Genomic DNA, 288,358 nt, shown 5'->3' with positions numbered 1-288,358 from the left:
TAATCAAACTGACAACAAAGTCACATATCTTTAACTTAATTCATACATAGCATTTTATTGTGAAAGGTCTTGACTGTCTTGGCAAACTGGGAATACTCAGGACCAGTTTAATTTCAGAACAAAGCCACAATGCAACTTGATATTGGACTGAGCTCTTTTGAAAACCTGGCCCTTAATGTTCTCATGTTATTGTATTGTTATTGAAAAGCCAAAGCTATATATCTGTTCTCATTTTCTTACACTTGTTAATAGATAGGGGTATGCACTAGAAAAGATCACTTTATTAGAGCATATGTTTAGCTGACTTATTTGTCTTCAGTCTTTATATGATAACATTATTACTACTGTGATAAAGTTCATTCTTTGCCTTGGTGGGTCCTATGCTTATTGGCGGATTTGTTTTCCTCAGAGATTCAAGGCAGCCCTCAGTTTGGCCACTTTTGCTAGTGGTTCAAACCTGCTGTTCACTCAGCTAACCTCATCACTGGCCAGCGTGGTGAAAAGGAAGGAGAACAATCCACACAGTCTCTGCTGATCCACGTAGTGGGTTTGGGGACAGGCCAGGGACCTTCCCCTCTGGTGGGACCCACAGTCCAGGTCAACTTCTCTTGTATCCAATGGGGGGAGGAGGTTGGGGGGAACCCAGGCCCACCCTCTACTCGAGGTTCCAGCCCAGGGCCCTGTGGATCACAGCTATATAGTGTTTCTTGTGACAGCTCCAACTCTCTGGGCTACTTCCCCTTAGCCTCCACCAAACACCTTATTTATCCTCACCACAGGACCTTCCTCCTGATACCAGATAGCATTTGTACTCCTCATTCCTCCAGCAGCACACCCTCTCACTCTTAGCTCCTTGCGCACCCCTCACTGACTGAAGTGAGGTTCTTTTTAAACCAGGTGCCCTGATTAGCCTGCCTGTCTTAGTTGGTTCTAGCAGCTTCTTAACTGGCTTCAGGTGTCCTAATTAGCCTGCCTGCCTTAACTGCTTCTGGCAAGTCCTTGATTGTTCTGGAACAGCCCCTGTTACCTTACCCAGGGAAAAGGGATCTGCTTAATCTGGGGCTAATATATCTGCCTTCTATCACTCTCCTGTAGCCAACTGGCCCTACCCTGTCACACTACAAAGTTATAGCTATGGCTCACCCAGGAAGTGTGCATGATCGTGCACCCTAACATGTTGAGGGTGAGTGCCTAAGGTTAGGGTCTCAAGTCTATGTTTAGGCACTGAAATAAAATGGATCAGACCTTCAGAAGTCCTGAGCACCAAGAGGTCCTAAACAACACCTCTGAAAAATCAGACCTATTTTATTTAGGTGCCTAAGAATGGATTTTCATGTCTAACTTCCAGGCATCCATATATGTAAGTTTGGGCCTTGTAACCATATTTTTATGTAATAAGTATAATGTTTGGGCTAGAAGTACATTTCATTTAATTATTTAACAAATAAACCATCTAAACTACAAGTACAAAATTACAAATACTATGTTTTATTATTCAGAGATTTTCTTGATGTGTGGGTCTGTTAGTGCTATCTGCTATAGAAAAGTGGTTCTCAAACTAGGGCCGCCACTTGCTCAGGGAAAGCCCTTGTGGGCCAGGCTGGTTTGTTTACTTGCCGTGTCCACAAGTTCGGCCAATCGTGACTCCCACTGGCCATGGTTCGATGCTCCAGGCCAGTGGGAGCTGCAGGAAGGGCAGCCGCTTCCAACAGGCAGTGGGAGCCGCGATCATCCAAAGATACAGATGCGGCAGGTAAACAAACCAGCCCGGCCCGCCAGGGGCTTTCCTTGAGCAAGCAATGGCCCTAGTTTGAGAACCACTGCTATAGAATATGTTAATATTGCTGTAAATATATATTTTGCAATATAACACAGGACTGTAAATACAGTTTTACTGCAGATCTGAATTTAGAATCCGTCTTGCGCTGCTTAGCATGACATTTAATTTTTGCTTAACAGCCCAAAACAAGGGGAGCGTGAAATATACTGGATGCAGACATTTCTCATTTTACGGTATCTATCTAGTTCACAGCTAAAGGCTAGTCTGCATCAGAGCTCAACCTCAACAATGTCAAAGAGATAAAAATCACAAGAAAGAACTTTGTTACATAACACTTTGGGCACTCCTCTCCCAAGCCACACAATCTTTGCTGTTCTTGACTAGGAATAGGAAGGAACAGCTGATTACACAATGGGTCAGATTTTCAGACGTGTACATCTCCCACCAGCTTCTGTTATTTTGCAAGGGAGTGACTGGGTGCCAATCTCTTTTTAAAATCTGGCTAACTCTTACTTTCCATTGCCATCATCAGAGGGATGCCAACTGGGAGGTGAGAGAGTGTGGGGGGAGCTCTTCTTACCAACTAAGACCAGTGATAAACAGTATGGCCAGTTTTTCATTGCCTCACACACACACACCTTACCATCCTATTAATTATTAATTATTATTATTATCATTAAAGAAGGAATAACCATTTTGTATTCTGTCATCCAGGTACAAATACTAGCCACATCATACCAAATGAATCTATCACCAATGCATAGACTGTTTCCCGTGGTATTTTCTGGGGGCAAATCCAGCAATCTATAAGTTCAGGCTTGTGCATTCTGGTTCACATTTTAGATGCTAGTACACAAGATTCCGTGGCAGCTTTAAAGCTATATTATTTTCGGTAAGCCCCCAATTGCTAACATGCATAAACAAACTTTTATAGTTGTCTCTCATAAAAAGTGTTGTTGCAATTAGAGCCTTCCAGATCTTTTTGGCTACTCACCATATGATCCCACTTCTTGTCCATTTCTATCTGAAATGGTGTTAAGAGGATCAGCTTTTCTTATGGACTGCTATGATTTGGAGTAATTTTCCCATCAACACGGTCTTATTTACCTCCACACCCATATGGGGCTGATGTCAGGGAATTGGCCTCAGGGAGGTCCATTCCTCACTCACCTATACCCAGCTGCAGGGCTGATATTATGGCAGAAGTCTCAGAGGTCTATGCTTACCCACCTCAACCCTATAACACTTTTTAACAGGGTACCAGACTCTGTTTCACCAAACCCTGTGCTGCAAAGCTGCCATGAAAGCAAAGGCCAATGTGGGATTGCTGCCTTACCTATCTCTTCTCTCCAGTAACACATCTGCCTCTGAGGTTGCTAGCTCATATGATTTTATCATAAGGACCACAATAAATGTCCTTATTTGGGGAAGAGAGTAGGAGAGTTTCAGGTTGTTAAAAACTTTTGCATGATCTGCCAGTTTCTCTCAAACTTGGTCCTTATTTGAAATAGCTGTCGTGAGTTACTTTCAGCCAGGTTATCCTCAGCTAATATTGCTGCCATTTCCTTACACCCTTTGAAGATAGCAGGAAGGCTCCTTTGTCCCATCATCTCCCATAGGACTGAAAGCAGATTGCCATATTCTGTGAGGACAATCTCCCAGGCTCTATTATTTGGTACAGGGTAATGTGGAAGACAGACGGAGAATAAGAGGGAAAATAGAGTAAATGTTGGTGGGCAAGAGAGTATGACAGATTATGGGAGGTAAGAGAGCATTTGGGGCAAGAAAGGAGGTCCTGACAGGGAGAAAGTGTTAATTCCTCTACTTTTGTGAAGGGTCCCTATCAGAACAAAATGGACCCTAATGTAGGATGTGCAAATAAACGTTGAATTTTCAACTGAAATGATTGCATACACGTTAGGGAGAGACCTCATTCCCCTAAAAAGGCTCAAATTCAACCAAACAAATCAAACAAACCTGAAAGCAGACCAAAGTGATGTTTTTTTTTCTTTTAAATCTCATAATTTTATGGAGGGAGGGAGCGGTCTGATTCATTAAATGGAAGTGTCTGGCTGTACCGTGAATACAAACCAGGATTCCTCATCAGTTTCGGGTGGCTTGGCTTGCCTTGCCATGCACCTCTCTGTGACTGGCACACACAGCATACAGATCATTCCACATTGCCATGGCTTCATCAACTTTTCTGAGGACGTGACCTTCTGCTATGCAGTAGGCATATGCACTGGGCTACGTTTCGGTATACTGAAGGGCATAATTTTAAGAAAGAAGAGATATTCTGTTCTGCTGTGCAGTAGACAAATGATGGAATAAGGTATTCCAAGAGAAGATCAAGAGAGACATATTTTTGGTCTGTCCTTTAAACCCCCCAAATAAGAAAAAAAACTAAAATGAAAATGCGAATTTAGAGATTAAATTGACATCAAATAAAAAAATGGCACTTAGTTATCTTAAAAACTCCCCATGTTTAAGACTGTGCTTTTTTTCTCTAGAGACTATACTCTGAAGGATTTTTCCATCTATATGTTTGAAAACAACAATTTTACAAACTTTTTTTCCCTCATCACTGTACTCCAGTCATGGGGGGTGGGGAGGTTACCTCTTATGTTTCTGGATCAATGAAAATGTCAGACATTGAATTTGAAAGTACTTTCCCTCTATTATTTCAATTGCTATGAGTTAGTTCCAGGAAACATTTTTGAGACTCTATCAGATGATTTTTTTATTTTTAGTGTAGCTTTCTTTATTACCTTCTGAGAGAAGCTGACAGTTATCCTAGCTCCTTGTTAAGTATGTATTACTGCTTCAATGCATTTTGAGGGATGTTTGATACATTTAATATGAATTTTGCTTTTCTACCAGAGGTATTATTACTTTTTTAGTTAAATATAAGAAACAAACAATATATAGAAGCAATGTTTCTTTTTCCCCTCTAAAATGTGCTATCTATTGCTGTCTCTTGTTTTTATCCATATGGTTTGATTAGGTCAGCTGATTAGTTTTGATAGTGAATCAGGAGAAGGGAAGGCTGAAGGAGAAAAGAAAAAAAGCCAGGAAAGAAGAATGTGTGTGTTGTGTTGTGTAAATTGAAGGAGAGAAGCAAAGGAGGCAGGGGATAGGGAGGAGATACAGAGAATAAAGAATGTACATAAGAGATAACAATAGTCTATTATTAACCTGTTCTTAGAAGTAAAATAGTCCAATTTATTACCTGTCTCAGCCAGACTCACACTCCTTTGACACTAAATTTAAAAAAAGCTATTCAGTAATATGTAGGCATGTGACTGAAGGGAATGACAGTTCATATGTAACAGGTAACAGTACACTTTGGGAATGCAATAAGTCATGTTTGCAGTCATTGTTGTCATTTGAAGGCAGCCAAGAAGCCAAAGCTTTTTGATAATAGAAGGGAACTCTGGAATCCAGATGAAATCCATTATAGGGACGTTACCCTGACCCCTTTGGAATAAATAATATAATTCCTATTGACTATTACGGGAACAGCAGCAGTCTCAATGTAATTACAGACATGCAATACATAGCTGTTTTCCCACAAAGACAAGATAGTAAAGACTAAAGACAAACTACCAGATATTAGTAACCCAGGTGATTTAGCCATGATTAAATTTACATGAACATTTAGATATTTGAAAGAATCGGAATCCACAGGTATGTTAGCCAAAACTCAACTCATGCCACCTTCTTCACACATACCAGGCAATATCCTTGTACCAGGGATCAACAAGAAGGCAGGAGGGGACAAACTCTCCACTAACTCCATCTACTTCCCAGCTCATCTCTGAACCAAAATTAGCTTGTATGCACCCAACAACACACAACAATATTAGTAATTAAAATGTTAACATGTCAAATTTGATTTTAGTTATGTAATTGCTGGTGCTGTGCATTAGTTGGATCTGGGAGTACAGTAAAACTAGGTTCTTTCTTTTCTTCTGATTGCAACAAAATGGAAAAGTATTCTATAGTAATTCTATTTTACCAGTTAATTCATCCCAGCTTCCAACCAACCCAACAAAAACTTTTCTGACTTGATCAAGACTGTGTTCTAAAATATCATGTGATCAAAGGAGCTCAGCATGAGTCTTGGAGCCAAGAAACTCCCACGTTCTAAGATTTTTGTTGATGCTTACTCATTGAATGGCCTTTGCCAAATCATTCAATATATAGGTCTCATTTTCTTCTTGATATAGAATGGGGACACTACCACTTACAGTATCTCACAAGGTTATTGCAGGGATTAATTAATATTTTATACAACTTTGAAAACGTAACATTATACAAATTCTAAGTATTATTTTACAGCATAGCACCCTAAGACATATATTTTAGTAGAAAATATTGTCTTTAAAAAGAAGCAACCATAAGTCCTAATCTTGATCTCCTTTGTGGATCCTCACACCTATACGGAATCTCACTGCACAATTGTGGCTTGGTTTGCTCTGTTAATGTCTCCTAGTGAAAATATAATAAAATTAAGGTTGTTTCTAGTGATTGGATAAGCATCCAAAACTATTGACATTAGCCAAAGTTAATAGAAACTTAGCTGAAATTTGAGATTTCTCCTATCCTTCTCTTGCTCCATTTGTTTCACTCTCATCTTACTTCTTCTCTCTCCATAGTATACCATGATCCTTCTCGTTTTACTGATTACCAAGTCCACCTCTCTTCCGTCTTTCAAAGTCTAATCCCAGAATACCCTTACAACACCCAGCCACAGCTCCTTTTTAACTCAAGTTATCTTTTCCAAACCCACACTTTCTTCTCTCTAATTCTCTCCGTCAGCATAAACACACAATTTTTTCCCCTCATAACAACAACTTAGCCTGTGGGCACTCCAGGGGAGAGGATGTTGTGGACATTTTGCATGATTGCAACCACCTGCCACTATAGTCCCTTTGTTCTGATTAATTCTATTAGGGGTGCATTTATCACTTCTAATTAGTGGATTATCTGTTTCTTAAATTTAGCATGATGTGTCCAGCACTATTTATAAAAGGTTATTTTTCAAAAACTGTAATGGTGTTAAAAAAAGAAGAAACAGCAACAAATTACAAAGATAATTATTAGCAGCTCTGCATGAATGTCTAATTGCTGTTTTGAAACCTGTGGATTAAAGCTGAAAACAACAGCTCCCTTCTTGAGTTCAGAATTATGTATAGTGTATTCTGTACATGACCCAGTAAGTATTAATGCAGTACTAACAAGACACTATCACATTAGTTATTTATGGAAATCTTTCAAATTGTGTGAGAGCTGAAATATGCTCTGATGCTACAAATATTCTGGAAATGTGTAATTTATTAATTAATGCAAATTAGTAAACCTTTTGTCAATAAGTTACTGCTTGTACTGTTTTAAAAATACAAAGAATACAAAATACAGAATAGTATGTGTCATGGCTAATGAATCTCATCATCTGAGATTCACCAGTACACATATAAGATCTTTAAAAATGTATTAGATATAGCATTGCCTGAAAGTGAGCAGACAGAGACATTAAGAATACAATAATTAATCTATCTCTGGTTATGACTCTTTCCTTGAGCCAAGACTCTTCCTCTATGAATATTCACAAGGTTCAGTAATTAGCCCATTGTTCTTTTCTATCTAATTTCTCCACCTTTTTCATTTAGGGCTTGATTTTCAGAAATAGTGAGCATCTACAACTTCATTTGAAGTTAATGGGAGTTGTGAGTGTTTGCTGTTCTTAAAAATCAAGCCTTTAATCTTCAACTTGAAATTTAAATCCCTTTTTTATATTGTTGATACTGAACATTGCATATCTTTTTTGCACCTTTAATAATTCTCGACTACTTATCCTTTCTTGGAAAGGAAGTATTTAACTTCATTCTAGTTACTTTTATTCAAATACATGATACACATATATTATATTTCACTTAGGAAACAAGATCTTTAATTCACTACTCCACCTGTTCCTCCTCTCCCCCTCCGCTCCATCTTATATTTGCCTCCCTTTATGTTTCCAAATCTTCTGAGTCTACAAATCTACCTAATATGACCTCTGCAGTATTGCCAAAATTGAATTCCACCTCTGCTAAATCTTACCATTACCTTCATCTTCTCTAACCTGACGATTGCAACTCCCTCTTTTATGACTTCCTTAAGTTCAGCTCTTAAGGCTGCAGTAAGGACAAAATGCCACTTTCAATCTTCTAATTTATATCAAGCAGGATAAGTCTCACCTCTAACCAATAAAACCAAGGTTTTCTGTAGTAAGACCGACACACATAAATCTAGTTAAAACTAAGAATGTAGGAATATCTAGGGACTCTGTCTCCACTATCTCTCCAAACCAAGTAGTTGATTTCTCTAATTTTCATGTGAAATCCATCACTATTGCTGCATCAGATAATTTCTCCATCTCCCTGTCCTGCATTGTTATTTTCTGAATTCCACATTCCAATGGACAAAAATACAAAATTAGCTGTTTCTTCCTAAAATGTGTAATGTTGCAGTGCAAACCATACAAAGTTAGCCCCACTTTAGAAGACATAAAATTTCAGCAATATTGCTTTTCTTTTGTATTTTAAATATAGCAGAGGCCAGTTTTAATTTGCCATTAAAGGCAAGTTGAATGGGGAGAAAAAACAAATATACGCAACTGGAATTATCTTGAAAAAACAGCAGAGCTGAAAATCTCTAAATCTTCTTGAGCACTGGTGCCGACTTCAAAAACAGTCTGCTTGAGGAGTTTATACTACATAAGTTAAAGGCAACTGGCTCATGGTGGTGAATCTTGTATTTTTTTCCTCCAACAAAACTTCCTCAAAGCCATTCCTCCCCTCCTCACATATCTTATTTTCAAACTGGAACAGGTTCAGAGACGGGCTACTAGGATGATCTGAGGAATGGAAAACCTGTCATATGAAAGGAGACTCAAAGAGCCTGGCTTGTTTAGTCTAGCCAAAAGAAGGCTGAGGGGGGATATGCTTGCTCTTTATAAATATATCAGAGGGATTAATATTAGGGAGGGAGAGGAATTATTTAAGCTTAGTATCAATGTAGACACAAGAACAAATGGGTATAAACTGGATACTAGGAAGTTTAGACTTGAAATTAGATGAAGGTTTCTAACCATTAGAGGAGTGAAGTTCTGGAACAGCCTTCGAAGGGGGGTGGTGGGGGCAAAAGACATATCTGGCTTTAAGACTAAGCTTGATAAGTTTATGGAAGGGATGGTACGGTGGGATAGCTTAATTTTGGCAACTGATCTTTGATTATCAGCAGATGAGTATGCCCAGTGGTCGGTGATGGGATGTTGGATGGGATGGGATCTGAGTTACTGCAGAGAATTCTTTCCTGAGTGCTGGCTGGTGAGTTTTGCCCACATGCTCAGGGTTTAGCTGATCACCATATTTTGGGTCGGGAAGGAATTTTCCTCCAGGGCAGATTGGCAGAGGCCCTGGAGGTTTTTGGCCTTCCTCTGCAGCATGGGGTAAGGGTCACTTGCTGGTGGATTCTCTGTAGCTTGAGGTCTTCAAACCACAATTTGAAGACTTAAATAACTCGGACATAGGTTAGGGGTTTGTTATAGAAGTGGATGGGTAGGGTTCTGTGGCCTGCTTTGTGCAGGAGGTCAGACTAGATGATCACATTGGTCCCTTCTGACCCTAAAGTCTATGAGTCTTCAGTACAGAGTGACATTGTGAAGAGCAAATACAAAAAGAGCCTACCAACTCTACAGAGAGGGTGTACTAGTTTGCACAATTTATTTTATGAATTTTGTTTTAACATCCTGATTTGTATTTACATTTTATTTTAATTTCTTAGGTTAAACTAAAAGGTGGCTCATAGTTTTAATTTCAAAGACTATCAGAGAGCTTGAGTTGGAGTGAATTAAGAATTACCTTATTCTTCTGTTTAGAAGTTTTCCTAAAATCCATGGGGAGTAACTTTTGAAAGAAAGCCCTATAAAATATTTGTACAGCTATTTAGGCATCTAATACGCATTGAAAAGCATTTAAATATCTTTCAGGATCTGGGCCTTAGTCAACATTAAAATTATTGATACTTCTCCTTTGAGCACTCAATTCCTTCCCTCTCCGTTTTTTTCGATAGATTTTTACTCTGGCCTGCCATGGGGGAGGAAACACAAGGAGATGGTTGTTCGAAAAGCGGGAGGTAACGCTAAAGTGGCAGTTAGGATGGGAGGAGAGTAAGTGAATAATAGTTGTGAAAAGAAGGGAGTAGTTTGACGTAAGTGGTTATGTATAGTGACATTGTGCAAGCAGGAGGAAAAAACAAGGCTGATATTTGTGTAACAATATTTAAGTATTAAATTAAGAACATAGGAATTTCCATATGTATATACTGTCTTGGACATTGGACTATAACAGCAACTTCAAAGAAAAATATAAATCCACCATAAAGAATAATTACTACTATGTGGAAGATTTCTTCCTCACTTGAGTCAGTTATTGGTTGCTTTTTTCCTCTGAAACATAAGGCTTGATACATAAGTGAGCTTCCTGAGTGGTTATAGTTAATTTAAACCCTAGCAGTATGGATGAGAACTATTGACTAGAGTGTTAGGACATTTTTAAAATTTGCCTCATGACTGCTCCTCCCCCACAATCTAAATCCATCAATAAAGGTAATAAAACAAAACTCGCCCTAGTGACACATCACTATGAAAGTCCTTACATGTTGAGAACTAATCATTCATTCTTACCTCAATGATTTTTTAATCTAATGCAAAACTTTGCTTTACCTGACTACTTACATGCATCCAACGAAGTGGGTATTCACCTACAAAAGCTCATGCTCCAATACATCTGTTAGTCTACAAGGTGCCATAGGACTCTGTTGTTTTTACAGATCCAGACTAACACGGCTACCCCTTTGATACTGGCTACTTAGTTTTCCTAATAGCTTCTTATGGGGACCATATCAAAACCTTTTGGAAAATCTAGACAATGTATCTCTAGCAGCTCACTGCCCTTCTTCCCATGATTTTGATGATTTCTTCAAGAAATTATAAAATTAGAGAGAAACAAACCTTCTCCTTACTTATACAATTTTTAAACTAATGCAAGGCCACTGCTTTCACGTTTACAGTGACGTAAGGGAAAGAACCAAGACCACAGGTTTCCTTTACAGATATATGCTGGTTAGTGTCTATCAAATCACATGTCAGTTGAACATTTATCTTATCCCAAACTCTGGGTGCTTCATAAGAGAAAGTCATTATGCTGAAGAATAAGCATGTTTGAGAAATAACTGTTTCTCCCAGCCCTTTCATTTAACACCAAGAAAACGACAGTCATCAGTAGCTGTGTCATCTGTCCAGCAGGCAGCATTTGAAGCCAACATGATAGATGAATGAAGATCCGCCTTGGCAAAAGAGTGGAATTAAACCTTAAACTCTAGAATTCAGTCACTTGAAGTGACAGGCCATTTAAAAAGAGACTGATAAAAGATGAAAATATCATTTGTAGGCTAGAGGAAAGGGGAAAAAAAAACAAAAACAACCAACCAACCAAACAAACAAAAACTACAGGCCTCTGTAGCCAAGTCAATGTTGTAAAAAATCCTGGATTGCTGGCTTAAACAAGGACATAACAACACACAGTATAAGTTGGATGATACTGAAACTTACAGTGAACTTCAGTATAATGCCCTCTAATCATATGCACTTTTGAAGCAGTGCCTGGGGACATAACAGCATTTTTGAATACATGGCTGTCTGGAGCAAAGAGCAGATAGCAGCTCAAGAGGTCAAAGCTATAAGCTGGAATAGCTGCCCTGCAGAGTGACTAAAATGTTGCAGCAGTGCTCCTGTAATCATTCACCTTGAAGCATCTTAAGGCAGCTGCCTCTTGCAGCTTTAACCACCACATAGCTGCCTCATTGTCCTAGATCTCTTTGATTAGACCCATTGCCAAATAATTCCCCTCTTTCAAATCTTTATCTTCCAGTATTCCTCCTAAGCCAGGGGTTGGCAACCTTTGGCATGTGGCTCGCCAGGGTAAGCATCCTGGAGGGACAAGTCAGTTTGTTTACCTGTCGCTTCTGCAGGTTCGGCCTACCATGGCTCCTGTGGCCAATGGGGGGTTCACTGTCCCAGGCCAATGGGGATGGCGGGAAACACTGCAGGCGAGGGACATACTGGCCAAGGCTTCCCGCCGTCCCCATTAGCCTGGGATGGTGAACCGTGGCCACTGGGAGCCGCGATCGGCCCAACCTGCCGACGCAGCAGGTAAACAAACTGACCCAGTCCACCACTCTGCTTACCCTAGCAAGCTGCATGCCAGAGGTTGCTGACCCCTGGGCTACTGGATTCTAGTTAACTGTATCCTGTTGTGATGGTCTCAGTTAGGAATAAGCATAAGCATCTCGTTTATTATACATATTTATAGATGTGTGTGAACAGTTTATGCCATTTATGTGTGACTTGATCTTTTGAAATAATTTGACTTGGATTGACTTTGTTCACATTGCAGTGTACTTGACTATGTTTCCTTTGTGCATGAAGTGCAATTAAATATTTACATGATTATCACTGATAAGGAGCCTGTAAACTGATACACATTTTATCAGTACAGTAGAGAAAACCAAGAGGCATAAGGGTTTTATCTTGGATATGTTTGAGTAACTCACACCAGTGATGAATTAACAACAATAATAAAACCCAAAAAACTAACTATTTTTCTGAAGAGTGGGAGGAAGGAAAGAGACATCACACACAGTAAAAGATTTATAAAATTGTTATGAAATGAAGTGCAAAATGTGATAACATGGTTTGTTATGGTTTGTTGTGTACCCCTGCACATTATCAGCAGTAGGGACTGAAAGGGGGGAAGTTCTGAATCTAAGAGCATGAGCCCATATTGCGACAGCTCAGGTCTGTCTCGTCTTACACTGGGGTTACGTTCTGCAGTCAGGGCCTAAAGCGAAAATCGCGTATAGTCAAAATTACATTGAACGTACTGGCGAGTGGAATTGCCCGCACTATAGAAACAATATTTAAATTGTTGTTTTTCTCTTCTTTTTTTTTCTTGTTTTTGCCGACCGCATAAAGCTGAAATTGCGCATGCTAAATGCGCCTTAGATGGAGCAGACCTGTAAAGATCCCAGTCTCTTCAGACGGCCTCTTGTTGTTGCTGGTGTTTTTGTTAGGGGGAGAAGCATATTTCACAAAAAGTTTTATTGGCAATATTGAACAGAGACTTTTTTCACATAAAGCATTCTGAAACCAAATCTATATAAAAAACAGTTCAAAATTGGTGCGGTGGACCTCTTCCTCACTGGGAAAAAAAAGTGAAGAAAAAAATTAACAGGTGTTAGAAAAGAATATCTATTTTTTTTGTTTAGAATTTTTTCAAAAAGTGAAAATTTTTGACCAAAATAATTTCAAACAGACACACACACATATGGACACACACACAAAAAATCAACAAGGTGGAAGTGGACATAGGAGATGGAAGTGTTGAGAGTCTCTGGGTTAGGCTAAAAGGGGTAAAAAACACAGGTGATGTCGTGCTGGGAGTCTACTACACGCCACCTAATCAGGTAGAGGTGGATGAGCCTTTTTCAAACAACTAACAAAATCATCCAAAGCCCAAGATTTGGTGGTGATGGGGGACTTTAACTATCCAGATATATGTTGGAAAAATAACACCGCGGGGCACAGACTATCCAATAAGTTCCTGGACTGCATTGCAGACAACTTTTTATTTCAGAAAGTTGAAAAAGCTACTGGGGGGAAGCTGTTCTAGACTTGATTTTAACAAATAGGGAGGAACTCGTTGAGAATTTGAAAGTAGAAGGAAGCATGGGTGAAAGTGATCATGAAATCCTAGAGTTTGCAATTCCAAGGAAGGGTAGAAGGGAGTACAGCAAAATAGAGACAATGGATTTCAGGAAGGCGGATTTTGGTAAGCTCAGAGAGCTGATAGGTAAGGTCCCATGGGAATCAAGACTGAGGGGAAAAACAACTGAGGAGAGTTGGCAGTTTTTCAAAGGGACGCTATTAAGGGCCCAAAAGCAAGCTATTCCGATGGTTAGGAAAGATAGAAAATGTGGCAAAAGACCACCTTGGCTTAACCACGAGATCTTGCGTGACCTACAAAATAAAAAGGAGTCATATAAAAAATGGAAACTAGGTCAGATCACAAAGGACGAATATAGGCAAATAACACAGGAATGCAGAGGCAAGATTAGAAAGGCAAAGGCACAAAATGAGCTCAAACTAGCTATGGGAATAAAAGGAAACAAGAAGACTTTTTATCAATACATTAGAAGCAAGAGGAAGACCAAGGACAGGGTAGGCCCACTGCTCAGTGAGGAGGGGGAAACAGTAACGGGAGACTTGGAAATGGCAGAGATGCTTAATGACTTCTTTGTTTCGGTCTTCACTGAGAAGTCTAAAGGAATGTCTAGTATAGTGAATGCTTACGGGAAGAGGGTAGGATTAGAAGATAAAATAAAAAAAGAGCAAGTAAAAAATCACTTAGAAAAGTTAGATGCCTGCAAGTCATCAGGGCCTGAGGAAATGCATCCTAGAATACTCAAGGAGTTAATAGAGGAGGTATCTGAGCCTCTAGCTATTATCTCTGGGAAATCATGGGAGACGGGGGAGATTCCAGAAGACTGGAAGGGGGCAAATATAGTGCTGATCTATAAAAAGAGAAATAAAAACAACCCAGGAAACTACAGACCAGTTAGTTTAACTTCTGTGCCAGGGAAGATAATGGAACAGGTAATTAAAGAAATCATCTGCAAACACTTGGAAGGTGGTAAGGTGATAGGGAATAGCCAGCATGGATTTGTAAAGAACAAATCGTGTCAAATTAATCTGATAACATTCTTTGATAGGATAACGAGCCTTGTTGATAAGGGAGAAGCGGTGGATGTGATATACCTAGACTTTAGTAAGGCATTTGATACGGTCTCGCATGATCTTCTTATAGATAAACTAGGAAAGTACAATTTAGGTGGGGCTACTATAAGGTGGGTGCATAACTGGCTGGATAACCGTACTCAGAGAGTAGTTATTAATGGCTCCCAATCCTGTTGGAAAGGTATAAAAAGTGGGGTTCCGTAGGGGTCTGTTTTGGGACCGGCTCTGTTCAATATCTTCATCAACAATTTAGATGTTGGCATAGAAAGTACGCTTATTAAGTTTGCGGACGATACCAAACCGGGAGGGATTGCAACTGCTTTGGAGGACAGGGTCAAAATTCAAAAATGATCTGGACAAATTGGAGAAATGGTCTGAGGTAAACAGGATGAAGTTCAATAAAGATAAATGCAAAATGCTCCACTTAGGAAGGAACAATCAGTTTCACACATACAGAATGGGAAGAGACTGTCTAGGAAGGAGTATGGCAGAAAGAGCTCCCTAGACATCCTGGGCCCACCCTTATTGGGGTTACAAGGACTCTGCCAGACAGAAGAGTGGAAGGGGAGTCCTCAGTGGCAGAGAGGCCTCTGGGTAAAGGAAGTAGGAGCGAGGACTCAGATCCTTTCACTAGCCCACTTCTCCCGGGTAGTGCAGAAGCCAGGAAAGTTCCCCACAATAGCCGGACCATTCCCCGGCTTACATATGCTCATCAGTTCAAAAGCTGACACTCCTACAAGTAGTATTTCTGGACATATCTACAAACTTTTATACTTGAACTTTTCGCTGTTAAAAGATCTGACATTCTAGCCAACCAGTCCATTACCCAATGTGGTTTTAGCTTCCTAGGCTGATATCATGGCACAAGCTACTTGAGTTGACTGGCTTAGCAATTGTCACTTGCTGGGTTCATGGCACTAAGTTGACTCAGCAGTTGTAGCTTAATTGCTGTAATTAAGGCACAGGGCTCAGATGCCAGCTTAGCTGCTCTGTAGTGATGGTATGACATGAAAGCAAATGCTTCTGTGGAGTCATTTGCTCTACAGATCTAGCTTGTTTGCCTGATGTCAAGACACAGGCTTGTGTGAGTTTACTGTCTCAGCTCCTCTAGTTTGTTGGGTTGATGTCAAAGACTGTCCCTCTGGGGTCACCACCTCAGAAGTTCCAGTTTGTTAAGCTGACCTCAAGGCACAGACATTTGAAATTACTTATTCAGCACTTCTAACTTGGTTGAAGAATATTGAACATATGTGGGATAACTGAAATAGCAACGCCAGCTTAACGAGCTAATATCAAGGTATTGGCTATTGTGCTGTTATTTTCTCACTTGGCTGGTGTCTAGGACTCACTTAACTGAAACTAGCCTTCTTTGTGTTCATTTACTATGGATTAAAAAAAAAAAGAAAAAATGGTTTTGATAGTGGAATAGTCATACAGGTAAGATAATAAGTGACAGCCAGCCAGTACTAAAAAGTCAGCTGAATACTTGTAATTGTGAATAATGGAGAAGTTCAACTGTTGCATATTGCACATTTTATCCTACATGGAAACTCAAAAAAAAATCTTTTCTTTGGATATTAGTCTGACTGCTGTGCCAGCACTAACATCAAGAAGAAACATTGGTGTTCTTTTCCACATTTTCTGCCTGCTGGCCATAGGTCTGATACTCATTTGTGCAAGATCAGTTACATTTCATTAGGAATCAGGTTTGGAATATGAAGTGTGCACAGCTGGTAAAAGAATCTGATGTATCTACTGTAGGAGTTCTTTGCCTCACTGTGGAGGTGCATGATACTTATAGTAGCCTTCTTTTTAATGTCAGTCTACTTCCCAGTTTTACTAAGTAATATATTCTATTATGTCTTTTATTTATTTTGCAATGAATGAGCTAATGTATTACTGCTTAGATTCTTTTGGTTTTGGTTTTGATGGGTGATTAGCATGTACATATTTCTTATAACAACTGGATTCAGAAAACATTAAGATGAGATGGTTAAATAGGTAAATGTTTGGTGGGGGAGTTGGGTAGAAGAAGTACATTTCTTTCAAGGGTCCATTTATGAATTGAATTGCAGAAAGCATGATGGTACTGAAAGTAGAGATTTGGAAACCCAGCATAGTTTGAGGTTTTGTGCATATATTGAAATATTTTTTCTCAAGTGAGCAAATCCAATTTTCTATAAATTGTTGGTTGGTTTGTTTTTAAGATTCAGTTTATAACACAAAACATAGTTGTCTAATAAAAGCGAAGTCTGCTTGCAAGGGTGGTGTGCTATAGAATAGGTTCTCCAAGAAGTGTAGAGAGGCCATACTTCCTACATACTCCTCACGTCATCAGTGACTTTCCTGTGATTCACTTTCTTCTAGAGCCAGAAGCAAGAAAGCCTACAACAGGGCAATTGCAGGCTCCTCATTGAGTTATTTTAGCTACCCTGAAAAAGGGCTGCCTACAGCACCTAGATTTCCTAGGTGAGGGATCGCAACCTTTGACATGCAAGCAGACTGGTGTCAAGATTAATCCTTTATTTTTTAAGGAAAATTTCTACTAGGCTGATTAAATTTGGGTGGGAGACCACCTAGGACAGGGATCAGCAACCTTTGTTATGTGGCATGCCAGAGTAAGCCCCCTGGTGGGCTGGACTGGTTTGTTTACCTGCTGCGTCCACAGCTTCGGCCGATCGTGGCTTCTACTGGCCGCGGTTAGCTGAAGCTGCAGCCAGCATATCCCTTGGCCTGCGCCACTTCCCTCAGCCCCCATTGGCCTGGAGAGGTGAACCACGGCCAGTGGGAGTTGCGATCAGCCAAACTTGTGGATGCGACAGGTAAACAAACCCTGGAGGGCCGCGTGACAAAGATTGCCGATCTCTGTTCTAGAAAATGTCTATGATTGACAAATCAAAGCTTTATTTTCAGGTCTGTCACAAACTTCCTGTATAACCTTTGCCAAGTTACTTAAATTCTTTGGGCCAGAACTCCATTTAGAATAAAATCCATATAACTATAACAATGTGCCAGTTTATACAAGAAAAAGGATCTGTCCCAGTTACTCTGTTCCTCAGTCACCCCGTGTGGCGAATGGAGCTGTGAACATTCTGTATTCATAAGGAGGAAGACAGAGGATCTTTTTGCCAGATCTCAGAGTTTCCTTTTGAAGAATGGCCCTGACTGGTTTAGAGGTCAACTGCTAAAACCCTTCCCTTTTCCCCAACTTCTTCAATATTAATGAGAGATTGAGAGATTTTTTAAGAGAATATATAAAAAGGCATCGAAAACTCAATCACAGTATGTAACTGCACTGTTAAGAAAAACAATCAAGACAAGAATGAACTACTCTTGTCAGTTGCATTGTACATCTATGATAAGAGTTAAAGTTTGCCAGCTGTACAGTTTGTCCACAGCTGTTATCATTTGACTCTTTGTACAACATCCATATTCTCTCCAACATTTACAACTGAAGACAGAATTGATCAAAATTGCTGCAGCGTAGAACACCAGTAGTATAATAGCTTAGTTTTAAGCCATGCATAAGGAAATCTATTCCAGAAATAATTCTTCACATAATGCTTAAGACTGCACAGATGTCCATATCTGATCTAGCTCAACATAATTAAGAGGAAAATGCTGACACAAGCAGAGTAGAGGCAGTACCTAATAAAGCAGAAAAATCATTTGGAGGAGGTTAAACTGGCACTTTTGGGGGAAGAGAACATATGTAAGTAGAATGTGTCAGCACCTGTATAGTTCCCCTAAGTACTAGAGGAGCAACATTATGTTTTGGCAGGGCTGTCACAGTAAACTGAAGCAAACAAACCATGAATATCATCAGCTGGTAAGTGTTGGAACATGCTTTTCTCTGGAATCATTGATTATTCAAATATTTGGTACATGAATGCCTGTTTCATTAGAATAAACAAATTGAAAATATATAGAGATAACTATTTAATAAAACAAGTCTTGATCTGAGCCTAAATGCTGAAATATAACTCACAGCTTCATGGAAAATCTTTGGATTAATTCTGTAAGTATCACACCTTCACAATGGTGCAATATCATGGTACGGTATGGTATGCTGTACTAGTAAGATATTTATAGCCAGTACTCTGTACCAGGAAGACACAGGAGGAGCAGAACTGCTAGGCAGCCCCATGCCAGCTGCTCCTCCATCATGGCTGTACCAACCTCAGCCCTGCCCCCAGCCCTTCAGTGCAACTGTGTCTCCTGTCTGAGGTCTGTACAGCACCCTACTGGAGGACATGGCAGAGGGCAGGGCTGGGGACAATATAGCCATGTCAGAGGAGCTGCCAGTGGCCCCATGTTCTGCTCCTTTTGCCATTATGGTTCCAGAGAGCCCTGCAGTTCAGAACTCTCTGATGCAGCGGGAGGAGGACAGAGCCCCTCGCCACTCAAGTAACGTGGGGTGGATCACTGGAAGGGGAGAGGGAGAGTGCAGGGGCCCTGAGTTAGGGAAGGGACTGAGAGGAGTCACACAGGGTGTTCCGTAGGAAGGTCACATGCTCCCCCCCCACTTTAGCTGGTGCTCCCCCTTTGTGTCCCTCCCATGAAAGCAGTGTACTGGTAAGAAATTAATTCTACTTGCACCACTGCACCCTCACCTCTATACAAGGATTGTTCTGCCCTATCATTTATTCTTATCTTTGCTCATGTCCCAGCAGATCTACTGCAGGGTTTCAGCAGGTCTGCCAATCACTGCACAGCTGGCTCCTATGGTAAAATATTATGGGTTCTCAATCATTTCTGCCGTCATAGGGGGTAGTGCCTTCTGGGACACTTCTGACCTGGGAAACCTAGTAAGCAGTAATTTAAAGAAGCCAGCTATTTCAGCAGGGACTCTATGCCCTAATGAGACCTTGCATCATGACTTGTGAGGCTATCATTTATGGTTTCTCTGAGAACTGCTTGCGGAGGTAAACCTCTGCACAGAACTCCCTCTCCTATACAAAAAGTGGATCCAGCCACCACCATGGCACTGTCTCTCCCTTCCTTTCAGTCCCACAGAATAGGAGAGGATTAGGGCTGGGGAGACAAAGCACTTGCACTCAGCAGATCTCAGAGCAGAAGTGTAATGCAACCTAAATTGAGTTTCTTCACTCTTATCTCCTCTCTTATCTCTCCTTCTCAATCTCTCATTAGGAATCCCCTGTCAAAAGGGTCGCAGAGACAGCTGTCAGCTACAGAGACCCTGACAACCATATTACCAGGGATCAGGCACCTCTGTAGATACAGAGCCAGAGCAGAAGCACCAGGTCTTTGTGTAGTTGGTCCTGTCCTCTCACTGATCCTCTAGGGTGCATGCAGAGAAAGGATTGGCCTTAGCCTATAGCACAGAAAACCCAGGTTCAGTTCCCTGTTCTCCCATAGGCTACTTGTTTGACCTTAGACAAGTTACTTATTCTCTCTGGCCCAGATACTCAAAAGCATTTATGCACCTAGCTTCCACTGATATCTGTGACTCTGTGCCTCAGTTCTCCATCTGTACAAACGGTGGTAAAAAACCCTCTCTTATTTCACAAGGATCTTCTGAGGATAGATACTATCGTTTGCTGAGGTAGCACCTAGGGAAATAATATGCAAATACATAACACAAAGACTGTCCCTGCCCAGAGGGACTTATAATCTAACTAAACGCAGGTATCACAAAATGACACTATTAATTGTAGTCTTCCAAGGCTTTATATTAGCATGCAAACAAATGTTCTGATGTCTGATGGTGTTAGTTTGGGGTTATACACAGCTCCTTTGCCCAGAACGTAGTAAGTAGGAGACTTTGCTTTCTGCCTTAGTCTCTGGAGTCAATTACTGGGGCAGAATTACTCCCTGGGAACTGTATATTGGTGATGCGATAAGATTCCTGAAATAAAAGACTGTCCTGCATGCTGTTTTATGACACTTCTGTTCAAGAATGCTGCATGTGAGTAAATAAAAAAAGTTACACTTAATATATAACCAGAATCCACATCACTAATTTCTCTTCCAGTGTAAAGCCAAACTGCAGCATATCAGACATCTGCTACACTGCTTGACAGAGGAAGTGCTCAGATATTATGAAAATGGGGGGTCACATGATTACCCAAGACAGGCAGAAGTCTGCACTATTTGTGTACTTGCTATACAGCCTCTTCCATTGGCATAAAAATGTCAAACATCTTCCTCCCCTCTAACTGAACAATTGGAGAGTCTTTTCACCTCAAATAGATATTTTATTTTCTCTTAGCATCTTGTCAAATGTTTTTCCAGGGTCCAGTTGCTTCCTCCTATGATTTATTTATATCCTTACTCAGCTCCCATGGAAATCCAGGTAGATGTGAACTGGAGGCTAATCAAGAAAACACTTAATTGGGATTTATAACTGAGAAATGATTTAACTGAATGATAGTGAATGGTAAAGACTATTGCTCACTCAGAATACTATTAGCATAAATTCAGCATAACACAAGCACATTCAGCCATGTATTAATGGTTGAAAACAAAAATTTGTTTTTTTGCACATCTCTAAGTAAGGGACATGTCAATGCTAGCGTATCTTGTCTTTGCCAATAAAGATAACCATTAGAAAGATGTTTAATCTCTCTCGTATTTGAATTTTAAATGAAGTAAGCAATGAGAGTAGACAAGAAGCTGAAATGATTCAGGACAACCATAGGAGTGAGACAAGGATGCACACTAATTACCAGATTTGTCCAACTTCCTATTGGAAGCAGGAGTAGCTGTAGCACTGAGATATGAAATAGGAGGAGCCATATTATGTGGTAGGACACTGCATAATGATTTGCAGAGAATAACTGAAATGGTAGACTGAGAAAGCAGAAAATTCAGCACAGAGAAAACAAAAATTATGGCATTTGGAAGACAAGCAAAAATAGTAAAGATCAACATAAAAGAGAAACAACTGGAACTATTGGGGGAAAAAAGTGCCGCCCTGGAGGACTAGTGTCAAAGAATGAGAGTTGTGAAGTTTACCTAAAAAGAAGAATCAGAATATCCATTACTGCATTTATAAAACTCTACAAGATCTGGAAGGCTAAAGGCATTTCAATAACAATAAAAGTGTATATGAGTATCTTGTGGATACTGCTGTATTGGTTGAAAAAGCTGAAATATGAGGAAAGCTAATGAATTTAAGATCTCAGCTGAAGAAATGAACTGGCTGAGGGGAATGCTGACAGTATCTAGGCTTTAGAAAATATGAAGATATAAGGTTAGGGCAAATAAAACACTGTTACCCAAGATTCAAGAAAAATGACTGTGATGGTTTGGACATGAATAAAGAATGGACCCAGAAAAGATACCATACATGACAATACATACTACAGCACAAGGAACTAGAAATAGAAGACAACTGAGGATGTCTTGAATAGAAATTCATAGAACAGTGGTCTCCAACCTTTTCTGTGGGGTGGGTGCTGGATGACTAGCTGCTGCAATGCTGGTAGTGCTTCTTGACATTGCCACTTCTTAGTGGCTGCTTGTCTGGTGGCCAGTAGGTAGGTGCACATGGATGCCCTGGTGGGTGCTGTGGTGCCTGCAGGCACCACATTTGGGACCCTTGTCATAGAATATCAGGGTTGGAAGGCACCTCAGGAGGTCATTTAGTCCAACCCCTGCTCAAAGCAGGACCTATCCTCAGATAAACTTTTACCCCTGTTCCCTAAATGGCTCCCTCAAGGATTTGTGCAAGTAGAATGAATTATATTGTAAAAATAAGAATGGATTAAAGAAATGTTGTATGTATCTTTAAGCAGAAATAAGAAATGTTGAAATACAGGTGCCAGGAAAAGAAACATTAGGCATAAACAAGGGTGCTAATGGTGAAACATTAACAGAAGATGGGTAATAGTAAGGAAATAAGATATGCATGCATAGCCCAGGTAAAGTTATCAGATTCTGCTTCCTTTGTTATCTTGTTAAGTGCTCACCCTTTTATCTGTATAAATAAGATAGTTTGTGTCTTGCATGGTGCTCACAATATCTGGGTGTTATTAGCAGAGCGCTGTGCTAATAAAACAGAGTGGTCTGACAAACTCTGAGCCCTGAGTCTAACTTTGACAATTTGGAGGTCCCACTCAGACAGCAACTGTCTTTATTGGGGCCATATGATTCCTGACCCTTTTTGTAGGATGTCCGTGGCAGCCGGCACCTGGGCATTTGGCCCAAGCGGTCCTCCACTAGAACGGAAAGGCACACAACCACAGTGAAGTCTATGCCATCAAACCTGTTGGTTCCCACTCTGTTCTGGTAGGGATCCCGGGATCTGACATCAGGAATCTGGTCAGGTAATTATTTCTGTGTTTTGTCCGGACTGAGGACTGTCCTGTCTCTGTGTTTATCCATCCTCTTGTGGAGGGTTTGAGTTTGGGTGCCGTCTCTGTCCGGGGATTGGCCTACCAAGGGGTTCCTGTCCCTGTGGTCTGAGTGAGTGGAATCTGCACAATCGCAGCCGCACCGCACTTTGGATAAAGCCCCTGGTGTGAAAGCAAAGCCGATTGAGGCAGTAGCCTGTGGGCTCCTTTTGTGTGTTGCACCAGGCATCACTCTGACTAACCTGAATTTCCTTCTTGTGTGATTGGTGTGTGAAGTCCTCCTGTATGGGTAAGCAGACGTCTAAGTCAGGACAGTTCCTTAAATGAACGCCGGCTCATTTTATTTATTTAGGATGGGTCCGGACTCCTGTAAAAAGGGTCCAGACTCCCGTAAATTTCTGGGAAAATGGTCTAGGCTAACTCAGGGGGATCCCAAAACTCAGTGGCCACTGTTAAAATCTTGGAACAAAGACCGAGTGGACATCTTAAAGGACAAACTCGGCCAACCTAAAACTAAATTGGCTAAAGGAGAGGTTAATTGTTTCATGCAGTGGTGGGAAAAGGTAATTCGTAGGTGGACAGAATCAAAACTGTCCTCTGCCAATTATTCAAATAATAAGTTAAAAGCTTTATTAAAAGCCTCCTCTCCCACCACCAGACCGAGCACTCCCCTTTACCCCGTTCTCCAAACCCCGGATCGATCCCAACCCCTTCATACTCCCATATCATTGTAAAAAGGACAAAAAGCCCCTTGTTCTGTTCCCCTTTGTTGTCTGCCTCAAAAACTGATTCTTTAGTGTTCCACTACCAATTCAGCAAGGAAGGTAGGCTCCTCAACTAGCCCCCACCCTTCCTGGTCCCTTTCCTTAAACATTTCTTTCAAAATTGTGAAATGACCACAATATCACTCACAAAAATGGTTCATTGGAAAAAGCAGGATCAGGCCCAGACAAGCAAACAAGCAAACAGATAAAGAAACCGAAAAACAGATTGGAAGCCCTGAGGGCATAGTGTCAGGAGTAAGAAAAGCAGTAAGTGTAGGCATGAATCCCTGGAGCAATACTTAAAATATTTAAATTTGAGTTCATGAAGGTGTCATTTTGGGAGATAAACAAGTGATTTAAGGAAAGAGAGTGAAAAGTTAACTCTACAGAGGCTGGAGAGAATTAAACTTTGTGAAAATGTTAAAAAGGACCATGTTAAAGAGAGAGAATTCTTGGTTTCTTTGCAGCCATTCTGAAGGGAAAATGGGCCCTTTTCCAAAAGAGTGCTTGTAAATAATCCAAATATATGTACAGCTATGTAAAAACAAAGCAGTGTAAAGGAATGTTAAGGAAAAGAAAATGTGTATGTATCTATTTGTCTGTGAAAATATGTAAAGTTCTAAGAATCTAATCCAGCACATCTGGTTTTACAAACTCCTGTTTTGTAGGTGTAAGATAAATTGGCTTTGTTTTTGTTTTTAATGCCACTAAAAATTCATTTGACTCTTTAATTCAAAGTTGCAAAACTGACAGACCTTTTTGCAAGACACAGGTAATTAGTGCTGTTTGGCTTTGGGATTTAGCATTTAACCCTTAAGGGGTAACTTAATATGTTAATGTTTAAACAAAAATTAAAATGTTTTTAAATAACGACCAAGTCATGGCTGCAATAGGGCAGTCAAAATCAGGAGAATAGGTAGAGATTCTGGAGTCTTTTTGTTTGTTTGTTTGTTTGTTTTGTAACAATAGCAGATAACAGCTGTAATGAAAGAATAAGAAATTAACAGTGACCCTCTGAAGCAACAGCAGAGGTGAGGTGCACAAAACAAAAAGAAGCAATGTTAAAAACACTGAGCCTTAAAATAGCTCTGTGTAATCAGACTGTCACTTTGATAAGGGTACATGAAAACTCTGTAAGAACAAAGGAAACAGTTACACCTTATGTAAAAATTGATATGGCTAATGTTTTTAAAAAGTTATAGTATAGAACGAATGTGCATTTTCCCTAGGACATGTGCAATATATATTGTAGAAAGGGGTAAAAGAAATGCAAATGAAACGTGCTGCTGAATTTAAATCCTATTAGAGCTCCAAAAAGAGCCGCAATAGGCTGTGTTTTCTTTTTCAGATCTCTCTGTGTTAAGACAGAGTCTCTGAGCTCTACTGATGGCTTTGAATCCAAAAGCCAAGCCTGTGTTGATGCAAATTACCTAACTGATAAAGAAAGGTGAGAACTGCCAGCACAAAAGAAGCTGCAAATAAAGAACATACCTGGTTAGCAAACAAATTGCCTACCTAAAAGGCATGGTATAACAAGATACCTTTAATAGATTTGATGCTAATGTTATTGTTAATATTAAACATTAAAATAAATTTAATGTTAATATGTACCCCTGTAACAACTTAAAGTGTGTTTGATTTTTGGAAAAATCCTTTCAAGTAATATGGTAATGATGCTTCTCAGCTGTTACCTGTGAATAAACTGAAAGCTTAACACAGCAGAAAAAACTACAAACTTGGTCTGCTACATAAGAGGAAAAACTTGAGGTGCACTACCTCATGAATTTAATAGCTAAACAGTGGAATAATTTCCGCATAACCCTTAAAAAGTAGAAGCCATTAAAACCTGGCCTGCCTATAAAAAGCAAAACAAAACAAACAAACAAAAGAAAATACAGGAAAATAAGGGGGTAATTCCTCTGTTTTGCCTGCAATAAGCAAGAGTCTTTGTAAAAGAATGGAATCTTTAATCAATAATCAATGCCACCCCAAAAGGGGTAGAAAAATGTTATTTTTGTCTTTCAGATAATCCAAAGTACTGTATAATGGGCTATGTGTATGTGTTAATTCTCGGGGAAAAGTGTTTAAAAAGTGTTAGCAACCCACCAGAAGACAAATGTAAATGTAACGTAAGTACTGTGTTTAGCAATAATCACATTTACTATTTGCTACAACAACAACAAAAAGGCTCAGCTTACTGTAAGCACTGATTTAGCTGAGTTCTCTATCAGTCTTGGCATTGAATGGCAAAAAGTTACCAATCATCTGTTAAAAAGGTAAAAAGGTAACATAGTTCCTAGAAAAAAAAAACCACCACTGTCATAAACAGATAGTTAAGGGTTAATGTTTCTTTTACCTGTAAAGGGTTAACAAACAGTGAACCGGACACCTGACCAGAGAACCAATCAGGAAACAAGATACTTTCAAATCTCGGTGGAGGGAAGCCTTTGTTTGTGTTTTTTGGGTTTTGCTTTGTTCTCTCTGGGTCCTGGAAGGGACTAGACGTGCAACCAGGTTTCTTGCCAATCTCCCTGCGACAGTCTCTTATATATTCAGAATAGTGAGTATTTAGTAGAGAAGGCGGTTATAGTCTTTTGATTGTTTTCTGTATTTGCAAATGTGTAGTTTGCTGGAAGTATTTTTTTACTGGGGGGGAGGCTTCTTTCTAGTGTCTATAAGCTGTAAGACCTTGTAACTTTTACCATCTAAATTGCAGAGATAACTTTTACTTTTTTCTTTCTTTTTTATTAAAAGTTTTGTTTTTAAGACCTGTTTGATTTTTTTCCCTTGTTGAGGCTCAAGGGAATTGAGTCTGTACTTAACAGGGAAGGGCAAGGGAGGGGAGAAGGGGGAATCACTTTGTTTAGATTCATGGAGCTTGAATCTGTCTCTCTCTCCAGGAGCCAAGGGAGGGAACACCTGGATGGGAAGAGCAGGGGAGGGAAATGATTTATTCCCCTGTGTTGTAAGACTCAAGGAATTTGGGTCTTGGGGTCCCCAGCGAAGGTTTTTGGGGGACCAGAGTGCCCCAAAACACTATATATTTTTGAGTGGTGGCAGTGTATCAGATCTAAGCTGGTAATTGAGCTTAGGGGAATTCATGCTGGTACCTCAACTTTTGGACTCTAAGGTTCAGATTAGGGAAAGATACCATGACAACCACAGAAACGGAACCATTCATCTTATACATGCAAATGGAGACATGTTAAGAATTGCCACTGCAGAAAGACATAACAGCCTACCATTGGTATAACATATTTTCTGGATGGTCTCCCACAACTTCTAGCATACTAATGTTACTACCCATAATTGTTTTTGATTTTAAATTGTATGTGTTTAATTGCAATATTTAAAATGTGCTGTTGGATAAAACAAATGTATGCAAAGCTAGAGCCACAGGCCCAAATCACCTCCCAGTATTTTCTATTACGTGGACTAAATAAGAAGTGACACTAGCGATTAATAATCTTAGTGTCAAAAGGGGGATATGTAGGAGCAGGATTTTATAAAGTCCCATAAGAATTAATGTATGATTTGATTTCATCCTGCTAGCCACCTTTTTTGAATAGCAGAAAGAAATGACCCTCTGGGACTATAAGATTCCATTTTCCCATATGCATTACAAATTAGGCTCTCTCTCAGCTCTTTGTTTTAAGATTTAGTTAGTAAGAGACAGGATTCTCTATTGTGTCTATGTAAAGTAAATTAGAGAAACATTGAAGGCCTGGGTCTCAATGTAAATTGTCTTGGTTATTGATTGTAAAACTTAGCAAGATTTAATTTGCAATGTCATTTTGCTCAATATAAAATACTGCTGTTTGTATTCTCAGTCTGTTTGTGTGAATGAGAAATGTATGCATCAGGAAAAGATAAGATGTGAAGGCCATTGTTATAGCCAGAGTCAAGGAAGAAGTAGTAAAGAGACTTAAAGAACATCAAAGAATCATCAGGCACTGCTTACTACCCCGACGGCTGTTAAACTGTCTGGCATCTCAGAGCGGATACATGCTTCGCAGTGTAAGAATGCACCACCCCCAGCGAACCAATCATCACCTCAGGACCATGCAGAGTCAATTTTGACTCCAGAAGAAGACATAGAGAAACAGCCTGCAATACCTTACAATCTACCCTCTCATAAGGGTTGCCAGAAGCAGACGACTACATAAAGCAAGGCCCAAGAAGAAGCAGTAGTGAGCCTAGCACCTGCTGCCTGGTGGGCATAAAACTGTGACTGCAGTTCCCTCAGTTGAGGTTGTCAGAACCAGAAGGGCCCTGCCTCCAACATGCACCTCTGGTGGTGCCTGTTCCTCAGCTGTTGGTGTCTTAAGGTCTGGGGAGTCCTGTTATAACCTTAATCCCAGATTTGGACCTTAGCGTCCAAAATATGGGGGTTAGCATGAAAACCTCCAAGCTTAGTTACCAGCTTGGACCTGGTACTTGCTGCCACCACCCAAAAAATTAGAGTGTTTTGGGGCACTGTGGTCCCCCTGAAAACCCTTCCCTGGGGACCCCAAGACCCAAATCCCTTGAGTCTCACAACAAAGGGAAATAATCCTTTTTCCCTTCCCCCCCTCCAGGTGCTCCTGGAGAGATACACAGACACAAGCTCTGTGAATCCAAACAGAGTGACTCCCCCTCTCCGTTCCCGGTCCTGGAAACAAAAAGGACTTTCCTATTCCCCCAGAGGGAATGCAAAATCAGGCTAGCCAATTCAACACACACCGATTTCCCCTGATTTCTTCCTCCCACCAATTCCCTGGTGAGTACAGACTCAATTTCCATGAAGTAAAGAAAAACTCCAACAGGTCTTAAAAGAAAGCTTTATAAAAAAAGAAAGAAAAATACATACAAATGTTCTCTCTGTATTAAGGTGACACAACACAGGGTCGATTGCTTAAAAGAATATTGAATAAACAGCCTTATTCAAAAAGAATACAAATCAAAGCACTCCAGCACTTATATTCATGCAAATACCAAAGAAAAGAAACCATATAACTTACTATCTGATCTCTTTGTCCTTACACTTAGAAACAGAAGATTAGAAAACAGAACTACTTCTCCAAAGCTCAGAGAAAGCAGGCAGCCAGAAAACAAAGACCCCAGACACAAAATTCCCTCCACCCAAAGTTGAAAAAATCCGGTTTCCTGATTGGTCCTCTGGTCAGGTGCTTCAGGTGAAAGAGACATTAACCCTTAGCTATCTGTTTATGACAAGTCCACAATGAAAATTCTTTTATCCAGCAGCAAGTGTGGATAGCTCAGACCCTTAATATTTTTAAATGCTAGGTCTACAGCCACATCCCAGCCCATTCTCAAACTGGTGTTCCTGTCCCGGCTACCCATTCAATTCCCCAGACCTCACTGGAGGACCTTGTCTGTTTAACACAATATGGAACAGTAATGACACCTGGGAAGAGGCTATTGGCAGTTCCTTTATCCCACTTGGGGGAGTAATACGCCATGCAAAAAGCTCCTGAGGTTACAAGCAATAGTTAAAATAATGGCAAATAAAACTGGAGAAAGTTTAAGAACCCTGGCCAAAGAAACAGGGGTGATCTGACAGATGGCCCTCCAAAACTGTCAGGCATTGAACATAGTGCTGGTGGCCAAAGGAGGGTACTGTGCTCTCATTGGAGAAAAACACCAGTGAGGTAATAGATCGCTCTAGCCATTTAGAACAAATTGCATATCTTCCCCATGTAGAGCCGAGTTCTTTATGGAAGTGGCTAAGTAACCTGTTCAATTTCTCTGGCATAGAAAACTGGTTGTTTCAGGGAGCCCTGACTGTCCTGTTTGGAATCCTAATGATTTTTGTATGTCATGAGTTAATCTCCTGTTGCATCCAAAATGGTGTAAGACATGCCACACAGATAGCTGCCCCAAACCAGAGTGCTAATATGATGATTTTAAATATCACTGATGAAGAAATAAAGAACAATTGATTTGTGGAACCCAGTAATTGTTGGTCATGGCGTGAGCTTGACCAAAAGGATGGATTGTGAAAATAGAATGAGTTATATTGTAAAAATAAAAATGGATTAAGGAAATGTTGTATGTACCTTTAAGCAGAAATAAGAAATGTTGAAAAACAGGTGCCAGAAAAAGAAACATTACGCATAAACAAGGGTGCTAATGGCGAAATATAAACAGAAGATCAGTAATAGTAAGGAAATAAGATATGCATGCCTAGTGTGAAAGTAGAATGAATTATATTGTGAAAATAGAAAGGATTAAAGAAATGATGTCTGTACCTTTAATCAAAATTGTTGGAATCCTGCAATCCAGGTGTCAGGAATACAGACATTAACATAGAACAATTGCACCGTTTAAGGGCAATTGGTGAAGTATTAGCCTTAGATCGATAAGAGTTAGTAAGGAAGTAGGATATGCATGCTGTGCCCCAGGTGAATTTTACTGTTTTGCTTTCTTTGTCCCTTTGTCTAATTTATGGATATTAAATTGACATACAAAAATCATTAGGATTCCAAACAGGACAGTCAGGGCTCCCTGAAACAACCAGTTTTCTATGCCAGAGAAATTGAACAGGTTACTTAGCCACTTCCATAAAGAACTCGGCTCTACATGGGGAAGATATGCAATTTGTTCTAAATGGCTAGAGCGATCTATTACCTCACTGGTGTTTTTCTCCAATGAGAGCACATATCTCTTTTATCTGTATAAATAAGATAGTTTGTGTCTTGCATGGTGCTCACATTATCTGGATGTTATTAGCAGAGCGCTGTGCTAATAAAACAAAGTGGTCTGACAAACTGTGAGTCCTGAGTCTAACTTTGACAGATTGAACTCATAACCCTGGGTTTAGCAGACCAATGCTCAGATCTCTGAGCTATCTCTTCTCCCAAACATGGAGAAGAATGGCATAGGACAAAAAAGGTTTGCAGATGAACAAAGCCAAGTTTTTTCTAGTACAATAAACAAAAAAAAATGAGGGAAAGAACTCAGTTGGCCCCATCCTTGCTATTTATCTGATGGATGGAAATTAAAGAAGAAACTAATAATTAATCAATCTAAAAGCAAGGTTGCTGATTTATCTGAAGTGTTTGTAAACTGAAAGAGTTTATTCTTTGGTTCACTAGCTATCCATTTACATTTTGATTACTGCAATAAGTTTTTATCCACTAATTCATTCATACCTCTTCTCGAGATACAGTATGACCTTTAATATTAGCCATTATAATTCAATAGATGGAAAGAATTTATGCAATACAAATGTACAAAATCATATTAATTACTTGAAGGAGTCAAAATTCTGTTTTACAGACATTATTAAATGTCATACTCAGATAATTCTAGAAAACTGTTTCATGCAATTTATAATCAAGCAATTAAAAATAAACTTTTCAAAATAAGAACAGAAAGGATAGAATTTTCAAAAAGATTTAGCACTGGCCGCATTGTGCTCCCACAAAGTTAAAAATTCCCACCTCAAAGCTAGTGACTATGAGAAAGTTTTAAAGAGAAAATGTTTGAAAAAAAGGAAAGAGAGAGAGAGAGAGAGAGAGAGAGAGAGAGAGAGAGAGAGAGAGAGAGAGAAGAACAATAAACAAGAGCAAGTTATGATATATCTCAAGTAATTAGTGGGCGGCTGGTGGTGGTCTAGGGTAAGAAGTCTGTGCAGCTCATTCTTCTGGGTCTGTGTTAGTTTCCTATACTAATTCCATCCCATAAGTTGAAGGCTGCTTTCCTGATTATTTTTTTTTTCAGATAGCTTGCCTTGTTGAACAGTTAATATATTTCATGTTGTTTAGCTAATTTAGATTTATAGCTAAGTATAAATATATTTAGATCCAGAATGAAATCTGTTTACATAACTGAGATAACAGGTGACAGTATTTGTCTCGTCACCTTCATAGTTTCAACATCTTGGATTTTGCATCAAGATGGTAATTTTGCGAATAAAGCTAGTTACTAGGCATAATTATAAACTTGCTTTCGAGAAACACACTGTAATTGAATCATTATAAATATGTTATATTAAGTCATGGGAGGAAATCTGAATAACCAAATAGTGATACAGGTAAATATATATGTAAAAGTAAATTTCTCTTTACATGGTGAAAATAATCTAGTTGCATCTGCATTTGATCAGGGTTTTTGTAAAGTAGAAAGATTAGTGGGAGTTTGCCAGTCCTGCAATCTCTTATATTCATATGTTTAACAGAAAATACTTGAGCAGTACATGTTTAACAGAAAGTACTGACTGTGCATGTCTTTAAAGTTAATTATCATGTGTGTAAGACTTCACAAAATTCTGCTTGAAAGGAGGCTACATTTCAGAAAATTATTTATTTACTAAGATTGGGATTTCTAAAGGACCCTAGGAGATTTGGGGGCCTAACTCTCTTAGACCTTCTTTAAAAATTCCTGCCCGAAAGATTTGGCTCTGACATTTAAACATACAGGATTTTTTTTAAATGATTTTCTAAGACCACCCCCTCACCAACTAGTTGCAAAAGTAATTGGTTCAGAGAAGAGAACTAATATAATAAAGTACTGTTATAGTGTGTTGAAATATGTAAAAATGTAGATTGCTTCCAGTGTTTCTATACTCCAAGATACTTGGGGGCAGAAAGTATTCAGAGAGATGCAAATAAGATTCAAGTAAAATCAAACATTCACCCTTTGTTTAATGAACTATAAATAACTGCACTACAACTATGAACTTTACTTGGAATATTTTCAGTACTGAAACAGTACTACAATGAAGGATAGGATTCCATGGACCCAATGCCACAACTTTTAATTCTCGTGATTAGTACGGGGTAGGTAACCTATGGCACATGTGCCAAAGGCAGCATGCGAACTGCTTTTCAGTGGCACTCACACTGCCTGGGCCCTGGCCACCGTCTGGCGGGCACTGCATTTTAATTTAATTTTAAGTGAAGCTTTTTAAACATTTTAAAAATCCTATTTACTTTACATACAACAATAGTTTAGTTATATATTATAGACTTATAGAAAGAGACCTTCTAAAAACGTTAACATTTATTACTTGCATGCAAAACTTAAATTAGAGTGAATAAATGAACACACGGAACACCATTTCTGAAAGGTTGCTGACTCCTGGATAAATATTTGCTCACAGGGCAAGTGCAACAAGTTCATTTGCAATAACTAGTCCAATGGACTACTTGTTTGACCACATATTACACTCTAATAAGTCTTGATTGAAGAATTTGAGCCTATGCATCTAGTGTTAGTATTTTTAAAATGTATATGTTCATGACTAGCGCTGTTAATTTAAAATGCAACTGGTGGCTCCAATTCTGTAAACTATCACATGTGGGCAAGACCTGTGTTCATCGGGAACAGTAATGAATTACTGAAATCAATACTGTAGGTTTTGATGTCAATTTGAGTGCAGGAATCCACTCTCATGGAACAGCTAGTAGGATTAGGGGTCATCTCGCATGCTGATCATCGGAGCCTTGGGCAAATGGGACCCCAGTAATGAGCGAGTGCTGACAGAATATGGAAATGGACAACGCTACACTCGGCTGATGCGGCAACTCATGGAGTCGGACGCCATCAGGTGGTCGAGGGACATCTATATAGAACACATCACTGGAAATTGACATTATCAGGAGGAATGAGCTGGAGTGCCAATGAGAAATGCAGTTGGGAAAGTAACTCAAATACTTTCCTGATGGACTCTTTTTTTCTCTAAATGTACAACCTATCCTAAATTCTCAATTACTGAGGGACAATCTTTACTCATTGATGTATTTTGCTTTCTACCACCAACTCTCTGTATGAGTTTTTTCATGAGTAAGGTACCCAAATGCATAGATGCTAACTGTCTAAATTGTATTCTTAAATTCGTTCATCTAAATTTGGGTTATTGCTGATTATGCACTATAAGTATCTTATGATTTTAAAAACAAACTTTGTATTTGTGGATAATCTAAGCACTATACCCAAATGAACAGACATTCTTTTCTCAACCTGTGCAATAATCATAGTCAACACAATTCTTTATTCTCCAGAGGTCTAGCTGCCTCTCCCTGGATTGCCATTGTTTTAGAGCATTCATAATTTGTCGCACCTTTTTTCTTCTGTAGTAAAAACAAAAAAAGAATATATTTGATTTCATGAGTTCAAAAATATACTTCCACTCCACCTACAGTAAGTGCCTTTGTTGTCCTAATACACACCACATTTAAAAAAATGTATTGTTAATAGTAAATTTATGTTGCCATATTAAAAAAAAAAGTTTTGTGGGAAGAACATTGCAAGTTTATTGAAGTGAATTCATTCTTCTTGAACCAAATGAAGTTTAATTTTCATTCAGTAAGAGTAACTATGATGCATTCTCTATTAATGCAACAGGTAATACATTTGTAAGCTCAGGGCATATGGAGTCTAATTCAAAGCCCACTAAAATCATTGAGTGTCTTTTCATTGATTCACAGGGCTTTGGATATGGCCCATAATCAACAAGTAAGCTATTTGTCCAGGAAATTTAGACATAGTTAAAATGGGGCATAACAAATTATGCTGCATCTTTCCTAAAAAGGGAACGGGTTATTAAAGTGTGCCTTCATGACGTGCATTTGAGTCAGAATTAGAGCCTGATCTCCTAGAGGGAAGACATGATACACACCATCTCTTGATGTTTTAAATAGCACTGATGTTTGTTTAATGAAATTGGAATTGTACCTTTCAAATATGCTTTTGCTCTTTACATAAACTTACTTAATGGCTTCTGACAGTGGATTAAACTTCATATATTACATTTTTACCCTCTAAGTTTAACATTATACAACAGCTTTAAAAATCACATTTCTACAGTTGGTATCAAAAGCACAAATCAATAACTTCTAGGACTCTATATTTGACTTACTATTATTATTATCTTTCCTGGGGATGTATCATTTGCTAAACATACTCTGTGGAACTGAATAAAAAATACATTCTTGTCCTATTCAAAGAAAAATGTTTAATTCTCCTATCAGCTCTAGTCGTGATGAACACCCAATATAAAGACATTTATTTGATTAGAACTAGCTGAAACGGCCATATGTTTGAAACATCCGCCAGAATAATTGGCCCATGGATGCCAATAACACATAGGCTGTCTTGAAATATCCAGCATCATTTTCAAGTTTAAGGTACTTTGCTATGTGATAATTTCCCTATGGACCTTCCTAGGATTCTGACTTATTAGTGCACATCATTGGTGAAATTATTCTTGATGACATTTTTTCCATCAGATATCTTCTCATTAAAAGTAGTACAAAAACCATGGCTTTCAGACTCAAATGGAATGTTACTTTAATTGAAAAATTAGGGTCTAGGTTAGGGGTCGGCAACCTCTGGCACACAGCTCGCCAGGGTAAGCACCCTGGTGGGCCGGGTCAGTTTGTTTATCTGCTGCATTAGCATGTTCAGCCAACCGCGGCTCCCACTTGACAAGGTTCACCATTCCAGGCCAATTGAGTCTGCGGGAAGCGGTGTGGGTCAAGAGATGTGCTGGCCACGGCTTCCTGCCACCCCCATTGGCCTGGGATGGTGAACCACAGCCAGTGGGAGTTGCGATAGGCCAAATCTGCCGACTTTGCAAGTAAAGAAACTGGCCTGGCCCACCAGAGTGCTTACCCTGGCGAGCCATGTGCCAGAGATTGCCGACCCCTGGTCTAGGCACAGATTTTTCTGCCTGCATACGAGTCTATATTTCATTACTTACAAAACAGTTTTAATAGTTTCCATAATACTAAATGATTCTAGATATTTCTTGTTGGATTGAAAAGCATTGAATAGTGATGGTGGAATTCTAAAAAAGAGGATTCATGAATATTTGTGAAAACATGGCAAATGTGCTCCACTAATTTGTGGAATCACATCATTAAAATTATTGCAAGTATTTGAATGATTGCCAGGTTTGGTATTTATGAAAACATTTGAAAGATTAAAGCAGGATTTTGATTATTTTTTCTGAAATTCGTAGTGTAAGATTTACTTTTTTTGGCCATTATTCTCCTGTTAGAAAAGTTTCAGTAATTGAATATCATCTTATTTACATGACTAAGCATGCATTATGACTACTTAAGAGTCAGAGTGGACAATTGTGGTGCTCTGCTCAGAACACCCAGAACCATAAGTCATTATGTTACCTTAGCAAGAGAGCTTTGCTGCATCTTAGACTTGGACTGAGACAGCTCCCTTCCACACCAGTTTGTCCACCGTACTGGAAGCCTCCTTGAGAATCTGCCAGTCTAATGTTGCCTACCATGTACCAATCAGTGAAGCCCAGTTCCTGAGTTTCCAGAGACATCTTTCTGATGTGTCTAGTCCCTTTCACTGGTTACTACCAGAAATTATTGTATTTACTTCCTCCAGAGAGACAGTATACACACACAAATCAGGACTGCTTCTCAAACCTGGGGTGAAACATATCACTTTATTTTCCTGATAATTTACTCATAGCCATTAAACCATCTTCTAGTTGTCACACTCTAGAATTTCCAGAAAAATGATCCCTTTCACTAAAACCTACTCTTGTAGAATGGATGCTAGTACAAAGTTTATCATGGGCCATATCTTGCCATCAGTCTAAAAACATACCAGTTGTTATCTATCAATTTTTGTGTCTTTCATTAAAAATATAGTTATCTAATAAGTCAGATAAACATTTTAACAAATTGAACTAAAATAAATATTATGGAGATAAGATTAATAACACATTTAGAGGTATTTCTACAGTTAACTGAAATATTCAGGAAAAACTGAATTTTTGTAGGTTTTATGCATCTGCTTACCACCTCTGAAAGAAATAAATTTTAAAATAAGTCAAAATTGGAAAGTGATATATTTAAAAGTTTAGTAAGTGACACTAATGAACAAATTAGTTGTTTTAAAATATTGTATATTAAGGATTCCAGAGAGAGTGGTCCTTATACTGCTGTGTAGATTGAGAAAGAATTGGGAACTTTTATGGCATTTTTCTTGCATCTTAAAGGAAAAAAAGAATTGTGAAGGTATCTTGGAATCAGCAAAAGCTTTTTTTCCCTTTTAAAAATATAAAATGGTGGCTCTGGAGTTTTCTTTTTTCTTTATATTTTTAAAAGGCTGTTATCAGCAGGAGCATAAAGATAATTAATCTATAAGCTCCCTACATGTTCTTTACTCATAATGAAAAGATATATATTTTAGAATAGCAACTCAGCAATTAATTCATTGCTTTTTAAGATGGGGGTTGGAGGACCAATGAATAATGATAGCTCTCCTGGTTGTCTTTAAATACTTTGTTAGAGTTCAAATATTACACTTAAATTTAATTAAAGTCATCTTGATATGAACAATTATTGGATTAAAAATTGGTTGAGGAAACAAAAAAGCAATGTTAATTGACAAAGTATCAGTTTGGTGGGTGGTATCTGGGCCTGGTGAAGTATCAAAAGGAGAGATGTTATGTTTGGATAGATAAATCTTACAAGTAGGTCTAAAGAGTATATAACCATGGATTGAAGAGTTAAATGGACTGAAAAATTACAAAATGGGATTCAAATTGGAAAAGTCATCCCAAAACACTGATACTCAATAAAAAGGAGAAGAAACATGAAAAGCAGCAATGCTGGAAGATGTAGGAGTGAGAGTGGACAGCAAATTAGAGAGGAGTTTGCGGCCAAAAAAAAAATGCAAATACTGTTTGGGGCTGCCTTTGCTGAGGCATCAAAAGACAGGAACATATAATCTATCTTTACATCAATGTTGCATGCCCACAGATACAATATTTTGTTCAATTCTGATCCACTTATTACCTGAAAGACAGACAAATTACAAAGAATTCAGAGAAAAGCAACAAGAATTAGAAAGGTGCAGATAATGCTTTATGAGGAAAGATTTTAAAAGATAGTATAAATATTAAATATAATAGTTTGTCATAGAGAAGACTAAAAGGAAAATAATGACCATCTACACTGGAGTTACTCCTGGTTACAGTAGTATTGGTGAGAAAAGGATCAGATCCATGCAATGATTTTCTTTAAAACATTTGGGGAAATGGTGTAGTACTGTTTGTTTAACCAATATTGTGATTAGAGAATACTATTACATCTTATAATATACTTCTCACTTTTAATATTTTCATGTAAGAATGTGTAGGAGGAAAAGAAAACAAATATATCTAGTTCCAATATATATCAAAAGAAGGAGACACTCCAGCAAAGCAATTCTCATCCTCTCTTTAAAGTATCACAGCTATCAAAGTAGATAGTGTAAATTTAACACATGCCCTTTACCCTGGCGTTTTAGATTGAATTGATATTAAACTTAGCGGGATAGTCTGAACAAAGGTTATGAGAGAGTTTTAAGTTTGGAGACCATAGAAATCTAGAGATGCAAGCATGCCCAACCAATAATAGGTTCAATCTCCACAGTCTTTACTTTCAGTGTCTTCCCTGGCGCTATTCTTCACAGACATGTATGAAAGCTTATTTGCTGTGCCATGTTACTCAGACAGTGTGCAGATATTAAAAGGTACCCTCAGTTCTTCAGGTTAGAGCAGTGTGACCACAGCCTCTTCTTTCAGGGAAGTCTTTTAATTCTCATTCAATTCTTTCTTTTAACTGAGGGGTGATACCTACATCAATAAAGGATAATGCCTTCATGCCCTTAGACATAACCAATTCCTTTTTCCTCACTGCCTGTAGCACTCTAGCAGTGTCCCAGGTGTCTGCCAAGGTCAAAATCATAGTCCCTCCTACACTGTTACTCACTGATGGACTCATCGTGGGAATCCTATAGGATTTATTGATGTAGATTAGATTTCTTTCAAGTTATATAACTGAACTATGGATAAAAAAAATCCATGAAAAAGATGGTATCAACACTTTTGGTTCCCTCTGGAAACCTCAGAAACCTAAGGTTTCTGTTTTGCTTTTAGCTCTCCAAAATTTCAAAATCATCTCTTCAATACTTTCATCTAAGGATTTAATCTACCCTGGGCTTTTTGCATCAGTTATCCCTTTCCCATTCTATTTCATTATTTGAATTTGAGTAAGCAGTGGTAATTAAGTAAGAAATGGACAGAATAATGTTTGACCTTTGACTCTCTTTAGAAGCAAATTAGTGCATTGTGTGAGATATTAGAGTTTTGATATTTCCTTGTTTTGAATTACTATGACCTTTCAAAGTAGGAGGTTAGAGAGTTATTCATACTTTGGTCTCTTCTAGGTTTGTTTAGCATATATAGCTCCATCACACCTTTGTTATGATGCAATTAATATTAGGTCTGCCTGGAGATCTGTGACAGTTGAAGCCAGCCTATTATATCACTGTGCCCCATTTTCAGATACAAAACTTCATGGAGTTCCAATGTGAAGATCTGCTTGTATTTGAGGGAAAAAACAACTCCTACAGGCTGGGGTATGACAACATACGTGATCTCTCAGCATCTCTTCACTATGGCAGCTCATGAATCCCTGGACAAGAATGCTACTTGCCCTTTATCATGCAGAAATGATCAGTGCTGCCAGGGTACTGAAAACTACATGTTTGTAGAATGGAAGCATCAGTGGGAAAGAGTTTTACACACTAAGGCCATGGCTACACTAGAGAGTTGCAGCACTGGTGAGGGGGTTACAGCACTGCAACTTAGGATGTGGCCACATTTGCAAAGCACGGCCAGCGCTGCAACTCCCTGGTTGCAGCGCTGGCTGTACACCCGGTCGAGCCTCGGGTGTAGCGATTCCAGCGCTGGTGATCCAGTGCTGGTCAGCAAGTGTGGACCCCACCAGCACTTTTATTGACCTCCAGGGTATAAGGAGGTATCCCAGCATACCTTTTAAGCCTCTCTGGTAATCCTGCACACTCCACTGCCCTGGGCTCAGCTGACCCCACCTTTAAATGCCCCAGGAATTCTAAAAATCCTCTTCCTGTTTGCTCAGCCAGGTGTGGAGTGCAATCAATCAATCAATCAGCGACCATGCCTCCACGCCCCAGACGAGCCCCAGCATGGAACAGTTCCGAGCTGCAGGACCTCATCAGTGTTTGGGGTGAGGAAGCTGTGCAAGCACAGCTGCGCTCCAGCCGGAGAAATTATGATACTTATGGGCAGATATCACAGTCCTTGCTGATAAGGGGCCATGAACGGGACGTGTTGCAGTGCAGAGTAAAAATTAAGGAGCTGCGCAGTGCTTACTGCAAAGCCCGTGAGGGAAATCGCCACTCAGGAGCTGTCTCCACAACCTGCCATTTTTACAAGGAGCTGGATGCCATACTTGGGTGTGACCCCACTGCCAATCCTAGGAGCACGATGGAGAGTTCAGAGCAGGGAGAAGTGGGGGAGGGTGTAGAGGAAGCCGAGAGTGAGGCTACTGGGGTGAAGGAAGACACCCCGGAGACCCAGGAGGCATGTAGCCAGGAACTCTTCTCAAGCTAGGAGGAGGCTAGCCAGTCGCAGCAGCGGGAAGTTGCTGGTGAAGAAGAAGCAGAGGAGCGTGCTCGGGGTAAGCAGATTTTATATTTTGGGAGAGGACGGTTTGGGTTATGGCTGCCTGCATGCATGCCTAAACGTGGAATAGCCCATTGATATGCTCTATCACATCTCTGTAATCGGCCTCGGTAATCTCTTGAAAAGTTGCAGCCAGAGCATGGGCAATGTGCTTTTGCAAGTTTATAGGGAGAGCCACCGTGGTCCTTGTCCCAGTCAGGCTAACTCGTCCGATCCACTGTGCAGAGAGGGGGGGGGGGACCATGGCTGCACACAAGCAAGCTGCATAGGGGCCAGGGCGGAATCCACATTGCTGTAGAAGACCTTCCCTCTCTTCCCAGGTAACACACAGCAGTGATATATCTGGCAGTAGGAAACTCTGTTGAGAATTTAGGGATACTTCAGTGCAGGGCGCCAGGTTCGCGGTCCCGCCCCCCCCCCGCCAGCAGGTCGCGAGCACCGCGTTGCGTTCCGGTCTCCCCACCCCACTTCCAGCAGGTTGCCAGCACTGCTGTGCGTTCCGGTCTCCCTACCCCCTTCCAGCAGGTTGCCAGCACTGCTGTGCGTTCCGGTCTCCCTACCCCCTTCCAGCAGGTAGCCAGCACCGCTGTGCGTTCCGGTCTCCCCATCCCCCTTCCAGCAGGTAGCCAGCACCCCGGTGCGTTCCGGTCTCCCCACCCCCCTTCCAGCAGGTCGCCAGCACCGCGGTGCATTCCGGTCTCCCCATCCCCCTTCCAGCAGGTGGCCAGCATCGCTGTGCGTTCCCCCCCCCAGCAGCCCGGCAGTTCCGCGGATGGCCCCCCCCCGCCAGCAGCTCGCCAGCTTCATGTTCCCTACTGTCCCCTGTGCAGGCCACCTCCTGTACCCAGTGCAGATAAACCCCATTGAGCCATCAGTCAGTTCCCCCTCCCAGGTGAAGTCGGGGCAGAAACACTCACCCCATTGCTCGCCATGCCTTCGCTTCCTTGGTCTCTCTGTGTTATGTTAGGTATGTGGGAATGATGCTAGAAAAAGTCTACAAACTCCTTCACTGTGTGATAATAAGCAATGTAGCCTCTGTGTATTACATGTTTCTATCTATGTTTTTTTTAGTGACCTTGACTAATGCAGCCGGATCACCGGCCTCATGTCGGTTGCAGAACTTGAGAAAAAATCCGCGAAAATCAAAAGAAGAATTGATCAAAGCAGTTATGAATCACTACAACAGAGGAAGTAGGAAGACGCAGGAATGGAGAGAGAAAATGTATGGGTGGAGGCAAACACAAAGCAGGAGAAAGGAATTGGCTACTAAAAAAACCTCAAAGCACATGATAAGCCTCCTGGCTCGCCAAACTGACTCTTTCGAGTCTCTCGTAGCCATGCAGACAGATCTGTACCATGGTAACCCACAACCCTCCCAAAGCTCTCTTTCTTGTTCCCCAGTATTTGCACAAAACCCCTTTCTCCAGCAGCCAGTTTCTTATTACCCCCAGCTGCCCCCAATACCTGTACGATCACCTACCAGCCCTGATAACTACAATCCTTACCCTGTGCACTACACCCCCATTACTCCGCAGCATAGTAAACCTGAAGTGCAGCAGACATTGAACAGCAATCCAAACAGGACATATTCAAACCTCTGAATGTACAGTCCACCACCCTAACCTCCCCAGCCTTTTATGTACTGCACTTTGAATAAAGGATTTTATGGCTTTTACAATACTTTTTATTATTGCAGAAAGTGGTAAATACTGTACCCCAAGGTAGAAAGGAGCACAGCAAAGGCACCAAACATTACTGTTGGCTCTCAGCATCAAATTGCTCCCTTAAGGCATCCCTAATCCTTGAAGCCCTTTCCTAGGCCTCTCTAGTAGCCCTGCTCTCTGGCTGTGCAAATTCATCCTCTAGGCATCGAACCTCAGAGATCCATTCCTCACTGAATCTTTCACCCTTCCCTTCACAAATATTATGGAAGGTACAGCACGCGGATATAACAGCGGAGATGCTGCTTTCCCCCAAATCTAGCTTCCCATAAAGACACCTCCAGCGGGCTTTCAAACGGCCAAAAGCACACTCCACAGTCATTCTGCACTGGCTCAGCCTGTAGTTGAACCATTCCTTGCTCATGTCAAGCATCCCTGTATACGGTTTCATAAGCCAAGGCATTAAGGGGTATGCGGGGTCTCCAAGGATCACAGTGGGCATTTCGACGTCCCCTACTGTGATCTTGCGGTCTGGGAAAAAAGTCCCGGCCCTCAGCTTCCTGAACAGGGCACTGTTCCGAAAGATGCGTGCATCATGCACCTTTCCAGGCCATCCTGAGTAAATGTCAGTGAAATGCCCACGGTGATACACAAGCGCTTGCAGAACCACAGAGAAATACCCCTTGCGATTAACGTACTCTGATGCCAGGTGGGGTGGTGACAGAATAGGAATATGCGTCCCATCTATTGCCCCTCCACAGTTAGGGAAATCCATTTGTGCAAAGCCATCCACAATGTCCTGCATGTTCCCCAGAGTCACAGTTCTTCTTAGCAGGGTGCGATTAATGGCTGTGCAAACTTGCATCAGCACCATTCCAACAGTGGACTTTCCCACTCCAAACTGGTTCGCCACCGATCGGTAGCTGTCTGGAGTTGCCAGCTTCCAGATTGCAATAGCCACCCGCTTCTCCACTGGCAGGGCAGCTCTCAATCTCGTGTCCCTGCGCTGCAGGGTAGGAGCGAGCTCAGCACACAGTCCCATGAAAATGGCTTTTCTCATCCGAAAGTTCTGCAGCCACTGCTCGTCATCCCAGGCTTGCAGGATGATGTGATCCCACCACTCAGTGCTGGTTTCCCGAGGCCAAAGGCGCAGTTCCACAGTGCTGAGCACGTCTGTTACTGCCACAAGCAATTGAGTGTCTTGAGCGTCAGGCGTTTCAATATCATCGTCTGACTCCTCACTGTCACTTTGCGGCTGAAGGAATAGCTCCACTGCCATGCGTGATGTGCTGGCAACATTCATCAGCAAGGTCCTCAGCAGCTCAGGCTCCATTTGTAACAGAAATCTCAGAAATCGCGCTGCAGACTCACAATGCTGCCAAACTGCTCGGAATGTGTAGCAAAGCACCACGGGGCGTTGGAACAGGAAGCGGAAAGACCTGCACACTTCCTCCCCTTCCCACAAGCCACAGCGCCAAAATGGAACGAGGTGCTCTGTGGGATAGCTGCCCACAATGCACCACTCCCAACAGGGCTGCAAGTGCTGCAAATGTGGCCACACTGCAGCGCTGGTAGCTGTCAGTGTGGCCACACTGCAGCACTGGCCTTACACAGCTGTCCGAACATAGCTGTTACTACCAGCGCTGCAGAACTGTAAGTGTAGCCATGGCCTAAGTAAATTCAGGAGTCCGCTACTGCATCTGCCTATGTCTACTTGGTCACATATCCTATACCAGGTGCTACAGGCTGCTCTCTGGCTCATCCAGAGTTGCTCCAACTATGCACTGGATTGGCCTGTTATCTCTCCATGCTGTGACTGGGGGGCAACACTGCAGATCATAACATGCGGTAGAAGAGTGCCCAACTCAATATATGGAGGGCAATTTACAACACCTAACCTCTCTTGCTACAGGAGCGATCCTCTGCTTATGGTACATGGACATTGAACTCCGATATCTGCATTGAAGAAGGTGATAGATATATATTAGTTCTTAAATTGCTTCAATATAGAGAACAGCTAGAGCTGTTGATCCAAATGGAGTTACATGAGGGATATGTGAACGAGATTTTCCATCATAGTTTAATTGTACATGAAAGTGTTATTGGGTAAATATCTACTAGCATATATATTTTAAAAAAGTGTAAAGTGATGCATGTCCTTCAACCAAACTGTCAAGGAAATATGGAAATAGCTCCAACTTTGAGGGGGCAATGTTTTCCCTCTGTCAGCCAGAATTGAGGGAGAACTGGCTCTAGCACCTCTGAATTCTTCAAAATCAAGGATTATGGTAAAAAAACATGGATGGGAAGGACATCACACAGTGCAATTCTTTCTCACCCCACCTGCCACAAATGTCATTGCTCATGCTCCAGAGATTATCTCTGACCAGAGTACTCTAGAAAGACTCCTAGGGTCAGCAGCTATAGTCTGTCCATTTTCCCATCACTTTTACCAGTATGTTTTTAATCTTGTGTCCATTAATTTTTATTCTAATACCTAAATTTTACAGGGGTCGTCAACCTCTGGCACGTGGCTTGACAGGGTAAGCACAGTAGTGGGCAAGCTGCCAAGTTGGCAGTTCAGCCAATTGCAGCTCCTGGGCCAATGGGCGTGGCAGGAAGAGCTGTGGAACTAGGGATGTGCTGGCTGCGGCTTCCCACCTCCCCCATTGGCCCAGGACGGTGAACCGCAGCCAGTGGGAACTGCGATCGGCTGAACCTGCCAACGTGGCAGATAAACAAACTGGCCTTGCCCACCAGAGTGCTTACCCTGGTGAGCCACATGCCAGAGGTTGACGACCTCTGATAAATAATCAGCATCTGTAGCTTGAAAATAGCTCAGTGTTTGGAACTGAATCTCATAGATCTTTACTTCTCTTTGGATAAAATAATGGAAAATGTTGATGACTACAACTGAAAAAGGAAAAAGGAAACTTAAAAACAACAACAACAACAAAACCAATAGACACAGTTTGCTTTCCACAGAGTATTTTTTTTCAGAATTCAATTAGTTATTTTTTGTCCCTAATATTAACCTATCCATATAATCCCATAAATTTTGTGATGTCTTTTCTTTTTGTCCAATCCATTCACATGTGAAGATTATTCTGTTTTCCTCTCAAGCACTGGTCATCCTAGAAGAAAGATACCTGAATTCATGCCATAGACCTGAACCCCTTGTAAATTCTAGGCCCCTATTTGCAACTAGCTGTACTTGAATTTCCTACATAATTATCCTAGAGGTCACAGATGACTATCCAATATACATTGGACAAAAGTGTGACATCAAGTCTTCGCATCCCCCATCACCCTTCTCAGGAAGTCTGGGAGACAGACACAGGCACAATGATTCCTATAACTTATGGGGAAGCACAGCTGTGGCTCCACCTTTAGAAAGGGCATGCCTCCTGACCAGCGCAGAAGAATAGGCCCTGCACAAAGGCCCAGCTCTTGGCCATTTCATTTCAGTTGTAGCCAACAAAATTAGCTCTTCTATTGTGTTCAGCTTTTACAATGGTGCAAGTGAAGGCCAAAAGTGTATGTTGGAAGGGCACAATTTGTGGATCTTTTTGTACAACATATGAATTTTGGTTGATACTATGAAATGTTATTATGTATACTGATATGTCACAAATGCCTCATTATGTGTGTATTACCATGTCCCCGTAACCTTCTCTTTGTTAAAATAAATAAAGCTCCTTTAATCTTTATTAAAGACATGTTTTCTAATGCTTTAATCATTCCTGTGGCTCCTCTCTGAACACTCTCCAATGTATCAACATCCTTCTTAGTCAAATCACAGTTGTTTAAGTACTTTCCTATTGTCCTCAGTCTGGGGAACAAACATTTGATAATGAGCTCTTCAGTTTATAAGGGAAAGGTATAATATAATTCAATGGCTGGAAGTTGAAGCTAGACAAGGTCAGACTGAAAACATAGTGTAAACATTTAACAGTGATAGTAATTAACAAATGGAACAGTTTACTAAGTGTTGTGGTGGATTCTTTATCACTAGATAGAGATTTTTAATCAAGATTGGATGTTTTCTAAATATATGATCTTAAGAATTATTTTAGTGAAGTTCTATCACCTGTGTTGTACAAGTGGTCAAACTGGATGATCACAATGATCCCTTCTGGCCTTGGAATCTATGAGTCTTGAATCTAGCTATGCTAACAAGCAACTGCATTCTCAGGGAAACCAGTTTGTCCTACTTCTCTACTGGGAGGGAGTCTGGTGCAGGTTTTGGAGCAGTAGAAAATTACCAAAAGAACAAAGACAGCCAGATTTGGGAAGGAGGTATCTAAACAGACATACAGATCCTCACAGAAGAACTTGGAAGAGAAACACAGGAATGGGAAATGCTGGAAAGAAGAAAGGAAGGCTGAGGAAGATGACTCCATGAGGAAGAAGCAACCCAACATGTAGCAGTCTGTCTGCGATAGGGGACACTTATCTATTTACCTTCCTGAACACAGCTGGTCTCTCAAGGGAGGAGGAAGCTAGCAAGGGACATTGCAGTTAGGCTGTTTGTTGCGTTCTATTTGCACTATATTCTCTTGTGATTAATATGATTAAGTAAAACAGCAATAGTGTTACACTGTGGCAAAGTAGCTCTCTGTGTTATGTGTTTTAAAATCATCATGGACCTCCTGAAAGAGCTAAACTGAAAGCTAAAGTTTGGAGTAGTTTTCAGATATGATGTGTTGAAATGACTAGGGAGGCTGTTGGGTCAGCATTGAGTCCAAGGGTTAGCACGACTGTGAATTCCAGCTCTCAAGGAGCTTTAGAAAGTCTGCACTCCACATGCATGCCCAAGCATCCTAAGTGTGGAGCAGTTGTTAGGCTCCACTCTGGTTCCAGAGGCTTAAAACAATCAGGGATGCAGAGTGACTAGGATTCCCCTCACAGCAAACAGGGAGGTCCTAGGCTGATCTATGATAAAGGGAAAAGCGGAAAAGTAGAGAGGCTTCTTCTTCTCCCCTACTTCACTTGCAGGCCCACAGGGATCACACACAGTCGAGACTGTTATATTTATGAACAGCATGACATACCCTTCACAATGCATCATAGCACTGGGGATGTTTTCTTCACTGTAAGATGAATGTTTCAAAAAGGCTGCTAAGTGAATCACTGCTATAAACAGGTTCAGATGGGTATCATTAATATGTGCCATTGAAGATAAATGACTTCTGTGTCAATGTGGTAAAGTTCTTAATGTGAAATATCAACATACATGACACAGCAGTCAAATATATAGTTCTAGGCCAGTTTGACTGCCTGCAGGAAACATTTTCACTTTCAGATTAATCAGTTGTGGCATTTTGATATGATTTATAGATCAGGTATGCAACATGTAATTTTAGCTCTAAATTCATGAATATTCTTCAGTTCTTAATCATGGAATATAAAGAAGAGGAAGACTATTAGTATAGCTAATCTTTCCCTCTCTGTCTTTTTAAAATACTAGAATGAAACTAGGCTGACACAAGAGAGTGATGTGAACTTTGAAGGTGTTGGTTGAAGAAGGCCAGGTCTCATAGGAGGCAGGACTTTTGGTGGCCAGATTCAAGACCCTTACTTATGATGAGTAATGGCTTAGCTCACAAGTGGTAACAACTTTGCACCACCCTCCTCCTGAGATGCATCAAGACCTAGATTTTTAAATGTGATATTCTTGAATTTAGAGCTAAAATTGCATACTCAATGTTGCAAGACTGAAGTGATATAAACAGCTAAGTTTCATTTTCAAAACAGACTTGGGTACATAGGATCATATGTATCATTGAAAATCAATTAATATTTTGGTATTTTCACAGTTGCAGGGGGCAGGAGGGTAATATTGCCAGCAGGAAATATGAACAAAACAAACCAATCTACATGCCTAGTGGAACTTAAAAAAATATATAAAATGAGGGAAAATGCACAAGGTGTTACAATTTAAGAAGGTCGTCATTATGAATCATGAATAGCTGGACATATTCATACTGCAGATGAGGCATACATTTTTAACATGAAGGTAATTACCAGTTAGAAAAATTTATCAAGGAGCATGGTTAATTCTCCATTATTTAACTTTTAAAATTGAGTGATTTTTTTTTTCTAAAAGAAAAAAGTTTTGGAGACTTTCTATGCCCTGTATAATATAGGAGGTCAGAGTAGAAGATCAAAGGGGTCCCTTCTGGTTTTGAAGTCAATACAAACAGCAACTTTAACTAAAAATATTATTTGCCCTTAAACATCAGATTGCTGGTCCATCAAGTCTAGGCCACTGCCCCAGGCAGTAGCCCATACCTAACACTGCAGAGAAAGACAATACATCAGACAAATAATTCACGTAGTCAATTGTGCAACAGTGCAAATGGAGGAGGGAGGAATTCCTATTGACCTCTGCAGATAATTAGCTTGCATCTTAAAGCATGATATTTGATTATCTATATCTTAGCTGGCAAAATTACAAATGTTATTAAATTGTCATGAAATCATACAAACATTTTTGAAAATTGTACGTATTTAACTTTAAGATCTCATGTGGCAGTTAATTTCACAGGTTTGCTCTGTATTATCTGCAACAATATTTTCTAACTTGCTTTAAGTTTACAGGTAATTAAATTAATCATGTTTTCTTGCCTTATGAGACAGGAAGAAAAGGTTTCATTATATCTTTCATAATTTTGCAAACTTCAGTCAAGGACTTCCCATCTCTTCTCCTTTCCAGGCTACATAAACTCAAATTTCCATTATAAACAAGTCTTGTAATAACCTGACTCACCTCATCCACTTTTGGAATTTCTCCGGTGTCTAGCAGAGTGCTAGGAAAGGTTCTCATTTGGATATTTTTAGTCTCATTTCTTTAAGGTAAGGCAACCTAAACTAGACAGAGACCTGCTCCAGAGACCATTGGAGTCTATCTCAGATGAGGCCATATCCCTCTTTCATATGGAGTCATAACAATATTTTCCATTAAGTATGATTGTAGATCAGAGGTAGGCAACCTACGGCATGTGTGCCGAAGGCGGCATTCGAGCTGCTTTTCAGTGGCACACGCACTGCCCAGGTCCTGGCCACCAGTCTGGGGAGATCTGCATTTTAATTTAATTTTAAATGAAGCTTCTTCAACATTTTAAAAACCTTATTTACTTTACATACAACAATGGTTTAGTTATAAATTATAGACTTATAGAAAGAGACTTTCTAAAAACATTAAAATGTATTACTGGCACGTGAAACCTTAAATTAGAGTGAATAAATGAAGACTCGGCACACCAATTCTGAAAGGTTGCTGACACCTGGTATAGATTTTGGTACTTAACTGTAAATTCAAACCTGGCAGAGTACAGATGCTCTACTGAATCCAATCAAGTTGCATCTTTTCACCACATTTGTACTTGGACTAAAATATTTTGCTCTTTTTTTCTCTGACAGTTAAGGATGTTTAAAATGCTTCCCTTGCTTGCCTTTTTATTTCATTTGTTGAGGCTGCATTCTCTCTCTATAGGCTACAAAATATTTCATGAATTTATTTTTGTTATGGATTCTGTTCTGAGCTGGCAGGGTACATAGAGTCCAGAAAAGAAGTTTTTTATGCTTTTGTTAAACACTATGTAGGAAAGTCAGTGATACAGTAGAGTTGTGATCACAAAGTAGTGACTTCTGCTTTTATCATGAAATTTCCCTGTTAGGGCTCAAACCTGCCAGGTGCTGAGAACTCTGGCTCTGATCCAGCAAAGCACTTTAGCACATGGAATTACTCAGGTATCAATGGGACTTTGTGTTCAGTATGGGCTTGAGTGCTTTCCTGGAGTAGGGTCAAAGTACTCAGTACCCTGCTGCATCAAACACTGAAAAATAAGTCTCATATTCACTGTATCCCAGTTCATTACAACCACTCTCCTTATGACACTAACGTTTTGTTTGATAAAGTGCTGATTACCTTCATGTAACAAAGAATTGGATGTAACTATATTTAAGGGAAATTATTTCTCCAGTCTTCTCCTTTTGACTAAAACCTCGACTAGTATAAAATGTATCTTAGAATGCATAACCTATTCTAATAGTCTAGTGTAGACAAGGCATACAAAGTTTAGCACATATTAAAGGTAAAGGCTATGGAGGAGACCTGACATTAACCAACTTAATACTTGATAAAGTGCACACAGCCTGTCTGCACTGACTTTTAAGGTGTTAGAACATGTGGATGTAGAACATAGGCAGAAACTGCACATTATTCTTTCTGACTGAATTGCTTCTTAGGCAGCAGACAGATGTTACAGGTTAAAATATTCAGCTTGTATAAATAAATTAACTGCAATGACATTTCTCTAAGATGTAACTTATCTCTAACATTCAGTTAAGCTGAAGTCTTAGAATTATGTTATAGAGCCACTTGAGTAATATCCATTACATGTTAGGGGTCGCTGCTTCCTCATAGTGCCTACACAGATAAAAAATATCTGACATCTTATTTTCATCCCATATATGCATTGCTGTAAGTGCTCACAGCCATGTATTTCGACCTGCATATAGTTCAATCCATAGATGTGAGAAGCCCGGACAAAAAGAACACAGACTTCTATTTTGCAGAAAAAAAGGACAAAGTCATCACTAGAATGCCTTTATCTGAAGAGTTACCTGTTTGGTTTTGGTAATATGCTTTCGTGAGAACATAATTAGTTGCTCTTGTTGCGCATCCTGTTAGATCTTTTTGTTGAGACTTCAAGGTACATTGTAAACTTAGCACAGATTGGATTCCTAAATCTAGTGTTTTCTGGATCAGCACAATTCTTTGCAGACGTCTATCTCACGGTTTAGTGCTCCTGTTATACTTTGTGGAGTACCTATTCCTAAATCTATAATGGTATCCACTTCAGTCCGTTGTGCCTTAGGAAATTGCTCTCATCCATTAAATCCATTTATATAATCTTCAGATAAGTCACCTGGTTTAACATGTTTTATTAACACTGAATCTGGGTTTTTCTTTTGTGCTTTATATTAGCATCATATTAAAAATCCAGTTACCCTCAAATCTTATTAAAAATGAAGCAAAACAAAAACAAAAAGACACCTATTTAGTTATATTAATTATATAATAATGAGCTATTAGTTTACCCATAAATATTTTATATTTCCTACAAAGGAGGATATGATACAGAGTTTCCTTCATTCCAGCAACAGTACTTTGAAGGACAGAAATTAAACACCTTTGTATCATTATTTCATCTCTTTTCACTCTCATCTTTGTTCACTTTAATCATATAGGAGCTAATAAACTGACATTCCACTAGACCCAGATCTAATTCCCTTACAAAGATAGATAGATTAAATGAAGGACAGGGGGATGCAGGCCAGTATTGAATAAATTGCAGTGAAGAGAACAGACTAGAATGGTTGCTCACAGATTGCTCCTTAGTATTCTTCCCACATAATCAGATGAGAAGATCACCTTTAAGGATTACCCATACTAATGATGGGACCGGGATTTCACACATTCATCTTCAAATGAATAATAATTTACAGCTGTATTTTCCATTGCAATGCCACAGATTATGAGGAACTTTCTAGGATGATCTGAAGGTCACTAATATAAATGGAAGCCTTTCTATTCATTGGGCTTTGGATAAGGCTATTCAGTGACTATCTTACAATATATTGGAGGAGTTTAAAACTAAATATATCTGTGGCCTTGGAAAGATTAGACAGAGAGTGATGGAGAAGGGGAGATAATCCCTGATTGGGCACAATGACCGGAATTCTGCCATTTACTAGACACTATCAGGAACTGCGGATATTCATCTGAGAGCAAAATATGCCCCATGCTAGAGAAGCTTTATGGGTATCAGAATAAATGACACATAGAAGAACTGAACTCATTCTCCTGCACAAAGCTGAATGGAACAAGAAGAAGGAAAACTTGTGGCAATGATCTTTTTGTTCTTAGTCTGGAGGGTTGGTGCTCTTTTTGCATGAAATGGTCACTTGCAAGAAGCAATGGAGTTCAGCAAATTGGGCACTCAACTTTAATATCCAACTGATAGCAATCTACTGCGTGACTTTAGGCAAGTCACTTCATTTCTATTCCATTTGCAAAATGTAGATTATACTTACCATCCTTTGCAAAGTTCTTTCAAATCTACAAATTAAAAGTTCCATGAAAAAGTAAATCTAAAATTGCTTACTGACTACAAAAATACTGTCATACATAAGCAAGGGATGTACACTGGTGAAATCAAATATGCTAAAGTTTTAATACTGAAGCTGCAACATTCTCACTATTATTTTGTCTTTGAATGGTTCATTTAGACTTCAAGTTCTTCAGGGCAAGGAACTTATTTAATTGTGCTAGGCTCTTTCAAGACAAGTTTACCACTAAACAAAAAAAATAAGCAAAAATAAAAGTGTGGATGCATGTTATTGTTAATATAAGGATATGATGAAATTCAACCCATAGGATTGCTTCAGTGATGGGAAGGGAATGAAGAAATTGGAAAGTGCATTTACACATTCTACAAATAGCAGGAGTTATTCTGTGAATGGTAATAAATGGGCAAAAAATGAGTATACTTAAATTGAACATGGCATCACATCCGTAGTCTGCTATTTCTGGTGCTAATTATTGTCACCAAGAAAAATATTTATTAGAAGAGATTTATGTAATACTGAAAAAATCACTAGGACAGCTCATCAAGCTGTGTCATCCTAGTCAGAATCTACAGAATCTGAACTCTTTAAAAAGAAGAACACTTACACAGTATCCTCTTCAACCTATTAGAAAATTAGCTTCTTGTTGTTCTTAACTTTGGCAAATACCATGAAATGAAGTTTGTCCAAGGACATCTGTCTTCATTATATAAATGTATTTATAATAAATAATGAATAAACCATCCCTTCCAGGAAGGAAACGAATAGTGACACATTCATTTATTTTGATTGCAGTATGTCATGAAGATGACTCACTAGATAGAAACACAAGTTGAAAATGTTCTATATGTTGAAAGTTGGACAGTTCTCTTTATTATAAGAAGAAAATAGGTTTGCATTTGTATCCTTTAAGTTGTTATAAACAAAGGGTGAAATTCACCTGATTAGAAGGCAGAACAAGGCCTATACACCATGCAAGTCCTATGTAAGTCTATCCAAAAAGGGATTACCTAGCACAAAGTTGTGCTAGGTCTCTACACATGAATTAATTTCACCCCACATTTCTATTGCCTTAAGTATTTTTCACAGAGAGTGTTCATAAGGTCTTGCATGCCCTTATGAAAGTACAAATAGTACATGTATATGCCAGAGCAAGTTCAGTGTCTCTAGGTACTACTAGAAAAGTTAATGTTTATTATTTGTTTAAACTTTTGGTAAAATCTGGAGTTCATAAGCAGGTTGGGCAACTGTCATAGGCTAGAAAACAGAAGGACCACAAATTCTGGCAAGTAAGAAGTATAATAAGGAAGGCCAAGAAGGAATTTGAGAAGCAATTTTCTAAAGATGCAAAGACTGAGAGTAAATATGTATGTCAGTAGAGGGAAGCCTGCCAAAAGTCAGTGAGGCCAATAGATGACAAAAGGTACTAAAGGAGCACTCAAAGACACAGCAATTTTAGAGAAGCTAAAAGAATTATTTTCTTTGGTCATCACTGCAGAGGATGTGTGGGAGATACCCAAAAGGAATACTACTGATGTGGGTGACAAATCTGAAATACTGTCCCACAATGATGTGGCAACAGAAAAGGTTTTGGAAACAAAACAAACAAAAACCAAACTGATAAATTATACAGAAATAAGTTCTCAGGACCAGATGATATCTAAGAGTTCTGAAGGAACTCATATTTGAAACTGCAAAAACTATTAACTGTAGTATGTAACCAACGTATCACTGAAGCCAGCCTTTGCACCAGATGACTAGAAAGTACCTCATGAAATGCCATGCCAATTTTCAAAAGAGGTTCCAGAGGAAATTCTGGCAGTTACAGGCTGGTAAGCTTATTTTCAGTTCCAAGAAAATTGGTAGAAACTGCTGTAAAACAGAATGATCAGACACATAGATAAATATATTTGTTGGAGAAGAATCAGCATGGCTTTTGTAAAAAGAAGTCATACCTCATTAATCTACTGGAGTTCCTGGAGGGCATCAACAAGCATCTGCACAAGAGTGGTCCACAAAATATGGTGTACTTGGACTTTCAGAAAGCCTTTGACTGTCCCTCAGCAAAGGTTATTAAGGAAACTAGGTAACCATGCTCTAAGAGGAAAGGTCCTCTCATAGATCAGTAACTGGTTAAGAGAGGAACCAAAGGGTAGGAATAAATGTTCAACTTTCACAATGGACATAGGTGAATAGTGCGGATGCCGAAGGATCTGTGCTGGGACCGGTATTGTTCAACATATTCATTAATGATCTAGAAAAGGGAGGTGAACATTGAGGTGGCAAAGTTTGCAGATACTAAGTTACTCAAGATAGTTAAATCCGAAGCAGACTCCAAAGATTCACAGAGGGAATATCACTAAATGGTGACTGGACAACAAAAAGGCTGATGGAATTCAATTTTAATAAGTACAAAATAATGCACATTAGAAAAAAATACCAACTAGACATATACAATGATGGGTTCTAAATTATCTGTTACCACCTAGAGGTGGAGTTGCCATGACTAATTCTCTGAAAACCTTTGTTCAATGCACGGCAGCAGTCAAAATGGCTAATAGTATGTTTCGAACTATAGGAAAGAAACAGAAAATAAAACAGATGATCCCACACCTTGAATGCTGTGTCCAATTTTGGTCTCCACATCTCAAAAAAGATATAATGGAACTGGAAAAAGGTTCAAAGAAGGGTAACAAAGATGATCAAGGGTATGGAGCAACTTTCCTACAAAGAAAGACTAAAAATATTAGAGTTGTTCAGTTGAGCAAAGAGACTAAGGAGGGGTATGATAGAGGTCTGTAAAATCATGAATGGTGTGGAAAAAGTCAGTAGAGACAAGTTATTTACTCATTCACACAATACCAAAAGAACAAAAATGGGCCACCTTATCAAATAGGAGGTAGATTTAGTATAAACAAGAGGAAGTACTTTTTACACAATGCACAACTAATCTGTAGAACTCATTGCCATGGGATATTGTGATGGCCAAAAGTATAACTGGGGTCAAAAAGAAAACTAGATAAGGGCATGGAGGATAGGTCTGTCAATGGCTATTAGCCAAGATGATACAACTCCATACTCAGGGTGATCCTAAATCTCTATCAGAAACCAGGAGTGAAAGACAGAGGTTGATCACTCCAGATTGCCCTGTTCTGTACATTCCCCCTTAATGCTCTGGTATGGGTCAGTGTCAGAGACAGAATACTGGGTAAGACGGAAGATTATCTGAATCAGAATGGTTGATCTTATGTTCTTAAGAGCCCCTTCAAATATCTACAAAAAAAATAGCAATGGTCCCAAATTCTGACAGCCAATTTTGCTGATCAGTACTGGAATGACATCTCCTAAGCAAAATCTAACAATAATGATGAAATGCAGAACTGCATACTGTTTTTGGGTATCCACTGATTACCAGGCTAAATCCAAATTCAGACTAATAATGGATCACCATCAGCCTAACCTAATTGGGAGGACAATTAGCTATTTAAAAATATAGTCTGATAGGGCACCCTTTAAGTAATATATCCTGATCTGATTTGATTTAAGATTCCAAGTTTTTCTGCTCTGTAGCTTATATTCAAAAGGGTCTTGTGTAGTGCTGGATATAACAAAACACGCTCATGCTTACAGTTTCACATCATGAGTGTGTCTAGTGCATGTTCACTTTCAGCAGCGCTGCTGCTGTTAATGGAAGTCATTTTCTTATAGGGTGTGGGGGAAGTCATGTACTATCACCACAATTTGAAAGTTAGGACATATACACAGGCATACACAACAAAAAATGGAATGTCCTCTAGTATAACAGTTTTCAGAGTTACTTGTGAAAAAATACACATTTTTTCAGCTGAAACTGTAGGGCTAAAAAAATCTTAAGTCTGGTAGATAGACTGCCTTCAAAACACACTGCATTCTCAATGGGTAGTGTTTTATACTCACTTTGCACAGACTAAGTGACAAATGCCTACTGCAGAGGCATCAGGTCCTTAATCTAAGCATTAGTTTTAGAATGGGGTCTGTCTTAATATTGCATTCTTAGATCAATGTAAGCCATCTTTCACCAACATAGTTGTGCATTGCCTAAACTAAAAATTTCTAAAATGGCTACGACTCTGAAACCTCTCCCACCAATGTAAGTGCCCCACACAGTGACACAGTAACCCCACGTCCCTGAGCAGCAGAGTCATTGCCAATGCACAGATGTTGATGTAGCATGAGTATAGACACTATGTTACTTATGTCAAGCCTAAGCAATCCTGCAGAATCTGTCTTACAATGCCCAGCATTGACCCCTCTGATCACAATTGTCAGCTCCATCACCCAGGAGTAGCAGAGACTGGAAGGCCCTCCCCCCGCCCCTTTAAAGCTCTGTGAATTTTTGAAATGCCTTTTCCTGATTATCCAGCTTGGCAAGAACACTAACAGCTCTCCATTGTTGCGTGGAATTGCCTAGCTGACCACGCCAACTACACACTCTAGATGTGCTGCGGCTTGGAGTAGAAAGGAGAGATGGCTCATGGGGAGAAGAGGGTATGCAAGCACAGCTACAGACCAGCCATAGAAATGTTGACATCTATGAGCAGGTTCCATGGGGGGTGAAGGAGAAAGGGTACAAGAGGGACCAGAAGCAAAGGAACTGTGTCGGGTATATCAGAAGGCCAAGGAGGTCAACAGTTGATTCAGCATCTAGCCACAGACCTTTTGCTTACCCCTTTGGATACCCCCAGGAAGTCTGAATCACAGGCCCTTGTCCTCACTGTTCATGCCAATGAGGTGATGGAGAATGGGGTCCAGCTACACTATGAGCCGGTACATGTTTAAGACTCCACCACAGTACACTCAGTCCCTGCAGTAAAGCACAGGTTAGCTGATGTAGGGGGAAGGATCCTCTGATGAGTGTGTAATTTTATTTCCCATTATAATGATGTGCTGATGTTGCCCTCAACTTAACAGGATACAGATATTAACTTTTCAATAATTTACTCGCAGTAGAAGACATAGCAGTACAACCATGAGAGGCAGTGTTATCTGCTTTTCACTCCCCTGTAGAGTTAGGCAAGGGGAGCCACGTAGAGCAGTTTATGTACACAGGGACATCCCTTGAATCCTCCTGAGAGATTTCAATTAAACTCTTTTAGAGGTACTCTAATCTTTTCCTGAAGGTTTCTAGGGATGGCAGCCTTATTTCTTCCATCACAGGAGGACACTTCCCCATGCCAGTCAGTGATACCTTTGGCAGGAACCACTGGAGTACACAGCCAGTTGCACTCTGTGTCTTTGTTACCCTAGGGAGTGAGATGTCAGCTAAAATCCCACTGCCTGTAGAAATTGGTGCCAGTATTCAGTGTCACTGCTCTAGAGTCAGGATCATTCAACCAAGGTGTCATTTCCCTAACACCAGACAGGCCATAATCATCATGGCTGATACTGTTAGTGCTGCTGTGCACAAGCACTCTGCAAGAGAAGGATTAATAAGGATATCTTGTTTAAAACTTTAGGGGAGAAAAGGAAGGAAATTCTTGCCTTAACTCTCAATTTCCTTTGTGATTGTCGTGACAATGGTGCCTGTGTGCATATGTATAATCTGCAGCTGATGCCACTGTATGGAATGTCAGAGCCAGATGAGAAGAAAGAAGAGGACTCAGGATGACATGTTCAATGGATCCTACAAGACAGTGCTTCATCAGACTGTGAGAAACATTGCAGACAACCTTGAAAAAAAAAGTTGACAGGAGAAAGGGCCAGGAGTCCTACCAGGTAAAGGAGGAGATGCACCAGGACATCATAGGGCTTCTCAGCAGGGGTGGCTCTAGACATTTCGCATGGTGGCAGGCCAAGCATGGTGGCAGGCTGCGAGGGGCACTCTGCTGGTCGCCGGGAGGGCGGCAGGCGACTCCAGTGGACCTCCCGCAGGCGTGACTGTGGAGGGTCCGCTGGTCCCGCGGTCCGCATGTCCCGAGGCTTTGGTGGACCTCTCGCAGGCATGCCTGTGGGAGATCCATCAGAGCCTCGGGACCAGCGGACCCTCCGCAGGCACGCCTGCAGGATGTCCACCAGAGCCACCTGCCGCCCTCCCGAGGACTGGCAGAGCGTCCCCCACGACATGCCGCCCCAAGCATACGCTTGGCATGCTGGGGCCTGGAGCAGCCCCTGCTTCTCAGGTAGCAAACACAAATTTTGTAGACTCTTCTGGACCTACAGGTTCAACAATCATGGGTTTGCTTTCTTTGAACTCCATTACAACACCTCCCTATACTTCCCAGCCCACAATATCCTATATGGAAGCAGAGACCACTCCACATCAAGGAAAATTAAGGACAACCACAGCTTCACATGCACATACAGCAGCGGTGGCTTATATGAGTCATTGTAGGTAAAATGGACATAATTGTTAACCTCCATTGCATTATTTTTATTTTATTTGCTTTTAAATTGCACAGATTCTTCTTGCACGGGTTTTGTTGCAGAATAGAATTCTATTATTTGGAAAATTGTTCATTTTTATTAGTTCAAAACATATGCTGCAGAGTGCCTAGCAGTTCTGAAAGCACCCAGTTACTGTACAGTGTGACAACTCATAGGATCAGTGACAAAGAGTGTAATAGTAATAACAGATTTACACCAAGAAGTACACAATTCCTAAAAGACCTCAAAAAGCAGGGCCAGGTAGAACACAGTACATAAACATTACTATGGCTCAATCTTTCAAAGCCTCACTGAGCTGTTTAGCTCCATCTTGAGCTCTTCTACTAGTCATTGTGTCTGGCTGTTCAAACACAGCAGACAGCCACTCCACTTCAGCAGCAACTTTATCCCATTTGCTTCACAGATATTAGGCAGGACATAGCAGGCAGATTTGCCACTTACATGTTTCCCCCTCCCTCCTGAAATCCAATCTTGAGAGTAAACAACATCAGCATCCCTTTTATCTGTCAAAAGTGCATTCACTTGTCATTCTGCACTTGCTGCACTGGTAGCTGAATCTTTGCTTGGTGATGCTGAGGTGGCGAGTGTATGTTTTCCGTGATCAGGGAAGCAAGGGGTAAGTTGGATCCCCCAGGATCTCCATTGGCATTTCAACATTCTCAAGGGTAATCCATCCATCAGAAAAGAGTTCCTGGTTATAGCTTTCTGACCCATACTGTATTTTTAAAGATGCGAGTGTCATGCACCTTCCCTGATAGTCAATATTGGTGTCAGTGAAGCATCCCTACTGATCAACCAATACTTGCAAAAGGACAGAAAAATACCCCTTTCTGTTGATGTACTCTGTGGCAAGATGGTCTGCTGCCGAGATAGTAATGTATGTGCCATTTATTGCCCCACTGCTGTTTAGGAACCACATTGCTGCAGATTCATCCACTATGTCCTGCACATTGCTGAAAGTCAGTGTCCTCACATATGTGTATGACAACTGGCCCCACAGTGAATTTTCCGTCTCCAAAATGATTTCCCAGCTCACCAGTAGAAATCCAGCTTTGCAAGTTTCCATAGTGTGATCACCACTCACTTCTCCACTGCCAGTGCAACCCTTGTTTTGGTGTTGTGGCAAGGCACCTCTTCTCTCACCAGACTTAGTGTTTCTCCCTCTGATGATGGCAAGCTGGGGGTAATCAGCCCCACTCAGGTAGGGTTTGCCTTCCCCTTTCTGTGATTCTTTGGTCGTATTTTCAGGATATTCCTGAGGGTCGGCCTAAGCAGTGATCCTCTACCAAACAAAAAGGAAACAGTCTCAAACAAACACCCGAGGGCGGGGGGGAGGGGTAGGTACCTTTCACTGGCCCCCTCACTGGGCAAGGTGTCATCTGGTGGGTTGCCCTGAGGTGTCAGTCCTTCCCGTAGCAGGCACTCATATTTGGCAGTTTCCTCTATGCTAAGGAGCACAGCCTCTTAGCCAGGAACAGCCTATTTACCTGCTGCCCTGGCAGCAGCTTCTCTCTCTCATCCGAGAGAAGGGTTTTTTAAAGGCTTCAGGCAGCCCTTAATTGGATTCAGATATGGCTAATTGACCTGTGGTAACCTCTTCTCAGCTTCTAAGAGAAAGGGTCTTTAAGATTCTAAGGCTAATATACTGGCCTTCCAGGATCCTCTTGTATTGGCCAGCCCCACTCTTGGATCATCATTTGGTGACCGTGATGGCCTCTCTCATCTCAGAGAGCTGGGGCTAGCCTACTGGCACTTTAATAACAGCTTGCTGGAGGATTTGGGCTTCGTGGTGTCCTTCCAGGAGTTCTGGCTGCCCTGGTCAGGGCAACAGTGTGCTTTCCCTCAGCTCGGTGGGAGTGGGAGGTCTTGGAGCTGGAGAGGTGTCTGGCTGCCAGCACAGGGGATCCATCCCTCTGCGGAGCATGCCAGGAGAAGCAGGAGAAGGTCCGGGTCCTCAAGGACCATCAGGCTCGGGGCGTGTTCATTTGATCCTGCATCCATCTCTGAGAGATGGATCACGGCTCCCGCTTCTTCTACACCCTGGAGAAGAGATTATGGCACCCCCCTCATGAATCCAGAGGAGATGTGTTGATGGGCAGGCCATACATCCCTCAGCCTGAGCCGCTTCCAGCATTTCCCATTGGCCAGGAGCAGCGATCCGTGGCCAGTGGGAGCCATGATCGTTCAGACCTGTGGATGGGGCAGGTAAATTGTTCTGGCCCACCAGGGGCTCTCTCTTCTCAAGGGATGACCCTTGTTTGAGAAACCCTCGGCTATCCCTCCATCTCATGCCCTCTAATAAATCTACAGGCATGGACAGGCTGACCATGGAGTTCCACCACGTGGTCTGGAAGGTCCTTGGCATGGATCTTGCTTCTGAAGGAGGGGACCTTAGAGACCTTCAGAATTTGTGTCCCATCTTGCTCCTTAGCACAGATTATAAGGTTGTAGCGAAGGCCATCTCACTGCGGCTGGGCTCTGTGCTGGTGGATGTGGCCCACTCCGACCCATCCCAGGCCATACCATCTTTAACAGTCTGTACTTGTTCCAGGATCCCTTGGAGCACAGGTGTAGGGATCATCTGTCATTCACCTTTCTGTCCTTGGATCAGAAGAAGGCATTTGACAGGGTGGACCATGGGTATCTCCTGGGCACTGTATAGGCATTTGGCTTCAAGTCCCAGTTCGTGGGTTCTCTCCAGGTGCTGTACTCCTCCGTGGAGTGTCTGGTCAGGCTCCACTGGACCCTGATCAACCAGTTAGCTTCAGGTGAGGGGTGCATCAGCGTCCTGTTAGTGTACACTGATGACATGCTCCTCATGGTCCAGGGCAACCTGGTTCAGGTGGAAGCTTGCCAGGCCATCTCCTCAGCACCCTCCTCTGCCTGGGTCAAGAGATCTATCCTGGTGGGCAGGGATGGATGGGAGGCAAACTCCCTCGCACCTGTGCTTCAAGCCATCTGGTGGAGACTAGGTCTGCTGCTTTATCTTGGCTTTTACCTTTCTGTTATGCATCCTTCTCCACTGGAGAACTGGCTAGAGTTGGAGGGCAGGGTGTCTGACTGGCTGCAGAGGTGGATGGGAGTATTCTGGTGTCTCTCCCTGTCAGAGAGGGCACTGGTTCTCAACCAGCTAGTCCTGTCCATTCTCTGGCACCGGCTTAACACCCTGGTCCCAGCCTCGAGTTTCCTGGCTGTTATCCAGAAGCTGGTTCTGGAGTTCTTTTGGCCAGGACTGCACTGGGTCTCTTCAGGGGTTCTCCATGTCCTGCTGGAGAAGGGAGGACAGGGCCTAACATGCTTGTGCACTCAGGTCCATGTCTTCCACCTCTGAGCCCTGCAGAGACTCCTCTATAGTGCAGGTAGTCTACTTGGAGAATGTTGGCACATGCTTTCCTGTGCTGCTTCCGAGGGCTATGTTATGACCGACAGCTCCTTGATCTCCATCTGAGAAGTCTTCCATGAGACCTCTCCAGGCTGCCTGTTCTACCAGGACCTCCTCTGAACCTGGAAGCAGGTTTTGTTGACCAGGTCCATTGTGGCTACTGAGAGGGCAGATCTCCTCACAGAGCCCCTCTACATAGTCTTCAACTCTGTGTTCAGGTAGCGGAGTCCCACTCGGTACTGCAGAGGTTGGTCCTGGCAGAAATCACCAGAATCAGAGACCTCCTGAACTACGAGTAGGGAGACTGGGTGGATCCCCCGACACTTGCTCAGTGCAAGGGGATCTCCACCCTTCATCCTCCCCAGCGTGTACTTTCGGAGGTGAGGGCAGCCTTACTGCCCACTACTCAGCTTTATCTCTACCAAGTCCTGCAGGAGGGTACTCCCCACCCACCTTGCACCCTGTGCCCTCTGAACCTTTTCATTGGGCCCCTGCCCTGTGAGTCCCACCAGTTGTCCCACCTATACACCATAAGCCAGCTGCTTGACTTGCAGCCAGTTCGTTTTTGGACTGCGCCAAGGAAACCTCTGTACATACTCGTGCGCCACCTCCTTCATTTCCTTACCCTTCTGTCCCACCCCAAGCTGAAATGGTGGAATGTATTACCACCTCTTGAGGGTGAGGAACACTGGTGGACCAGCCTATATTCCAGCCTAGTCTCGAGGCCCGCCTGGGATATTAGTTGGTGACTCCTCCACGGAGCCATAATCACGGGCGTGTACTTGGTATTGTTCAACCCCATCCCTAATGCCTGTCCCTTTTGCAGCATGAGGGAGACCCTGGTGCACATGTACCTGGAGTCTGCCAGGTTGCAACCCCTATTCCGGCTCCTCCTGGACATCCTTTTACATTTCTGGCTGCACTTTTCCCCTCACCTTTTCATATGCTCACACCCTATCTGTGGCCCCACAAAGTCACGGTACCTCCTTGTCAACCTCTTCCTAGTGCTGGCCAAAGTGGCCATCTATAAGACCAGGGAGAGGAGGTTGACTGACGGGGTTTCCTGCAACTGTGGGGCCTATTTCTGATCGTGCCTTCACTCACATATCCTGGCAGAGTTCCTCTGGGTGGCATCCACTGGCTCTCTTGCCACCTTCGAGCAGCAGTGGGCACTGTCCCAGATTCTCTGCTCGGTGTCTCCTTCAGGTTCCCTTTGATTGACCCTTTGAAATTCACACTTATCCTGTTATGTTTTTGGTTATGCCCCATAATTCTTTGAGTTCCTGGACTTTGTGGATTCTCCCTCAAAGGCTGGGGGAAGGTCCTTTAGCAGTGGGCAAACTTATGTCCACCCACTGCCTGGAACCCAATATGAGGATCCTCTTGTAGCCATCTGGACTGACTTTGTCACACTGTCCTTGCACTTGAGGGCTGGGATGGGCTTGTCACACAGATCCAGGAATGTGGCCTTATACATCCAAATGTTCTGCAGCCACTGCTCATCATCCCAAGCCTGCATTATGATACAATCCCACTAGTCAGTATTCATTTCTCGATCCCAGAACGGATAGTCAATCATCTGTAGCTGCTCTGTAGGTGCTCACAAACCACCTTGAATCGATTTGTGCTATGTCCCATAGTAATGTGTTTTCCAAGAAATTGTCATGCACCCTGTTGATTTGGTTCTTTTTATGCCTCTGCAAATACTAGAGGATCATGCATCCTTTTATTGTAACACTCATGACAGTAGTACAGAGTTGTATAGGCTCCACAGTGCATGTTCATAGGATTTTTTTTTTAAAAAGCTTTAAAATTATGGGATATAGATGACATTATGGAATAGAAACCATTGCAGTCTTGGAAGGTGACTCCTTGCTCCAAGTCGCTCTTGCATGACTTGTTTCTGCCCCTTCCTGCATTGCCAAAACTTCCCAAAAGACAGTGCCCTGGATGTAGGCAAGTTGCACACAGGGATTCCTATCCCCCGTGCACCAAGACAGGCACTCATAGTAAGTATGATCTGCACTGATACAAGGAGTCAAGTGGGCAAATGCCAAAGAGATACATTTACATTGCCATATAGCTGCCACTGTAACTTGAGACAAACAAAGTTTATAATGTGGACATGGTCTTAGATATTCAAAGATTAAAACCAGAAATGAGCATTGAGATTGTCTAGTCCAGGGGTCGGCAAATTTTCAGAAGTGGTATGCCAAGTCTTCATTTATTCACTCTAATTTAAGGTTTTGCTTGCCAGTAATACATTTTAACATTTTTAGAAGGTCTCTTTCTATGTCTATAATATGTAACTAAACTATTGTTGCATGTAAAGTAAATAAGGTTTTTAAAATGTCAAAGAAGCTTCATTTAAAATTAAATTAAAATGCAGAGCCTCCCGGACTGGTGGCCAGGACCCGGGCAATGTGAGTGCCACTGAAAATCAGCTTGTGTGTCACCTTTGGCACTCGTGTCATAAGTTGCCTACCCCGGTCTAGTAAAATTGTGTCTGTTAAATTTGAATTTGTGTAGCTTCCTACTTTCAGCCATCAGTTTAACATGTTCTTTTACCTGTTAATATCCTAAGACACACGAAGGAACATGTATTTAAATTTTGAAGCTATTGGATTACTTTTCCTTAGTTTTTCCTTACAAGTGAAAAAAAAAATTACATGATCCATTTTTTATGCACTACCTTACATAGAAGAACAGTGGTGTTTTAAAACTCCCATCTTATCTCAAGGTGATTATATATTCCTTGGTAGTGCAGAACTCTCACACTGACTGAAGGAACAGACAGGTTTAATATAAGTTTTATTAGATTGAATGCATGTCCGATTGCTATTGAAGTGATCCTAAATCACACACTGTCAAAATTATATTTTTACTCTCCACTTTTGCACACACCATGTATATTTATGGATGATCAAAAAGCAATACCTGGTTATAGATGCAGTATAGTAAAAAAAAAAAAAAGGGGGACATTTCACTCAGTAGAGAAGTTGGAACCATTATCATTAATTTAACCTTGAAAACATTCTGAAAAGCTAGGCTTGCCTGCATATGATCCCATCTGCAATCACTTAAAGTTATTCTCCTGCATTATGAACCATAAAGAGCCTTTATTCACATTCTGTAATAAAAGCAGGCTACCTTGGTAAAATTGGAAATTACAGGCTGATTATGTTTTGATGGAGTCAGCTGCTGAATCATAATATACTTTAAGTACAATACGGCTAAAGGTAACTTTTATAATTGCAACTCATTTCATGAGCAACAACATGTTCTTCCTAGATTCTGTTGTCTAGTAATTTAACCTCTTCCTGATACACAGTTGCAATTGTATTACTCTCTGATGCACCCCAGAACAGCACTCCCAAAACAGAAGAAAATTGGAGCAAGAAACACAGGTAAGTGGTCAATCAAGGGGCTCCATTCATTATGTTGGCACATCCTGCTGGTTGTCTTGGGGATTAGTGCTGCAGATCAGTACATTCTCTCCCAGTGGGGCCTCACATGCTGTCACATCTTCTCCCAGACCCATGACACTCCAAGGACTGTGTCATTATCTTCTGGGGACTCTGCAGTCAACTGTACAGCCACTTCCACAGTGGTGAAAACAACTGTCCAATCAATTCCCAGTGATGAGTGGGAGGAACCCAGGCCCACTCATTACTTCAGGTCCCAGCCTAGGGACCCTGTAGATGACAGCCATGTGTTCTGTCGCCTCCAACTCTTTTGTCCCTCCTTGACAAAGAAGAATATGATGGAGTGGAAGAATCTGTTCCATGTGGTCCTTTAAACATGACAAAAAGTGTAGCGTTGTTCACAGGGGAAAAAATCACAGAGAAATGGGGAATGGTGACTGGTATTGTTGGCCTAGTGGAAGGGCAGATGGTAACACAAGGTAGAAGTGATAAGTGGAAAGGTGAAGAGTGACAAAGGTGAGGACATGCATTTTGAATGTGATGTAATGGGAAAGGTTGCTTCCGTGGAGAAATGCAAATGTGTGCTCATGAGTTAGGGGACATAAAACAGTGATCTTTGCAGCAGTGTTTTGAGGGACAGATGGTGTACATGCATATGGCCAGGAAAAAGATGTCGGTTAAGATGAAGGTAAGTTTCTGAACTAGTTTTTAACAGTGTGGATTTTGAAAGGGTTATACAATGAACAAGCAATAGAAATTGGATAGTCTGATTGTGTGGAGTGAAGGTGACCCCCAGGATACAGTCTTGAATGGCAAGGAGAATGGAGAGAGAATGGACTCAGGAAAGTGAGTTCATTTTTGGCCAAGGTTACGTTGATGAGACATCCAGTGGTAGCAGCTAGACAGGCTGCAATACAAATTCAAAAAGACAAAGATGATGCCAGAGTAGAAAGGCAGATTTGTGAACCATTGGCATAAAAACAGTAGTTAAAACCATGAGTGGATAAGATCACCCTCCCATCTACTCACCCTCCAAAATGGGGTATAAAGCAGGAAGGTTACTCAAGCATGAAAGCAGATATTGTGGGTAAGCCAAAGTTATAAGTTGGTGGGATAGACATTGCAGAGTGCGGAGAAGGAAGAAAGGTGCCAAGGGTGATATTGATAGAGTATGGAGGGAATCAGTGACAGACTCCATTCAGAACACAGCAAGAAGAAAGGTCAGGATCGATGTGGCAGGGGAGTCACGAGCATTGATGGAGATCACAGAAAGGGTGGTTGTTTATTTTCTGCAGCTCTTTCAAGTGCTCTTTCATTCCACAGATTTAACATGATTTTATTTGTAAAATACTAGACTGCATAAATGTATTTCATAATCTATAGCATCAGCATAAAAAAACCTCTTCATCTTATATTTTTAATAACTTCACTGATCTGGATGTACTTGCTGAGGTTTATTGATTTCTCTAATTCTTTTCTAGTAAAGGCTTTTATGGAAAAATGCCAACTAAGTTATAACTCCTGGTAGATCTCATTTCCCTTATCCATACTTAATTTCTAGTGTACTCATGCTAAAGAAAGAGCTTGTTTCATAAATTAGAACTTGTGTTCAAAGTAAACTTTTTTCCTCACCTATCTCAGAGGAATATAAGACATTGCCTCTTTTCCATACTTCCCAGCCACTGAACTTACAAAACTTTTCATGTGAGCTGTGACCAAGGAAATTCATTCCATTAGTGTTGTCTCATACATAAAGTATTAGAATACTGAGTAAAGACAAGCTTCAGGCTTTTTTTGCATCCATGTAATGGTAACCTGTTCACAGTTCTATGCTAAAGACCTCCTCATATTGCTCTGAGGATAATTCTAGGAAGGAGAGATTTAAAGCCATGAATCAGATAGAAAATAGCAATAATTTCAGTTGGACAGCTAAGTTAGACATAGTGTTAAAGTTAATTCAGCCCATCCTACACTGGCTCTTATATCATGACTATCAGCAATGCATTCCTGAGTGCAATATTTTCCACTATAAATGTTCATTCAGTGCTTGTTCTCCAAGTTTCATATCCATGCCTATTTTTCAAGTTCCCAATTCAATGCTCTAGTTCCATAGGAAAATTAAAATGCTGTGTAGAGCTTTGAGGAAGTATTTCACACCCACACACACACACACCCACCCACACACACACACACACACACACACGCAAAATAGCACAATTTCAGCCTATTTCATATCCTTTTAGGTTTTTTTCTACCTAGTTAATGCTGAGTCACTGCTTTTTAAGTCAAAACATGCAAAGATGTGAAGAGGCCTTCACCCAAAATTGTATGCACACAGTTTTAAAGAGAAGTGTTCCACACATGGGTTTGCCTTAATTGAATTTCCATCAAAATGTGTTGAGCAAGCTATATGAAGAATCCCACCCTCAAACCCTGCATGCATCATAGCAGCCTCATTGCCTGAAACTACAAAGGAGCTTATCTATTCATCTCTCTTCTTCCTGGTTCTTCTTCAGAGGGGTACAAGAAGCATGGCCTCTACTGAAAGCTCTTGCCGTAGTAGTGAAATCATGCTGGTCATCATTTCTACCTCCAGAGCAAAAGCAATGATTATGTTCATATATGTGTATTTTCAAATTCACTGTGCCTATGCCAGTAATAACTGACTATAACTAATTGCAGACACACATAATAGCCTTTAGAAAGGCCAATCAATTATGCTGTAAGGGTCCATCACAAAAGGATTTCAGCACCTAACTGCTGCATTAGGCACCTGAATTCTAGAATCAGGCCCCACTTGAATTCAAAAAACCCTCTATTCAGCTGCCTTCATATGCTCAATGCCTAAGTTTTTCCAGTAAAAATGTATTTTCTGCCTCTGGTCATGCCCACTGCACCAGGTGTCTGGATGCCTACACCCTAGAGAGATGTACAAACCAGAGAAAGTAAGCATTTCTTTGCCTATGTCACCTGAGGGACCCAACCCACTAACCAAGGTCAGCCCTCATTTACTGGACTGGGCCTCTATAGAGAAGCTCAGACAAAACAGGATAAGGACTCCTGTCATAAACAGTTAGTAGGAGTTAATAAAACAGAAGTACTTTATATCTCTTTTGCCTGTAAAGGGTTAACAAAATCAGAAGCCTGGCTGTCACCTGACCAGAGGACCAATCAGAGGACAGGATACTTTCAAATCTTGAGGGAGGAAAGTTTTTGTGTGTGCTGGTTAGAATTTGATTGTTGTTCACTCTGGGCACTGAGAGGTATCAGACGTGCAACCACGTTTCTCTCCAATCTCTCCGATACAGGCTCTTAGAAGTTCAGAATAGTGAGTACGAGGTAGATAAAGCGAGTTAGACTTACGGTTGTTTTCTTTATTTGCAAATGTGTATTTGGTTGGAAGGAGTTCAAATGTGTATTTGGCTGAAAGGAGTTCAAATTGGTATTTTGCTGAAAAGATTTTAATTCATACTTGTATACTTCGGCTGGGAGGGTATTCCCAGTGTCTATAGCTGAAAGACCCTGTACCTATTCCATTTTTTTAAATGTACAAAGATAATTTTTACTGTTTTTTTCTTTTTTTAATTAAAAGCTTTTCTTGTTTAAGAACTTGATTTTTTTTTTATTCTGGTGAGACCTCAGGGGATGGGGTCTGGATCCACCAGGGAATTGGTGGGGAGAAAGGAGGGAAGGGGGAGAGAAAGGTTAATTTCTCTCTGTGTTAGGATTATTTTCTCTCTCAGAGAAAATCTGGGAAGGGGAAAGAGAAGGAGGGGGGGAGGTAAATTTTTCTCTCTGTTTAAAGATTCAAGGAGTTTGAATCACAGTGATCTTCCAGGGGAACCCAGGGAGGGGAAGCCTGGGAGAGGCAACGGTGAGGGAAAGGGTTTACTTTCCTTGTGTTAAGATCCAGAGGGACTGGGTCTTGGGGGTCCCCGGGCAAGGTTTGGGGGGACCAGAGTGTACCAGGCACTGGAATTCCTGGTTGGTGGCAGCGCTACAAGTAATAAGCTGGTAATTGAGCTTAGAGGAATTCATGCTGGTACCCCATCTTTTGGATGCTAAGGTTCAGAGTGGGGAATTATACCATGACATGGTGTTAAGCATGTGGGATAGATAGATAAGATAGAATCCAAAAGCCAGTGAGGTTTTTATTTCTCTCCCTGCTAGCTATCTGCAGGCAGACTGAGAGGTTTGGGTTTAGAAGCAAAAGCCAGTAGGATTTTTTCTTTCTCTTCTCCTGCTAGCTGTATGTAAGGCAGGTTAGAGAAGATTGTCTTTAAAAGCAAAGGTCTGCAAGTTTTTTTTGGTCTCTCCCTTCTGAGTACTCTGAAGGCAAAGACATTAGGGTTTAACAAAGATCTTTGTTAAACAAAGGGACGCCAGTTGTGAGTCACCAAACACCAACAAAACACATTTGCAAATGAATGTTTTTTTTTTCTTTCTAACTCTGTGGGGAATAGCGAGGTAGAAGGAGTTAAAAAAAAGACTCTGTTGCTAAGCAACCCTAAGGAGGCAACAGAGAAGCTGTATTTCAGGCAGTAAACACCAGAGGGCACCCTAACACAAGAAAGCAGAAACTATGACTACCAAGGACACCCTGAAACAGGAACGAGCAAGACTGGAGGCAGGAACAAATCAAAGACGCAGACCACAGGCAAGACATGGAAAAGAAACAAAAAGAACTAGAACTAAAACAAAAAGAGATAGAACTGAGAGAAAAAGAGATGGAGCTGAGAGAAAGAGAAAGAGAGGCTGTCCACAAGAGAGAGCTGGAGATAAAAGAGAGAGAGAGAAAGCATGAACTGGAATTAGCGCAGACTAGGCAGCATGCTCCAGCCAACCCTAACAACCCTTCTCCAGTTATTGTTCCACATCCCAAGAAATTTCCCACCTACAAGTCAGGTAATGACACTGAGGCCTTCCTAGAAAATTTCGAAAGGACCTGCCATGGGTACAGCATCTCTGAAGACCAATACATGATAGAGCTGAGGAAACTGCTCAGTGGACCCTTAGCAGAGGTGGCGACTGAAATGCCTAAGGAGAACATGAACGATTATAAACTTTTTCAAACCAAGGCCAGAATCAGAATGGGGCTAACACCTGAGCATGCTCGTTGGAGGTTCAGAGCCCTAAGGTGAAAACCAGATGTTTCATTCACCTGACATGCCTACCACATAGGAAAGAATTATAATGCCTGGATATCAGGAGCCAATGTTAAATCTCTGGACTACATGCACCTCCTAATACAATTGGAGCAGTTCTTAGAGGGTGTTCCGGAGGAAATCGAAAGGTACATCCTAGATGGGAAGCCCAAAACTGTAACTGAGGCGGGGGAGATTGGAGCCAGATGAATGGAAGTGCCAGAAAAGAAAAAAGCTACTATCAAGGGGAGTGAATATCACAGGGGTCAAACTGACAATAAACCCTGTACCCGAAGGCAACCCAAGACCCCACCTACAACCCAAGGAAAGCCACCGACTCCCTATTCTCTCACCTCACCAGTCTCCAGTAACCCACCTCGGTCCAGTGACCAGTCAGCTGGGCGATGTTTCAAGTGTAATGAACTGGGACATATAAAAGCCAACTGCCCCAAGAACCCCAACTGAGTGCAGTTCATTACACCATCGTCACACCAAAGATCCCCAGGCCCAGATGCCTCTCAAATACCCTTGGAGTGAAGGGAAATTTTGAGAGTGGACAGAAAGAAGGTTATCGCTTGGAGAGACACGGGGGCACAAGTGTCAGCTATCCACCAATCCTTAGTGGACCCCAAATTCATCAACCCAAAGGCCAAAGTGACAATTTACCCCTTCATGTCACAAGTGGTAAACTTGCCTACAGCTAAACTGCCTGTCCAGTACAAAGGCTGGTCAGGAATGTGGACTTTTGCAGTCTACAACAATTATCACATCCCCATGCTACTGGGGGAAGACTTGGCCAACCAGGTAAAGTGGGCCAAGAGAGTGGGAATGGTTACACGCAGCCAAGCCAGGCAAGCTTCCAGACCCAACCCTGTTCCTGAGCCATCCACAGGGGCCCCGTCTGTGTTAGCAGAGACCCAGACAGAGGTAGTGGACCCGGATCCCCTGCCAACGACTGAAACAGCCACAGTACTTCCAGTCCCAGACCTGGATCTGGAAACGCAACCAGGACGAGAACCATTGCCAGCACTGACGCCAGCGTTTGCAAATGCATCTTCAACCCCAACGCCAGAGGGCACCAGCCAGCCTGAACTGGCAGAAGCAGCAGACAACCATACCCAAGAGGCTCAGCCAGAGCCTGAAATACCACCTGGTGCACCAGCGGAGAGCGGTTCACCAGTCACGAAAACAACCCCATCACCTACATCGCTTCCCGAAGGATCAAGCCCAAGTCCACAGTCTAAGGAAGAACTGGTGTCTCCAGCCTCCAGGAAACAGTTCCAAACTGAGCAGGAAGCAGATGACAGCTTTCAGAAAGCTTGGGCTGCGGCACGGAGCACCCCACTGCCTCTCAGCTCTTCTAACCATCCCGGTTTGTTATAAAACAAGGGCTTTTATATAAGGAGACTCTTTCTGGTGGACACCGGGAAGACTGGTATCCACAAAAACAGTTGGTGGTTCCAACTAGGTACCAGGGGAAGCTCTTAAGCTTAGTCCATGATCATCCAAGTGGCCCTGCTGGGGTGAATAGAAGCAAGGACCGGTTGGGGAAGTCCTTCCACTGGGAGGGAATGGGCAAGGATGTTGCCAAGTATGTCTGGTCTTGTGAGGTATGCCAAAAAGTGGGAAAGCCCCAAGACCAGGTCAAGGCCCCTCTCCAGCCACTCCCCATAATAGAGGTCCCATTTCAGTGAGTAGCTGTGAATATTCTGGGTCCTTTCCCAAAAAAGACCCCCAGAGAAAAGCAGTACATACTGACTTTCATGGATTTTGCTACCCGATGGCCGGAAGCAGTAGCTCTAGGCAACATCAGGGCTAAAACTGTGTGCCAGGCCCTAACAGACTTTTTTGCCAGGGTAGGTTGGCCCTCCGACATCCTTATGGATTCAGGGACTAATTTCCTGGCTGGGACCATGAAAGAATTGTGGGAGACTCATGGGGTGAATCACTTGGTTGCCACCCCGTACCACCATCAAACCAATGGCCTGGTGGAATTGTCGTTAGCTAGAAAAATAAAAAAAAAGTGCATATTCAATTAATTAGCTACTGTCCATTCAGTAAGTTTTCTGGAAGAAAACATCTTCAATGAATGCCTTGATCTACTTCAGCTACTAGTGTACCACTCAGCAACTCAGATCTGGCAAGCACTTCACACAGCTTGTTGCTCCATTAATGGATATGAATACTTGCGTAAGTAATATTTTTGACATTGCAATTCCAGTGTGCAGCCACAGTGGCTTAACCCAATGAGACATTCCTGTCTTCTGCCCTGTATAGCTTAACAGGTGGCAAGAACCAGCAGCAAGGATAGCCTATAATATAAATTGACAGTATGGTATGGTACATGATAAAAATGTATGGAAACCTCACTTGTAATGTCTACATCAAATTTTTGTTTTACTCCTCATGTATGTATCATTGTGGGTCACACTATAAAAATATCTGTTCTACTTTGAGTAATAATTTTTAATTGTATCAGTTATGTATTGCCACAATTCAGCTTACTAAAACAATATATATTTCTTGAGAGCTATTACCTTTGTTTCATATATTATTTGATTCATAAATTCATATATTAATTTGGCAAAGGTGTCTCCCTTATACAGTTATCAAAGTGACAAGGAGGGGACTGTTAGCCAATACATATATATCAAGCATATACCACGTTAATGGGTATTATGCACACAGTATTAACATACATTATATCTATATATAAAAAATATTGGAAAGTTGTTAACTGAATGTATTGTGCTCTTACCATAATTTGTTCACTCATGCTCAATACCTCAAAACACTTCACAAAGCTGGAATCAGCTTCTGCAGTAGCTAATAGAGAATTTGTCAAAGGCAAAACACATTTGTTCTATGTCCTGGTACAGAAGTCTTCAGAGGCAGGCCCATCGACGGGTGGTGAGGGGGATAAAGGGGGAAATTGCCATGGGGCCCAGGTGATTTAAAAGGGCCTGGAAGCCCCAGGTCCTTTTAAATTGTCTGGGAAGGCCACAGGGATCCTAGGTGCACACAAGGTAGCGACCATTCTGAGCCAAGCACTCTGGGGGGCCCCGCTGGCCAGCACGATTGTCCAGCCCAGCACAGTCAGTCCCAGAAGTGACAGGACTGGTACCAAAAGTGACAGGTTCCTCACTTCTTCCCTGGGCCCCGCACCCTACTAGGGATGGCCCTGGGGCCCGGAATTGCTGTTAGTGGACCTGTTCATAGGCAACTGGTTTAGAATGTAGTATAAAAAAAATACAAAATAAAACAAGGTCAGAAACTGTTATAAACTGGTGAGTTGGACTTAAGAGATTGTCAAAGCTTATTCCCCACTCTGCCACTTTGAGTGCAGAAGGTGGGAGCCCGCAAGAATTTTAAAAATTAATACTCCCCACTCCAGGCTGGTATTAAACTCCCAAGGTTACAGGTTTTCTCTGACCTTGGATTTGTAGATACTACCACCACCCAAGTGCAAAACCCTGTTGAGAACCCAGGAAGGTGCATTTGGGAATTCTTTTTTGTGGCGTACCCTCAAGTCCTTTCACCCCAGCTCCAGTGAAGAGCTGAGAAAGAAAAGAAAAAAAAATGAATTTAGCTGTTGCCACCATCTAATTCAGAGGTTGGCAACCTTTGAAAAGTGGCCTATCAAGTCTACAGTAATTTAAGATTTTGTGTGCCCGTAATAAATTTTACATTTACAGGGGCCCCCAATAGAACTCCAGACTATCAGCTGGCTGAGCCTTGCTGCCGGTCTGGGGTTCTGTTTGCTAGCCCCTGCCAGCTGGAGTCCCATCCGCTGGCCCTTCTCGGCTGGCTGAATGGGGCCCAGACCCTAGCTGGCAAGGGACCGGGAGATAGAACCCCAGACAAGTGGCGAGCTGAGCGTCTCAGACAGCTGACAGTCTGGAGTTCCAGCTGCTGGCTCCTGCCAGCCAGGGTTCTGGCCGTTGGCCCCACTCAGAGCGCTGCCAGCCTAGGATTCCATTCATCCAGGCAGGCAGTGGCCTGAGAGGGCCGGTGGATGGGACCCCGGCTGGCAGGAGCATGCCAGTAAAAATCAGTTCGCATGCCACCTTTGGCATGCATGCACCCTGAGCTAATTAAACAACATGTACACAAACCTCTTAAGACATAAAACCCCAATTATGTTCTTAAAAAAGATAAAAGTCATTAATTAAAAAAAAGAAGAAAATACATCTGGGAACTTAGGCTTTTACTTGTTTTAAAAAAAAACTACAAGGATTAAGCATCAAGAATAGCTCTCTTGATATCCATCTTAAAGGTTACAAGCAAAACAAAAGTACTTGGGGTTAGCACAGAGGAATACACAAGCCATAAAGAAATAAAAGGGATAAACCTCATTGCATCTTCCTAGACATTTCCTGATCTACTTACATATCTGGGGTTTTAGATGAGTAGTTTCTAGGTCTGATACTGATGATTTTTCGTATCTGGCCCAAGCTTCTCACAGCATAACTGCTCCCTGTCTGCCTCTCCCTGAGAACAATGGACAGACAGACAAAAAGGGGATTTTTTTTTTCAATTTTAAAAAGTTCTAGCCTTCCCGTTAGCTCTTTTGGCCAGGTGCCCACTTACTTCCTTTTACCTATGCATAGCAGTGACACTTTTTAACCCTTTACTGGTAGAGCAATTAGGGAACAGCTACTGCGAGGGATTTTATAGGTACTGTCTGGCTGGGTGTCCACACTTTATTTATCACAGAGATGTATAGAAAATTTTGTAATTTTTTAAACAATACTATAAATAGAGCTAGTTTAAATGAATATTTCCAAATCACACTTTCTGTGTAATGTAAACATGCTACGAGATAAAAACAGCTTCCTAGAAGGAAGCCACATATGTTTCCTTTTCATCTTGTACTGCTTTATCTTTAGACAATAAATTTTGCTAAGTTCAGTTATTTGGTCTCAAACGCATTCTTAAAAATTAAACACAAGTTGTTCGGATTCCCTCAGAGACCTTTCCATTCAGCTTAGCTAAAACAGCTCATCCAGTTCTTAATCTAGTTCTCTGGTATTCAAAACAACCACAACAAGAACCCTCAGTTTGACTCCAGCTTGTCACTCAGGTTACTTTATTAGTCATAGAATAACTCTTTGCCTATGTTGGCTCGGCCCAGATGCAGGATGTTTAGATACAGAGTGATATCACTTCATTCACACACTATACAATTTATGTACATCTCTCCTAGATACTAAGATCTACGCCAATCATGAAGACCGACCATAGTAATTACGTCAGCAATTACTTGTTCAGGCTTCTTCAGCACTTACTTGTTCATGTACGGCTTGTCTAAACTTGGGCCTGCTCATGTCAGCTAAGCCAGCTTCATATGAGTATAGTCAAACAAGTGGCTATAGTTAATAGACCTACTAGACACAATTTCCTTTATTATGTTTTTTAAACAGCTATATCATGAACAGCAGTTGCGGTTTTACCCTGGAATTGAGAGATGTTTTACCCCAGAATTTCATCAAGCTAATTGCAGCCATATTGTGTGCATTCAGCCACCATGAATTAATAAAATAGGTAAGGGTTAATTTGGACAAACGGCTTTTGGAGGCAAGGACAAATACTAGCTGCAGGCTTGCAGGTTCTGTTAATCAGAATGGGTGGAGGGGAGGAAAGCATCAACAAATTATGAGACTGAAAGAAAATAAGTGGACAGAGACCTTGAGTTTGGGTGCCTTTGATAAAGAAGCTTATTATGGCTAAGATTGTTAAGAGTGTTTTGTTTATAAGTAGTTGATTGACATTTGGAGAAGTGATGGCCCGGTAGGGGTCACTATGAGCTATGTGTTTTGTAAAAAAAAAAAAAAAGTTATAAAAAGACTAGATCAGTGGTTCTCAAAGTCAGTCCACTGCTTGTTCAGGGAAAGCTCCTGGCAGGCCAGGCTGGTTTGTTTACCTGCTGCATCTTCAGGTTCGGCCAAACTGGCCAGGCCTGCCAGGGGCTTTCCCTGAACAAACAGCGGACTGGCTTTGAGAAACACTGATCTAAATAATAGAGTGTACTTTGGAGCAGTTCTCTGAAGCTATCCTGATAGATACTCCATCATGTGCTAGCAATTCCCCTCTGCTATGTACATGGGCCAAACTGGACAGGCCCTATGTAAAAAGATAAATGGACACAAGTCAGATATTAGGAATGGCAATATACAAAAACCTGTAGGAGAACACTTCAACCTCCCTGGCCACACAATAGCAGATGTAAAGGTAGCCATCTTACAGAAAAAAAAAACTTCAGGACCAGACTTCAAAGAGAAACTGCTGAGCTTCAGTTCATATGCAAATTTGACAACATCAGCTCAGGATTAAACAAAGTCTGTGAATGGCTTGCCAATTACAAAAGCAGTTTCTCCTCTCTTGGTGTTCACACCTCAACTGCTAGAAGAGGGCCTCACTCTCCCTGACTGAACTAACCTCATTATCTCCAGACTGATTCTTGCCTGCATACTTATACCTGCCTCTGGATATTTCCATTACATGAGTCTGACAAAGTGGGCATTCACCCACAAAAGCTTATGCTTCAAAATATCTGTTAATCTTTAAGGTGCCACAGGACTCTTTGTTGCTTTTTACAGATCCAGACTAACATGGCTACCATTCTGATACTATCCTGATAGACTTTTTCCTGACACTTTATATGTCGGCAGGTAAGTGACCGTCCATCACTGAGCTTCTGCTAATTACTCAATACCATCTCAGATTTTAGGTAATTCTTTAGGATTTTCTAAACCAGAGGTCGGCAACCTTTCAGAAGTGGTGTGCCGAGTCTTCATTTATTCACTCTAATGTAAGGTTTCGCTTGCCAGTAATACATTTTAACGTTTTTAGAAGGTCTCTTTCTATAAGTCTATAATATATAACTAAACTATTGTTGCATGTAAAGTAAATAAGGTTTTTAAAATGTTTAAGAAGCTTCATTTAAAATTAAATTAAAATGCAGAGCCCCCCGGACTTGTGGCCAGGACCCCGGCACTGTGAATGCCACTGAAAATCAGCTCGTGTGCCACCTTTGGCACCCATGCCATTGGTTGCCTACCCCTGTTCTAAACCTATTGCTTATGTCTCTGTGTGCTTAAATTTAATAAATAATTTTAGATAAGAGCATGCTTACTTGTATCCATCTTTTATCAGACAAAAGCACTATATTCCCATTGATTTATTAATTAAGTTACCACTGCTTTGAGTTCTGAAAACTCTGGGTAACAGTAGTAAAGAGAAGGGAGGTGGAAGTAACCCTCATTAATCCAAAGGCATTCAAAGGGGTTATTGAAAGCAATAGCTGCCTAAATCAATCCTGTGGATAATCACTAGAAGAAATCAAGGAGTGGATGACCTTGGCATGCTTACCAAGGACAAGCTGACTGTAAGAGTTGCAGAGGGCTGTGGTTCTCTCTCACTATGCACCTTTTGTCATATTTTCTTCTCTTGCAAAATGTACAAATAGAATGTCTTCTGATCTGGCATATGTGTGCAACTGAGCAAACATTAAAGATGAATATGCAGTGTGCAAGGCAATAGAAAAATAAAGTCTACATTATTTAGCCAGGAGGAAAGAGCAGTGTTTTCTCTCAACCGTAGCCTAGTCTATTCCAGCTTCTTCCTCATCCTTTCCAAGCTAGGAGAGTTTGGGACTGGGGGAGGGAAGGTCACTCCCCACACGTCTTTAACCAACCATCCTTATAACACCATTACAATTATGTTTTAAGTGTACCTTTTTGGAAGAGAAAGCAGCATAAATTGCTTTTGAACATTGTTTATCATGTCAAGAGAATCACTCACAAAGTGTCATATTTGTTAAGACAGTTATTACAGCCAACAGTTGCAGCAACAAAGCCACAGATTTCACATTTTGCATCTTACAAGAAGTTGCACAAACTCATGAACCTTATTATTGCACAACATTTTATCGTGCCATGTGATAGTCCTTTCCATCTCCCAACCCTCTGCATACACATCTCAGTAGACCCAAACTTCTGTTACCCCATTAGTTAACCTCTGCTTACTCAATCTTCATAAATATGCTCTCATACCGTTAAAACTTTAAATGGGGGTGGAGGAGGGAGTATTCTCACAGCTCCTTCATACAAATTATTTTTACTGAGACAGTCAAATTCAACATTCTCCTAATCTCAGAGTAATTTCTGGTTTAGTGTCTACCTTCAAAATGGGGAAGTATCATCACTCCACAGGCTATTTTAAGTGCCTGAACACGTTCAAGGCAAGATCTTGTTTAAAAGAAGGCAGTTATTGTACCAGAGCTCTGGCACATTTGGTTGCTAAATCTTATTAAAATTGTATAGATGAATTCTTAGTCTAAAATAAAAAAGCCAACATATTTTAATAAAAATTAAATGTTCAATACCCTATATTTAAACAAATAGAGGTTATAAGTGTTGTACTCTTCTGTAATATTTAATGCAACATGAAGGGTACAGATAATATTCAGGAGTTTGTTTTTTATTTTAAAAATTCCTGCAGTAATCTTCCTTTCCAAAGTTTTCCTTTTATAGATAGATAACAGTAGTTGAAGAATTTAAGGATGATCATTGTGTATTCATATCTACATTATAGATGACAGGCATATATAGAAAATGTGAATAAGATAAATTAATAATCTAGTCACATGCTCAGGTCAAATGTTGCAATAGACACAGGCAATCTACAAAAATGTGTCATTTCAAAATTCTGGTTCAGCATAACTTTTAGGAGAGCATTTATTTAAAAATGTTCTATTAATTACAAATGTTTAGTCACGATTAGACATTTCTGCTGCATAAAGATTTTAAAAAATACTGAACATGATATTACATGCACATTTACAAAAAGAGCACTATAAGCAAAAATAGTGGATGGAAAGTATTTAAATGAAACTTTTTAAAGTTTCTATTTGGTTCAAAGTGTTTGCCATTTGTTATTGCTTATTTTTATCATTTCTTTCTAAAAGTGAGAAATTCTTATGTATAAATTTTTGTAGCCAGAAATTCTATAAGCCCTCTTTGATATTTAAGGTATGAATATTGAGGAGAACATACAGAAGGACGACCATAATGGGTCAGACAAATGGTCCATTTAGCCAGGTATCCTGTGTTCTGTCAGTGGCCAATGCCAGGTGCCCCAAAGGGAATGAACAGAATAGGTAATCATCAAGTGATCCATTCCCTATCGCTCATTCCCAGCTTCTGGCAAACAGGGGCTAGGGACACCATCCTTGCCCATCCTGGCTAATAGCCATTGATGGACCTATCCTCCAGGAACTTACCTAGTTCTTTTTGAACCCTGTTATAGTCTTGGCCTTCACAGCCTCCTCTGGCAGGAATTACCACAGGTTGACTGTCCTTTATGTGAAGAAATAGTTCCTTTTATTTGCTTTAAACCTGCTGCCTATTAATTTCATTTGGTGATGCCTACTTCATGTGTTATGAGAAACAGTAAATAATACTTCCTTAGGTACTTTCTCCACAATAGTCATTTTTTATAGACCTCTATCATATCTCCCCTTAGTCATCTCTTTTCCAAACTGAAAAGATGCAATCTTATTAATCTCACTTATCAGAAGCTGTTCCATACCCTTAAACATTTTTGTTGCCGTTTTCTATAATTTTCCCAATTCCAATATATCTTTTTTGAGATGGAAGAACCAGATATGCATACAGTATTCAAATTTGGGCATACTATGGATTTACATAGAGGCAATATGGTATTTTCTGTCTTATTATCTATCCCTTTCCTAATGATTCCCAACTTTCTTTTCACTTTTAATTGCTGCTGCACACTGAATGGATGTTTTCTGAGAATTATCCACAATGACTCCAAGATCCCTTTCTTGAGTGGTAACAGCTAATTTAGTAACATCATTGTATATGTATAGTTCCAGTGTGCATTACATTGCAAATATCAGTATTGAATTTCATCTGCCATTTTGTTGCCAAGTAACCCTGTTTTGTAAGATATCTTTTTAACTCTTCACAGTCTGCTTTGGAATTAACTATCCTGAGTAGTTTTATATCATATGCAAATTTTGTGCACACCCCCCCCCATTTACCCCTTTTTCAAGATCCTTATGAATATGTTGAACAATACCAGTCCCGGTACATACACTTTGGGGACACCACTATTTACCGCTCTCTTTTCTGAAAACTGACCATTTATTCCTACCCTTTGTTTCTTATCTTTTAACTAGTTACTGATCCATGAGAGGACCTTCCCTCTTATCCCATGACAGCTTACTTTCTTTAAGACCGTTTGGTGAGGAACCCTGTCAAAGGCTTTCTGAAAATCTAAGTACATTATATCCACTAGATCCCCCTTGTCCACATGCATGTTGATCCTCTCAAAGCATTCTAGTGGATTAGTGAGGCATGATTTCCCTTTGCAAAAGCTATGTTGACTCTTTCACATTCATCTATATGTCTGATAATTCTGTTCTTTACTATAGTTTTTCGACCAATTTGCCTAGTACTGAAGTTATGCTTACCAGCCTGTATTTGCCAGGCTAGCCTCTGGAGCCCTTTTTAAAAAATGGTGTCACATTAGCTATTCTCCAGTCATCTGGTACTAAAGCAGATTTAAATGATAGATTACACACCACAGTCAGTAGTTCTGCAATTTCACATCTGAGTTCTTTTAGAACTTTTGGCTGAATACTATCCTGGTGACTTATTACTGTTTAGTTTATCAATTTGTTTCACAACCTCCTCTAATGATACCTCAATCAGGAGAAGTAGTAATGGGGGAAGAACAGAGAAACAAATGAAAAGAAGTGAAAGAAGAAAGGAGGCAGAGTATGTATCCGAACAAAGACACTAAATATCTGATCAAACAAAGCATGTAGAAGTCAGTGGGGCTATTCATGTGCTTAAAGTTATAAATGGGCTTATGTGCTTTGGTGGATTCCATGCTAGATATATTTTGGTTTTCTAATGTGTTGTGATGATATAGAGAAATACATGATAATGTGGTATAAAGGTTATACCATGATTAAGGTATGCAGGAAACCACGAGTTATTCAATTCATGACAAACACGTTAGGACAAAGGATAGAATTCTCAGCAGTTGCTCGACTGAGGTCAAAGCCTTTGTACCACATCAGATCATATTCAGTAGATAAACTTGAAGTTACTGGTTCCAGCAATATTCCCTCGGGAGATGGAGAATACTGCTGGAACCAGTAATATCTCTGAAAATGGTATGGTTTTAAGTATTCCTTTCTATTACAGATTAAAGCAATATCTTAGAAATAGAGTCTTTACACTTATTGAGACTATTGTTTATATCTCTCAGCCTGTAAATCCTGTTGCCATAGTTACCAGCTACACAGGGTTTCATGAGCCATAAAGGTCTCTACAAATAATCTAAAATACTTTTCATGTTCAGAGACGGTCATCTTTATCATTTGTTTTGTGACCTTCCTTGACTGGAAAACAGTGTTAGATGTCTCATTGGGAGGTTGGGAATCTCCCTTTTCCAACAGGAAAAAGCACCCCATTTACAACTTAATACAGTTGTGTGGGGTCCATTCCAACATTGCCACAGGTAGATTTGTAGTCATGAAGTTTATGTCTAGAAATGCAGAGAGAATCTTGCTACCTAGAGCTGTGGTCCGATATAAGATCACTTTCAAGGAGGAGGTGCAGAGAAACAGTTGTCGAAACTTCTCAAGGATTTGAAATGTTGAATAAGACAGAGAAATGGTTTTACTGGGTAGAGAGTAGGTCATGTGGTAAAAGGACAGCATAAGTTCATTTCCCATGAAATATATTGCCATACAAAAATGCAAATATTAAAGCTTCAAAATGAAGCACCCAAAACTTTAGAAGGGCCAGAATTAAGGTAATTCATACAGTCTTAGTTATGCCCACTTGTTTATTATAATATAGTTTCAGTTACATTGTCACACATTTCTGCCCTTCCTTGCCCCCCCCCCCCCGCCTCTTTGGGCTCAGGAATTGGAAGAAAATGCAATACAGTCCTCCTAAATGCACGCTCCCATTTAATTTCCTCAAGACTTTTGCTCTCCAGTGATCACAGGACAGATAAGCACTATATCCCTTGGTATTTTTTTTTAAAGTTACACAGCTACAAATCCTCCCATGTTCACAAAATCCTATGGCAATATGGTACAGCATATGGAATAAATGTCCACCCCTTAACAAAGTTTTCCTGCCTATACGTACTATCATCTGATTTCTGAAGTGGAACATAAGCAGCTGATATAGCTACTACATGCAGCAGCAGTTTCATCAAGATCCAAGTACACCACTGTGACCATTCTGGACAGCAATCTGAACTGGGATGCACTGGCCAGGAAGACAGGAAAAATCCTGCAAACTTTTGAATTTCGTTTCCTGTTTGGTGGCAAGCTGATCAGCGCAGGTGACCATGCAGTCACAGAATTGCAAAAGAGCTCCAGCGTGGACCGAATGGGAGGTACTGGATCTGAACGCTGTATGGAGGGATGACTTTGTGTAGGCAGAACTCTGTTCCAAAAGACAAAATGCCAATATATTTGCCAAAATCTCCAAGGGCATGATGGACAGAGGCTACAACAGGGACACACAGCAGTGCCACATGAAAATTAAGGAGCTCAGGCAAGCCTATTAAAAAACAAAGGAGGAAAATAGTAGCTCCAGGTCACAACCCCATACATGCCGTTTCTATGATGAGCGGCATGCAATTCTAGGGTGGGGAGCACCCTACCACTACCCCACCACTGACTGTGGACACCTGCAAGGGAGGCATCTCACACAACAGGGATGAGGATTTTGTGAATAAGGAAGATGAGGAGGAGGAGGTGGTGGTTGAGGATAGTGCACAGCAGGCAAGCAGAGAATCCCTTCTCCCTGACAGCCAGGAACTGTTCATCACTCTGGATCCAATACCCTCCCAACCTTTCCAAGGCAAGCTCCTGGACCATGAAGCTAGAGAAGGCACCTCTCATGAGTGTACCTTGCTACATGTAATACAGAGTTTAAACGCAAGCGAGTTTAATGATTAATTTGCCCTGAAGACTTGGAATGCATTCACGGCCAGTATAGCTACTGGAAAAGTCTGTTAACGTGTCTGGGGATGGAGCGGAAATCCTCCAGGGACATCACCATGAAGCTCTCCTGGAGTTACTCTAAAAGCCTTTGCAGAAGGTTTCTGGGAAGGGCAGCTTTATTCCATCCTCCATGGTAGGACATTTTGCCTAGCAAGTAATCTGGAATCACTGCAGAACAAATCATTGGATCATTACAGCCCGGGCTTTGGTGGCATTCAAGCAACATTCATTCTTTATCTCTCTGTGTTAGCCTCAGGAGAGAGTGACATCATTCTTGGTCACCTGGTTGAAATAAGGGAAATTTGTTTAAGGGGACAATCAGAGGTGCCTGTTCCTGCTGGGCTGTTTGCCTTTGACTGAAAAGATATCATCCTCGCTGTTAGCCACGTGGTGGGGAGAGGCCTATTCATGCTGAGCTGTTCACGTTTGGCTGACAGGGATCTTCTCTTGGCCCGCACCGCTTCTCACAGCTCCCATTGGCCTGGAGCGGCGAACCGCGACCAGTGGGAGCTGCGATCAGCCAGACCTGTGGACGGGACAGGTAAACAAACTGGGCCTTTCCCTAGAAAAGTGGCTTCCCAAGTTTGGGAAACACTGCATTAAGGGGTAGGCTGGGTCCCCAAGGATAACTATAGGCATTTCAACATCCCCAGTGGTAATTTTCTGGTCTGGAAAGTAAGGCCCTTCCTGCAGCTGTTCAAACATACCGAAGTTCCTGAAGATGTGAGTGTCATGCACCTTTCCCGGCCATCCCACGTTGATGTCAGTGAAACATCCCTTGTGATCCACCAGTGCTTGCAGTTTACGCACTGGTTGTCAAGGTGGTCCAATCCCAAGACAGAGATTTACGTTCCATCTATCGCCCCACCACAGTTAGGGAATCCCATTGCAGCAAAGCCATCCACTATGACTTGCACATTTCCCAGAGTCACTACCCTTGAAAGCAGCAGCTCAGTGATTGTCTTGGCTACTTAGATCACAGCAGCCCCCACTGTAGATTTACCCACTCCAAATTGATTCCTGACTGGTAGCTATCTGGTGTTGCAAACTTTAAGAGGGCTATCACTACTCGCTTCTCAACTGTGAGGGCTGCTCTCATCTTAGTATTCTTAAACTTCAGGGCAGAGAAAAGCAAGTCACAAAGTTCCATGAAAGTACCCTTACGCATGCGAAAGTTTTGCAGCCACTGGGTATCATCCCATACCTGCAACACTTGCAGTACCACCAGTCTGTGCTTCTTTCCTGGGCCCAGAATCGGTGTTCCATGGCAGGAACCTGCTCCATTACCACCATGATGTCTAAATTGCGAGGGCCATTGCTTTGAGAGAAGTCTGTGTCCATGTCCTCATCACTATCATAATCGTGCTGTCATCGCCTCTTTGCCTGCTCTTGTAGGTTCTGCACATACTGCAGGACAATGCATGAAGTGTTTACAATGCTCTCAACAGCAGCAGTGACGGTGAGCTGAGAGGGCTCCATGCTTGTCGTGGTATGCGCTCTGCAGGAGAGCAGAGTTGCAGCAGAAGCAGTGGAGGATGATGGTTAGCACCACGCACATTTTCCGTGCAAGAACACACGTATCTGGGAGCACATGACAGACAACATGGAGAAATTTGCTATTGAGATAAGAGCAGCAGAGCAGAGTTGCAGCAGAAGTGGTGTATGGCAACAGTTAGCAGTCCTACTGCACCGTCTGCTGACAGCAACATCCAGGATATAACAGCGGTGGTGTTGGTGAGCTGAGCTGAGCGGGCTGCACGCTTTCTGTGGTATGGCGTCCGCACAGAAAAAAAGGTGTGAAATGATTCTCTGACGTTGCTTTCATGGAGGGAGGGGCGAATGACAACATGTACCCAAAGCCACTCGCGACAAGGTTTTTGTCCCGTCACGCATTAGGAGCTTAACCCAGAATTCCAATGGGTGGCAGAGACTGCGGGAACTGTGGGATAGCTACCCACAGTGCATCACTCTGTAAGTCGATGCAAGCCATGGTAGTGAGGACGCACTCTGCCGATTTAATGCACTTACGGATATGCAATTGACTGTATAAAATCAATTTCTAAAAATTGACTTCTATAAAATTGACCTAATTTCATAATGTAGACATACCGAAACAGATTTACTTGAAATGTCAAAAAAATTACAATGACAATTTCTTAGCATGTTTTAGTACTGGCAGCATGACACCTCCAGTTTATGTTGCTCAATCCAGAGACCCACAGGATAATGCATTTACCCTGCCTGTTGTCCCCCACCCCATCACTGTTGATATAATGACTTCTCTGCACGTGTGTGATTTGGTGGTCTGTAGAAGATGCCAACTAGTACCCCATGTTGTGCTCAGGTTTCCATATCCAGGAAGCAGACATAATATCCATCTCACACAATGCGGTGAAGTTTAAATCATAATGGGTCAGAATATGGAGTATTTACTCAATTTGCCCTATTCGTTTCAATGGGACTACACAGATGGTTAAGTGTTGACTAGTATAAGTAAAGCCTCCACTATTAGAGCCAATGTTTATAAACTAATTTGAATTTAGGACTCAGCACAGCTTCCTAGTTTTAGATTTTTATGTCCTTTTTTGGACCAGTTTGATTTCAAATACTCAGATAGAAGGCATATATAACTGCAAAGTATTATTGTTATTCAGAAACTGTTTTTAATGATAGGCAAATATAGCTGATGCTAGACCAGGGGTCAGCAACCTCTGGCATGTGGCTCACCAGAGTAAGCACTCTGGTGGACCGGGCCAGTTTGTATACCTGCCGTGCAGGGGAGGCTCCAGGCCCCAGCACGCCCAGCGTATGCTTGGGGTGGCATGTCATGGGGGGTGCTCTGCTGGTCGCCAGGAGGGCGGCAGGCAGGCTGCCTTTGGCGGCGTGCCTGCGGAGGGTCCGCTGGTCCTGCAGCTCCGGTGGACCTCCCGCAGGCGCCTGTGGGAGGTCCACCGGAGCCGCGGGACTGGCGACCAGCAGAGCACCCCCCGCGGCATGCTGCCGTGCTTGGGGCAGTGAAATGTCTAGAGCTGCCCCTGCTGCCGTGTCAGCAGGTTCGGCTGATCGTGGCTCCCACAGGCTGCGGTTCGCCATCCCAGGCCAATGAGGGTGTCGGGAAGCCACTACCAGCACATCCTTCACCTGTGCCACTGCTTGAGCAGACATTTATTGTAGAAAATAGTTTCCATTTTTGTGATACAGGCATAATTGTTGGCGTCTGAGATGCCAGTGTCTCCTATGCTGATGTAGATTTCCCAAAACCTTTTTTCTTCACATTTGTGTTCTATTATTTAAGAAATACAGTCCATATGAGAGCCCAATTCTTATCTCAATTATATCAAAGTCTTTAAATAACTCCATTAATTTCAGTGATGTTATGCTATTGCAAAAGTGGCAAATGAACAGACAACTTGCCCCCTGAAAATCCCAAGTAATTAAAAAAATGGAAAGTCACTTGTCATAAAAAGAGAAGCAAAATGTAAAATATTTGTTGGGCTATTACTATCAGGTGAGGAAGAGCTGGGCTTCAAACCCCAAATTGTCATTCCAATCCATTATCTCATTTGAGATATTGATAGGGTTTGCTCCTAATTAACTTTGAGCCAGACACTGTTACAAGACAAACACTTGTAACATCAATCAGTTTGGAGAATGAGCTTTCATGGGTGAATACCCACTTTTCTTTGCTGCTTTTACAGATCCAGGCTAATATGGCTACCCCTCTGATATCAGTCAGTTTGTTTTTTATTCTGTAATATCCCCATGAGTAAATGTTAAATGCACTGTCATAGCCAGAGCCTCACACAACATTGCCTGCCTCCTCCTAGTGTCAGCATCACTCTTGAAAAAAATTCAAAACAAAAAACAAAGAGAGTTTCACTTTCCATTCCCCAGCCTCTCTCAAAACTTCTGCAAGCCAGTTACTGGGCAGAATAAAAAACCCATTGCAATGGCATTGCTACAGTTACTATGCTGAGTGGGTGAATTACACTCACAGCCACTCCCCAGAAGAATGTGGCTCCTTCTGGAAAATAAAGACTCTTGCCACAGGAAGCAATTATGTTAAGAAGTTCAGGGGTGTGTCTGTTGTTCTTAGCTATAGGGGAGAGGGAAATGGGAAGTATCAGCAACTCCAGCAGCAAGAAAAGAGTGGTCTCTGTACCCACTTATTTGAATAAATGGACACCGTTCTTTGGCTTACTGAACTTGTATCTATGTTATCAATCCAGGGATTATGCGGCTTCTGGCTAACACATGAGTCGACTAAAGAGTGGACTGTAAGAGGACATAACAGAACATATGAGAAGAAGGACCTCAAACCAAAGTCTTGTGTTGCAAACTTCTTAAATTTTGTGGATGTTTAAATCAGAGATGGATGAAATTTTTCAGACAAAAGTTTTTAAGCTAAAAATGCAGATTCGAGTAAACTGAAATATTTTACAAATTGATGTTGAACTCACCAAATTGATTCAGCTGGAAAATAGTTCCAGAGAAGTATATTATATATGTTTTGAAAATGTCAAAACAAGTGTTCTGATGTTTTAAATTGAACCTCTCTTCACTTTGCATTTCACCTTAATTTTAGTTTAAAAAGTTAAATAATCCAAAAATGATAAACATTTTCTTTGCTCAAAATTATTCTCATTGTTTAGTTCAGCTACCAAACTGGGGCTGAGTGGGAGGAGGCTATTTGTACAACTCATTGTAGTCTAACTCCAAAGCCATATCTGAATTTTAGTTTGACAATTCACAAAGATCAGGTAAATAAAGCTCTCTTTTATCTGTATATTTTTAGCTTTTCACTAGGTTTTCCAAGCTACTTTTGTACACCACTAGTGGATTAAACCAGAAAGTTGGAGAAAACTAGATTTGCCATTTTTAAGCATGAAAAAAGTGAAAAAAAAAGAAAAAAGAAAAAAAGAAAGTTCCCAAAGAATATTTTAAACAGCTCTACAGGCAAAACAGCTAGAGTGTGACAGCTGAAAATATTGTAGATCACCCACTATTATAAATTCCTGCCAAATATGTTTCTTTTTGATTGCCTAAAAGTACTAAACAGATGTCTCTTGCTAAATATTGCAATATAGTTAATGTAATATATCTCAGGACATGCACTGTGCCACTTTGTGTACCAATATTTCTTATTATTCCATCCCATTAGGTGCCCTTCTGGGTCAGTTTCCTCTCACTGATCAACAGTAGCTCTCTGCTGACAGAATAGTTTGGACCTCTGGCCAGCTGAAGACTTCTCCCCTTCCAGGATACAAAAATCCCCTCCCCCCTCTCCAGAAAGCCAGTCAAACCTTCACTGCCATAGCTCTACCAATAAGACTTTATCCTGTCATAACATTTTTTCCCAGATCTGGACCTTAGCGTCCAAAATATGGGTGTTAGCATGAAAACCTCCAAGCTTAGTTACCAGCTTGGACCTGGTAAAGCTGCCACCAGCCAGGAATTATACAGTGCCTAGCTCACTGTGGTCTCCCCAAAACCTTCCCTGGGGGACCCCCAGACTCAGATGCCTTGAGTCCTACAACAAAGGGAAATAACCCCCTCCCCTTGTTTCCTTGTTACTTCCTCCCAGGTTCCCCTCCCTGGACGACCCTAGGAGATTCCCTGCTTCCAGTCCTGGAAACACAAGTACCGAGAGAGCTAATCTCTCTCCGCCCCCCCCCCCCACCCAGAGGATGTGCAAAGTCAGGCTTAGTAAATCTAACACAAAGAGATTTTCCCCTTGACTTCTTCCTCCCACCAATTCCCTGATGAGCTGCAGACTCAATTCCCTGGAGTCCCCACTAAAGAAAAACTCCAACAGGTCTTAAAAAGAAAGCTTTATATAAAAAAAGAAAGAAAAGACATAAAATGATCTCTGTAATAAGGTGACAATGTACAGGGTCAATTGCTTAAAGGAAAAAAATGAATAAACAGCCTTATTCAAAAAGAATACAATTTAACACATTCCAGCAACTACACACATGTAAATACAAAAGAAAACAATATAAACTTATTGTCTTACTATCCTTGTACTTACAACTTGGAAACAGAAGATTAGAAAGGTAGGAGATAGAAAGATCACTCTCAGAGCCGAGAGGGTCAGACCCAAGACAAAGAACAAAGAACTCACACCCAAAACTTCCCTCTACCCAGATTTTAAAAAAGTCTTGTTTCCTGATTGGTCCTCTGGTCAGGTGTTTGGTTCTTTACAGGTAAAAGAATATTAACCCTTAGCTATCTCTTTATGACACACCCCTTGGCTGAAAGATACTTAGTCACCCCCCTTTAGAAAGCACTACTAAGGTGAACAGGAGGCCATGTCTCCCCTCTACCTCAGGTTCCAGTCCCAATGTCCTAACTAATGAAGCAGCTATCTGCTTCAGCCTCAAAATGACACCAGTGTTTTTGTTTTTTTTTCTCTTCCAGGTTACTTCCTATACAAGTTGGCTTGCTCGCTTCTTGGCAAAGGACAACTAAAAGAAGAAATAAAATTAACAAATGTACTCACACGAGTCCCAGTTTAACATAGCCCTTTCTCAGGAACTCCAGATGTTTCCTCCCATTCAGTTCTACAAACTGTTTAACTCTCATGTCTTTAAAAAAACAGCATAGTGCTCTTCTTTTCCCAAGCAGAGTAAAAGCTGTTTCCTCTAAAGATAAGTACCTGTTTTCCTGAGATCAGGTCGAAACTCTTTCCTTAATTAGACAGCACAGCAGTTTCTGAGAGACAGGGCAAACCTTTGTCTGTCTGCCTTTGTAGGAAATGCACCCCTTCCCCATCTAATCCAGTGTGGGATATGGTAACCCCCTGAAGACTGTACGTCCAGTAATCCACAGAAGGGATTTTTTTATAATACTGCCCTTATACTTCTATAATTACTACTAAAATTTGTTTCAAATTCAAATGATTTCAATAAAGCCCTGAAGTTTTAGAGAGTCAGGCTTTTAGAAATCTGGTTATGCTTCAGTATTGGCAATCAAGCTCTGTTGACCTTTGGTTTGACATTCAAGATACTTCTGACCTTCCGTGGGCCATTTTTGCTTTGCCTACTAACAATCAAAACCAACTGAATTGTCCGATGAGACTGCAAGATACATATTTACAGGGCATGCAAAGATAAGAGAATAAGATGGCAAACATTTCATGTACAAAATTTTTAAATAGAGCCAGAGAACATTATGTTGCAGTATAACCTAACACTCTGACTATTAATTCATTTTAAATATAATTAAAGCTTTGCTTATCAGTATGTAGCAGTGATTGATTCAGTGTATTAATTTAATAATATGCTGTAGCTGCTGGGTTTACACCTGTACAAACACATGTGTGTTTGTAGAATGTAGTCCTAAGTATTAATGTGACTGTAGCTATAACTTCTCGCTATTTTTCAGAAAGGAATTATTTAATTTTTCAAAGATTTTTCTAATACATATAACAACCATTACAACCACACATCTATAAAGCTACTTGAAAAATGTATGTTACTGAGTAAATTGGATACATGTATGATGTTCTACATCAGAAAGTCAATACTGAAGTATAAGGTTGGGGAGGTAATATTTTTTATAGGACCAACTTCTGTTGGTGAGAGATACAAGCTTACACAGAGCTCTTCTTGACCTGAAGAAGAGCTCTGCATAAGCTAGAAAGCTTGTCTCTCTCACCAAACAAAGTTAGTCTTGTATCTCCAATATCCTGGGACCAACACAGCTACAACAACACTGTATAGAATATAGAAGCAGGCTGGTTTTTCTCATGATAAATGCAGTGACATTACCTGATTTGGCCAATGGTATTTTGTTTCATCCCAACTGTGTAAGTTACAGTTACCCTCTTTCGTCAAGTAAGAAATTAGAGTTAATGAACAATATTTCACAGCCCTGAAAGATATAATTAGACCTATGTTTTAGGTGTAGATATGGCTTAAGTCTCCCATTTGTGATGCACAAAACTTCTGCCAACCCCCATAGGTGCCTAAACTCATTTGGCACCTACATTTTCCAAAGTAAAAATTCCCTCAGTGCCCAAAGTTTTGCACGCAACTGCCTCATTCCAGGCATCTGGATGTCTAATTTCAGAGTGATTCACAAACCAGGGGAAGAAAGGCATACAGCTGCCTTACTTGCCCAGGGGGCACAATCCAGTAGCACACACACACTGGATTGGGCCCCATGCAAGTAAGGAGGTCATTCCAGTACCCACTTGCCAACTTTTAGTCAAGTGATTAGAAAACTCATCTGGGATGTGGAAGTCCAAGTTTCAATTCCCCCATCCCCAATAGAGAGGGAAAAAAGATTTCAACAGGAGTATCCTATCTCTTGAAAGAGTGCTCCAAACACAGGTCTCTGGGATATTCTAATGTGGGGTTCTTCAATCTTTCCTGCTGATGCTGTTCCACTGTGAATAAATAATGAGAGTACTAGAGCAAGAAAGAGCAAGAAAGTAATAGAGCAAGGCACCCAACTGAGGGGCAGGAGACCCAGGGTCAAGACCTCCTGCTCCAGTTACTCTTTATTTATCCACAATGGAATAGCTTCAACAAGAGAGACTGAGGGACACTGCATCAGAATATTCCAGAGCCCAGTTATTAGACCAATCTCTTGAGAGAGAGGATCTGAAATGGGGGTATTCTTTCTCCCTCTCTGCTAGGGAAAGAGGAATTAAATGTGGATATTCCACATCCCAGGTGAGTACTCTGACCATTGGGCTAAAAGTTATGAGGTGGGCAGCAGCACCTCCTGGAATGAGACAGGTGTCTAACTTGTTCCCACAAGCAATTAAACCAGGAGAAGAGTTCCCATTAATGGATCACTAGCAAAACTGAGCACCCCCTTGCAGTTTGGACTGAAGTGTCAATCTCTGAGAAAGGGGTTGGACTTAGAGCATTAGTGTCTCCCATCAGCTAGTGTGCTAGTTTTTGTGGATCCCATTCTTAGACGCCTAACTCTCCCTATTCTTTGTACAGGGAGCTTAGGCACATAACTTGGCTTTGTGGATTGCAGCATTGTTCCTCTGATTTTCTAAGTACCTCAACACTTAGAACTCAGCATTGCAACACTTAAATCCCTTCATGAATTTCAGCCTTGGTGATGGAATACATATGCTAGGTTATCTACTTCAGTTGTTCTCAGCCTTTTTGCCACTGGAATCCAGATCTGACTCTGGTTTCTTCTGTAGGGTTCTCTGCAGGGTGGCAGGCATATGTAAGATCAGAGAATTCCTCCACCAACTTTCTGCATTAAATGGCCCCGGTATTAGTGACCCAATTCATAATATCAAACTAGAAAGGAGGGAACAGGCACACTCTAAAAGACTTGCTTGGCTAGAGTAGGGAGGGATGTTGGACTATTCTATGGCTAAAATAGCCTAGCCTCTGGACTTCTTCATTCCTTCTTCCAAATGCTGCCCTAGGTTCTTTATTCCCTGTAGTTGGCTGTGCCTTTGAACCCCATGTCAGAAGAGATGCTGTTTTTGTCCTCCATAAAGGAAGCACCTTCTGTGACATCACAGTAGGGACTCATGGCTTTTGTTTGTTTATTTGTTTTTTTCCAGGAGATTCCTGGGAGTCCCTATCCTCTCCTCCCAAACCCCTTCCTTCAAAAAGCCACCACCACGAAATTATTTTTAAACAGCATTTGTATTGAAACATTACTAGACCCTTAGGGCATGTCTACACTATGATATTAGGTCAATTTTATAGAAGTCAATCTTTAGCAACTGATTTTATACAGTTGATCGAGTATGTTCCCACTAAGTGCATTAGGTCAGTGGAGTGCCTCCTCAATACTGTTGCTAGCATCAACTCACAGAATGGTGCACTGTGGGTATTTATTGGTATTTTTGTTTACTAACCGTGACCTGTCCATTACTTTTACTAAAAATATTTGTGACTAAAAGGTAGCCTTGTTTATGAATAACAGGACAAGAAAGAACACTGAAAACAAATAGTATGTCTTTTAAAAGGAATTCTGAAATGTCTGTTAGCTTTCAAATATTGTGATGATGGTTTTGTGCTCCATTGACATGCATTGTTAAAAGATCGAGATAGCTGCACTTCTCTGCCAGGTAAAGTTTGTGAAACTCTCTACTATCTTGTAAAATGGAAGGGGCTAAGCAAATGTAAAATATTCTATGATATTTATTTACACATTGGAAAAGCTCTCAGAATTACTTAGCACTTCATTCTAAAACTAAATAAATGAAAGTTACTTGCAAGATATATTTTTTCATTGATGAATGCAGGAAATTAAGCATGCTATCCACCCACAGAAAATGTACCTCTTCATGACATTTGCAAAACAATTTCATTTATGTTACCATTTTTACAGCATTTTTCATAACCTTGCACTACTAATTAATAAGCACAGTTGCCAACTTCTTCTCTTTGGGTATTTATCAAGTGTACAATATACTAAATGGTTTCAGCTAAAAAGAGTTTCTTATCCATGTTTAACTCTTATCAGTTGATGATTTAATTAAAGAGAGAAAAAGTGAATGAAGAAAAAGAAAAATACACTGTAAAGACATAGTTATTAAAGGAGAGACCACAACGTTCTTTATCATATGTTCTACTGTTGTGCATCTAGTACCTCAGACATGTCCAAGGCAAAATAATCAATGCAGGGCTTTGGTACTTTGGGGATCAGAACTTTCCATCTGATTGAGCTGGGCTCCATGCAGAGGATGAGAAGTGGGGAGAGGCAAAGGTGTCTTTAAACCATTTTTATGCTTGCCTGAACTATGCGCTATCCAGTTCCCAACATGAACTAGAGCAGCTCGTAGCCCATTGCAGCAGCTGGTATAAGAAGGCTACACTGGACAAGAGAACTTTCAGGTAGGTAAAAGGCTATTGAAAAGAAAAAAATATTGAATATAGGAAGCTTCCCATATTCATTTTAAACAGAGAAGAGCAGCCTTCATTCAACCTTGTCTGCAGGAAGCAGTGCTCTTTGCTCGGACACAATGCCACCCGCAAGAGTGAGCACCAAGCAGTCTGAAGACATGCCGCATGGTGCGTTACTTAGGTAGTAAAGAGAAGTTTTTACAGAAGCTGAGCAGAATCAATTGTTTAAAATACGCAGTCTTCCCAGACACTTGCAGAACATTCTTCATGGAGATATCATCCTAGTGTGACATAATAGCTAGTGGTGATAGGGAGAAAAATAGCAATTGTTGGCCATTGATAAGAAAATCTCGAAGATCTCTTTCTGCTCCACTACACTAAGCCGTGGCATGGCTCTGATATCATTTTAAGTTTATTACTGTTGTTGAGTTACTGTTTTTCACCTTCTTTTAGATAAATCCATCTTATCACTTTCTCCCACACTGCTCCATATATATAGAATATTCCATCCCTGTGATCTTATCTGTAAAGCCATTACCTTCCCTACAAGGCTCATCTCTGCTATGATGACTGAATTATTATCCATTTAATAATTGATTTAGACGCAGATAGAAGTAGCTGCCACTTATTTTAGATAATTATAATTATTAGAAAAACATTGCAAATATATATATATAAAAGATCATTTTTTTATATATTGATTTGTATCCCTTTCCTCCATTCTAGTGTCACTTTTGTTCTTAGGCACTAATGCTGTGAAGACTTACACACATGATTAACTTTACACACTGTGGGCTGGTCTACACTACGGGGGAAAATCGATCTCAGATACGCAACTTCAGCTAGGTGAATAATGTAGCTGAAGTCGAAGTATCTAAGATTGAATTACTCACTGTCTTCACGGCGTGGGATCGATGTCCGTGGCTCCGCAACTCCGTTCGGGTTGGTGGAGTTCCGGAATCAATATAAGCGCGTTTGGGGATCCATATATCGCGTCTAAATGAGACGTTATATATCGATCCCTGAGCAATCAATTGCTACCCTCCGATATGGCGGGTAGTGAAGATGTAGCCTCAGTTACCAAATTTGCCCATTACTTTGGGGTATGCTTATTTATTAGGGTTACTCTTCTGGAGGAGGGGGAGTGTTCTGTAATTCTATCAATGAACTTCTTGTGTCACTTGTGTTTTCATATGGAGCTCTACTCGTCCCTTCTGCAAGTCCTCTCCCAATGGATCTATCCTGCAGGACCTAGTTTCCCCAGAGTTGGGCTCTTCCAGCCCCAAAATCAGATGAACACACACGTACACGCACACACATGCACACACACACACACATACGCACATACACACATATTAACAGAGCAAGTCAGAGTGAACTGGGTCAATCAGCACTCTCAAGCTGACCCCTTATATCTCCCTGGACTCAGTGGTCTGGGTCAAGCAGGATTTCCAAGATGCCACCTTTATATGCCACAGGTACAGCACTTGAATAGAGTAAGCCTGAGCAGGTTGGGTCGAACAGCACTTCCACGCTGTCACACTTGTATGCCCCTGTTCTCAGTGGACTGGGTCAAGCAGCACTTTCAAGCTGCAAACCTTATATGACCCTGGACTCAGTACTCTGGGTCAAGCAGCACTTCCAAACTACCATCCTCATATGTCACAGGTTCAGCATGTCCCTATCCCCACTTTCATGTTACAATTGTTCTGGTAGTAACCCACTTGATGAGCAAACCCCACAGTATTTTTGCGTGCCACCGGGATCTTTAGCTTAGGTAAGAGGAGCGTTGCTGCAGAGTAAATGGGGAAGCCAAAAACACAAAAGAGTAAAGTTCAGAGAAAGAGGGAGGGAAGCAACCAGCTTAACCATAAAAATTATTTATTGAATAATAATGATAACTACACAAGGAGAGCCTAAACCAACATAACAGTTACCTTATTAAAGGTGACAAAAGTCATATATAGAAAACTATACCTGATCAAAAAAGTCAGGGTTAAAAAGTTATACCTGAAGTAGAAAACAGAGAGAGAGAGAAAAAGAGAGAGACATCTGAGGTCTCACCACACCATGAAGCTTGAACTGGTCAGGGTTTCCAAGTGATGGTGGTAGCTCAGGGTCCTGAGCGCTGGAGATAGGCAGAGCCTCCAGCACAATCAGTCAGGAAAAGATGAAGTCCCAGTGGAACTGATGCAGAGTTTGAATCCAGGCATCAGAACACTTACTTGAATGTGGGTAGGGGTTTTTGTAGGGAAACAACAATGGTTCAAGGGAAAACACTAGATTTGTTTACAGGTAAACCAATGACTCAAGGGTTTTCCTTAGGCTAGACAATAGGAACTGATCATTCCTGGCTACAGTGGGAGCCACAATCAGCCGAACCTGCCGACTCAGCAGGTAAACAAGCTTCAAGAGAGCTCACAATGCAGTTAGGCAGCTTCAGTATTTTGGATATCAATCAAGGATTAATTACTAGAATTGGACAGATAACTGCTGAGCTGGGTGAGTGCAGACATAGGTTCATTAACATCTGGAGCAGAGATCCCCCATGATGCAATGCTTCCCTGCTTTCGTGGTATCAGAGTTCAGTGAGGTTCTTACCTTGGACTCTCTGTTCTCCATTCTGTATGCTAATAGAGATGCTTCCTTGTCCCATCTTTGATGCAGATGAGGCTAGGGGAGTTGCTTTAATCCTGTCACCCTTGTCAGGGTGGGGTTAGGTCTCCAACTGCCTTTTCATTGCTTTCTGTAAGTCTTTCCTTTGATCAGTTTTGATTCAAGCAAAGGCTGGGGGGTGGTGTCCTTCACGAGCCATATAGGCTGGATACTGCACCCTGGTTCCCTAAGAACACAGAGATGACTGGTATCAGCTGTGAATTGTCCCATTTAATTCTGCAGGACCACTCATAGTTTGTGAAGTTAAGCATAGGGCTGGCCATAAAATGAGGAGCAATATCATCAAAAATGCATAAATGTCTGACCCATTTTTTTCAACTAAGTTTGAAATTTCTACAAAATATGTTATCAAATTCAAAATATGAAAAGTTCCCACCAGCTCTAAGTAACCAAAACTTACTTAGTTTTTGAATGAGAAGTTTTTGAATGGTCAATGACCTAGAGCACGGGTCGGCTGCCCCCATTGGCCTGGGATGGCGAACCGCAGCCAGTGGGAGCCAAGATTAGCCGAACCTGCCGACTCAGCAGGTAAACAAACTGGCATGGCCCGCCAGGGTGCTTACCCTGGTGAGCCACATGCTAGAGGTTGCCGACCCCTGACCTAGAGGGTAACCTCTTCAGGTGTGATTTTCTACAGCACTGAGAAGGCCTCAGTCTTGATGTATGTAGACTATCTAGACATCTTTACTTTTTGTAGGGTCTTTTCACCAAAGAAGGTGCCAACTGCAACAAGCATACATGAGTTCATAATTAAGCAAACAGATTACAATTTTGTTCAAGTGTTCATTTGTCAATGGGTTGTTTCTGAACTATAGACAGTGGTTCTGTGATACTCTTTACAGTAGCAGGTAATATAAAAACAGCCTTACTTGTTAACACCAGAGGTCCATCTAGCCTAGTATCCTGTCTTATGACAGTGGCCAATGCTAGGTGCTCCAGAGGGAATGAACAGAACAGGTAATCATCAAGTGATCCATCCCCTGTTGCCCATTCCCAGCTTCTGGTAAACAGAGGCTAGGGACATCATCCATTCCCATTCTGGCTAATAGCTACAGATGGATCTATCGTCCATGAACTTAATTTTTTTAAAACCCTTTTATAGTCTTGACCTTCACAATATCCTCTAATAAGGCGTTCCCCAGGTTGACTGTGCATTAAGTAAAAAAAAAATTCCTTTTGTTTCTTTCAACCAGCTGCCTATTAATTTCATTTGGTAAACCCTAGTTCTTGTGTTATGAAAAGAATAAATAACAGTTCCTTATTTAATTACTCCATTTTATAGACCACTATCATAACCCCCTTAGTTGTCTCTTTTCCAAGCTGAAACCTCCCAGTCTCCTCATATCTCTCCTCATATGTAAGCTCTTCTATACCCCTAATAATTTTTGTTACTTTTTTCTGTACCTTTTCCAAGTCCAATATAGCTTTTTTGAGATGGGATGACCACACCTGTACACATTATTCAAGATGTGGGTATACAATGGATTTATATGGAGGCAATATGATATTTTCTGTCTTATTAATTATCCCTTTCTTAATGATTCCCAACATGCTGTTCACTTTTTCGATTGCTGCTGCACATTGAATGGATGTTTTCAGATAATTATTTCTTTCTTGAGATGTAACAGCTAATTTAGACTCCATAATTTTATATGTAGAGTTGCAATTGTTTTCCAATGTGCATTACTTTGCATTTATCAACACTGAATTTCATCTGCCATTTTGTTGCCCAGTCACCCAGTTTTGAGAGATCCTTTTGTAGATCATTACAGACTTCTTGGAACTTAAATATCTTGAGTAGTTTTGTATCTTCTGCAAATTTTGCCACCTGTTTACTCCTTTTACCAGATTGTTTATGAATACGTTGACCCCTAGGGTACACCACTATTTACCTCTCTCCATTCTGAAAACTGACCATTCATTGCTACCCTTTGTTTCCTATCTTTTAGCCAGTTACCAATCCATGAGAGGACCTTCCCTTTTATCCCATGACAGCTTAGTTTGCGTAAGAGCCTTTGATGAGGGAACTTGTCAAAAGCTTTCTGAAAATCCAAGTACACTATATCCACCAGATCCCCCTTGTCCACATGCTTGTTGATTCCCTCAGTGAATTCTAGTAGATTGGTGAGACTTGATTTCCCTTTACAAAAACCATGTTGACACGTCCCCAACAAATTATTTTCATCTGTGTCTGACAATTTTGTTCTTTATTATAGTTTCAACCAATTTGTCTGGCACTGAAATCAGGCTTACCGGACTGTAATTGCCAGGATCACCTCTGAGACCTTTTTAAAAATTGTTGTCACATTATCTATCCTCCAGTCATTTGGTACAGAAGCTAATTTAAATGATAGATTACAAACTACAATTAGTAGCTCTGCAATTTCATGTTTGGGTTCCTTCTGAACTCTTGGGTGAATACCATCTCATCCTGGTGACTTATTACTGTTTAGTTTATCAATTTGTTCCAAAATCTCCTCTAATGACACTTCAATCTGCAACTGTTCCTCAGATATGTCACCTAAAAAAAGGTCTCAGGTTTGAGAATCTCCTTCACATCTTCAGCCATGAAGACCAATGCAAAGAATTTATTTAATTTCTGCACAATGGCCTTATTGTCTTTGAGTGCTCCTTTAGCATCTTGATCATTTAGTGGCCCCACTGGTTGTTTAGCAGACTTCCTGCTTCTGATGTACTTAAAACAAACTTTGCTAATACTTTTTGAGTCTTCGGCTAGCTGTTCTTCAAATTCTTTTTTGGCCTTCTTAATTATATTTTTACACTTCATTTGCCAGAGTTTATGCTCCTGTCTATTTTCCTCATTAGGATTTAACTTCCACTTTTTAAAGGATGCCCTTTGTCTATCACTGCTTATTTTACTTATTTCACTGTTTACTCATGGAGGCACTTTCTTGTTCTTTTACTATGTTTTTTGTTCTTGTTGTTTTTTAATCTGGGATACACATTTATGTTGAGCCTCTATTATTATGTCTTTAAAAAAATTCCATGCAGCTTGCAGGGATTTTACTTTTGGTGCTGTACCTTTTAATTTCTGTTTAAATAACCTCCTCATTTTTGTGTAGTTCCCCTTTCTGAAATTAAATGCTACAGTGCTGGGCTGCTGTGGTGTTTTCCCTGCCACAGGGACATTAAATGTAATTATATTATGATCACTATTACCAAGCGGTCCAGCTATATTCACCTCTTGGACCAGATCCTATGCTCCACTTAGGACTAAATCAAGAATTGCCTTTTGTGGGTTCCAGGACTAGCTGCTCCAAGAAGCAGTTATTTAAGATGTCAAGAAACTTTATCTCTGCATCCTGTCCTAAGGTGACATGTACCCAGACAATATAAGGATAGTTGAAATCGCCCATTATTATTGAGATTTTTTAAAAAATTTTATAGCCTCTCTGATCTCATTGAGCATTTCACAGTCACTATCACCATCCTGGTCAGGTGGTCAGTAATATATCCCTACTACTATATTCTTATTATTAGAGCATGGAATTACTATCCATAGAGATTCTATGGTACAGTTTGTTTCATTTAAGAATTTTACTTCTTTTGATTCTATGCTTTCTTTCACATATAGTGCCACTCGAGCATGACCTACTTTGTCCTTCTGACATATTTTGTAACCTAGTATTACTGTGTCCCATTGATTATTCTCATTCCACCAAGTTTCTGTGTTGCTTATTATATCTATATCCTCATTTAATATGAGGTGCTCTAGTTCATCCATCTTATTATTTAAACTTCTAGCATTTGTATATAAGCACTTTAAAAACTTGTTACTTTTTAGCTGTCTGCCATTACATGATGTAATTGAATGGGACTCTTTTTCATTTGACTGTTTCTCATCAGATCCTACCTGTATTTTATCATCTTCCGTTCTCTCCTCCTTACTAGAACATAGAGAATCTCCATTAATAGATCCTCCCCTGAGGAATGTCTCTCTCTGAAACATGTGGTCCTCTGCATCTGTTGGCTTTCCCCCAGCCCTTAGTTCAAAAACTGCTCAATGATCTTAATTTTAAGTGCCAGCAATCTGGTCTCATTTTGGTTTCAGTGGAGCCCATCCTTCCTGAATAGGCTCCCCCTTTTTGAAAAGTTTCCCCAGTTTCTAATAAGTTTAAATCCCTCCTCCCTACGCCATTATCTCATCCATGCATTGAGACCCTGCAGGTCTGCCTGTCTAACTGGCCCTGTGCGTGGAACTGGAAGCATTTCAGAGAATGCCACCACGGAGGTCCTGGACTTCAATATTTTACCTAGCAGCCTGTATTTGGCCTCCAGGAACTCTCTACTATCCTTTCCTATGTCATTGGTATCTACATGTACCAAAACTGCTGCCTGCTCACCAGCAATACACATAAATCTATCTAGATGTCTTGAGTGATTCACAAGCTTTGCGCTAGGCAGGCAAGTCACCATGCTGTTCTCCTGGCCATTGCAAATGCAGCTATCTATATTTCTAATGATTGAATCCCCCATAACTATTAACTGTCTCTTCCTAATAACTGGAATTTTGTCCCCTGGAGAGGTATCATCAGTGCGAAAGGATACCATAACATCATCTGGAAGAAGGGTCCCAAGTATTGGATCATTTTCCTTTGCTCCAGCGAGATGTTCTCCTTCACTGAGACTTTCATCCTCCTCAACAGCACAGACGCTGTCAGATCGAGGGTGGAATCATTCTACTGTGTCTCAGAAAGTTTCATCTATGTACCTCTCTGTCTCCCTTAGCTCATCTAGTCCAACCACTCTGGTCTCCAAAGCCTGTACATGGTTTCTGAGGGTCAGGAGCACCTTGCTCTGAATGCATACATACACCATCTGCCCATAAGGCAGGTAATTATACATGCTTCATTGGACGCAATAAACTGGATAGCCTCCACTCTGTTGCTGGACTTCTGCCTGCATTCTCTTTTTACTCCTGCATCTGGTTCCTTTGTTGACAATTTATTTTTATCAGGGGGTGTTTTTGGCTTTAAGTTTAAAAAATGTTAAGTGTATCTAGCCCCTCCCCCCACACTACTCCCTAAACTCCCTCACAAAACTCCTCTGTTAGCCGCTACTGTTCGCTAACTACTCTATCTCAGTGTATAATCCCCCATACAAACATACCACACAGTATATTTCAGTCAAGCAGCAGGCAAATCACAAACACAAGCACACAAACTACTGGGAAAAAACTTACCACCAGGGTCATGTAATTGCTCTTCCTTCTGCTGGACAGCTCCCTTGCAAAGCTCCCCTGATAGCTGTTCCTGTTCACTAGCTCCTCTGGTCACTTAGGAGTGGGCTTTTTAAATCCTTAGACTTCCTGAGTAGCCCCCTACCCCGATTAATGGTTGATGGGTGCTAAAGGCTAAGGGATCAAAGCCTCATTAAGAAGCTCTCAGCCTTGCCTAGCAGGCCGCGAGGCTCAGCATATGGTCCCCCAATAAACAGACCACATGGTATATTTCTGTCAAGCAGCAAGAACACCACAAACACAAACGCTACAGATAACAAACTTACCCCAAGGGTTATGTCATCGCTCCTCCTTCTCCTGGAGAACTCCCTCAAAAAACTCCCATTAGCTGCTCCTGTTTGCTAGCTCTTCTGGTTGCTTAGGAGCAGGCTTTTTCAAACCCTGGTCTTCCTGAGTAGCCCCTGCCCCCTGGGTAAGAGTTGATGGGTGCAATCGGATTTAGGGATATCCTTGTTATATCAGATTATCATTTGGAATAATCCATATTGTTTCAGAGAGACAACATCTTCATGTTTTGAATTGATGTACTGAATTGATGTACTGGTGTGTGTGTGTGTGTGTGTGTGTGTGTGTGTGTGTGTGTGTGTGTGTGTGTGTGTGTGTGTGTGTGTGTGTGAGAATCACTACTGAGTGTCGCTTAATCAATACCCACTTAATTTCACCATGTCTTGTGTATCATTTACAGATAACTAGACCACAAATCTGGGCAGAAATGGGAATCATCCAGCTATACCGAAAGGACAGGAGACATTTGATCTCAATTTAATCAGGCCACAACTTTATTATTAGATGTCTGGGACTACCCGACAGATAAAAGTGTACACTGCAGGCAATTCCATGTTCATTTAAATAACTACCTGGGGCTTCATCAGCCCATCTTAATTTTCCATCTAGGTTCACTAGCCAACCCATGGTTTGGACCTTACCACCAATCCCTGTTAAGGTGGTCTATAGGATAGGGAGTTGGCTCCTTGCTGTACTAATCATATGATCCCCAACCTCCCCCACTCCACATTCAATTTCTTCCCGATGGAGTATCTACACTGGACATTCGCCACAAGGAGGCACTAGTAATTAGAAAACCCAGACATCTCCCAATGGCCTCTTTTATAGCGGCAAAAAACATGTTACCCTACAAGTCTAAGAGGTGAATTCCCAGCCTCCTGAAAGAACTCAGCTGGCCCTTGCACTATACCAGGAGCATTGAGGATGCCAGCAGCTCTGCTGCCAATAGTCATGTACTGCCTTTTTGCAGCAGTTTCTGACCTCCTTCTCCCCCACCCCCTCACCCCAACATGTTACCTTCCTCCTGCGAGCCTGGACAATGTCTCCTCCTCCCTGCTTCAGGTGCAGGGTGGCCATTTCTGTCCCACAAATGTCTGTGCATTTCCCCACAAAATGACATTCTGAAACAAAAGAAAATGTCAAATATATGAAAAATTTTGTGGGAAGGACATTTAAAAAAACAACGCCATTCTGGAAGAATGAAACTTTTTTTAAAAAGTTTGAGCACAACCTCCCCCAGCCACCTAGTTCCCTAGCAGCCAATCAAAGGGGCTGCTACAGATATCAGGAGCTTGAAATCCCATGGAACCCCACTCCCAAGTTTCCTATCCAGCAAGCAACTTTGAGACTTGCTCACCGCAGTGAGGAAAAACATAGACAACATTTATTGAAATTAGAATATGTGGCATTGATTATGTCTTATAGGTAGTTAATAAAATAATTATTTATTATTGAACTCCTGAAGTGATTCTTGTCTACCTATTAAGTATACAAGAATTCAGATAAATCAGTGTAATATTTGTATGGAATTGTCAGCAGGAAATGAAATAACATTGACTGATTAGTTGTTAGTGGTGGTTATTGATAGATTTTTTTCCCCCTGGGTAATTAAGAATCTATACTGTGTGGTGAACCAGAAAATCAAGGTATTATATGCAGTGATAAAAATCACTGGATGTGGCCAAAATGCACACAAGGTAGTCGGGGAGAGATTGTACTCGGCTGATCCTGGGGCTGCTGTGTGCAGAGCTACTCCCCTGGTACAAATTAAAGCAACATAAGAGATAACTGAAACAAGATGCCGAAACCATAGCTGGGTTATAGAGGAATCATAGCTATGCCCTTCTCTCCTCCATTCATACCTTTTATGCCAGCAGCATGAGTCAGGATGGTGGTTTAGAAACCTTTCAATTGTCCTTTTGTGATCAGAGGAATCTATTTGAGGTACCTACCTGAAGCCAGATATGCTTGATCTATGCTCACATTTTACTGGTGACATGGTGCCTGCAAAATGGAGGATCTGAACTTGAATCCCTGCAGGTGACAATTTGTAAGTAACAGTGCCTGGTAGAAATTTGAAAAAGACAGATTGTCATTACCTAGAGAAATTCCACAACAAGACTACATTTTAAAGCAATTACAGTTGGTAAGTGCAATATCCCCTGAGCACAAACCCCTTAAAAGCCAGAAATGCCAAGTTATAGGACCTCTCCTAACTGTACCCTAAAGCTCACACAACATTTCCACTGACAGTGACAGCCTTTGCATCTACCCAAGAATTTCCTTCAGCCTTCAACAGGTATGAAAACACTACACAATACATCATTCTTTCTGATAGTGTAATGCAAATGTTACTTACCGACTCAGTGGCATTATCAAATATTCAGTGTTTGCATAATTGCAGGGTAAGTGGGAGGTGAGTTATAAGTTTGAGGGAGGAGTTTTAGGTGATAATTATTTTTTGCCTTAACACTGATTCTATTGCACTACCTTTTCTGAGTTCTGTATGTGCCCACACACAATCTGAACTGCCAAATTTTCCTTTACAAAAATCTCTTTGGAGGGGTCTGGGTATGGGGGGATGATTCTTTCATTCTCCAATCCCTCACTGCAAAACAGTGCTCCCTCTATCCCATTTACTCTCAAAATATAGCTGTGTTACTGGCACATATTCTGGAGGTTTTTTTCTCAGAAGTACTTTAAAAATGTTAAAACAAACAAACAAACACTCATGAGACAGCCAAAAATCCAGTGGTTTCATAGTCATCCATCACTTCGGGGGAACAAAAGTTGTCGTGTTCAGTTGCACAACCCTACTATTTTCCATTCCAACCCTTCTTACATTACATCCTACTTTTTTTTTCTCCTATGACTCAGGCTATATGCGAAACCAAGGGCCTCGTGTCTTTCTCTAGAACAGATACTTGGTTTAGAGGTTTCTTATTGCTAAAAAGATTATTTTCTGCAGCTGTAATCTGAATATGTGTGAGATTCTTAACTATTTCTTAGATGGCCATGTGGAATGAAAGTGATGTAATATTTAATTTTGTAATAACTTTTCTTTGCAATATTTTAATCTAGTTAATAACCTTAAACAAAGGGCAATACATAGTTGTACTTCCTCAGAAGACAATGTTGTGTCTGTTGCTCATCGCCAGGGGCGGCTCCAGGCACCAGCACGCCAAGTGCGTGCTTGGGTCGGCAAGCTGCGGGGGGCACTCTGCAGGTGCCATGAGGGCGGCAGACAGGCTGCCTCTGGCGGCTTGCCTGAGGAGGTTTCGCTGGTCCTGCGGCTTCAGTGGACCTCCCGCAGGCGTTCTTGTGGAGGATCCGCTGGTCCTGCGGCTTCGGCAGAGGCAGCCTGCCTGCCATGCTTAGGGCGGCAAAATCCCTAGAGCCGCCCCTGCTCTTTGCAACAACAAATATAACAGGAAGGAACCTCCTGAACATATTGGGGTCCAAATTATTGTGTTTACTAACTACCATGCCAGGCCTACCTACATAAACAGACTGCTTCTCTGGCAGGATTCTGGTGGCTTTTGAAATATAGGTACAGTGAGTACCACAAACTATTTGAAGAAATACTACACAATTCTTATATTCTGCAACCAGGAGCCAGGTTTACACTCAGAATTACAATCTGTTTCCCAGTCTCCCCCTCATGATTCTCTCACACACACACATCAGGAGGAAAGTATGTGTGCCAGTTCTATACCTGGCACAGGCTACTCCCCTGGCACATTGAGGTGCTGGAGCTATGACATTTACTTCCCAACCCTGTCTACCTACTCTCTTCCAACCTGTGCAGGAAGGGTAGGAGTCTTGCAAATGCTATCTCTCCTACCCCTCTACTATCTGTGGTTAAGGTAGACTACAAGGAGGAGTAAGGGAGTGCTCTCTTACTTCTCTTGCCTAAGAGCATAAGAACGGTCACACTGGGTCAGACCAATGGTCCATCAAGCCCAGTATCCTGTCTTCCAACACTGAACATTGCCAGGTGGTTCAGAGGGAACGAACAGAGCAGGCAATCATCAAGTGAGCCATCTCCATCATCCACTCCCAGCTTCTGACAGTCAGAGGTTAGGGACACCCAGTGCATAGACTTGCATCTGTGACAATCTTAGCTAATAGCTATTGAGGTACCTATTCTCCATGAACTTGTCTAACTGTTTTTTGAACCCTGTTATATTTTTGGCTTTCACATAATCCCCTGGCAATGAGTTCCAAAAATTGATTTTGCATTGTGTGAAGTACTTTGTTTTGTTTGTGTTAAACCTGATGCCTATTAATTTCCTTGCATGACCCCTGGTTCTTGTGTTATATGAAGGAGTAAATTACAGGTCCTTATTCACTTTCTGAACACCATTCATGATTTTATAGACCTCTGTCATATCCCCTGCTAGTTGTCTCTTTTCCAAAAGACCCACTCTTACTAATATCTCCCCATGTGGAAACTGTTCCATACCCCTAACCATTTTTGTTGCCCTTGTCGGAACCTCCTTCAATTCAAATATACCTTTTTTTGAGATGGGGTAACCAGAACTGCATACAGTATTCAAGATGTGGGCAAACCATTGATTTATATAATATCATTATGAAATTTTGGTCTTATTATATATCCCTTTCCTAATGGTTCCTAACATTCTGTTTGCACTTTTGACTGCCGCTGCACATTGAATGGATGTTTTGAGAGAACTGTCCACAATGACTTCACAATCTCTTTCTTGAGCGATAACAGCTAATTTAGACCCCATAATTTTGTATGTATATTTGGGATTATGTTTTCCAGCATGCATTACTTTGCATTTATCTACATTAAATTTCATCTGCTGTTTTGTATCTCTGTCACCTAGTTTAGCAAGAACCCTTTGTAACTCTTTGCAGTTAGTTATGGAAGTAACTATCTTGAATAATTTTGTGTCATCTGCAAATTTTGCCACCTCAATGCATACCCTGTTTTCATCATTTATGATTATGTTGAACAGTAAAGGTCCCAGTACAGAGCCCTGGAAGACACTGCTATTTATCTCTCTCCACTCAAAAAAATGAACTCTTTTCCTGTATTTTAACCAGTTACTGATCTATGAGAGGACCTTCCCTTGTATCCCATGACTCCTTACTTTTCTTAAGAGGCTTTTGATGAGATATCTTATCAAAGGGTTTTTGAAAGTCCAAGTACACTATATCCACTGGATCACCCCTGTCCACTTGCTTGTTGACCTGAATCAAATAATTCTAACAGATTGGTGAGGCATTATTTCCCCTTAACAAACTTCATTGTAAAGTTGTGTTTATCTATATGTCTGATAATTCTGTTCTGCATGCAACAGCTGGGGACGACTTATTCCTGGTAATGGCTATCCAGTTATGGAAAGAATTTCCAAAACCAGTTAGGTGAAGCCAATGTCTGACTATTTTAGGAAACAATTCAATTCCTGCCATCTTGAACAGCCCTTTCCTCCATACTAATGGCATGCACTAAATAAAATAAAATAAAACTTACAAAGAGAGGCTGAGGGAACAGGGATTTAGTCTACAGAAGAGAAGAGAGAGGGATTTGATAGCAACCTTCAACTACCTGAAGGGGGGTTCCAAAGAGAATGGAGCTAGGCTGTTCTCAGTGGTGGCAAATGACAGAACAAGGAGCAATTGTCTCAAGTTGCAGTGGAGGCGGTTTAGGTTGGATATTATTAAACACTTTTTCACTAGGAGGGTGGTGAAGCATTGGAATGGGTTACCAAGGGAGGTGGTGGAATCTCCATCCTTAGAGGTTTTTAAGGCCTGGATTGACAAAGCCTGGGCTGGGATGATTTAGTTACTATGGGTTCTGCTTTTATCAGGAGATTGGACTAGATGACCTCCTGCAGTCTCTTCCAACCCTAATATTCTATGATACTATGAAAATAGCAAGCAAACCTTGCCAATGCCTACTAAAAATTATCCTGAAGCAAATCTACCTGAAATAATAATTAGTGAAAATAAATATAAATAAAATCTTAAAAACCCCCAAAGATATCTAAAAATAAAAAAACCCTTCCCTAGTCAGAGATTTTTCCCCAAAAAAGGAAGTGCCAGAGATTCTTTGAAGTCCATTATGGACTTCATTACTATTATTGATTTTATGCAATACGTAGCAGTATAAAATCCTAAAACATACTTTAAAAAAAACAACAACTAAACACTGATCATTTTAGTCATACTTTGAAAGAGTTTTATAATGACCTCTGCTACCCATTAATAGATATAGTTGGTCATAAAATGGTGAAATATACTGATACCGTGAGACATGCCAGAAAAGAATCTTCACAGGCCGATGGAGCAGATGTCAGTTTCTTCCTATGTTTTGAACAAATCATTCTGCACTGGAAATTCTGAAATCTGACACCTATGTGGCAAAATAACAACACTTATGAAATTATGAAACAAACTAGTGAGACTATTGACTTGGTCACTCTACTTGCTGATAAAGCTGAAAATATGAAAATTACCAATTCAGGTGTTTTTTGTAAGATTCAGGAAAGTGTCCAGAATATTAAAGATAACTTCAATGGTTAATAATTGACATTCAAGATCTCACATAGAAATTTGCATGCATTTTTTCTGTTTCATTTCTTCCCTTATTCCTCCCTTATTCAACATTTGTTATTTTTTCCAAAATAACCGTACACTGACATTTGAAAAAATATTGTCATGCAAAATGCATATTGCACTTTTCCAGTTTTAGTTGCACAATTTTCAAAAATGAAAGGCCAGGTCCTTCAACTGATATAAACCAACATAATTCTACCAACTGTGGATTTGGTCTTGAGTGTGAATTTTCTAACACTTAAACAAATCCAAATGTTGGTTTCTCCACCAAAGATGTATAGGTTTAATTGTAATGTTTAATATAGAAAGTAAGAAAAGAAGTACCTCTTTGATAAATCACTTTAAAATACCCTTCAATTCCCATTATTTTGTTCTTAAAGAAGTGATATAATTAGATGATCAAAACTTTAATTGTTGGCTGAATAGAACTTTCATAACCAAACAGCTATCAGAAATCCACTGCTTGACAAAAAAAGGCATGCATAACATTATTTAAAAGCTCCTGTTCTGTGTTTGAATATATAGAGGGGTTTTTTTGGTTTGTTTGTTTTTAAAAAAATCCATGTTCCGAGGTAAAAAAAGTGCAAAGAATTATTAAACATTGTTCTACATTATAAAACACAACTAATTTTGGATGGAGTGCTATTGGAACTCCCATTTTCTCTTCTACTTTGCAATTTCTTAAGAAAAATTATAGCACCCATTTTTCGACCCATAATTGCTTCTTACAATTAAAATGTAGGGAACAGAGATAGAAAATAGAATTTGCTATGGAAGTCTGGACTCAATCTCAGCAATGGAGTCCAGGATTTTTAAAAAGGGGTGCTGACAGTTATGTTATTAAGTCTGTATTTAAACATTTAAATAAGATGACAGATATTCAAAAGTGTTGACCCCTAGAACTAGCTTGGCTCCAGGCTCTAGTGTATAAAATGGAGTCAGCTTCTGGAAAGTTGTCATTCTTAGGTTCAAAAGTTGCCACCGATAAGCAGAGATCAAGCCATGCATCACTGACGTTAAAGGGACAATAAAAATGAAAAAGTGACCTCTAAACATGCAAAATCACTTAATAAAAATGACTCTGCTGGAAAGAAAATGGGAAGCAATTAAGAATCAAGATAGGATTCAAAATACCTACATTCTTGGAATTCCAAATGAATGAGACTCTGAGTTGTAGGTGGGTAGGAAATTGTATCTTTAAGCTCCTGAAAAGGGATATTACAAACTATCCCAAGTAAATGAAAAGCAGTTAAAATATCCCAACATGAAAAACGATGAAAGGGGCAAGAGGGAAGGCAACACTATTACTGCTACCCTGCCTGAAGTACATGATAGAGTGAACTCTGAAAGTAGCTGAAGTCATAAGGGTTATATGATAATTAGGTTCTATGGAGTTCTTCAAAAAATATCGTATAGGCCAGTTTCACAGCCATGTTTGAAAGAGTTTGTTCTTCTTAAATGGCCATGTGAAGCATCAGTAGTAGAAACAGGTGGAGTATTTCCGGGAAAATTCTGGGTTATCTATGAAGAAATGTAGATTGGCCAGATCTTGGGGTTCAGATGCCCAGCTGGGAGTGCAGATCAGGATGTGTATGCAGAGTTATCATTAAAGATCATCTTTGCCCTTCCCTGACCCTGATGCAGTCTCTGTGCAGGGCCAGTCCTTCTGTCCTGGGTTAGAACAAGTTAGAAAATCCTGAACACAGATCTAGTTTGAACTGGCAGCACACTGTTTTTGGGGGCCAAAACCACACCAGGGGTTGACATGGATGTGACAGCCATGCCCCTTTACTCAAGACAGATCCTCTTTTTCCTGCTATATCAGCAGCAGGGAGGAGTGGTCTAGAAACCACTGAATGATCCACTAGGGTGATTCTTCTAAGACAGATATGCTGGCTTTAAAGTCAATATATGTCATTGGTTCAGCCCAAAGCAGCCTCACTAAACCAGAGAATCTGACTATTTTTTCTGTGACATTAGTTCATCTAACACCTGGCTGGAAGGGATATTTATAGCCAATCAATCTGTCTCCTTTGACTTCTCAGAAGAGAAAGACTGATATATTTATGTTTCAATAGCCTTCCCAAATAATATGTATTTTGGAAACTCATTCACTCATTTCATAGATTTATAGACATTAAGGCCAGAAAGGACCACTGTTATAATTTAGACCAATTTCCTGTATAAAACAAACCGTAACATTTTACCCAATGATACCTTCACTAAGCCTAGTTACTAGTGGTAGAACTAAAGCATATCTATCAGAAAGACATTCAGATCAGATCTGGGTAAAAATTTTCAGACTAATAGTCAATCCAAAATTACTTGTGAATTAGACACAAATTTACAGAGTAGCTTTGCCCCTCTCTTAACTCTCCACCACCGCCAAAGTGGCTACATTCACAAAACCAGAGAAGGAGGTGGTGATTCCGTTATTAATGTTAGCCCAATAGTTAGGGTGATATGTAGAAGGCAGAAGATCAAGTTTCAACTCCCCACCCTGGAGCACGGACATGGAGAAACATCTCTTCTCCTTCAAGGTGATTGTCCTAACCACAACATTAGAGGGTATGCTGGTATGAGTGTCCCTTAATCTTTCCACATGAAGCTGCTCCACTTTGTATAAAATATTGAAATTGTCACCGGGAGACAGAGAAAGAGTGACTCTATAATCTGGAGCCTAGTGCATTTACCTAGGAAGGGGGGCAGTCTACTTCAGAATGAGACTATGAAACTGGGTCTACCACATGAGTGTCCTAAACATGGGACTGAAGGTTAAAATGAAGTATGAGGGCACCTCCAATTCTTCCTTCACCAGTCTGTAAATATAGCCCTTCATTTCTGTTGTTTTTATTATAAAAATGTCCAGAAACAAAACAAGTGTGTTAAGTATTTTAGGTACATGGGATTATAAACAGAATTAACTGCCATTGGGAAAACAATACTTCCTTAAAGATCTTTATTAAACAAACAAACAAACAAACAAACAAACAAACAAACAAACAAAGTAAATACAACTATTTTGAAGGAATTCTATTAACATTGTCATTTTATGCAAAATACATCTAAAATAAGGTATTTTTATATAAACAGCACTGTTGTTAAAAGTAAACAGCCCATGGTATACGTGGGATAATAAACCCACCTTAGGATCCAAGGAATCAAAATTAATATTCCTTTCCTATTATTTTCTTTTAAATGAATTAATGCATTATTGATGCATTCATGGCAGCTGCTGGGGAGACAGAATTAATGTAATTCAAATTCAATTCCACCTCAGCACTTCTATATTTTAACCAATAATGTATAATTAAATGATCCTTTAAAAATAAATTGAATTACTTAGAGGTCTATTCTTCTTCAGTGTACTTGAGTAATTCTCCTTGGTTTTCATAGTGCAAGAAGAGTGGGGCTGTGTTTACCCTAAATAATCCATGAACTAACCCCTATGCATTGATTCATTGCGGATGCAGTTAGAGCAAATTCTTTATATTCTCCTGGACATATGAGGTTCTATGTGATCTAATATAAGCTACACATTTCTATTGAACCTAACACCATCGTCTGAATGACAGTTAATTTTATAAAATTATGTTTTTGTTTTGTTTTGTTTCAAAAAAACACCTAGAAACCACCCCTCTCATTCACATTAGAGCTGGGAAAAAAATTTAGACTGATTTGGATGCAGATTTGGAAACTACTAAATATTTCACATTTTCATGGTGGTTTTGTCAAATTGTTTTGGGAAAAAAACAAAAAAAAATCTGGTTTTGTTTCAACATTTGCAAAATTAAATGTTTCATTTTTTTCCCATTCAAAACACTTTGGTTTCAATATTTCTTTTTTTTTAACTCAAAAACATGTAAATCTAACTGTTGCTGTAATCAAAATAAAACATTTCATTCAACCGAAAACAATTTATTCTCAACTTTTTGATTTGCCAAAAAATTTAAAAATGTTCCCAAATGATTTTTTTCTTGTAAAAAATTGCCATCCAACTGAAAAATCCATTTGTCTAGCCCTATTTCAGAGCACTCTTTCCTCATTTATTTACTATATTCTTTGCTTTTGGCTGCTTCCTGAGAAGGGACATCACCAGGCTTCCGCCAACATCAGCCAGAGAAGGCTGTGTGTGAAAAGATGAATTTTCCATTATGCCTTAAAGCAGTCAGCTTGGACTCACCCTGATCTCTTGCTCTATAGAGTTCCACAGCCCAGGGTCCTTAGCTGCAAACACCCTTTCAATAGACTAGAAAAATTTTACTCTGGGCTCTGTTAATGACAGAATCCCTGAATAGTTGGTGTGGTAGGCCATGAAAGGAGAGATTAGTCCTGCTTCTCCTCTGCCTAGCAACTTGTGTAGTTATTTATCCATCTCCCATTGACCTGTTTCTATCTGTTCCACAGGCACACCTTCCTCTGAAACAACCAAAGGAACCTTGCCATGGCCCTATTTATCTCTGTCCATCTGCTAATGTCATCTAACTCCTGGATTGTGTTTGTGCACATGGAGCTATATGGGAAGAGAGTCAAAAGAAACCAGTTAAGAGAAGGAGGCTTGCAAGGTCCTCAGCTGTGTGAATATCCTTAGCCCAGGTTCACTGAGCATTTGCAAACAAGGGTTGAAGTTCACAAATGCATAGAGGGCCTGATCTGAAGTCAAGATTCAAAGCCCATTGAAGATACCCACTGACTTCAGTGGGCTTTGGATCAGACCCTAGAACTAGAACTCCAGGCTTATTTTAAATGAATCTAATGTTCAAAGATGAAATAATTCTAGTTTCAAACATTTTTTGGATATTTAAGCTGAGTTCTCAGAATTTGTGGATGGATAAGCAGTGGCACTGCCTTTCAGCCAGTGTGTAGCCAATGCATTAAACATCATGCTGGGACAATAGGTTTAATCTGAACTACTGATATGTTGGTTAAAGGCTGATAATTAACTCAGTCTAAATATTGTTTTTTAAAATTTCCATTAGGTACATACTTAATTCTCTAACAACGAGTCTGAAACTTACTCCTGGGTGTTAATTCAGTAAAAATGTGTTGCCACTTTGTAATGGTTCCCAATCTCAGTTTATCTGCAATTAGCTTAGTTTAATTTTAATGCTGCAGAGAAAAACTGTAACCATCTGGCAAACAGATGCTAGAATTTTGTAAGTATCAGTTAGTGGCAGCAAGATGGGAGAAGGTGAGGAAACGAAAGGGAGAAAGACCTCCAGAGTTAGAGTGAATAGAGTAGTCAAGAAATGTCTCTCCACCTGCTTAGTGATCTTACTGACTGGGCCACCACTATCATATCATCTACCCTTCTGCAACTGATGAGAGATTGATAGGATTATACAGTTTTAATTATGGTCAGTGCCGCTTAAGATATCACCTGCAGAAAGATTTTTAATTCTTCTCAGTACTGCTGCTTTACAGTTCATCCTGATCTCTCAGCTGCTTGTTCAGTAGCTGAATCAAAGAAAGAGAGGGTGGTGCCATGTTTTATTCATTAATCTCACTTATTTAATAGACTGCAAACTAGCACTGGCATCCTGCTGCATGGCAAGTATGATAAATGGAGGAGAGGGGGGAGTAGCTCCCTTTTATGGACACCCATCTAGCCAGTAGCTATAAAATCCCTCTTAGTAGCTGTTCCCTAATTGCTCTACCTGTAAAGGGTTAAAACGTCTCACTGCTATGCATAGGCAAAAGGAAGTACGTGGGCACCTGGCCAAGAGCCATTAGGAAGTCTGGAACTTTTTAAAATTGAAAAAAGACTCCCTTTTTGTCTGTCTGTGGTTGTTCCAGGGGAGAGGCAGACAGGGAGCAGTTATGCTGTAAGAAGCTTGGGCCAGGTATGAAAAGTCATCAGTACCATACCTAGAAACTATTCATCTAAAACCCCAGATATATAAATAGATCAGGAAATGTCTAGAAGACTTGATTAGATTTATCACTTTTATTTCTTTATGGCTTGTGGATTCCTCTGTGCTAACCCCACTTCATTCTGCTCTAGCTAAAATTTCTGGATAGTTTGGAGATATACAGTGCATTGCAGGAAATCTAACTTCAGAGTAACAAAGCTATGAATAATATGAAATGGTCCATCTCAATAAGATAAAGCCTTAATCTCTTTTTAGAGTTCAAATGATAAAGAACTCTAGTAACAAATGCAACATGAGCATCAGAAAACCTGCTAGGGATCCATCCAGGCTGTTGGATTATGAGCTTTTATAATAGATAGTAAAAATAGTACTGGAACTAAGGGCATTGTTATTAACTTCTCCCTTGCTTCTAAATAAGGGATCGGCAAACTTTGGCATGTGGCCTGCCAGGGTAAGAACCCTGGCAGGCTGGGCTGGTTTGTTTACCTGCAGCATCTGCAGGTTGGGCAGATCGCAGCTCCCACTGGCTGCAGTTCGCCAATCCAGGCCAATGGGGGCTGTGGGAAGTAGTGCGGGCCGAGGGATGTGCTGGCCACGGCTTCTTGCAGCCCCCATTTATTTACCTGAAGTGGCAAATCACAGCCAGTGGAAGCCGCCATCAGCCGAACCTGCAGACACAGCAGGTAAACAAAATGGCCCAGCCCGACAGAGTGCTTACTCTAGTGGGCTGTGGGCCAAAGGTTGCCAATCCCTGTTCTAGGTGCTTTCTACTCAATCTTATCTGGGTTGTGACTCAGAAAGCTAGACTTCATTTATGTCCTTACTTCTGTTAGGCATTCGGTTCATTATTTAAGCAAGAAGAATGATGCCTGTGTTTGAAATGTAGCACTGGGAACAGGTCTACAACTTCTCCCTTAGAGATAGCTACCATCTCTTGCGGGAGGTGGGTCAGCTACCCCAATGGGAGCTCTCCTGTCGGCATACTGGTGTCTTCACTGAAGTGCTACAGAGCCACAGCTGTACCAGTGTAACAGCACTGCTGCAGTTCTTTAAGTGTAGACCTGGGTGTTATCAGCAGGTTCGAAATTTTCCATTGAAACCTTTTAATTGATGAAAAGTTGTGTTTTTGACCAAACAAAATCTTTCATGGAAAGTATGATTTCCTCAATATTTTTTTTTCAATTTTTCACTGGAAAGCCAAAATCCTCAAACTGAACGTTTTTTGACAAATATTTTCCATTGTTTGATAGCCTTCAGTTTCATTTGCTAAAATCATGAAAACATGGTTTACAGCTTTTTGATGAAAAATTATAATTTTTCAGTGGGGAAAAAAATCCCCTAAGAATAGTATGAGTGGCGATATGCAATGTCAGTAAAAGAGCCAGGTGGAGAGCTAGGTTCAAGTTCCTGGTCCGAGTGGGGCAGAGCAAGAGCTTGAACCTAGTTCTTTAATATCCCAAGTGAGTATCCTGAATACCGAGACATTGGTTATTCTCTCCTTCCTGGTTTTGAACAAAAATTCTATCCTGGATGAATGTTTTCAATCAATGTTTAATCAAAATGGTACATTCCTGCACAAGAGCTTCAGTTTCCATGGATCAGCACTTTTCAACAGTAAAGTAGAGTCAAAAATTTGCTAACTCCTCTGGTCTTTACGTATGTAAGTCTCTGTGATCATATGAAGTGTCTACATAGCAATGGAATTAAATCTAAGATGAGGCAATGGAGACAAGGACAAATTATCCCATTTTCCAACCTCTGAAGTCTTAAGAAAGTAACGGGGTTTATATACAGTTTTGTACTGTGAGGCACAGGTATCTGCATTTTTTTTTTAAGATTAATATGAGAGAACAGAGAAAGAAAAACAGAATTGTTGCTGTGATTTCCAAAATCTTCTGTGTTTCAGTATCATTCACACTTTCCAAACTCAAGGCAATACCCTTCTAAAAATACTAACATTATGATGTGATTATAGATTACATTAATTTTCAGGTTGACTATAGGAGTTTGCAACCATATAATTATTCAGAACTATTGTAAAATATGAATCAATAGTTAATTAGATAAAAAGTTACTTCTTCAATAAAATGAATTCATACCAAAAGGGGAGAAAAGCTATTTTAAAATTATTCTGCCTGTCTTTTTTGGAACCTTTTGAAATTGATTTTTGAGTTTGAAAGTCTCCTGATTAACTGTTTACCCATTCAAAAATATATTTGTTATTGGTAAGTAACTGCCAGCCACTTTTCTGGAGACTTATTATTTACTAGTACATATAATGAAAGCAAAGATGGGCTTGCGGTTAAAACTGGTCAAAACTAGGAATTTCCAATTCACAGGAAACTTGGACATTTTGAAATTTGATTTCATTCCAATTTAGACAGAACCTACATTTTTTTTCTAAATTTTCCACAAACTGGAAATTCTGTAAAATTTTGTTTCAGAAATACCAACTTAGGGTGTTCCAAAATGAAACATTCCTTGAGACCCCAGCAGCGGGCTTACTGAAATTAACGTGATCCTTGTAAGTGCTGCTCACCATTGAATAACAGTCATGAATCTAACAGGAATTATTTCAGTTAAGGTCAGCAATACCCAAGGCTACCAAGGTCTGTGGATCTGGAATGTCCTGGCATCCCCATTATGCAGACTGCAGGATTTCCAGACTCTCACCCTATCTATCTCCCCAGCCTGGCTTATTCTCAGGGCAAGTGCAGGAGATTTACGTTTCAATTCCCACCTTCCCACAGCTCCCATTGGCCGGGAAGAGTGAATTGTGGCCACTAGGAGCTGTGGGGGGCCCTGCCTGTGGATGGTCAACGTAAACAAAATGTCTCACAGCCTGCCAGTGGATTACCCTAATGGGCCACAGGCCAAAGGTTGCCGACCCTTGTTTTATCTTATTAAAAGACAAAGCATCAAAAATTTTTACTTACTGCTCTGTAATCTCCCAAGCCAATTTGCCTATGTTCTTCTTTCCCTGTTTTTGATTTTATGCACACTTTCTGGATTCCAATGATCTGTCCATTGGTTCTTTGGATCTGGCTCTTTCTGCTTCTATATGTTCACATTAGTTCCAGAGTAATTCAATCAGAATGGTACCATCAGTCATGTCCAAGATGATGATCAGTAAGCTGCAGAAAAAAAGAAATTATGTCACAGAGAGGTCCATGATACAGAGCTCCTGACTGTTTCAGTGTAACAGAATCCTCCTGATTATATTATGCTAGGAATTTTGAAGAGAGAGCTTCAACACTTCAGAGAGAGAGAGAGAAAGGAAAACATTTATTCCACTAGTATGATAAGGAATTATTATTTTAGCAAATTAGAAGAAAACTCAGCATCCTTACAGAGATGAAAGATATTATTTCCACTATTTCTTCTTCTTCTTCTTCTTCTTTGATTCATGTTAGTCAGATCAGCAGCAACAATGGGGCCAAATGAAGTATTGTCCAGCTATAGGGGAAGAAGAACAGGATACACTGGATATGGTTTAATTAGGCCACAACTTTTTTATTAGTTGACTGGGAGTACTCAGCAGATAAGTGTACAGTGATGGTAACTGCATGATCATTTCATTATCTATTCAGGGGCTTCCAACAGCTCCCCCCACCCACACACACACTTCTCCATTCTGGTCCCCAGAAAATCCACTGGTGCAATCTTACCACCCACCACCTCAAATGAGGGTTAAGGTGGGCTTTAAACCTTTTTTACTATATCTCATTCTTTCCCATGTCTATCCAACACATCCTTGATCTTCCTGTTTCTCATTACTTACCCTCCAGTATGTGTCACCATGTATGATGTACTTTCTGGGTCCCTTCTTCACGTGTGCAAACCATCACAGTTGTCTTTCTTGAATAACCCTAGACAATTTCTTATAGTTTCTTTTTTTTTATTTTTTCTGCAGTATTTCTCTCAGCCAATTCATTTCTGCAGTCAGTATATTTCATTCATTTGCTTTCCTCATACTAAAGCTTTGATCTGTACAGCAGTATCAGCACAACCATTGTCCCATATACAGTGATTTTCATTTTTATCAAAATATCTTTAGCTTTCCAGATCTTGCAGAGCTTTCTTAATTCAGTAGAGTCTAATCAGGTTCTTCTTTTTATGTCATCTTCACAATTCCCATTCTTCAATACTAGTCCATGATATACAATTTTTTCACTTGTTCTAGTGTTTGGTCTCTGATTTTGATCTATACTTCTTACTCTTATCTTTTTTAAGACATAAATTTCCATTGTTTTTGTCTTTTCTGTACTGATCTTCCATTCAAATTTCCTGCTTTCCTAATCTACTATCTCAATTATTCTCTTTAAATTCTTCTTGGTCAGCCTTAGAGTCTGCTAATCCAAGGTTATTCACTGTTTTCCCACATAATATGACTCATCCTGTTGTTACTTGGGGTTTTCTGAATCTGAAGTTCTGGTAACTAGTCTGTGTTTTCCAGGCAGTGACAGGACATAAATCAAAGGGAACACAGCTTCTCTATCTAATAAATTCTTGGTACACATAAGAGTGCTTTAACCCAAAAATCCTTTTTTTATTAAGTCTAAGGCAGACATCAAAACTCAGCAATAGTCTACAAGCACCACAAACATGGTTACCCAAAGTCTGAGGTGGTCTTTGAGTGTACAGCAGCATGTCTTTGGTGGGCAGCCTTCCTCCTCACTGCTGGAGAGATTGATGTCTATGTTTCTTTGCTTGTAGAACTCCAAATTTCTTCAAAGTATATTCTCTAATTAATTTTTTTATAGGCAGTATAAGACAAAGCAAAAATTCACAGTATCCCCTGTGACCACTCCTTAGAAACAGTAAAGAAACAACAACAACAACAACAACAACAACAAAAAACACTCTCATTTTTTCTACTTATCAGCAAAGCCACTTCTCAGCAAAAACTTATAATCAGAAGCACAGAGGTTCACAGTTTCATGGTCAGTTTCTTAACACTCCCATCCATTTCTTTGAATCTGTCACTCTCTTATCTTTGTTAACATGCATTTAAGCTGCAGATATCTTTTTCTTTTTCTTTTTGTCTGCCTAAGAATGGCAAAATTCTTTTTCACTATGTGGTGTCCTCACTTCCAGCTTATGGTGGCTAAGTGCACAAGATGGCTGTGGGTTATGTCAAAACCAGGTTATGCTAAGTCCAGTTCTCTCATAGACAGCTGCAGTGGCACAGGTGCCAGCAAACGGAGCTGCAAACAGGAGAGTTTGAGTGGGAGTTTACAGAGGGAGTTTAGGGAAGACTAAGGCCTGATCTACACTGCGTGTTTATGCCGAATTTAACAGTGCTAAACCGATTTAACCCTGCACCCATCCACACAACAAAGCCCTTTATATTGATATAAAGGGCTCTTAAAACCGATTTCTGTATGACTTCCCATAGAGGGGAGTAGCGCTCAAATAGGTATTGCCATGTTGGATTAGGGTTAGTGTGGCCACAATTCGATGGTATTAGCCTCCGGGCAGTATCCCACAGTGCACCATTGTGACCACTCTGGAAAGCTATCTGAACTCGGCTGCACTGGCCAGGTAGACAGGAAAAGCCCTGCAAACTTTTGAATTTCATTTCCTGTTTGACTAACGTGGAGAGCTCACCAGCACAGGTAACAATGAAGTCTCCTGAGAATCAAAAAAGAGCTCCAGCATGGACTGCAAGAGAGGTACTGGATCTGATCGCTGTATGGGGAGAGGATTCCATGCTAACAGAACTCCATTCCAAAAGATGAAATGAAAAAACATTTGAAAAAATTTCCAAGGCCATGATGCAGACACCACACCAGGGACTCAGTACAGTGCAGAGTGAAAGTTAAGGAGCTCAGACAAGCCTACCAGAAAACCAAAGAAGCAAATGGAAGGTCCAGGGCAGGGCCGAAAACATGCTGCTTCTACACTGAGCTGCATGCAGTTCTAGGGGGGTCCGCCACCAGTTCCCCACCCCTGTCCGTGGATTCCAAGGTGGGGATGGTAATCTCAGCCATGCCTGAAGATTCTGCGGACAGGGAAGATGAGGAGGAGGAAGGGAAGGATGAGCTATCAGAGAGCACACAGCACTCCGTTCTCCCCAACAGCCAGGAGCTTTTTTTAACCATGACAGAATTACCCTCCCAGCCCTCCCAAGCCACTATCTCAGACAACAAAGCCATGGAAGGGACTTCTGGTGAGTATACCTTTGTAAATATAAAACATGGTTTAAAAGCAAGCATTTTTTGATTAATTTGCCTTGAGGACTTGGGATGCATTCATGGCCAGTAAAGTTACTGGAAAAGTCTGTTAACATGTCTGAGGATGGAGCGGAAATCCTCCAGGGACATCTCCATGAAGCTCTCCTGGAGGTACTCCAAAACCCCACCCTGGCTACCTTGTCAGTTCTCGCCCTCTTTATATAATTAATTAATAAAGAAAACATGATTTTTAAACAAGAATGATTTTATTTCCTTAGGAAGCAAGCTGTAATTGAAGGGGGAGGGTGGGCAGCTTACAGGGAATGAGTCAATCAAGGGGGAAGGGGGTTTCATCAAGGAGAAACAAACACAACAGTCACACCGTACCCTGACCTGTGATGAAACTGGTTTTCAAAGCTTCTTTGATGTGTACCGCTTTCTGGTGTGCTCTTCTAATCGCCCTGGTGTCTGGCTGTGCGTAATCAGCGGTCAGGTGATTTGCCTCAGCCTCCGACCCCACCATAAAGGTCTCCCCCTTACTCTCACAGAGATTGTGGAACACACAGCAAGCAGCAGTAACAATGAGGACATTGGTTTGGCTGAGGTCTGAGTCAGTAATGTGTGCCAGTGCGCCTTTAAACGGCCAGATGCACATTCTACCACTATTCTGCACTTGCTCAGCCTGTAGTTGAACAACTCCTGACTACTGTCCAGGCTGCCTGTGTATGGCTTCATGGGGTAGGCTGGGTTCCCCAGGATAACTACAGGCATTTCAACATCCCCAACTGTTAATTTCTGGTCTGAGAAGTAATTCCCTTGCTGCAGCCATTTAAACAGAATAGTGTTCCTGAAGACACGAGCATTATGAATCCGTCCTGGCCATCCCACGTGGATGTTGGTGAAACGTCCCTTGTGATCCACCAGCGCTTGCAGCACCATGGAAAAGTACCCCTTTCAGTTTATGTACTGGATACCCTAGTGCTCTGGTGCCAAGATTGGGATATGGGTTCCATCTATCGCCCCACCACAGTTAGGGAATCCCATTGCAGCAAAACCATCCACTATGACTTGGACATTTCCCAGAGTCACAACCTTTCGTAGCAGCAGCTTAATGATTGCTTTGGCTATTTGCATCACAGCAGCCCCCACAGTAGATTTGTCCACTCCAAATTGATTCCCGATTGACCGGCAGCTGTCTGGCATTGCAAGCTTCCAGAGGGCTATCGCCACTCGCTTCTCAACTGTGAGGTCTGCTCTCATCTTGGCATTCTGGCATTTCAGGGCAGGGGAAAGCAAATCACAAAGTTCCATGAAAGTGCCCTTAAGCATGTGAAAGTTTCGCAGCCACTGTGAATCGTCCCAGACCTGCAACACCATGTGTTCCCACCAATCTGTGCTTGTTTTCCGGGCCCAAAATTGGTGTTCCATGACTAGAACCTGCCCCATTACCAGCATGATCTCCAAAGCGCTGGGGCCCGCGGTTTGAGAGAATTCTGTGTCCATGTCCTCATCACTCTCGTTGCTGCGCTGCCATAGTCGCCTCCTCCTTGACTGGTTTTGCGGGTCCTGCTTCAGCATTGGCTACACAAGAATGCGCGAAGTGTTTACAATAGCCATGATTGCTGTCTTGAACTGAGTAGGGTTCATGCTTGCCGTGCTATGGTGTCTGCATAGTTCACCCAGGGAAAAAGGCACAAAACAGTTGTCTGCTACTTGCACGGAGGGAAGGGTGAGGCTGTACCCAGAACCACTCACGACAATGTTTTTTGTCCCATCAGACACTGGGATCTCAACCCAGAATTCCAATGGGCAGGGGAGACTGGGGGAACTATGAGATAGCTATGGGATAGCTACCCACAGTGCAATGCTCCAGAAATCGACGCTAGCCTCGGTACATGGACGCACACCGCCGAATTAATGTGCTTAATGTGGCCGCATGCACTCGACCTTATACAATCTGTTTTTAAAAAATGGTTTCTGTAAAATCAGAATAATCCCGTAGAGTAGACATATCCTAAGAGAGGCAGGCAGAGGAACACACAGGCTATTGAAGGGAGTGTGCAGTGCTGTAGCAGTGTCTTGGTGCTTGTTGGGGGTTTGTTTTGCCGTGGGTGGTGGTGTTTTGGGTTAGTTTGTGTTTCCCAGATTTACAGAATTTAGGTGGGAAGCCTATGACAGATATAGAGGCAGCAGTTGTAGTGACCCAAACAGTGAAAGACAGAATGAAGATGACTGGATGTGAAAGCTGCAGCATGTACATGATCCTGGAGGAGGTACCTGAAAAGAGTTTTGTCTGCATGAAGTGCTGCCTGATGGAGCTGATGGAAGAAAAGATCTGAGGACTGGAGATGCAGGTGAAAATTCTGGTCAAGTTTAGAAGGGGGTTCGAGTGGATGATGGAGAAATAACATGATGAGGCTGAAGGGAAAAGTTCAGACTTGCAGATGGAAGCAGGACAAAAGAACTCTGAGGGGAGACTGCTGGGTGAGGAAAGTGGACAGTGCAAGCATGTGACTAAGCAAACCAGGCAAAGGAAAAGACAGGCTAGTGAAGGAGCAATAGAGCTCAGGAATGGGTTTGCGGAGTTGGGAAATGAAGAAGGGGCACTGTAGGTGGTCGCTGAAGGTGAGAGGGCAAGGAAGAAGAGAAGAGCAGCTAGTCCTATAAGGAGAGGGGAAGAGTCAATGGAGATGACACCAAACATGAGCCCCAAGAGGATATGGGATAGGTTGCAGAGGATTGCAAGAGTGAATAGGAATCGAGAGGACTTACATTCAGAGGGAACAGGGGATAGACCAGAGAATCGCACCGTCACCAGGAAAAGGCAGGTCTACATGACTGGGGACTCCTTACTGAGAAGAATAGACAGGCCTGGAACTAGAGCTGATCCAGAGAACAGAAGGGTGTGCTGTCTGCCGGGTGCTAAAATACAGGATATGGACCTGAGGCTGAAAAGGATATTAATGGGACAGAGAAAGAATCCGCTGATTGTCCTTCATGTGGGAACGAATGATACAGCTAGATTCTCGCTGGAACTTATCAAGGGAGACTGTGCCAGGCTGGGGAAGACACTTAAGGAAATTGAGGCTCATTAGGATTCTGCCTGTCCCTAGAGAAGAGCAATAAAAGTGTGACAAAATTATGGTGATCAAAGAATGGCTCAGGTAGTGGTGCTATAAGGAGAGTTTTGGGATGTATGGCCACTGAGAGGCATTCATGGACAGACAACTGTTCTCTCGGGATAGACTTCACCTGAGTAGGGAGGGAAATAGACTTCTAGGATGGAGGCTGGCACAACTGATTAAGAGAGCTTTAAACTAGGAATTGGGGGGAGATGTCCACGTAATCTCCATGCCGAATTTTAATATTGAGAGGGAAGAAAATGAAGCAAGAAAGGATATTGTCATGGGTAGGAGAATGGACATACAGAGGAAGGGTACTCTAGATACAATTCTAATAGGTGATAGTGGTGGTAGAATGTCTGTGCCTAATCGGGTAAAGAATGTGAGTGAAGCCAAATAGCAAGAATTAAGATGTTTGTACACCAATGCGAGGAGCCTAGGTATCAAAATGGAGGAACTAGAGTTACCGGTGCAGGAAGTAAAACCGGATATTATAGGGATAACAGAAACATGGTGGAATAGTAGTCAGAACTAGAGTACAGGTATTGAAGCATATGTGCTGTTTAGGAAAGAGAAATAAAGGCAAAGGTGGTGGAGTAGCATTTTATATCAATGATGAGGTAGACTGTAAAGAAATACGAAGTGATGGAATGGATAAGACAGAGTCTGGCTGGGCAAAAATCACATTGGGGAAGAAAGCTAGTAGAGCCTCCCCTGAGATAGTGCTTGGGGTGTGCTTTAGACCACCGGGATCTGATTTGGATATGGATAGAGACTTCTTTAATGTTTTTAATGAAGTAAATACTAATGGGAATTGTGTGATCATGGGAGACTTTAACTTCCCAGATATATACTGGAGGACAAGTGCTAGTAATAATAATAGAGCTCAGATTTTCCTAGATGTGATAGCTGATGGATTCCTTCACCAAGTAGTTGCTGAACCAACAAGAGGGGATGCCATGTGAGATTTGGTTTTGGTGAGTAGTGAGGACCTCATAAAAGAAATGGTTGTAGGGGACAATGTTGGCTGGAGCGATCATGAGCTAATTCAGTTTAAAGTAAGTGGAAGGATATAAAATAGATCTGCGATTAGGATTTTTTATTTCAAAAGTGCTAACTTTAAAGAATTAAGGAAATTAGGGGAGTGGATTGGACTGAAGAACTTGGGGATCTAAAGCTGGAGGAAGCCTGGAATTACTTTAAGTCAAAGTTGCAGAAATTATCAGAAGCCTGTATTACAAGAAAGGGGAAAAAAATCATAGGCAGGAGTTGTAAATCAAGCTGGATGAGCAAGCATCTCAGAGAGGAGATTAAGAAAAAGCAGAAAGCCTACAAGGAATGGAAGATGGGAGTGATCAGCAAGTAAAGCTACCTTATTGAGATCAGAACATGTAGGGATAAAGTTAGAAAGGTCAAAAGCCATGTAGAGTTGGACCTTGCAAAGGGAATTAAAAGTAATAGTAAAAGGTTCTATAGCCATATAAATAAGAAGAAAACAAAGAAAGAAGAAGTGGGACCGCTAAAGACTGCAGATGGAGTGGAGGTTAAGGATAATCTAGGCATGGCCCAATATCTAAACAAATACTTTGCCTCAGTCTATAAGGAGGCTAATGAGGAGCTTAGGGATAATGATAGGATGACAAATAGGAATGAGGATATGGAGCTAGATATTACCACATCCGATGTAGAAGCCATATTCGAACAGCATAATGGGGCAAAATCAGGGGGCCCAGATAACATCCAAGAATATTAAAAGAATTGGCACATGAAAAGCCCATTAGCAAGAATTTTTAATGAATCTGTAAACTCAGGGGTTGTGCTGTATGACTGGAGAATTGTTAATATAGTTCCTATCTTTAAGAAAGGTAAAAAAAATGTGGTCCGGGCAAATACAGGCCTGTCAGTTTGACATCTGTAGTAGCAAGGTCTTGGAAAAAATGTTGAAGGAAAAAGTATTCAAGGACATTGAGGTCAATGGTAATTGGGACAAAATACAACATGGTTTTACAAAAGGTAGATCGTGCCAAACCAACTGGATCTCCTTCTTTGACAAAGTAACAGATTTTTGAGACAAAGGAAATGCATGGATCTAATATACCTTGATTTCAGTAAGGCATTTGATATGGTTCCGCATGGGGAATTATTAGCTAAATTGGAAAAGATGGGGATCAATATGAAAACTGAAAGGTGGATAAGGAACTGGTTAAAGGGGAGACTACAACGGGTTGTACTGAAGGGTGAACTGTCAGGCTGGAAGGCGGTTACTAGTGGACTTCCTCAGGGATTGGTATTGGGACCAATCTCATTTAATCTTTTTATTACTGACCTTGGCACAAAAAGTGGAATGTGCTAATAAAGTTTGTGGATGATACAAATCTGGGAGGTATTGCCAATACAGAGAAGGACCAGAATATCGTACAGGAAGATCTGGATGACCTTGTAAACTGGAGTAATAGAAATAGGATGAAATTTAATAGTGAAAAGTGCAAGGGATTAATAACAAGAACTATTGTTATAAGTGAAACTATTGTTATAAGCTGAGGAGGCATCAGTTGGAAGTAACAGAGGAGGAGAAGGACCTCGGAATATTGGTCGATCACAGGATGACTATGAGCTGTCAATGTGATATGGCTGTGAAAAAAGCTAACGCGATCTTGGGATGCGTCAGGCAAGGTATTTCCAGAAGAGATAAGGAAGTGTTAGTAAAGGCAGTGGTGAGACCTCATCTGGAATATTGTGTGCAGTTCAGGTCTCCCATGTTTAAGAAGGATGAATTCAAAATGGATCCGGTACAGAGAAGGGCTACTAGGATGATCCAAGGAATGGAAAATCTGTCATATGAAAGGAGACTCAAAGAGCTTGGCTTGTTTAGCCTAACCAAAAGGAGGCCGAGGGGAGATATGATTGCTCTCTATAAATATATCAGAGGAATAAATACCAGGTAGGGAGAGGAATTATTTAAGCTCAGTATCAATGTGGACACAAGAACTAATGGATATAAACTAGCTATCAGGAAGTTTAGACTTGAAATTAGATGAAGGTTTATAATCATCAAAGGAGTGAAGTTCTGGAAAGAGTCTTCCAAGGGGAATAGTAAGGGCAAAAGACATATCTGGCTTCAAGAGTAAGGCCTTGGCTACACTGGTGCTTTACAGCGCTGCAACTTTCTTGCTCAGGGGTGTGAAAAAAACACCCCTCTGAGTGCTGCAAGATAAAGTGCTGTAAAGCGCCAGTGTAAACAGTGCCACAGAGCTGGGAGCACAGCTCCCAGCACTGCAAGCTAATCCCCATGGGGAGCTGGAGTATGTGCAGCTCTGGGAGAGCTCTCTCCCAGTGCTGCTGCTGCAACCACACTCACACTTCAAAGTGCTGCGGCAGCAGCATTTTGAAGTTTCGAGTGTAGCCAAGCCCTAAGCTTGATAAGTTTATGGAAGGGATGGTATAATGGGATAGCCTAATTTTGGCAATTAATTCATCTTTGACTACTAATGGAAAATATGCCCTATGGCTGGTGATGGGATGAGATCTGAGTTTCCACAGAGAATTCTTTCCTGGGTGTCTGGTTGGTGAGTCTTGCCCATATGCTCAGGGTTTAGCTGATCGCCATATTTGGGGATGGGAAGGAATTTTCCTCCAGGGCAGATTGGCAGAAGCCCTGGATATTTTTTGCCTTCATCTGCAGTGTGGGGCACAGGCCCTTTGCCGAAAGGTTCTCTGTACCTTGAAGTCTTTAAACCATGATTTGAGGACTTCAATGGCTCAGACACATCTTTGATACAGGAGTGGGTGGGTGAGATTCTGTGGCCTCCATTATTCAGGAGGTCAAACTAGATGATAATGGTTCCTTCTGACCTTAAAGTCTATGATACTATGATAACAATATTTCATCTCTCAGTGCTACAATCCTTACTGTTGAACAAATCTGGTGATAGCGTGCAACTTTGTTTCACTCTTACAGTCATTTTGAACCATTCTATCATCATGTCTACTCTCGTCATATTCATTAACTAGCTGTAAATGTTTTCTAATCAGTTTTCTCAATTCCTCAGTGATGTTATTCATTCTCAACACTTGTCATAACCCTTCCTGCCAAATGCTATCAAAGCCACGTTTGAAGTCTATACAGTTGTTGTAGCATGTTTTGTTGTGTTTTATGTACTTCTCCGGCAGCTATCTAATAAAAAATGGCTGATCCATTTTACTTTATCTTGGCCTGAATCTGGCCTGTTCCTTGGCCAGCACTGCTTCCATGAATCTCTTCATTTACTTCTGTAATGTCTTGGTGAATACACCATACTCAATACACCACTTCTTATCTTCATTGCTATAAATATGTACAATTATCACTTCCCTGCATTTGCTCAGTGCAGTGCCTTTATTGTGTTCTTCACCTGTTTGCAGCAGTTCTGTGGTTGTGCTGTCTTTTTCTCTATTAAATTTTCCATGGAGATCTTTGCTTCTTTATCTAAGAATTCTGGCCTGTGTTTTCATTCACTTGTACTGTGAAACTTCTCCAGCACCATTTCATAGAATATCAGGGTTAGAAGGGACCTCGGAAGGTCATGTAGTCCAACGTGCTGCTCAAAGCAGGACTAATCCCCAGACAATTTTTTGCCCCAGATCCCTAGATGCCCCCCTCAGAGATTGAACTCACAACCCTGGGTTTAACAAGCCATTGTTCAAATCAATGTGCTATCCCTCCCTGGAGGGGAAGTGCCTCTTCCCTGCTCCTGCTCCTGCTCCTGCCCCTCCCGCTCCCTCCCAGGAAGTCCTAAGTGCCATCAAACAGCTGTTTAGCAGTTCTTAGGACTTTCTGGGAGGGAGGGAGGAAGGGAAAGAGGGGGAGCAGTGGAGACACAGAGCTTCCCCGCTCCTCCTGCCCCCTCCCAGTGCTTCATGCTTAAGACTTTCTGGGAGGGAGGGGGAAGGATCGGAGACATAGTACTTCCCCGCTCCTCCTCCTCTCTTCCAGTAAGTCCAAAGTGCCGCCAAACAGCTGTTTGGCAGTGGGGGAAGCGCTGGGTGAGTGGGGGAGGAGGCGGAGAAGAGGAACTTGTGCAATGCTCCCCTGTAAAGTAGTTGCTCTTCCACAGAATCTTACAAGCAGTGGAAAGAGCAGGCAGCCAAATTACATTATAAGGGAGCATTGCACAACTTTAAATGAGGATGTTCCCTAATTGAGAAGCAACATAACTTTGAAACAATGTTAAGTGGGAAGATGTTAAATGAGGAGTTACTGTATTTTATTACACTGCTTCTTGTATTTTCAACATTTATTTCTTCTTATAATAGAGACATAATGATTTTTCTCACAATTTCTTTTTACTTTTCCTGTTTTCTGGTTCTTTCAATTTTCCACATCATAGATCTTAGTTCTTGGAACTTTTTAAAAGTTTTTTTAGTTTCTGTCAGCCTCAAGCCTATGTCAGCCTCAAGTGATCTACATGACAACACAATTGATTTCTGTCTGTGATTCATGTTCTTACTTTGTCCATCAGGTGAAACCCAAGTCCACAAGTGAACTTCCTGTGAGGTTTTCTTTGTTAAAATAGCATGTTCAATATCAACAAGTTGTTGCTTAGACTGGAATTTAGTAACCTTTCTCCTCCTCTTCTTTTCTTAACCAACCCTAAATCTGCCTATTCCTCAAGCCCAGGAATTCCAGTCTGATGCAGATTTTGTATTAAAATCTCCCATAACCAAAAACATATCTCATTTTGAATCTTCTTGTAGTACTTTCTATAGATTGTTATTAAATTCATCAATGTCTTTCTTAGGGACTGCTGAGATCAGCATATATACTTCTACTATTGTGACTACATTGGATTTTATTCTGTATCTTGCCTTCAACATAGAAAGAGTTATTGGTGACACTCCCTAAAGCTACTCAGAGTTGTGAAACACGTGACTACCACTTGCCCTTAGCATAAAGCAATGTTGTCTCTTCCTGCTATGCATCAGATACCTGAAACAAACAGCCTCTGGCGGCAGTGATTTCCAGAAATCTGCAGGCCTTGCTTCTTCTGTACAGATAGTGATAAGCACACCAAACCCCCAAGTTTTCTGAGCAAACCCTGCAATGTCCAGCCCCTAACAGTCACAGAAATTACCAAACTTGTTTTCCCCAAAGTAACAATACACACCAGCTCATAAGATTCAACTCAAACAATAGAGATTCAAGCAATAATGAGTAAGCATATGGGAAACAGATGGCTAGATATAAAACAAAATTATAACACACTTTCTAAGAAACTAAATTTACCTAACAAGTTATTTTATTGTCTAACGAAGCTGATCTCATGCAAAGTGCTCTCCAGCATTTTCAGCTAAGACTGGCTGAGACCCCTTTTTTCATGAAGCCAAAGCACTATCCTTTCAGTACCTCAGGGAAGGGTGTCTACATGCCCTATTTGGCTCCCACCAAAAATAGTCAAGCAAACCTGACAATTCTGAAAGGATAGTTAAAGGCAGATATATCAGTCGTGGAATGATTAAAGACCTTTTGTATCCATGAACTGAAAGACTTTAACCTATGTTCAATTAAGGGCTGCCTGTAACATTTAAAAACTTCTTCTACTGGAGGAGGAGACAGCAGAAGCTCCAGAAGGATTGTGTGCAAAAAAGGGAAAAGGCCTCTCCTAGGTAAAGAACTTATTTTCTCTATAAAGGAAAACTTGGATTTATTTCTGTTTGAGAAGTCGGCCTTGGTTCCCAGAGGAGCTGAGCCCAGAGTGGGTTAGAAATGTTGGCTGATGATTGTAGCTAGTATAAGAAAAGGCTTTACTGCAATGGAAGTTAGGAGATGTAATGAAAGAGGTGCACTGTCACAATACATAATTCCTTACACAGTATCTGTATATACATTTCACAATGATATTAATGACTAGAGTGGCACCAGATTTAATTTGAAGATAAGAACATAAGAGTGGCCATACGGTCAGCCCATAGGCCCTTCTGGCCTAGTATCCTGTCTTCTGAGAGTGGCCAATGCCAGGTGCCCCAGAGGGAATGAGCATAACAGGTCATCATCAAATGAACCATCCCCTATTGCTCATTCCCAGGTCCTGGCAAACAAACTCTAGGGGCATCATCCCTGCCCATCCTGGCTAATAGCTTTTGTTCTGTCCCAGTATGTCTTTTCTTATGTATGAATTCATCATCTGTATAATACTTGGTCATATAAAACAATTCTGTAGAATCAAATTGGTAAGCAACTTGGCTTGATCCTTCAATGTAGGTCACATAAGTACCTTTGAACATCCCAATCCGATGTCCACTTTTGATTACTGCACACTTCAACAAAATGCTCTCTTATAATCTTGTGTATTTAGCCATACATTTTGGATTTGTTTAAAACAGGAATTTATAAGTGCAATAAATTAAATAAAAATTATATTTATTAAATAAGCATATTCACTCAATAAAGTATCCACTACTGTCTGGCATTTAATCCTTGTTTTGTACTACATCTCATAGAGATGACTGAATAACAAGACAAATAAAGTTTAGTTAGGTAGTTTCCTTTTAGTAAATGTAAGAAAGGAAATAAGAAAAGCATCCTAGCTATTTCAGTGAACAGTAATTTATCATCACTCTCTAGATAATTAAACCTAAAGTATATCATCAGCACGTTATTTCAGGATCAGTTTGACTTAAGAGAGGACATGGTTAACAGTACATCTGGTACAAAGTCATCTTTGCCTTAGTCACACGAGTAATCCCTTCATCTTAAGCACAACTACTCAAGGGAGTAAGGCAAGTAGGATTTTTGTTCCTATAGTACTATTATTGATTAAGGTTATATCTACACTGCAATCTGAGGTGTGATTGTAACATGGGTAGACATACCGTTGCTAGCTTTACTCATACTAATACAGCTAGAAATAGCAGTGTAGATGCAGTAGCAGAGGACTAAGTATGCCACACCCTAAGTGCATACTTGCATTGCTAACCTATGCTGAAGCCCATGTTGCTACATCTACACTGGCATTTTTAGCAGTGCTAGCAAAGGTAACACTAACATAGATATATCTTCCTGGGCTGCAATCACACCTTGGATTGTAGTGTATACATACCTTGATTAGTGTGCCAAAGTCACTCCTATCACAACTTCTCCTGGTTTATTATTGCATATTTTCCTTTCTTTTTTATGTTTAATATAATAATATTGCATTCCATTAGCATAAATAAGGTGTTATTCTGGATTTACAGTAGTGGAGCTGAGAACAGGTTCTGGCTCACTATGTATAGTCCTTGTCTCCTTGAAGTCCTATAGATGGACTCCATAATGCAGGATGGACAAGTTAATTTTGCAGTTGGTAGTAGAAGCAGTCTGATTTCTAGAGATATTTAATGCAATGGCTATTCTGTGAACAATTGTTCCATGGCAAAGTACTTGTCTGTAATTAGGCTTGGAAGGATTAAATTTTTACAGGTAATGTCAATTTCACCCTACACATACAAACTGACAAAAACAGATTATAATAATAATTTACAGATAGACAAAGTAAGAAAATTGGTGCTTTAGTATTTCTTAGAATTTTATTTAATGATATTTCCTTCATATGGTTTGACATGTGATATTGACAAGTTGTGTTTAATGCTTATAAACAGGGGTCGGCAACCTTTCAGAAATGGTGTGCTGTGTTTTCATTTATTCATTCTGATTTAAGATTTCGCGTACCACTAATACATTTTAACGTTTTTAGGAGGTCTCTTTCTATAAGTGTATAATATATAACTAAACTATTGTTGTATGTAAAGTAAATAGGTTTTTTAAAATGTTTAAGAAGCTTAATTTAAAATTAAATTAAAATGCAAAGTCCCCCGGACTGGTGGCTAGGACCCGGGCAGTGTGAGTGCCACTGCAAATCACCTCGCGTGCCGCCTTTGGCACCCGTGCCATAGGTTGTCTTCCCCTGTTATAAAAGATTAATTTGTTGAATCTCAGTGTCTACTGTCATTAAAAAAATATTGTCTAACACTCCCCATAATTTCCCACAAGTGTGAATTTTTAAATAAACTTTGAAAAAATGCTTAAAATAAATATTAATATTGCCCGTGAATATTATTAAAAATAAGTTTATCTGTGAGACAAGATGTGTAAGGTAATATCTTTTATTTCATTAACTTCTGTTGGTCAGAGAGACAAGCTTTCAACATGACAAAAAGATTTTCTTCAGGTCTGGGAAAACGGAGTGTCACAGCTAAATATAAGATGGAACAGATTGTTTGCATAAGTAATTAACACATATTTTAAGGGACCATGGGCACTGATGAAGATAGAGGATCAGCAATTTTCTTTCATGGAGAGGGCTATGTCAAGAAGAATTCTGCTGATTTCAATCCACGACCAAGTCCCCAATGAAGCGGTCAGACAGAGGAGTGCAGTGCAGGACATCATTGTTGAAAGCAGGTACAGTAAAATGTGATGGCCTGGGCATGTAGTGAGGCTCACTGACAATCGATGGAGTGCAGCTGTCACTGAATGGTACCCACGGGAACTGAAATGACTATTTGGCTGACCTCCAAAGAGATGGGAAGATTTCATCATTAAAAGACATAGCCACAAATGGAGAAGGAAGACCAGGATAAGAGCAGAATGGTAGACATGTTGTGATTGACACAATCTATATGAGGTCTGAAGAACCGATCAATTAAGGTGATCAAGGTGACTATTTTTCCCTTTCCCATTGTCCCAGAGCACCGATCTGTGGCCAGTGGGAGCCGCGATCAGCCAGACCTGCGGACAGAGCAGGTAAACACACTGGCCCGGCCCGCCAGGGGCTTTCCCTACACAAGTGGCGACCCCTGTTTGAAAAACCCTGATGTGCGCTAACCTCAGGTATTATGTTGGCAATTAGAGAAAACATTTAGTTGTATCACCTAACCAATTATTTCAGCATCCACAATATTGAATACATATAGTACTTCAAATAAAGAAAGCTACTGTAGCTATTAGACTGATATAGTATCTTTGGTTCAATGATGTCATACAATTAATGAACACATTTGGCCTCTAATCTGTGATTCATTTTTATGGTGTTTTCCCAGGCTCAATCCCACTGACTTTTTGTAAAATTACAAGAAACTATACTGAGATCTAGCCCACAGATTAAGTTTGAGCTAACCTTAGCATCTCTGCCTTCTTTCTGCATGGCCAAGCTGCAGAAGATGACCCTGAAGCCTGTGCTTTCCCTGCCATTCAGTGAAGATCAGCTTTGGACTATATTCAGGGGTGAAGGTGAGCTGGTACAGGCTGGTACTCTGAACTGGTAAGAACCCACACCCGGCCCATACCCAGCCCACACTAAAGTTGCCTCCACTGTCGTGGCAAAGACCATCCTTAACATTGCTGCCCTTTCCCCCCACCCCACCCCCTTCGTCGTCAGCCCTGCCTGTAGGGTCCATACCAGCAGAGCCGTCGACAGGGGAGGCAAAAGGGGCAGGGACATTAAAGTACTGCCGCAGCAGTGCTTTAAGGACGGTCCTTTGTGGCAGCAGCATTTTAATGTTGCTGCTCCCCCACCCCGTTGGCAGGGCCACCGATGAGGGAGGGGAGGTGCAGCAAAGTTAAAGCACTGCTGCGGCAAAAGACCCTGCAGTACTTTAATGTTTCTGCTTCTTTTACCCCACCTCCCAGACACTGATGGGTGGCGGGGTGCAAAGGAACAAGCTGCCCTGGGGCTAGTGATTTAAAAGGGCCAGATGGGCTGCCACTACTGCAGCAGCTGCGTCTGGAGCTCCGGGCTCTTTAAATCAACACGGGAGCCCTGGGCAGTGTGGGCCAAAGGCTGGCTGGGGGATGCTGACCCCAGCCCCACCCCTTCTGCTTGATGCCCCGCCCCTTCTGGGGACCAGAGCCACGCCGCAATACCTGTAAGTGTCCTCAGTTACTTTCACCCCCAACTATGTTGCTCTATCTGACTTGTGTCTGAATAACATATATATTCACACAAATATATCTGCCCAAATTACTTAAATCTATGCTTGCTTTTTAGAATAACAAGAGTAAGGCAGCAGAATTTTAGGCAAGTAGGTTAACTATAACCCATTGCTACATTTAAAAAATATATTTTCCTTCTTTGAACTAAGGACTTTACAAATACCTTGACATATAAATGCTGCAGATGAATAGATTACAACTACCCTGTAAAACTACCCGAAACAGTATTGAGATCCAGCCCACAGATTCAGTCTGGGTTGCCTCTGGCAGCTCCATCTCCTCCCTGCAAGGCTAGGCTGGATCTGACTAGAGCTCAACATAGCTGTATGTTTTGTATCCCTGACAGAAGTCATTACTGATTGGCCAGGAGTTTCCAGCTTCTGACTAACAGGTTATGTGTGTGCATGTTGTAATGTTTTCTTTTAATGACGTCTTCCACACCAGCTTCAAAACACCTACTGAGGATGTTTAACAACTTCCTGCACTCCATCGCAAGGGTTCCCAAACTGTGGAATGTGAGACATCTCTGAGGGGTACACTGGAGAAATTGTGTAATGGTGAATTTAAATAATTAATTATTTTATTTATTGTATTATCACAATAGGTCACTCAGATGAAGCTATAAAACTCTGTGATTTTTTTTTAGTGTAAAAGATGGTAGTACAGAGCCCTCATCTCCGATCACTGTAAGGCATGGATTCAGTTGCCGAGCAACTGTCCAGACTAACCGAGCTCAGAACTTAATCAGAGTTTTTTGTTTTTTTTATTGTATATGTTGCACTCTACCTATATATATAACAGTAGCAGTGAAATATAGACAGATGGCTAAAGACAGGTAGTTTTAAGAAGAACACCCAAAGTATCACTGATGAGAAGGGCAGGAGCATGCAGGAGGCTCATAGATCTAGAAGAGGTACATAATAAGAAAAGTTTGGGAACCTCTGCTCTAGAGTACTGAAATAGCAACTACTGTACTTCTGTGCATTCACTCAAGCCTTTATACCGTCATCTTGTCTGAGAATGTTTCCATATCAACGCACAGCAAGCAAAAACAAAAGATGTAATGATAGCAATAAGGTTTTTGGCTGAACACCAGAAAATAATAAGAAAAAAAAACAAAGATAAGGGGGTTACACTTACATGTGATAGGCTCCCAGGGCCTGATCCTGCTTCAATTGAAATGAGTGACAAAATTCCCATTGACCATAATGGTGCAAGATTGGCCCTTAGAAAGTCCACAGACCTGTTTGCCAAAATACCTTAAGCCACTTTGAAAATGGCAGCAGAAGAAAACAATATTTTACTAAAAATGACAATATATTGATTAATTTCAAATAAACAAAAGTCAGGTTAATAAACCAGAGTTAATAGAAGGGGTTCTTTCTCAGCATCTTCTTAACCAGTGATCTAGATGTTATTCTGACTGCTGTGGCTATGGATCTCTGACTAGTCTACTCTTTTCAGTGTCCCCCCGTTAGTGAAAACTTTTGAGATTTTTCTTCCCACTTGTCTTATTTTATTTTAAGGAGTTTAGCACATTTGCTTCACATTTGCTCCACATTTGCTCCATCTGACTCATTCTATTTGTCAGTGCTGCATAGTGCCTAGTGCCTATTCCTATTTTTAATGTCACTTAGTATCTGCTGAGGAGGCTTTTAAGTCTTTCTTTGCTTTTATCAAGTCTGAGCTTGGAAGTTGTTCACATCTTCAAGGACCTTCTCTTCAATCCCTCTGCTCTTATTGTCTCCTTTGAAGGTAGATTACTCTTTTTTAATTCTCTGTCTTCTAGGGACTATGAGAGCCAGCGTTGCTGGTTTTTGATCTTTTGGTCTTCTAAAGTGAACTTTGTCTCTAGGCTCTAAGAATGGTGCTTTTGGTTTTGCTTTGTTTTTAACTTTGAAATAGATTTTACAGTATGAGGCCTCACAAGGTGTCCATCCACCCAGCGTAATAACATGCAGCCAGCATCTTGCTAAGAGGCTTGGGGAAATGAAAGGGACACTAACTACCTTTGTACTGTACCTATCAGTAGCAGGTGAGCAGTGAGACAGACAGGAATATGTCATTCTATGAGTGACATGTTCTGTTCTCCAATTCCTTCCACTAACATTAGCATAGAATAACTTTCCACTTTGGTCATCAATGTATCATCTCTTTATTTCTATCCTTTTCCTTTTCTCAACAATTTGCAGATAGACAGCAGGGTGGTTGAAACCTACTTCCCTGGGTCTTGCATCAGGATCTGAGTGCCTATATACAGTTTTCTGATGTAAAGATACAGAGAGATTTTCAAATATTGATTGAATTGGTAGTAGAAAGAATGCAATCCTGATATAATACACCTACTAAACACCACAACCAGAAGAGAGATAAAACATAATTCCCCCAGAATCACAAGCACTAACACAATCTGAAACTAAATGAGAATCAAAGTATCATTAGCAGTACACCTAGACAAAACATTTAAAAATAATGAAAAATACAAATGTCAAAGCAGTTTCTGTTTCAGAAATTTTGTCTTTTTTATGAATATTTTTAATCAATATTTGTACTGGAAACATTCTCCAAAATATTATGTACATCACTATAGAAACTATACCAATATAGGAAATTTTCACTTACTGAAAAACCTGTTTTTTTGCTGAATGAAAATTTTCAATTACAGTTTTTCTATAACTTTTTTGATAAAAAATTGCAAAATATTTACATAATAATTGAAAAAGGTCAGTAGCTGTTTCATGAAAGGATCTATTTTTTCTATGAATGAACTTTTAGTTTGAAACATTCTGTTGGGTGAAAAGCACTGTCCACACCAATTACTAAATTTTACTAGATTAAACTTTTAATTAAAAAAATAGGACAATATACTACCACCTTAATTAAGCAGAAAACGTAAGTAAAACAGATAGAGCAGGCTAATTCAATAATCATTTAACCTGTCCTGGTGTGCAAATAAGCTGTTTCTGTCATTATTAGATCCATCTTCTCCGATTTGGTGAGGGTCCAGCATTGCTCCACCCATCTTTTTTAAACATACATCCTTTATACTCTGTCTCATAACATTGCAGATGCAGATTATTAAAACTACATAATGTATAAACATTTCACTGTAAATATATATTCTAAAAAGACAAGGAGAGTGATATGATGTCTTTTTACTGAACCAACTTCTGTTGGGGAGACATGCTTGTTTCTTGCACCAATAGAAGTTGGTCCAATGAAAGATATTACTTCAGCCACCTTGTCTCTCTAATATCCTGGGATCAACAGAGCTACAACACTACTGTATATTTTCTAACATATATTTACTTATTTTGCTAAAACTCTAATTGGTACCTCCTTATCTAGATTTTGTTTAAAAAAAAGCAAAAAAAAAAAAAACCCCCAAACCCTCTGTTTTCATGTATTCATCATTTCTTACAATAGTTGTCTTATTATTACTTATCTACTTCTTGTGGCCTTGAAATTACTGGTTTTCTAGCTCTATTCAGTCAGTGTTTATCCTCCTCTTTTACTATGGAGGTCCACATCTGGCTAGTAAATCACACATTTGTCTTGTTTGCTTATCCTGGCTATCTACACAGACCAAAAATCCGCTACACAAAAAGACACAAACCAACATTCTGATTTCTTATAAAACTTTAAAAACTGTGTTAACAAGATGAATACAGAAAGCAGAAAAATCCCTTTTACATTTTCTCATAACACTATTAAATATATAATATCCACTTCTCTAACATTATTTAATACACATTTGTATAGCACAGTTTATACACTTACAATTCTGACCAACTCTAATTACTGTTAGTGTTGTCATACAGGCTCCAACCAAGATCAGGTCCCTACTTTGCTAGGCATTATACAAACACGTAGAGAGAGTCAATACATCCTCAATAGTTTATTATTTTGTCTAACTAGACAAACAATTAGAGAGGTGAAGTGGCTCATCCTTGAACACACAGCAGGTTAGTGATAGAGGTGGGATTAGAACTCAGGACTCCTAACTCAGTGCCTTATCTACTACAATATGCTGTTTTCCATAACCAAGTTTCATTATCAAGAACATCAGTGATGCAATTAGTGCTGGTGTGCACTGAAGGACAGGCAACTCCTGTCATGGATCTCTTCCTACAGTGAGCTATATGGCACCAGATGATCCCTCAGGGATCATGTTCTCCAGGGCTTGAGTCATGCCAGAATGCTATGGAATGCCATTCTGGCAGTTGGGGCGGGGGAAGCAGAGAGGAGGGCATTCTGGTACTTCCAGTCCTATCACTTACAAATGTGCATTCCAACAGCATTTTTTTTGGAACTCACACATTGATTATTATATTTGAACCCAGCAGAGAAGATGATAGACACAGAGAGGAGCTGATAGACACACATCTATCTGGTGTGGTGACTTTCTTGTTCTGGCAGCAAAACTGAAACCAACACAAAACTGAGTCTTTTAACTGGGAGTGTAGGAAGAGAGAAATGAATGACCAAACACTTCAAGGGGAAAGACATCACATTCCTTCACCTTTGCTTTAAATACTTTCCAAATATATACAGCAATTCACTAGTTAACAACTTATAAATTCAGGCACACACTTATTTTCAGAGTCTTTTGGGATAACATGGTGGTGGTGGTGGTGCAGGTGTCCTGAACAACAGTAACAGTCAGAAGTAAGGAATCAGCTGGATCTGGTAAGCAATCAGCTGCATCTGGCACCTAAGTTTCTCCCAACTAGTTGTCAAAATTAGTAGTTGTCATGGAAGGAGGTTTGACCAGAAGAACAGCACATCTTACTAGAATATTCCCTCACTCTGGTACTTGTTGAGGCTGCAACTGGTCCATAACTCATTTCCCTAAAGTATTATCAGATAGTTTTACCACAAACAAAACCGGTCCCATGCATTTTACAATTTTTCCAGGCACCCATTTCGCTCTACCACCGGAGTTGCAAGACCACACTAAGTCTTCTACTTGAAAAGAATGATGACAAGTCGTATGTTGTTGACCAGTTTGCATAGCCTGGGATCTGGCTACATGTGAAGCAACATCAGGACATACCAGATCCCAATAGGTACACAAAGATAGCTTAAAAAAAATAAAAAGACTTGTTGGGTGGCTCCTGGCTAGTAAGAGTCACTGTGGTGAGTTTCTATAGACAAGCAAGAAATTGTCCAATTTCTGCAGCTGACTCAGAAGAGACTTGTTAGCTCTAAAGACATACTTAGGTGTCTGCACAAAGTGTTTTCCTAGTCCTTTTTTTTAGCAGGAGGATATAGAGAGATTACGTGACCTGAAATCCATTTGAAGCTAGGAACCTCTGAATAGAATTGAGGTCTATTGTCACTTATCAACAGTAACCGTAAACCAAATTGGCTAAACAAGGTACAAAGATGTCCAATGTTCTTAGCGGTAGCAGAAGTCATTCAGAAAACTTCTGTCCATTTCAAATTATTCAACTACTGTGAAAAACATATAACCTTCTAATGGTCTGGCATATGCCATGTGAAGAAGTGTCCAAGGAATCTGAGCAGACAACTAAAGGTGTAGATAAGCAGGGCCAGGATCATGCTGAATTTGCTGACAAACAATGCAGCATTTCGCCTTCATCGAAATTTCTTTGTCAACATCCAGCCACCAGACAGGAATCCAGGTTAGGGCCTTAATTCGTACAATGTCAAAATGACCTTCATGAAGAGATTCCAAAACCTGAGACTGAGGTGATTTTGGAAGGATCACTCGCATTCCCTATAAGTGGCAACCTTGATTCACAGATAAATCAGGCTCATGTGACACAAACTGTGTAAACTGCGGATTTTTTTGATCCAACACTGTACTCTAGTACCACTCCCTTCACAAGAGAAAGCACATCATCATTAGCAGTGTCTTTATTGATGTCTGTGCTAGTAATGGGCAACCTCCCTATCAAACTGAGATGCAACGTTTTGGCTGAAGTTTTTTGGGGTTGATGGATTGGGTCCTTGGGCATGGCAGGTATGACAGACCAGCATTACCATGCTGAGCACCTTTATGGAATTAAATAGTATAGGAATGATCTGAAAGAAGCAATACCCATTGTTGCATAAGAGCAGCAGGTAATGATGGGATTCCATGATTTTTGTCCAAAAAATGGAAGTGTTGATCCAGCAGCAAGGTAAAATGTCTACCATACAGTTAAGTATGGAACTTCCATATTCTGAAAATAATCCTGAGAGTTTCTTGCTATATTTACACATACTTCTTCTCAGGGCTGGTGAATGTTTGTGAAAGAAAGGCAATTGGTTTCTCCATGCCATCAGGAAAAATGTGGGAAAGAGCTGCACCCACTCCATATGGTGAAGCATCACAAACTGCTTGTAATGGTAATGAAGCATCAAAGTGCTCAAGGACTCTGGCTGATGTCAGCAGCTTCTTTGTTTACTTAAATGCTTACTCACTCTCTTTTTCTTTGCTTGTAAGAATTTGTGTAAAGGTGCCAATACTGTTGCCAGATTAGGCAGAAATTTATCATAGTAGTTAAGCAGTCCTAAGAATGAATGTATCTGTGACATGTTCTCTGCCGATGACACTTGAAGAACTGCCTTCTCTTTCTCTGGTGATTGCCTTAAGTTCATTGCAACTGTAACCCTTCTGCCTCTCTGAGTTGGCAGCAACAAGGGCCGGGTTCAGTATCCAGGGGTTCCGTTTCAGTAACACAATGCATAACCGGCTCGAGCCCCCACCCAGTGACCTGGGACACTCACATACCACAACTCCCTGGGCGCCTCTAGGAGGCAATACTTCCCCTCTCGCAAGCACGGTGTCTGAGTGTAGCAAAATCTTTTTAATAAAGGAAGGAATCAATGCGGCATCCCATTGGAGAAACACCAGAAACAGGGTTATAACACAAACCATAAACAAAAACCCACCTCCAAGTACGTTTGGCAATGTCCTTTTTCCCCTTAGGGTTTTAAGTCCAATCACCCCAAAGTCCAACAACCCAAAAGTCTCTGGTCAATGCCACCCCAGAGTTCAAGAGTTTATCTGTATAGGTCCCTCCCCCCAGCCTGGGTAGAAAGGGGCACCTTACGTGGTCCGGGGCCAACTGCCCTGCCTCTCCGTGGGTTCTGCTTCCGCTTTCTCCACGAACTGCTCCGCTTTACCAGCCGCTCCACTCTGCTCCTCCAGCCATCCTCAGAAACTGTTCCACTCCACCAGCTGCTCTGCTCCATGAGCTGCTCCAGTTCTCCCTGCAAACTGCTCGGCTCCGCTCATTCTGTGGGCCACTCCACCCGTCCCACAGCTACTCCGCTCTGCCAGCCGCTCCGCTGCCACCAGCTGTCCCGTGATCCGCTCCAGCCGTCCCCACAACTGCTCCACTCCGCCAGCTGCTCTGTTTCACAGTATAGCTTCAGGCTCCCCCACTAGTTAGCACAGTACTCAGTGCTCTCAGCTCAGTAATTTCAGCTCTTTAGTGACTTCAACTCTTAGTGATCTCAGCTCTTAATAGGGGAGCCCCAGTGCTAGTGCACCATTAGCCCAAAGTGAGTTCAGCTCAGTAACCTGTATTTAGATTCTTGAGGGAATTAAAAAATCAACTCTGACATTCCACAGTGGAGAGAGGAGGGGGTGGAACTGGTGCTTCTGGCTCCACAAGGAAACTGCACCACCAGGCACAGATACCTGTCCCCAGCCTCTCTCAATTCACTGGGTTTTGGAACCCATGTCCCTTGTCTAGTAAGTACCACTCAACTGAGGTTGAGTCATTTCTGTCACAAAGCAGTCCCACAGCTCGGCAGCATGGGATGGGGTAGGCGTGCCTATGCAAATACACTCTCTGAAATTCTTTCCACCAGATGTCAGGGTAGAGCTCATCCTGACTCTGCTTACACAACAGTTACATGTGTCATGGCATAAATCCCCAATCTGAACCTTAGAGTCCAAAAGATGGGGTACCAGCATGAACTCCTCTAAGCTTAATTACCAGCTTAGATCTAATAGGCTGCCACCAACCAGGACTTACAGTGCCTGGTACACTCTGGTCCCCCCAAAACCTTCCCTGGAGACCCCAAGATCCAGATCCCCTGGATCTTAACACAAGGAAAGTAAACCCTTTCCCCCACCGTTGCCTCTCCCAGGCTTCCCCTCCCTGGGTTACCCTGGAAGATCACTGTGATTCAAACTCCTTGAATTTTAAAACACAGAGGAATTCCACCTCCACCCCTCCTCTCTCCCACCAATTTCCTGGTGAATACCAACTCAATTTCCTTTGAGCCTTAACAAAGGGAAAATCAATCAGGTCTTTTAAAAAGAAAACTTTTAATAAAAGAAAGAAAGAGTAAAGATCATCTTTGTAAATTCAAGATGGTATATTACAGGGTCTTTCAGCTTATAGACACTAGAAAGAAGCCTCCTCCCAGCAAAAATACAATTTAAAATACTTCCAGCAAAATACACATTTGCAAATCCAGAAAACAATCAAAAGACTAAACTCGCCTTTTTCCTGGTACTTACTAAAATTAGAACAGAAGAGATTTTTTCAGAAAGATTGGAGGAATCTGCTTACATGTCTGGTCCCTCTCAGAACCCAGAGAGAACACGGACAAAGAAAAGAACACACAAACAAAGATTTCCCTCCACCAAGATTTGAAAATATCTTGTCTCCTGATTGGTTCTCTGGTCAGGTGTTCCAGGTTCACTGTTTGTTAACCCTTTACAGGTGAAAGAGACATTAACCCTTAACTATCTGTTTATGACAACATGTTCATTCAGATGAACATTTGAAAAAGTCACATTTGTCTTGACATACTCTCAGTCTATAGTTTTACAAACATTGCAAAATAGTGTCCAAGTTTTGAAGATGATACTCTTAATCATTTCCCTGTAACCAGATGTCATCCAAATAGCATTGAACTCCATTCAGACCCTTCAGAATCTCATTCATGGCTTTCTGGAGCAGGTCAGGTGATGATGTGATATCGAAAGGAAACCTATTGTAATAAAATAAGCCTTTTGTGAGATATTTGTGAGACACTGGATCAATCTCCATTTGTAGGCACATATTGGGCAAATCCCATTTACTGAAACATCATCCTCCATTAAGAGCAGAAAACAAATCTTTAGTATGAGATAGTGCAGTGGTAGGCAACCTATGGCACAGGTGCCAAAGGCGGCACATGAGCTGATTTTCAGTGGCACTCACACTGCCTGGGTCCTGGCCGCCGCTCTGGGGGGCTCTGCATTTTAATTTAATTTTAAATGAAGCTTCTAAAACATTTTAAAAACTTTATTTACTTTATATACAATAATAGTTTAGTTATATATTATAGATTTATAGAAAGAGACCTAAAAATGTTAAAATGTATTAGTGGCGCGCGAAATCTTAAATCAGAGTGAATAACTGAAGACTAGGCACACCACTTCTGAAAGGTTGCCAACCCCTGAGGTAGTGCATACTGATCTGCACATAAAACTAGATTCAGCATCACTTTGAAATCTCCATATATTGCTCATCTATCCAAGTTCTTTTTTTAAATAGTCTGTCCTGTATTTCTTGAAGGTTTTGAGGAATTTTCATGACTACTTTGATCTTGATCCAATTCAATGTGAGCTTCTGAAGCCAAGATCTGCCAAATAATGGTGGATAGTTCCCTTCAATCATACACAAGGTTAAAGCAACTGGTTGTGCATCTAGTTGAACTTTCAGCAGGAATATCCCTTTGGGGACTATCTTTTCTCCCATATAAGTTCTTCTTTAGGGTCAGTCTTCACATGTATCTTTTTGGATGGACAGTTACTTTGTTTTGCTCGTTGTTGAAGTCTACAACACGTCACAGTTATGTATCCTTTTTTCAAGCATTTCCTGCAAATGACCTAGCATGTCCAGCAATCTTCTCAGCATGTGTCATTTGAGCACAATGGCCACATGGAGATTCCTTACATTACTGTGTTCTTCTGTCTCATTGATTCAGAAGCCGAACTTCCCAATTCACAGTAAATTCCAGAGAATCTTTTTTTGCTGTTTCCATGGCAATAGCTATTTCAATTGCCTCCTTGAATGTAAATACTGATACATTTTTTTCCAGATTTGGTAATTGTGTAATCCAGAAGCAAACTGGTCACACAGAGGCCTGGTCTACACTAGTCTGTTATTTCGGAATTAGCCAAGTTAATTCAGAAACAAAAAAAAAGATTCCGTCCACTTGACCAAACTGACTTTTTCGATTTAAAGGGTTCTTTAAATCAATTTCTGTACTCCACCTTGGCAAGTGGAGTAGCACTTAAACCAAGATCACAATCCCAGGTTAAAGGTATTGTGAACACAATTCAACATTATTTGCCTCCAGGAACTATCCCAGAAAGCTCCCTTGTGACCGCTCTGGACAACACTCTCAACTCCGATGCACTAGGCAGGTGGGATGGAAAAGCTCCTGGAACTTTTGAATTTCAATTCCTGTTTGGCCACCATCACCACAGGTGACTGTCAGCACAGTCCACCATCACAGGTGACCATGCAGAGTCCACCTTCACAAGAGATCAAGCAGTCCTGGATTTGCAGACAAGCTCCAGCATGGCCTGAACAGGAGGCATTGGATCTCATTGCATGCTGGGGAGATGAATCTGTTATGTCAGAATTACGTTCCAAAAAAAGGAACGCAAATAGGTACGCTAAAGTCTCCAGGGCCATGACAGAAAGAGGCTACTCCAGGGACACAGAGCAGTGTCGTACAAAAATCAAGGAGCTCAGGCAAGCATACCAAAAAGCCAGGGAGGCAAACAGGCTCTCTGGGTCACAGCCCCATACATCCCACTTCTACTCTGAGCTCCATGCAATTATGAGGGGTGACACCACCACTACGCACCACTGTCCATGGACACCTGCAAGGGGGGAGTTGCAAGGAGCGAGAAGGAAGAATCATTGGAGTATGAAGAGGAGGAAGAGGAAGAGGAGGAGCAGGAGGACAGTGCAAAGGCACCAAATGGGGAATCCATTTCCCCCTCTAGCCAGGAACAATGCTTAAGGCTGAAGCCAATAGCCTCCCCCAACTCCCACTGCAGAATCCCAGACCATGACCCTGGAGAAAAGCCTGATTGGAGCCACATGGTGAGGGGTGGGGGAGGAAACCCAGCCACGCTGGGCTGTTGGCATATAGTTTAAAGGGATCATCCCTGTTGAGAGCCTCATTGGAGCGACATGGTGGGTGCGGGGGGTTGGCGGGGTTGGGTGAAGTGATCATCTCAGAGAGCCCGCAGGCCCTCCTTTATGGCAAACCGACCAGGCATTGTTTGCTATGGAAAAAGGGTCCCAGCAGTTTGAAAACATTGAAATGAATGTAGAAGAAGCAGAACCCCACATGCCCCTAGGCTGCCTGCAAATTGAATTCTGTTGCCCACATGTGTGTGATGGCTTATTCATACCAAAGTGTCCCCTTTGTTCTCTGAAATGTATATTTTAAAATACTACCCTCTCTTTTTCTCCTCCTGCAGGTGCAAATGTTTCAACGTGGCCCCTATCTACTCCGTCCCAGAGGCTGATCCAGATTAGAAAGCGGAAAAATTGAAGTCAGAAAGACATGTTCGCCAAGCTCATGCAGTCCTCCTGCACTGATAGGGCCTAGCTGAATGCATGGAGGCAAACAATTGCGGAGTCCCATAAAGCATTACAGGAACACAAACAGAGGAGGAATGCACGTGATGAGAGCAGGCAGGACACTATGGTCAAGCTCATGGGGGAGCAAACTGACATGCTCTGCTGTATGGTGGATCTAATGCGGGAAAGACAGCAAGACCACAGACTGCCGCTGCAGCCCATGTAAAACCTCACCCAGGCACCCAAGAACACGATGGGGGAGGCTATGTGGACCCACACACTCAACCCCAGAGGATCGCCCAAGCAGCAGGAAGCTGGCATATGTGAACTTTTGGTTTGGTTTCTTGACTTGTGCTTCCCCCCCTCCTCCACCCTCCGAACCCCTACCCCCCCACCCCAGTCTGCCTTCTGTTCTTTCAATGTGTTGTGCAACAAATAATAAAGAACAGTTTTAAAACAATGTAGAATTTATTTATTTATGCGTGAGGTATTTACAATGGTCAAAACTGCAGCAAAGATCTGAGCAGACTCCATGCTTGCCATGCTATGGCGCCTGCACAGGTAATCCTGGAAAAATGGTGTGAAATGAGCTGTTAGGTTCAAGATGGCCGATAAAAGATGGTAAATGGTTGTCTTCTGTAGCTTTCATGGAGTCGGGAAGCTCGTTAGAGCTGCAAGAGCGGGAAAGCAGAGTTTGTGGTGGAAATGTGAGCAGAGTTTGTGGCAGAAGCTGTGCGGCTCTGTTCATGTTCGCTGAAAAATGGCAGGAAATTGCTGCCTTCTGTACCTTCCATGGACAGACGGCATGGAAAAAGTGGTGGAAGCTGTGAGGTTCTGTTCATGGTAGCCTAAAAAAGGCAGGAAATGGTTAGATGAAAGAGTAGATAGAAAGATGAGATGACATGCGAGGTGGATTGATAGTACCAGGAGACAGGCGGTGCACCGTGCTGCACCGTCTGCTGGCAGCATGGCATCTGCCGTAACTTTCACGGAGGGAAGAGAGAGTGACGGTACACACACAGAAACACCTGAGAGAATGTTTTTGCCCCATCATGCACTGGGAGCTTAACCCACAATTCCAAAGGGTGGCAGAGACTGAGGGAATTGTGGGATAGCTACCACAGTGCACTGCTCTGACATTCGATGCTAGCCTCGGTACTGTGGATGCACTCCACCGAATTCAAGCGATTTAGTGGGGACACAGAACATAGAATGTATAAAATTGCTTCCAAAAATTTAAATAAAATAAGTTCAAATTAATTTCGTACTGTAGACATACCCAGAGTGTCACTTCATGTATGTCCAAACTGACAGTACTCTGACAGCTGCCTTAGAGCAGCAATTAACTGTACTACCAACTCTCCACTTCCCTGATGTAGCTTATGGAACCAGTATTGTTCTGTTATCGTTGTTGGGGTATGAGAAAATTTTTTCCACACTGCTGCAATAATTGTGGCATAAGTGCCAGTTCCAGGCACAGTTGGGGACAGTAAGTCACATGGTAGTCCATATTCTTTCAGACCCATAACTTTCAGCAAGATTGAAATCTGTTGTCTGTCTGGAATTGAATTACAAACAACAAATTACTCAAATCATTTGAGATACACTCCACCCAGGGATTCATAGTTTTTGTTGAACTCAACAATATCGCTCACAGAAGTTACCATTTCTCCATTCTCCTGTTGCACTCCATGTCCTCGTATACGTCTTCACACCCATAGGGAAACTTTTATTTCCTTTTTCTTATGTATTCATCCATCTGTTCTTGATTTGCCTCTGCTGTCTGTGGGCTTACACCGAAGAATGAAGAATTCTTTCTTTTGCTATATTTCATTCACTCTGCTGGCTGTAGACTCCCAGTGCAGGCTAACAGCTATTTCTCTCTCTGTTTGATTGCACATGGTCAGACGAGATGGGTGCTTGCTTTCCCCTTGCTGTTTTGTTTGAATAGCTTCATCAAGAATTTCTAGCCAACTCTTCCCTTTCTAGTTTTTATTTATCCACTTGCCCTCTGTAGCTGGCTGGCTGCAGCTACCTGAAGCAAAAAAGGGCAGTCTGCCACCTGGAGCCTATAAGTGAACTTTTTCCCCTTTTTATTTACATATTATTTTCTTATTTTTTTCTTCATGTTCAGCAGAGGTAGCACTGGACACTTATGGGATATAAATTCCTCATCACAAATATATTATATTTGAACCCAGCTGAGAAGGATATAGACACAGAGCTGCCTCCTGTGGTGACTTTCTTGCTCTGGCAGCAAAACTGAAATCAACATAAAAGTGAGGTTTTTTTACACTGAGATGAGGAAGTGGAGTACAGAACAATCAAATATTTAAAGGGACAAGACATTACTCTGATGTTCTCATACTATTTAAGGTTTATGTGAAAAGATTTTGATTGTGGTTTATGGAAGGTGGGTATTAATTTTTTTCAGGGCTGGTCTTTACCAAAGTTTATTACTGTAGTCACCCTTCGCAAAAGAGCTTCTGAACTTTATTGGGACTGTTCCAGGGGAAAACCCTGTGTGCTGCAATCTAACCTTAGAGCAGGGATCTGCAACCTTCGGCACGTGGTTTGCCAGGGTAAGCACCCTGGCAGGCCAGGACTGTTTGTTTACCTGCCACATCCAAACGTTTGGCCGATCACGGCTCTCACTGGCCACAGTTCGCCGTTCTAGGCTAATGGGGGTAGTGGGAAGCCACGATCAGCACATCCCTCGGCCCGCTCTGCTTCCCGCAGCACTCATTGGCCTGGGACGGTGAACCACAGCCAGTGGGAGCCCCGGTCGGTCAAACCTACCTATGCGGCAGGTAAACAAACTGGCCCAGCCCGCCGGGGTGCTTACCCTGGCGAGCCGCATGCCAGAGGGTGCCAACCCCTGAGTTAGACCCATGCCACAGGTTATTATTATTATTATTACTATTTGAAGGGGTTTATTACTAGAGGTTCCCAAGGCATGCCATTGAGTACGTACAGGGACCATCCAGGTAAAGGCACCACCAATTTTAGCTTCCTTTAGGAGTAACGAGACTGCAGCAGAGGCATGGATAGAGGATTCCCACTTATCCAACATTACCACTGGAATACTCAGGATCTCCCTTAATGTCTACAACATCAGGCATCCAGGCACACAGGTGAGTGTTGCCTGCTCCTAAGTTACCCTGGTAAGAAAGGAGGGGCCGGGGGATTACATTAGCTCACGGGTAGGCAACCTATGGCACAAGCTGCTTTTCAGTTGCACTCATGTTGCCTGGGTCCTGGCCAGCGGTCTGGGGGGCTCTGCATTTTAATTTAATTTTAAATGAAGCTTAAACATTTTAAAAACCCTATTTACTTTACATATGATAGATAGGATGCTTTAGAGTGGGCCCGAAGGACCACAAGATAGGCTGAGCAAGTGATCACACACTTGATGCATGAACAAGGGGGGCTCAGAAGGTGGGTGAATGAAGTCAGCAAGCAGGATAACCCCTCCCCCCTTGCACTCAAGCTTGGGAAATGCTGATAAAAAAGTTCTCAGTACTGATAAGGACTACTGTTTGTAGGCCAGGAACTGCTCATGGCCATGAATTTTGTGATCAAATGCTTTACCAGGTGCCGTTAATTAACCACAGGCAATTAAATGCTTTAACTGTGATGTAAACTTGCTTATATAAATTTGTGCCGTATTGAAGAAAGGGGGAGCTGGTTTTGGTTCTCTGTGGAGAACGGGCTTGTTCTTTGTTGTGTGTGTGCATGCATCAATAAAGAACTTGGTTTCAGACTTTGCTGGGTTGCCTCTCTTGCGGTCAGACAATGAACCTGAAAAGTCTGGGATAAAGAAAACTCAGACAAATTCAACAATAGTTTAGTTATATTTTATAGACTTATAGAAAGAGACCTTCTAAAAACTTTAAAATATATTACTGACACGCAAAACCTTAAATTAGAGTGAATAAATGAAGAAACGGCACACTACTTCTGAAAGGTTGCTGACCCCTGCATTAGCTTGAGTTAACTGAAGACCACTTTTTTCCAACTACTTTGGAAAAGCTAATATGGACACTTTCCACTTTTGTTTCACTCTAGGCTGAACTCTAGCATAAATCAGAAGTGTTTGCACACCAATATAAACATGTGGAGTATCAGGGGTGGCTCTAGACATTTCGCCGCCCCAAGCACAACAGCATGCCGCGGGGGGACACTCTGCCGGTCGCCGGTCCCGCGGCTCCGATGGACGTGCCGCAGGTGTGCCTGCGGAGGGTCCGCTGGTCCCGGCGCTTCAGTGGACCTCCCGGAGCTGCGGGACCAGCGGACCCTCCGCAAGCATGCCGCCAAAGGCTGCCTGCCTGCCGCCCTCTCGGCGACCGGCAGGGTGCCCCTCGCGGCATGCCACCCCAAGCATGTGCTTGGCGTGCTGGGGCCTGGAGTCACCCCTGTGGACTATCCAGACAAGACTTTCCAAATGTGTTAAGTAAAAGGAGTCTTCGGACTTATGACACCTGACTTACGTCCGATGCAACTTACGATGCTTTTCAATTGACTAACTGTTTTGCCCCTGTGACACTTGGTTTGCCCTTACTATGCTTGATATGCATACAGTTCACTTGTAATCATTTCCTGGTTGTATTATACTGGTATGAAGCTGGAAGGGGTCGCTTCTGATTGGCTTTGAGGCAGCAGGGTAGCTTGTTGCTGGGTAGGGTTGCCACTTGTTTTTGATTGGCTCCTGTCCCCCAGGCTCAGCCAGTCACTATTCAAGCTTTCTGATTGGCTGAGGCTCAGCATGCGTGTCATTCTCCCTGGCTTTCTGAGCCTGTGTTTCTGACATTCTGAGCAACATATGTTTATTTGAATGCTGTTTACAAAATATAATGTACAATAAATACATTGATGTTGCAACACTAGTCATCTAAAATTCATTTAGTACAAAAATCTCAGTTATTGTGATTAAAATAGTGTATTAAGCCTTGGATGAGGAACCAATCCCCCTTTCATACCATTGATTCCTATGGGAAAAGCAGTTTTGACTTATGATGCAATACTGAGGAAAGAATTGTGTCATAAGTTCAAGGTCTCCCTGTATTGATAATTAATTGGCAATCAATTAACTCAAAGTAAAAACCACAGTGTACAGATAACCAAAAGAAATAGCAGTTATGCTGCTACTCTCCGCTGCTGTTGAAGCCTATGACTGGTTTTCATTTCCCCCTATAGAATCCATTCCAACATAATTCAACCTAGAGTTATGGATGACTATAGAAAACTGCATTTGGAGGAACACATCTCAACTACCAAATATTTCAGAAGTGACAAAAATCATTCTTGACCATCACTGAACCCTGGACTTCCATGGTTAAACCATAATATGAAAAATAACTTCAAATTCTGAAAAGTATGAAGTTTCCTAGGGCATATCGCATTCACAAACAAGACAATCACAAAATAAGTGGAATCCCTGTAAAATTGGGATGGGCTTAGTGGACATGAACTTCAATGATAAGTCACACTGTGTCTCACTATGGTCATGTTAATTGCATATGTAGGCATCCCAGGCACATTGGAAGTATATTCTATTATTGAAGGTCACTTAGGGTATGTCTACACTATGAAATTTAATTGATTTTATATACGTTGATTTTTAGAAATCGATTTTATACAGTCAATTGTGTATGTCCCCACTAAGTGCATTAAGTCGGCGGCATGTAGGTTGACCAAATAGCAAGTGTGAAAAATTGGGACGGGAGTGGGGGATAATAGGAGCCCATATTAAAAAAAAGCTCCAAATATCAGGACTGTTCCTATAAAACTGGGACATCTGGTCACTCTAGTGGAGTTCATCCTCGCTACTATGGCTAGCATCAACACACAGAGTGGTGCACAGTGGGTAGCTATCTCACAGTTCCCACAGTCTCCATCGCCCATTGGAATTCTGGGTTAAACTCCTAATGCCTGATGGGGCAAAAACGTTGTGGGTGGTTTTGTGTACATGTCGTCAGTTGCCCCTCCCTCCATGAAAGCAACAGCTGTCAATCATTTTGCGCCTCTTTTCCTGGGTTACCCATGCAGATGCCATACCATGGCAAGCATGGAGCCCACTCAGCTCACCAACATGAACTTTAAACGCTCGCTGGTGCTGTTTGCTGCCTAGGTCAGACCTCAGTGCAACCAGCATTCCCATTGTTATTGCTGCTTGCTGTGTGCTCCATAATATCTATGAGAGTAAGGGGGAGACGTTTATGATGGGGTGAAAGATTGAGGCAAATCGCCTGGCATCCAATTTTGAGCAACCAGACACAAGAGTGAATAGCAAGCTGCACTGTGCATCAGAGAGGCTTTGAAAACTAGTTTCATGACTGGCCAGGCTATGGTGTGACAGTTGTGTTTGCTTCTCCTTGATGCAAACCCGCCCTCTTTGTTGATTTTAATTCTCTGTAAGCCAACCACTCTTCCCACTTCGAAATAAAGTAGCTTATTAATTAAAAAAAATTAAGATAATGGACAAGATAGGCTGAATGAGGTGGCGGAGGAGGGAAGGACACAGCCACATTCTTTATTGTAGTCATACTAAAAATCAAACTGTTTGAATGACAGCCTTCTGTTGCTTGGGCCATCCTCTGGAGTGGAGTGGCTGGGTGCCTGGAGCCTCTCCGCCCACCCCATGTTCTTGGGCATCTCTGAGGAGACTATGGAGCATGGGGAGGAGGGTAAGTGGTTATACAGTGGATGCAGCAGGGGTCTATGCTCTTGCTGGCTTTCCTCAGCATCATGTCCTGCCTCCTCTCTTCACACTCACTTAATTCTTTCCTGGCCTCTGCCACTGAATGTTTCCATGCATTGAGCTGTGCCTTATCAGTGCAGGAGGACTGCATGAGCTCAGAAAACATGTCATGAGCACATTTTTTTCACCTTCTAATCTGCAGTAACCTCAGGGACGGAGATAATAGGGGAAGCATAGAAACATTCTACACTCTATGATTCTGGGGGGACTGCACAGTCACGTCTGCTGCTGAGTGCTGCTGAGTTCATTATGCTGACCAAACAGGAAATTAAATTCAAAAGTTCCCGGAGCTTTTGCTGTGTACCTGGCTACTGCATCGTAGTTCAAAGTGCTGTCCAGAGCAGTCACATTGGAGCACTCTGTGATAGCTACCGTAGACCAATACCATTGATTTGTGTCCATGCTACCTCAAATTCTACCCATCAAGGTTCATTTTAGCGCTAATCCCGTTGTCGAGGGAGGAGTACAGAAGTCGATTTTAAGAGCCCTTTAAGTCAATGGAAAGGGGTTGGTTGTGTGGACGCATTCATTTTAAAATCAACCTAATGTGGCTAAATTTGACCTACCTCCGTAGTGTAGACCAGGCCTTACTGAACCTTTAGTAATCCTATTATTTTTAGGATTCAATTTACACTTGCTGTTCAGTATAAATCCGAAACTTTTTCCTTGACTGATTCCATCTTTAATTCAAAATGAATAGTATCTGTCATGTGACACAGAAATTCCTATGCCCAGTTGTGATGGGGCTTAACTGTGAAAGGTCATTGGGTGAGACCAGTTAGCCAGGCTCTGAGCTCGGGGAGGTGACCATAATGGTTCCTTTTGACCTTGGAATCTACGAACACTTCAAAGGTTCAAGTTTTTCTCTGTGGAGGAACCACTCTGTTCATTGCAAAATATTGCAACAAAAAATCTGCCTACTGAAGCCATACAAGATGCACCGCTCAATGCAAAGATTCTCAGACAAGGGAAATGGGACAGCTTTATGTAGAAATGGCTTATGAAGCATGTAGGGGAGCCTGAACCTGTACACATTCATGATTGCCAAAACATAATACTTGAACTTTTTCCATGCTACATGAGATGGGAAAACACATCAAAGGGAATGCCTCAGCCATTAAGGCAGGCAGAAATATTCTTCAGAATTCTTCACATTTCTGCCAGTTTCATAGTCTGTGAATTCGCAACAGATTCTGAAACATGAGTTAATGCCTCTGGCATTGGGATGACAAATGGCAGTCTAAGAAGAGGCACAAAAGCCATACTGGGTGATGTACTGACATCAGATGTCCACTGCCAACCAAAAGTTACTCCTGTTGGGAGAGGCTGTCTTGTGGTAGTTGAACAAGCTTTGGTTCAAGCCATAGGAAACCTGTCCAGAGCCAAAACATTTGGAGACTTTGCTGACACTATTGGAAAACAAACAAAGAAACAAACAAGCAATTGTAGAAAAATAAAGCCAGTGTTCCACAGAATAAACATTGTGTTTGATAGGTATTACAAGAAAACTGTTGAGGCAGGAGGGATAGCGCATTGGTTTGCTAAATCCAGCATTGTGAATTCAATCCTTGAAGGGACCATTTAGGGATCTGGGGCAAAATCAGTACTTGTAAATCAGTGCTAGTAAAGGCTGGACCCAATGTCCTTTTAGGTAAACAGGATGAAGTTCAATAAAGATAAATGCAAAGTGCTCCACTTAGGAAGGAACAATCAGTTTCACACATACAGAATGGGAGGAGACTGTCTAGGAAGGAGTATGGCAGAAAGAGATCTAGGGGTCATAGTGGACCACAAGCTTAATATGAGTCAACAGTGTGATACTGTTGCAAAAAAAGCAAACGTGATTCTGGGATGCATTAACAGGTGTGTTGTAAACAAGACACGAGAAGTCATTCTTCCGCTTTACTCTGCGCTGGTCAGGCCTCAGCTGGAGTATTGTGTCCAGTTCTGGGCTCCGCATCTCAAGAAAGATGTGGAAAAATTGGAGAGGGTCCAGAGAAGAGCAACAAGAATGATTAAAGGTCTTGAGAACATGACCTATGAAGGAAGGCTGAAGGAATTGGGTTTGTTTAGTTTGGAAAAGAGAAGACTGAGAGGGGACATGATAGCAGTTTTAAAGTATCTAAAAGAGTGTCATCAGGAGGAGGGAGAAAACTTGTTCACCTTAGCCTCCAATGATAGAACAAGAAGCAATGGGCTTAAACTGCAGCGAGGGAGATTTAGGTTGGACATTAGGAAAAAGTTTCTAACTGTCAGGGTAGTTAAACACTGGAATAGATTGCCGAGGGAAGTTGTGGAATCTCCATCTTTGGAGATATTTAAGAGTAGGTTAGATAAATGTCTATTAGGGATGGTCTAGACAATATTTGGTCCTGCCATGAGGGCAGGGGACTGGACTCGATGACCTCTCGAGGTCCCTTCCAGTCCTAGAGTCTATGAATCTATGAATCTATAAGTTTCTTTCCAGTTCTATAAGATAGGTATATCTCCATAAATTATTTTTTTTAATTAGTATTAAGGGTGGTACAAGGCAAAAATTTTCAACTGATTCGGACCCATCCAAAGAATGGTGGAAGGCAGATATGTGCCTATTCAAAGTAACTGGATGAATTTAATTGTGTTTCCAGAAGATAATGAGGATCCTATAGTGTTTTTATCTGAGGAACTAATGACAAAAGTGCCACATGATAAAATCATCGTTCTGGCTAGTGGATTTCAGGATGAGGCTGAAGTATGGTGTTCAACAGCAGCAGCTGACACTAAGTAGCTGTGCCCGCATCAGGAAAAAAACAAAAACAGGAATGATTTTACATTGTATCCACGGTGATACCAACAGTGAATTGTTGCAGCCAGGGACATTGAAGTACTTATTTTTTTGCAGACTCACTATAGCAAAATGACAGGTGATCAGCTTTAGAAGAAAGCTGGCACATCAACAGAATTGCAATACTTTCTTATTCCTGTCATTTTTGAGAAACTACAATATGGACCCACTATTCTAAAAACTGCTTCCATTTTATTCCTTGACTGGTTGTGATGATCCTTCTTTTATTGCTGGGCATAGCAAGAAACCTGGATGAAAAGTTTTACAGTGACACCATCGGTTTCTATTACACACGGAACAAGCTAACCTGGACTTGGAGAATATATAAAGTACAGAAGAGGTTCTTTGTAAGCTGAATGGTTTGCCAGAGGTGCAGAGCAATGACAAAGCATATGCAATTTTGTTCATATTCTTCCAGTTGACAAAAGCTCTACCCCCAACACATGTTGCTCTTTTATTCCACATACAGAGAGCTCATTACCTGGGACAAGTTTGGAAACAGGCCCACCGCCAAAATCCAATACTTTCTCTTTCAAATAGAATGGGCTGGAAACAGATGGACGGAGGTCCAGTGCCATAGCTCATGCCATTACCACCAATATCAGCAAACTACATGGAGGCATACTCTGTGGCAGAACAACAGAGTGCAGAAGTCAAGATTACAGATGCAGGATAGCACAATTTGTTTTTACAGGAGCATGCAAATGTAGAGAACTGCAACAAGAATGTATTAAGCATTTAAATTAATTTTATCAAATAAGTAGATGTGTCATAAGTGCCCTAATAAGATGCAGCTTCAATCTGCCACTTAATACCAAAGTTTCTTGAAATAGCACATTAATATGTGCACTTAATTTGTGTACATTAAAATGTTTACTTAATTTTTAGTCAAGAAAATATCACTTATTTTAAAAACACATATTTTCAGATTAGGTACTGTACTTTTAGGAGCTAAATCAGCTTGTATACTTTTGTTTCACGGTGTTAATGATGAAGTTGTAAGAGCCATTTAAACATGCACATTCATGGTTGTATAATATATTGAAATATTTCTAGTACTTTTGCAAAAAAGAAACTGAAATTCAATAGCTTTATAAAAAATTCTGCATGTTGACACTTTTCTTATATCCTACAGCTCATTAAGATCCAACTGAAGTATAGTAATCCTAAATTAAAAGGAAATAAAGATTTACACTTCAGTGATTTCTCCATGTTACTGTGTTCTCTTTGTAGAGGCCTTTATACACAACATATAGATTGGTAACCATATTTGGACTTCCTAATTAACTGTAATAGACTTTTTACCAGCTTTTAACAAAAATACCTCCTAGAGTTAACTTTTTTTGAAACTCAGCTAGCCTGTATATTCACTGGATTATATTGCAGTCCTGCTGGCTAAAGGTCTAAAATGCATATTGGGCGAAAGCCACCGTACTTGATGGTTTCAAATCAAATATTTCTTTCTGGTGAAAAATATAAAATAAGTTATTTTATTGAATCCTCCAATTATTTGATCCTCCAGTAATAAATTAATATTTTTTTCCATTTATAATCTAGGAGGCATATTTCACCACTGAAAATACTTTATAGTTATTCAGTTCAAGGGGATTTAAAGGGAGATTGCATGGTTGGAAAAAACATTTTATGCTGGTAGATATTTGATGTTCCTTTATCATATTGTGTAAAACGTCTTTATTTTGTCAATAAATAGTTGAATTGTCATTCAAAAATTCCCTGTTGGTCTGATTCAAACATGTTTTGAACAAGAATAATCATGAGTGCTGTTCTGCCATTGTGATAATGCACACTGTTTTTTCCCTCCAGGACAAACGACACTGATTTTAGTAAGACCAGAAATCTGCATTTTCATCACAGAAAGCCCCATTTTTAATAATCCTTTTGAAAAGATCAGGCTTAATTTCCTATGTCAAGATAGACAAAGAGCTCTTTAGGATTATTAATAAATGCAAAGGTTTTGTCTTCTAGATAAGGGACTTTGCTCTGTGCCAGTCTCAAGTAGTTTTCATTAGTTAAAGAAATGAGACCCTTTGTGATCTTATAAAAGTACTACATCTTCTTGTCTCCTAGGCTCTGTACAATTCCAACCTTCCTGAAACTCTGTTCTTCTCATTTCTCTACCTTTTTGACTACACAAATGATTTCAGTCTCCTTATCTTGTTCTTCTCTTCTAATTCCTATTGAAAGGTGTTTGAGGCAGTGACTGTCTCATCCTATGTGTCTCAACAGTACCTAGCACAATGGACCCCCAATATCAGTAGTGACATGTAGGTACGATACTACTAATAATAATTAGAACAACTCAATTATTTTCAAACTACTGTAATACAGGTAACATAGTGTAATACCAGTAATGTGGTGTAAAAAGAAAATTAAATATTTGAAAGTATTAAAAAACAAACCCCAGAACCATTATTTGGTGTCCATACACTCCCTTGCACAGCTGTGAAGTCATAACCCCATTTTATTCACTCCTGGATTACAAGGAATGGGAGAAACTGAAGGCTAGTTCTAGACTCTCCAAAGGCAAAGGTGTGGGGCTAGTGGACACTAGATACCTATTCTGTATCACCTAATGGACCTGAGTAGGCAGGCTGGGGTAATTTATGGATGAGTTAAACAGAATTTAGAATATAGAATCTAGTAGACAATAACCTATTGGAACAATCTAATAGACTGCAATAGAAAATTATACCTCCCCTAGAGGCTTCCATCAGGTGGTTTAAAAATGTATCAAATTATGTTAATTCTTTGTCTCAGCTCTTTGACTATAGCTAAGGTGCCCACAGCAAAGCTCTCGAAAGATATAAAGGTGGCTTTCCACTCATTTGATTATAGTCTTCCATGTGCTGGCTTGGTCTCCTGGTACGATTTAGAGCAGCCATATAATTGATCTAAGATATGACAAATAACAATGGTGTAAGGGAAGACCTGGGAAGCCTAGGGAAGCAAAGCTCTGAACATACATTTTCCCCTGACCATACCATTATGCCAGCAGCCCTGAGACGGCTGGCATAGGTTGTGCTACAGTGGCTCTGCACCACTGGAGGATCTCTCTACAACCAGATGATCCTCTTGTGGCTACCTACACTGGATTTAGGGCCAGAAACTGTATCACACCCCAGTTTCTGGTCACAGAGTGATTTCTATGGAGCCCTATTTAATTCCTTTAGAATCATATTGGTTTCATCCTCATGGCATTCTCCAAAGCTTTTTCACAAGTGTGTTCTTCCCCAAATCTCCTAGGGGCATTGTAGCTCTTTCAAGCATAGTGACTCCAGAAGCTGACACCTCTATAATGGGCTGTGACACAAAAGCCGCCATCTTCTCCTCAAATATTTACACTGTGTAGAAGACAAATGCAGATAATCAGATAATTTTACATAAATGGGGTGCATTATATTGCAGAAATACACAAGCCATGGAAATGTATAATGGAAATGATGTAGAAATATGGTGATCTATTTGAAAAACCATTGTCTGAGCTCAGGCATGCTTCCTTTGCACTGTCAATGCACAGATGCTCAGATGGAGTAAATCAACATAGTTCCACTGTCTTCACTGGTAGCATGACAATTTACACTGGATGTGGCCCTGTTTGGTCTGTTTCAGACCTGGCATGCAAATTCCTCCTGGAACAGAACTTCGCATTGTTGTAGCCATCTCCCTTTCCTGAAAGGAAAGCATAAAGTATGATTGGTCTCCTGGACAGAATTACAGATATCCTCTTGGTTAAATGAATGGAGGCAGAAAAATACATAAATTAAATATCAAACTCAGATTTTTTTAATAATAGGCAGTGCTTGTACTGGCATCATTAGTTAAGGGTGTCTAACCCCTTACATTATTACTCCTGTTTTCAATTGCTTTTAATTGTGCCAAAGTTTAACCATTTAGGCTGAAGTTTTTCATGCTATGTCTTCACCTCAAGCTAAATCATTTTAGAAAAATTCAGCAAAAAATGCTGTCATTTTCAAGAATGAGACTAGGGAAAAGCATTTTTTTTTGTCTCTATTATTTAAAAATGTTTTGTTGTGATGCACTACCACCTCCATAATGTAGAGCAGAGAGACTTAAAATTTGGTTGTGGAAAAAATATGTGATCATGAAATTAAAGGCTTTAGTGTAATGTCTACGCACAAGGGGGTAAAATGTAGGCTGCGCAGGCAACCTTAATTGTGGTATTAATTTCTTGTGTGCTTAACTTTGCAACCCTAATGTTCTTTTAACTAAGCAGGGGAAGGATTGTCTATGTATTGATTTTTTAAATATAATTTCTGTATAGGTTTTCCTTCAAGGCCTGATGTAGCTCCCACATAAGTCAATGGAAGCATTTCTATTGACTTAAATGGACATTAAATCAGAACTTTGGTGCTCAAACAGTATCTGAAAATATATAATACTGGAGAAGATATAGGATAAAATTCTGCATTCCTAACTTGACCTTGACTTCATCATGTTTCAAGAAGCTGGAGGGTTATTTCTACAGTCATGAGGGCTAAAACACTGCTTTTTTTAAATGAAAGCTTAAAGTCTGCAAAACATGAATGTCAAGACAAGCCACGTACAAAGATGAAGCAGGAAAGAGCAGACTCATGGGCTAGTGGTTTGACAACCTTGATCAAATGAATGATCAGGAAATAGGAGAAAAAGATTAGAGGGAAAAAAGAATAAATCATTAGATTGAATATATCTTCAGAGGAATCATCTTGGAAGCTAATACTTATCAGTTGAACAAACATAAGAAAACTCAGATAAAAGGGTAAATCACAAATAAAAAAAGTGCTTTCAATTAGGATTTCATAAATCAATAATTGTACTACAAGGGCATTATTTTCCCTGAGATTGTTAGTTTTCACCCGCTCACAGTTCATCCACTGGTATTAGTATACTACCAGCAGACTTTCAAGGAAAATCATATTTTTTTTAATTTGTACATTGATTTATAAAATATGCACTGAGCAATTTGTAGCCTCTGCCAGGTGAATAACTGCCAGGTGATTTGTTCAGGGATGCAGTGCTGAAGCACGGAATGTCAACATACCATACTCATGTAACTAAACAATCGCCAGGAGTGTGGATTCTTAGTAATGTTTTGGTTTTGGGTTTTTTTTTAAATGGTCATTTATCAAAACATTTTTAAATAATACATTTCTGATTTATGTCAGTCTCCGTTGCTGCATCAACTGGCTTGGGAACAGTTATACCCTTACTAGCCTTGGATACCACAACAGTCCACAAGCAATCCTACTGAAGTCAATGGGTCTAATCGTGAACTAAAGCATGAAGAAGAATTGAGCCTCCAATTTATAAAAGCAATAGTGCCAAATTATGGCTGTTTCTGTGCTGATACGCTGGACAAAGAGAGGTTGCAGGAAGCCTCTCATGCTTCCTCACTCCGTATTTGCAACTAAAAAGCAGCCATAATTTGGTTGCAAGCAATCCTGAGCTTGGAGAGTGTGTGGAGTAGCTTTCATTGTTGAGTCAGAATGTGTGGTGTGGCTGCAGTGACCAAAGGTTATTCTCCATTTTGAGACACAGGACTTTGACCTGCAGGGGGCAGAAAAGGAACAGAACATTTGGCCAAACACAGATGTCATGTAAACAAGTTATAGTCTACTAAAGTCTATGGAGCTGTAGCCCCCGACATCAAGTCTGAATGTGTCGGAGTAACCAAAGATGAAAAATGACACGGTCCTCAACTGCTGTTTGTAGGCTTCTCATCATCAGTGAAGCAGGAGCAGGCTCTAAGTGTGGTTTAAACTGGCTAAAGCTAGGGCAGGCTTTCACTGCTGTGTTACATAATGCTTACCTAAAAATAGTGTAAATGTTAAATACAAGCATTCCAGACCTTAATAAGAATAACAACAACACAGGGAGAGGGATAGTGCTGATGGCAGTGCTTACTGCCCATGATGGGACATGTTATGGTGGGAATCCAGACATTCTTCACTACACACATACACACAGAGTGAGAGAGAGACCTGGCAAAGCATCACTGTGGTGAGTGCATACTCTTATGTAGATATAGTGTGCTGTCGGCATCACTATGTCTTACACAGGTGACAGGCATAATTCCTGTAGACAACACCCATTTAGTTGGTATGCTTCCTTCCCCTCACCCCATCTCCAGTCTTGAGGATTGTTCAGGTTTATATGACATGCAATACAACCCATAAAGAGTGGATATATTTGCTTACTCAAAAGTTTATCTGTTAAATTGCAGAACGCTTTAGATAATGACCAAATTTCTAGATTTACTTAAATCAGCTCTTCTCAAATACCAGCTTGCGATCTTATCTACATACTGTCAGTTTTAGTTGTTTTATGGTATATACAGAAATTCACTAATTAGCATTAAACTACGTTTAACTTTTGATTCTGATAAATAATTAATAGTAATGCCATCTGTTCATTAGAATATGAAATAAAAATATCAGTCTCTTGGATAAATCCAGCCCTGTGTCTGTTCTATAGGTTTATAAAGCAGTATGCTCAAGGGCTGCATACAAAATGTAAATTAGAACAAAAAATAGAATAGGAGTGGCCTATCTCTGGATATTTGGGATGCTGCAATCATCCTGCCCTGTCTGGTAAATAGTATATATTTATATTTAGTCTGAGAGAACAGTGACCATTTTTATGCACATCATCTTGTAAATCACTAGGGCTAGAAACTAAGGACCTAATTTTACAATACTGCCGGGCACAGCACTTTCTACCAGAAAGTAGCCCCATTGACTTGACTTGCTGTTACTCTGATAGTAAATAATAACCCAGTAGTAGGAGTTTTCAGGACAAGGTTCTATTATTATACACAATTGGAAAGTTGGGAACTCAGATACATTGTATAATTTGCTGATGGCCCCATGAGATATCAGACCTAAAGATAATGGCACTCTCATTACTATATTTCTCTCTCCCACACATCCACTTTCAACCTCATTTGAATGAAGAATTCAGAACTAGAATGAATGTTACATATACATTCTAAGTTTGTATATTATTTCTTTTGTGGTAGCATCTCAAGATTCAGTTAGGATTGGTGTCCTCCACATCACCCAGTGGACCCACCCATTGACTACGAGGTGGGAATTGGAAGAGAACAGCAGCAACAGTGGAGACAGGAGAAAGACGAAGGTGGTGTCCAATGGCTACTAACCTTTTTAGTGAAAACTCAAACAAAAAAAAATCATTTAGCATTTATGACATTTTCTGTTACTTGGGCCTTCCCCTTGTTTCTAATATATTTGTAGAATGTTTTCTTGTTACTGTTTATGTCTCTAGCTAGTTTAGTCTCAACTTTAATTCAATAAAGTTTAACTTAATTCAGTAATTTTAATACCTTCAGGGCCACTGTATTATAAATGCAATTGTGTATGTATTATTGTGGAATTGTACATTTGTGCCTTTTCTAGGAGACTGACCAATGCAATCTCTGAAAGGCATTAGGAATTCCAATGGGCTTTTGGGAGCAATGCCTTTAAAGTTGTAAGGGGAATGCAAGTGACCCACTTCAAATCTATCCTTTTAAAGCTGCAGCCTTGGGAGAAAACCCATTGTCTACTAATTTCCTGCCCTGGAAACTCCAGATCAAAGACTCGTGTAACGTATAAAGGGTGGACTAAATTTGTTATGAGTGTGCTTGGTTTGACTTGAAGATGTGATGAACTTGTGAGGGCAAATGAAAACCCTTGGTTGGGGTTTGGAAGAACTGCTTCTGCTGGAACCCATGTTATGGTTGGGATAATCTCTGGTAAACTTATTAGCCTGTGTGCAGGTTCTTTTATTGTTTTTAATATTTTTTTTCCCATAGTGATTTTAAAACATGCTTGCATAGAAGGAACTGTATGGTAACTCTGCTACAGTCTAAGGCCTTATCTACACTATGGGTGCAGATCGATCTAAGTTACGCAACTTCAGCGTTGCAGTGAGTCAACAGCAGATGCGCACCTGTCAACTCTGCCTGTGCCTCTCACTCTGGTGGAGTACTGGAGTTGACGGGAGAGCTCTCAGTGATCAATTTATCGTGTCTAGACTAGACACAATGAATCAACCCCTGCTGGATCAGTCACTGCCCGTCGATCCAGCAGGTAATGTAGACAAACCCTTTAAAGAGAAAGCATGCAGCTATGCTTGGACAGCCTATTTCTTCTGGGATTAATACAGTGAAGGCAGGGAAGTGTGCAGCCTGGAAATAACCTGATCAGATGGAAGAGAGATGCAAGTCCCCACCCTGTCGAGGTTTTTTCCCCACTTTGAACTTTAACGTCCAAAAAGTGGGAACCTGCATGGACCCTTCTAAGCTTAATTCCTAGCTTAGATCTGATAACGCTGCCATCAGCCAAAAATATAGTGTTTGCCACACTTCCTGTTCCCCCAAAACCTTCCCTGGGGAACCCAAGACCCAAACCCCTTGGGTCTTAAAACAAGAAGAAATAAACCATTCCCTTTCCTTTTCCCCCCCCCCCCAGACTTCCCCCTCCCTGGGTTGCTTTGGGAAGCTATACAGATCCAAACTTCTTGGATCTTAAAACAAAGAGGAATTAACCATTCCCTTCCTCCTTTCCCCCCCACCAGTCCCTGGTAAGTTCAGACCCATTCCCCTTGGGTCTTAAAACAAGGAAAAAAATTACTCAGGTTCTTAAAAACGAAAACTTTTAATAAAACAAAGAAAAAAGTAAAAATTATCTTTGTAAAATCAGGATGTAAAGTGCTTTACAGAATATTCAGATTCATATAGCCTAGAGGGACTCCCAGCCCCTCATTAGCCTGAGATTTAAAGTTACAGCAAACAGAGGTAAAAATCCTTCCAGCAAAAGACACATTTACAAGTTAAGAAAACAAACATAAGACTAATCCGACTTTTCTGGCTATTACTTACAATTTTGAAACATGAAAGACTGATTCAGAAAGATTGGAGAAAACCTGGGTGTACCTCTGGTCCCTCTTAGCCCCAAGAGCGAACAAGGAACAAAACAAACAGCACAAACAAAGACTTCCCTCCATCAAGATTTGAAAGTTTCTTGTCTCCCTCTTGTCTCCCTACTGGTCCTCTGATTAGGCGTCAGCTTCTTAACCCTTTACAGGTAAAAGAGACATTAACCCTTAACCATCTGTTTATGACAGCACCCAAGGAAGAAAACAGCTGGGGAGCTGAAAGCCTGAGTGTGGGTGCCATTGTTGGACCAGTGAAGGGAAACAGAGGTGTAGTGGCTTAAACTGTGACAACTATCATTATGTTTCCACACATTCTTAAGCAGATAAAATCCTAAGACTCTGATATTCTATATTTGAAATGAAAACTTGAATACATGTTTAAAATAAAACATACTTAAATCTGGTATTCAGGAATCAGAAAGGAAAAGAAATAAAAACAGATTCATTTTGGTATCAGATGATGATTATTATTTGATCACACTGGTTCCCCAGTGTGACTCATGAGGGAGTGGAACTAACCTAGGCAAGGAGGCTTTAAAAGCCAGAGACAGAGAGACCAGGGCGCTACAGACACGGGAGTTTGAGAGGGAGTTTGACAGTGGGAGGCCTACGATGGTTAGGGAGACCCACAACACCTGTGCCAACACTGCTTCTGTCTCCTCCACCTGCACCTATAGCCAGACAGAGCGCCTGAGCATGGATGCTTCTACCAAGATCCTGGTGTGGTTTTGCAGAGACTGTGACTTGCAATTCCCACTTACTGATATCCAGGCTGGGGAGACCATTCAATGTGAAAGGTGCCTGCTGGTGGAATCTTTCAAGCAGCAGGTGGGAGAGCTACAGGAGGAGGTGGCTAGGTTGAGGAGCATCCAAACCCATGAACAATTTCCGGACAGTGTCCATGTGGAGATAGCTGAGGTAGCTGTCCCAGTTCACAGAACTGCTGACACACCACTGGTGGAGGAGGAAATGGCTCAAGGTGGACACTGGCAGCTGCTTACTTCTGGCAGCAGGCAGCGCTCCACCCCTGCTCCAAACCCTCCCACAGTGGTAATAGGAAACCGTTATGCTCTTCTTGATACAGGAGAGAAGGAATCACCCCCTGCAGCAGAAGAGGAGAAGCTTCGTACCCCTTAGGCTGGGAGGTCTGCTGCCACCACTGTGAATAGGAAACGTAGCATAGTGGTGGTCGGAGACTCTCTTCTGAGGGAGACGGAGGCACACATCTGTTGTCTTGATATTTAATCTTGGGAGGTATGCTGCCTGCCGGAGGCCTGTATCTGAGACGTTACGGAGGTATTGTCGAGGATTATCCAGCCCTCTGACTACTACTCCATGCTACTCATTCATGTGGGCATGGATGATACTGCGAGGTGTGACACTGAATGGATCAAAAGTGAGTGCAGGGCTCTGGGAGTACAGGTGAAGGAGTTTGGAGTGCAAGCAGTATTCTCTTCAATCCTTCCTGTCAAAGGTAGGGGCCTGGAACCAAGACAGGTGCATCGTGGAGGTGAATGCCTGGCTGCGAAGATGGTGTCGCCAGGATGGCTTTGGCTTCCTTGACCATAGGACGCTATTCCAGGAAGGACTGCTAGGAGGAAATGGCATTCCCCTTTCGAGAAGGGGAAAGACTCTATTTGGACACAGACTGGCTAACCTAGTGAGGAGGGCTTTAAACTAGATTTGATGGGGACAGGTGAGCAAAGCCCACAGGTAAGTGGAGAACATGGAGACCTGTGAGATCAGCTGGAAATAGGAGGGAGCATGGGCTATACTTGCAGAGAGAAAGGAGGGTCAGGGCAAAACTGGGAGGCAAGATCAAATCAGTATCTTAAATGCCTATATACAAACGTGAGAAGTATGGGTAATAAGCAGGAAAAACTGGAAGTGCTAATAAATAAATGCAACTATTACATTGTAGGCAGCACAGAAACCTGGTGGGATAAGACACATGATTGGTGGGGGGCACATGATCACCCTACATCTCATCTCTGAGAGTCTGGGAGACATGGGGAAAGTTGAAAATTCCCTGCTGACTTTGGCTGGACTTTTGCTGGCAGCCGGAGCAGAGCCATTCACAGAGGAGAAGCCCTGTCCTGCAGGGTGTCTGACCTGTGGGCTGGCTGGAGGAGATGGGTGAGGCTGTGACTGCATTGTTTTGCCTGCAGATGTGAGCCTGGGAGTGGTGGAGGAAGAGAGCCCAACCTGGGGAGTGAGGAGAGGAAGAGGGAAGCTCAGCATGGACTCTGCTTCATGCCCCGGTGAAGAACAGAGAGACGAGAAGGTACTGAGTTGTTAAGAGTGATGCAGGTCTGAGCACATCCACTCCCCTGCCATTTCTAGGTTCATTGGGAAATGGAGGACACGTGTCCCCTTTAATGTTTTTTATAGTTTAATAGACATATGGATAGATAAACTAATTTTGCCAACATCTTCTCTCCTCTCCCAATAATCAGGACAATTCTACAAACTTGAAAGTGGTCTTTATTTTTATTATATATCTAAGTTTAAATACTTCTCTCTTAAAAATAGTTCAGTTCAGTCCTGCATACACACAGCTTCATTTTGCATCATCAGTAGATTTCACTATTAAGATACAACAACTTAATTTTAATAAAAGCATTGGTGCAAGCATGAGAGATCCACTTTATTGCCATATTTCCTCTGTATTCCTAGTTCTCAATGATACTATAAGATGGAGTGCTTTCATGGAAAAAAATCAAAGCTTCATTAAGTCCTTTTAGTTATACAAGATATACTCAACTCAAAAACTGCTTAAAGATGCTGGAGAATATACACATATATAGTAGTATATTGACAAAACAAGAATAAAGACTAATTATAGATTACAGGCAATACATCTTTCCTATCTGTCAGGTTGCTGAATTTTGTGTTTTTAATACAAAACAATAAAAAGTGCCACTTTAAGACCAATAAACACTTAGCTGCCTGTAACTTATATCTTCCTGATCAGCTGTTGCCAGCATTTATTCTGCCTTATGACATGTTGCTGTCTGTTTAGCATACACCACGAGAGAACAAAAAGTATGAGACCGACAAATGAGTCATAACATGATTTTTTTCAGCTTTATGGCTTTTAGTTGTAATTAATCTATCAAGATGGTTAGCACAAAATGCAATCTAAAATATAACAACATCTAGCTATGTATTTCAAAGCTGCAAGAAAGAGTTTTCTATTTGTTTATTATTCTATTAACAAGGAGCACAAATGGGACATCCAACTTAGTAATGGCTCATTAACTGCTTTCCATGTTAATAATATTATGAAAAAGAGTCTTAAAATACAAAACCTTTTAATCATTTTGGACAGCTGCAGAGGGGAAAAAATGATTCCGTTCTGACAACCATATTTTTCCAAGGGGGTGGGGCTATTCTACAGGCAGTGATATGTGCCAGGACTGTGACAGCAGCAGTAATTACCTTCATCCAGTGGTACTGGATATGAAGATGTCATTTGTCTCCATTATGGTTGAATGTTGCCATCCACATTATTCAGTAAGTGAAATGCTTTAAGGCCTGATTGTGCAATGCTGCTGAACAAAAGCAGATGAAGAAAGAGGAGTTAAAAGCAAAGATAAGAAACAATATCTACTCTTTGGAAAGCATATTCTAGTGTTCTTCATTTGTTTATGTTGTCAGAAAAATTAGGAATTCACATAATAGATTCCAGAACAAATACTGTCTGCTGGTGTTTGAGATCATCACTACACCTTTTCTTCAGTCTGAATGCCATGTACTTTTTATTATTGTTTTTATCTATTATTGTTCCTGACAAAGAAAACCTTGCTCTAAATTCTTCACTGACTGAAAGGTCAACTCTTGTTTTCTTTTCTACAGTTTTTAGGCACTCTCCTCTTTGGCCTAAATAAAACATTCAATCAGAATTATTTTCCTTTGCTGTCCAAAGGCTAGAAGATTCTTTATGGAAAACATATTTTAGAAATGTAGAATTTTCCTATTACAGTGAATGTGGTGAGTGAGTGAGAGGTCATGCAAGGTGGGAACTGCACCTCTGATTCCTGACCTAACATCCCTTGAAATCAATGGGAAGATTCCCACTGACTGTAGTGGATATTGGATCAATCTATTGTGAGATGTTTTTGTTTTCAGTTTCAAAGTGTAATTCCAGAATAACTGGGGTAATTCCAGATATACAATTTGTAAATGAAAGCAGTGTTTGATATATAGTAACTAATTTTTATTTGAATTATCATTACCCTAACACAGGGATTGGCAACTTTGGCAGGCGGCCCACCAGGGTAAGCACCTACCCTGGCAAGCTGCATGCCAAAAGTTGTCGATCCCCGCCCTAACACCTCCCAAATACTCCCCTCTTCTTTAATGGCCACTACAATTAACTAGCCACCTCACAACAGCATGGCTGTAGACTAATTTGAAAAAGTCTATAAAATATACATCAATAAATTGTGTTAAAACTTTGTATTGCCAGGGCATGGTCAATCACTAGCTGGCTACCTCCTGAGGCCCCTTCCAAACCTGATATTCTACGATACCTTACAAGTTTATGGTTCCCATTTCCATTGTTCTTTGACTCTATCAGTTTTGGGGTATTTTATTGGGTAAGAAGGGTATGATATCAAGGTAAGAACAATGCCTTCTTTGTCTTAGCACATTACTGATCATAATGTCAAATAATTGAGACAAAAATATCAGTAAGAAATATTAATCACTAATCATTATCAATGTTAAGCCACCAGGCTAGGATACCACAAAAAATAACATGTCAATCTATGCTTTAACAGATTTTTTTTATCCTGCATATAACTGTTTTATTTACACTGTGTTTCATACAGATCCAGGATGAGACAGAGAAAATTTGTTTCAAAAACTCATGTACACAAGAGTGATCTCTCAGGTGTATAGTGTTCCAGTTTCTTATAGAAAGACTTATAAACCTGTAGATCTCAAGAATGGAGCATTCTATTGCCTATCACCTCTGGGATTCTAAAAAGTGTTGTAAATAACTTTGATTCGACTTAAGGAAGGTTAAATTCTATCAATGTCTTTGTGGAAGCCAGCTTTCCTGCACAGACTTTATCTTTATATGGTTAAATGATGAGACATCTTTCAGTTTCACAAATCTATTATGCAAAAATATTTCTTCATATGAATCTGCATGGGTTCCTTTGTACCGTGTATGATATATTTCTAATGATTCCTAATTATTTCTTTATCAAATGTAACAGAAAATGCTCCAGATTCTCAGAGTTATGTGTACTCCCAAAGATGTTGATGGATTTATCTGCATTATTAAGGCAAGTACAATTTGACCCAAACACTAACTATTAATAGCAGTATTATGACCCAGTTCAATAAGGTACTTAAACATACATGCAACTTTAAGCGTGTGAGTAATCCCATTGACTTCAATGAGAATATTCACATGGCCAGAGTTAGGCATGAGATTTTCTGAATCAGTATCTATATGAAGCATAAACAGCCTTAAATTGGAGCTGGAAGATATTTTATTTGCCTACTCCTGATCCTGTTACAAATAAAACTAGATAAATATAGTTAAGCAATTCAGTTTACTTGACCCTATTATGTATTGCATTCTTTTTCATGAGTGAGGACATCATATCATAGCATATGATATTCCACTCAGTGAAGGCCACATACCGGCTTTCTGACTTTGTTGAAAATAACTGTTTGACATGTTTTTTACTTCACTGAGAGGCATACTTATCTTATGATTTGCACAAGTAATTCCAGTTCTCTTATATTCTCACACATGGCAGTATGAAGAGAGATTAAATAGGATTTCTAAAATGGTAACAGCTTTTACTGATATAATTTAAGTACACAAACAATCCATTCCATCAGTGCTTAGATGGAAAGCTGATGGATTCTTTAAAGATACCATAATAGGAACAGTTCATATATTCTTTTCACTTGGTTTTTCCACAGTTTTATATGCCACATGCGCTAAATGTTGAAGTTATTTGCAATCAGACAAGGTTAGCTGATTTCCAAATCATATTCTCTGTTTTACTTAATCCTACAGTTAGATCAGCACGCCAAATTTGTGATGCTGCAAACATATTCATGATCCAAAGAAACAGGACAAGTGGATCTTAAGTCATTCACAGGCCTTGTGCAGGCTAACTGCATGGGGTGAATTTCACACTTTGATTTCATTGTTTTTAATGACTGAAAAAATATTAGTGTACATCTATGTCAATCACAGCTGTAAATACTAAGGACCAGCCCCTCAATAGAGTTAACTCAGTAGTTTCATTGACTTCAGTGAAACAATACTGATTTATACCTACTGCAGGTCTGGTTCCAAAGGTTTCATTGTACTTTACTAATTGATTTATGTTTTCAAAGTCTTGCAATGAGCACCTCAAATACAGATGATGCTCCTGAATACTAGATTTCACATTTATGTTTCTGAGTTAACTGAAGGAAGTGTAAAAAGTCAGGTACCCAAATACAGCTTACTATACACACATAAAAGCTCAGCTATCTAAACTGCTGTAGCCAGAATCTGAATAAGCTATACTCAAGAAATGTGGTCCAATTGCACCTCTCTGAGACATTGTAATGGAAAGAATTTCTGCACAGGGCTGAAATGTCTCTCTCATTCTATCCATGCTCACCTGGGGATCTGCCATTTATCAGAAATATGGAAGCCATGCAGACAGGGCTTTTGGGATAAGAGCAGAATACGATATGTCAAATATTTCAATTTGGTCACAGTTTGCAGCCCCTCTAACACATAAATGATTGTATTTAGTGGAGTGGGGCATCAGCAGACCTATGGACATAATGTGTGTGCAAATATTTTTGCTGATTTTAATCTAGTGAATTTAATAGTATCCAGGCACTGAACATATACTGCACTTGTGATTCTGGAAGCTATACAGAATTAGTGTATGATAACACTACTCTTGCATTTCAGTTGAAACACAGCATGATCTAATAAGAGCCATGAACTAGAATCACACTAGACAAAAATTGATAAACAATTAACAGAAACAATAGAACATTTGTATAACTTAGCCACTATAACACTATCCCAAATAAATAGTTAGTGTTGGCAGAGCCTGTAACAGAAAGAAGAGGTGGGAACATTACTTATGAAATGTAATCCTTCTTTTCTAGCTTTTGTAATTGAAGAGTTTACTCACCTTGTGCAGTAACTGAGGTTCTTCGAGATGTGTGTCCCTGTGGATGCTCCACTGTAGGCATTTGTGCTCCTCTGCGCTCATAGTTGGAGACTTTTGGTAGCAGTGCCCAGTTGGGTCACACATGCATGGACTCTGTCTCACCCTGTCCCAGGCAGCTAACTGACACTGTCCAATGGGAGATGCAGGAGGCAGCGTCCAGCATGTCCCTGCAGCCCACCTCTTCCTGCAGCTCCCATTGGCTGGGAGCTGGTTTCAGGGTGGACTTTTCGGTATTTATTGGGAGGCCCAGGTTCATGAAGGTTACCGTCTGTTTGGTGGCTTGCAATGCTGCTGTGTTGGCACTTTTAGCAGGCAGTTGTCCAGGTATGGGAATATCATAATTGCATTCCTGCACAGGTAGGCCGCCACCATGGTCAGTACCTTGAAGGACATTCAAAGGGCAGTGAAGAGGCCAAAAGGGAGGACCTTGTACTGAAAATGGTCCTGTCTGATGGTAAAGTGGAGAACTCTGTGGTGGGAGGGGTATATTGTTACATGAAAATAAGCATACCTGAGGTCAAGGGCTGAGAACCAATCCCATCTTTCTAGTGCTGGGATTATGGTGCCTAGTGTGACCATCTTGAATGGCTGACAAGTTTATTGAGTCATCAGAGGTCGAGTATTGGTCTCCATCTGCCAGACTGCTTCTTTGTGAAAATATAGTGGGAATACAACCCACTTCCTGTGTTGTGTAGGAATGGGTTCTACTGCTCCTCATTGCATGACATGGTTCACCTCTTGGCGCAGTAGGTACTTGTGAGAGGGGTCCCTGAAAAGGGACAGGAAGGGAGGGTCGGTAGGAGGTTTGGAAAGGAAGGTGATGGTGGTGAAGTAAGCAGTTTGTTGGATGTGATGGTCTTCCAATTTGGATAGAACAAGACTAAGCGATCCCTGAATGTTCAGGAGAGAGATGGCATCAGCACAGATAGCGCTAGGGATCATGGGCCCTCGACAAAGGCTTCAGATTTGTTGTCTAGAGGTTGATGGTTGAGACGCAGCTACTGAATAAGTAGATTGTCGTCTCCTTGAGGGCCTATGTCTACCACCCTGTGACTCAAATCGTCACTGTTGTTGTTGTTGTGAATACATACTCTGGTGGTATCATTGGGACGTATAATATTCCTCTGTTTTTCCTTGGGTTTGGGGGTATAGATTTCCAAGGAGCAGATTGTCACTCGTGAGTCCTTAAGTGAGTGGAGGGATTCGTCTTGCAGCTGTGTCTCTGGAATCAAGTGTGGTGTGGAGGGATGTTTTGGAGATAAGCTGTCCCTCTACCACAAGTGCTGTGAATTTTTCTCTCTTGTTCTCAGCAATAAAATTAGTCATTTTGGACATTTTAGTGTAGTTTGTATAATCATATTTCGCTAGTAATACCTCTTAGTTGGCTATACGGAGGTGTAGTGTAGCCAAGGAGTAAGTCTTACAGTTGAACAGATCAAGTCTTTTCCAATCCTTATCATGAGTTATATTTCTGGGCTGTTGTTGCCTGCCACTTTCCTGGAATGTGTCTACCAGTGAGGAATTAGGGGTTGGATGCCAGAAAAAGAACACAGTGCCCTGGGCTGGTACATAATATTTCTTTTCGGACCTTTTGTATATTGGAGGGGCAGTTGCAGAGGTCTGCTAAACAGTTTTGACAGGGTCCATCAGTTCATCATTCCTGGGAAGGGCGATTTTGGATGAAGCAGATGTGTGCAGAATGTTGATTAGCTTATGTTATGTCACTTGGACCTCCTCAAGGCAAATGTCTAGAGAGCTAGCTACCCTCTTAAACAGGTCTTGTAATAGTTTGAAATCATCCCCTGTATTAGGAGGAGGAGGTATAATAGTGTCCTTTGTGGACAGTGATAGCAAATGGGTAAGTGATTCCCCCTCCAGGGGTTCTTCCTCTTCTTCCCCAGGAGCCACCAAGGGTCCTGGCACAGAAGTCACATGTGATTGCTGTGTGCTGGGTCTGGACGTAGTGGGCGATCCCTGTTGTGTGGTGTATGTGGCCCATGGATTCAGTATGCCCATTGGGCTGGGAATGGCATAGGGGGCCCCAGGGTTGTCCATATCACTGTAAGTACTTGGAGTCAGTGTAATATGCCCCAGGAGGGACCCCTGGTTTGGCTGGTTCCTGGTAGATAGGGGACGATGCAAAGAGAGCTCTTTGTCTCCCTCACTCGAATAAGGGAGTGATGTTGGGAATCCAAGAAGACCTGGTGCTGAGCGTACCATGTTCGTGTTGATACCAAGGATAAGGTTGTCGGGGCAGAGCCAACTACCAGATCATTCTGCCTGAGGAACTGCTGCCGTGCTGGTTTGATTGGCCCTTACAGCTACCTGTTTGTTCATGCTGGGGGTTGTGGAGCATAAGATGCACTACTGACTGCGCTTCTGTGTGTGTTGGGCATGTCTTTGAAGAAGCTGCCTTTTGTATCAATGCGATGCTGCAAATTGCAGGTCACGGTTTCTTTATTGGCAGTGCAGAGGCATGGGGTTTTGATTTCCCCTCAGTGTCTCTGTCAGAGTCAGCTCTTTTGGAGTCTCTGGTTCTAGTGGTGCTAGGGTTTCCCACTACTTCTGCTTCTGGTGCTGACAGCACAGTTGGTACCAGTGCTGGACGTCCACCCATGGAATGGCTTTTTTTGGCTGATTCCTGAGGTGGGGACCCAGGTGTTTGCCTCTTCACTTGATGTCTGGTGGGGTGATCCAATGTAGGGGTGGAGGAAGGACTTCATCAGAAGCCGTGGTCGGTGAAGTGAGTCCAGAACAGGGGGTTGGGGGGTATGAGTTTTGAGATCCCATGTGGGTCTGAGAGACTTCTCCATAAGAAGGAGCTTGAGCTAGCCCTTTGATTCTGGTCATGAGCTTAAGGCAATGTTGACACTTTTGTGGTATGTGTGTTTCATCTAGGCAGTGAACACACGAATCGTGGCTGTCCGAGATAGGTATTGCAAGCTTGCAGGTGAGGCAGCATTTAAAGCTCGGGAAACTGGGCATTCCGGGGGCGGTGAGGGGTGGGGGGAGGGATTCACCTTCACAACAGCTATGTATGCCAAAGTTTGACTGAAATTCTCCTCAGGCAGTGGCCTGGGAGCCACGAAAGTTAAAAAGATTAAACATGTAGCTGCTAACAAGGAAACTAAGTAACTAACTGTAAACTAATTAACTACTAAGTAACTGTGATGAACTAGGAATGTTCTTAATGTTTGCTCTGAATACTGTGTTGGTGCCTCAGTGTCCCCATGGCAGTTCTTAAGTATCTGGCAGAGCAAAGGGCCAGTGCACCTAAATGCCTGACCCTCTGTCTCCTAGCAACTGATGGCCTGGGCCCTTCCTTTGCAAAAGTGCCAGCTGAAGGTGTTGGAGACAAAGGGATCAGGTGACCTCCTGGCCCGGGAAAGGAGCTGAGCAGAAAGGAGGGGCTGGAAGGGGTGGTTAGTCTGGAGCTGGTTGGGGTTGAGGGTGGAGGGCAGACCTGAGGGTCTGGCTCACTGACCCCCAGAATGGACCCGGCCGAGGGGTCTGGTTCACTGTATCTACAAGCTCTGTTTTAGACCCTGTTCCTGTCATCGAATAAACCTCTGTGTTACTGGCTGGCTGAGTCATGTCTGACTGCAAAGTTGGGGTGCAGGACCCTGTGGCTTCCCCAGGACCCTGCTGGGGCAGGCTCACTGTGGGAAGCGCATGGAGGGGCAGAGGATGCTGAATGCTCCAAGGAGAGACCCAGGAGGTGAAGACGTGTGAGCTTCTTGCCCTGAACAAGTCTGCTCCAAGGGAGAGGAGGCTCCCCAAAGTCCTGACTGGCTTGGTGGGGAGCAGTTCCAGAGCATCGCTCGGGGACTCCGTGACAGTAACAAGGTGCTGCTGATTGCTCTGAGTTGTAGCCTAGGGCAGTAGAGAAGGAATTGAGTTGAGGTAGGTCGCATAGCATCAGTTAATTGTCTGGAACTTCACGAGACAGGGACCACACATGTGCGACCCAACCGAGCACTGCTACCAAAAGTCTCCGACTATGAGCACAGGGGAGAACAAACACCTAAAGGGGAGCACTCACAGGGCCAGCACTGGAAGAACATCGTCCAGATTTCTATCACAGATTTGTGGTTACAAAGGACATTTTGTCGTAATTTGTTGCATCAAAATGGTGGAAAACTGTGGAAGTAAAAATCACAGAACTCAAGATGGTAAAGTTCAGAATTTTCTCTGCCCAGTCACCTCATCATTAGCTGACTGAGGTTTTAATACATTATGATGGGTTTGGTTGAAAATTCATAATAGATAAGGTGCTGAAAAAAGCAAATAAGTTACAAAAAGTCTCTTTGTATCTAAGGACAAATTCAAAAGTATTAGCAGATAGGACTCTATCATACAGCCCTTTATGTTTCTCATTATGGACAATATATGTATCTTTTTATAGCTGAGAAATACATTTTCTTACCAAGTCATTCACATTGTATGTATTTTGTGTTTTTTTTAATCAAATCAGTGAAGGGGTGTTGGTTATTTTGACAGTGTTGTTTGCTTGTGTTTGTTCAGATGTTTAGGCATTTTTTTCCAGGTTGTAGGCAGGGTGGGGAAATTACAATAACCCTGCAAAAATAACTTAGTCAACTGACTATTTCTTGACTCTTAATCTTCTTGTAATGCCTGACAGTGCAAACTGCCATCTTTATTACCATTTAACACTGATTTCCCCAATCCAAAGACTGGCACCTTGCAATGGACAAATGAGAATATCATTGAGACAGAAAGTAGCAGGGGGTAGCCATGTTTGTCTGTGTTGAGACAGAAAGAATCACATTCACTCTCAGAATTTTATGTGTCATTTAAAGATTAAATCAGTGAACAATACATCCCAGTTAATTAGATTTTCAATGAGTCATCTCCATTAATCATCTCTACAAATCTTCATTATCAGTGTAAATACATGAACACTACAGGAAGGTCTGAGAGGAAAAGGTGAGTGTCAGCTCAAATTATAAGAGCAGCAAAGAATCCTGTGGCACCTTATAGACTAACAAACGTTTTGGAGCATGAGCTCTCGTGGGTGAATACCCACTTCCTCAGATGCATCTGAGGAAGTGGGTATTCACCGATGAAAGCTCATGCTCCAGAACGTCTGTTAGTCTATAAGGTGCCACAGGATTCTTTGCTGTTTTACAGATCCAGACTAACATGGCTACCCTTCTGATAGCTCAAATTATAGTTAATCCTATAAAAAATTTCAGGATTAGTAGCAATCTCGGTCCCACTAGCCTTTGAATGGAAATATACTACTGGATGGCCTTTTTATGAGAGGTGAGTTCAGTGATGGCTCTAGGTCAAAATTTTAGATGGTGCATTCTAACTTGCCTTTGCTCCAGATCTGCTCATTAATGAATAGCACTTTCTAAAAGTGTTCTTTTGCCTTCTAGTGTAATTGATAGACTGTTCAGATTAATCCTGTGGATTCTGTATTGGATCCCTTTACCGGAATGTGCAGTATAAAGTCCTGGACATTGCTGTGGCTGGCCAGTCTGAATTTTTCATGTGGAAAAGTCTATTAAACAAACAGCTGCAACTGATATATAGAGCTGGGATTCTTTTTAACTGAGGAACAGCGTGAGGTACCCTGCAGCAAAGTTGCCACTGAGCATGTTCACCCTTCAAACCCAAATCTAGCTTTGGGCTAGATCCTTAGCTGTTGTAAATCAGCATCTCTCTCTTGAAATCAATGGCTCTATGCTAATTTAAATTGGCTGAAGCTCTAGTTTTTCCTTTTCTGCTCAGAAGAAGTGAACTCCTTTGAATTTGACACTTTTAGGTTACATGCCTTGAACTGAATCAATCAAAAAATATATATCAGAGAGCTCTAGTTTCTACAGGAAAAAGAGGGCAAATCTAGTTCTGTCTGATGGCAAAACACAGGTTTTATCATAATAAAAGAAAAGCTCCATTCACAGTATCACCATCCTCACATCACTTTATTCTCAGGAGTATGTGAGACACTAATGTAGCTTTAAATGACCTTGTGACAATAGCCACAGCAGAGACAATATGGAGAATTCAGTACTTTCTGCTGTGTCTAATGAAGCAAAATATTGCTTTCATCCTGCCTTAGTAATGCAGTCTTTAGAAAACAGTTTAGAGAAAAAAATGAGAAAGACCATATGTATTAATCTACTTTTAACAGGATTCAGTTCCAATTTTTAGCACAATTTCAGTGTTATGTTAAAGGAAAATGTGATGCTACATATACATGCAAGTTGAAATATTGCCTGCATTTTCCTTTAGCACCTTAATTATCTAGATTCCACACAGTTGATTATTATGGTAAAATGTGATCTCAAATGGAATAATTTTCTCTGCCATCATGAATTTTTTAAACATTATTTTCAAGTAGTTGTACCTTTGGTTGCAAACAGCTTTTTTCATATACAACTAAATATCTACACCTAGGGCACAGAAGCTCCTGAACAGGACTAATGCATTCCAACAATTATTGCACTTTATTGAAGCACATAGAGGACAGAGCATCAAAGAATACCTCATCTCAAGACTGTTGCACAGAGTCTATGCTGCTTTTCTGGTGTAATTCTGAAATAACTCCACTGAAGTCAAATCACTTAAAACAGTTGTCAGTGTACAAGCAATGACAAAACCTGATGGCAGAATCATAATTCTTGCCCACCACTGTGACCATATTTCTCCTACCACTCTTTGAACCCTCTGGCTTCTCAATCTGCATCTGAAATTTAACCTTTTTGTTCTCAGGCCAAATCAACAGCTGGGGTAAATCAGACATCATATAAGGATCTGGTCTCTTCTGTTAAACTCCTATATTGCTTAACTTTTGCCTACATCTCAGTTCTGGTCTCTTTTCAAGTTCTTTCCGTTCCTTTTGCTTCACCGAAATTTGTAACAGGAATAGATACAGCTGATCAAGATGCAATTGCCACAAAGCTTTGGAGTTGCAATGCTAGAAACCAGAAAAATATCAAGAAACTAAGGTTAAAATAAAAAGCAACTCCATAGTAAAAAAGTTAAACAGATAGAATAAGTTACCTAGGAACAATATTGAAGCCAAGAGTAAAAATGTGTTCAAGAAACACTGAGAGTAGATTCATTTCTAGAGAAGAAATGTGTTAACTGAAGGGTGAGAGTAAGATAAATTACAAAAAAATATGCTTGTTCATCTGGATTCTCATCCTTATTATTTCTTATTCTTCTTACCATTCAATAGAAATATGACTTCAGCAATTTCCTTGAGTCAATAAAATCCAAGATCTTTTTCAAATTACAAGAAATATTTGTTTTCCTTGCTAAAGATTTTGTAGTTACAATAAATTGCTTTCAGACACATATGAAGAATTAAAGAGGTGTCTTAAATGCATAATTTTCAGTATTTGTGTTTAGCAAATAGAATGCAGTACACTTTAAACAATTGCCCAGAATGTAAGAAAAAAAAGCATTAAAAAGTCTTGAAAAGTATAATTTAGTAAAATAGTATTTTAATTCCCTGTAATGATCTACTGAACAAAATATATATGTGAGTGAGATTAATTCTGAACTTTTCCCACACTGTGAAAGCAAACATGTAACAAAGGTTGATCTCTTAAATTGTTTCAGACAGTTAAATGTCATGTATGGAATAGGAGAAAAAAAAACATTCTTATCTACTCATTAGCAAAGAAGCATTAGTAATAACAGGGCTAAGATCCTATCATCATCAAAATCAATGTCAAAACTTACATTGACTTCAATGGGACCTAAATGTCATTCCAAGTCTTTTCAATTCAGAAGACCCATGGTCCTGATCTCCCTACTGAAATCAATGAAAGCATTTTGATTTACTTTAACAGGAGATGTATTAAGTGTTAAATGTTCAAGGAAGGAGGAGTTCATAGGTTAAAAAAAATCAGTTGCTAGTAGTTCAACTAACTGTGTCAAATCATTCTATAGTCACTGCAGCTGCAAAGTTTATTGCTTATGTAGATTATGAAAGATGTACATGACTCAGACCTCATTGCTCCCCCCTCTCTTTTAAAGCAATGCCTACAAATGTGCACTTACATTATGGTCAGAGAAATTTGTTGACAAATAATTACACTAGTAGAGATATTTTTTGAGTCAAATATATTTACATACAAGTGTTTTAGTGCTGCCTTTGTAATATGTCTCTCCAAGACAAAGTAACACTCTTAGTGACATAATATAAACATGTTTATTGATTATTCTTTTAAAGCAAAATAAAACAACTGCAAATCTACCATTGGCAACAATCAGAACCAAAGAAGGCACAAGACAGGTAGTTGTAAAGTTAACACTTCACTTGCTTACTTGTGTTTTGGAAACGAACTAGCTTCAGATAGTCTATCAGGCATGACTATTGTTCCCCATTAAAAATTTTTCAAAATAGTATTGCTCAAGCAGCCTGGATGAGGATTTTACTGATTCTACAGTAACACAAACTTATTTACAGAACAAAATTATTTCTTGCTCCCAGCTAGCAGGATTGTTAATTCCATTTGAAAATTCCATATGTGTTCAGCTGAGTAACACATAGCCTCTCTCTTTAGGAATAACATGGATAATATAATAATCCATTATATTTTGCAAAAGTAGATTTTTGATCAATGTACATGGGAAAATATTATGGCTGATGCTGTCTGATTATTCATGGTGTTCGTGGCAAGGCACCTCCTTCACCTTGTCAGGCACAGTGTTCCTCCCCCTTCCCCCCCCCCACCCCCAGTGCCAGAGTAAATCAGATCCTCTCTGAAGAGTTTTTATTCCTCATTTGGGTTTTTGTTCTTCCATATTTATAAGGCAGGCCTCAGGATTGGCTCAAGGAGTGTTTTTCATCCAAATCAAAATCAACAAGTTAACAACACAAAAAAAGGAATACCTTTCCTTCTCACCTCTCTTGGGTGTTACTGGCCTCTGTCTTTCCCCAAAAACTCTGTTCATGTGGTTGCTTCCTCTATAAGGAGGAGAGCAGCTTTCTCCACTCAGGAAAAGACTTTTGTCCAACTATTCCGAAAGGACAGTAGACACTTGATAGCATTTAATCAGGCCGAAACTTTAACAGATGTCTGGGACTACCCAGCAGATAAAAGTGTACAGGGCAGGTAACCTCCAGTTCATGCAAATAACTACCCAGGGCAGCCTCCAGACCCCCTTCTTTTTCCATCCAGGTCCCCGAGCCAACCTATGACTTGGACCTTACCATCCACCCCCACCCTCGTATGAGGTCTAAGATGGACTATAGGAAAGGGGGTTTGCTCTCTGCTGTACCAATAATAGGAGCTCCAGTGCCTCCCCTCATTCTGTTCCTTTAACCAGCACCGCCTTTTAAAGTCATTTACCATTTATCCAATCACTGTATACCTTCCTTATGGAGTCCCTGCACTGGTTTAGGTACTTCCCTGCAATGGAGGTGCCAGGAATTAGCTTGGCTGCCTATCTCCAAAACCCAGATAGTTTCCTAGACATCTCCCAATGGCCTCTTCTATAGCAGCCAAAAACATATCTGTCCCCAATTCTGACAGGTGAGCCTCCATTGTCCTGAAATAACTCAGCTGTCCTTTGCCAGGATCACCAGCAGTTGCCAACAATCATGTACTGCAGTACCCCACTCTCCGTAATGGGCCATATTGGTGACCAGCCTTCCAGATCTGGAAGAACTCATTAAAACTTCCTTCATAGTTTGGCCATGTGCCCTGAGCCAAAGATCTCCATTGACATCATATGTCAAGGCTCCGTAGCACCAGTGGCATCTCTTTGGGTTTCTCGCTAGCTCCTGGTACAAGCTCCCAAAATCTGTCAAACAGTAAACAAGACAAGGCATCTGCTATGCCATTATCCACTCTGGACATGTGCTTGGAAGACAAACAGATGTTAAGGCTTAGACATTGTAGCACAAGTGCCCTCAGTAACTTGATAATTCTATCTGATCTGGAAGTCTGGCAATTGATAACGTGTACCACTGCCATGTTGCCGCACCAGAAACACACTCTTTTTTTAGCTAACTCTGGTCTCCAAATAACCACTACAACTAAGATGGGAAAAAATTAAAGGAAAGTAATTCACACATTAACCTCTTTTGCATCCAGATGGTGGGCCACTTCTGGGCACCCCAAAATCTTTACCCTCAGAAGCATCCAAATAGATTTTCAAACCCACCTCTAAAAATCATTCTTCCTTCCCTAATTACACTCCATTTTAATTTGTATATAATGGTGTGACCTGACTATTCCCACTGTTGCCACAGCAAGCTGGGTACAGAATGAGCACCCTGGAGCAACAACCCTGCAAGCAAAATTCAGGTACCCCATAAATGCCTGCAGGTCTTGTAGCATGAACGTCTTGGCTCCTACAGCTGTCCTGAAGCTTATCTTGAAGGAGCAGCAATATGCCTGCCCTTTTGTCCAGCTCAATCCCCTGATATGTTAGTGTAGTTCTTCCACTAGCGGAACCCCAAACTGTTTAACCAGGGCCTGAAATGTGCTCAACAGGTGAACATACTCATCTGACTCAGCTCATTTTGCAAACAAAAATTCATCTAAATAATGCACGATTTGGCACAGTCCAGCTGCCTACACCACTGTCCAAATAATCACAATACAACACTGAGGTTATCCATCCAAGCATTAAAGGAACACAAAACAGAGAAACAAACCAAAACACAAACAAAAAAACATAGCTCAGCTTCAGTACTAGCAAAAGCATGTAATTTATTGTTAAAAACAGTAACTATTATGGAGGACTAGGTCATGGCTAATCTTCCATACATTGTTTAGCAGGAATTAAGACCAAGTCTGAGAAGTATAGATGACTGAGTCCTACCTCTGTACCAAATAGTTAAGAAAATTATTAAAAAAGAGAGAGTAACAATGCTGGGGCAGCAAGGGGGTGTGGTGAGGAGCCCAGGGCTGGGACAGGATGCAGCCAAATTTTTTTTTGCTTGGGGCGGCAAAATACCTAGAGCCAGCCCTGCCAATTGCTACTTACGATTGTTTTGATTTTATATGATATTGTAAACTACAGTTTAGTGTTATGTCATTCATTTGTTGAACACACAACTGAGTGGATCACTCTTAGTCTGCTCAGGATTCTGGAAACATCTATTCACCTTAGACGTGCTCAGAGAAGGAACATATGCATTGTAACTGCCACTTCCATAATTAAATAACTGTATCTTATTTGCATAATGACTCTCATACTAGTAACATGATGCCTATTATTGCACGGACTCAATTAATAGTATCCCTAATTAGTGACCAGACTTTTGGCTAAGCTATACTAGAAGCACTACAGTGGCGCATCTGCACCGCTGTAGGATGTCTTGTAAACATGCTTTATGCCAGCGGTCGGAACTCTCTGGCATGTGGCTCGCCAGGGTAAGCACCCTAGTGGGCCAGGCCAGTTTGTTTATCTGCCACGTTGGCAGGTCTGGTGGACCGTGGCTACCACTGGCCACGGTTCACCATCCCAGGCCAATGAATCATAGAATCATAGAATATCAGGGTCGCAAGGGACCTCAGGAGGTCATCTAGTCCAACCCCCTGCTTAAAGCAGGACCAATTCCCAACTAAATCATCCTAGCCAGGGCTTTGTCAAGCCTGATCTTAAAAATCTCTAATGAAGGAGATTCCACCACCTCCCTAGATAACCCATTCCAGTGCTTCACCACTCTACGAATGAAAAAGTTTTTCCTAATATCCAACCTAAACCTCCCCCACTGTAACTTGAGACTATTACTCCTTGCTCTGTCATCAGGTACCACTGAGAACAGTATAGATCCATCCTCTTTGGAACCCCCTTTCAGGTAGTTGAAAGCAGCTATCAAATCCTACCTCATTCTTCTCTTCTGCAGACTAAACAATTCCAGTTCCCTCAGCCTCTCTTCATAAGTCATGTGCTCCAGCCCCCCTAATCATTTTTGTTGCCCTACGCTGCACTCTTTCAATTTTTTCCACATCCTTCTTCTAGCGTGGGGCCCAAAACTGGACACAGTACTCCAGATGAGGCCTTACCAATGTCGAATAGAGGGGAATGATTACGTCCCTCGATCTGCTGGCAATGCCCCTACTTATACAGTCCAAAATACCGTCAGCCTTTCTGGCAACAAGGGCACACTGGTGACTCATATCCAGCTTCTCGTCCTCTGTAACTCGTAGGTCCTTTTTTGCAGAACTGCCTCCTAGCCATTCGGTCCCCAGTCTGTAACAGTGAATGGGTGGCGGGAAGCAGTGCGGGTGAGGGATGTGCTGGCCGCGGCTTCCCGCCACCCCCATTGGCCTGGGATGGTGATCTGCAGCCAGTGGGAACTGCAATCAGGTGAACTTGCTGACGCAGCAGGTAAACAAACTGTCCCGGTCCGCCAGGGTGCTTACCCTGGCAAGCCATGTGCTATAGGTTGCCGATCCCTGGTCTAGATAATACTTAGCCCTGCCTTGAGAGCAGGGAACTGGTCTAGAAGACATCTTGAGATCCCTTCCAGTCCTATGATTCTATTATTCTTTAGACAACATACAGTCAATCTGTGGAACTCATTGCCAGGGGATTATGTGAAGGCTAAAACTATTACATTTGTGTGATGCTGGATTTATAGACATGTTTGTTTTGTGAATGTTTAAGCCTCCAGGTCCATGATTAGAGTATCTAGGTGCTACAGTAATATAAATAATAAATACTATGATCTAGGGTGTGCTGGATTACAATACAGCAGATACTCATTTTCTTTTTTAGGATTAAGTGGATCTATTCAATCTGTGAGAAAAGCTAATTTTAATGTTAATTCACTTTATTTCTTTTGATCTTTATAACTCACCGTCTAATTTTCTGGAGAGTCCTGGAAACCTTTTTAAAATCCACCTATAAACAAACAGACCCATCAACTACCCAAAGATCAAATAACTATGCAGCATCATGTATTAAATTTCCAGAAAAATCCCTGGAGTCCCATACCACCCTTCCCCATCATCTACATTGTTTTGAGGAAGAAAGAAAACATGGGCTTTTAATAACATTCTGAATGCTAACGAATTCAGACTCTAATGTAATTTATATTTCTTGGATGCTTCAGTCATGAAAAATACTCAAGGATTGCTTTAGATTAGAAATGGGCTCAAAAAAGCAAAGAGGAAGTTTTAAAAAAAGTAAATTAAAAACATAGGAAATGATTGTGAGAAGGAGGAAAATAAAAGTTCAAGAAAGATGTTCCAAAGCTACCTTCATGTTTTTACTTAATTCAGTTAATAAATAAATTGAAAAAGTATAAACGCAAGAATAATATCTATTATATAGGCATTAAAGTGGGATAGCTATGCCTTACAATTGTCTTGGGGAATGATGGGTGGAAATCAAATGCATGTCTCCAGAAGATAAACACCCTTTACATCCTCATCCCTAAATAAACTTGAAATGCTCTTGAGTGATGGAGCCTGCTCCCAGTTCAGCCAGGGAAGTGGTCCTCTGCAAGCAACCATGTAATACCGTATAAGGCATCAGGCAACCATACAGTAACACCATCCTTTTTGAGGCGATATGTAGCAATCAGACTCAGTGGAATGGGACTTGGGGATGTGCTTTTCTTCCCCTTGCAGATTCTAGATGTTTTCCAAAGGTAATTAGCCTTATTAATAGGCTTGAAAATTGGAGAATACATCCTGATTGTGTTTAACTTTGAAACTAATCACATGCATAAATGGACCAGCAGATTTTCAGCTATAGACTATATTTTTAGATTGCCACCCCACTCCTTTCCAAGCCAGCCAATATGGTCACTGAGACTTTCCTCTCCATTATGATCTTAAGGAAACCATACTGGGCCACTCCCTCAAAAATTTCAATGAAGTTTGTTCAAATGGTCAGCTACATATTCAATCTTGTATTCCCCCATGCCTCCATTTCTTTCCTTTCACTCATCAGTGCACTCACCATTCAAGACTTTATAAAGGTAAGAGCTTTTTTTTTTTTTAAAGAGAAACTTCTTTGAATTTGTGAGTCCTGTTTCAAAGAGACAACCTTACTTGTAATAACTTTAGCTCAGTGAACACTTGCAATAGTATCTCAGAAACTGATGCATACAGTTTGAGTTCCGATGCTTGGAATCCCCCAGAATTATTCCACAACTTCTTATTTCCCATGAATGTTGATGATGAAAAAAAATCTGTCATATAAAAAAATTCTATAAAGCAAAAAAATTTAGGCTGTGCACACTCTCTCTAGGTACCTGCTTGTGACACCAAGCAAAACAACAAAGAAGGCCTTGTTACATGCACTGTACTTTTAATGGTGATTCTATAGACACTTACCAAGCAATTTAAAGTGTCTGTCAAGTGACTGTCAGATAAAGGAAGAAAGATAGATACCTTGGGACTTGACCCCTAAAGCTTTTATTTGGAAGGCAAACATCTGCTGAAATGAGGGAACAAAATCAGCAAGGGGAGAAAACTGGTTAACAACAAATCATACTGGCATGTGGTTTCTCTACAGTGCTAATCACACAGTAGGAGATGTTATTGGAAGACAGCTCTGAAAAGCTGAAGTAAAAAGAATCTTGATTATTGTCAATAATTCTATATCATTGCAGAATTATATTTTCCCCCCCAATGTATTTGTAATATACTAAATGACTGATTTTGCCAGTTGTTTAGACTTAATAATGTATGTTGCTATTGGAGATTTGAGTCAGTGCTTATTGAAAATTGTTCCAAAACAGGGGTGACAAATCCTCCTTGCACATATCATCATATATACATTAACAAAGATAAAGAATTGGATAGATAAAGATAAAGAATTGAACAACAACACCCTTACAGTAATTGCAGTTCGTGCCTTGGGGGGCTGCTATTGTATGTTATGTGGAAAATGTCCACCATATACCACTGCTACAAACACATTGTTTGGTGCCAGGATTTTTCTTATTTGTTTGTGCAGACCATTATGTAGTTCTTCAGAGTCAGTGCTTTTTAAATTAGAGCAAGGACTTGAAGGAAGTCAGGGGGAGGATCATACAATGGAATTTAACTGAATGAGTCAAATATATGTGAAGGTACATAGGACCTTATGCTATAAATACTTATGAATGCGCTTCACTTTGAGCATGTAAGTAGCACCACTGATTTAAAACAAAAATTGAACATATTAATCAACACCTACATTTTAATATTAAAGAGTATCCATGACTAGCATGTGTTCCTCACTCCCATTTCAACACTCAGCATGATATTAGGATCCAATATTCTCATAAAATCGTATTAGGGATTAATGAGTAGGCACTCTTACTAGAAGGGCTTCTAAACTTTATTGGGAGTGTTCCAGCTGGGAAGATCCTGTGTGCTGCAAGCTAGCCTAAGAGACTACAATTCCCATGATGCTGATTTTTTTAAGGTCTGATTATTTGCAAATGACCATGGCTATAAAAATATTGATGGGAATCACTGGAAAGCTGAGATTTCTTGTTTCCAAATGGTATCTGGAATTAGTTTCCCACTCTGATGGTTCAGAAGATATCAGCCCTTAAAATAGTCACTTGTCCTTCAGACAAAAAGAAAAGAAAAATAATAATAAAAAGAACTGGCTATTTGTGGAGTCATTTCATCTTTCCAAGCATCATGAATAGGGTATTCTGCTCTAAATACATGTGGATTAAAAACCATGTTGGATTCCTATTTAAGAAGGAATTACAATAATCAAGACTAATGTTATCAGTTCAAGTAGCTCTCTCATTATCTTTGTGTGCAATATCCTGGTTTCCTAATGGATAAGTCACTGGTCTCTTAAACCTAAGACTGTGGGTTTGAATACCATCTAGCATCACTGATTTATGAAATTCTATGGCCTATGAAATGCAGAAGGCCAGACTAGATGTTGATAATGGCCCTTCTGGCTTTAAAATCTCTGGACATACCTGAAATGCCTGTTTAGTGCAGTGCAACTGCCCTTAAAATAATACTTAATATCTTAATATTTGTAGGCCACAATACAAAATTCAGTGTTTGAAAAAGATGATTCCTTCTTTTTCAGTTTTACATTCTAAGATTATGGTATTGTTAGTATCTTGAATTTTAGGCCAAATGCATTGTGTGTAACCCTACTGTGTATTTTTATGAAACCATTAGACCTCTGTTAGACTTCTGGAAAGATAACAGAAATAAAGTTAATTATATCTATCCTACTGTGTGTGTGTGTGTAAATACTTCAGTCATTTCCCAAATATTGTTCTTAAATAATGAGACATTAAAAATAATATGTTGATTCATAAAAGTTTCATTTTTCATTACAGAGAAAAGTTGAGTGTGGGGTACTAGGAAAGGGAATTGAAAAACTAAGTGAATCTTTCCTGTTACTTGTGTGTGAAGTGCATGCTCTGCACTTGTATGTATCCCTGATTATAATGATTCTTGTAGTTATATATTACCATAGGATTTTGTAGCTATTGTTACCAACATATTAACAAAAAGCAACATCATAAAAATTGGTAATGTGTGACATGAACAGAACCTAATGTTATTTTCAATAAGGTTGATTAAAGAACTTGATTAGAATGGAACTGGGATGGGTTCGTCAGGAGAGGTTCTGAGCACCTACTGGAATTAGATCCTTAGGACACAATACTGAAGGCATTACTCAGCAACTTCAAACTGACAGTTCATGTTTGAGGAAAGCTTGATGTAAGTTAATCAGAAAAAAAAATCTGCTGAAATAGATTCCCTCCCCCCCCCTCCCCAGTTTTTGGGAAAAGAGGTATTCTGAAATACTTCTATTCTGCTTCATAGTAGTTGGAGTTTAAATACCTAGTGCCCCTATTCTCTTTTATGGGCTGCACTCCCTGAACTACTCCTCTAATGAGGCGCCACCATCTGCCCTCTTTCTAAGCCACCATGGTGAATCATAGGAATCCTTGACCATAATGCCTCATGGAACATGCCTTCAAACTATAATACCCATGAGGTCCAACAGCACCATTTCTGAGTGAAAAATATTCAAGTTTTGAACAATTTTTTGAGTTATCAGCTGAAAACAAAACTTTTCAGGTGTTTGGATTTTCAATGAAAAATTGAATTTTTCCATGGAAAACAGTCATTTCTCATGAAAAGAAAATAATTTAATAAAAAAACTTCAGTTTTCCATCAAAAATAATTTTAACTGAAAATTTTCAACCAGCCCAATGAATAAGTCAATGACAATTCAGAACTGCGCAACGCTTCACAGTACTGAAACCTGAGTGAGACTTTTGAGGTCTGCTTTCACTCCCGTTAAAGGGAGTGGCAGAACTCTTGTTAACAACAGTGAAATCTTTAGCTCTTAATAGAAGATCAAATATACTGTGGGATAAAGAATCATACTGCATGCCATTTGAAATAATAATATTCTAATCAAGTTCAAGAGCATTTTCTTCAGTGACTCAAAACAAATTAATTAGATAAAACCCAGCAGAATTAAAATCAGTATCAGAAAATTTCCTACAGCTAATAAAATAATAAATCTGTTGTTAATTTTTAGCATGTTAATAATCTCCTGTATAAATTGCCTAGTAACAATAAGTCTTAAATTGTCAGTGTCAACAGAAGAGTGCTAATCAATCAGAAAGACAAATAATTACTGATTGGGGAAACTCATGTTATCATTGATAAAATAAATAAGCAAACATAATTTATATTAGAGGAAAAATCTATCTGCCTCAAGGAGTCTGATTCACATCAAGACATATTAGAAATTTGGCATGATCATTCTTTATAATTTAAAGGCTTCTAAAAGCATTCTGTTTGGTTTGGCAAATATTTTAAATGTCATATTTCAAACAAACAATGACTATCTCTGTAGGGCGTGATCCTGCTCCAGCAGAAGAGAATGGGAATTTTGCCTTTTACTTCAATGACAGTAGGATTGAACTCATAAACAGGGCTCCATTGGGACTAAAGTCATAGGGGTGTATTTGAGATAGTGCAGAGTTCTACGCTACCCTCCAAGCAGGAACACCTGGAAGAATTGTATTTCAGTGAGGCATAAACCTTTCCCAACTTTCTGCAGGAAGAAAGGGGAAGAATGTCTATGCTACACCCATTTAGGCCCCACCTTGGTAATATCTTCTCCCTATCCTTTTACCAGATGGCCAACACACAGAGGACATTATTCAAGAGCAGTCCTGACTGGGTAAGCACAAGGCGTGCAAGGGTAGCTGTGTAGATGAAATGTTCCATGGGTCCTCTAAGATAGAGGCTGGTCACAGCATGCCACATGTTTTACTGTGCACTTGTAAGTGCCAACAGTGTGCTCAGTGCTGTACAAGTCACAAAATGAAGACAAGTTCTGTCACAAAGAGTTTGCAGTCTAAAACAGCTGATCTGGAGAAGATATTTCACACTGAGAAAGTCAGGGGAAGTTATCTTGGAAGTTTTACATATCTATATCTAAAAATAGATAAGAAGAAAATGATTTGGAAATTAAGTGGGTGATGCCAAATCCGTAGGTGAGGAGCTGGCATTGGGGATAGAACTGGGGGAATCAGCGATGCTTAATATATGAGCCTCCAGTGTCAGAGCCAAAAGACTCGGCTTTCTTAGTAAAGGCTTCAGCAGGCTCATTAAACTCTATTTGGCCAAGCCCCCACTAGAAGGGGACAGAGTGCCACACCATGCAGGCATGGCTTACATACCCCCACAGCCTAGGGCATTGATGCAAAGGCACCCCTTTGTTGATTTTAATTACCTGTAAACCATGTTGTCAGTCGCCCCTCCCTCCATCAGAGCAATGGCAGACAATTGTTTTGCACAAAACCAGGCAAGGAGGTGATGGCAGCACGGTGATGAGAGGGACACGGTCATAGACTTCTCACAAAGTAAGGGCTGGTGAATGTGCCCTGGCAATGTGCACATCATGCTGATGAGCTCTGCATGAGCTCTGCAAACATGCTGGCCAAACAAGAAATGATATTCAAAAGTAGCAGGCCTTTGCATCTGAGTTGAGAGCACTATCCACAGTGGTCACAATGGAGCTGTGGGATAGCTCCCGGAGGCCAATACCATCAAATTGCATCCACACTATCCCACATTCGACCCATCAAGGCCGATTTCAGGGCTAATCCCCTCGTTGGAGGTGGAGTAAAAAAATCGATTTGAAGAGCCCTTTAAGTTGAAAAAAGAGCTTCATTGTGTGGACGTGTCCAGGCTTAAATCAAGGTAACGCTGCTAAATTTGACCTAAAGTCACAGCGTAGACCAGGCCCAAGTGTCAGTCATCTTCCTTATAGGATAAGGCCATGGTGGAGAAACTAAATGAATTCTCTGCGTCAGTCTTCACAGATGAGTATGTGAGGGAGATTCCCAAACCTGAGCCAATTTTTTCAGGTGAAAAATCTGAGGAACTGTTGGAGATTGAAGTGTCATTAGAGAAGGTTTTGAAACAAATTGATAAGCTATACAGTAATAAGTCACCAGGACCAGATGGTATTCACCCAACAGTTCTGAAGGAACTCAAATGTGAAATTGCAGAACTACCTAACCAAGCTTCTGTCCCAAGTGACTGGAGAATAGCGAATGTGATAGTAATTTTTAATAAGGGCTCCAGAGGTAATTCTGGCAATTACAGGCTGGTAAATCTCACTTTAGTACCAGGCAAAGTGGTTGAAACTATAGTAAAGAACAAAATTGTCAGACACATAGATGAACATAATTTCTTGGTGAGGAGTCAACATTGTTTTTGTAAAGGGAAATCAGGCCTCAATCTACTAGAATTCTTTTGAGCTGGTCAACACCATGTGGACAAGGGGGGTCCAGTGTACTTAGATTTTCAGAACGCCTTTGACAAGGTCCCTCATCAAGTCTCTTAAGCAAAGTAAGTTATCATGGGCTAAGAGGGAAGTTCCTCTCATATAGTGGTAACTGGATAAAAGATAGGAAACAAAGGGTAGGAATAAATGGTCAGTATTCAGAATGGAGAGGGGAAATAGTGGTATCCCCTAGGGGTCTGTACTGGGAGCAAGATATTCATAAAGGATCCAGAAAAAGGCGTAAACAGTGAAGTGGCAAAATTTGCAGATGATACAAAACTACTCAAGAGAGTTAAGTCCCAGGCAGACTACGAAGAGTGGCAAAAGGATTTCTCAAAAATGGAAGGAATCTGTTGGCACCTTAAAGACTAACAGATTTATTTGGGCAAAAGCTTTTGTGGGTAAAAAACCTGCTTTGTGTATACAGACTAACATGGCTCCCCTCTGATTCTCAAAACTGGGTGACTGGGCAACAAAATGACAGATGAAATTCAACATTGATAAATGTAAAGTAATGCACATTGGAAAACATAATCCCAACTATACATATAAAATGATAGGGTCTAAATTAGCTGTTACCACTCAAGGAAGAGATTTTGGAGTTATTGTGTATAGTTCTCTGAAAACACCAATTACTGTGCAGAGGCAGTTAAAAGGCAAACAGAATGTTGGGAATCATTAAGAAAGTGATAGATAATAAGACAGAAAATATCATATTGCCTTTATATAAATCCCTAGTATGTGCACATATTGACTATTGCATGCAGATGCAGTCACCCCATCTGAAAAAATATATACTGGACTTGGAAAAGGTTTAGAAAAGGGCAAGTAAAATGATTAGAGGTACGGAACGACTTCCGTATGAAGAGAGATTAATAAGATGGGACTTTTCATCTTGGAAAAGAGATGACAAGGAGGGGATATGATTTAAGATCTATAAAATCATGATTGGTGTGGAGAAAGTAAATAAGGAAGTGTTATTTACTCCTTATAACACAAAAACTATGGGTCACCAAATGAAATTAATAGACAACAGGTTTAAAACCAACAAAAGGAAGTATTTCTTCACACAATGCACAGTCAACCTGTGGAACTCTTTCCAGAGGATGATTTGAAGACCAAGATACTAATAGGATTAAAAAAAGAACTAGATAAATTTATGGAGAATAGGTCAATCAATGGCTATTAGCGAGGATAGGTAGGGATGGTGTCCCTAGTCTCTGTTTGCCAGAAGCTGGGAATGAGCGACAAGGAATGGATCGCTTGATGATTACCTGTTCTGGGGCACCTGGCATTGGCCACTGTCAGAAGACAGGATACTGGACTAGATGGACTTTTGGTCTGACCCAGTATGGCCGCTCTGGTGGTCTTATACTATAAGTAAATATATATTTTTACAGCTTCAGTTGCTAACAGATGAGTAGAGATGTGGCTGGAGAGCATGCAGTTATTCTCCCAGCCACACTGGAAGAAAAACCAGACACAACTTGTATAGTTTTATTAGTCTGCAAGATAAAATTAGAAATCTAATCCCCCTTCCCAGGCTTCCTTAGGATTGCTTTTCTCTAAAATCCCCTTCCAATCCATTTTATCCAATAATCATATCCCTATCCCTTCCATAATGAGTACTTGTACTAGACATCTGCCACATTTTTAGTTACTAAGTTATGACATTTAACATATCCTGCTTGCCCACCTTTCTGGGTCCCTGACCTGCTGTGAAGAAAATGAAGAAACCCACACCCTACTTCACTCAATCTGACAGTGAGGGAAAATTTCTTTCCCAGGCCTGAAGAAAAATGTGACTAGTGCAATCTCAGTGGGGGTTCATGATAAAATCCAATTCTATTCTGATTCCATAAGTAGGAGGATGGGTATTAGCCCAATTGCAGTGTGAGGCTCCTCTGGAAGTGACCCGGGTATAAATACCCCAGTCACCTGGAAGGACAAAGCCTCACACATGGTCCAGTCTCTTTCTGTTCCTCCCTGCTCTGCCTTGGTAAACTTTCCCTGCCACTGATCAGAGAGGGGGCAACAATCCCCTTTCTTCTGGCCATCCAGACAAGAACCTACTGCACAAAGTAGCATTAAACACATTCACTCAGTGTTTGGAAAGGAAAAGAAAGGCACATTGCCTACTTTATAAATCTTCTCACTTACTGTCTCTTTATAGTTGGTGAGAACAGCCTCCAAGTTAGATGAAAATATAAAAAGTGCACTATGTTTTTGGAATTATGCAGACATACTGATCAACACATGCTTTAGGCCAATAAAAATTTTCAATTGAAAGGCTTCTGTTGTATGTATGTTATTTGATCCTCAACAACGCCTCACCCAAATGTGCAGTACAGAACAGTATATAACAAGTTATTCCAATATACCATAAGAGGACCACTTAAATACTGCTCATTCCCCATCAATGAAAGCAAAGCAAAAACAGAACATCTGAAGATAAATAAATACAAATATGGAGAATAATTTGTAAATAAAAAACAGCAGCTCAAACACACAATTAGATTAATTACAATGGAAGGCACTGGGAAATCTTTGGTGTTTCTACACAGTAAAGTCTATACACAAACTAGCCGACTTGAGCTAGCTTAAATCTAGTTATTGTGGATAATAGCATAGAAGACAGAACAGTATGGGCATCAGCACAGGTAGTACAAGCCCAGCATGGACCCTGACAGGGTGAATTAAATAAATGGATTTCTAATGGATTATATAAATACTTTTTTCTTTAAGAAAAATCTATTTACAACTGATTTTTAAATTTGCCATAACTTATGTTAAATATCTAAACTTAAATTTAAATTTTCATGTTATAAGAATTTCAAACAGGGTCATCCGGGGGGAGAGGGCAAGTGGGGCAATTTGCCCCAGGCCCCGGGCTCCGCAGAGGCCCCCAAGAGAACGACCGAGGCTCCCGCCTCCGCCCCTCTCCTGGAGCCTCAGCACAACAAGCAGTGGCCCCGGACAGTGCGGCAGCGTGCTTCCGGCAGGCCTCCTGAGCTCCGCCCCTCTCAGAGCCGCGTGGTCAGGGGGCGGGGCTGCGAGCGCCAGGCTGAGCAGAGGAAGCTCAGGAGGCCGGCAAAAAGGAATGCTGCAGCTGTTGAGGGACGCGCTGAGCTCTGGGTGAGCGGGGAGCTGGGGGTAAGGTGCCAGGGCCTGGGGACTAGCTAAGGGGCAAGGAGTCTTGGGGCCAGTCAGGGCACAGGGAGGGGGCAGAAGTTGGGGGGGGAGTCAGGGGACAGGGAACGGGGGGGTTTGGATTGTTGGCATTCCGGGGGTCTGTCAGGACTCAGTGGGGGGGTGGATAGGGGTCGGGGCAGTCAAGGGGACAGGGATCAGGGGTGGGGTCCTGGGGTGGTGGTTGGGTGGGGTTTCTGGGGGACAGTGAGGGGACAAGGAGCAGGACGGGTCAGGGATTCTGAGGGAGGCAGTCGCGGGGGGGCAGAAAGTGAGTGGGGATCAGATAGTGGCAAGGCCAGGCTGTTTGGGAGGCACAGCCTTCCCTGCCCTAAAGCTCACTCAGCAGTTTGAGGCTTGCAGAAGAGCCAAGCTGTTAGGTTTTCCATTAGGGCTACCATCCCTTTCACTTCTCAAATGCAAAATTATAGTCAATATTTGATTTCAGTGCCATACGGAGATTCATGTCAGGGAAGGGTAGCTTCATTTAAAATTAGCCACTGGAGGAGGGATCACATGAGAAGAGCAATATCCTTCCCAACCCTACCAATGGAGACCCCCCCCACTGCATTCCCTGAGGCTTCAGAGGGGTTAATTCAATGGTTCTCAAACTTTTGTCCTGGTGACCCCTTTCACATAGCAAACATCTGAGTGTGGAGCCCCCCCTTATAAATTGAAAACACTTTTTTATATATTTAACACTATTATAAATGCTGGAGGCAAAGCGGGGTTTGAGGTGGAGCTGACAGCTCGCGACCCACAGTAATAACCTCGTGACTCCGAGGGGTCCCGACCTCCAGTTTGAGAACCCCTGGGTTAATTTAATTTTAGCACCCTGTGTCCAATCACATGCATGTGCTATTTTGAGCATTTCAGTTTTCACAACATAGGCTCATCTCGGACTGGATGGGCTCAGGCGTTTGTTTACAAGCTGAGGTGGTTCAAATTTTTAGATTTTTTTTAAGCAGAATTTTTTTATTGTTTCTTTAAACAATCAAACACGGTAAGCAGCAAATATTTGGCCACACAGTTCTGAAACCTCAAACCATGTTTAGGTTTTGACAGACTAATTTCAGCTTTTCAATTAAAAAAAAACACAACAAATTTTGATGGAAAGCAGACATTGTCCATGATTTTTTTCTGCTTTTTAAAACCCCCTGGTTTTCGATCCAAAAAAAGTTTTGATGGAAAATATTTGTCCAATCCTTTTAATGAGCTTTAGTGCCTTTTAGCACTAACTGATGCTGAGAACCAGTGATACTTTGTAAAGAAGTTTTCTCAAAACTGGGTTTGTGCTGAGATGCAGAAGGTTTATTTTTCCCAGGTCTGCCCATGGAGGGGGCAAATGGGGCAATCTGCCCACAGGGGCCCCCATGAGAATATAGTATTGCAATTTTTTTATGGAAAGGGCCCCCGAAATTGCTTTGCCCCAGGCCCCCTGAATTCAAAATTCATATTAAGCAACACATGCTGGTTCCCAAAGTTTTAGAGAAAGTCAAACCACTGAGAACCTGGAACCAGTTTGTGTTGAACTGCTATCCCAGGTTTTGACAGATTTTTAAAGGCACACAGAGGATATATTCTTCGTTCAGTTTATTCAACTAGTTTTAGTTCAATTATTCTAATTCATTCACATTTAAGAAACCAATTGGGAGTTAAAAAAAACAACAACAGTTTTCCTCTTCTAATCAGTGAATAAAAACCTGATATGAAAAGGAAGTCTGCTGGATCTAATTTTGAAATGTGTGATGGCCAGAAACAATCAGTGCAATTCATTAACTACAGATAATATTTCTTTCATTTAATAGATCAGTTAGCTTAAAATGCAAAATGTAGCTTTATGGAACTAACAAATATAGTTAACTGTTTTTTAATTATTTAATTGAATTTCAATATCCATCCAAATAGATCTTACACAAATTTTGAGTAAAACAATAATCAGCTAGTGAAGAAATGCACCATTTAACATTTTTTAACATAATTAAAATGTAAAAATTAAGAATCTGAATATATATAAAACTAAATAATTGTTTAAACATATACACACATATATAGATATAGATGATAGAGATATAGATAGATAGATACACACATAGATATATCACACATTATGTATCTTTGTACCTTGGTTGGCAAAAATGAAGCATCAATTTCAATGTAAACAAAAATTTTAGTTGCAAATCAGCATGTGTTATTGGTTATCAACCAGTGAGAACCAATGTTTCTTTAGGAAATTAGCTACAAAGTATGAAAGCAAAATAAGATAAAAGTTGATTTAAAACAGGATTTTTTGCCTGCTTATTTAAATTGCTTTCATTTAAATCAATCCACCCAGCTCCTGGATGTTCATTTGTCTCACTAGTTCACTCTGTGCTGTCTTTACTACTATTGTTACCCACACTAGCTGAATTCAAGCTAGTTTGGGTAGGATAGCCCATGCATAGCTTCTGCTGTGTAGGCATATCCACTACCTACACAGACTGTATGGTGGGATGGAACATGCTGCCTGATAAAATTAAATTCCTAAAAAGTTGCTATACAATAGTCAGATTTTTCTAGTGTCAAAGTTCTTTGAAGAAATGATCTCTACCAGCCTGTGTATTAAACAGTTACTGTATTACCTAGGTCAGTGCCGAGAAAGAAAAAATTCTGTGCTGCTTCAGCAGGATTTACTCTCACTAATTTTAGCAGCCTGTCTTGAGGTGAAATCCTGAGCCCACTGAAGACAATTAGAGTTTTGCTATTGATTTCGTTGTGGCCACAATTGTGTTCTTAATCTTCAAGGTTGCCAAAAGATTTAAAATAGCCTTATTTCCACTGCTCTTGTTTCGTCCTATCAATAGTCTGAAATATATTTTAGTATATAAAGATGACTATATTTACTTTGTCATTCTGCTAGAGAGCCTTGGTCATCCAATGAATCCTGTCAGAGTTCCTAACATAGATGTTCTGCCTCTCAGATGCTTTTCTTTTGAATCTATTTCCTTTCAAGTGACCAATTTTAAACATATATTTAAGTCAATATATTTTCTTGATATAACCTTTCCCTTACTGAGGATCTCTTCTTCTAATTTGTTCTCTTCTACCTTCCTATTCTACTATTGATCACGTTATCCATAGGATTATGTTGGCTTGATTAAGCTTCCCCCCACTCCACATGAGATTAGGTAGTGTGAAGCTTGACTAATTCTGTCTATAGTGGTCTAACAAGAACCTCACCATTTCCTCTTTGAGTAAGAGAATTCAGGAGAAAAGGAGTCTTTGGGTTTGATTTTAGGCATTAGGCTTTCTGTTTTCCACAGGATAAAGAACTCTCAGTCTAGTTAGTTGAATATATTTCACTTGTTACATAAACTATTAAAGCAGCAAAAAGTCATATGTCTCCTTAGGAGCTCAAAGAGAATATGCTGCTGGAAAAGAATCAGTATCTGCTACCACATAGGACTCAGTTCAAATCCCATTAAAGTCATTTGAGACACTTATGGAATCCTCTTAATTTAATATGTAAACTTCTCCAAAGAAAAAGAAACACCAAGCCTTTTCAGTTACAAGAGAAGCAGTGCTCTTTAATCAGTTTTCAAAAAAGCAGATTCTAGCAATGTACAGCATAACGCTTCAGAGCTCTATTTTGCATCTGTCATGGAATAAACACATCTCAGGTTTAGCAGTTTTAATAAGTTTTAGAAATTTCCAATGCATTTTCACAAGTTTCCATGATCTTGGCCGAAAATTGGTCTATGAGCCACATGAAAACTGATATACTTACTACACTTGTATTACTTTCTTAAATCAGGCAAATTCAACTTCCCTATCTTCCCCTCTCCAAACCTGAACACTGGGATCCTTCTTGTCCTTTTCCTATCCTCTTGCTCAGATTTATATATGTGTTCATCTTCTTCTCTTCTCAATTCACTCTTATGCCCCATGTGTTTTTTTTAAAATAAAAAAATAAACCAACCTATAACCCAAACAACATACCATCAAACTAATATAATGTTTGCCAGCCATCATTCTTATCACTTTGCCTATGTGTTGTGTTCCTTTCATCCCTGCCTTTTTCTGTCTTGCATAATTAGATTGCAAAAATCTTTGGGGCAGGGACTATGGCTCACTGAGTATTTTCAGTGCCCAATAAATTGGATCACTGATGCCGACTGGGGCCTTTGGGCATTACCACTATAATAAAATAATAATCACTACAGATACAGAAACATAAGGAATTGGATGGTTTTTAAAAAAAATTGTTTGTCATGGTTGAGTGGTTTAAAACATATAACTTATAGTTCCTGTTTAAGCATCTCGTTATAGTGTCTCAATGAGGTGTGGTACACCTAACGATGGAAACCTTTAGGGGCTGTATTTTCATCTTGATGGTACAGTAGTATGGAAGTTTTTCTACTAGTTGATGTAGGTGCAGTGCATAGAAGTGATTACATACCTCTAACTCTGATATTTTGTAATACTGGCATTCTTCACTTTGTTAGACTTTAAATATTGAGGTTATACTACAAGAAAAATAAAGCTCGTTAATAACAGGGGCGGCTCTAGACATTTCGCCACCCCAAGCACGGCGGCATGCCGCGGGAAGCGCTCTGCCTGTCCTGCGGCTTCGGTGGACCTCCCGCAGGCATGCCTGCGGAGGGTCCACTGGTCCCGCGGTCCGCTGGTCCACCGAAGCTGCAGGACCAGCAGATCCTCTGCAGGCACGCTTGCGGGAGGTCCACCGGCCCCACCTGCCGCCCTCCCGGTGATCGGCAGAGCGCCCCCCACGGCATGCCATCGCAAGCATGCGCTTGGCATGCTGGGGCTGGAGCCGCCCCTGGTTAAAAAGCCCCACAGACGTTGGTATCTACTATCTATAGTATATTTATATTACTACTTTTCAAATATAGTTTTGAAAGTTAGGGTTCAATGACAAAGCTTTTTCATTTTGCAACTTTTCAAGGTTAATCAACTGTCAGAAAGAAACTGCAAATACACGTGCCTACAGTGAACATTACAAAATGTGCAATCACAGCAGGAAAAGGAATACGTTTTCCACTTGGTTGAAATGCATTTATCGAGAGAGTTCTAAAGGAAAATGGTCTGTAACTTAGATGCAGTTAAGAGTCTTTTATAAAAATAGCTACAGACTCATGTCATGTTGTTAATCCTTTTTCAAAATATTGCTTTGTAAGGACATAAACTAGGGATGAACTTAGAAGGAAAAGAACTGTGTGATAAAATAGAGCAAGGAAATATAAGTTATCTTTTAATTCAGTCCGATTCTTGCCGCTACGTTTTCAAAAAGGTTATGATCATATTGCACATCATATTGCACAATTGTCAGTGGCAATTGCTTATCTAATTGGGCATGCAACTGCACTTGCATGCAGTTTAACATTTAAATAGGTATTAGATAGTAGCATAACTATTCAAAGCCAGATTGTGCTTAGCCCTTCGCAGATGCTAAGTGGGACAGGGATATTTCAGGTAGCACATAATGGGTAATAATATGAAAGGAGTCCATGCTTCTAAAACTAATATAGCTCTTTATTAAGATAACTATTTTGTGCAAGAAGTTGCTGACTTACTGGGGCCAGAGATTACTAATACATATTCCATCCTAGGGGCATGACTTTTTTTTAATCTCCAGATCACTGTAGCCTGTTAGGCCTCATAGTCCTTCACTTATGCTGGCCTTTGAACTAGTCTTCCACTTCTTCTTTGTCTTACTACTGTTGGTGAGGAATCATGCTTCCATGCTGTTACTGCCTTCATTCTCTTCATTGACATCCTGTTGGTTTGTCCTCTGTGATGCTCATATAGTTTGTTTTTTCTGACTCTCCTGAATCAGGCCAGCTGATAGCTGAGGCTCTTTCTAGTCCTGGCCCCATCTATCTGGATGAGCCAGCTATCTGCCTCTACTCCACAATTCTCTTTGATTTTGTCTCCACTACTATTCAAAGTTTGTAGCTATGTCAAATGACCTGTGCCCCACAGCAGTTTTGAATATTGATTTCATCACTGCTTTGTGCGGCTATTTGATGGTTGGACTCAGACCTCCTCACCTGTGTGCAATGGCCTCAGGTCCTTGCATCCTTTGTAGCAGCAGGCTGCCTGCTTAGCTTGGCATTCTTTTAACTGCTTCTGTATATTGTCCATTGTTCCTCACTGGGCTGCAGCAGAATATTCCTCATGGGAAGTCAGGTTTTGGTTCTTGGGTCTGCCAGTCTCATTTTAGGAGATACCCCCAAAGCCACAATTGAGAAAGAAGACCACATTGGTTAAAAAAAGAGGTGAGGGAGGAAAGAATGAAAGAACAAAGAAAAAAAACCTGGCTTAGAGGGGAAGGCAGATATAATTATTATTTTTAATTAGTATATAACAAATGGAATAAAGGGGAAGTTGACAGCCATGACAATAAATGAGAAGCTAGGAATTGTAGAAAATTGTAAAAGAAAAAAGTACACAAGGAGAAAGCTATGGCAAGCAGAATTAAGAACAATAAGTTTAAGTATATTAGGAACAATAACAAAAAACCCACCCTAATAGTGGTACTGGTCGATTACTAGATGTAAATTGTACAATTGTCAATAATACTGTGGGAAAAAACAGATATGTTCAATTAATATTTGTTCTGTATTTTGAGAATAACACTGATTTAGTCATATATGACAACACTTTTGCCATGGTATAATTCCCCACTCTGAACCTTAGCGTCCAAAAGATGGAGTACCAGCATGAATTCCTCTAAGCTCAATTACCAGCTTAGTACTTATAGCGCTGCCACCAACCAGGAATTCCAGTGCCTGGTACACTCTGGTCCCCCCAAAACCTTGCCCGAGGACCCCCAAGACCTCTGGATCTTAACACAGGGAAAGTAAACCCTTTCCCTCACCATTGCTTCTCCCAGGCTTCACCTCCCTGATTACCCTGGAAGATCACTGTGATTCAAACTCCTTGAATCTCAAAACAGAGAGGAAAATTCACTTCCCTCCCTTCTCTCTCCCCCTCCCAGACACTCCCTGAGAGAGAAAGTAATCCTAACAGAGAGAAAATTAACCTCTCTCTCCCCCTTCCCTCCTTTCTCCCCACCAGTTTCCTGGTGGATCCAGACCCCGTCCCCTGGGGTCTCACCAGAATAAAAAAAAATCAGGTTCTTAAACAAGAAAAGCTTTTAATTAAAGAAAGAAAAAACAGTAAAAATTATCTTTGTAAATTTAAGATGGAATATGTCACAGGGTCTTTCAGCTATAGACACTGGGAATACCCTCCCAGCCTAAGTATACAAGTACAAATTAAAATTCTTTCAGCAAAATACAAATTTGAACTCCTTCCAGCCAAATACACATTTGCAAATAAAGAAAACAAACATAACCTAACTCGTCTTATCTACCTAGTACTCATTATTCTGAACTTATAAGAGCCTGTATCGGAGAGATTGGAGAGAAACCTGGTCCCTCTGAGCCCCCAGAATGAACAACAACCAAAATCTAACTGCACACACAAAAACTTCCCTCCTTCAAGATTTGAAAGTATTCTGTCCCCTGATTGGTCCTCTGGTCAGATGACAGCCAGGCTCACTGATCTTGTTAACCCTTTATAGGCAAAAGAGACATGAAGTACTTCTGTTCTATTAACCCTTGACTATCTGTTTATGTCAACTTTCCATTCCAATAGTAATGCCAGAGCATGTTAAACAGCAGCTCAAAAGTTAGACATTATAAAAATCAGCAGGTCCAGATAGCTGTCTCTTTAAACATTCTTGGATCCAAATTGAGGAGCTTGCTGGACCATTAATGTTGATTCAGTAATTCTTGGAATGCTAGGGAAGAAAGAAAGAATGAAAGAAAGCTGAAAGAAAGCTAATGTTGTGCCAAAACTTGAAAAGGATAAATGGGATGACATGGGCAAATTGTAGGTCTCTCATCCTGACATCAGTCCCAGGCAATATTATGAAGTGGCTGATACAAGACTCTGTTAATGAAGAATTAAAGGAGGGTAATATAATTACTTGAAATGAGATGAGTAACATCAGGACAAATAACTTTGTCAACTGGGCATATCCTATTATATTCTGAGCTACCAAATGCCAGTGGCATACACAAAAAATAGTGTGGGTTTGATAGTATCAAGGGGGACAGCTAAAAGTCTAGTAGAAATAGCACCACTTCCAGAAAGGATTATAACAGCATGATTTACATTAAATTTCCAGAAAGTCTTCATTTTTCAATACTATGCTCTAATAAATCAAGCTAGCCAAGGGAGAAAAAAAAGAACACTTCTACCAACAGCCTCAGAGCATTGTAGATAAGGCCTCGGAAAGGGATGGCTTCCTGGGAAATGGAGACACAAATGCTAAAGTAAGGAGCAACAATACTGAAAAGGAAGTAATTATGGGGAAACCAGGCCTCAGTGAGTAAAATGAATGAAAATGGTGAAATATTTGCTGATTTTTGTGAAATTAGCAGCCTGGCCATTGGAGGAACTATTTCCCCTCACTGTTTTATCTGAAAGGTAACTTTGAAGTCACCAGACCACAGAACAAGGAACCAAATTGATCACATTACAATTTGACACAAATGAAGAACTTTAAAGGATGTAAATAGCAGGAATGGGGAAGATGAAGGAATGGACCATGCATTAGACTGGCTAAATGGCATGTAGCTGATTTGCAACTGCTAGTAGCAAAATATTTCCAAGAGCCAGTGATGGGACACTAGTTGGGGAGGACTCTGAGTTACTACAGAGAATTCTTTCCCAGGTGTCTGGCTGCTGGGTCTTGTGTAACTGACTGGATATTTGGGTACAGAAAAGAGTTTTCCTTCAAGTCATATTGGCAAAGACTCTGGGGCAGGGGAGATTCACCTTTCTCACCTTTGCAGAATAGGGAATGGGTTACTTGAAGTTTTAAACTAGTGTAAATTGTAGATTCACTGTAATTTGAAGTCTTTAAATCGTGATTTGAAGACTTCAGTAACTCAGCCAGAAGTTATGGGTCTATTACAGGAATGGGTGGGTGAAATTCTGTGCCCTGAAATGTGCAGGAGGTCACACTAGGTTGTCATGATAGTCCCTTCCAGCCTTAAAATCTATGCATCTATGAGGTAATAATGGGGCAGGGCTCACCTTTGCAGCACCTCCTGCTGGTCATCCAGGGAATTAGCATCTCCAGCCTCTGGAGTACCCTCTGCAGGCCAGTGTCCTGCTTGCCACGGGCCCCCATGTCCCTCCCAGACCCAGTGCCCCTTGTCTTCGAGCACTGCCCCCTGGCAGTACACCCACTCTCTGGGTCTCCCCATCCAGGGGAACCTCCACCCACTATCTCCACTTCACCTCAGTATGGCCACTGCCAGTGATTAACTAGCCCCCATTGCCTGGGGCAGACTGCAGTGTAAGTGCAACTCATGGCAAGTGGGGGGTTGGACAGCTGCCTCTGCCTACTCTTGTGCTACCCCTGAAACCCCAGAACCTATTCGGCCTTACTCTAGGCCTGCAGCCTGGGAGGTTTCCAGGCTGGAGCTCCCTGGCTCCTCTGGCCTTCCCCCAGCCCTGCTCCAGTCTAGGTACCCTGCTCAGCTCCCAGCAGCCAGGTCTCTCCCTTTCAAAGAACTAGAGAGAGTGGCCTGCTCTGGCTTCTGGCCCCAGCCCTCTTATAAGGGCCACCTGGGCTCTCATTAAGTCAGCTGCAGCCTGATTGGGGTGTGGGCCCCATCTGAGGCTGCTTCACCTAATCAGCCCCACTTTTCCTTCCCTGCAACAGTCCTCTCTCCAGGCTGTTTTAAGCCTTTTAATGCAGGAGTGGGTGACAACCTCACTACAGAGGTCTTTAGAGACTTGAAGTACACAGTGGATATTTTAGCAGGGTTCTTACAAAATACATGGGAAGAAGAAAAAAATACCCAACAAATGGGAAAAGAAAGGAGAACAAGTCAGTGCAAAGGCTAGAGGGACATTCAATTGCTGTCCATCCCATGTAAAATACTTCCATACATTATCCTAGCAAGACTAAAGAAAGCAGTAGTTTCAAGGCTATGACAAGGGCAGGCAGGATTTAGACAGGGTACATGAGTACATGAAATAGTAACCATATGTATCTTTCTAGCACTGCCAATTAAACCACAATCACTGTTCTCCATAAATTTCACAGATTTCCAGAAAGCCTTTGACAAAGTGGATAGATCAGTCTTATGGAAGTTGCTACCTCACTATGGAAACCCCACAAGTTTGTAAATATTCAGAGCTTCTATGAAAAGGACATGCCACATAATACATTACAGTAAACTGAATAAGGCATGCAAGGTAACTATCCTTGCCACACAAGGACATCTTATGTCACCCATGACCTTGCACCCAAGACCATAGAACAGCCAAGGGGTATACAATGGAGTTTCACACAGAAGCTAGATGTCCTCAACGTTGCAGAAGACATCAGCCTACTGTCCCTTACCCACAGGGATATGTAAGCTAAAGCAAAGTTATCTCCAGACCAATACACAGACCATCAACATCAAGAAAACAAAAACCATGAGAATCTATACACAACATCAATAACACTTTCTGGGATTTACATAGAAGAAGTCCAACACTTCATATATCTTGGCAGCACTGTGAGGAAAACAGGTGGAACAGATGAAGACATCATAGTCAGAAAGTGAAAGCCAGAAATGCCTTTGTGATCCTAAAGTCAGTCTGGAGAAACAGACATTTTGCTTTCCAAACTAAACATTGAATATTTAACAGCATTATAAAAATCTGTCTGAATATATAGCACTGAAACTTCGAGTTTTATTAAGACCTTGTGTTTGAGCTGGTATACCCAGATAAGTGGAAAACCAGAAGCTGCAGGAAAGAGTCCAGAGAAGGAACACAAGGGCTGAGGGAAAGCAGATCACAGTTGCAGGTTTAGGGTCCCCGAACTAGAACTTGGAGTAGTTGGCAGGCCTGGGTTCCCCTTGTGATGGGATGGATCACAGAAACCCTCTTGGAGCTGCCACCTGATATGCCAAGACTACTTCTACCCCTGCCTTCCCTGCCAGCTCAGGGCCCTGGCACCCAGTCTTGCTGAGCCAGACACTTCTGTCTGCTCCAGCAAAGACCCAGGGTCTGGATTACTGCAGCCCCAAAACTGCAGCTAACAGAAGTGTTCCTGACAGCAGCTAACAGAAGTGTTCCTGTCTTTAACACTCAGATGCCCAACTGCCAATGGATCTAAACCCAAATAAATCCATTTTACCCTGTATAAAGCTTATACAGGGTAAACTCATAAATTGTTCGCCCTCTATAACACTGATAGAGAGATATGCACAGTTGTTTGCTTCCCCAGGTATTAATACATACTCTGAGTTAATTAATAAGTAAAAAGTGATTTTATTAAATACAGAAAGTAGGATTTAAGCGGTTCCAAGTAGTAACAGACAGAACAAAGTAAGTCACCAAGCAAAATAAAATAAAATGTGCAAATCTATGTCTAATCAAACCGAAAATAGATAAGATCCTCACCAGTTCCAGAATGCTCTCTTTTACAGACTAATCTCCTTTTAGCCTGGGTCAGTAATCACTCACACCCCTTGCAGTCACTGTCTTTTGTTCCAGTTTCTTACAAGTATCCTGGTACGTGGAGAGGCTGTCTCTTTAGCCAGCTGAAGACCAAATGGAGGGGTCTCCCAGGGATTTAAATAGACTTTCTCTTGTGGGTGGAGACCCGCTCCTCATTCCTATGCAAAGTCCAGCTCCAAGATGGAGTTTAGGAGTCACCTGGGCAAGTCACATGTCCATGCATGACTCACAGTTTTTACGGGCACCATCCATTGTTCTCATGCTACCTTGAATGTCCTCACATAGACTTCTTCTGTGGATTGGAGCATTTCAAGATCCATTGTCCTCTAAGTGTTTCTTGATTAGGTACTTAATTTCAACATTATTTTCTCCAGGAACTGACCAAATGCTCTACTAAGGTTATTTAGAAATCAAGCCAGTACACAGCCAACATTCATAACATTCATAACTTCGAATACAAAAATGATACATGCATACAAATAGGATTAATACATTCAGTAGATCATAACCTTTGAGATATGTTACATGGCATATGGAGCATAAAACACATTCTAAGTATATTTCCATAAAAATCTTATGGGAGGTACCATCACACCCCTACTGGCCACTGGGGAAATGGCATCATCAGGGCAGAGCTGGAAAAGCCTTACTGGGACTATTTCTGTGAAATGACATTGGGTAACCTCCAAAAGTGGAAACCACACAGTTACCTGGCTGGAGGGCTGAGCCATGAAGAGGAGGCTGAAGTTCCTGGAACGAGAGAGGCGGCAGGGCAATACACCACCACAAGAAGAGGTGTCACATATGATGAGTGGACCCTGCCACTGATCTTGCAAATTTTTAGAAACAGCTGCTTCAGTTAAACCAGGGATCGGCAACCTTTGGCACGCAGACCACCAGGGTAAGCACCCTGGTTGGCCAGGCTGGTTTGTTTACCTTCTGCGTCCACAGGTTCGGCCAATCGCAGCTCCCACTGGCCACGGTTCGCCACTCGAGAAAAATGGGGGCGGCAGGAAACAGCGGCCAGCACATCCCTCAGCCTTCCATTAGCCTGGGATGGCAAACTGCGGCCAGTGGGAGCTGCAATCGGTCAAACCTGCGGATGCAGCTGGTAAACAAACAGACCTGGCCTGCCAGGGTGCTTACCCTGGTGAGCCAGGTGCCCAAGATTGTTGATCCTTGAAATAAACTCTCAGCAGATGGATAGGAAAAAAAAGTCACAGATGAATAGCTTTAGAGAAGGACAAAACAAACTGATAGGAAAGGAGATTATGGAATAACAGTAGAGGTGACTAAGACACATGGAGGAAGGAAATGAACAAAACAACCACTGGACTGGAATTCCCAAGGCTGGAGGTGACAATGTGGAAATTCACAACAGAAGCAGAACTGAAAGCTATCAAAATGTCATGAGATGAAGCTAAGATTTCAGCAAAGGAGCTCCAAAGTTGAAAGGCCACGCTGAAGCCTTATGATCCCATGAAATTAAAAGGAATAAGTCAAGTACATATAATTAATATCAATCAGCATGGCTTTATGAAAAACAGATCTTGCCAAACTAACTTGATATCTTTTTTTGATGAGACTTCAAGTTTAATTAATAAAGGTAATAATCTTGATGTAATATACTTAAACTTCTCTAAGGCCTTTGTCTTGGTCCTTAACCGATGCAAAATTAACATGACACATTGAATGGATTAACAACTGGATAACTGACTGGCCTCAAATGTAATTGTAAATGGGGAATAATATTAGAGTAAGTGTATTTCTAGTAGGTTCCCATAGGCATCAGTGGACCTTTGCTATTTAACATTTTTATCAATGAACTGGAAAAAAAAAAGAGACAACCACTGATAAAGTTTGCAGAGCACACAAAAATTGGAAGAGTGGTAAATAATCAGGAGGACAGGTCACAGATACAGACAGATTTGTATTCCTTGATAAACTGGGCACAAGAAAACTGTGTTTTAATATGGGTAACTGTAAATGTGTACATCTTCGAAAAAAGAATGCAGCCTATACTTACAGGATGGCATCTCTGTCCTGGGAAACTGATTCTGAAGATTTGTGGGATGGGGAGATAGATAACTGAACACAAGCTCAAGTGTCACACTGCTGGCCAAAAGATGAAATGTGATCCTTGTATGAATAAGCAGGGGAATCTCAAGTAAGACATCAGAGGTAATATAATCACTATTTGGCATACTGAAATATTGTGTCCAGAATTCAAGAAGTATATTAATAAATTGGAAAGAGTTCAGAGAAAAGTGACAAATGATTAAAGGATTAAAAACATGCTTATAGTGACAGATTCAAGGAGCTCAGCTAATTAAGTTTAACAAGGGGTGACTTGATCCAAGTCTTTAAGTACCTACCTGGGGAACAAATATTTGATAATGTGATCTTCAGTGTAATAGAGAAAGGTATAACATGACCTTGGGGCTGAAGTTGAAGTCAGAAGTGGAAGTAAGTTGTACATTTTAAACAATGAATAATTAAACATTGGAGCATTCTACCAAGCATCATACTGGATTCTTCATTGGCAAATAAAAAAAATTCAATCTTGATTTATAAAAAAAAAATATCTTATTTCAAAAAGCAATTATTTCTGGAACATTCTATGCCCTGTGTCTTGCAGGATGTTGGACTAGATGAACACAGTAGTTCCTTCTGGTATTAGAGTCTATGAAAATATAGATATAACATCTGAACCATTCTGAACTAGTTTCAATCGGCATAATGAGGCTTCTTTGCAAGCTTGACAATTCGTTCTTCTGATGGAAGTCTGTGATAGTTACAAAGGCTTCATGTGGCATCTATTTTTAGCTTCAGTTTGCCCTGTAGGTGTCCCTTTCCTTGAAAATTTGGTCTATCGGCAGCACCTCAGGTATTTACCAAGTGCATGGCAGTCATGGTGGCATTCCTGTGCAAGCAGCAAGTATGAGTGTTCCCATACCCCGATGACTGGCTTATCAAAAGTTGTTCCAGATTTCAAGTGGAGGCACAGGTTGGCTTCATAAAAAGGATGTTCAATGAACTGGGTCTCCTTCTAAACGAGATGAACTCAATGCTAACTCCACTCAAGCCAGGGCATACCTCCTAGAAGCCAGGTTTTGGTCACCGGGCTACATCATACGGGGCCTCAGGCAGTTCCTTACCATTACAGCAAGTAATTGCCTGAAGATTCTAGGGCACATGGCTGCTTGTACCTATGTAGTACAGTATGCCAGACTCAGCCTTCACACACTTTAATCATGGCTAGCGTCAGTATATTGATCAGTTCGGGATGCTTTGGACAGTATCATAACCCTGCCTAACCCGATACGAGACTCCCTCCTGTGGTGGCTCAGGCACAAATAGTATGTGCAGGTGTCCCCTTCACCACCCCACAGCCACCCCCCTCGTTAGTGATGGACACATCAGATTTGGGCTGGGGGGCATATTTTGGAGACCTCAGGACACAAGGCCCCTGGTCTCAGGCAGACCTTGCTCTGCATATCAATGTCAGAGAACTGAGAGCAGTGTGCCTGGTGTGCCAAACTTTCAGAGTCCATTTATCAGGGAGATGTGTATCAGTTCTCATGAAGAACATCACATCAATATTTTATATCAACAAACGGGGGTGCACACTCCTTTCCCTGTGCCAGGAAGCCTTCATGGTGTGAGACTTCAGTATAGAACACTCGATACACCTGCAGGTATCATACATCCCTGGGATACAGAATGAGCTGGCGGGTTGGCTCAGCAGGTCTTTTCATGGCCATGAGTGGTCCGTCCGGCCAGACATAGTGAGCTCAATCTTCCAATACCGGGGCTTTCCCCAGATAGACCTGTTCACCACGCAATGCAACAGGGAGTGTCAGCTGTTCTTCCCCTTCCTGAGTCACAGCCCAGGATCCATAGTGGATGTGTTCCTCCTTCCATAGGGAGGCCATCTCCTACACGCATTCCCACCAGTTCTTCTGATTCACCAGGTGTTCCTCAAGATCCACAGGGACCGAGCCCTAGTGATACTATAACTCTGGCCTGGCCACATCAGCACTGCTACACATAGCTCCTGGAAATGTCCATGGCAACTCGGTTACCCTGCCACTCGTCCTGGACCTAATAACACAGGATCATGGTCACCTCCAACATTCGAACCTCGAATCACTCCACTTCACAGCATGGAAGCTCCAGGGCTGAATGCTATGGAGCTGTCCTGCTCTTATCAAGTCACAGAAGTTCTCCTAGAAAGCCTTCCACAAGGCCGACATACCCTGCCAAGTGGAAGAAGTTCTCAATCTGGTCGGAGAAGCATCTTCAGATTCTGTCACTTGTCTTGGTGCCATTTATACTGGACTACCTCCTCCATCTTAAGCAACAGGCGCTGTCCATGTCGTCAATAAGGCTGCCATATCTGCCTTCCATCTGGGCACAGAGAAGCTACTCAGTCTTTGTGAATCCAATGGTCAGCCATTTCCTTAAAGGTCTCAGCAAATTATACCTGGCTTGGGACCTCAGTCTGGTCCTTTCCAGACATATGGGACCACCATTTGAGCCACTGGTGATGTGCTCCCTGCTTTATCTCTCATACAAGGTGGCGTTTCTGGTGGCGATAACCTCAGCTAGGAAAGTGTTGGAACTCAGGACCCCCTTACACTGTATTCCATAAGGACAAGGTTCAGCTCAGACCTCACCCAACTTTTCTCCAAAAGGTTGTCTCACAGCTTCACATCAACCAGAACAATTTCCTCACAGTATTCTACCCTAAACTATTTTCCAGTGGCAGGGAACAGAGGCTTCACTCATTGGATGTCCGCATAGTGCTAGCCTTCTATATAGAGGGAACAAAGCCATTCCAAAAGTCCATCCAGTTATTTCTGGCAGTGATGGACAGAAGGAAAGGCCTCTTTGAATCATCACGATGTTTCTCGTAGTGGATCACATCATGCATCCGGAAGTGCTATGACTTGGCAAAGGTGCCTGCTCTGCTGATCACCGCTTACTCCACCAGGGCTCAGGCCTCCTCAGCAGCATTCCTGGCGCAGATCCCCACACAGGAAATCTGCAGGGCAGCAATGTGATCCTCTATACACACTTTAACCATGCACTATGCAATCACTTAGCAGGCCAAAGATGATGCAGCCTTCAGATGAGCAGTGCACTAATCAGTGGATGACTCCAACCCGAACTCTTCAACTCGAAGAAGAACAAAATGGTTATTCACTGTGATCAATGTGCATAAATCTTGTCAAGTACTGTTAGGCCTCCACCTTCCGGAAATTGTAAGAAGTGAGTACAGTAGAATCCTGCAAGCATAAGCATAATCTATCCAGGAAACTCTGTAAAGGTAGATACAGATTTGTGATTACTATGCTCTGCAACCAAATACCTCTTTAAGCTGACTCGAGCATTTTTTAGTCTAGCAAATTGACCACAATTAGCCGCATAGAGAAGAGATGAATTGAGCACAGATGCACAGTTCATAAGTCCAAAACAACTGCAAATACCACCCTGGAATATTTTGCCACCTTGATTGGTTGACCTGTTTTGAAACACGGCCAGCAAATACCATATAAATAAGATGCAGAGGTGCAAGTGTATGTGTTGACCTAAAGGAGATCACTCTTTAGCAGGCTCATATACACCCCATGAACGAAAGGGACTTGCAGTTCACTGACTATCTGTGCCTGGCCAGTGCAGGAAATGGTCAACTGAAGGTAATGTATCTTTGGAAGAATGCAGGGTAAGATTTTGGATTGAAAAGGTCTGGTTATGCTCGAACTGGTTAATCTTAAGTCTGTATTAATACTAGAGTTTAAGTACATTAGTAAATTGTTTAAGTTGTTTAAAAATAGTAGTAGTCAATAGTTAATCAATATATAGTAACTGTATATGTTTTGTGCCTTGCTGGAAGCAGGTACAGCGCTGGTGAAGTTGGTAGTTTATAAATCATAGTGGCTTTACAAGTCACTGTGCCTGTCTTCAATATGTTACGATCAAGTTTATCATAAAAGTCAGTACAAGTTTATAAGTTGTTAAATAAGTTAATAGGTAGGTTAATATTAGGAAACTATAGTTGATTAATGTATCAGTATTGCATATGAATTTGTGTTGGTTGGGGATGGTTACAGTATACGTGAGGTTGTTCGGCACATTCTGTCTGTGTTGCCTTTATAGTCATAAGTCATTAAAAACCTTTCCTGAGAAATAATTAATTGTTTAGTTTCTCTTTTGCGGACACTAAACCTCATTACATCGGCATTGGGTGGTGGGAAGTAGCAATCACCCAGAGCCCCATTAGGGTCCTAACATGTGCCTCCTTCTTCCATTTGTCTCCACACTCACCTTCTTGAAACTGTTGTTCTTTGAGATGTGTTGTTCATTTCCATTCCAATAGCCACCCTCCTACCCCTCTGTCGGAGCAGCTGGCAAGAACTAAGGGGGTGGATGGGTCAGCAGGTCCCTATATTGGGTGCCATGAAGATGTGACTCCAGGGGGCACCGATCCTACGAATGCTGTTAAGGGAAAAATATTCCAGCTGGCGTGTTAGAATGCTGGACAGGACCTCTTCTGACTGTTCTCCCTCCTCTCTGACATTGAAAACATCCTGGTGCTGTATTGTGATCAAATCCATGGCTTGCCCTGCCCTGTTGTTCATCAGTGGGTAATACTCCTGAGTGTCAAGTACTATAAGTCCAAGCACTATTGTCTCTTGTTGCATGCATTTGCCCAATGGCCTCAGAATGGTTTTATTGTCCATCACAGTCACTTGATCACATTTCTTCAGTCTAATATTTCTGCTTATCAGAGTTACTGGACAACTATTACAGCTGGTTCCCTAATCAACAACCAACTTGATTCTTGCTAGATCTAACAGCATAGTTGCAAATATGGCAGTTGAACGGCTGGCAGCACTCTTCTACAGGCATATATATTGAGAGTATATCTACACTATGATATTAGGTCAAATTTATATAAGTTGTTTTTTCTGAAATCGTTTTTATACGTCGACTGTGTGTGTCTCCACAAAATATGCTCTAAGTGCATTAAGTCGGCAGACTGTGTCCACAGTACCAAGGGTAGTATCGACTTCCGGAGTGTTGCACTGTGGGTAGCTGTGAGTAGCTATCCCACAGTTCCTGCAGTCTCTGCTGCCCATTGGGATTCTGGGTTCAGATCCCAGTGCCTGATGGGGCAAAAACAGTGGCGTGGGTGGTTCTGAGTAAATGTCATAAGGCCCCCCTCTCCCTCGCACCCTCCATGAAAGTAATGGCAGAAAATTGTTTCCTGCCTTTTTGCCTGGGTTACCTGTGAGACGCCATACCATGGCAAGCATGGAACCTGCACAGCTGACCATCACTGTAAGTCTCCTGGATGGTAGCAGACGTGGGACTGCATTGCTGCACAGCAGCAGCTCATTGCCTTTTGGCAGCAGACAGTGCATTATGATTGGTAGCCATCGTTGTCATATTCCTGGGTGCTCTTTTAACTGACCTCGGTGAGGTCAGTCATGGGCGCCTGGGCAGACTCCTTGTTGACAATGTCTAGCTATCAAACTGCATCATCTGCTGCCACCCTAAAGATGAAAAACATAGATGGAGTGGGTTAAAACAAGAAAAAGACCTAATTTGTTTTGTACTCATTTGCTTCCTCCCGCCCTTCGTTAAATCAACGGCCTGCTAACCCAGCATTTTGAGTTTGATCCTTGAGGGGGCCATTCTGTGTGTGACAGTTGTTTGTGTTTCTCCTTGATGCAAAGCCACCCCCTTTGTGGACTTTAATTTGCTGTAAGCCATGTCGTCAGTCGCCCCTCCCTCCATCAGAGCAGACAATCATTTCGCACCTCTTCTCAGCCCAGACAAGATAGCACTGGAATCATAGAGCCCGCTGAGTTCACTGTGGCAATTATGAGCTCTGTAAACACCACACGCAGTATTCTGGAGTATATGCGGAACCAGAACCAGCCAAAGCAAAACTAGGCAAGGAGGCAATGGCAGCGTGGTTATGAGAGTGCTGAGGACATAGACATGGACATAGACTTCTCGCAAAGTACGGGCCCGGTAATGTGCACATCATGGTGTTGATGGGGCAGGTTCATACTTTGGAATGCCGATTCTGGGCCCTGGAAACAAGCACACACTGGTGGGAACACATAGTGTTGCAGGTCTGGGACAATTCGCAGTGGTTGCAAAACTTTTGCATGTGTAAGGGCACTTTCATGGAACTTTGTGACTTGCTTTCCCCTGCCCTGAAGCGCTAGAATACCAAGATGAGAGCAGCCCTCACATTTGAGAAGTGAGTGGCGATAGCCCTATGAAAACTTGTACCGCCTGACAGCTACCGGTCCATTGGGCATCAATTTGGAGTGGGCAAATCTACTGTGGGGGCTGCTGTGATCCATGTAGCCCACACAATAAAAGATCTGCTGATATCAAAGGTAGTGACTCTGGGAAATGTGCAGGTCATAGTGGATGGATTTGCTGTGGTGGGGCGATAGACGGAACCCTTAGCTCTATCTTGTCCCCGGAGCACAAAACCAGTGAGTACATAAACAGAAAGGGGTACTTTTCAATGCTGCTGCAAGCACTGATGGATTACTAGGAATGTTTCACCAATATCAACATGAGATGTCCGGGAAAGGGACATGACACTCGCAGCTACAGGAACTCTGCTCTGTTTTATAAGCTGCAGCAAGGGACTTTCTTCCCAGACCAGAAAATAACCATTGGGGATGTTCAAATGCCTATAGTTATCCTTGGGGACCCAGCCTGCTCCTTAATGCCATGGTTCATGAATTCATACACAGGCATCCTGGACTGTAGTCAGGAGCTGTTCAACTATAGGCTGAGCAAGTGCAGAATGGTGATAGAATGTGCATTTGGACGTTTAAAAGCACACTGGCACAGTTTACTGACTCGGATAGACCTCAGTGAAACCAATGTTTCCATTGTTATTACTGCTTGCTGTGCGCTCCACAGTATCTGTAAGAGGAAGGGGGAGATGTTTATGTTGGGGTGGGAGGTTGAGGCAAATCACCTGGCTGCTGATTACGCGCAGCCAGACACTAGGGTGGTTAGAAGAGCACAGCAAGATGTGCTGTGCATCAGAGAAGCTTTGAAAACCAGTTTCATGACTGGCCAGGCTACGGTGTGAAAGTTCTGTTTATTTCTCTTTGATGAACACTCCCCCCCCCCGCATGGTTCACTCTACTTATCAGTAAGCTAAACACCCCCCCTCCCCCTTCGATCACTGCTTGCAGAGGCAATAAAGTCATTATTACTTCACAATCATGCAATCTTTATTAATTTATCACACAAATAGGGGGCTAACTGCCAAGGTAGCCCAGGAGGGGTAGGGGTGGAGGGAAGCACAAGGTGGGGTGGAGGAGGAGGGAGGAACAAGGCCACACCGCACTTTAAAACTTAAACTTAAAAACTTTAAAACTTATTGAAGGCCAGCCTTCTGTTGCTTGGGCAATCTGGGGTCGAGTGGCTGGGTGACGGGAGGCCTCCCCACTGCGTTCTTGGGTCTCTTGTTGAGGAGGCTATGGAACGTGGGGAGGAGGACGATTGGTTACACAAGGGCTGTAGCGGCAGTCTGTGCTCCTGCTACCTTTTCTGCAGCCAACCATACGCTGGAGCATATCAGTTTGATGCTCCAGCAGTTGGAGCATCGACTCTTGCCTTCTGTCAGCAAGCTGACACCACCTATCCTTTTCAGCCCTCCACCTCTCCTCGCGTTCCTGTTGTGCTTTCCTGCAATGTGACATCGTCTACCTCCACGCATTCTGGTGTGCTCTGTCAGTCTGGGAGGACAGCAGTAGCTCTGAGAACACCTTATCCTGAGTGCGTTTTTTTTCGCCTTCTAATATTCGGTAGCCTCTGTGAAGGAGAAACATTTGCAGTTGGTGGGGGAAAAGGGAGATTGGTGGTGAAAAAGACACATTTTAGAAAACAATAGGATCACTCTTTCCCATTAAACCTTGCTGTTCACGTTACACAGCACATGTGCTTTCGTTACAATGTAGCATTTTGCCTCTTATATTGACGGCCTGCCGGTGTGGTGTGAGAGATCACTCACGCAGTACCAGGCAACAGAATTCAGCTTGCAAGCAGCCATCGTAAGACACAGTCTTTTGGCTTCTTTAACCTTCATAACATGTGGGAATGATTTCAAACAGCAGCTCCCTCATTTCCCATACCAAGCAGCTGTTGGATTGGCCATTTAGAATGGGTTTGCAATTTAAAAGGAGGAGCTGCGATTTGCGAGTTAGCATGAAGCACAAACCCAAATACCCCCCATGCTATTCTGTGATGATTACTTTACCCCTCCCCCCACCATGTCGCTAACAGCGGGAACATTTCTGTTCAGCCACAGCCAAAAAGCAGTGCAGGAACGGGCACCTCTGAATGTCCCCTTAATAAAAGCACCCTATTTCAACCAGGTGACCATGAATGATACCACTCTCCTGAGGATAACACTAGAGAGAGATAAGGAACGGATATTGTCTGAATGCCAGCAAAAACCAGGATTTGCGCTCCATTCCCGTACATGTTAACAGACTTCTGCAGTAGCTGGGGTAGATTAATCATAAAACATGCTTGCTTTTAAGCCATGTGTAATATTTACAAAGGTACACTCACCAGAGGTCCCTTCTCCATCTACAGGGTCCGTGAACATGCCTTGGGTTGGTTCGAGGGGCACTGGCTCCAGGTCCAGGGTGAGAAACATATCTTGGCTGTTGGGAAAACCGGTTTCTCCGCTTCCTTGCGGTGAGCTATCTTCCTCATCCCCAAAACCCGCTTCCTTGTTGCGTGATTCTCCATTGACAGAGTCAAAGCACAGGGTTGAGGTAGTAGTGGCTGCACCCCCTAGCATGGCATGCACCTCAGCGTAGAAGTGGCATGTCTGCGGCTTTGCCCCGGACCTTTTGTTTGCCTCTCTGGTTTTGTGGTAGGCTTGCTTTAGCTCCTTAATTTTCACGTGGCACTGTTGTGCATCCCTTCATGTGCTTTGAGACTTTTTCTAATGTTTTGGCATTTCATTTACTGCAACAGAGTTCCGATAGCACGGATTCATCTCCCCATATGGCGAGCAGATCCTGTACTTCCCGTTCGGTCCATGCTGGAGCTCTTTTGCAATCCTGGGACTCCATCATGGTTGCCTGTGCTGATGAGATCTGCACTCACCTGCACCTTGCCACGCTGACCAAACAGGAAATGAAAATCCAAAAGTTCATGGGCCTTTTCCTGTCTACTTGGCCAGTACATCTGAGTTGAGTGAGCTGTCCAGAGGGGTCACAATGGAGCACTCTGGGATAACTGCTAAATTCGACCTAAACTCATAGTGTAGACCAGGCCTGAGAATCACTGATCTGATAAAATCATACAGCATAGACTTCAATTATAGTGGTGAGTATGTCCTTGTGAAAGGTGTGCCTGCCTGGTGGTTTCTCTTACTGGAACAGTGTGTCTCTGCTGTTGCCTGCCTCAGTTTCCCCTTTACTCAGGCCTTTTATAAAAAGTACACATAGTCCAGATAGTCATAAACAATTCCCTTTGGGGTCCAGACTTATCCAGAACACAGACTTATCCAGTCTTCATCCCAATCCCAAGGTGGGCACATTTTCTCCTTTCTAAGGGTCTGTCTTCCCGCTTTCACAGCCCCTGTTTCCCAGAGTTAAGCTTTCTTCACAGAGCTCACCCACTGGCATCTTCTCCCTGTTAGCTCAGGGCCCTGCAGGAGCCTTTTTACTTCCTGCAGTGTCTTCAGGTATCTGACAATCACCATCTACAGCTATCTTGCCCTTTATCAGGCCCAAGTGCCTTCCCTTAAGCTCAGTTCAACAGCAGCTAATCTATTCAGGTAACTGAACCCTGCTCTGTCTCAAAGGGACCAGTTACTTTGTGACAGTCTACAATCACTACATGTACTTCTGCTTTTTTCTCTTCCTGGGTTAGCTTTCCACAGTACATACACCAGAGCATGATGCTAGCATTCTCAGTTGGTCTTTCTGACTTGCTTCCTGATTTCCTTTAGATTGAATATATTTACTTGTTCTGCATTAATGGCTGTTATTATTTTGACTTTGCTAGCACAATTCCACTGCCCTTGATATTTTGAGGCATTTATCTAGGATTAGATCAGGTGTCGGCAACCTTTGGCACAAGGCTCATCAGGATAATATGTTGGTGGACCGCGAGACATTTTATTTACATTGACAGTCTGCACACACAGCCTCCCCGCAGCTCCTAGTGGCCGTGGTTCGCTGTTCCCAGCCATTGGGAGCTGTGAGAAGTGGTACGGGCCACAGGGATGTGCTAGCTGCTTCTTCTCGCAGCTCCCATTAGCCAGGAATGGCAAACTGTGGGCACTGAGAGCTACAGGGGGCCATGCCTGCAGAAGGTCAATGCAAACAAAATGTGTTGTGGCCCCACCAGAGGATTACCCTGGTGGCCGCATGCCGAAGGTTGCTGACCCCTGGATTAGATCTTTTTCTCTTAATCTCTCCTGTAAACTGGATCTCATGTCTCTCAAACAATCCTGTAACTAATTAGGAACCAAAGATACCAGTAGATGACAGAGATTTCACTCTGCAATGCAATATCTATTCCCTCTGCTGTTTCTTTGAATTTAAAGAAGAAACTCTCTCTACAGTCTCATTGCATCTCAGGGCACAGTACTTAACACCTTTATCATATGTTCCAGTGTTCTGGGCATTATTCCTGGCAACAGTGCCATCACTTCAGTGAAAAAGCTTTACCTTCATTTTCTCATCTTTATGCCTCATGGTAATGGGCTGTATGCAACCAACCAATTCTTGCTTCCACTATTTCCATGCTTCATGCTTTTTCTGTCTGTAAATCCCTCTAATTTCCTCCATGCTACCTCTTTGCTCAATTCCTATGTAGTGCTTTGTCTCCCTGTTGATCACACTCTTTATTGCTGTGGGTTCACTAGGCTGACTGCTACCACCATGTTTCATATACCATGTGCTGAGTAAACGTTAGATTACTCCATGTTTATAAAACTAAAGTGGTTCTTCACAAAGATACTGCATCTGTGTCTAGTATGCTAGTTATACACAAACAGGCTAATTTTGTGGTGCCTCTTCACAGCTCTTCCTTCCTGCAACCTGTACTCTTCCTTCCAAGTTACATACATACATGAGGAAAGCAAGCATAAGAAACCTATATTTTAATCTTATAAATAAGATTATGAACTTCCAGAGGGGCCTGGTACTATTCAAGAGTGAAAGTATTGCTCCCTTCTGGTGCTGCATCCACTTGAAATAAGGACAAAGCCATAGCTCCACTTTTTCCATCTCACTAGCCAGCTGAGTTGGCTGGCAGTGGGAGGAGAAGCACACATTGCAGGGGGTAAGAGCTGCTACTGCACAAGGAATCTCACTGATTGAACACAATTAAAGTTTTGCCTGAGACAATACATCATGATTAGGACCTTGACTTCTTAAGAAATACAGGAGCAGGCAATATATTGTCTTTTTCAAGAAATCATAGTTGATTACACCTTCAAGTTCATCACCAAGTTCAAACATTTAATACTTCTGAAAATAGAATTTTCCAGTTAGGGAAATAACTGACAACTGATTTTTATGTAGAAGAGAACAAGGACTTTTTCATTTTTAAAACACATACAGACTAGAGTCTGACTTTTATAGCCAGAGGTGCACTGGCACCATGCAGAGCTCCAGGTGGAATACTAGCTCCTCTGCAACACAGTCTTTCATGATTTAGGCACAAGTCTTCCAATGCACAGGAAAGAACAGCCTCTATTTCACATATCTTTCTATGTGTCAGCTTTGCAGAGAAAAAAAACCAGTAGAAAAATATCTGTCACTACAGTAAGCTATTACTGGATACACAAAGAACAAATCGAACAAATAAAGGGTTCCTGTTTTACATCATAATTTCAGGTTAAAAATACACTTCAGCCATCAGCCCATCTCCTCCCAACCTCCTGTCCAAACTGAATGTGTCACTACACCTCCAGGAACATGAACATTCTTCCAACAGTGCAACAATATCAATTACTCAGATCAGAGTCATTTCCAGAAGGACAACTTAACTGAGGCTTTCTGTTAGTGAAATCCATAGCAGTAACAACATTACAATTAAAACTTTATTTTTAGCACATTCACTTATATAGTATGTTCTAACTCAAATATCCATATAGATGAGTAGGATTTAGCTGTAATGGTTTTGAACTAGTTTTATTCAGGAATTTTAGAATTTTGGTACAAATGAAGTGACATTAGGCAACATTAATTGGTAGCTTACATGGGTGCTCCTTTCCAATATTGAATTTAGCCTGTCTCTACTTTTTACTAGAGCTGGGTAGAAGATGGGCTTTCCACCCTTTTAAAAAAAATTCCCATTCCACATTGGGACAAAACTGAGATCTTATGAAAGTTTTGTTTGTTTGTTTGTTTGTTTGTTTTGGACAAAAACTAAAAGAGAAAATACAACCAAAAAAACAGTGTACCACCAAACCCTATCCCACTCACTTGATTAGTGCCCTAATTGGATGAGATTCTTTTAATCTTCTCTGTTGGAGCTGTGCCACTGTGTATAAATAATGAAATATTCATTAGACCAGAGAGAGACTAACTATAGCCCAGTGATTAAGGCACTAACCTGGCTGTTGCAGACATGTTCAAGTCCCACTCCAACTGAATATATATAATCGTTTATTCAAAGTAAAATGATCTAAGAGCAAAGAGTAAGAAAGCTCCCTTCCCCCAATAGCTTGAAGGATAGAGGCAGGTACGCCCAAAGGGGTGGGGGAGGCAAGTAGGGCAATTAGTCCCAGGCCCTGGGCCCCACAGGGGCCCCGTGAGCTGCTCCAGGTTTTCAGTGGCACTTTGGCAGCGGGCCCTTCACTCGCTCCGGGTCTTCGGCGGCAGGTCCTTCAGCGCAGCGGAAGACTCGAAGCGAGTGAAGGACCCACCTCTGAAGTGGTGCCGAAGCCTCGGAGCACCACCTGGTGAATATAAGTGCCACAAGCGGCAAAAAAAAAAAAAGCCGCTATCGGCGGCACTTAGGCTGGTCTACCGCCGCTGCTTCACTCTTCGGTGGCAATTCGGTGGCGGGTCCTTCCATCCGAGAGGGACCCATCACTGAATTGCTGCCAAAGATCTGGCCCTGCCCCAGGACCCCTGAATCCTCTGGGTGGCCCTGGATAGAGGGCTCACATAGGGTACTCTGGTTCAAGACCATGATCTGAATCAGGCTGCATAGTGGCTGGAGCCTTGTCCCTCATCCCAGGTGAGTTCCCTATTGAGACTATTCAGGGTATGCACATGTGGAGCAGCAAGTGTCTGTTTTGAGCAGAAATTCCATCCTTGAGAAACCTCTTAACAAGAGTTTTGTTGAAATTAATATTTCTGCAAAGGTTTTAGTTTCAATGAATCAGCAGTTACCAATGAAACAAATATTTAATAAATTTCCCAGCCAGGTCTATTTTTACATTCTATGCTAGATTGTGACTTGTTCTACATGCCCTTCAAAGCAGTAAGGGAGGGTAATAACTCCACCTCCTCATGCAGTCTGCTCAGACCTTGGGTCTGGGTGCACAGTAAGGGGGCCATATGCCTGTTTATTTTCTATCCAAAGCAGGGATGGTGAGCGGACTGAAAGGGATCAGGATTGGACAAAGCCTTTGTTAAGCCCCCTGCTCAGTGGCCAACCCAGCTGAACCAGTCCAACAAGTGAAGAAAGGAGACTGAAGTCAATAGGTTTGCAGTACATTACCTCCACCAGAGAGAGAATTGTGGCTTCAAAGGCCATTATCCTTTCCCTAAGATGTTCCTGGTGTGGTAAAAGTTTATGTTGCTGTCCCTTACTATGGGCAGTGTCCTCATGACAAATCAAGCCTTATCTGTTGATTTTGAGCCTGCTTCTTGTACTCTCACTTCAGATATAAATATAGTACTAACTGTGAGTAAAGATGGCAGGACTTGAATAAGGGTATCAGAATCTGTCACTTAATGCCAGATTCTAGCCGTCCTCTGCATAGGAGTGCAAGAAAGTTGATAGCAGTTTCCACTCATGCCACTAGTGAATTTGGCTCAAGCAGTAAATGATGAAAAAGGAATTTCAGGTTTTTTACTTCAATTTGGCCATGTTTTTGGTACCTTTATTTATGGTGAATGGTACTTACTCTGCAAATAATTTCATTGAAACTCTTTGCATGATTAAATGATCTAAAATAGTAAGGATTCCAGGTAAGATATGTTTATTTAATGTTTGTTTTCATAAACCATGGCTCTTTAAATTTAATAAATTCTCTGTGCAGCTTTAAATACTTGATAACTTTCTCCTTGTTTTCTAAACTAAAAATCTGTGGAAATATTTTTGAATTATCTAAAAAAAATCTCTTCCCTCTCCATCCACATTGCCAACACCATGGTTTGGTCTCACCTGGCATACTCACTGCCCTTCCTAAAACCAACTGAACAACCTCCTATTTTCCACTTACATTTCAGACTCCACATCCTCATTGTAATGCTGTGCACAGCTCCCCCACTGCCAGCATTTTCTCTTTCATCTCCTCTCTCCTGTGGCCTAAAAATATTCTTCCATATGTTTTTACCCATCTTCTCCTCTAGCTCTTGCCCTGCTGCCTCATTTCATATTCTTCTTACACCTGAATTGATATGTCTGTTGCAGTGCACCAAGCATCTTCACTTTCCTTCAAAAGTCAGTCCTCTGCTATCTACTCCTCCATTTTGCCCTATCTTAGACTCAACTGAAACACAAACACTCAACTGAATATTTCCTCTCATATTGAAACTACTTTTTTATTAGTTCTCAGTGTTGTTGATTCTTATTAGGGATTAGATGGATTGTTTTATATACAGTGTCTACAAAAGTCACTTATTTTATGGTTAGCTTAATTGGCTCCCATTAGCCGTTAACTCTGACTACCATTGCCTGTTAATTGCCTGTTTTATCCTGAACTCTAGGTTTCACAGATCACATCAGCAAACTGACACCTTTCCACACTAAATGTACTCTAAGAATCTTTCGTTTTGTAACTTTATATTCTTTTAGTATACTGAAAGCTTTGAAAAATATTTTCTGGTCTTTTTGCCTAGCAGAAGTTTTTTTTTTTCCTCACTCATTAAACAGGTCAGTACTTCTGATCTCAGATATTTACTCCAAAGATACTTCCCCTCTCCCACATACTTATAAGTGTATTGTTTCTAGTGTGTTTTTTTGGAGTGTGTGTGTGGGGATGGGTTAGTAGTAAGATTTTCACTAGTGTAAGTAAGATCAGACTCCTTCCCAGGAAGTGCAAAACATCTGTTTAAGGCTGGTATGTACAGCTACATTAACCTCTACAAAGAGGAAAGAGAAGGAAAGGTGAAGGATGACAACAAATTCCCCTTCCATGACAGCTAGCATAAGTGGTGCTATGACAACAGCATAATATGCAGCCACTTTTCAAAAGGTGTAACAGTGGCCATGCTCCTATTGCTCTCACTAAAGTAATGCATCTCTACACCACACTCAGTGCATGCATGTGGCTATCTTAAATTTGGTGCTCTGATTATATTAGCCTCAGAATACAGCAGAGGCTAATATTCAAGTTTATTATACCTGGTGGCTTTCCAGCTATCGTATCCAAATGTTTTAGTCCTCTGTCAGCTGCAAACTCATCTGCCAGGTTGTGCCCTCAAGTCTGGAGTAAAAGGATTAAACAGCTCCCCCCCCGCCAAATGACCCACTCCTTTGGCACCCCATTCTCCTAGCCTTGGATTTGAGCAGCTTTGTAGGGAAAAAGTGAAGCTTTCTAAGCCTGGAAGGTTTCTTCTCGAGTGGCTGGATCAAGGAGTTACACAAAGGCCCCTGATCTGCCCAGCAGGAGGAAGATAGTAGCATTCATTGAAGAACTTGTTTAGAAGAGCATTGAAAGCACAGAAAATGGTAGGGAAGAGGGATGTTAGATCAAGCTCTTTGAAGAAACCCACAGTAAGGGGAGGGAGCAACAGACTGAATGTGTGCATGTGTCCATCCATCCTTTTTATCATATTTGTGAATTTTAGTAATTCCTTCTATTGGTCCTAGCTCACTAGATTTCTTAACTTTCAACAAAGCACATTCTGGATATCTAATATTATGGTTTTGCTGTCATCTGTAAGAAGTTCCTGTTGATACCATCCTAAGCTTTCCATTTAGTCCAATCAGTAAGAGAGAGTTCTATTATGGCTTTTCTCATGATAGTATTCATTAGAAAAAAATATCTTTAATGCGTATTCTGTGGTTTCAAGAACACTAACAACAGGTCCAGGAATTTTACAGGAAACAAAACCAGAATGTATATCCTGAATCCTGTCCAATTTGTGGGAAGCTTAGGTCTGTATCTGGACTTTGTGATTCAACATTTCTGTAGTATGAAGTTTATCTTAACCTTTAAACATTGTTAAAATCCACACTAACTCCACTCAACAACCCAACAGGCTCCCACATTCCCCTCTCTGCTGTTGTCTTAACAGGTGGATGACAGAATTACATTCCACATCCCCAAACAGATCTTTCAACATATCTGTGAGCGTACGTAGATATTTCTCCTCCCCTAAAGGATAATAGGCAGGGAGGCCCCTGGAAGTCTGAAAAGCTCTGAGAAACAATATTGAAGAAAATTACCCAAACATTGGTGGAAAAAAAGCTTGAGTCTTTGTGAAGCGTGATTTTTTATGCAAACAATGGTCTCTGAAGAAAAGTGAAACCTTGAAAAAAAAGTCACCGTAGAGGCAAATTAGTTGTGTATGAGGACCTTATACAACCGTTAACCATCACACTCTCCCACGACACTATCCCTCACTTCCAAAGTGCACAACAATGGCTTAAATGGTTTAAGGGTTTATGATGGTGCACAAAATTCTTGCAGGCATCCTGCATTGTGGTGAATACTGGGTAGGAATCTTCCTGCCCTTTGGAAAGTTCTGAACTGATCATTTATTTTCTGATCTGTTAGTCAAAATATGGTATTCTAAATATTTTATGAATATGTCTTATGATTAAAGAAAAGAAATTCCATTTACGATATTGGAAGTGAAATCCTGGCCCCATTTAAATCAAAAGCAAAACACCTATTTACTTCAACCAAATAGGATTTAATCCCTGGTCTTCCATACATCAGCCACAACCTCATTCCCATACTAATATGTATCTTTACATTTTTATTGTTTGAAAGGTAGAATTCCATGCAGAATATATAGCCACTGAGACAGAGAACATAAGAGGATATGATATGTAAGTGTAAATCAAATTGAAAGATGGCTTGAAATATGGATTAAAGTAAACTATCAAAAGTCATATCTGGTGCCTCATACATTAGCCATAACTATCGTCTTTCATTCACACTTTTCTTCATGAAGGCCATTCTACAACTTGGAGGCCATATGGAGAAGATAATACAAGATCTAAAGCAGGGGTTCCCAAACTTGGTTTGCGGCTTGTTCAGGGCAAGCCCCTGGTGGGCCGGAAGATGCTTTGTTTACCTGAGTGTCTGCAGGTATGACTCGCAGCTCCCAGTGGCTGTGGTGCACTGTTCACAGCCAAAGGGAGCTGCGGGAAGCGGTGGCCCAGCCCACGCCACTTCTTGCAGCTTCCATTGGCCAGGAGCAGCGAACCGCAGCCACTGGAAGGTGTGAGCAGTCTTACCTGTGGTCCGCCAGGGGCTTACCCTGAGCAGCCACGAACCAAGTCTGGAAACCCCTGATCTAAAGGAAGCTGAAGGATATCATGCTTCCATTATAAATGTATGTGTATTTGAACAAGCATGGTATATTACAGTGGAAAAAGTGAAGAATACAGCCTCTGAAGTAGAGATTCCAAACTTTTTTTTTTTAAAGCACATGTACAAAACATTCTGGTTGAGCCTATTTCTTTGGCTTCCCTGCTTTCTGATTTATGTTAAATATTTTGGACAAGGACAGGTAAAAATAGTGATGACATCTATTGCATTCAACTAGTGGGCTGAAATATTATCACACTAAACCCATAATTATCTGATTTAAACTCAGTCTAGAGCCTGAGAAAGAATTTCTATGATATGAAATATGCCCAGAGAATAAACTGTTAACTTTATCGTTATCATGCCAAAAGTACTATAAAAAGTTGGATTTATTTAAGAATACACATTATTAGAGAAATAACATTCATCTGTGTCATATAGGATCAAAATTAAGTTTCCAAAAGCATTATTAGAAAATGGGTATACATTAATGTGAGACTTCAACATTTACAGGTTCACAAGACAAATGAGCAATTATCAAGAATCTTTGACTTTATAGTAGTTCTACGACTAGAATTTGTACTTTTTCAGATAGTAGCAGTCATGAATGATGCATATTTTCATAGGTTTACAATTCAATTGTACCCTGAAATGTGGTTTTAGAAAAATAGCATTGTGGAAAGAATCCCATGCACTGCTACAAGCTTGGGACTGACTAGCTAAGCAGCAGTTCTGCAGAAAAGGACTCAGAGATTACAGTGGATGAGAAGCTGGATATGAGTCAGCAGTGTGCCCTCATTGGCAAGAAGGCTAACAGCATATTGGGCTGTATAAGTAGGAGCATTGCCAGCAGATCGAAGGAAGTGATTATTCCCCTCTATTTGACATCGATGAGGCCACACCTGGAGTATTGTGTCCAGTTTTGGTCCCCCCACTACAGAAGGGATGTGGAAAAATTGGAGACAGTCCAGCATAGGGCAACGAAAATAATTAGGGGGCTGGGGCATATGACTTACAAGGAAAGGCTGAGGGATCTGGGGTTATTTAGTCTACAGAAGACAAGAGTGAGGGATTTGATAGCAGCTTTCAACTACCTGAAGAGGGGTTCCAAAGAGGATGGAGCTAGGCTGTTCTCAGTGATGGCAGATGACAGAACAAGGAGTAATGGTCTCAGGCTGCAGTGGGGGAAGTCTAGGTAGAATATTAGGAAACACTATTTCACTAGGAGGGTCGTGAAGCACTGGAATGGGTTACCTAAGAAGGTGGTGGAATCTCTATCCTTAGAGGTTTTTAAGGCCAGGCTTGACAAAGCCTTGGCTGGGATGATTTAGTTAGTGTTGTTCCTGCTTTGAGCAGAGGTTTTGACTAGATAACCTCCTGAGGTCTCTTCCAACCCTAATATTCTATGATTCTATGATTCTTTGTGTCTCACTGGTTTACATAGGGAGCATGCTCAGTTTGAAAATCAAGTGATGTTTCCCCATCCCAACAGTTCTAGAAACTGAGCTTTATATTTTACACAAAAACTGGGTCCTTTCCATCTAATGCATCAGTGATAAAATTTCTTCAAGACAAATCAATCCCTCTCTTATACTTGTGCAACTCATTGCTTTCAGATTATGTCCTTCATTACACCTGCAAACCTATTTAAGACTAATGTGGCTACACAAGTCCCATTAAAGACATAATCTGAAGATAGTAGGGCTGCATCATTATAGCTGTGAGTTTATGGGGCTGTTAGGAAACATCTATTTACCTGCAGACTGAATGCATTTCATATGGATATAAGTAAGAAACAATGAATATGGAAGCCTATAAGGCCATTTTAAAATACTCTTTATGGTTGCAAGCAAATAACACGCACTTTAACACAGTTAAATATAAACATATACATATGGGAACAAAGAATCTAGGCCATATTTACAGGATGGGAGACTCTATCCTGTTCTGTGTTGAAATTGATTAAATAATCTCAAATCATTATTAAATTTAATTTGACATTGTTATTTGCCAAAGCTTGTTAATTAGAGATCAATATAACACTAAACAGATTAATAGACATATTACCACCATTGGTGTAAGATAAAGAGTTGGCCTCTGTGTCTCTGGTCTTCCATAACTGGTGTGAGGCCAGCAGTTTGCAGTTCCCAACCTAATTTCTAAAACTTCTATGTTTTTATAGGATGAGAGACAAAGAGACCTCTTTCTGGAAGAAAAAGTATTTTCTCATGGTTAAGTGTATCATATGTTCTGTTTTCCTAATTACTGATGGGATTTCTTTTATGGTCCTCAACTTCCCTGATAGATGAGTAAAAAAAGACATTTCTAATCCAATCATTATTACTAATCACTGTGAAAACAGATAGTTCTTAATGAGCTAAAAATATCTTTCAATGAGTCATTGTTTCATCCACTACAGAACTCATCTATAATAACAATTATTTGTTATTGATCATTACATATAGTTGGTGTTGGTCTGCCTTAACAAGCATACCTTATCTATCACCCAGTTTTGCTTATAACACAATTATCTAGACACTTTTGGTAGTTTCAGGGAGTTTTTTCCCTGGACACCTGGATTCCCACAGACTTGAAGATGCTGAGGTTAATTAGAGCCTATTATTCACTCAAACATATAAAATTCCTAAATACAGCTCACTCACAGATTAGAAGCCAACACTCTGGACCTGAGAATTCAAACATACTATTTATTAATATCAGAAGGATTCTGGAAGAATAGTTAATATGTAAATGAATTTAACATACAAAAAGAAAGAGAATGAAAAGGGTTAATATTTACTAACAAAATTATGGTGAATAATCTGCTGAACATGTGCTCCCAGTGAGGTACTGGCCAAAGGGAGCAAATGTGATCCTGTGGTGAATAAACAGGGGTATCTTGAGTAATAGAGAAGTTATTTTACCTGTGTATTTGGCATGGATGCATCTGCATCTGGCTGTGCAGTTCTGGTGCCTACGATTCAAGAAAGATGTTGATAAATTGGAGAGGTTTCAGAGAAGAGTCATTAGAATGATTAAAGCATTAGAAAATCATTCCTTCTAGTGATAGACAGACAGAAGGAGCTCAATTAATTTAACAAAGAGAAGGTTAAGACACAACTTGATTAAAGTCTATACGAACCTATATGGAGAACAAATATTTAATAATGGACTCTTCAATCTAACAGAAAAAAGAGGCATAATATGAGCCAATAGCTGGAAGTTGAAATTCAGATAGGAAATAAGTCAAACGTCTAATGTGAGTGTAAATAATCATTGGAACAACTTACCAATTATTCTCCATCACTAAATTTTTAAATTAAGATTTGATTTTTTTCCTAAAAGATATGCTCTAGGACAGTGGTTCTCAAACTAGGACTGCTGCTTGTTCTGGGAAAGCCCATGGCGGGCCGGGATGGTTTGTTTACCTGCCAAGTCTGCAAGTTTGGCCTATCGCAGCTCCCATTGGCTGCAGTTTGCTGCTCCAGACGTGATAAATTGACTGCCGCTGGATTGATCAGTGCTGTGGATCAAGCAGGTAATGTAGACAAGCCCTTAGAGTTAAACATACATTTTTGTTAAGAATATTTATTGGGATATTTGGTTGTAATCTTTACATAAGAAAAAACAATCATAAAGCCACAAGATAAAGTATCGTTTTTTGAAGAAAGATCAACACAGATCCTTACCTTTAAATTATTATAATCATTTGAAAAAATGTATTATGCATTCACATGTTTGCAGATGAATACATAAACATTTATACTGTATTATGAAAAAGGATGCATTTTATTAGTATTTTCAGAATAAGCCATACAGTATCAGTTGTCAGTGGTGTTTAAGATATAGACCCTCCGCACAGCAGAAAAGGGTACAGTCTTCTTTAATATTTCATTTAAAAACTACTCAACTCTGGTAAAGGTGTCTGCTCTTGCTTTGTGTTTTAAAATAAGATGTATTTATATGGTAAGTGATTGACATTGACATAATTAGTGATATTTATTGCTATTATGCTTTTGAATTAGTATAATTTATATGTAAATTTAGTTCTGAATTATTCGTCCAGTTAAATTTGATCTGATAAGCTGTGAGATAATTAATTGCTTATATGATTGAACTGTTTTTGCATTTGATATACAGATTTTATTGATTTCTTTTAATTACATGATTTTTTTAGTTGTGTGAATAGAAATCTCTAGCGAGGGCCACAGTAGTGGCTGACTTAGAGCTAAGGTTAACTCCTTAGTATTAGAATGTTATTCTCATTAGAAGGCATATTCTGGAGAGATGTGTTCAATTCCAACCATTCTGTTTTAATAAGGCTAAAAACACAAGACTTTCATTAGTAAATGATGAAAGAGATTCCAGTTCTTCAACTGTACATAACTTTGTTATCTTAATGCTGACACTATAATATTTGCAATTACACAAGTTATCAAATGTGCCTAGGCCCACATCCATAAACCGTCTTACTCATTGCAAAGCTGAGCATTGCAATACTTAACTCTTAGGCACTTAGCCACCCAAGAGATTTCACAAACCTTGTGTCATAAACAGATAGTTAAGGATTAATGCCTCTTTTATCTGTAAAGGGTTAAGAAGTTCACCTAGCCTAGCTGACACCTGACCAGAGGAACCAATGTGGGGGACAGGATGTTTCAAAAGGAAGGAGGGAAGTTCCCTTTGTCTTGGTCAGTTTCAGTTTCAGCCAGAGTAGAAAAGATCAAGGAACCAGCCTCTTATCAGAGTAGTGAGTTTTAGAAAAGAATAAATAGGTTTATGTTTATTTTCTTTTGTGACTTTGCCTTTGTGCAATTAGAGGAATAATCAAATTGGGAATTCTTTTGTGTTCTAAGTTTTGCCCAGGGGAACATCTTCTGTGTTTTGAATCTGTTGTCTGTGAAAGTAGCTGGTATGCTAATCTCTACCAGAGGGTTTTTTTCTTTTACCTTTCTTTTCTTTAATTAAAAGTCTTATTTTTAAGAATTTGATTGATTTTTCCTTGTGTTAGAATCCAAGGGGATTGGATCTGGACTCACCAGGAATTGGAAGGGGAAAGGAGGGGGAATGGTTAAATTCTCCTTGTGTTAAGATCCAAGGGATTTGGATCAGTGTTCACCAGGAAATTGGTGAAGAAGTCTCTCAAGACTACCTAGGGAAGGTAGTTAGTACTTGGGAGTGGTGGCAGCAAAACCAGAACTAAGCTGGCAATTCAGTTTAGGGGTTCACAGGCAGGTCCTCATATCTGTACTCTAAAGTCCAGAGTGGGGGTGAAACCTATGACACCTTGGGTTAGGCTCCCGGTACAATGAATGGGGAGAGATCAGTACCAAAATATAGCATGCTGAGCAGGGATCCATCTAAGCAAATGCTGTGGATAGGGGGTGTGCCTAAACCCCACCCTCAAAGGGAGTTGTGGGACTCCCTTCACCCTTGATTTAGGTACCAATCTCAGTTTCCTGGAATCCACAGCAGAGAAGCCTCTATAATGTTGCCTGCAGTGACCCAAGAGCGTGATTACGAACCTCAGGCAGGACCAAGGCACATGGAATCATAGACAGTCTCCTTGGGTACTCTCATGTATCTCCAGGTTAACATACCATTGTGAAAGATGATCCCTTTCACCAAGAGTCACAGCAATATTTGGATTACTCCCAGTCCAGAAGACCAGTCACTTACCCCAAGTCAATTGCACCTTGGATCTCACACCGAAGACACTTATAGCCAATCCTATAATAAACAATCTACAGATTTATTACGTCAGAAAAGGATACCATATGGTTCTTTATAAGGTTAAAACAAGTAAAGAAACACACACATGAATTGCAATCTTAAATTCAAAAGGTAATGAAAAGTTCCTTTTGTTTGGGGATTTTAATCCTTCATTTGCCATGTGCTCTGAGCTGCAAAATCAGCTGATAGGAGGAGACTCATCTTCATGGGGAGGAGAGCAGAACAAAGAGTCTTTTGTCATCTTGTTGACAGTACATAGGAAAATTCCAGTTGCAACATCTAACAATAGTCCATCTGGTTTTGATGGACCTTTCCTTTTTGGAACGGCATAACGCTTCCTGTTGAAGATCTGCCCTTCACACTAATTAATCTGTTTCCTGTCTGGTTATTTATACACTCACAAAGGTTCACAATATAACAGCTCAAATATTATCTTACAAATAAGATTTAATGAATGCAGCTACTCAAAAGTATTCAATAAAGTCGAGACACTAAACACATAATAATAATCTTATAATTCTAATACTGATTTTATCAAAGTTTACATACAAGTAAGCCAGACTGATTCCTCCTATGTATTTGTCAATGTTCAGCTGAGACATGGGAACCTTGACAAGAGCTGACACCAGGTCTGCCAGTGTCAGCCTCTCCTAAAATCAAGCATGTAAACAGTTTCTTACAAGAATGGCAGCCGCACAGGCCTAACTCCAATCAAAATAGTCTGGGGAAGAGGAGCTAAGAAGAAGTCCCTTTAACTTAACTTGAAAAGATTAGATTTTTAAATCGATAAATGTCAATTTCAACCCACACACAAACCAACAAAAAAATCCATCATTAATAATCAAAATGTACAGATAGGCAAAGTGAGAAAAATGCTGCTTGAGAACTTAGAGTTTGATTCAAGGATATATACTTTCTGTTTTCAGAAGTTATATAGACAGTTTGTTTTAAAAGCTATAAAGCTTTAACTTTTTGAATCTCAGCATCTACTGTCATCAAATAATAGTCTGATCCCCTAAAGTCTTAGTCCCTCTTAATTTTCCACAATTGAAAATTTAAAATAAATAAAATAAAAAATGCTTAAAAACAAATGTGATGGGTGGACCCCCTTCTGGGATGCCACCTGATATGCTTGAGTCCCACTCAGCCCTCCAGCCCTGCCACCCTGGGTTTGCCTTGCACTGGGTTGCTCTGCCAGGCTCTCAAGCCCGTTTCCAGCACACACTCAGGCAAGACCACACCCAGCTGCAGACACAGACTGCAGTCAGATCTGTGTGAGAAGATTCACCCAGCACTCACATGCACACCCACAGTGGAGAAGTAAACCCCAAATAATATTGTCTTGTGCTGTATATAAAGATCTGCACAGTGCAAGCTCATAAAAATTCATCCTCTCCCTCAATGTGAATAGAGATATGTATAGCTTCTTAAGCCCCAGATACGGATGGCACAAATTGGGTTATGTTATAAACGAGAAATAAGTTTAACTACAAAAGAAAAAAAAACAACTCCAAAAAACAGATTTAAATTTATTATAAGGGATAGGAAACAGAGCAACAGAGCAAAGCAAATAAAACAAATAAAACAAAATACATAAACTGAGCTTGATTCACTAAAGGAACAGGTTTCAAGAAGTAATTTTTCATCCTAAATGTTGACTGTAGGCAAGATGCAGATTTTCTGTAACTTAGATTTCCAGTTATTTCTCTTTACAGACTAGACTCCTCTGTCTCAGTCTGGACTTATCCCTTGCCTTTCCCTCAGCTGATCTCCTTTGTCCCTTCAGGTGCTTTCATAAGTCTTTCTTCTTGGACAGGAAGGCAATGGAGGAGAGTCCTGTTTGCCTTAATCTCCAGCCTTAAATAAGATTTACCTAAGGCAGGAATCTTTTGTTTCCCAGTCTTGATCTCCCCCTCTTTTTAATGGAAAATTACTAGAAGTCCAAGATAGTGTTTAGTACCAGGTGATAGGACCACCTGACCTAGTAGTGTCACAGCTACCACCCAGGACATCTCTCAGGAAAGAGAGAGATTAGTATCTTGAAAGTCTTTTTGTTTCTTCCTAATGGCCCATCAAAGCTGATGGCCTGTTGTCTGGTGAGTGTCTCTCTAGATACACACGCAGTTGTAATTATTACATAGTCCATATTCCTAACTTCAGATACAGAAATGATACATACAAATTGGACAATCACATTGGGTTTTAGCCCACAAAACCTTATGCCCAAATAAATTTGTTAGTCTCTGAGGTGCCACAAGTATTCCTCGTTTTTATTCAGTAAATCATAACCTTTCCAATGATACCTTACAAGACCCATCTTGCATAAAATATATCTTAGGTAGGCCATATTCATATTATAACCATATTTATATGAAGAATATGGAGTGTGAAATCACAACCAACATCTGTTGAAATTATACAAAAAACCAAAATCAGATTCTGTCAAGCCTACTTATAAACTTTAGCCCTGGGGCACTTAACCACTATGTAGGAGACCCCTTTTCAATTCCCCCTCCCTGTCTGATAAGGATTTGAACTGGGTTTTCCAACCTTTCCACTGAGTGCCCTATCCACTGGACTACAGAATCACTCCTACTCTCCCTAGCCTAACACATATTTAATTATTTATACACAGTGGAACAGTTTCAACTGGAAAGACTGAGATGACCCACAGTTCAATGATTAGAGAAGTCACCTGAGATATAGAGAGCCTCTATTCAAATTCCTTCTCATCAAGGGGATCAAAGGGAAATTAAACTAGAATCTCCCACGTCCCCAGTGAGTGCCCTAGCAACTGTCATAAATTTTACAAGGGATACTGCCATAATCTCCTACCTCTTGCATTTTTGTGGAGTGGATCTATTAGATCAAGCAAAAAAAGATCTTTCCCTAGTCTGAGAATTGTGCTGAGGCTTAGGTAGGAGACTGGTGTCCAGGTACCTGCCTGAGGCAGCGGTGCACATGTCCAGAGGCAGAAACTTAGGCACCCAGGGGAATTTTACAGTGAAAGTGTAGGTTCTTAGTCAGTTTCGTTGCCTACAGAATTAGGCAGCTGGTGAGCAGAGGTATTGTGAATCTCAGTAGTGCATACATTGGGGACATAGACACCTCAATCCGGGCTAACGTGTACATCTGTACTTTGAGCTGGAGGTCTATTTCTACCTTGCATAAACATATTCATGCTAGCTTGGATTGAGGTAACTCACTAAAAATAGAACTGTATCTATTGCAGCATAGGCAGTGGAATGGTCTGGATGCCCAGAGTACAATCTCTCCCAGGATCCTAGGTTCTCATTCATTAGGCTAGCCTGTCCCACTACCCATGCCTCTGCATCTATATTTTTAACATGTTACCTCTATCAAAGCTAGCATGCATATATCTACCCAAGCTGGAACTAACACATCTCTCTCAAAGTGTAGATGTACCCAAAGATGCCCAAGTCCCTTTGTAGATCTTGGCCTAAGTGACTTAGGAGCACCAATCCCATTCACCCTCTGAATTTTGTGGTAGTTTTATAATATGGATGTCTTATGTTATTAGAAAAAACGAGGAATACCTGTGGCATCTTAGAGACTAACAAATGTATTTGGTCATAAACTTTTGTGGGCTAAAACCCACTTTATTAGATGCACAGAATGGAAAATACAGTAAGCAGGTATAAATACACAGTACTTAAAAAGATGGGAGTTGCTTTACCAAGTGAGGGGTCAGTGCTACTATCTGCACACTTACTTGGTTTAATATCTCTGAATAAGCTCACATAAGGATGACCACACTGGGTCAAACCAATGGTCCATCTGCCTAGTGTTCTGCCTTCCAACAGTCAACAATGTCAGGTGCTACAGAAGGAATGAACAGAACAGGTAATAGTCCCCTATTGTCCACTCCCAACTTCTGGCAATCAGAGGCTAGGGACTTCCAGAGTATGGAGTTGCATCCCTTACCATCTTGGCTATTAGCCTTTTATGGGCCTGTCGTCCATGAATGTATATAATTATTTTTAATCCCATTACAGTGTTAAGGAGTATTTTAGTTGTTTATTCTCAAAAGGAGGTAAACATGGTGGTGGGTGGTGGGGAAGAGACCATGGAGAAATTGCCTTGGAGGTTTGAGTCTGTGAACTCACACATGAACCTCAGATATTAATTCCTTCCCAGCCTCTGCATCCCAGGGTTCAGTTTGCAAAACCATTTTGAGAATTAATTCAGATGATTTGTTGCATCTCTGCCAAAAAGGCAAACATTTGTCTTTATTTTCCTGATGCTCTCTTACTAAAACTGTTTCAGACCATGAACAGAATCACTTTCAGATGATAGAATAAACTGATTCCATCTTCCCACCCTTCCTTATGCTTATCATTCAATAAGCAACAGTGACAACAATACATTCACTTTTTGACCTAAGCTGTGCTTTTGAAGTTTTCTGCAGTAGCTTGGTTTACTATGAAGTGAGCAGCAGCATTTTTTTCTACCGGCTGTCACTTTTGCAGATTTGCTTCCAAAGTTGCTCACCTAAACCTTAGTAAATAAGAAACAAAATTGTACAGTGTTTGTTTTGGTCTTTCATATTGCTGTATGTCCTTTAAACTAGTAAATTAAAAACAATCAATCCTGCCTACAAGAAAGTAAGAATAGTCAGAATTTGTGTTCAGATTCTCTCCTCCTTTTATAATTATGCATAACATTCATAGCATTACTTCAAGCTTCTCAGCTTTTTAAAACTTGGACATTAATCAGTCAATTTGAGTGAACTGCCTTATGAATGTATTAGCAAAGTTTTTGTTTCTCAGTGGTCCTCTAAATCTACATGTTAAAATCTTTTCTATTAAAATCCTTTTGTGAGATCTCCCTAAGGTGTTAAAACTTTCAAGTTAATATTCCTTATCCAAATAAATTGGGAGAAAAAGGTCACCATATTCATCATTCCTTGTTCACATATAGTCTCCAAATATATTATAATAGGTCACATTATGGGATAGATTGTGAAACCTTTTCCCATTGGTGAGCACTCACTCGCATGAGTAGTCCACCTGAATATTTTGCATATGTCTTCATTGAAGTCAATGGGACTAACTCATGCAAGCGAGTATTCTTTGTGAGAAAGGGGTGCACAAATCAGCCCTAAATATAACTCTATAACTAAGGGATGGTGACAATTTATGCTTCTGTCATCATAAAATAAATGAAATGGACATTTTCTATGAGAAGTTACTTATTTGTTAGCTTTTCAAGAAATCAGACAAAAACAGAAGGTTTTGGGGATATGTTAAAAAGACTAGGCTGCAGGAAAAGCCTATAACATGCCAATAGAGCTGACCAACTTTCTTTACATGAAATTTTAACAAGGGGGCTGTCTATCTTTAAAATATTTTAGACATGTTCAATGAAAAGCCATCCTCACTCAGAAATAGGAACATTTTCATTATTAAAGTTAACATTTTAGAAGATTTTTTTTGTCAACGTCCATTCTTCAGTTCTAATAAAAGTGAGTGGGAAAGGACTTGATGTTTCTATCTATCAGATTCATATACCATCAATAACTATAGTATTTTAAATGTTTATTTTCAAGTAGCTTTAGATGTCATTACAGGTAATTTGTAAATTTACATTAGAGATGTGTTTAAACTAGAATTCAAGATCTATTTGCTTCCTCCAGACTTCAGAAAACTTTGAATCTAAATCTGAATTTCATAGGCTGATCAATCATGGGTCAACAAATAATATTCCCCAAACTTTCAGGAATTTCAACCCAAATCTGAATTTCATTTGTTGGACCATTTCTACTCTAATATTCTGGAGTCTCTTGCTTATAAATACAATTTCATTTAGTACTACAAATATTTAACTATAAACATCCTTTATTCAGATAACTATAGGGTTTAAGGCCAGAAGGGACCATTAAGTCTGACATCCTATAGACCAGAAGCCCTTAAATTTCACCCAATTACCCTGTATAAGTCCAATAACTTGACTTTGGCTAAAGTTGGTCTTCCAGAAAGACATCCAGTCTTGATTTGCACACATCAAGTAATGGAGAATCCATCACCTCCTTTATTTATTTGTCCCAGTGGTTAATCATCCTCACTGTTTAAAATGTGTGCCTTATTTTGAATTTGAATGTGTCTGGTTTCAACATCCAGACATTGTTTCTTATGTCTTTCTTTGCTAGATTAAAAAGCCTTTTAATATTCAGTATCTGGTCCCCAGGAAGGTAAGAGTACTCTAATCAAGGCATCTCTCAGTCTTCTTTTTGACAAACTAAACAGATAGAGTTCTTTAAGTCTCTCACTGTAAGGTATGGTCTCCTTGCCACAAATCATTTTTGTGGATTTTCTCTCACATTCTCTGTTTTTTCAATAACCCCTTTAAGGTGCTTCATGTAAACTATAACACATTTCATCCCAAAGTATCTCAATTTAGTGAACAATTAATATGCTTCATCCAAATCTCAACAGAGTCAATAGAACTCTTATTGTCTTCCGTTGGATTTGGATAAAGACTAAAGGCCCAACTGGCAATAACTTATGATTGGTTCTGTCAGAGAGGTCTCTCTTTGAGTGAAGGATTACCACATCAAAAGGGCTACTTACATAAATAAGGACTGCCCAAAACAGGGGTAGGCAACCTATAGCACAGGTGCCGAAGGTGGCACGCGAACTGATTTTCAGTGGCATTCACACTGCCTGGGTCCTGGCCACCGGTCCGGAGGGCTCTGCATTTTATTTAATTTTAAATGAAGCTTCATAAACATTTTAAAAACCTTATTTACTTTACATACAACATTAGTTTAGTGATATAGTATAGACTTAAAGAAAGAGACCTTCTAATAACATTAAAATGTATTACTGACATGCAAAGTCTTAAATTAGAGTGAATGAATGAAGACTTGGCACACCACTTCTGAAAGGTTGCCAACCTCTGACCTAAACTGATGTAGTCACCTATGATGTGATTGTTGTGCTTGCATCACTGGGTGAAGTACTAGCCCCATTGAAATCTAATATATGAAGATATACCTATCTAATAGAACTGGAAAGGACCCTGAAAGGTCATTGAGTCCAGCCTCCTGCCTTCACTAGCAGGACCAAGCACTGATTTTGCCCCAGATCTCTAGGTGACCCCTCAAGGATTGAATTCACAACTCTAGGTTTAGGAGGCCAGTGCTCAAACCACTGAGCTATCCCTCCCCTTTCAAGGGGTCCAGGATTTCATCTTTAGTGGGTTTTTTTGTCTTTCTTAAGTTCGCCAAGTATTTTTTTTTCTTCTTGCTAGAATCCCTTTTACTATAGTTTTAAGTACTTAGGTGAGCAATTTTACTCTCATTTTCTGTAGGGATCCACATATGTATGCACTATTAGGCCCCTAGTTATCTAGGAGGAACAGAGCAATTCTGCTTTCATTTTTGCACTACAGAAATATAGTGGGTTAGTTTTAGTTTTTAATCTTTAGTCTTATGTTTACTAAAGGATAGTATTTTTTCACTGGAAAAATAAAAGGATCAGTGGCTGTGAGGAGAAGTGTCATGTTATTTATACAAAATAGATATAATTGTAAATAAACACTTAGTTTCAGTTAAATTTGTTCTGCATTTCTAAAAATGTTCAAACATTTACTTATGCTATAAATGTAATTTATAAATATAAATCAAATAAAAACCCTAATATGACTCATTTTGGCAGATATGCAATGAGCAATATCTAATTTCTACATGCTATGACTAGAACTTTTGAATTTTTGTTTTGTTTTACCATGTAATCTTCCATTATTTTCCTAACACTTCAGACAAAATAACTACTTCTTTTTTTGTTTAAATTAAATTTGGTAATTTGTTTATGTTTTTTGAATGGGGGGAAACAGCCCCTTCTGTTTCCATGCGGGGGTTGGGGAAAGGAGGAAGTAATGCTTGCGGGTTTAAGTGTCATAGCTGTAGTCCCTGATATTTAATTACCTGCATGCATATATATAGTATATACACACACAGACACACACAGAATGTACTCACATTATAGAATTATATTGTACACAGACACACATTCTATAAAATATAGAAAGTGTGTGTATATATTTTAGTTAGACTCTGGTTCATATTCTGGTTCAGAAATAGCAAATACCTTGGATTTAAAGTTTAGTTCACCCTCTGTGCTCTTCAATGCCTAAAGGTTTGAATATAAAAAACTGATGATTTCACATCACTATTCCACACCTCTTTTAAACTGTCCCATTTATATTCCTATTAATCATTCTCATCCTACAGCAGGTTAAAGGCCTTTTCATTATTATTACTGCAGTCAGGGTGATAAGGAGCAGAAAAATATGGGTAAGCAACTTATACTAATTTGCAGTTTATCATTGCCTTCCTTCTTCTCTCCTCAGACCCATGCATATTCTTCAACTCGCATGGGGAAGTTCGATTTTATTGTGTGTGATTATCATGTTATTTGTTTAAAAGGTAAATTTTATTTGTGTTTTGCTAAATGTCTGCTATTAGAAAAGATGGTCTCTTCCCTTCTCACATTATTTGAAGTCCGTTTCATTTGGAAAATAGGTATTTCATAAAGCAAATAATTAAATAAATAATTTTTTATTTAATAAAATATATGTTGCTGCTCAAAAACTCTGGCCTCGAGTTGCTCTACTTGTCTCCAAAGGTAGTGAGCTTTGCCACAGGGCATATAGTTATAAATTCTTGACTCTGTGCAGTAAATTTAGAAGACCACTACAACTTCTCATTACACATTTGCTGGTCATCTAAAGCCATTGGTTTACCTCTACTGAGGCTTTCACCCTGTGACTAGTGGTGCATTGATATAAAAATTAGAGGTATATCAGAAGTTAACGTATTTGTTTCTCTTAGAGGTGAATCCTGCTGCTATTGTGTTCAATGGAAAATTCCCATTGTCGTGAATGGGAGCATGATTACAGGCAATATCAATTACATTAATTTAAAGATGTTATTTTTCATGAAGATCTATTTTATAATATATACATGAATTGCATAATACTAACAAGACCCAGGGAAAATAGAGTTGCAACTAAGAATTATCCTTTCACTTTTCTATTTTACTATCAAAGTTGAACAAAAAACCAAAACAAATAATGTTTTAAACCAACTTTATACTATTTTAGAGCGTTAAGTCCCCAAAGAAGTTCTACACAAACACTTGAGCAATAGTAGCAGTCATCATAGTTTTAAGAAGCAATAACCTAGTTCTTTAGTCAAAATACCTTTCTTGACCATCTGTTGCACAGCTTGTCCACCTGGAAACTATTTTATTATTTCAGAAAAGGCTACATAGAACTAGAGGCTCTTTAGTACAGTATTATGTAATATATAATAAAATGCATAATACTGTAAATGAACCCATGAAATATGGCTCACAAAATGTGTCCCTTTATATTTGCTACCAATCTATGAATGTTCAAATTGCAAGTGATGGAGGAAAAGCATGTGTTAATAATGTAAATATTAGTTTAATGGACATACCGATCAATGACTGAACCCATTAAGGTATTATCTTACAATATTTCATGAGCCATTAAATAAAAATCATATTTAAACAGATAAGCCACTACATTAATTATAAAACATAGGAGCATGTGAATAGATCCCAATCTATCAACTTGAACATACAGAAAGTTGGATACAACTGTGGCTGATAATATACAAATATTTTTTCTAGCATAACTGATGTAGTAACATGAATCTAAAGGGATGCCACATTTCATTTAGGTATCAGTAACCTCAGTTTAGAATTTCATTTTAGATATTATTTTCAACTCCATCCTCAACTCTTTTGATTGGAATTTGCAAATTGGGATGTTTCAAATAAGTGAAGAGAAGACTGCTTTTTCTGAGAATTCAGAAAGTGTGGGATTAAAGATGTTTATTTGCTATGTAATCAGAAATTATCTTTGTTTTAGCTCCCTCCTTCCCCCTTTTCCCAGTGTATTATGATTTTTTTGGCCACTTTATCATCAGCAGTAAGTCTTCGCAGATCCAAACTTCACACAGAGATGGCTCCTTTAGAGCCTGTGGAATAGGGTAGTTCAAATCACAGGAATTTTCCAAGAAAACTTATTTTGAAACCTTAATCCATATAGAATGTAGTCTGTAGAGTTGGAAGAGATCAGGATAAATTAACAAGACAGCTTCATTCATCTTCGGAAGTGTTCGGCCTATTTGCTCTCTTTCCGGGTATTTTATGGCCTTCATCAGCATAAGCATCTGATTGCCTATTTTCTACATGTAGGTCTACAGCAGCACAGCTGAAGAAACATTGTGATAGCATAGACCCACTTACTACTGTGATAGAAAGGGTTTTTCCATCACTGTAATAAACCAATGCACCCAAGTGCAAATTCTTCCACTGACCTTACTGAGTCTTTAGTAGGGGTTAGACCAACCTCACTATGTCTCGCAGTACATGAAATTTTTCAAATGTAGCTAGGTCTACCTACGTTTTTGGTGTAGACCAGGCCTATGATTATAGAGGACTATAGGTTTCCTCCAGGATGAGGGAAAGGAATGTTACTTAGGGTGAATATTGGGACTAGAGAAGGAAACCTAGACTTGATGAAGCTGATGGGCCTAATAGGGCTTTTTGGTCAGCTGTGGGGCCTATTAGAGATCAAGGTGGGTGAAAAGGAGAGAGTCATAACAAATTAACAACTTCTTCCCTTCTTGCCATCTCATGAAACTCATCAAACTTCATGACCCAGGGGTGCAAAGAACTGATGCCCTGCTTTACTATGCCCCACTGCTTCCCAAGTCCCGTACAGTGGGTTCTGAGACTGAGAATCACCCTCCACCCACACATCCCATTCCTTCTACATTGATTCCATGGATTAATAACATTTAAAACAACCCTTCAATACATTCCCAGACAACCCTCCTCCCCAAAATGTGTAGTTAACCTTTAGTTGTGACTGGGTGTATGTTCCAGTAACTAAGCGTACATCTTCACAGCATCTGGGAGGTGTTATTCTCATCTTGGGTAGACATACATGTATTACCTCTGCTTGAGCTAGCACCTAAAAATAGCACTCTATTCTCAACAGTCTAACCACTCATGTACAGACGCATGTGGTTGGACAGGATTGTGTTCAGGAATCTAGCCAATGTGGGACTCCTAGCTGCGTATAGACATACCTTTTATGCCAGTTTTGACATAGCAGGATATGCCATGTACTCCCACATGCCCCCAGCACACCAGTATGGAAACACAAGTATGTCCCTGCCTCAATTTCTCCCAATGAACTTTCATTTAAATAACTGTTATATAGTGAACAGTGCCCCTTCAGTGGTTGAATTAATTTAGCCAAAGGTCAAACATGGTACACACGTAAGCCTTGATCCTAGAGTCCTAGGGTAGGGGAGGGAGAAGGAGGAGTAAGTGAACCTTATTCTATCTGCCCCACATAAGCCATTTGCCACATTTCTCCATACTCCTTACTAGGAATGACCTCTCAACCATGTACCATCCCTCTGGAATCAGACCTCTTTACAACACCTGAGAAAGGGTTTCTCCTCTGAGTTAGGGTACCCACACAGGTCACACCACTGCAGCTTTTCTCCTGATCAGCATGTAGTTCCTCTGTGATCTGTAGCCCCTTCCCCTGTCTAGTAAGATCTTTCTGCTGTGACCAGGTCCCCCTAAGGCTTGGCATTCACAACTCTTACCATCTGAAACCTTTTCCCTCTAGGTCCTAGGAGCACATTTCCTTGTTTCCTGTTGTATTCCTTACCCAGCTCTCCTGAGAAGTACCTCTCCACAGGAGCTTCCTGTCAGCTAGGCCTTATGACAGAGCCTTCATAACGCTTTATAAAAGTGTAATATGTTCCTTAGCTAATTAACTGTGACCTATGCAATTAAGTACTCACAGGTGCTGTTGGGTATGAAATATTATATTGTTTATGGTTTGTGGAATTACATGTGTGTATTAGAGCCAATAATCAGTTTTTAAGGATATTGCAGCAATTCAAGGTAGAGTCTGAACTGTCATCTTGTGATTCCAACTTGTGACCTCTCTATGCACTGTCAGCTTAGCCTGGATGTAATTGGATTGAACTCTTTTTTCCCGCCGCTGAGCTATCCCCAAGATTCTACCACCTCAGACTGTTTCCTGCCTTTCCCGGGATCATGCCATGTTTTCCTGCCACAAACTGTATAAAAGGACTGTAATCACAGACTGGTGGGGCAGTCCGTCTTGGTGACTGTGTGTGCGCGGCTCAGGTTTTCATGGCACCAGTGCACCACCAAAGAATACCATTCACTCTTGAGGTGAGAAGAAAGAAGACGCATTCCACCTTACTTGCTCCTGTTCCTGGGAACATCAACAACCAGAGGGTTTTTGGTCCATTTCTTCCATCCCAACTGTCATCCAATACTCCTCCTCTACAGGTTCCAATTATCCACGGAGTGGAGGGCCTGAACTTCACCACCGGCACAAAAGTGCTGGGAATATAGTGAGACATAATAGATAGGGTTTTCTTAGTTGGAGCTGCATTTTCAACTGCCAGGGTGGGTTTTGTATTTTGGGCCTGAGCTTTATACTCACAGGGAGAGCTGCTGTGTCACTGCTTTTGTGTTGTTTATATAATTATTGCTCATTCACATTTATCCCTTCCCTTGTCTGTATTTATCCCTTAATACACTTACCTCGTGTTCAACCATTATTTATTTGTCAGTTTTATTTATTGCACACCACACAAGGGAAGAGGGGAGGAGATCTGCATCAGTCCACCGGTGACAGATACATTAGAGGGTGAATCTGCTCTTTTGGGAAAAAGGGGCTTGTTCTTATTCTGACACCTACACCATTAGATATTCAGAGTCATGGTGGCTCTCCTTTTGAGAAAACAATTGACCTGAATTGGCTCATAATCCTTAGTGGAAAATGTCACAGGTAGGCTCAGATGGCCAACTACCTAATGACAGTAATCTTTAGGGCAAAAAACATTCCAAGAATGTTATACCAATGGTTATTTAAAACAAAACTAAAAACAAACAACACACTATGAGAAATCCATATTTTTCAGAGGTAAGTTCAAACAAATAAAATTCATCTATTTGAAACTATGGAAATGCACAATTAGGGCACACAAACAACCTTAACTCTGCTCATGCGGTGATGATCTGAGAATACAGAAAACCAAATTCCAAAACTACTTTATCCACCTATAAGGAACAGTTTCATCTCTGTGGCTACAATCACTGAAAACCTTTATTCTTACCTCTGCATCCCTTATAAAAACCCAGTTAGGAAATAACACCATTTCACTATTCTTCATTTGAGTGGAGATTTTGAAAGGAAGTTAGGGGCCTAATTTCTATTTACTTTTAATGGGCATTAACAGCTTAGTTGCCATTTGTCCCTTTGAGAATCTCCCCCAAAGATTTTATCTTGGAAAGCTGCCACTAGTTGTCCAAGTATAAATAAAAACAGAGCTTATGGTTGAAATCCTGACCCAGTTGAAATTATTGTCAAAACTCCCATTGATTTAATTGGGCCCAGGATTTTGCCCCATACATCTACACATATAATTCTCCTATTCCTAGCTATTGATATTATAGCATTAACATTGAAAGATCAAATAGGTTAGTGTAGTGACAAGCACAGTTTCCAATTCTGTACAAGCTGTAGAAGTACAGTACCTTCTAAAAATCTAGCACTGTCAATGGCCAGCTAACACTGTTCATGTCCCATTGGAATGGTGGGAAACTTTAAATGCCTCAGCCTCTAAGTTAGTGCTTTCTGTGGCTTATCAGAGTCTCTGTATAATTACTATCCTGAATTTAAAAATATAGTAAAATCTTCTTGGAACAACTCAGTAATTTTTACATATGTATATATAAGAAACTTCACGGATTTCTTTTTTTAACTGTTTCACCATCTGTGGGGTATTTATTTCCCAAATAGGAGATGTTACATTAGGAAGTGAAAAGGAGACTTTCCTATGTGTTTTGTTGAAGGATTATAAAGCCAAATTTTATTGCAGATATTAAGACTGAGATTAGAACCTCCACTTGATGTTCAACATAGCTGTCAATGCAAAGCAGAAAACTCTTCAGATTAATATGATACAGACAAAGAATTACCACAGTAGAATTCAAAATTCAAATAGTCTTCCAGAAGTGTAATTACCTTCATCATGTAGTTTGTATGTGGGTATATATACATATGATGTAAACACACACACACACACATATATAAAATTTGCACTGGTTAATGAAATGAAGAGAGTTTGTTTTAGAAAAGACACACTGGCTAAATACTATATTCTTTCTAGGAGTGTATAGAATCTGGCTGAAATAGGCCTGGGTGAAGAGTTAAAGCCCTTAATTGCAAGTTTTGTTGATAAAGTCAGGTTTTGTCAACAAAAAAGTGGAAGTGTATACACTGCAATGCTCCTTCTGCTGACAAAACTCTCCTGCTCTGATGACAAAATAAAACAACCTTGATGAAAGGCATAGAGATTTTTGCTGCAAAGGTATACTAACAAAAGTGTCAGTGTAGACACCGTGGTTGGTTATGTTGCTATAAATGGCTTCCAGGAGATATTCTGTGATGCCCATCCTGACTTCTGTGATCAGCAGTCCTTTCCCCAAGAATTTTTGAAATTCTACTTCCTATTAGCTTAGCATGTAGAGCTCACATTTTCCTATCTGACCATGGTGGCTCCATGCAGCAAATACTCCCCTTGGAGCACAGCTGAGTTCTGGCTGTGGAGTTAAAATGGGAGATAGCTCAGAAGGGCTCTGACGAGGTAGGGACGAGGATCTGCCCTAAAAGATCCCAAGCACTGTTCTGCAGAAATCTCTTAGGAAGGAAGAAACTGCCTACAGATCCCAGAGGGACTGAAAGTTCAATTGGTACCTTTTCTCATACTACTTCACAACAGACTGCAAGATTTTGACAAGAGAATGGGTGATAGGAAACAGCCCAGGGAGGCAGCCTTAATGAATTCCTGGGTCCTGGACACTTGGGCCCTGGACCCCAGCCATGGAGTGGGAGGACTGAGGATCCCCTACCAAATCATCCTCCTCTCATTAAGAAGGCCTCCAAAGCTCTCACCATCTACATTCATTTCGCTTCTTCTCTCCCCACTCCCCTCCCCCCGCCCATGGGAAGAACGGAAGGAAAGGACAAGAACCTTTTGAAACCCTGACTGGTATCAGACACTCATAGGGGACAAAGCTGATCCCCATATTTTCCTAGGAACCCTATCACAATGGGGAGAGACAGGACTGAGTGGTGACCTGACTGGAGAGTTGAGTCAACCGCCAATAAAAGACAGATTGATTCCAAGAATGAAGGTGGTTCAGGGAAAAGAACAGAGATATGGTAACCAGGGCACTAACTCCCTAACCATTATTCAACACCTATAGTGAACACTGTCCATCACACAGCCCTCACAGCAGCATAGAGAAATTTCTGTTTAGAAGTTCAGTGCCCTGGGGGAGGGAAGGGGAAGCAAATGATAGACACATGTGTCCCATCAATTTTCCCAGTACAGCTTGAGAAGTCCATGCATGCAAATCCATCAATAATTTCCTGAACATCACCAAGCTTTATAACCCAGTGCAACAATATTTTTTCACCAGCATAACAGTGGTCCGAATAGTCAATCTCCCCAAGCTGAACTGGTCAGCTATGGACCGGTAGCCTTTGGGGATGACCAGTTTCCAGATGGTAATTCTGACCCACTTCTCCATAAGTATGAACCATCATATTTTCGTACACTATCTCTGTAGCTCAGGGATTACTTTGTCATATGTGTCAGAAAAAGGTTTCTTTCCCCATCCTGACATTTTTTCACTGCTACTGGTCATCCCAGGTCTGCAGAATGATCCTTTCTCATCAATCCATGCTGGTTTGCAGCATGGTGTGAAGTTGGTCCAGGAACCACTAGTATCAATTGCTCAGTGTCCTCCTTGTTTTCATCCTGCTTCCTCTGCCGCTGAAGTTCCTTCTAATGCTGGAGGAGCTGCTGCGACTGCCACATCATTTGCTTGTCAGTACAGTGGGTGAAGTCCAAAGTCAAATTCATCTGGCTCTAATACTGAAATGCAGAAAAAGCAGCCACTTTGTATTTGAGGTTTCCAGCATAACGGTGGACAACATTGTTTGGCCCATTCTGACTGATAGCAATTTGAAATGGCACTAGCCACCCAGAAAAAAAGCATGGGACAGAAACAGCAAAAACATGAGATTTCTTACAAATTTGAACCCTTCATATTCCGATATGCATCCCACAATTCACAGTGAGAAAAATGCCAGGATACATACTACTCAGCAGCAATGCAAAGGATCATGGGGTACCCTCCAAGAATGCCTTATGCTTAATATGAAGAAAGCCACTGCCATGTGTATACACAATGTGAATTAGATGACACCAGACATCCCATGTTCATGCTATTAGCATGTCTTGCATATTGTGCATTACATTATGTGCAGCAAAAAGCTGCAGATTACACCACCCCTGTGTAAACAAATCCTTGGATCTCTTATATTAGAGGTGTAAGTTCTGTTTTGGACTGTGCCTGATGTGACCTTGTTCAGTCTCAATTATTTGTACAACAGGGGAAATGATACTTGACTGCCTTCTACAGTATGGGTATGAAAACTTGCTGAATAATAAATGAACCACATAGAGATGCAATCAGCAGACAGGAGATTTGAATGCCTGGTCTTTTCCTATCTTTGGTCACTTGGCTCCAACATAGAGTATTTTGCGATGACTACAGCTCTTTCTCTTTCTCTCTTGCTCTCAAATTCAGTATGCTGGAAAAGTTTGATGTCAGTTGCTTGCATATATGTATTGTAAATAAACAAAGTAATCATTTATTAATTCCATATCTACACATTTCTTTCCCCAAAAGAAAATAACCATCTCTTTGATTCTTATGTTTCCTGACTCCTTGGATGTCATTGCATTACTACCTATTATATGAATTGTAACTAACACCATGCAATATAAAAATAAATTAACATTCTTTTAGTTATTTATTTCTACTATGGAGACACTTTTAAATACACCTCTACCCCGATATAACACGAATTCGGATATAACGCGGTAAAGCAGTGCTCTGGGGGGGCGGGGCTTCACACTCTGGCAGATCAAAGCAAGTTTGATATAACATAGTTTCACCTATAACCGCGGTAAGATTTTTTGGCTCCTGAGAACAGCGTTACATCAGGGTAGAGGTGTATATAGATTTCTTTCTTTGCTTAACAAGTCAGTCTACAGTGTCCTTTATAAGAAAATTAAATTACGGATGTTACCAATATCTGTTACCTCTTGCTAAAAGCATGACCTAGGTGTGGTGCAACAAACTACATTTTCTCCATCATCTCTGCCTTCCACTGAGGCACCAATGTGTCCTGTGATTTTAAAAAAAGTTTTATAAGTTAATAAATGAAAAGTTCATGGTTCAAGAGAGTGGAGGAGCAGGCATTAGATTTACGGGCAGTGGACGTGAGGTAAAATGAAAGGTGGGAGAAATCCTAATCCAGTATCTGACGCTGATTCCCTCAATGGACTAGGGCACAAGCTTCCATACACTTCATGAAAATGATGGTAATATTTATTTATCAATTTGATAGGGCAATTTTGAGAATTAATTATTTAATATATGTTAAGAGCTTTGAAGATAAAAAGGACTATAAAAGTGCTAAGAAGAAGCAGAATTTTCAATACAATTTGTAACCACTAACAGATTCTCCATGGGGACTTACTAACAAATTTAGCCATATATTTCTTTGTACGTATGTGCATTAAAGAAAGAGACATATTAGTAACTGTGACCTTGGGAAAGAGTCACAAAAATATTTGTTTATCCATGTGCTTCAAGGATTAAATGACACATGAATCACTGAGACAGAACATGAGAAAGGGAAATTGCTGACTAAGCAGGCTTTTATTTTTCAATACAAGACATTTGGGGATGAATTTTGCACTACATTTAATCTTGCAGACACACATTTAACTGCAGAATAATTGGCTGCGTTTACACCCACGTTGTATTCATTTTGCACAAGTATATTTTACATTGTAAAAGGCCTAGTAATCTGCTACCTTCAACATTTTAACAAGGAGCAGCAGCCCACATTCCAGACTAGTGTGCTATTCTCAGCAGGTGGTGGATGGAGTAACACCTTTAGCTAAGGATTCCTAAGACTTTGTCTGTCTTTCAGCATTTTGGCTTGATTTGTTGCCACATCCATGATGGGCCAAGAAACTGACACTCTTGGTTTCTGGGAGAGTCTGTCCATGCAGATGTTCTGTGGAAAGCCCTACCTTTTGTCCTATGGAGTAGGCAGGGCCTTGTTGTCCATGTTTGTCTGCATGCTTTTTGTAGTCTTCCTTTCCCTTCTCCAGGTGTCCCTTCACTTTCTCTTGCATGTGATGGAGATGTATTGTATTAAGTGCTAGGGTTAAGAGTTGGGGGTGGATGTTGGTACATGTGAATGAAATCAGGGGCGGTGGGTGTTACTCATAGATGACAAAGAAGGGGCTTGGGTCTGTGGATGTATGGTCTGCATTATTATATGAGTCTCCAAAGGGTGGCCTCGGCCATTCAAGCTTGATGTGGATCATTGAAGAGGGTTCATGTTGACTGGAGGAAGGCATCCTAGTTCAACAGCTCTGGGCTATAGCCTTCCAGTAGCAAGGGGGCCCAGTCAGGAGGCTAGTTATCAAGACTAGCTTGCACTGTTCAGAAGCATAGGTTTTAGGATGCATCAGAAATAAAAGGTGGCATTGGTTCATGAAGCTCCAGAATGACTGGCATTGCCATGAAACAGTTCAAGCAGGGGTATCACAGGCCCCTGTCCAGGGCAAGGCACTGCAGCTGTGTTCACAGTATGGTATTCCCAGTGCTGAACTCCTTCACTTGCTTCTGCAGCTGCTGGTTTTCCCTGATCAGCTGCACTACTGGGGCCTGAGCAACCCTTCGGTGGGCTAGAGTTTACTCCACTGCCCTTCTACTGCCTAAAACCAAGTCCCATAAAAAAGCACACAGAGAACCCAAGTTCAGTCACTGAGGATTTCCAGCAAGGACTGCATAACCTCTCCACAATCAAGATCAAAAAGAAGAAAATATGGAATTTTTACATACCAACTTTATAAAATCTTATGATAAAGAAACAAAATTGAATTACTACAACATAAATACGGCTACTTTATAATCCACATACATTATCTTCACAGTTATACAAAAACATAAATAAATAAAACAATAATATCTAAACAGGTCAGTCCTCACAGAGTCACAGTGAGAAAGAAACTCAGAGTTCCCAAAAGCTTAGGTGGACGTCACCTGAATTTCAGTTACAGTCTTTGATGGCCAAAAATCTATTCAGTCTGCTGAATCAAAAGCACTGCAACAACATCTTCCCTTCACTTAGTTGTAGAAATCTTCGGCTGGAATTCATGCAGCCTCTTCCTTCCCTCTGTTGAAATCACTCAGTTAGCTAACTAATTAACCAAGCACTCAGTTTAAGTATATAGAAAAAAATGCAAAATTGAGAATAATAAAATATAAATGACTTCTCTCATCATCTCACTTAAATAAGAGAAGAGTTGGATCACACTGGATCAATCATACTAGGTGAGGCTATTTAACTAAAACTGTTAGGGTAAAATCTAATAATATTCAAAGGATACAATTAAAGTAAAAAAAATAGTTTTCCACTTTCTGTAATTAACACTGCCAGGGCTTCCCTATTGGAGGGTTAACAAAATCACAAACCTACTGCAAAACACTTCAGAGTTGAGGAAAAGCAGCCTGTTTCTACTTTTATGGTTCAGCTTCTCCCAACCCACACAGGTCACATGGCCTTTTATAAAGCAGCTGTCTTGACTAATTGCCCTTAATGGAGTCTGAGTCCACCTACAGAGAACCTTTTGAGCATGTCCAAAACTACCGCACCTGACTCCAGAATCTTCTGTGCATGGAGTGCTAATTGTGCATCTGCCTTGTAACAGTGACCCAGACACAACTCATTCCTACCCCACACATTCTGAGATATCTCCCTATTAGACACATGGGTTACACCTTCACTGCTTGATTATCCAACTAGAAGTGGAGGGCCCATTTTGGTGAGTCTAATGCTTCCTGTGGCTATGCTGGTGCTGCTGATCCATCCTTTTCACACTGGGCTCAGTTTTGTAGGGTTAGTGTGGTCCAAAGAACATAAGGCGGCCAGACTGGGTCAGAACAAAGATCCATCTAGCCTAGTATCTGGTCTTCTGACAGTGGCCAATGCCAGGTGCCCTAGAGGGAATGAACAGAACAGTTAATCATCAAGTGATCCATTCCTTGTCACTCATTCCTTGCTTCTGGCAAACATATTCTAGGGACACCATCCCTGCCCATCTTGGCTAATAGCCACTGATGGACTTATCCTCCATGAATTTATTGAGTTCTTTTTTTTAACCCTGTTATAGTCCTGACCTTCATAGTATATTCTGGCAAAGAGTTCCACAGATTGATTGTGTATTGTGTGAAGAAATACTTCCTTTTTTTTGGTTTAAACCTCCTGTGTATCAATTTCATTTGGTGACCTCTAGTTCTTTTATTATGAGAAGGAGTAAATAAAACTTCCTTATTTACTTTCTCCACACCAGTCATGCTTTTATAGATCCCAATCATATCCCCCTCACTTAGTTGTCTCTTTTCCAAGCTGAAAAGTCCCAGTCTTATTAATCTCTCCTCATATGGAATCCGTTCCATATCCCTAATCATTTTTGTTACCTTTTTCTGAACTTTTCCAAGTCCAATATATCTTTTTTTTGAGATGGGGCAACCATATCTGCATGCAGTATTCAAGATGTAAGCATACCATAGATTTATATAGAGACAGTATGATATTTTCTGTCTTATCTATCCCTTTGTTAATGATTCCCAACGTTCTGTTCCCTTTTTTGACTGCCGCTGCACAATGAGTGGATGCTTTCCACAATGACTCCATGATCTCTTTCTTGAGTGGTAACAGCTAATGTACATCCCATCATTTTATATGTATAGATGGGATTATTTTTCCAGTGTGAATTACTTTGTATTTATATACATTGAATTTCATTTGCCATTTGTTGCCTAGTCACCCAGTATGACAGACAAACTTGAGATCAGACCCATGACTCAGGAATCAAGTTAGAGAGGAGATGGGATGGCTGATAGGAGTCCATGAAATAGAACAAGGAACAGTGTGATGAAAAAGACTAGGTCTAAGAACTCTCTAGAAGTTGAAGCAACAGGTTCCATGAGGTTGGAGCCAATAGAGCCTTTGAGGTAGAATAACAAATGACAAAGGACCAAAACTGAAAGGAGGGGGGGAGGGAGGAGGAGATAACTCTCTCAGGTAGGGATAAGAAAGTTTGGGAAAGAGAATCTTGAGGAAATTGGGAACTATGTCCATGTAGGAAGGATCTGATGTCTAAGATTAGGAGACATTATAATGTGGAATAAACTCATTTGAGAAGGAAAACAGAAAAGTGGGATGCATCAGCATGGACAGAACGTCAGGGAAGAGGGGAAAGCAGCACTCACAGAAAAGTTAAGAAAATGGAGCACTCGGAGAGAGTGGAATGGAATAATAGCAGGAAAGGGTGTAAAGCAATGGAGGTAATTAAATACTGAGGGAATATGATTTGGAGGAAACAAAGGCAATCCAGTTACAGTAGGTACAATATAAAGTTGTATTCCAATTGTGTAGAAGTATAAAGTGACAGGATGATCTTTCAGTCTACCTTGCATTAGAGCCAAGATTTTTCCTTCCATATAGTATGCATGCCATTGGGGGTGAGAAGGAGTAAGCAGTGTCTGATTGGTTTTGGAATGGGCATAGATTTCTTTTTATATTTGAATGGTGTGCTTTTATACTACCTTAGGTACACCGACGTAGAACTTTATTTATAATGTAAAATATATATTTTTTCCTAATGTTAATGTGAAATTATTTCATATGTTTAATATCTAGAATTTATTTTTGTATTCCACTGAATCACAAAATGTGTGTCATCTTTTTCTTTAGAGAAAATTCAGCAAAGACTTACACACATGCTTAGCTTTACATGCTGTAAGAATCCATATTAACTTCAATGAGATTTTTCATAGTGTGTAAGGTTAATCACATGTGTTAATCTGCATGTGTGCCTAATGCAGTATAAAATGATATAATTGTGATATTGTAGTATTTGAGAAACAGTATGTGATTATGTAAAACACTGACTCTTAATGCACAGTAAAACGAGGGCACCGTTATGGTTGCAAAAACTTAACTTTATCATTTCCAAGCTTCTGAATACTTCACTTTGCAACCTTAACTTTCTTTTAATGTAGATTTTGTATTAGAACAGATATATAGATAGCATAGACAAACAGACCTTTAGTAGATCATCTAGCCCAGTTTCCTGCATCACGGCAGGCTCTAATTATTTTTTCTTAAATAGGTCTTGTAGCTGTCTGTTTAGCCCAGCTGTGTTTATCAAAACCGATAAAAATACACAAGCTCCCTTGGCAACTCGTTTCATTGTTCCTATAGTCTCAGATCTTAATATCAGTGAGAAGGTTTTGGCAAAAGTCACAGAGATTTAGAGGATGTTTTGCCTACTGTCTTGTTGCTGCAGTTAAAATCTCTGTGCTTCCTGTTTAGTTAACTAATAGGAACAATTAACATGAAAACCTCAGAACTTTGTAGACTAGAAAATAGAGATGTGTAAAAATTCCATTTCATTAAGGATTTTGAGATTTCAAAATTTGGTTTAGTTCTAAAACTGGACGAAACTTGAAAATTTCAAAATTTCATAAAAATTTTACAAAGGAAAATTCTGTTAAAAAATTTGTTCCCAGTGAATCTAAAAAATGTGTTTTGATTTTGAGTTTTAAAATATTTTATATTGTAATAAACATTTACAAATTTTAAAGACATAATAATTTCCAAACAAAAATCAAAAGCTTTTTTCCAAAATTGTCAAAACATCCCATTTTAAAATTGACAGATTTTTTTTGCTTTTCTTCCAAAACAAAATTCCACTGAAATTGACACTATTTCATAGAGTGTTTCAATTTTGACTGAACTGCATACTCAGATGGAATATGGCTTTATAAAATATCACCAACCAGTTTTACTAGAAGACCTAATTTAATTAGAGGGACTCAGCTAAAGGAGAGCAAAATGCTGAAATGCCATGTTATGTTGAGCTAGCTCTGAGGTAAACTTCATCCAATTTGATTTACTACCTATTAATTTTTTTTTAATTAGAAAGGGTGGGAGGGAGCCTAGAATTTAACTTCAATTCAGAAAGAGAGTGATCATTTTTGCTTCCACTGTTGCCAAGCTACTGCAATCCATCTGTTCCAGTAATTTCTTTCTAACATTCCAAGCACAAACACATAGACTCTTCATGTGTCTTGTGCATTATCATGATTTTATGCCTTTTAAATCGCCATTAAGTGCCCCAGCATGAAGTCTCAAATTCAGTACCATTGTGACTGGATGTTCCTGAAAATAGTATGATGTTAAAAAATGAAATGCGTTGCTACTTCCTGGCATATCAATAATGGAATTTCAGCTTTTCCTTTGCTTTTCTGCCTTGTACAAGCCACTTTTTAATATTTTTATGGTATTTTAACAAAATTATAATTCTTCCTATGAGATAATCATAAATCCTTTTCTTGATTAGATATATTCAAAGTCAAGTATATGGCTCTTTATTGACAGAATAGAGACAAAATTGTGTTAATAAACCGATAATAGTCCAGAGATGAACATCAGGAACCACAGAGGATTCATAAAAGTACCACTGCGTTTAAGAGAAGAGATTTCTGCTTCAGAATCTGAAGTAAGATTCCCCTGACCATCCCATCAATATTACCTAGGCTTCTGGAATCTCTCATTGTAAGGATATTCTACAATCAGGAACTTTTCCTCTCCTGGGATATACATCCTTTTAGATATAATATGCATGCATATTATTTATTGTTTTATTATACATTTTTCCCTCTGTAATGCTTTTTGTCCTAAAATAAATGTATTGTGCTTTGTGAAAGAAAGCTGGTTGCTGGTTAACCCTGTCATTGTCTCTTCAGAAAGCACAAACTGCAGGTGCTGGATTGGTCTGACTTGCTGGCATAGTCCCAGTGAATGGCTAAGACTACTAGCCTAAACCCTGTCTTTGGAGGGAGAGGGACAGAGGTGCCCGTCCATACAGAGGGCACAAATGGATGCCTGATACATAAATAGGACTCCTTTTAGCAGACCAACCACCTGGATCTGTGACAAGGTACTCACTTTAACTTCCTGCAAATCCAAGTTAATAGATAACCAGGTCAAGTTACCTAGAAACAAGCTATAGTTTCTACTCATATTAGAGTTGCTTCATGTTCTGCTACCCCTTAAGCAATAGCCAAAGCAGACGTACCTAAGGAAAGAGTGGGTTCAATTAAAAAACCAAACAAACAAAGGGACAAATTAAAACAAAACAAGTATAATATCCATTTTAGGATTTTGCATTTTAGGACTATATTAAAGTTTCAGTTAGGTGAAAATACTCATTTTTTGTTTGTTTGTTTCAAGAGTGTAGTGACCTCATTGAAAGGAAACTTGAATTAGACTGATTGAATTAGACTGTCCAGAGAAAGCAACAGAAATTAACATGCTGCTCCCATTATAAGTCCAATATGTATTACAGAAGATATTATTTTAGAAGTATTTTATGAACACCAGCTGCTGCAAGCACATTATTCTAATTGAAAGCTTCTCAGAATTACAAAAAAAAAATTTGCTTGTTTTCCAAACATCAATTTTTTTGTCCAAATTATGACCATAAAGTACAAACAGCATGAATCGATAATATTAAAGGTTTTTTTAGTGTTTTTATATGCACTAATGTCATGGGTGACACACATCATTCTCTGTCTTATGTTATTCAAAAGATGAAAAACCCTAGCGAAATCTAAAAGGAAATTGATATTAAAACAACAGCGTCCAAGACGAAGATTGCTCTGAAGATTAAAGAAGCGGCCAGTACTACCATAAGAAGTTCCAGTGTCATTTTGTCTGAAAAAAAAATAAAATAAATGTTCTGTGCTTCCTGGGTCTGAAGGATTCCTTGGTATACTCTGAAATCTAAAAGAAAGGCCATGAAAATGCATCTGCTGCATTGTTCATACCTCACTTTCACAGTCAGTATTTTTAAGTGTTCAGTTTTTGGCAATCTTCAGCCACAGCCTCCCTCTATTAAAAAGAAATGAAGTTTAGTAATTTACTTCTTCAAATTTGCAAAGGGACAGCGCGTTCAAAATCATACAGCAAAGGTGTTTGCTCTTATTCATCAATAATGTGCTTGCATTAGTGATCCCTTCTATATATTTCCAAATCTCAGTTTTAAAGATTCACATAAGTGTAATGGTATCATCTAATCTCACTGTTAGGTGCTCATGATGTAAGAACTTGAACAGAACAGACAAAAAACTCCGCTCCCCACACTCTGCTTTGAAAACATATATTATTTCTATTTCACAATAAACTGCTAGGCCACATTTGTCAGAAGCTATAAATCATGAGACAGGAGCCTCTGTTTAATAAACCACTCTAACATCTTTCTTCTAGATTGTCTTAATAGTAGAACAAGTGTATTTTTCCTGATGTTTTTCAAGGTTAGCATATGACACACTCCCACACTGATTTGGTTCATGGCCTACAGAACTACAAAGTAGGGTTTCCAACATTCTAATTACAGAAAACCAAACACCCTAGCCCCGACCCTTCTCTGAGGTCGCGCTCATTACATTCCCCACAATGTCAAAATACACCTACATTCCCATTCCCCAGTAAGCTCAAATAAACACAGGAATATGGATAACACTGGATTTCTTTCTTTCTTTCTTTCTTTCTTTCTTTTGAAGTTAGATGTAAACTGTAGAAAAATGTAATATTTTGTAAACTACCTATAATTGTATGCATAAAGGGCTCTATCCATTTGTACTGACAGAGGGATACTAAAGCCTGAGAAATTGGATCAGGAGATGTGGAAGGAGGAAGCATCCCTTTCCTTTCCCTAAATTCATGGAAATTATTTTTTCAGCCATATTTTTCTGGCACATCAAGGGAGATTGATAGAACAGAGAAGCAGCCTCTACTCCCCTCTGAGCAAAATGGATATCAGAGAAGAAAGTCTTTCAATCTACCAAATGAAAACTATCAGAAACTGCAAATTTCCTGAGAGATAGAGAGAGAAAGCAATAAATGAGAACACTTCCACTTTATCTTGTTAGGTAAGAAGAGGTAAAGAATTGAGAAAAATCTGCTGTTGCTATATAATCATCATCTGAAATGTCATTTTTAATATCAGATTTTTATTAGTTTAAAATTTTATAGATTTAAAATGTATCAAAATGAGTAAAAGACAGCTAACATTTTCATTTTAAAAATCCTTACAATAATATTCCTATCTAATATTTTTATTTATTTTATATTTCTTAATTAGTGGCACAGTACCATGAATACCTTAAATATACAATTGCCAAATAAACTAGAATGGTTTGAAAGGGAACTCTTCAATACTATCATGTACTGTATATAATATTATGTCCATTAGAAAAAACAGAATTTCCTAAATTAGTAAGTACTCAATAAGCCAGAATGACTTGTTACAGGCTATCAGCACATAATTAGGAGTTTTACAATTCTATAAAATTATTATCTGATAGACCATAACACCTCAGCTATATAAGGTATGGTTTTGTTCTATAAAAAGCAGCAAAGAGTCCTGTGGCACCTTATAGACTAACAGACCTTTTGGAGCATGAGCTTTCATGGGTGAATACCCATTTCGTCAGATGCATGCATCGTCACATGCATCCAACGAAGTGGATATTCACCCACAAAAGCTCATACTCCAATACTTCTGTTAATCTATAAGGTGCCACAGGACTCTTTGCTGCTTTTACAGATCCAGACTAACATGGCTACCCCTCTGGTTTTGTTCTAATTACTATAGGTGATTAGCTAATAGTAATAATTCTTTAACAGGTAACAAATATTATTGTCATAACATTCCATGTGCACTTTCATTATCAAAACTGTTCAATGATCAGTTGTTTGTTTCACTTTTACTCTTCAGTGACACAGAACATGCAGCTAGAGACCTATTCCTCTAACCTTAACTGATGTGATTAGTCCAAGAGCAGAGATGTTTGTGAGAAAAGGTGGATTTTTAAGTATACACCTTTGGCTGGAAGAGCTAAAAATATTTCAATGCAGGATGTGTTTCCACAATGAAAACTGTACATGAATAACATTTTCTGTGTCAAAATCTTCTCATGCAGGTACTGATCCAGATTTTCCCCTGTGGTGCAGCCATTTCACATTGTACCATTGGTGGAGTATGGCTATATACCCATGGTAGCCAACCACAGGAGAACATCTCAGTGTAAAGGGAACAACTGGCCTTGCAGCCATTTTGCCAAACACATGATACCAGTAGAGTGGGTGCCAATTAGAGAAAATAGGCATAGGCCAGGTTTCCCTATGTGCTGTTGATCCCAAGGTACTAAATTATCACCTTTGGTCAATTGGCAGATGGGGTTAATTAGAGCAGATGAAAGGCTGCTCTAAGTTTCACTTGGGAATAGCCTATCACAAAACAAACTCAGGTCTGAGGAAGCACAACAGCCATCTTTTAAGTACTCTTTGACTTCTGAGCTGCACTGGCATTCCAAAGATCCGAGCCATTAGTTAGGATACTAAGAATATACATACACTGCAGCTGAAGGAAGCAAGCCACCCAGCCCAAGTAGACAGCTTTGCATTTGCTCAGCTCAAGCTAGTATATTTCAAATGGCTGTGTGGATGTTCTGGCACTGGCAAAGACCTGGGCTAGCTGCCTGAGCTCAGACCCAGAGGGTCGGGTGGCCTTGACAGCCCACACTACCATGTGAGCCACCTTGACAACCCAAGCTGCCATGTCTTCACAGTTATTTGTAATGTGCTAACTCAAACCAGGCTAGTGTGAGTCTGTCTACCTTGGCTGGGAGGCTTGTTTCTTGCTGCAGCGTAAACATACTGAAAGGGCCTGAATCAGGAAGGTGCTGAGTGAATGGGAGTTTCAGATGCCCAGAATCTCTCAGGAATAAGTCCTTGGTGAAGCATTTACTATCATAAATCCTAAAGTTACATGTCACACATGTATTTTCAACTTCTTGAAGAGCTGGAGACTGGTTGTGGCTTGCTATTGCACTGGTGAGAATGGAGGAATGTTACACTCTTTTCTTCTTGCATGCCCATGCAAGAGCTTATTAGAAGAACAGTAATTGTGCTCAAAGCTGCTCCATCTTGAACATCTACAGGTGCGTGTCACCTCAAAGGAACAAGGAGGTGGTGAAGGCCTTACCCCCTCCACAACAGAATGTAGATAGGGAAGAAGGCTACACAATTATAAAGGGAAGGGATTATAAATGTTATATGGCACATTTTGGCCCTAAATGTAGAGCACAGACTTCCAAAGTACATAGCAAGGGGGCAAAATTCATTGTAGATGAGACCTGGCCTGACATGAATAATTAACACATGGAGGGACGCCTCCTTTCTTGGAGGATAGAATTAGGGATGTAAATAGACCATTAGACAGAAAATAGAATGTCTGAGGCAGTTAGGATAAGCACAGACACCCTGATACTAGGGACAATGGACAATATAAACACAGTATGTAAAGATCTACATGACCAACAAATGGAAAGAGCATGCTGCAAAGGGATTGGTTCCTGCAAAGTAACCAAGCCAAGCCAGAAACTTCTGATGCAATGTAATGTGTCAAGGTACACAAAGGAATTGGTTTACTGTGTAACTTTGGAGCTATGACATGCCCTGCATCCACCTCCCTGCATCTGAGACTCATCAACTCAGCATAGCATTGCAAATTAAAGGAATTTTGGTGCTGAAATCTGGAGTAGATCTAAGTATTTTGGATCCCAGAGTACTGGATAAAGTGTTCTCTCAGAACTGAATGAGATGTTCTGATAAGCCAAATGGAAGAGGTCTCTGGAGGAATCCCAATATTTTTGCCATGCATCCATATAATTAGATCCTAACACAAGGAAGAAAGGAGAGCAGCAGAATATGGACCCTGGACTTCAGAAAAGCAGACTTTGACTCCCTCATGAAAGTGGATGGGCAGGATCCTCTGGGAAAATAACATGAGGAGGAAAGAAGTCCAGGACAGCTGGCTCTATTTTAAAGAATCCTCGTTGAGGTTATAGGAAAAAAACATCCCAATGTATAGAAAGAATAGTAAATATGGCAGGCGACCAGCGTGGCTTAACAGTGAAATCCTTGATGATCTTAAATGCAAAAAAGAAGCTTACAAGAAGTGGAAGATCAGACAAATGACCTGGGAGGCGTATAAAAATATTACTCAAGCAAGTAGGAGTGAAATCAGGAAAGCCAAATCACACTTGGAGTTGCAGCTAGCAATAGATGTAAAGAGTAACAAGAAGGGTTTCTTCAGATATGTTAGCAATAAGAAGAAAGTCAAGGAAAGTGTGGGCCCCTTACTGAATGAGGGAGGCAACCTAGTGACAGAGGATGTGGAAAAAGCTAATGTACTCAATGATTTTTTTGTCTCTGTCTTCACAAACAAGGTCATCTCCCAGACTACTGCACTGAGCAGCACAGTATGGGGAGAAGGTGACCAGCCCTCTATGGAGAAAGAAGTGGTTTGGGACTATTTAGAAAAACTGGACGAGCACAAGTCCATGGGGCCGGATGCGCTGCACCCGAGGGTGCTAAAGGAGTTGGTGGATGTGATTGCAGAGCCATTGGCCATTATCTTTGAAAACTCTTGGCAATCGAGGGAGGTCCCGGATGATTGGAAAAAGTCTAATGTAGTGTCCATCTTTAAATAAGAGAAGAAGGAGGATCCAGGGAACTACAGGCTAGTCAGCCTCACCTCAGTCCCTGGAAAAATCGTGGAGCAGGTCCTCAAGGAATCAATTCTGAAACAGAGGAGAGGAAAGTGATCAGGAACAGTCAGCATGGATTCACCAAGGGCAAGTTATGCCTGGCTAACCTAATTGCCTTCTATGAGGAGATAACTGGGTCTGTGGATGAGGGTAAAGCAGCGGATGTGTTCTTCCATGACTTTAGCAAAGCTTTTGATATGGTCTTCCACAGTATTCTTGCCAGCAAGTTAAAGAAGTATGGGCTGGATGAATGGAGTATAAGGTGGATAGTAAGCTGGTTAGATCGTCGGGCTCAACAGGTAGTGATCAACAGCTCCATGTCTAGTTAGCATCCAATTTCAAGTGGAGTGCCTCAAGGGTTGGTCCTGGGGCAGGTTTTGTTCAATATCTCCATTAAAGATCTGGAGGATGATATGGACTCCACTCTCAGCAAGTTTGCAGATGACTCTAAACTGGGAGGAGTGGTAGATACCCTGTAGGGTAGGGATAGGTTACAGAGGGACCTAGACAAATTAGAGGAGTGGGCCAAAAGAAACCTGATGAGGTTCAACAAGGACAAGTGCAGAGTCCTGCACTTAGGATGGAAGAATCCCATTCACTGTTACAGACTAGGGACAGAATTGCTAGGAAGCAGTTCTGCAGAAAAGGACCTAGAGGTTACAGTGGACGAGAAGCTGGATATGAGTCAACAGTGTGCCCTTGTTGCCAAGAAGGCTAAAGACATTTTGGGCTGTATAAGTAGGGGCATTGCCAGCAGATCGAGGGACGTGATCATTCCCCTCTATTCGACATTGATAAGGCCTCATCTGGAGTACTGTGTCCAGTTTTAGGTCCCACACTAGAAAAAGGAAAAATTGGAAAAAGTCCATCAGATGGCAACAAAAATGATTAGGAGGCTAGAGCACATGACTTACGAGTAGAGGCTGAGGGAACTAGGATTGTTTAGTCTGCAGAAGAGAAGAATGAAGTGGGATTTGATAGCTGCTTTCAACTACCTGAAAGAAGGTTCCAAAGAGGATGGATCTAGTCTGTTCTCAGTGGTACCAGATGACAGAACAAGAAGTAATGGTCTCAAGTTGCAGTGGAGGAGGTTTAGGTTGGATAATAGAAAAAACTTTTTCACTAGGAGGGTGGTGAAGCACTGGAATGGGTTACTTAGGGAGGTTGTGGAATCTCCTTCCTTAGAGGTTTTTAAGGTCAGTTTTGACAAAGCCCTGGCTGGGATGATTTAGTTGGGAATTGGTCCTGCTTTGAGCAAGGGGTTGGAGTAGATGACCTCCTGAGGTCCCTTCCAACCCTGATATTCTATGACTCTATGTACTATTGAAGATGACTTTTGGGAGCATTGATAGGAGACTCTTCGACAGGATTGAAAAAATTATTCTAAAAGAGGGTAAAATGAGATGCATGGAGGAAGAATTTGTAATAATTTATGTGAGAGATGGCCAAAACACAGACCAGACTTTTAACAGTACTATTGAAGAGGCAAGAACATTGTGGTTCACATGTTTTTTTCTACTGTGGAACAAGAGAAAGATCCTCTTATAATATATGTCCCCTCCCAATTTACTAATCTTGAACTAATTGGTCCTTCTGGAAAAAATAATGGTGATTACTGGCCTCCTGTTTACCCTATGTTTGTGGAATATCTAGATGAGTATTTATAACTGCATTAGTTAACTCAAGTTAAAACAGCAGCAAAAGCTTTAGTACAGACATATCCAAAGAGGAAGAAACGAGAGTTTGATAGATGAGATCGAATGCCTTCAGCACTAGCCACATTCTTTAATTCTCAGATAGGTAATGATCTGCTTCTCAGCATCCCCTGAATGCCCTCAGCTTCCCCTGACTTCACCACTGTACCAGATGGGGCCCTATATTCCCAGAATGGGGCCCTATATTCCCAGAAAACAGAATAAAGTTATTTTATGGTGCATAGTACATCTCTCTATATTAAAATGTATGCACAACAGATAAGGTGGCAATTTTTTTCAAATAGCTGGTTCAGGATTTCAGTGCAACTACTGTATTTTTTGCACTCTTTTGGTTCTCAGGCTGTAAAAAGAGAAAATATTTTAAATTAGTAGTTTGCTTGCTTGATTAAAAAAGGACCCATCTAGATGTTTTATTTTGCTAATGGAAGATTCCTATAGCCTCTGTTTGCTGAACAGACATCATGATGAATTACAATGACAATGTGAAATCTCACTGGTAGCAGAAAAGCAAATTTGTTTCTATGAATATTGAGGAAGCTAGGACAAATTTAAACTTGATATTTGCCATGGATGTTCTTCCAAAATATAGACAGATGCTCTTGAAAATGAATTATTTATGTTGACTATTTTTAAAATTGGTATATCTAATACCGACATTGAAAAGCACAACCCCGAAGGTTTCTTTGAGTATATTTGACTATTCAGAACATACTTGCATAATCCCCATTTTTTTTTCTTATTTCATGGCATTCATCCAAAAACACTGATTGTTCAAATTACAGTTGCTGGTTTCTACTTACTCTAAGTTGATATGGAAACATTCCCAGATAAGATGGCAGAACAGAGCCTTGAGTGATCGCAAAGAAGGAGCTGCTATTTCACCACACTAGAGGGAGCGCAGGAAGTTGTTAACCATGCTCCGGAGCTGTTTTGAAGCTGATGTGGAAGACGACATTAAGGGCAGATATTCTTGCATGTGCATACATATCCCTGAGTTAGAAGCTGAGAGCTCCTGACCAAATCAGTACTGAGTTCTACCCGAGTTACAAAACTAGAAGCCATGTTGAGCAACAGTCAGATCCAGCCCAGCCCTGCAGGAAGAAGAGAGAGCTGCCAGGAAAAACAAAATTGATTCTGTGGGTCAGATCACAATACAGTTGCCTATAATTTTACAGAAGTCAGTAGGATTGAGACTTGGAGAAAAACATCATAAAGGAGGAGTCATAGACTGGAGGTCACATGTCTTCAGGAGTTGTATTACATCATTGAACCAAAGACAGTGTGTGAGCCTAACAGCTACAGAACTTGTCAAGTTTTCTTTTCTTTCTTATTTGAAGTTCTGTATTTCCTCAATAGTGTGGATTCTGAAACAATTGGTTATGTAGCACCACCATAAATATAATACATGAAAGCAGAATATCTCTGATTGCCAGAAGGTCCAAAAGTTCCAAAAGTATTTATTTTGAAAGGTGTTCTATTTGGAGGTGGGGTAGAGGATAGGGCCTGTGCTATATTCTTCATTTTAAAGGAAACTAACAAATCTCTAGTTAGTGATGTTAGTCTAGCATGGGTGCATTGTAGTTGCTGTGCTATAAAGGTTTATCTTTGTACTGTTATTCATAAAAAGGAATTTGAAATTATTGTGTGTAACTGTCTTATGGTAAAGACTGGTACTGGAATCCTAAGGCGAGAAAGAAAATGAATCCTTTCTTAATCTCCACTTTCAGTATTTAGAAGGTTCCTACAGAAAATCACACGGTAGTCCCTCACAAGGATAGAAATTCATGGTCTGTGTAAATATGGTAAGTCAGAGAGAGATATTGTGTAGCACAGAATTGGTAAGTAATTTCACTTACTTCCCCTGTACATAAGTTACACATTCACCGTAAAGAATAATATTTCTTTGACAAAGAATATAGCAAAATGATGTTAGTATGACATTTTCAGTTTTCCAAGACATAGGTAATCATGACAATCAAAGTTGACATTCAAAAAAAGCATTGTTCGAGGAACAAACAAAAAACACAATATCAATTTTATTTTAAACTAAATGTTTGTCAACCCATTTAATTTTTCTTAATGTAGCTGGGACACAAAACAAACAGCAACAAAAGCAATAGGTTTCTTCAGTGTACATCAACAACATTGTCTTGTGAGGCTTGTGTCATAAACAGATAGTTAAGGGTTAATAGAACAGGAGTACTTCATGTCTCTTTTGACTGTAAAGGGTTAACAAGTTCTGTGAGCCTGGCTGTCACCTGACCAGAGGACCAATCAGGGGACAGGATACTTTCAAATCTCGAGGGAAGGAAGTTTTTGTGTGTGCTGTTAGTGTTTGGTTGTTGTTCTCTCTGGGCTCTGAGAGTGACCAGATGTGCAACCAGGTTTCTCTCCAATGTCTCTGATACAATCTCTTATATGTCCAGAATAGTAAGTAGTAGGTAGATAAGGCGAGTTAGGCTTATGTTTGTTTTCTTTATTTGCAAATGTGTATTTGGCTGAAAGGAGTTCAAATTGGTATTTTGCTGAAAGGATTTTATTTTGTACTTGTATGCTTAGGCTGCGAGGGTATTCCCAGTGTCTATAGCTGAAAGACACTGTAACATATTCCATCTTAAATTTACAAAGATAATTTTTACTGTTTTTTATTTCTTTAATTAAAAGCTTTTCTTGTTTAAGAACCTGATTGTTTTTTTATTCTGGTGAGACCCAGGGGACTGGGTCTGGATCCACCAGGGAATTGGTGGGGAGAAAGGAGGGAAGGGGGAGAGAAAGGTTAATTTCTCTCTGTGTTAGGATTACTTTCTCTCGCAGGGAGAGTCTGGGAGGGGGAGAGAGAAGGGGCGGGGAGGTGAATTTTCCTCTTTGTTTTAAGCTTCAAGGTGTTTGAATCCCAGTACTCTTCCAGGGTAACCCAGGGAGGGGAAGCCTGGGAGAGGCAACGGTGAGGGAAAGGGTTTACTTTCCTTGTGTTAAGATCCAGAGGGACTGGGTCTTGGGGGTCCATGGGCAAGGTTTGAGGGGGACTGGAGTGTACCAGGCACTGGAATTCCTGGTTGGTGGCAGCGCTACAAGTACTAAGCTGGTAATTGAGCTTAGAGGAATTCATGCTGGTACCCCATCTTCTGGACGCTAAAGTTCAGAGTGGGGGTTTATACCATGACAGCTTGACATTCCATTTATTTGAAAAGGTATTATATTCAACCTTTGAGATATATGCTTGTGATTTCTCTTGGTTTACAGTAAATATACTAGACTACTGTTCTTAGGAGAGTTTTACATCAACATAACTTTCACAGTTTTAGTGTAAGTATATGTGTATTTCCCCCCTCCATGGTCCCTCAACTGCACCTATTTAAAGGTTTCTGGCTCTCAGCTGCCACCTCTCTTGAATGGAGACCCTCGTCTCACTTCACTCTGACTGGGGTTTTTAAAGGATGACAAGTTCCCTGCTTTACACTGTAATATCCCCAGCAAGCCAATCTGTCAATAAAGGCCAGAGCCTGTGCTAGTTTGAACCGAAATATGGAAGTCTTCTCAGAAGGTGAGGTGGAAGTGTTGTAACCAGAGTGAATTGTGTTATCATCTCATGTTGTTTTCACTTTCTGGAGGAGCGGTGGTAACCCTACCCATGTTGAGTGAATATGGTCCCTGATCCCCAGTGGTACATAATATATTCATACACTTAATACAATATACTTTCCCAAAGGTATTGCAGGAAGTTACCCTGTCAGTCACAACATTATTTTTATGAAAGAAAGGACAAACATAAAACACTCACCACAGAAGTTTAGTCTTAGGTCTGTGCTCAGATATGATATCCCTTAAGGGCCTATATATGTTCACAGCCTAGCATTAGTCTTATACTAATTCAGAAGAAAAATGCATCTATTACTCAGAAAAACTTTCAGTCAATGGGCTCTTATTCCATGTGCACAGAATCATAAATCCACATTTCCCATGGTAATGCAAAGAAAATTATATATTTGTATTTGATTATACAGAATGTTGAACAAACTCAGTCTGTTGAAATCCACTCGAGCAAGAACAGCTCTCCAACGCACATTGTCAAAATGCCAAATACCGGAGCCTTAAGGAACAATGTCTTTTATGAAAGTTTATACATTAAAAAATGTTGATTGAGAACATATTTTTCTAGTTAGATAAATAAGAGCTGCCATCAGCTTTCAATTTACAGTGATACCTCTTCAGAATTGTCTATATGCTCTGAGCCAGATTGTGTTCTCATTTACATAAGGAGCCTGTGGATATGCAATACCTTTGTCCCTGTCTGGAGTTGATCTAGTGAAGTCAACAGTTGGGAAGAAAAGGGATAAATTTCACATACTACAAGTGTAGCCTGTGCTCCTCACACTCTCCTTAGGTTGTCAATTGCAGAGCTGATTGACCAGGAAGCTGAGACAAAATATTTGATGTAGCCATGAAAACAATGAGATACAGACATGGTAATTTGTTAAATGTAAAGGATACAACTTCATTTAAAGTTTTTACTTACCAAGGGTAACCACCTGGAACTACTTGTCAAGTTCATTCCATTGTGGATATCAATGGTCCCAATGGATTATGTGGCCAAGGGTGGCTATGAACGCCATGCCCCTTCTATACCCTCAGGCCTACCAAGCAACTCTGACTGGAAGCCAGAATCCCAGCCTGCTTCACTCCACTGTGTTGGAGGTATGAGACATAAAACGAGGGGAGCCATGAACTGCTATGAGTGGAACCAAATGCTGAGCCACACCCCTTCACCAAGCAATGCTGTACTTGGCAACAATGCCCAAGCAGCCCATTGGGTTACAGGGATCTCAGCCAGGCTTTTTAGAACTGATCTTTCACACTGGAACCTGCTAAAGCTGCAACAATTGTCATTAAACTAGACCTACTAGATGCCAAGTGGAAGGTGAAAAACCCCACAACAGTTTGCCAATTTTACTATATGAGATTAATCCCTTCCAGACTCCAAAACTGGTGATCAGCCTAGCCCAGGGTCAGCAACTTTTGGCATGCAATCCATCGGAGTAATCTACTGCCAGGCCGTGAGACATTGTGTTTATGTCTGCAGGCACAGCCCCCTGCAGCTCCCAGTGGTCGCGGTTCACCTTTCTCGGCCAATAGGAACTGCAGGAAGCTGTGGGCCACAGGGACATGCTGGCCACCGCTTCCCGCAGCTCCCATTAGCTGGGAATGGTGAACCACAGCCACTGGGAGCTGCGGGGGGTTGTGCCTGCAGACGGTCAACAAACAAAATGTTTCATGGCCTGCCAGCGGATTACCCTAATGGGCCATGTGCTGAAGGCTGCTGACCCCTGGCCTACCTCCTGATATAATCAGAGATCCTACAGCTAGATTAAGGGGCTGAAACAAGGAATCCACAATGTATACCCTGCCTAGGTAGCAAACTGTTTCAACTCCTCTCATGCTACACCCTCACCAACTGATAACTGCGGCCAGTAGGAACTGTGATTGGCAGAACTTGCCAACGCAGCAGGTAGACAAACTGGCACGGCCCGAGCCACATGCCAAAGGTTGCTTACCCTGGCGAGCCACATGCCAAAGGTTGCTGACCCCTGACGTAGCCTAAACCTTAGCTCTTAAAGTCTGGACTAGTCATTTCTTCAAATATTTTTTCTGACAATCATTCTTTGCAAAATGGCTACAAACCAACTAAGTAGTTAAGTCTGTCAGATATGGAATATATTCCCAGGTTAATTGTTCTGCTACTTGGAAATATATTTCTGTTTAGGACCTTACTTTTCTTGCATTGATGACATGAACATAACGTGTCTGCCTGAGGCATTGGAGCTAAGAAATCCACTGAGGCTGTGTTTGCATTATAAACTCCTGCAGGCATAGCTATGCTGTTCAGGAATGTGAAGTGCCAGCAAAAACCTCTAGTGTAGATGCAGTTATACTGAGAAAACGGCACTTTTGCTGGTATAGCTTATTTCATTTGGGGGTAGGGGTGGTGGAATAAGTTATACTGACAAATGTGCCATTTTGCCGATATAAGCTGCATCCACACAAAGACTGCATTCCCAGTATAATTCACCAGTACAGCTATTATGACAAAGAGTTCCTACTGGAAACCTGGCCTGATTAAGAAACACTTATTTTACACTAAGGATAGAAATATTCTACAATGTTTCTCCTAATCTACAATTCTACTCGCTAAGAGAAACTGGTGAAATCAGTGAACACAGGGCCCTTCTACAAAGCTAAATGTTCTGGCCATACTACACCTGCCTCCATTTCATTATTGATAAAGTGCTGGACCATTGTCCACCATGGTAATATTGTTCTATCCAGAGACTGTGAACACAGATATAACAGTAATTAGTAGGAACAGGCTTTACAGAGAACAGTATATGAAATTTACTCAGGAGTGTGTAGCTAAAATGCATGCAACATCCTATGTGCTTCTGATGGCCCTAGCAAATTCTTTGCGAGGAGCTAGAACAGAGGTGGGCAAATATTTTGACCTGAGGGCCACATAGGGTAATAGAAATTTTATGGCAGGCCATGAATGTTCATAAAACTAGGATTACAGTATGGGAGAGTGTGCGGAATCTGGGGCTGGGAATGAGGATTTTGGGGTGTAGGAGGATGCTCTGGGCTGGGACCAAGAGGATTAGAGGGTAAGAGGGGGATCAGGGCTGGGGCAGGGTGCGGGAAGAGGTGAAGGTTCTGGTTTGGGGTGCAAGCTCTGGGGTGGGGCTGGGGATGAGAGGTTAGGGGTGCAGAAGGGTGCTCCAGGCTGGGATTGAGGGGTTTGGAGAGCAGGAGGGGGATCAGGGCTGGGGCAGGAGATTGGGGCATGGGGAGAGGCTCAGGGATGCAGGCTTCAGGTGGCGCTTACCTCAAGCAGCTCCCAGATGCAGTGGCATGTCCCTTCTCTGGCTCCTGTGCGGAGGTGTGGCCAGCTGGCTCTGCACATTATCCCATCCGCAGGCACCACGTCTGCAGCTCCCATTGGAGTGCCAGAGGGGGATATTGCAGTGTGTAGGAGCTGAAGCGGGACCTTGCCTTGGCTTCCAGGAGCCACATGGCATAGCCCCCGACATTGCACCCCAGCTGGAGAGCCAGAGTGGGAATGAGCCCGTGGGCCATTATTTGCCCACCCCTGAGCTAGAAGATCACTTAGTTACTTTCAGGTTCACCAAACTACACCTACACTAACAACCCAATAACCTAACCTTACCTGAATATCTCTTATTTTCAGTTTTTTCCTTCTTACTTAATTTCTTTTCATTATTCCTAAGTATATTTCATTGTGCCATCTTAAACAATCTCTTGACGTTCTTGATGTTTACACTTTTTAAAAACTACTGCATGATTCACAGAGAAGGCTAGAGACCTAATATAGGTTTAATTAATCCCTCCTGCACATAGTAACCAAAGGAAAGAATTTATATCTTATTGTATGTACAATTAAATATATGTATTTCTTTAAAGGTATTTTTCCTCAAACCACTAAGTAGTCCAATCCTCTTCCATTCTTTCTATCTGCTTCTAGCTGATTTCAGTCCTTCTGCGCTAGCTTTTCATGGATAATTTGTAAACAGATGCAAACAGTTATATGTGCCAAATTAATTATTCCTAATGAAATCCACTGTGATAATGAAATTATTTGTCAAGTGCTATAATGTTTACCAGTGCAAAGCTGAATAGGTGCATGAATTTGTTTAGTGAATATTAAACTAACATCAGCTATACAGCTAGAAACAGAAAAGACGTGTTATACTGAGTCATTTTACTAGAGTAGATAAATATCAGTACTTTTTTAAAAATTAAAAAACTGGATTTTTATTTAAATTAGATTTTTTAAATTTAAAATATATATTTAAAATTACATTTGAAATTGACAACTTATGTTAAGGTCCAGATTTATTATAATCTATTAAAATGTTTAAATTAAATGCAGAAAATAATATTAAGTAGTAGGTTTGCTGCCAAGTTTTTTTTAAAAAGTTAAACTACCGAATTAGTGGAAGAACCATAGTTTGCAGATGTTCCAAACAAGCTCTTGACATCAGTAATCTCTTCTGCAGATGCAGAGATAATACTTTCTTCATTTTAATTTATTCAGCTAGTTTAATGACTTGTTTGGTCAAAGTTAAGAAATCAGTTTGGAGTTGAAAAAGCAGCAAACCTTTTTTTTTCTTTTTCAAAACTATGAATATAAACTTGGAATGAAAGGATGAAATCTACTAATTCTAAAATGGACTAGCTCTTAAAAGACTTAATGACTAGAAACAATAACTATAACTACAAATAATGTATTTGTTTTCTATAATAAATCCTAGCTTTAAATGCAAAAATGTTTTGATAAATTTTGATACTTTTTCTTCTTATGTATTCAGTGTATTTAAAATAGTTTTTAATTAAAGAAAATAAGTTAAAATACTGGTTGGGTTTTTTTTGCATTTTTAATTGAATTTCCATCCAGTTGGAACTTGGCACAAATCACAAATAAAAAAATCAATCTAGTGATTAAGAAATGCATTATTCACCATTCTCCAAAATAATAAAAATGTAAAAAGAGACAATTCTGAATAAACGTAAATTAAGCTATATAATTGTTGATATAAATTAATATAGATAATGTATCCCTCTTACCAAAAAGAAGCACCAACTTTAGTGTAAAGGTATGTTTAGTTGCAAGTTAAGATGTTTTAATAGTTACTGATCAATAAGCACCAACCTTTCTTTAGTAAAATAACTAAGAAGTTGAAATGTGAAACATGATTAAAAACTGATGATTTAAATCAAGGTTTCCTGCTTTCTGACTTAAATTATTAAAATCAGTATTTTAAACACCTTTGAATTGAATCAGTCCTCACCAGATTTGCTCATAGTTACCATCTAGGGCAGTGGTTCTCAAAGCCGGTCTGCCACTTGTTCAGGGAAAGCCCCTGGCGGGCCGGGCCAATTTGTTTACCTGCCACATTCACAGGTTCAGCTGATCGCGGCTCTCACTGGCCATGGTTCACTGCTCCAGTCCAATGGGGGCTGTGGGAAGAGCGGCCAGCACATCCTTCAGCCCACGCCACTTCCCACAGCCCCCATTGGCCTGAAGCGGCAGGTAAACAAACCTGCCCGGCCTGCCAGAGGCTTTCCCTGAACAAGCGACAGACTGGCTTTGAGAACCACTGATTTAGGGAAACACTGACTCAGGTGTGGAAGACACGGCACTTTGGAAAATGAAATTCTGCAGTCGATTTTAGCTTGATTTTACACATTCATCTACAGCTGAAAGAGATGAATACATTTAACTTAACTTCAGGCAACAGATAAAGTGAATTTTTCATAAAGTGTTGAAAATAATTTTAAAAATGATGTGTACACCAATGTGCTTCAAATATTTGGCAACTGCAAACAGAGGTCTGTAGTATATGTGTGTGTGTGTATATATATATATGTATATATATACATATGAGATCCTCTAATTTCAGATCTTCAGAGTCAGATTAAACAGCCTTTGTGTCTGTGCTTGCTAAGAGACATCAAGTGGACTGTGGATTTCTCTATTTTTAAGAATGAAAACAAAGAATCTGATCTTTATCATATTCAAAAGAAAATAAGAATAGCCTTAAAAGTTTGCAAAAGTTGGTGCAAATATATGGAGTAGCTTTGGATGTTAAGGCCAAATATATTTTCTGATTTCAAATACAGGAATGTATAATTTACTAAACTCGCTAAAACCATTGGTACATCTAATATCTGATATCCTGCCTCTACAATCCTTGGAAGGTTGGTGTGTATATGTGTAAGTAATGCGGGTGGTTGTGCAACAATATCTAATTCATGTAGAGAACGGAGCTATTCCTAAAGGAGCATGGGGATCGGAGAGGGAAGGAATTTTTCCTGACTCTTGTGTTTACTAGAATTAGTGCTGGATGAATAATTCATAATGAACATTGTACTTAATAAATTTCATCTATTTTTCTATTCACAAATGATCTTTGAACAGAATGAGATTTTCTCAAACATTTATTATTTGAATTTTTCAGTTAATGACTTCTGTATAAAATTCTTGGCCTACAGTTTTCAAGCTGTTCATTCAGAATAATTTAGTGTAAAGTGTGAGCATTTTTGATTGAACACAGAAATTTGCTTTCCACAAGTACTTGGAAATATTTACTTTTAACTTGCTGTGTATGCCTGCCAGTAAACTCTTTCACAGTTGTGTGTTTGCAAAGGGATGGAATTACAATGGAAGATATATTGGTCTAAAAATTGAAATGAATATTCAATAAAATTTGCATATTGCACATATGGCACTTCAGGTATGAGATGTAATAAATGCATCATTTTGCTCTGTGTGCGGTTGGTTGGTTGGTTGATAGGTGGGTGGAACAGGGGGCAGATCAAAGAAATTTTCACTCATGAAAAAAGTTGAGTACTTTTGTGTATTTGCTTCAGGGTGAAAATTTGCCATTTTCACTGCAAAAACAGTTTTTCACTGCTAAATGTCAGGTTTTAGCCTGAAGACACTACCACTTGGTTTAGCATAAAGAAACAAGAACGGGAAGGAGAACAAGAAATGCTTCTCTCAACTGCAATCTGTACAAATGTGACTTCTTGCAAGTTTTATAGGGAAATGGAATACATATATTGTGGCAGAGCTCTGACCTTGCCCTGTGGGTCCCAAACTTTTAGGAGGAATATGCTAGCCTTAGTGGCTCACTGCAACCCTCTACATACCCTTTCTCTCTCTAGGGCCAGGGTTACAGTCTACTGAGCCCTTTTCATCATAAGCCAGCAAGGAGGTTGGTGGGAAAACTCCCACAGTCTCTGTTATCCCTAGGGGCTTATTTCAGAACAGTTTAGCCTCCTGTCCTGACAGGGGCCTGACTTCCTCTCCCAGGAGGTGTTTCTGTAGTGGCAGGTTGTGGGGAACCTGGGCCCGCACTCTACTCCGGGTTCCAGCCCAGGGACCCTAATGGCGGCAGCTGTTGGCAGCCGACCTTTCACTGCCAGATTTGTTACATTTCCCCAGGCCACTTCCCCACAGCTCTCCCACTTCTCTCTTCTTCACCCTTACCTTAGGAGTACCTTACCAATGGCATGAAGATGTCTTCATTAACCAGCCCTTAGCCACACTTCTTCTCCTCTAGCTCCCTGACTCTCCTCAGCCTGACTGGAGTGAGCCCTTTTACAGTATCAAAATGGGCCTTAATTAGAGTCAGATGTTCACATTACCTTAATGGCCTCACCTGACTCTTTGCTCGCCCACTTCCTGGCTACCAATAAGACTACTTTGTTGTACCCAACGGGCCTGGGTCTATCACTATATATATATATAGCCTGATTCCCCTTTCAGAGCCATTTCAAGCCATTGTAAAACCATTGATTAGAGTGGATTAAATCCTGATTTACAACAGTGTTAATGAGAGGAGGATCAGAGTGAGCAGGCCAAGATTTTTAACAATGGAACCTTAGGTTAGCCACACAGAGCCCTTCTCCAGGTGTGGGAAAGGTACTCCCAGCACCACAGCTAAATGCAAGGTGGAACAGATTGTTTAGCATAAGTAGTTAGTTTATATTGTAGGGGACCATTCAAGATAGAGTGACTCATTAACAGCTCTGCACTCACTGGACAAAAATAGAGGGTTAATGCAGTGGTCCCAAAATTTTCTCTGTCACGCCCCCACTTTTACCAGTAATGGTATCTATTAGTGCCCTCCAGCAGAGGCTGCTATCAGAAGCCAGGGCAGGGCTGGGAACAGAACTCTGACTGGGGCCCGGGGGCCAAGTCATGGTTGGGACCCAAGACTGGGAATGGAGCCTTGGTCAGGGCCATGGAGCTGAGGGCAGAGCCAGTCTGGGTGGCAGTCCCTCCCCGCCCTCCATGGGGGCTGGCCTGGGCCCCACTGCACCCCCCTGCCCAAATATTCCTCCATGCCCTCCTAGGGGGATACACCCCACAGCTTGGGAACCTCTGGGTTAGTGAGTTACAGTTTGTTGTAATAAGACATAAATCCAGTGTCTTTGTTCAATCCATGATTTTTAGTGTCTAGTAGAATAATGAATTTAAGTTCCTAGTCTTGTCTTTCGAAAGCATTTTGCAAGTTTCATTTGAGGATCAGGACTGTTAGGTTAGATATAGAGTGATCACTTTGTCAAAAGTGTTCACTCAGAGGTTATATGCTATTTTGGTATTTTATCATTTTCCTGTGTGAGTTCGTTTGAGAGTGTAGTGATTGTCTGATTTCACCCACATAGTTGTTATTGGGGCTATTTAGTGCACTGGATGAGGTAACCATTTGTGGTGATAGACATGTGTGGGATAGATGGGAAGCTGTATTGTGGGAGGTATTGATCATTTAATAGTGGAGATATGTCTGCAGGTTTCCATCTCTTGTTCTGGACAAATCTGGTCCCTTAGCGAGAACAGATAATTTAGCTCCAGTGAGGTTAGACTTAATAAATGAATGATATTTTGGTGTTGTACAGTGTCCGTGTGGTGGGTACTGATGCCATGTTTTCTCCCAGTGGTGGTGTTCTGTGGGTTGTGGTATAGTTTTAGTTCATTCCACTTTTTGTTTTTATATTGGATAGGAGTACATTTCCCAGACTTAAATATAAGCTCTGTGTGGCTAATCAAGGGTTACATTTTTAATAAACAATATACAACATAACTATTTATGTATTTACTTGTATTTTGCTGGGACACTGAGAGTTCCTTCACAGATCTGAAGAAGAGTTCTGTGTGGCTCAAAAGCTTGTCTCTCTCACTAACAGAAGTTGTTCCAATAAAATATATTACCTTACTCACCTGGTCTCTCTAAGAATATTATATGTGAGGATGAAGTATAACAAAAAATTAAAATTGGAATGAGAGCATGATGCAGAACTGGATATCAACTGCTTGTTCCTTTCAACCCTGACAATCAGATTAGAGTTTCAAGGTCATTTGAACAAGAAAATGCTGGGAACTTTATTTATTTATTTAAAATAAAAGTGAGATTTTCCTTTGCAATTCAAATCAGTGGGGCTGATGGAAGAGCCTGGCCCTCGCAGTCCTATTTCTCACTGAGGCCCTGATTTAGCAGTGTAATTAAACATGTGTTTGACTTTAGTCACACCATTAGTCCCTTTGAAATCAAATTACCGCTTACTTTCTAACATATATCAATGGATGACTCACATATTTAAAGAAAGCCATGTGCTTGAGTTCCTTGCTGAAATGGGACCACATATGGCATCATAGGTGCTGAAACTAGAGATGCACAGGGTGTTGCTGCACCCCCTGGCTTGAAGTAATTTACAGTTTTGTTCAATAGCACTCAGTATGCCCACTATAAAAATTGTTCCAGCAACCCTGTACAGTAGGGGTGGGCAACCTCTGGCAAGCGGCTCACCAGGGTAAGCACCCTGGTGGGCCGGGCCAGTTTGTTTATCTGCCGTGTCAGCAGGTTCAGCAGATCGTGACTCCCACTGGCTGCGGTTTGCTGACCCAAGCCAATGGAGGCGGCGGGAAGCCACGACCAGCACATCCCTCTGCCTGCAGCATTTCCCGCTGCCCTCATTGGCCTGGGAGAGCAAATCGCAGCCAGTGTGAGCCACGATCGGCCAAACCTGCTGGCGTGACAGATAAACAAACTGGCCTGGTCCACAAAGGTGCTTACGCTGGTGAGCCGCATGCCAGAGATTGCCGAACCCTGCTGTAAGGCATGGAAATAGGACCCAACTGAAACACAGAAACAAAAACCAAACACTGGGTTGTGGTAAAGGGGAGTTTCAGTTAACAGGTAATTCATAGGAAGCCTTTTATCTTTTATGGATGAGCCATTTGCAGGCAGTCACATACATATAAACTAGACAGTAAATTACAAATTACAAGTGTAAAGGATCTTCTCAGTGCAACAAAAATAACATTCTACTCACTAGACTGTAGACTGGAAACTTCCTGCTTTATTCAACTGTATCACAAATTGAGTGGGGGAAAAACTCCCACTGACAAATCAAGATGTAAGGTGTGGGACACCTGAGTCCAACCCCTAGCTAACCCTATAATGGCCACTTTATTACAATCAGACTTCTAATGTTGTAGACAGTGGTGCTGGAACAATTATTATAGTGGGCGAGAGCCATTGAACTAAACTGTAAACCTCGTATATAATGGAAACCACTTTAAGACTGGGGGTTCGGAAGCACCCCCAGCACCTCCAATTCCAGCATCTATGATTGTCGATAGTGCTTAAATCACTTCAGAATTTTGAGTACATGCAGTCTAGAGAAGAAACTTATGAGACAATACTATTTCATCTCTAAGAATAATACTAACAATATAAGCCACTGTTCATGGCACCGTACATAATTTGATACTTTTGATTGAACCATCAAATTAGAATAATACAATATTTGAAGTCAAAATTAACTATTCCTTCCCATGGCAGCAGCTCATAAAGAAGATACAAGATTGGATATGTCGCCATGTTTAGTAGTATTTGCACATATACTATGTAGAGTGAGATTTACTTTAAAAGATTACAGCTCAATACAACTTATTTTATAGTGTCTTTTATACAATAAGTATCCCAGGAAGATTTGTAGAACTAAATAATACAACTGCATAGAGAAATTAAGAGGTATAGGCAAAGGAAAAAAACATCAAGTTTTAAACTGACTTTTGAAAGAAGATGGAGAGCTGACACGGTAGAATCATAGAGTCGTTATAGAATCATAGGGCTGGAGGGGACCTTGAGAGAGTACATAGGAATAGTACAGGAAGTATGTTCCAGCTTTCAGGAACTAAATTTTTGCCCAAACAATAGCTTGAATGTTTTGAAGGGACACAGAAGAAACCAGAACTAGATAGCCCGAAAGAACATAGCACAGGTTGCCTCACATGTCCCATGATAAGATACTGTTTTCAATTGCTTATGACTTCACCAAACTTCAATCATTCAGTCTGACATTTTCCATGCCTGGTGTCTGCCTCGAGCTGATTTTTTTTTAATTATTATTTTAATTAAATCTTAAAGTTTCAGCAAAAATGGTTCAACTATTTCCAAGAACAAGATTAGGGAAAAATAAGTTATTTTGCATGTTAAAAAAATTCTTATATCCATTTTGCTGATCAACCATGGCACACCCATGATTTCAAGGATGGATTTGAAATTTGGCAAAAGGGTAGTCTTTGCAAGGGATGTTATTTTTGTTTTTCCTGTGAAAATTGTCCATGTTTGACCAAGTTATGAGATGCTGAAAAAATCTTCTATCACACTTGCTCAATAAAGACATGTTTGAGTTTGACATCTACATTCTCTGAAGATTCCATCTGCATTGAGTATTTTCTAAGAACAGTTGGTGGCATCTGAGCCATAAACCTGGTATTAGACAGTGGCAATGTGCAGTAGTCACCGAGGATAAGGCAACATTTGCCAAAAGGCACAATGCAGTTATACTTGTGGTATTACAGTTTCCTCCTAAACTAAGGTGAAGAAATAGCTGCTAAACAGAATCAGTCAAGCAATATTTGAAAATAAAATATTTCATGAATTTTCCTCATCAAATGTACTGTATGTAAATAAATGTGTTCATGATATTGAAGGTTAAAAATAATTAAAAAATTATTCACAATGTTTTGCCTGTCACCATAAGAACATAAGAATGGCTGTACTGGGTAAGACCAAAGCTCCATCTAGCCCAGTATCCTGTCTACTGACAGTGGCCAGAGGGTAATGATCAAGTGATCTCTCTCCTGCCATCCAGCTCCACCCTCTGACAAACAGAGGCTAGGGACACCATTACTTACCCATCGTGGCTAATAGCCATTAATGGACTTACCCACCATGAATTTATCCAGTTCTCTTTTAAACTCTGTTATAGTCCTAGCCTTCACAACCTCCTCAGATAAGGAGATCCACAAGTAGACTGTGCACTGTGTGAAGAACTTCCTTTTATTTGTTTTAAACCTGCTGCCTATTAATTTCATGTGGTAACCCCTAGTTCTTGTATTATGGGAATAACATAAGTAAATAACTTTTCCTTAGCCATTTTCTCCACATCACTCATAATTTTATATAACTCTATCATATTCCTCCTTAGTATCCTCTTTTCCAAGCTGAAGAGTCCTAGCCTCTTTAATCTCTCCTCATATGGGAACCTCTCCTAACCCCTAATCATTTTAATTGCCCTTCTCTGATCCTTTTCTTGTGCCAGTATATCATTTTTGAGATGAGGCGACTACATCTGTATGCAGTATTCAAGATATGGGTGTACCATTGATTTATATATGGGCAACAATACAAGTAGCTCGAAGCATTCCACATGCCCTGCCTCCGCAACATCATGAAGATCCGCTGGCAAGACAAAGTGCCCAATCTTGATGTCCTTGAGATAGCCCAGTTGACAAGCATCGAAATGATGATCATGAAGTCACAGCTACGTTGGACCGGTCATGTCAGCAGCATGGATGCCAACAGAATCCCCTGCCAGCTTCTGTATGGTGAGCTCTCCCAGAGCATCCGTTACAAGGACACCATCAAAGCCAATCTGCAGTATAGCAGTATCAAACCTACGGACCTTGAGGACGCCGCCAGCGACAGAACACAGTGGAGTGCAACAGTCAGGAATACCTGCATCGCCTTTGAGGAAGACAACTACCAGCATCTACAAGAGGCATGCGAACAACATCACAGAGCACCAGCAGCGCACAACTCACTGACCGTGAACTTCTCATGCACCATCTGCAGCAAAACGTGCACCTCAAGAACTGGCTTGTATAGTCATCAGAGGGCACACTATGAGACCAACAACAGATGATCTGCACAGATTTGTCATCATCGGATCGATGGACTACTAAGATCATTGTGCTTTGTACCTAGCATAATAAATCCTGTAGGGAAAAGGGAAAGAACTCATGATACCTACATATTTTAGCTACATTTGCAGTTGGACATGGATTCTTTACTTTTAAATATCAGTGGAAAATAGGGAAAGGGATTTTTTTAAAATCCCATTTAACATAATGGATATATGGTTTTGGTGTGTAGCAAGGTCCCAAATGTGCATGGAGACTTCCACCAATGGGGCATGAGGCACATGTCTAAAACTTTAACTTTATGCATGAGAGTGGCTTTATTGAAGTCAATGGGACAATTCTCATGTTTAAAGTTAACATACACTTACATTCTTGGCTGGATTAAATCAAAATGTTCAGCAGGAAAAAATCCTAGTTCCACTGGTCCAGTCCCACAATCGCTCCAAATTCAGCTTTATGGAAGAATGTTAACACGTCATGTAAGTGAGCTGCTTCACAAGTGCTACTAAATACTGCTTGTGACCCAGACTAGAAACATCCTATTTCCCTTTGAATTACATCTTTTTGAGAAACTATAGCAGACTAGCATCAAAGAGAGAGTGACTCTTCCCTCCCCCAGCCTGGTCACCGAACTTCACAGGCAGCTAGACTAATTTAAACATACCTTGTATCTCATAATATACCCAAGGCACATGCTGTCTGAAAATGCACACACTTTTGCAGTTCATTGTACAATAATGTCAGAGATAATATAGTTTTTAGTTTCTCTTAGTCTATGTCCTATTCTAACTTGCTGGATTGAAAGCATTCTATAATCTATGCTACAGTGCAAGACAAAAGCATATAATAATCCTGAGACAGAAAAAACACTTACATGTGTGCTTTATTTCAAGCATGTGACTAGCTTCATTGAAGTCAATTAGAATTTTTCTCAATTAAGATCTGGAAAATTTGGCCCATTTACAACATATAATTCTAAAAGGGAGCCAGATGCTCCCATTATAATGTAATTCAGATAACCAAATCAAAGATATTCTCAGACTTTCCAACAACCAGAAGGTTTTGTTTACTATCACATCACTCTTATCCCTGATATCTCAGAAAGTCAAGATGCCAGGAATGTGGTTTGAATAGGCTGCATCTTTATTAAGTAACACATCTGGGAACTATGGCACAATAACTCATCCAATGCAAGTCCCCATTCCTATTATAATCAGCCTTCCCTTCCCAACTTAGCACCATTGCTGGGACCCCATCATCTTCCCTTCATACAAGAAGTACGGGGCTTTCTGCTTGCTGTACCAGATATTGAGTCCTAGCTTCATTCCCCAACTTTGTTATGAGATGCTTTCTGCTAATCTACTTCAAATTCTGGTTTATCAGGGAACCACACCCTCTATTGAACAAGTATCTGCACTGGATACCTCCCAAATTGTGACAAAATGAATTTTACCTAACCTACCCCTCAGATGCTGAGAGGAGGGTGAAAAAAATCACATTGTAACGAAGGCAATCAGGGAAAGACGGGAAAATTCCTTTCCAGCTCCCACAAGACGATGAGCCTGATGCCCACAGGAAGGCCCCCTAACACAGTCCTATTGAAGTCCTAATGGGGGCAGAGAAAGGACAGGCACAGATTTTCTTCCCATTGTAGGATTGCCGCTCCCGTGAAGATGGAATAGCTCATAAACCCTCCCTTTAATGTGTGGGAGTTAATAGGCTTATGTTGCTTTCTGTTGATCCAATCAGTCATAGATTACCCCCTTATTAACTAAACTAAAATTTATTAAAAAATGAGAGAGTATGGTTAAATGATCAATATACATATAGACATAGAGTTCAATTCATTGAGGTGCAGATTCATAGCAGAAATGGCAAGCTTTGTAGTTGAAAGAGTTATTTCAGAAATAGTTCATAGTTTATAGTCCAGTGTCCAAATCTCATATTCTGGGCATATCAGGATAACTGGGACTTCAGTCTTGTGACTCATACTTCCCCTGATGAAGTTTAAGCAGATCAGAGATGACAGAATCAGGACCCAGGGGTCTTTTTATCCATTTGAACACACAGTCCTGGTTAAACAATAGGCTTTTGATATAACCTTTGGCTTTCTAAACACCATCAGTAATTAGTTACACAAATTAACATAGGGCAATTTATCCATTAGGTAGTCTATCACAAACTTCAAAGAGGCATGTAGACAATGACATTATTTTATTCAGGTTTCAGAGTGGCAGCCATGTTTGTCTGTATCAGCAAAAACAATGAGGAGTCCTTGTGGCACCTTAGAGACTAACATATTTATTTGGGCATAAGCTTTTGTGGGCTAAAACCTACTTCATCATATGCATGGAGTGAAAAATACAGTAAGCAGTTAAATAAGATTCATCCATATGTTTTGCTATCTGAATCACTAGTTACAGTGACAGACAGGAACTGTCTGTTTATGGATAGCATCTAAGATACACACAATTAGTATTACTTCTAACAATATAGGTTTGCATTTCAAAGTTCTAGCCTATTTAGCATGAATGGTCCTAATTATCATTCCCATGCCTTTCTAACATGCCTTTAAAGTGGGCTTTGGATCATTCAGTCTGAAAACTGTTTAACCCTTTCTAGCCATGCACCCCCATTTTCCCTGTTCAAGCCCATGAAGGAAAAGGGGGTGCAATCCTTACAGGAGTCCAAAGTTGTTGTTTTTTCCTGATGTTGCCCCTGATGCAGCCTCCCCACCTCTGGGTCTGTGGTGGGGAGCATTCTAAAGAAAGAATACTTTTAACAGTGTCAGTTATCTAAGAATGGTCAACAAAATATTGGGCCATTGTTTTTAATCTTTATCATGAGCTGTTGCACCAGATTTCAATCTCAGTTACCGTGTAACTACTGAGACATTGCAATCAGTGGGGTTGGTTTATGAAACAGCAGATTTAGCCCCCCATTTTTTTTAATATTTCTTTATTGTTGAAATTGAAATTCATAGTTTTATTTCCAATTCCTGAAATTGTCTAAAGCCATTTGGTACATATGCAGTTTTAAAAACTATCATTAGACATAAGCATTCAGAAAATGCTGGTTCCATTAAAGATTTTGTTTCTTCACAATTTATGAAAAAATTAAGAATACAAGGCTTAATATCTATATCATTGTATTTATTGTCAGTTCATATTTTACAATTCCCTGGCTTCTTATTACTCTTCTCTTTTCTATGTAAAAATGGACTTTTTTTACCAAGGGAAAATCTTATACTGATTAAATATCCCAATAATTGAATTTCATATCTGTAGCCAACACATTTGTGTTATGTATAAATGTGTGCCCACAATAAGGAAACAGCATATATGGAGTGAAATTAAAATGTCCTTAATATAATAATTTCATGAAGCTAAATAATTGTGAATATTTGAGCTGGGTGCACTTCATCTAATGAAGCTCATTTCCTATACACACTTCAGAAAATGCTTTCAGTAACTTTTGAAAAATATAACTTTATGAGAGTTTTGTTTTTTTTCTGGGCTTTAATATATTCCTTTATTTGGGATGACAGCAAGTAAAGGTATTCAATAGACCAGAGATGGGCAAACTTTGTGGCATGAGGACCACATTGGGGTTCCAAAACTGTATGGAGGGCTGAGTAGGGAAGGCTGTGCCTCCCCAAAAAGCCTGGCCCCTGCCCCCATTTTCTGCCCCCTGACTGCCCCCCTCAGAACCCCTGACCCATCCAACCACCCGTGCTCCCTGTCCCCTGACTCCCCCTCCCCATACCCCAACTCTAACTGCCCCCCAGGGACCAGGGGTCCTATCCAACCCCCTCAATCCCTGTCCCCTGACTGCCCCAACCCCTATCCACACCCTCGCCCCTTGACAGGCCTCCCGGGACTCCCACATCTATACAACCCCCACTGTTCCCCATCCCCTGACCACTATCCACACCCTCAGCCCCTGACTGGCCCCCCAGGACTCCCATGCCTATCCAATTCCCCCTGTTCTCCCTGATCCCCCCTAACCTCCGCCCCACGCAACTGCCCCTTGATCCCTGCCCCTGACTGCCCCTGGGGACCCCTGCCCCTTATGCAACCCCCCTGTTCCTCATCCCCTTACTTTGCCGCTCAGAGCAGCATGTGGCAGCCGTGCCGCCCAGATGGAGCCAGCCATGCTGCCACACTGTCCAGCAGGAGCTCGCAGCGCCGCCTCCCAGGACACTGGTGGCACAGAGATCTGATGCTGAGGCAGAGAGGGAACAGCAGGGGACAGGCCATGCTCTAGCTTTCCTGGCTGGGAGCTCCAGGGCTGGGCTGGACAATTGCACAGACTGGATGTGGCCCGTGGGCTATAGTTTGCCCAGCTATGGATTAAGAGTTAGTATTTAAGATTAGAGTGTAAGATTAGCGTTAGGTTCGGGTTATGTATATAATTAGTTATGATAGGGGTAAATAAATCTTAGTGTCAGAGTAGAGGTAGAAAAGAGGCGGGAAAACTTTTTGGCCCGCGGGCCACATTGGGTTTCGTAAATTGTATGGAGTGCCAGTTAGTGGAGGGGGTCGTGGCCCGGCCCACACCTCCTATCTGACCCCCTGGAACTCCTGCCCCATCCAACCCCCCCGTTCCCTGATGACCCTCTGGGACCCCTGCCCCATCCACACACCCCCATTCCCTGTCTCGTGACTGCCCCCAAACCTCCACCGCCCCACCCAACCCCTCCTCTCATTTCTGATGCCCCCCCCAGGACCCATGCCCCATCCAACCACACCTTCTCCCTGTCCCCTGTTGGCCCCCAGAATCCCTGCCCCTGACTGCCCTCTGCCACCCCATCCAATCTCCCCTCCTTCCTGAGTGCCACCCGAAACTCCTGCCCCCATTCAACTCTCTGTTTCCCCCTGACCACCATCCACACCCCCACACCTCGACCACTACCCCGAACTCCCCTGCTCTCTATCCAACCCCCACCCTCCCCCTCCCTGCCTCATCAACTCACTGCCTGGATCACTGGTGGTCAGGCCATGATCTGCAGCTGCGCTGACCCAGGAGCTCACAGCCCCGCTGCCCAGAGCATTGCGCCAGCGGCAGAGAGAACAAGCTGAGGCTGCGGGAAAGGGGGTGGGGGCGAGCCTCCCAGGCCAGGAGGTCAGGGATCAGGCAGGATTGTTAAAACATGCTTAGCAGATTCTTTCTCTATAGCTTTGTGTATTCATGGAACACAAATAACAAGAGGTACCAACAGGCAACTCCCAGTGAGTTCAGTGAGAGTTGAGAGCAGAGGCTGTAGGACAGTAGAGAACCCTTCATGCTAAACAAGAAGTGTTGTAAATATATACACACAAGTAGGGCTTTTTTTTTAAATGAAGTTGCAAGAAAAGAGAATACAAAATGTATTTGTCGGTTGACTTTTTATTCCCCATAAAGACTAGTGTAATAGGCTCTGCCTAGTGGTTAGAGTATGCTCATTACAGGGGCAGTAGTAGGGAAGCCAGAGGGAGGTTCTACAGATTGGTGCTAAAAGATAAGAAAGTGAGTAAAACCCAAAATATGCAGAAGGATAATGGATACAATGATATTGGTGGTGGTGGGGTGGTGGTGGAAAGGATGTCAAGAAAAAAATAGAAAGATTGTTTGAATGACCAGAGAATACTGAAGGGTATTACAAGCCAAAGAGAAATAGAGAAAATAAGATAAGGAAGACAGGTTATAAAACATTCAGAAAGGGTGGGATGGTCCAATAATAGAGAAAGGTTCAGAAAATAACATCTGTCTCAAAGAGAGAAAGAGAGAGAGTGACAGATGGTAGGATTGGAAAATAAGGAAGAGTGGATTAGAAGCAAATAGTTAGTTGCTCCCATAGGGACATTTCATACCAGCATTCAGCCTGTTTTAGCATTTGGCATGAAATCTAAAATGCTATGATATAGTACAGTAAAGTGAAAGTTTGGCAATACAATCTAATTATTTGTAACGTGTATTTTTAACCCATGTGAGACTCCAATACTCCATGTGGGCTGGAGAAAGCAAAAATGATGTGTGGTGCTTCATCAAGACAGAGGACAACCTTCAGAGACTCATGTGGTCTACTCATGAGTCACTTCATCAATGAGAAACAGAGCTCATTGCAACCACTCCCACCTGTGATGCTGTATGCTTCATGATGACCATATATATCATTGATATTGCCACCATTTTACAAGTGCAACAAATCTTGTACAAAGTATGTCCATGTAAGGTGTCAATGGAAAAGTTATGATTTGCTAATTATGATTATCCTACTGATATGCATGTATCATCTTTGTATCTGTAGTTATGAATATTGGCTATGCCCTATTGTCTTACACATATGCTGTACTCCTGGGTAACACCCAGCAGGTAAGATTTACATCCAGGCTAGACAGTTATGTGCCGAGGAATGTGTTGGCCATGGCTTCTGGCCACCCCCATTGGCCTGACGCGACAGGTAAACAAACTGGCCTGGTGTCATAAACAGATAGTTAAGGGTTAATGCCTCTTTTACCTGTAAAAGGTTAAGAAGATCAGTAAACCTTGCTGACACCTGACCAGAGGACCAATAAGAGGACAAGATACTTTCAAATCTTGGTGGAGGGAAGTCTTTGTTTGTGCTTTTTGTTTTGGGTGTTGTTCGCTCTTGGGACTAAGAGGGACCAGATGTCCAACCAGGCTCTCCAAATCTCTCTGAATCAGTCTCTCATGTTTCAAAATTGTAAGTAATAGCCAGGCAAGGCAGATTAGTTTTATTTTTGTTTTCTCAACTTGTAAATGTCCCTTTTTTGCTGAGAGGATTTTACCTCTGTTTGCTGTAACTTTGAACCTAAGGCTAGAGGGGGTTCCTCTAGGCTATACGAATTTGATTACCCTGTAAAGTATTTTCCATCCTGATTTTACAGAGATGATTTTTACCTTTCTTCTTTAATTAAAAGCTTTCTTTTTAAGAACCTGATTGATTTTTCCTTGTTTTAAGATCTAAGGTGATTGGATCTGGACTCATCAGGGACTGGTGGGGGAAAGGAGGGAGGATGGTTAATTTCTCCTTGTTTTAAGATCCAAGGGGTTTGGATCTGTTTTCACCAGGGAATTGGTGAAGTCCCTCAAGGCCATCCAGGGAGGGGAGAGTTTTGTGGGGACAGGAAGTGCTCCAGACACTGAAATTTCTGGATGGTGGCAGAGTTACCAGATCTAAGCTAGTAATTAAGCTTAGAAGTGTCCATGCAGGTCCCCACATTTGTACCCTAAAGTTCAGAGTGGGGAAGGAACCTTGACACCTGGCCCTCCAGGCTGCTTGCCCTAGCGAGCCGTGTTCCAGAGGTTGTCAACCCCTGGGGTAGAGCATACTCCTAAGAGGTGTTGGAAAATCCCACTCAACTCCTCTCT

This window comes from Gopherus evgoodei, chromosome 1, assembly GCF_007399415.2.
Source record: "Gopherus evgoodei ecotype Sinaloan lineage chromosome 1, rGopEvg1_v1.p, whole genome shotgun sequence".
Lineage (NCBI taxonomy): Eukaryota > Metazoa > Chordata > Testudines > Testudinidae > Gopherus > Gopherus evgoodei.
This window is presented reverse-complemented; position numbering follows the sequence as displayed.